The sequence below is a fragment of the Chironomus tepperi genome, unplaced genomic scaffold (assembly GCF_022539635.2).
Source record: "Chironomus tepperi strain 1889 unplaced genomic scaffold, CSIRO-AGI_Ctep_v1 contig_257, whole genome shotgun sequence".
Classification (NCBI taxonomy): domain Eukaryota; kingdom Metazoa; phylum Arthropoda; class Insecta; order Diptera; family Chironomidae; genus Chironomus; species Chironomus tepperi.
Window position 1 is genome coordinate 318,268 of NW_027226379.1, and position 246,481 is coordinate 564,748.

The window sequence follows — 246,481 nt, forward strand, 5'->3', positions numbered from 1 at the left end:
AAGATGAAAATTATTGATTGACTAGAATAATCTCTACATCAGGCGTGACAAGGCATGGATAATGAATGCCTTTATAATCAGACCTGAATAGCATTTTTAAAAAAAGGATTGAGCGATAAAAAAATCTTTTAGAGATTATGCTAATAACTTTTACCGAGAATACAGGTGATTTTAAAGCTAGTCGTTAAAGTAAATTGCAGGAAAGTTTCTCGTTTCCGAGCAACAAAAAAAAATTATAATCCAACTGTAAATGGAAGTTGGAAGTTTTCATTGCTCATTTAATAGGATTATAACGTAAATATGTTGGGAATAAAAGTGTAAGTAATGGTAAAAGGCTTATGAATAGTTTTTTTAAACGAGAAAAATCGTTCTTTTTAATGGAAATTAACATCCCTGTCTGTTTATATGCTTTCTAAGTATTACAAATGTTCATTAAAATGCAAAACTTACAAAAAGTCTGTTTAGAGGATTCTGGATTTTTTGAAGAGCTATCAATTGAATTTCCAAAGCTTATAAACTCTAAAATTGCGCTTTTATCCTCAATAACTGTAGACCAGTTTATGTTGAGCACTTTTTAAGCACACAGCGATAGATATGGACATAAGGGAAGAAGAAAGTTAAGGAAAATAAAAATCAAGAGATATAAAATAAAAGGAAAGCGTTTGATGTCCCTTTCATACAAAATTTACAGTTGTTGTCATCATCATGAGACGGCAGATGTTTATCGGAATACCATCAAATTGATTTCGACAATTTGTTTCTTCCTCACTGCTCATCATCATCTATCGAAATGAGAAAAAATTTATTATTAAATTTAATATGAGCGATTTAACATGGATATATACACACATGTATAGCTAGTATGGTAGCGAAATGAAAATTTATATCGATATATAAAATTTACGCTCGCATGACCTGCATGCATCACCCTTTTTTTTCACAAAATTGATCAAAGTAGAAATGGTAATGCTTGAACTTTTTTTTATATAAGCAAAAGATGGATAAATACTGAAACATTTTTTTTTTTGCGTTTTCAGCCTCAGTGAAGCGAAGGGTTGTAAAATAAATAATCACTTAAATCTATTCATTCCATTAATAGCTTAATACGCGATTTGATGTTGACGATATTGTGATAAGTACAGATACATAGAAAAAAAAGCTCAAAATATGTGAGAATTTCTTTTCTGATTTATGTTTAAATAAAATATTTGAGGAGCATGTTTATTATAGGCAGTGTCTAGGCGTGATACACTGACAACTCAAGGTTTCAGTGGATTCAATTCGAATCTTCCATCCAAAATCCAAATCGACTTTGAACTCTTGAAATATTGTAAAGCATTTAAATACCTACAAAATAAAACAAATTCCAATACTTTTATTCGATTCATAAAACTTTAACTACCTTATCTTAGCATTTTAAAAATTATTCTACTTCCAGTGTCCTATTAAAGTGCAAATCAACCCAAAAACAAATTCAACTCAGTAAAAATAGCCAAAATCTCATTGAATGTCAATCAAAATTTATAAAATTTGAATCCCTTTTTCGCATCATCATCAAAAGAAATTCAAACGAGACCTAAAACAGCAACGAGCACATTGCTATTGTTGTCATACAATACCCTCTAAAGTTCAACCCTTAAAATTACCTAATTTAAAATTCAACCGCTTTATAAATGAAGGAGCTTTATCGAGTAGAAACAATAACCACAGGTTGACAATGAAATGGGACCATTAGTTCCTTTATTATTGCCCCAAGAAAGTTGAAATGTGGACAGCAACTTGTTCCGTCCAAAAAAAAAAAAGCTCTATGTTTATTAAAAGAACTACCTTTTAGGGTTGAATACCTTTCCATCTCCTCATTTCATAATTAATTAAGCATATAATGAGTGTTACATCCATTACCACACATTCTATTTCATATATATATGATTATCCAGATGAAAAAGGTATTAAATGAGATGTTTTACTTAATTTACTAATACTTTTTTTTTTGTATTATTATCCAGTTGGCTTCTTCATTTCCCACTTTTATTTATTCATATATACGTTCTACTTTTTTTTTTGTTCCAATGAAGATTAGTATTATGAGAAACTTTAAGCCACACCTGTGCTTCTGCATTGTTTTGAAATTAAGAAAGTAAAAAACAACATTTTGCAGTGTCATCATGTAAAGTTAATCAAGAACAAGACAGGCTACTTGGATGATGTTATGATAAATGGATAGAGCACATGAGACTTCAACTTTTTTTACATCATTTTACACCAAAAAAAAACCATCCTCTTTAAGATACAGACATACAAGTCAGAACATAAGAGATCATCGTTAGGTAATCTACATTTAAGACGATTCCATCGGATTATCTTCTTATCACATTCATAATTCATGATGAATTATGTGATACAAAGAAGAATTTAATCGATAAACATGATGATTTAACGATGTGGTTGTTTTGTTCAGTTGGAAGAATAGGGTTACAGCAAAGGTATGAAAGACATTGGTGGAATTATAGATTTTAACGGTTTCTAACTTTTTAAAATTAGTAACTTCTTATTTTTTGTTTCCTTTCTGACCCTGCAAAGTTGCATGACCCAGGGTATACCAATGCAATGTACCTAGCCACAATTTGTGTGTCGCGAAAGCACTCACCGAGTTAGTTTGACTAGAAACAGCAAAACAGCATCCGAATCCGACTAAATCCTTTCCCTGGGATCGAACCTGGGTTGTTAGAGTCGGTTGTCCGATGCTTTAACCACTACGTCACTGCTGCTTATCAGATGTTGAGGTTAACTAAGCGAGTGTATTCCATGGAACCGATAAATATGAGATAACCCTTTTCTTGGTGCTAAGCGAACATACCCCGATTATAATTATCTTCTCTAATATTAAGTTACTTCCTAGAAGTAGATATGGTTAAAAGATTTTATAACAGCAGCAGATAAAACGTCTCATATACAGCAATACCAGGTACTGAGTTCTTATTTCTGGTTTGATGAAGATTTAGTTAAACAGCACAACTCATTAGAGATTCTAGGAAGATTCCTGTTTCCATAACACTTCAAATTAAAATAGAACATTTACCAGGAATCTCCGAGCATTGTCATTATATCTCGAAAGGTAATTTTACGCTTTTCATAATAACAACAATGGGAAAATGAAATTGTAAGCATAAATTCCTTATTCCACATCCATATCCATTTTAATTCCAATCGTTCATCCACAAAATTGAATTGACAGTTTTTGTAAAATTTTCATAGTAAGCACGATTCAGCATGAACATCCGTTTCATAGATGCTGTTCGTAATAATGTTGTGGTAATTAAAAAAAAAATTTTTCCTTCCTTCATTGGATTTATCCTTGCTATTATTATAATGTCACTCAATATAACACACGCAGCATATCTTAAGGCTTTCTCTACATTCATCCTTTATCAAAATTAATGTATCGTGATAACATAACTAAACTGTGGTTCCCATCCATCCATATTTCTCTCATTGTCTCTTTTCACATCTCTTCGACTGGCAACATGTGCTTTTAATTAATAAGCACAATAAGAAGAACTTCTTTTTTACATCATGCTGATATGCAAATTCTTTTTCCTTGCCATTTCCACCTACAGGGTTTCCTTCTTCTTCTTCTTATTGCCTCATATTACATTGTGTCTCTTCTTCTTTGAGCTCATTCATTCAATATTTCTTTGCCTTATTTTCCTCAAGAGACTTGTGTGCTTTTACATCCAACAAACATCCACATCCCTTAAAGCTGTACTAAACTTTTTTTTTTTTTGTTGTCAATGATGCTCTCCTCTCTTATCAGACAATAAAATGATCATGCGCTCAATTTACTGAGACTCTCTTGTCTTTTTTTTTTTTGCATCAATTGAGTATGTCTCATTGTTGTACCCCATTTTTTTTACATAGAGAATAAGCTTGTTAGTCGATGCTTTGATCTTTAAACAATCTGCTATGTATAATAGCAAAAAAATTGTTCTTTTTTTTCTTTTGGCTGTTGTGTTCTTGATGAATTATTATTATTTCTTTTTTTTTACCCTCTTAGGAAATGTAATATGCATGTGTCAGTGGTGTAGTCGGGAATCTTTGATGTGGATGGAAATGAAATTCGGTGATCTGGAAGAATTGGCTGATTTTTGGATTATTTTAACTAGACATATTGGCAGGGCTCAAAATCTACTCGAATTTTGAATGGAAAAGTCGTCTCGACTTCATATAAAATTCAAGTTGACTTCGAGAATTGGATATTACATAGACGGACACATCAGGGATTCAGATGACCTTAGAAATCGAATTTAATCTTTTACAGAAAATCCTTCTAAATTAAACAATAATACAACATTTATGTCATGAATTTTTAGGATTTGTCCAAAACTGCAAGTCTGCAGCCTTTGACAATTAATAAGATACAACTGAAAACTACAGGTCTGAGCATCAAAAATACTGAAAATACATGCCTGCAGTTCTTGACCAAATCCAATGATTTTATGACAAATTCGCATATTGATTGCTATGACAATCCACTGACCACGTCACTAACTCCGTTTTGATCGTGAGACTTGATCAAAGTCGAGACATCGGAAACCTTTACTTGACATACTTAGAGAAGGTTATGTGCTGAATTCCTGAGCTTATTTATAAAATATAATCTAAAATAAGTTTACCGTATTTCAAGTTATAAACTCAGCATTTGTGGAATTTGCTATGAAACGTCAAGTTTATAACATGACATCCAGTCGACTAATCGCTGGCTGTATAATATTTGTAGAAACATAGTTCCCGAGCGACAAAAATGATGAAGGTTAATGTAAGGAACTTTAAGGGCTCCTCTAAAAGTCTTGCATTAACACCAAATGGAGGCCGTCTAATTTTGACAGCCAAATCGACGCTGAATGGAAGCTGCTTCTATTTTGTGTTAATAAAAGAGATTTCGCGGAGCCTTTAAAGCTCTGGGGCACAGCGTTCTTCAGTTGTGTAGCTCGGGATTAGCACGATTAGAGAATATCCCAAAGAAGAAGTATAAATAACTCTGACTTTCTCCCTTGACCCCTACCACCACCCCTGACATATCAAGATACACACTGAGATCCTTATATCTTATAAAGGAAAAAAAAAAAATGAAAGAATTATTAATTTTACGATATGAAGATGTCAATTTTGAAGAATATCACAAGTGTATCATATGAAGCATAAATTTCATATATGTTATGATATGTAGATACGGCTGGAGTAAGTCAGAGATTGCTTTTTTCCTTTCGATTTTCATTTATTTATATTCAACCATGCCCCAGGGATGGGATATTCAAATCAACACATTGTCCAAAGGTTCATTTATTTTATTACGGTATGGAGAGAATCATTGATCGATTTTGTACGTTATACTTTAGGGAAATAAGTTAAAGTGTGTATGGTTAGATGAAAGGTTTCGATTAAAATTTGATTTTTTGGATTAGGAGGAGCTGGATTTAAACTTGTTGGTTGAATTGCTTTAAATGTTGGGAATCAGATGCTTTTTGGATTGATTTGCAGGTTCGAGGATAGTTACGAATATCTAACATAGTTAGCTCTAACAGCAGAGCTCGAAGTTGACTCGAATTCAATATGGAGTCGATTTAACCCAAGAAAACTTTCCTATACAAATTCCGAGTCGACTTCCAGTTCAAAAACTCCAAAAATCACTAAATTTTTACCAAAAAATCAAATTTCAGTAATTTCATTTCCACAAAGTCATAGAATCATTTCAATAAATGCATGCTTCAAGATTTTGCCTTGACAATACAAACTACGGCCATAAAAACTTTAAATTTATGTAATATATTATGTAAAATATTGCAACAACATGGTTGATAAAGTAGGAGATAAAAATCATTTGATACATAAAGTATGATGTTATATTCATGAAAAAAGTTTTTAAAATGTCAGCAACATAGCAATGAATATCGGGTTGGAAATATATATTTATGATGATGGCCTGATTCCAAAAAAATGAATTTCACTTCACATGACACAAATTTAAATCGTATTTTAAATGTGCAAAAATTTGTTGAAACTTCAAAGCTATTAAAAAATCTCGATAAAAATAGCAACAATTGTTTTTTATGTCTGAGCAGTAAGAGTTATATCGAGTTAAAGCAATGAATAACAATTTATTGAAGTTTATCAAGGGAAAAACAAGCAAATTAAAAGCCGGGAAGTGAAAATCAATGAAATGTGGTGCGATATATGTCACTGTATGTGTCGCAATGCAAAATCTATTGAGTATTTTACACTTTGAGCTCAATAATCTATGGATGGGCAATGATATGATGCTTTAGACAGCAAAATTGCGAATCGAGGGATTTTTAAAGGTTTAAATTAGAAATAATGTCTAAACTAAAGCATAGTCGCAGTTAAATCAGCAATTATCTTGTTCAGTGATTGATTATGCTCGTGTACAGCCGATAAAGTTCATTTATAGCTCATTGCTTTACAAAATATTGTACAAAAACAACGCACACTTGCTTAAAAGTCAATTTTAGACAAAATTCACGTCAAAAAAAGCTTGTAATGATTAAAATACTTACCTATTGTGTCCAGTATCCAATGAATAGGCTTCCTACGTTAGATTCATGCGTCCAGGAACTTAATTTGATCTCAATTTCTGCGTAAAATAATTATTTTGATTGATTCAATTTATTGCTCACTTTGTTTACTTTTTGTACTAAATTTTTAGAACTCTCAACATTCAAAAATTTAAAAACCGTTAAAATTCAAAAGTAAGAAAAGAGAACGATTTGATAAGCTAAAGCAATTTAGTTGTACTATAGGATGACTAAATAAGTCTCCTGCATTGTGAAACAAGGATTAAATTCCCAAATTCTCTTCAAATCCAATAAATTCAAACCATACAGACAAATCTATCTTCAGGCTATTTAGATTCATTTTGTGGAAATCCACATGTTTACAATACATTTTTACTATCTATCAAAGCACACTGAGAAGCATAAATGTCTCTAGGCACCACAGCAAATGTTAGTTTGTCAATAAAAACGCTCAATACATGAATAATATTCCTGCAAATAACTTTAAGGCATCATAAATTGAAAAGTTTTCCGATTCACACCTGTAGGAGTTTTTTTGAATCTTTGAGAATTTAGACAATTGACTCGATTAACATCGAAACTGAATATCTTGTAGAAGTTTAGTGAAAAAAGATGTTAAAAAACTTTCTCAAACGTTCCATGCGAATCTCAAAGACGTGAAAAAACTTTAATTGAATGTTTTAAATTGGCTTGAAAGACGTTTACAACAGACTAGCGCCATTTCAAATATTGACCGTTATTATTTGAATGAAAAAACGGGGATAAAAACTATGTTTTTAAAAAATAAATGACCGTTGAAATTTTTTAAAATCAAAAAATACGTTACAAACAAAAAATCAAAATTTATTTAAATTCTGATGAATGGAACTGTTTTCTTTTAAATGAGCAATGTTATCAATGATCATTTGAGTCTTAATATCATGGAAAATCATGAAAAGAATTGATAATTTTTAAAAATATTTTTCGTTGTTTGCATTTATATCAACGGTAAAATATTTTTTGAATTTTCGCATAAAATTTCGAATCCTTCGAAATCAATGTCGAATCCTTTCGAAATGAAATGGCGCTAGTCTGGTTTACAATTAAATTAAATTAAGTTTGTATTTTATTGAATTTCATTCTTAGTTTTTTTTTGATGCCAAATTCATTAGAAAATAAGTTTTTGCTCTTTAGTTGACTAATTGACTAGGTGTCGAATGAATGGCTTATTGGAAGTGATTAGAGCTGTGTGATTAACATTGTATTGAGAAAAAGGGTTTAGTGTTCATTCTGCTATGCTTCCTAGCAATTGCCAGGAGTATATTAGGTTAGAATACTTCGAAGACGTGCGTTCAAATCCTACTCGTATTGTAAATGTGTCAATTTCACTTTCCACTATTAGAACCTAAGGTCTTAGACTCTTACTTGAAAAGCACAATTTGGTTAAACGATCAAAAATCAGGTCCTCCGATCGGCATGACGCTGACTTGATGCCAGATTCGGTTCAAATCTGACACCATGCCTCAGTTACGTTGATCTGGTGCTGGATTTTGGATCGATTAACTCGAATTGTGTTTTCAGGCTAAGCTTCAAATAGATATGGCAAGAATTTAGGAGCCTGGACTACAAAAATCCTAAGAACGTTCCTGAGTCCTTTCAAATTTAGCTTCTAAAACACTCAATATGACCAAAATTCTACGCTAAATTGTCGATAAGAATCTCAAAATAAATAAGACAATTGACAAGACCAAAAGTGCGCTTTCATGCCAGTTCCCCAATAATTTATCAATAACTTTGATATTCTCCTAAATGAAAAGGAAAAGCGATAAGGATTTTAATTGAAAACAAAAAAAAAAAATATAGAATCCTTCGACTAGCTCTCGTAGCTTCGCTTATAATTTTCCGACTGTATAATTTTCCCTTTAACTATTTTATATTTTATTTTATTTTTGTTAGTCAATGAAACTGATGGAATCAATAAAAATTTCTTGTTGAATCTCCATTGATTCATTCACATGCATTTAATTTCAATTTTTTCCATCGTGACATACTATTTACTTTCTTGTCGTTCTCCATCAGTGCATGAAATGATAATCGAGCGATGTCTAAGTTTTTTTATTGTTGGATAAAAAATCTCTCGTGGGGGAGGTTCAGTTGTGAAGTAACGTCCCTCGCGATTACTCTCTATTGAATGTTTGAGACAACCCCTACCACATCCCACACCCTTGTCCCATTGTGCGCCGCCAACATTTTTTGCAAATTCCATGAATCACATGCCGTGTGCGTGACTCTATGCGCACCTTGGCAGATGTACCACGAAACACAGGTTGCCACAAGGTTGCCCATGATTCCCTTAATGCGTTACATAACAAGTGAACGACCCCATGCAGTGTGATAGCAATTTGTATCCTAGGCGAAAAAAAAAAACTTATGGAAATAACAAAAGAGCTATAGAGGAATGAGACAGTATCATATGCTCGTACCCATAAGCATACTAGGTAATTTGATAGAATAGCTTTATAGGATTTTTGCGTCTGACTGAATCTACAATGTAGCTTTAATCGATAGAGACAGTATGAGATTGGAACAAAAAAAAGTATGTTCTTTTATATTCAGAGACAGATTTCACCTTTTTCCGTTTCAATGGACCGTAAAACCCTTTCTTTTATTTCTCTTTTTTCTTCTAACTTCAAATTTAATTATTTCATTTTACTTTTTTTTTCTTTCAATCTCAAACAGATATCGTCTCTATTGAATTTCAAGCAATCAAATTCCACCAAGGAGGTGTTGAAATCTTTTGCAGAACTTCTTCTTCCTCAAACTTTCGACATTATTTAATTTTCTTGGAAATTTAATTCAATTTTTTTGTTTGCTTTTGAGTAAATTACTTATTCATTATGTACAATTCAATTGTTGATTAGTGTTGACGGTCTTAAAATCAATGTCCCTTATCTAATTGGATTTTTATTTTGCTTCACCCACGTAAGTATTGTGTATTATTTATATAGGTTTCGTGAGATCTTGAATGGAGAATTGTGATTTATTTGATGTTGTGAATTAGATTGAAATGTTTTAGTAATTGTTCAGGAAATGATCAAGATATGGGATAGATTTGCTGATGGAACATGACAAATCTCTTAAATAGAGATTTAAACTTGATTTTAAAGCAGCAATTCACAATTGAATAGGAATATTTGCTTGTGAATTTAGGAAATTAGCTATTTAACTGCTGGGAATCACAAATTGTAATCAATTTAATCCAATCTTGATCTTAATATTGAAATTTTCATTATTTGCGTACTCTCAAAATTGAGATTTAAGATTTTTACAATACAAATTTGTCTTGAAATTAATGTTGGTAATTCGTAATTTTAGGGAAGATGAATAGCATAGTTGGTAACCAAATTTTCATAAAATGAATATAGTTTGAATTTCGTTTGAACATCAGAATTTCTTAAATATAAAGCAATTGACTTGCTATTCACGGACTAATTGATCGCATTAATATTATTGTAATGAACTTTATCTGTTATTCCAGGATGCAGATATAGTGTCAGTACTACGTGCGAATCGCTTGACCATCTCAAGTGCCATGTATACAGATGGCCAAGTGGCGCCCCAGTCCTTTTGGGAACTACTTCAGACTTTGTGGATGACAAAAGATCGCGAGGAAAACCGAAGAATTCCTGGATTGAATGTGTTGAAAATGATGCTTAATATCCCGAACTGGCAGAAGGCTTTGAAGGATAGAGCTGCCTTCAGGCATTTCCTACGCGCGGCAATGGACCCTCGTGCACCCCAGGCAAGGAAGTGAAGTATTATTGTAACCGCAAATCCAGAAAGCTAGCTAAAATCCTATAAAAATGATAATACCATGAGCTTTCCTGCCAAAAACTTACTTCCTAAGTTCGTGAACAGCTTTTTGAGCAATATTTTTCTCATATCTTCAAGGTCATGGATGCATATTTTTAAAGCATCATTTAACAACATCTTTCCTACAATGCTGTTCATATATCTATTCCTAAAATGTGTTTTCGATTCCAAAAAAGAGATTTTAAATGATTATGTGGGATTTAAAGAAAATTTAATGCATTTGTTCATTGAGACTTTACATCAAGAAGGAAGTTCCTCCGAAGATTAAAGTTGATAAAATCTTATTATGAAATAATTTAACTAGATTATTGATAATGTTATCCTTAATGCCACGAAATTTAGTTATTGTAAAATTTTAGTGCTCATTTACGAGCTCGGGTAGCTGATAATTATGCTTTATTATCCCACAAAACGAGTTAACGTTGAGAAAAGCTTCCGTTTCCTGTTTTTGAGGATTTTTTGTTGTAAATTTATGCTTATTGAGTTTGTTATGGCTGTTATGAAGGTTGTTGTGATTGTTAATGGTTTGATGATGATGCGTGAGATTCAGAGTTGTTGGATGGGTGCATTGGGAATAGGGGTCCATTACCGTTACCGTTAATTTATATGGATTATCCAGCGGTAACAGATTTTTAATGAATTTTTAAAAAATTCAAATATTAAGACCGCAGTTTTTTTTGTTTAGGGTAAAATCGTTATTTTTAGACATTTTTCATTTTTGAAAACTTTTAATGTGGATATTTCCAAAAGAATTTTTAGACTTGTCAATTCCAAGATATATAAATTTCAAAGTCAAATGTAATTTTTGGTCAAAAAATGTTATTTTTGGTCACATTTTTTCACAGTGAGCATTGGATATTTGGATATATTTTACAACTTTTATACAAATGCTTACTGTTGAAAAAAATTACCAAAATTACATCTGAAAATCAGTCATTTTGTATGATGAATCCTGAAGAAGGGCTTTATTTATTTGAAATGCTAATAGCAGTAATGATAGAGAGACGAGAAAGGTAACTTTTCAGGTACTTATTGGGTTATGAAAAACTAGTTCTTTAGCACAAGCGGCTGAAACGAAAACTGACCAAATTTCTTTTATTTTTCAAATTTCAAACTGCAGGAAGTCCAATTGTCAAAAGTTTTAATGCAAAAGTTCTTACTTTTGGATGTTTTACAACTCTTCTCTACAAGCCATCCTCTAAAAACGTTTGCAAATGACTTTTTTTTAAAAATGACCGAAAAAAGTGACCAAAAATAAAAAAAAATTTACCTTAAATATTCGGATATATACAGTCGGAATGTACGGATATTACCGGTAATCACCGGTAATTACCGGTAAATATCCGTTACCGTCAAATCCCGATTACCGGTAATTTTCGGACCCCTAATTGGGATACGTGGTTGACTGGATTATGGTGGACATTAGATTGTCGAAAAATTCGAACATTTTGAGCTCAACTTATTTTTTAAAATCAAAATTTACGTTTTTGAGAAAGCCACACTCTGGTTAATCTATTGCCTATGATCAAGTCGATTCCCAAAACTGACTTTTATAGCCATCAGCAGTAACATATCAATAATCCTTTGAAACTTTGAATGAAAAAAGACAAATTTTAAATTGTTTCGAAAATTGAATAAAAATCCAATTTTCAATTGAAATTTCATGTAAAAAGTTAGTTGGAAAATTGACTCCAAAATTCATGTTAAGCCGCTTTTCAATTCATATCCTCAAGTCAGATACCAAAAAAAATTCTCTGAACAAAAGCTTTAGCTGAATTTATTAACAAATCCATAAATGTTCAGCTTGAAGCAAAATATTGAAGCTTTGTAATGTTAAGCATTGACATTAGTTCATATTTCATTTATATACTTTATATTCAACATAGTTCATCCTACATTCATTACAAATAACCTCTCATATCAATATCAGTTATCTCATGCAGCCCCCATTAATTTTAAAATGCATTTTTTTTCCTCCTTCTCATTCTTTCTCTGTCACTTTATTTATATAAACAGTATTATCATCATCATAAACAGACAACTCTAACATTCACATATTGTACGTTCCATGAGCTGCATTAACATTAAATGCCTTTTGCATGCATAAAATGTTGATGGTGGTAGAAAAAAAAGGAGTGAAGTAAATTTAGTGCAGATGATGACAAGGTTGTGTGACAAGAGCGCATTTTTTATGACTAGAGTTGATTTATTTACTTCTTAATGGTCTAAGTTGAGTTAAGGATCTGAAATTTATGATAAAACGGACAGCTTTATTGAAATGATTCATTAATAGTGATGACAAGTAATATATCATTGGTATGGATAGATAAATCTAGTCTTAGATCAGTAACACTGGATGAATATGGCAATTTGAACCTCACTTTTGCTTAGGTTTCTGGATTGAGAGTGAACTTACATGTTCGGATATCCTTAAAGCGACCTGGGATAGCAGACGTGTAGAAACGGATGGGAATTTGACTGAATTGCGACTTAGTTATAACCTGAAGCTGGATTTCATCGAATTTGTTCTGTTGCGAGTTTTAGACTTGTCTGAGAGAAGAGTTAGACTGACCTTGGGGGCTAGAGATAGACTGGCTTGTGGCTAGAGATAAGACTGGTTTGGAGCAAGATTTAAACTAGCCTGAGGCAGAGATAGAGACTTAAACAGGTCTGGATTTAGAGTTTTAGACTAGTTTGGGTCTAGAGAGATAGATTGACCTGGGTTCTAATTTTCAGGTAATTTCTATGTCTTCCGGGAGGTATAAGTAGTCATGTTTTAAGCACACTCCTTAGTTCTCAAACAGGCAGATTCTTATAAAATTCTCGAAAGCTTTTGCTTATATCATAGGCTCCTTCCTGGACACCTCAGTGCTTTTCACTATCAAATTTAAATTCCATTCCCAATTTTAAATGATCCATAATGGTTGTCAGATCTCGAGGTATACCAAAGAGCTCATGGAATTGCTTTGTGAGCCAAATATTCAAAAGTGCTGGGAATTAAAAATTGGCACAAGTTATCCAAAGACAGATCCAGCCTCCGACAAAGTCTAAATGAGGCAATGGGCGCCCGTGTGCCTTTGCCAAGAAAGTAAGTAAGAAATGCTTGCAATGTCGCAAACTTAACGGTGGTCCTTGTCATAACGAGATCCTTGTCTCTGGAGAGAATCGAACCCACGTACTCACAAAAGAGTGATTCAGATATCCGGTCTGTTGCTTAACCACTTGGTCACAGATGCCTTATTCTCTCACTGCGTGCAGTGACAGAATCGACTGTATATAGTTTGATAACCTAGATTCTATTCAGCTCAGACGCCACAAGCTGTAAAGTAAGTAGAATTGATGCTTTTTTGAAAAAAAAAGCTTAAAATTCTGGACAACTTAAACAATAAATAGCCAAGTTGGACAGAAAACAGATAGACAATAAGACAATAAACAGACAATAGTGACACTTCATCCAGATAAAATAAGCTTTTAAACTTGCATGTTCCAATAGCTATTATATGATGAAAGATTATGAAGCAAAAGGGAGTATCATGAATAATAAAACAGTAATTTTTCATTCATAAGTGCATAAAATAAATCTTTATTCTTCTTTTTCTTCTTCATTTCATTTTTATCATTACTTTTACAGACATTCAGTTATTTTTTTTTCTGCTTCTTTAATTAAATTTTTAGAAAAAAAAATTTGTTTTTCATTTTTTTCTTTCCTCTCTTGAAAAAATATTTACTCATCATTCCTGTTACAAAAAATATTTTCTCATCATTGCTTCTTCTTTTCATAAAAGAATAAAAACATTTTTTTTTATTATTAGTCTTCAGTTTCAATTTTACAATGTTTTTTCGGTTCCTTTGAGCAGCGCAATGGAAAATTGATGTTATTTTATAGCCTTTAAAAATGAAGAGTTCATTTTGAAGTAGTTGGGGGTAACCCAGGGGCATAGCCAGAACATTTTACTAGGAGGTTCTGAACATTTTTTTAGAGTGTGGTCAACTCAAAATCCAGTTTTTCGACATTAGATTGTAAAAAAATCAACTTATATTAAAAAATTTGAATTTTAACGGCAAAAAATATATTTTTTAAAAAAATTTACGGTCGTTTTTTAGAAAGCCACACTTTGATTTTTTTGAAGGCTTAAAAAAAATTTAATAATGTCAAAAAAACGTTACAAAATAAACGGTTTTCCGTTAAAATTCTCGATGGCGGCTTCGTGTTCCTATGGCCCCTCTGGCTACGGCTCTGGGTAACATTTTATATTTCATGGCAATCCTAAGTCGTAAGACTCGACTGAAACCGGACAAATGGTTCATGGCATTTCCTATGTGTCACGACACACAGGTTGCCCACCACTGTTTTAGATACAAAATAAGGTCATTTTACGATTGTGCTGCTCAAAATATTTGTTGGGATGGTTAAATTATTTGGCAATTATAAATTAAAAATTTTATCTTTTAAAGCTCGAAGTCAACTTTAATTTTATATCAAGTCGAATCGCCTTTAATCCTTCAACAAATAATAAAAATGCCCACAAATGACTCGTGAGCATACTCATTGTCTGTAAGGGATTGATACAAAACCATAGTCGATTTCGAGCTCTGCTTTATTTTTACAAATTTTTATAAATATTTCAATGAATATTTAAAAAATTCAAAAGTCAGCCAAAAACTAACAAACAAAATTTTCACATATTCTATATTATTTTAGTCCGAGGTACCGGCCTGGACACAAAATTCACATATCAACATTCAATCATACTAAAATCCTTTAAAAATTCTTAAACGAAAAAAAAAAACACAGAAAATAAATTAAGGATTAATAATTTCAACATTCTTTTAGATAATGGACTTTGTTGACAGGGATAGAACAATACAACATCCATCTTGGATCACTTGAAATCTAAATAAGTTAAAACTCAAATGAATTCAAAACAAAAAATTTTAATTTTGTAAAAATCTAACTCTATGGAAGCTACTTGTTTGGTCTAAATTACTTTTCTTATCAATCTAAATATTTGTTTCATATATTCTAGTCTACTTATAATCATATCTCTTTTTCGCAGTGACATTACACTTGTTGTGCTGAAGCTTAAGCTTTACTATGGCTGACAATGCTCTCGCTTCTGCGAGTGTCGCCACATTCCAAACTGTAAACTACTATCATGTCAATAAAGTATATTTATGTGATATTCTCAGAGCTGGAAGGATATTTGTATCTAGTAACTATGGTTACTGGAAGTATCGAATTCAACAAATTTTGGGCATCCGGATCACCCTTGCAAGCAACCCTTACACCATTCTGCCGAGACCGAGACTTAACGTTTACTAGACTTCCAGATAGTCTCGTTCTCGGCATCGGAAGCCCTTACTAGTAACCAAACCCTGATACTCGAAATGTACAAGTCGGTTAATTGATTCAAAATCCGGTACAAGGTGTACGTGACTTACAGACTGTCGGATATAAGCCGAATTTGAAATCAAATCAGAGTCAAGCTGGGGCCGGATTTCAATTTATTAGCCGATTTCATGATCTTTAATAGTAATGTACTCGATAATGATAATTGGCATGCGGTTGCCAATGATAGAGTGAGTTTCAGACTCAAAACAAGGGATCATGGATCAAAAATCGTCTGTAGGACTAACAAGTAAGTAAGAGCATGCTCCTAGTCTGTTCGGATTACTTCAATATATTCCAATCTATACATCAAGTCAAAATATGAACTCAAATCGACCATATCTTAACATAATCTTATCTCTCAACTTCCAGCTCTGGATATTCCTATCCTACATAAATTTTCGCTGTTCTCAACAGCTCTACACAAAAAATAAAAAGTCTTCCAGGAAGTCAAAAAAGTTCCGGATATAATTAACAATTTTACTTTTTTAATATTTTTCTTGAAATCTCTCGAAAGCTCATTCCGAATAAAAGGTAATTCAAATTCATGAATCACAGCATAAACCATTTCATTTTTATGTAAACTCCTTAAAAACTTTGTTAAAACATTCCGGAGATCTCGAACAAAATAATAAAAAAAAACTTTCTTCTCTCATTGAGTAAATTTGATATTTAAATCATCTTATCTTCCTTCACAAAGCAGTTCTTTTTCAATTTCTCTCGTGACTTAATAAAAAAAAATAAAGCTTTTTACGGGAAAAAAAGAAAAAAACTTAACAAGATTTATGAATAAAACATCTGTTACGTGATAAAGTTTATAATTACAAAATGATAAAATTGTCACATCCACACTTTATTAAAAATTATTACTGCCATTATTTACAAATTATTATTATTTTTTTTATTTTGCTTCTTGCCATTAGCATCCTGTCATACTCAAAATATGATGGGTAAAAAGGGACAGTAAACAAATGTGAAATGATATTATATTTAAATGAGAGTCATAGACATTATAGTGAAATATTTAAAATGCTATAGGATGTTATGTATAAGGATTTGTGTGAATATGACGTCAAACTATTGTTCCGGAAGCCCCACAGTCATTAAAGAAATGGTAAGCTTTACAAATTACCATCTACAGCATCAAAATGCACAAAATAAAACAACAGAATCCAAATAGGATTTTTGTATGTAGTCAGAACTCCAGTGAAGTCACCTCCTCATTGTGGTCCTGCCAACCAGAGCTCGATGTCGACTTACATTTTCTATGGTGTTGAGTCGACCCTTAATCCGAGTAGACTTTAAGCTCTGCTGCCAACTCTTCTATCAAAATCCAATAAAATCTCAATTTCGACATCACATCATCAAGAATCAACCCCAAAGAAAATCCGATATTGTTTTTCCATCCTCCAGCAAACTAAACCTTTTAAAATATTTCGCGTCTCAAACTTTCGAGACAAATTGTGACAAGAATAAATTGTAAAGAATTTACTTTTTAATGAAAATATTTTCAAAAAGCCAAAGTTTTACGGTTCGGTTTTGTCTTTACTATCGATAAATTAATCTTCTGACAAGATTGGCTTGAACTTTTATATCCCACTTCATAACTCATCGATAAAGATATTTTCACACATTCTACAAGACTTTCCACATATTTTCATTTCAAACTTATCATTTAAATACTTTTCGTACTCAAGTTACTTGCCTCATACAAGCTTGTTGATATTTCACATTTATAATAATATTTCTGAGAAGATGATTTGAAATTCTTTAAATAATTTAATGAAAAAAAAAAGCTCTTCAAAATACGATGTGATGGCCTCTCATCTCTGACTTGCATATCTCTTACTCTTGAGTGCTTGATTACCATGAAAATGGGAAAATGAAATGAAAATATTTTTTATTCAGAGACAAAATTCATTCAAAATGTTATGACATTTTATTTTGTACAGCATCAATCACGTGCTTGCTGATTTTTTGTTTGGTTGATGGTAACTATTGAAAAGCTCTTAGGAAATTGATGGACTTTAAGAAGAATTTTTTGAATTTTCCACGTGGAAATTGATTGGAAACTTCCATTCAAGAATTTTAGACTGGAAACATCCATGGAAATGACTTGATTGACTGGAATTTTCATTAGACAATTTAGTTTGACTGGAAGTTTCCTTTGAACAATTTTGTTTGACTGGAAACTTCCATTGGACAATTTAGTTTGACTAGAAGTTTCCATTGGACAATTTAGTTTGACTGGAAGTTTCCATTGAACAATTTAGATTGACTGAAAGTTTCCATTGAACAATTTAGTTTGACTGGAAGCTTCCAATGTAGTTATTGGAAATTTCCAATAAAAATTTGAAATTTCAGGCTTATTGGAAGCTTTTAATGAAAAATTCCATAAATATTCCCATTAATTATCCCAAAAAAAACTCAAATCCCATTCCAAAATCCCACAAATAAAGACACACATAATGTTAAATAAATTTCACCCAACTTGACAATTTCATGTCAATTCAATTTCAAATCATTTATTTTTTGTGAAAGCTTTTCGTGTAAAAACGACGACACACATATCCATAATTCATGTGGTAAATGGATTATTTGCACAAATATAAAAACATTTTCCGCATGTTGAATTTTAAGTGGAAAGAAAAATAAATAAAAAAATTTTAATTAAAATTCATTTAAATGTTATTTCATGAGTGTCAATGTATCATAAAAAAATATAAAAATCAATTAACAAGTGATAACAGTAACTCCGTTCAAAAAAAGAGCAGTAAAATCATAATATTGAGGTCAACAGCGGTCAACGGTGAGTATAAAATTGAAATAGATATTTTTATGTGAATTTAAGCATGAAAAGCTGATTTTTTCTTTCACGATAGTAAAATTAAATATATTTTCTCATTTACCGATGCTCGCCTCTGCCTGACTGAATGAAAAAATTTCCATAAAATGAAATTGAATTTAAAATGTAATGAATAAATAACGAAATCAAAACTAAAATTTACAAAATGTGTTTTGTGCACAAAAAAAAAATATTTGAGCAGGAACTTCTGGAATATATTTTATATATATAATTTTTTTCGGGGGCGTTTGTTGATTTTATGTTGATGGAAGGATAAACTTTGAGTTATCATGCATAATATTGCTGCAATAATACAGGAAATCCCAGCTAGGAAATCTGGGTCAGTTTTATGAAAATTAAAATATTTTTTATCTGAAGATGGACATAAGCTGGCATTTTGGAGAATCTGATGTAGATGTGGATTCAGTTGAGAATAAATTTGAATTTTTATAAGATTTTCAAATATTTTAGATATTCAAGAATCAGTTAACTTGAAATTGAGCTTTAAAATCTTGAGTTTGCATTATAAAACCTTGAAATTGAATTATAAAATCTTATTTTATGTTTTCTCAGCAATTTTGAATGAAAACAAAAAAACTTGTTTTGAAAAGTTCAATTAGCAAAAACCCAACAATCTGAAGAGCAAAAGATTGTTATTTAGTCCAAAATTTTGAATTTGAATTTATTTTTGTACGAAAAAATTAAACACACATATGCAATACAAAATTTGCATCTTCACTTTTTCCATCTTTTTCAAAGAAATCAGAAGAATCATAATTAGAATTTTAGTAAACTATTAAATTATTTCTCGCAAATTGAATGCATTCAAATGCAATATTAACACTATTTATAGCAAAAAAACTTGAGTTAATTCTGATTGGTCATTTTTGTAAACATTACTAATACAAGCAAACACATACACAACGATAACAAAGATAATTTGGTTTAAGCATTAATTTTACTATTTATGCCTTTAGTTTTGCTGTTATTATGCTCTTATCAATTGAAATACCATTCTTATTAATGTTTAATAACTCGAAAGTTGATTTATTTTAGAAAGCAAGTATTTTTAATATTTTGTTAAAAAAATTTAACGGACTAAATGTACTAAAATAAGGAATAAAAAATTCCTTATTTCAAATTTTAGAACAAAATAAGGAAAACCGTTACGCCTTCAGAGTTGTTGGGCAAAAACATTGATCATTCGTAATTTTTCAATTTTAGCAACATTTGTACTAAATTATTTGCTATTTAGTACAAATGCTAACTACTAAAACATTCAGAAATTCAGAATTCCGCGATTTTAAGTTCGAATTTTTCGAAATTGACTTCAAATTCTTCGCAAATATTAATAATTTCACAAAATTTGAACTTTCTTTTAACTTTTCATATTTTTCTGAAGAAAAGTCAAAATTTGTTTAAGAAAATTGACTACTAAATACTAGTTTTAGTCCTAAATAAGTAGTGGGTGTGCCGTGACACTACAAAGTTTGCCCAGCAATGTCCTTAATCATAGCTACAAGTCCATCAAAATCATATACGAAGTCATCCATATAAAATTTTAACCAATTTTAAAGCACAGATCAGCAAAAACTCCTAGATTCCTACTAGACTTCCCAAAACCGAATTCGGGCTGTTTACTCAGTAGCACTTCAAATCTGTTCATGATTTTCCACATCTCAAAACCCTCCTCAACAGCTTCATATAATAAATAAATTACTCAAAATTACTCAGCTTGCTGATAAGCATTAAATTCTCAGAATTACTTTCCCAAATTTCATAAGAAATAGCAATAAAGCCCATTGTACTTCAACAAAAGAGTTGATAGCTTTTTGTTAACTTATTTAATGCCCGAAAGGAATGAAAATTAAATAAAGTGAATTCCAGTTCTGCGGAATTTTTCTCTATTAAATATTAAAAAAAAAGTATGAACAAGCACAAGCGTGTATGTACTTTTAATTGAATGAAAAAAAAGGAATATAAAGCACACTTATGACTTCCAAGTGCATGGAGCATACCTGACTTGTGTAAATATTAAATTAAATTAAATCTCGTGAAGCATAAAACGTTATTTGTTGTGCGGAAGTAGGTAGACTGCTCAAACCCATTTTAATAATTTAAAATTCACAGAGCAGCAACTCATGAAGTTTCCAATTAAATATTTAGAAATGAGATAAAAACATTTTCATGTATTTTTTTTTGTGCTGTTTGTTCCTCTCAATCTTCGCCTTTACTCTCTAGTTGCTTTTGTTTTGTTTCACTCTTGACATTACATGTCGTTGTCATATGTAAAATTTATGTTAAACAGCTTCTAAGCTAGCATGCTAGATAGCTGTGTGACTAAAAAATTCAGTCATAAAAGGAACATGCCCTTATGTTAAGGAATGAGAGTGAGATGGGATATGTAATAATCATATATCATGCTTCATACATTTATCATTATCATATTATTTGAAATTAATGGATATAAGCAAGAAGTAAGAAGAGTTGAAATATTAAAATGGTAAGTTTGAAAGGCATGTGATGTGCTTGGGTGGAAGCGCATTTTTCTACTTCCTCTCATGCCTGTCGTGCTTTGTGAAGGTACTTAACTTAAGCTACTCAGTGTACTCTATCTGAGTGCTTTCTAAACTTGAATCCAGAGTTGGCAGGACTTCAAGGTGGAGTCGAATCCACTAGAGTTCCGACTTTTGGAGTCCGGACTCTCAAAGTCCTGTCAACTCCCTGAATCATTGATTCATATAAAATGTTTTATTTTATTTCTGTATTTCATGAATAACAATTCAATTTTAAGAGACCTAGCCAGAGGTTATTACAACTTAATTTTTGGATATTTGTTGCTTTTTTGAAGACGATGGCTTTTGTCGTGATGACGGTTTTGTCTAGGGTTGGGCAAATATACGTATACGAACAAAAAATACATATACGTATATATACGAATACAAATATACGTATATTTTATACGGATTTGCCCAACCCTAATTTTGTCCCAATGGATGCTTTGCATGCTCCCAAATTTGCATGCAACATGACCTAGGGTATATCAATGCAACGTACCTAACCACAATTTGTGTAGCCACACAATACCGAGATGGAATGACTAGAATAGTAAAAAAGCACCAGAATTCAACTAGTAAGACTTTTCCTGGAATCTAGTCACAATTTGTGATGCACAGACCGTGTTGGGGTGACGAGAATAGAGAAAAAGCACCCAAGGATCGAACCTGTGATCTTTGAGTCAACTGCTCGATTTTCTAACCAACTAGACCATTGTCGCTGTTTTGTGCTTTTGATTTATCCACACCAGAAATAGCAGTGTATCTGAGTTCTGCATTGCTTTTTATTCTAAGCAGTTTATGAGTAAGTAGTGCAGCCAAAAGCTTTTTGAGTGGGAATGAGAAGTGGCAAACTTTTTTAATATGGACAGACAGACAAAAAACACTCAACCGAATAGTCACAACTAGTGATACGTAAATAAAAAAAGTGTTAAAATAGAGAGATATGTCACATATGTTACACATAAAAGATAGCTATGACTTTTAATAATGTATGGGGATGTGACATACGCAACACAAATCATATCAAATTTCTAATTGAGAATATACAGGATTATTTTTGTACATGTCAATTTATAGTTAAAGGTATTCAGTTTTAAATAATTTTTGTGATGTATAGTACGACAGAAGTTCATTAAATATGTATCAGCCATAAAATGTTAAATCAGATTATATATTTTTTGACAAGTTTATGGTTCAGCTTTAATTGACAACTGCTTTTGCAGATGAAATCCTACAAAATCGGTCTGGAATGTTTCGACATTTTTATGTAGGATTCTTGTTCATAGAAAAAAGGTCCCTCAAAAGGTCAGATTTTTTTCGTTTTCAAGTGCATGACATTGGGCGGTATGAAGTATTTTATCGTAAATTTCCGGTCACATTTGCATTTAAGGTCGAAAATATTTAGTGATTGGGGTTATGCTATAAATTTTAAAAAAATGATAAAAAAACCATAAATTTCTCAAATAAAAATTTTATTTGTAAAAAAAAAATTGTGCAATTCAACAAAATCATATAAAAAAAGTCTCTACCTAATCTAATTTTGGTTCCTAATCTACGTTTTTTTTCATCAAGTTGTTATGTTACAGTTTGATCTACAAATCGTTCACATTTCTTGTTTTTTTATTTCTTCATTTCCATAAAAAAAACAAAGCTTAAATATAATGAGTCAATCAATCATATTTAATTATCTGTATAATGTATAAGCATAAACAAGTTTGATGCTCTCGACAATGAGAGCATTTTTTTATGACAAATATTTGCATTTTTTATACTTAGCATAGCATCATGCTATTATGGCTTTTAGGTTAAATCCTGATGATGATTTTGTGAGGAATTTTTAGAGTTGTTGATGTTGTGGATAAATTACTGGATATGCCTCGGTTCAATTTATTTTATTTCTGTATTTCATTAAATTACAATTCAATTTTAAGAGACCTAGCCACAGGCTATGGTTCGATTACTCTAAAGAGTGACTCTTTCGGATAAGAGAACTTTCAAAGAAGCTTTACCGAATGGGCACATGATAATATGTTGTCCGTAAGGCATTTAAACAGACAGTATAATTAGAATCAAACGCATTTAACTTAACATTAGCATTTATGAGGCTTTTAGGTAACTGCCAAATGACTACCATTGCCAAGTGAATGGTGATTGATACTAATTATACTGTCAACTTTGCTGCCGTAATAGCAGCATCATTTGAATGTGTGGTCAATCGGGTTTAATTCCGAAATTCTTGTTTTTTTATTATAAAATTGAAATTTGTTGAAACTTTTTATAATTTTAATCTATTTGTGCATTGTTTTTTGTTCAATAACTGATATTCAGCAAGGTAACAGTAAACTGAGATACAAACAGGCAAGAGTTGCAAAAAGTCATCATGTCTCAGGCAGAAAAACGCATAATTTCTTGATAATTTGTATGGTTTTGTAAGAAAAATCATACAAATTATAGCCAATTTGTACGGTTTTTCTATGTTTTGCAACTCTGGATCATTCACATTATTAAGAAATTGTACGGTTTAACATCTAGTTAGCCTATAAATCTATCAAATTCCACTCCAGCGTCCACTTAACCATCAAATCCACCAATTTTTCCCCCCCAACACTCACCAAAAATCCCTCCCAAAATCACCACCAGGGACGTAATTTCAACAGAATGAGTTTCCGTTACTAAGAAATATTTAACGTAAGAGATTTTTTTTATTTGTCCTTAATGCAATGATACTTATTACTAAACAAAAGGAATGAGGAAACCTTAAAATAAAGAAAAAAATTTCCTTTACATTTACTTCCATCAAAAAGGAAAAAAGGAAAAAAAAAGTCAAAGAAAATTTTCAATTAAATTCTAAATTAAAGCAAAAAGAACAGTGCTTAGTGTTGGGGATGAGAATAGCCCCAAAAAAAAAAGTTTAAAAGTTTTGATTCTTATTTTTGTGTTGTGTTGATTCACAAGATTCCATTAAAAATTACAAATTGTAAATTCTTCGAGATGATTCTCTTGACTGTGCTGACAAATCAGGATCCGTCAGATGCATTTGAGGCGTCATTTTCCAAATCAGGCGGTGATAGAAAACGCTTTGAGTATGGTGCAGCTGCTGTTTTGTTTTTAGACGTTGAAAAACATCCGGAGCTTAAGTGCATAGCTGACGATGACATTGATGATGAAGTTAATGGACCATTACAAGTGCCATTAGCACGTGATGCTTTTAACTTTAAAGATCTCATATTTCCGTTAGTTGATTGACCTTGCATCGATGTTGTAGGTTGGTCGTCAACAATTAATAATGACTTTAGTTCATATATATTACTAATTGTAATATCAGCCATTATATTGTTGTCCTTTTGATCAACTGGTGCTGGAAAATTCAATGGAATCCACACGCTCGCAAATAAACCAGCTTCAATTGCTCCCTTTTTTCAGATTTTTCAATTTTTTAAATTTTTTTAAATTTTTTTATTTTCACATTCGTCACATTAAACAATACAAAATTGTTTAAAGGAATTATTTTTTAAAAAAAATCAACGATTTTTTTTATTTTGAAGAAGGAAGAAAATTTTTTCGATTAATTTATGAATTTTATTATAAAATTTTTTTGTGCTTAATGAATAATTTGGTAAATTGTCTTGGTATTCTTACATACTATGAGCTTAATTCTAGTATTAATATTCATATAAATTATTTTAATCTAAATTCAATAATGTTATGGGGATAGAAAGGATTTTAATGATGTAGGATTGATAAATAAATAATAAAATAATGATTTTGATTAAATTTTAATTTATTCAATAATACCCACCATGATTTATGCTACCTTATTTTGGATTTTGCATATTTTTTATTGTCTGTAATATTACAGCCTTTGATTAAAGTATGGACATCGTTTTTGGGGAAATTTCTGATGAAATTTATAAGGATGAATTATTTGAGCTTTAAAATTTGGAGATTTGAAGCTTAGTTTTGAGAGTTTTGTGACTTTATATTTGAGGTTATGGTGTGAATTGAAGACATTAAAGTGGACAATATTGAATTGACTCTTAAAATTGGGTTCAAAAACTGAATGGATATCAGTAAATAAGAAATGCCAAAAAAATCTTTGCCTTATCATGTCTAATGAGATTCAAACCTACGACTTTACTAAAGAGCTAATCTTAAACTCAAAAACTGATGAAATATTGTTTAAAATTTGGCTAGACAATGTCGTAGTTTCTTCATTCTAGACAGGACCACTAATTCGTCCAAAATTCTACTTAAGTGCAATCTAATCCAAACCTCTAACCCATAAAAAGCTAGATTTGTTCTAGAAATTTGAACAATTGTCCATTTCAGACCCAGATGTTCAGGTCGATTAGAGAAATTTTAATGACTTAATTCGAAAAACTTAATATTACTATCACAGATATTCACTTTAAATTCCTCTAAAACCTAATCCCTGACTCTTAAAACCTATTCCCAGATAAAAAGCCCAACCCTTCTCAAAAACAAGCTTCAATCTCCAAAAGCACAAAGTGAAACCTTACAAGTTGTTAAATCAGGTACATTTCAATGAGAATACGCCGCGAAAAATATAATAAATTGCATCATCAACAATGCATAATAATGACATTTGTAAATATTTAACAACTCGCAAGCTCACACACGGTTAACAAATTCCTCACATTCTTCGAGTACATTTAATTCATTGACACTTGTCGCATGAAGAATACAAATAAATGAAATTGCAGAAACAATTTTTACTGTGCAATTTATATTAAAAGTTTATATTAAATTTTAAATTCATGCAAAGCTTCTTCATTCTCATTTTTTTTAATTGTTTCAAGTGTTTGACTAACAATCAAAACAATTAAATTTAATGACTGTTATTCATTAAAAACTACTCCTTCATGTTGTGTATTTAAGAGAATGAAAAATTGATGATGAAAGCTCTTGACAAACATTTCATTTTTCAATGGAATGAGGGAGAGCTTTCAGTTTATGTGACGCGTTTTAATCCTTTTGGGAAATGGAAACATTGATTTATGGATTTTTGAGTATAATGTTTGAAAAATTAGTTGTTTGTTGTGGAATAAGGAGCTAGTGACTGGACTGAATTCAGTTCGAAAAGACATGGAGCATACTCTCGATAGTGAGTTCATATAATAATTGAGTTTATTCATGAGCACGATAATTTAGGTGTATATACTCATTGTACATTGTACAGTAAGGAAAGTGTTGTTATCTAGCTGTTAATCTAACTGACAGTCTCTGATTCAAGTCATTACACAGATACATGCTTAAAACGGAAGATTTAGTTTAAATCTTAGTCAGTCTTTCTACTAGATTTCAACGAAATATATTAAATTATTAACAATGATGTTTATTCTTCGGAGTTTAAAAACAGATTGAACTTTAGTTCAAGGGGTATTCAACTATGTACAATAAATATTATTCAAATCTCAAATGAACGTTTTAAAATTGTTTTTTAAAAGTTTGACTTGTGATTAATCATTGATGTTTATTCTTCGGAGTTTACAAACAAAATATTGTTCGAAAAGGGATGTTAAACTATGTACAATAAATATTATTCAAATCTCAAATGGCCGTTTTAACATTGCTTTTTAGAAGTTTAATTATTCCCAATCATGTTTATTCTTAGGAGTTCAAAAAAAATATCGTTCGAAAAGGGGCATTTAACTATATACCATTCAAATCTCATATGAACGTTATGACATTAATTTCTAGATCTATAAATATTTAACGTCTAAATCTTGATTTTATTGCAAAATTTAGCCACAGAATAAAACTGCGCTCATTCCAAACTTTCAACAAACAACCACGACCACACAACTAACGTTTCATCCTTGTTTTATATAAAAAAAATTTTTCATTGAATACACCACACATGGAAAATTATGTGTATACATGAATTAAATGCACTCGAGTGCGAGCGAGACAAAAAAAAAGAATATGAAAAAAAGTAAATGGGAGAGAACAAAATCAAATAAAACTTTTTAAACATCTACAGGATTTTTTTTTGTAAATAATGAAAGTGAGATAACAATTGTTATATCAACAAAAGCACGAATTAAAAGTTTTAATTTGATTTGGGATATATAATAAAAAAATAAATTATAATGCAAGACATGAAAGCTCAAAAAAGAGATGAGGAAGTCCTTAAAATCAACAATAATATCACATCATATAATTTAAATATATTTTTACCTTTATATCTGTATCTAATTTATCTCCAATCATAATGCAATTTTGAGGTTGAACACCAAGATAATTGCATGCAGCATTAAATATTCTTGCATCTGGCTTTTCCCACTCACAATCGCCTGATATTAAAATGAAATCGAACAGTGAATTTTTTCCCATATTCAAACCCAACTTGTGTATTTTCTCCCATTGTGCATTACTCGGTCCATTTGATATGATCGCAAGCAGATAATTTTTACGTAATTGACGTAACATCTGTACGAGTTCAGTTGGTAGTTGAAGAAAATGATAGCGATATGATAACCATTGTTCATAGATTTCATAAGCCAAATGTTGATATTTTGTTGGTAATGCATTTTTCCATAGCTCAGAACGCCATTGATCGAGTGACATTGATGGATTATCTGGACATTTTCTGAATGCTTTTAAAAAATTTTCAGCACAACAATCAGCTTCGTCCTTTTGGATGCTATAGCCTTGTAAAAGCTCTGCAATCTGTATTCAACCCGTTATGCACATGCGGGAATATTCGTATGGTTAATTTTTGCAGAATCAAGCACAATAATGAAAATGAGAGAGAAAAATGAAATTTATTAGCAAGCAGCACTAATTATTATTCATGTCTGAAATATTTTTTTGTTTGCATGAATTTAAATTTTTTTTAATCATTAAAAAGGGTTTATTGTCAGGTGAATTTAATCTTATTGATGGTATTATGACTGAATCCCTTTTTTTTTGAATAATTTAAATCGAGTTAATGAAAAAAGAAGGTATTTATAATTCCTCACATGATGATTGAGTTACAGTTATGCGGAAATTATGTTATGTGAGATGTTGAGACGATGGAGGAATTTTGATTGAATCAAGAGAAGGCAACTGTTGATTTACGGACGATAGGAATTAATGGAATCAAATTTAAAGTCGAGCAGAATTGTTCAGTCACTGTAATTCTGGCTTCAGGCCACCGTGTGACTCTGACTTCAGGCCACCGTGTGACTCTGACTGCAGGCCACCATGTGACTCTGACTGCAGGCCACCATGTGACTCTGACTTCAGGCCACCTTGTGACTCTGACTTCAGGCCACCGTGTGACTCTCACAGCCATAAAGTAACACTGAATTGATGTTTGAGTTGAAGATCTTTAGCTTTAGCTGTGTAAATTGTCGTAATTGGCTAGCGGTAACCAGCTTCGTTGGTTCAGGCGCTGACTGAGGGAGGCTTGGATCGCACCTGATCTGTACAGCCAGCGAAGTAAGTAAGTAAATCATAGCTACATCACTAGAAATAACAATAGATTTCCAAAAGCACAGCCACGTAAATTCCCTTCAATCATCTCTTCCATCTCATTCATCACTTAGCAATTGCATTATTACCAAAAAAAACCCACATCTAAAACAAAATCAATATATCTGATGACTAGAAAATCCCAAATCCATTCAAAAATTTCCATTACAAAATGCAATCCCATTTCCACATACATTTTACTGTTGATGGAAAAAAGAGCGAATCGCTTCATTAAATTATACACTAATTTATTTCAAAATCGAAATATACGCGAACGTGATGATGTGGGGGAGGAATTGTGTAAAGCTTGATTCATACAAATTTTTTAAATGCAATTTCGACACAAACAGACTAGCAATTGTACAGTATTTTTGCGCGTGTTGACAGAATTTTTGTTTTTTTGTTGAATTATGGAAATTTTTAGTGAATTTAAAACGCTTTTATCATTTTTTACAGATCCTCTTATTTATTGAATGACTATAAATTAATTTTCGGGATAAAATGGGATTTATTTTGGTGTTTGTCAGCTTTTATTATCTTTTGTTTATTTTGAAAATTTTAATTTATACACAATTAATGAATTTTAATAAAGAAATTTAGTTAAATTAATTAAATTATTTTGAGCAAAATTAAGTATTATTACGTATTTAAATTAATTTATTCACTTAAAGTGTAATCAAACGATATTTAATATTAAATTATAATTTTGGTAGTCCAATTAAAGTTAAAATTTATATTTGAAAATGTAACGCATTTTAAAAATTTGAATTTCAGTTTAGAGATTTTAAACTCGCATCAATTAACATAAATTTTTATAAAAAGTAAAAAAAAAAGTTTTTGAATTTCGCATCATCTAACGGAAGTTTTTTCAAAAAGCTTTGAAATATTGTATATTCTTTTGCATCATTCTACGATTATTGTTTGAAATGATGCGAAATTTAACGGAAAATTGTCATTAATTTGAATCAATTAACGAAAATTTTCAATATTTTGCATCATTTTTCGAATTTTCGCATCTTTTTTGTTATATTTTTATTTTCTGTTTTTCATGAGTTACATTTCAATTTTAAGAGACCTAGCTACAGGATACTAAAATTTAATTTTTGATTTTATATTAAATGAATTTCGATTTAGATGCGATGAGCATGGAACATTTTCTTTTGACGAGGAAAATTTTCAAAAACTTTCGCATCATTAAGCGGAAAATATTTAACAAATCTCATTGAATTTTGCATCATTTACTGGCTTCAATTCAAGAATCTTCACACTCCCACGCCCTTTCAAGATGATATAATTTCAAAAAGTATCCAACCGTTAAAAATCACCAAAGCGAGAAAAATTAATTTCCACGCCAAAAACAACTTGAACTTTGCAATTCACATGAATCACTTGACCACTAGTCAAGGCAAACATTCATGTATGCATTTTTTTTGTGTTTCCACAAAGAAAAAAAATGCACTAAAAATAGCAAAATTACGTTTCTATCTATGAGAGAATAAATATTCAAAAACGCAAAAGAAGTGACTCTACACAATATGACGAATGCAGACACTCTTCCTGTTTATTTATAAATGAAAATCGCTCTCCGTTCTTTTTTCAATGTGACGTTCCTGAATCATGATGAAACATGTGCTTGTTTTAGAAGCAACAACAAAAAAAAAAGTGTATTAAAGTATATAACAACATCCATCTTTAATTTTTTTTTTCTCATAAATGTATATAAAGGTTTTAAACGATTTACATGTAGCATGTTTATGTGAGTGTAAAAAAGAATGAAAACAGGCGAGAAAAAAAAAAGAAAAACACTTTCAATTTTCACATTTAGTGATGCATAATCGTAAAAGAAGCATGTAAATTCATGTGAGAAGCCATCTTCTCAATTTTTATTTACTGCATGACGTAATCCGAATTGAATTTTTTTCTTTTTTTATACATAATTTCTCTGTTAGGATATAAAATCTCAATGTTATGTACCGATAATAAACAAAAAACTGATGTTGAGGAAGAAGACATATGAAAATGCAAATCTGTTAAAATATTTTTTAGTAAACATGAAAGTTTTAAATAAAAAAAAAATATTAAAAAAGACTTTTAATCTCCAAATAATTTCTTTCCCAAATCCATAAGTCGATGATTTCTGCAAACTCTCAGTGCATCAGCTTTTTTCAGTACGCCAGCAACGTCAGGATTTGCATCGATGAGTTGTGTCAGGAAATCTTCATAAGCTGACTTAACATTTGGCTGTAATGTTCCAATTCTGACTTTTTTGAGTGTATCCATGATTCCCTCGCACCATCCAGACTCGATAGCGAATTCCTGCATATTAAGGATGGTGATTACAATGTATGTAAACATTCAAGTGCCAATTTTTGAATTAACGGTCAATTTAGATTCAAAAATTAACGGTCAATTTAAATTCAAATTTGCTCATTTCCGAAAAATTCGAAAAATGAATTCAAATTCAAAATGACCGTTAAAAATGGCACTAATCCAAAAATGCTTTAAGTGCTGTAATAATACTTACAGATATCCAAGGTATTTGTTGAATAATTCCACTCAATGTTTGCATGCCAAGGAACCACAATTCAGCAATTTCATTCCAATATTCTTTATACGTAATCGATACAACAAGCGCCTCCGGATCATTTGATTCATCTAATGTGTAGGCGTCCCATAAGAATCTTATCGTAATCTGAATATAACGACATATTGAAAAATCATTTTTCTTTACTTTCTTTGATTGCTGTTTCAATAGCAATAATCCCAACACAGATAGATGTCCAAGTGTTACCAAATTTTCAGGCGTATCCTTAAATTCCGGTAGATTATTAAAGATAAATTTCAATAGATTATTGAATGTTTCACTATCTTCAACGAATTTTGCTTCCAATACGGTAACATTCATAAGAATATTACAAGCACTAACAATAGCTGTACGTGAATCTTTCATAGCTTCAAGCTGCTGTGGTGATAATTCCGGATCGGGTTCATTCATACGCTTTAAACGTTCAGCACGTGGAATTGGTGGACGTTTATAATGCGCAATTGTCCAATGAAATGATATAAAGTCAAAAAGGACATCTTCTTCCTTTGCCTTTAAAAATATCTTTCTGCCTTCATCCTCAACGACTAAATGACATAATGCTGGCAAAAAGACACGCAATACATCAATCGGTGCATCAAGCTCGTCTGGATTTACACTTTTATTATCCAAATGATATTGACGATTATCATAAAATGTTTTATTTGACAGCTTCAATACATGTGGTAAGATTTTATAGACTTGTGTACGCATTGCTGATGTTTCTTGTGCAAGCCATGCACTCAATACACGTATCATTGCACATCCAAATATTTTATTCTTACCATCAAGATTATCGCAGATTTTATCGTTGAATAATTTTGTTAATACACCAAGTATAGCATTAAATGCACCTTTAAGTGCTGTATACGTTTGTTGTTTCTCTTTTTGTTCAAAATCAAGTTGATCTGTTGCCATAAATGTCAATGATTGTTCTAATATTAAGAAACATGAGGTAATTAAGTCAGCATTATTAACACATTGCATAAAACTTTTACTATCCATTTGCATTCTCACTTCAATGGCTGCCAATTGAAGTAATAATAAAAAGAATTTTTTTGGATCTTCTGTATCCATTAATGTCCATTCAATACCCAACAATTCAATTATTTGTGCTGTAAGCTTTAATGCTGGATCACGTTGATTTTTTGTAATACGACTCTTAAGGATGTCACAAATGCCTTTATACAATGTCTCCGGCCACATTTCACCCTCAGAACTTCGACGAATTAGATCATGACGACAGCTAAATATTAATGACGTTAATATATCGCATAATTCAAATTTTCTCTCACTCGTGTCCGACTGAAAGTCCAATGAGAGACGTTGCATTAAGTCATGAAATGATTTTGGATCAGTATCCCATGCAGATGCTCCAAAATGATTTGCAAGTGTCACCAAGATATTTAAAGCTTCGTCTGTCTGGAAACTTTGTTGTAAATAGATTTCAGACCATTTTGTTAATCCAGCAACATTTAATAATCCTTTACGTCCAACTTCGTACATAGCGATACTTTGGAGACAGCTGTATGCTTCACTAACAACAATTAAGCTATCACTGTCGTCGGCTGTTTGAACAATTTCGAGAAATGTTGGTATATTTGATATCATGTCTGGATGTGTTGCTAATTCTTCGTCTTGACAGAAACATGTTAAAATTGATAAGGCGACACTTTTGTAGACTAATGCTGGACAATCGTCGGGTACTTCATTGCTGGTTAATAATTTCTTTAGGAAATCAAATCCAATTGCCTCAAATAGAACACGTTTTCCTGCTTTCGTACAGTCCTTGGATTTCACCAATTTTGTCACCATAAATAATGCAGCAAATTTTTCCGTGTCACTTTTTGCTGATTTAAGAATCGCTGCACATTGCTTTATTGGTTCAGATACCTTATCAGCCATTTTAAATTAATTCCTTTAATTATTTCCTTCTCGACTGTCTTGTGAATATCGTTCAAAATTTTCCGGCAGCTCACAAAAAACTAAGATCCGAGTGTTCAATTTCTCGCGTATTTGATGAATATGCTTCCCTTTGGTGCGGACACGAAAATAATTTTATTTTTAGATATTTTCTTACTTCTCGTTCTTTTTTTTTCTAGTAAAAATTTCTCTCGTATGGATGGATGGTTAAGAACTTACACACAAATGAAATTGAGTCTTTTTTTGAGAGAAAAAACCCACAGAAAAAGTGTTAAATTAGATTATTTTTGATATTAAATTATCAAATTAAAAGTGTCTTTACTGGATGTGATTTTTATCAAACTTCCCTGGCTATTAGTTAAATTTATGGATAGACAACCGGCTTTTTCGTAAGGTTAAAGCACTTTAAAGACTCATTTTTGCTGTTTTTCTGTAAGTTTACTCAAAAAAAGAATATCATTCGTGTGATGATCGGATACTCACGGGATAAATTATTTATTTAATGAGACGCAAATACAAGAGAAGATAATATTTGTGTAAAGTACTCAAAAAAACGACGATTCCCAATTCCGATTCTAATTCTGGAGAGATGATGTTGAAGATTATATTCGTTTACAATCGTCGACGTTGTCTTTTTTAAATCTTTTCTTGTCTAAAATATGTTTTTCATTTTGTATTCATTCTTTCTTCTATATTAATGCTTACTTTCTGTTTAATTATGATCGTTTTTAATCTAATTCAAGCGTCTATTTACATTCAAATTGCCAAAAAAATATTTTCTTTGATTTTTTTACATTTCCACACGTGTGATTTGCTGCATTCGTTCGATTTTCCGTAAATAGACTATGATATGATCGACCTTTGCTCTTTGTTTTGTGGCTTTTTCACTGATTTTTCTTTATTTTTATTTTACTAAATCGCGTGTTTATGTTTTCCCGATGATATTAGCACTGATTTAAATATAACCGTTGGAAATGGTTTTTGTGTCTGTCTGTCCAAACATTATTTTTGTGATTTTATTCCTTTTAAGATTAATAATGATGCATTTAATTTGATTTAGATCATTTATTATCTATATTTAACACATATTTTGGTTAGTTAAAGTATAAAATGCTTAAAACCTAATTATAAATGACACATGAGCGACATTGGATTTGACCAATTTTTTCATAGACGAAATTTGAATTCCATAAAACCGTTAAAAGCCAAAAATTCTTAAAACTTAAGTAATGCGCAAATAAATTATAATACGTAGTAGGACATGTGCTTCTTTCAATAATAAACACAAGACAATGATGTATTCCTTACTTCCTTTTCAATTCATCGAAATTTGATCGAAATTGCATTGCATAAATTGTACTTTTTACAAAATTTATAAAACTTTGATTAACTCCTTTTATCACGTTAATCATCACGTTACACTATCAACAATGTTTATTTTAATCGCAATTAACACAGCTGATAATGTTTTGTCAGTCATAAAATCATCCAAATGACATCAATAAGATTAAATTCAAAACTGTTCTTTATGTCCCAAAAACCAATGAAACAAGCTGTTATCAGCTATAAAATGAATCTAAATTGCTTTATTACCTTGTTGACAGCCTTTACATCAGCCTTTCTTGTCTGGATTAGAGTATTATCCATATCAAAGAAAATAGCATGAATTTTACTCGAAAATTTGACATGATTTCGTCCATAAAATGCAGCCATAGAATTGCTATAAAACTTCACAAGATTTCAATTCAACAGAAACTTAATTACAATAATAGACAGCACAATTTTTCTGGTAACTGATAAATTCTGAGAACTTTTTAAGACAATTTTTTAATAATTTTTAATTTTTTCAATTTCTTTTGCGATTTCCCTTCATTTCATCGAATGAATCTCATCGAAAAAATTTGTTTCGTTTGTGCGGGAAAATTTGAATATTTTATGTAACGAAGTGTGCTTTTGAAAGCTGAAGTGTGTTTATTTTGATTTTGTGTGAATTTGAAATGATTTTATAGTAAATACAACTTGATTCTTGTTAGTTTTAACTTAATTTAATTGAATAATGTGCATGTCAGTGATAAAAGTGAATAAAAACTCCAAATTCAATTGATTTTTTGCAAATTTCCTGGAAGCATGGGTGAGTTGATGCAATTTTGTTACTGGATCTAATAATTTGAGTAACACATGACTTGTTATCTTACAACCTTGCTTTTTGAAGCCAATACAGGCATTATTGATGTAATTTTAATTTGAATATTTACAAAAAGTCAAAACATCCTTCAAAAAATTGAAATTGTCATTTATCCAATCCCGAGTGGTAATAAACAGGAAATTTTGTTAATGGTGGTCATGATCAGCCGTCAAAACATTGTCAGTACACCCTCACGTCATTTTTATTTTTATCCATCAACACAACTACGTAGCACTTTCTAACTTCCCATACTGTGTAGCTCATGTTCATCACTAATTCAAACAAAAATACAAAAATGTCTAAAAATTCTCGAATTTACGTCACAATACCAAAACTAGAAATTTACCACCAATTATAAAATTTTTAATTAATAATTTATGATATTCATCACGTCATAGCAATTTCATTGATTGCACGACACAGCATATTTTGTACTCAATAAAATGTAAATGCATTTTTTGTTCTATTAACGCTAAGAGCTCTTTAGTTTCGCTTAAATAATAAAACATACTGCTGAAGTTGCACGATAGCGTAAAATTATTGTAATCAATTCGATATAAAAAAGCTTTTTATGCAGAAATAAAAAAGAATAAAAATTGATGTGAAATGGCACACCTAAAAAAAGTCGTTATGCACGATATTTAGTAAAACATAGAAAAGTGTTTTAAAATAATTAATTAAAAATGATGGATTGACGCAAGAGAGTGGGAATAAATATAGGAAAGCTATTTGCTGTGGAAAGTGAATTTTAACAGAATATTTTGAATATTCTAGATTAAGGAATTGTGTTTGACCACAAAACTATAACTGGGATTGTTTATAAAATGATAAGGATGCTTTAAATGATGAATTGGACCTTATTTTTCTAAAAAAATTATCTTAATTTCTAAAACTGGAAGAAAATTGTCATAACGCTCATTTGAGATTTGAACAATATTTATTGTACTAATTGGAACCCCCTTTTCATTCAAAAATTCAATCTAGTTTAGAACTCCGAAGAATAAACAACATTGTGAATAATTTAATATGCTTGAAAGCTGCTAAATCAAACTTAATAATAAATAAGCACATTTAAAGTAAAATTACAAAAATAATCATATAAGCTACCATAATTTAGACCTATTAATTCATTAGTACACAAAATTCTGTCTCTAAATCATAATAAATAGAATTAAAAGCACTAATAAAACAATTTACATACTAGTATGGAAACATAACCTTCAATTTTAAGCTCAAGCTAATGAAAATCAATTGGTATGATTTTAGATCCTAATAACTATTCGTATGTAGAATTTGTTGCTTCATTCATATCAACAATACATTCTATTGAAATGTAAATTAACATCATTATCATAATAAAGGAACTCAATTATTTCGATTCCGTTTAATGCTATTAAGCTTTAAATTACTCTAATTTCAAGCGATCCCTTTTCCTTTCATTACAAAGCATTCATAACCATTAGAAGGGTCGAATTTCCTTATTTTTTTTGGAGAAATCTAGAAAAAGTACTGAATCTTTTTTTTTGTGCTCATTATTATTGAATTTTATACAGTTTCTCATTTGATTTTCGTTTTTCAATCAAATAATCAATAGGAACGAACAAAAAAGCTGATGAATATTTCATAATCTCTTCCCTCCTTTTTTTCTTCTTCTTTTGTATGTTTCTAGACCTTTTTGACTTATTGTTTATAATGCTGGCAATCGATAATGTATTCTGTTCGACTTTTTTGGCTCTTAAATGCAAATTTATTCGAATTTTTAGTTTTTTATTCTGAATGGACGGGGAAAAAATACAAAATTTTCCCTATTTTTAAAAAAAAGTCCTTAATGGGACTCAAAAGTTATAAAAGTTTTCCTTAAGTATATTGACTTTTCAATTTTTCATCTTATTCAATAGAGAAGAAAATGCTAATTGAAAAACTTTTTTTTCAATTTTTCTCATCTCTCAAAGTTGTAAAAAAAAGTAAGTGTTGATGAGTTGAGGATGGTTAAATGTCTGTAGTCATGATCTATTCTATTCTATTTATAACCTAAAAAGCTTCTTTTATATTTCGTATCTTGTAAATTAATTATGAGCAAGTGGTAATTGAGGTTCTAGACGAAAATTTTCTGATTTTTGGATCTATTTTCGGAACAAAAAGTTTTTTGTTTGAGTTTTCTTGGGTTTGTTGTTCAACAAAAATATTTTTTGTTTTGAAGCTATAGAAGGTTATTTTGTTAGAAACAACACTTAATGTTTGAAAGTTAGATAGGATTCAAAGAATTTACCGCCAAAATTTTGTAAACAAAAAAAAGTTTGATCGATTTTTCTTTTTCGCAATTTCATCAACTGCCACTAATTTGAGTTTCTGAATGATTCTTGCTATGTTTTTGTGTTAGATTAGATGGTTAAACAATAGATTTGGTTTTAATTGAGCCTAAATATAAGAAAACAAATTTTCTAGTGATCAATCAAAAATGACGCGACAAAAATCATTTAAAAAGCTAATTTAACGTATTTCATCAACTTTGTCAGTGTTATTAAGTTTGTGTATCATGACACAATAACCTAGGTCATGTAATTGTACAGAGTTGAAAAACAATCAGCAAATTAAGTATTGTCAATGAATCTTCAGCTAATTTCTGTTGACATTTACAGCTTCATAAGCTTGTTCTCAATATTTCGTATTTTACCAACAAAATGATAAATCATGAGACATCATTCAACAGACATTGCCATCCATCCTACACAAAAGTTGAAGCTTAAAAGCTTCTCAATATTTAAATCCAAACAAAAATTTCCCTTTCATGTTTCAAAGATCAAAACATTAAATGGAAAGACAAGATGAAATAATGATGCAACATCAAAAGTTCAGCTTATTTATTTACATGATGAAGACAAACTTTCAATAACGATTTGAAGCATACTTAGATATTCTTCAATATCATCATCGCCTTCTTTCCATTTTCCCACCTCCAACATCTCAAAACATAAAATAACACTAATAATAATCAAAGGTTGTATTTATGTTGTGCAGAAAGAAGATTGACAACGCCCACAGCAATTTTAATAATTTTCAGACTTATAAACTTTAATCTTAATCATGGGGACAGAAAAAAAATCTGATGAAAATGACATTTTACTGAAATAAAATATTAAGTATTTATATCAGATGGTTATCTATAGCTTTAACCTTGCTATTTAGTTCCTAAAACATTGTTAATGGCAGTCGTTTCCTTTTCCTTAGAAAGAATTTGATTAAATTTTTTTTGTATATTACTTGGGGTGGCTATATGGGGTTGGTGTTGTGAATATATTAACTGTCGTTTAATATTCAAATTGTATGTCTACTTTGGTCAGTTGATTTATCCATTTTATGGTTGTTAGTCCCCAAAATAGAAAGGTTTGGTCTGTTTTTGATCTTCAATATCCTCGAATAGAACTAAACGGTTGATTGATCTTAAATCCGACATTCATCAGACGTGACTCGGACATGGTGCAGGGTTTGAACCAGAGCTCGAATTAGACTCAAATTTTATATGAAATCAAGTCGACTTGAGCTGATTTTTTCATACAAAATCCGATTCGATTTCGAATTCTGATTTAAATCATTAGAATCCCTTAAAACTCTTATTGATGCTGTTAATGATTGCAATCCCGAGCGGCATAGTCAATCCCCAAAATTTCTAACTTCCAGTCCCTAAAGACTCCTCTTTACGTAACTTTATGATTAAATACTTCTAGTTGTAATTTATAACATTACTAAATGGTACAATACGCATCCAAAACATAAGAAAATGATCCAAAATTCCCCATTTGCAGCAATGGAAAGAAATCAGGCTGTTCAACAATTCATTCTTGTTATTTAAACCAACATAATTTTTCATTTTTTCTTTCCTTTCTTAGAAATAAATTGCCGTACATACATCGTTGTTATGCTTATATGAAACAATGTATGTATACAGCATTAATAAATTGATTGTGGCACATAATTTTTTTTCTCCCTGTTCTCATTTCTGCGTCTTAATACTTTTAAACCATTATTGTTGTATTTATCTTATTTCTTTTATATCATAATAATAAAAAGAGGATTTGCTGTTAGATCTCTTCCGGAAAAAATTATTTCTAATATGTAGATGTTGTCATATAGATGTTTTATTGGAGTTTTTGTGCTGTTGGGACTTTTTTTTGTTGTTCTGATCCTTCTAGGAATTGCTGCTTTTGTATGTAGGAAAATTCAATGAGCTTTTATTATTAATGTGGTACTTAAATTTTGTAGTGAAACTTGGGTTTGATGCTAAGTTGATGTGGAGTCTGCTTAATGCATACAAATCCGAGGGCTTTGTTAGACCAAACTGTAGAAATGATGTTAAGTTGTTGAGGCAGCTAGTGTAGATTTTGGTACTGATGTCAGTTCTTTTGAAATTTGGTAATGTCCTTTAAATCTGCAATTGGTATGGGTATACATTACCTAATGATTGGAATGTGAATAGAACGAACCTGAAAAGTATCACGTATTATGCTAAATAGCCGCAGAAACGAGAGCCCAAATTTATTCGAAACCTTGACTTGAAAAATTGTTAACTTGATCCTACATATCAATATGTCTTGAAATACTGTGTGCCAAAAATTCAACTTTATCAATTTCATTTGTAAATCAAAAGACCTTTATGGTTAATAAAGATTGTTACTTACTTACTTACTATTACTCCTTATAAAAGCCCTTCCAAACGGTTATCCGCGGATTCAGTTCCCTAAATTGTATCTTCAGCTCAGTTTCCCAACCTCAAGACACAATCATCTGCAACCTCTGGCTAAAATCATTATAATTCTCTGCATATCCTTACTCGAGTATCCTCATCTACAATAGAATACCAACAATACATCCTCAATCAATATTAAAATGCCCTCATCCAGAAAATTCCATTCCTCATTCTCAATACCATATCAAAGGAAAATGCCACGCGCATTTTATAGATCAAATTATCGACATTCAGAATATTCAGATCATATTATGATACATATTTGATTGAAATTTAATACCGCACACCAGTAGTCGTGTAATATTAAAAATCAATTTTCCTGATGTGATTTAAATTTGATAGTAAAACTTTTTTTTCTTGCTTTTTTCGTTTCGTTTTTGTTTTGGAAGGCTCAAGTTTCTAAAAACGAAAGTTGAGATTAGGGATTTCAATACCGGACCAAAATCTCAATCCCGGGATTACGGTATTGGGAAATTCTCAATCCCGGGATCCCGGGATCCCGGGATCAATACTGATATTATAATTTACTCAAAATCCGGTATCAAATTATGCTCACAACGGTTCAAAACAACTTAGACTAACTAAATTTGAATTAAATTGAGATTGAATTGCCATTTAAAAATGAATCTAATTCAGAAATTGACTTCTTTAGCTCTACTTTAAATATGTTTCAAGTTCATATTGATTCATATGTAAAGACAGATTCCAGGCTTTCATATTCGGGTCAATTCCTACTAGGATTTTCAATACCGATATTGAAATCTTTCCAATATCGGTATTGAATATCAATATTTCATACAAATCAGTTCCGCTATTCAAAACCCTAATCCCGACAAATTTTAACGTCTCTAATGATATGAACTGAAAAATTGATGTTAATCAATTGAGAAATAACTAATCTAATGAAAACGACGATGATTTGTTTTTGGATCAGTATCCAAGAGAATAAAGATCTTTAATCGTTTTTTAGTCAAAATTTTCAATCTGTAATCAAAAGGTAGAGCTAATAAACAATTTAAGTTCAGGATAAACTTTTTCTTTGCAAAAAAATTCAATTTTAAATTTGAAAATTGAATAAAAAAAATTTAAAATCCTAAGAATTTCTCAATACCGTAATACCGGAATACCGAAATTTCAATCCCGGGATTTCGGTATTGGAAAATCGAGCCGAATCCCGGGATCCCGGTATTCGGGATCCCGGGATTGAAAACCCTAGTTGAGATGTATTTGACCGAAATGTATTAGAAATAAACTTGCAAAAAACCTTAAAAACCAAAAAGCTAGCAAAGATTTAGTTTGTATACATTTCATTTTGACAGATGTTTCAAAAAAATAAATAAAGGGTATTATATTATACTATTGAGAACATTAAAAAGATTTATTATGCCAAAATAGAAGCTGAAAAAAGGCAAAGAATTCTTTTTTCTATTTCTTTTCATTGATCCCCATGGTTGAATTTTTAATTTATAATCCTGTCACTTTGGCTACATAATTTAGTTCAGAGAATGGCCACCTCTATGAGATATGCCAATAAATAATGCTTTATGTGATCTGTGAAGTAAATGATATAAAAAAAAATATTATGCGAAAGTTTTTTCCGTCCTGAAACCCAAAATTTATGATAAAAAAAGGGGAAGAAGGTTCTGATGAAGGGGGGAAAAGCTACTGCATTTTAGGGGGATTTTGGATGTCTTGGCTTCGGCAATTTCTTGAGATCGAGATAATATTCAGTCTAAATTGTAGGTCAATTCCAATTGATGATTAGTTCTTATTGATCTATTGTGAACCGTAGGGCGTTAAAAAATCATTTGAACAGTTTTCTGTTACTGGCTCAAACGACAATTCTAGTTAAGCCGCTTTTTTGTCACTAACTTAAGAATGAGGACAAATAACATCTCTATACCCGAAAGCAGGAAGTGATGCGTCCTCCTAAGAGCGTTACGTAATAAGTAAGCGATCCCTAACCTAACATTACACAATAATAATTGAAATATTCAACACAAAAAAGCCAAAAGATCCAACCAAATTTGTCATAACCTCACATTTCCTGGCCATTCTAGAAAAACATCCTTTTTCAAACACAACACCGCATCTATCCCAATTTTTGTGAAATCCTAGATCGTTCTTCCTGAAAAAAAACCCAAATTGCAACTGAGCTGTAAATCCGTCGATTTTCTCACACTGCTAATTCCTTTCATATCGCTTTTCACTTCCATCCTTCCTGAATGCTCGTCATTCATTCATCAATAATAGAATGTGAAAACCCTTTTTTTTTTGTAGCTTGTTCTTAGTCCTCGAACTTTTTTTTTTCCTGCTATATATAGGAAGAAAATAAAATAAAAATCTAGGTCAAAAAATGAGAAAGGGAAAAATCATGAAATTTTTCCCTCCTATTTTTTTTCTAGCCGATAATAAAGTACGAAGTAAAAAAAGGTACTTTGCATAGAATTGATGGTGATGATGATGTTTGCCTCATTCCACCATATCGTCTATGTAAATAAATCTCTTTCTATACTCTCTCCATTCATTTCAAAAGACTCAGTAAAGAATAAGATAGTAAAGGTCATAAAAATTACCTTTAATAGAAAAACTCATGAAGATTTACTTTTTTTTCTCCTTGCCAAAAACTTTGAATAACTTTATTCGAGAAGGGTTGAAGATCGAGCTTTTTTGGGCTTGATAGTAATATTGTCCTTTTTTGTGTCCGTCATGTGGTTCTCGATTGATTGTGGATTAAATGGTTTGAATGGGAAACTATAAAGGGTTGTTCTTATCTATGACTAGATACTTGACTACAATGGTTGTTCGAATTTTGACTTATTTGATCCTTTTTTTGAAATATCAACTCTGAAACTGTTCAAAATATTTAATATTCAGTTTGAAATTATGAGCCATGCTTTTAATAACAACGTGTTTAGCTCAATTTCTTATGTTTTACCTCGCTTTAAACTTTTGCTTATAAAATTGGCTCCTTTTTTGACTCCTACATAACTCAACAGGTCTGATAAGAACGGCGTGACCTAAAGAATGCTTTATTAATGGACCTTGATTTATTTCGTATGCAAAAAGTGCATTTTGTTCGTTATTTTATCAATATTCAGGATCATTCACTTATTTCTTTACAGAATAACGATATTTTGTCAAAAATAAGTGAATGGCTTCATGTGAATCTAGCTTGATGGCTAATTAAGTAAGGAAATACACTGCAACTGACTTAAACTTCCTATTGAATAACTCCATGTGCTTTGTCAAATTAGTTTTTCATGAAAAACCGGCCTAGACTGACGAGACCTTGATTTGGTGCACCAAGTCACCATGGTGGCCGAATCAACTTAAATCTGGTACCATGTCAGAGTCATGCCATCTTGGTGCAGGATTTTCCAACCTTCCGAGTAATGTGTTTTTGGTACTTAATTACTTTACTTCCTTGGCTGTGGCGCAATAAGGCCCATTGCCGTGCGTTGCGAATGTCTGAAGAGAGTTCAATCCTTCGAAACCTCTTGCCAGATTTTAAGGACTCTAACGTCCTTTTCAACACATCCAATTCAAAAATTCTTCAGTCTTTCTCGCGTAGTTTTTGTTAATGAGGTAAAAACCGTTTAAATTCTAATTCAACGCTCTTAATCCTTCAATTTCAATATCTAATAAAATTACAAAAAAGCTCCATCAACAAGATATAAAAATCGATTAAAGCTCTAGTTCAAATTAATGCAGTACAATGAACCGAACCCATATCAAATTGATTTTTTCATAGACCTATCCTGAATTACTCCGTCACTCAAAAACCCACATATTATAGACAGTTAGCTAAAAACTTTTCTAATATATCAACCGTAACTTCACATGCTTAAATCAAATATTCAATGAGTAAAATCACACTTCCACACCTACACAGTAAGCAACCAATTATTTGCACTAAATCAAATTTTCACACACGTGAAATGAATCAGTCGAATTATTTTCTTTTGTATTTCCAATTTTTGATGTTTATTTTATTATTTGGCAAAATTTCACATGGAACTAAACCCATACTCAATGAAAAATTTCCATGGATAACTTTTTGAGTTGTTGTAGGGGCTCGTTCGGAAGTTGTGGGGATGGCAGAAAAGGACGCCTTGGCCAGCTTGAGAGCAGAGGTGCAATTAGTATGGATTTGAAAGAAGGGGAGGGTACTGGATCGAGGAAGCCTTATAGATTGTTGATTTAAGTTGAGCACAAAGGGTGGGGTTGCATAGTAGGATAAAACACAGTTCCAGAGCTTTTGTAAGGATCGTAACAAGGGGAGGTCCATTTTTACCCCGGGGCGCCATGATTTGATCGGCTCAGAATTTAATCTTAGTAAAACAAAGGGTGGGCGTAGGTTGTGATTTTTGGACATTTATCCTAAGCGCCAAGAGACATTGCTATAGCCCCTCCTTAACTGATTTCAGTCCCTCAAATGTGCATGACTAATCCGAACCTAACCTATGAACAATACCCCATGAAAAAATAATCATATCAACTACAACCGTATTTTTCGGCATCAATAATATTGTATATACCATATAATTACATGTCTGGAAAGTTTCCATAGAAAATTCTCATTAATAAACGCATCATGTCAAAAAATATTCCTTTTCTACGTCAACATTTGTTTATGATATTTATATTCTCAAGCAGTATGTTAGCAACAACAATATTTGAATATACATATATATTTTTAAGAGCAATAGATAGGAGCTTCAATGTCTCATTTTTATCATATTGAGTAGATTTTCGATGTCATCAAATATAGAAATATTTTGTATGACGCATACTACATCGCATGTCTCTTTCATTAGATTGTAACTATGTGGATATATACTCAATGTATATATCTTCTTTATATTTTATTTTCCTTACGTTGCGTGCTCTCAATTGTTGTACGCTTGACGATTTCTATTTAGAGCTTTCAATGGATGCTTTTAGTGTTCTTAAATTAAGTATAGATAATGGTTATTTGGCGGGGACATTGAACTCATAAATTGTTGAAGAATATTATTGTATTCTTCAATTTTACTGTTGAGTTACAGTCAATTTAATGTTGGGAATTATTGTCGTTTTTTTTTGCTGTTTCTAAGGAGATATAGAGGGTGGAAATGGAGTAGTAATTGTACTAAGTAGATCATTAGTAGTTTGATGTACATATCAGGTACCGAGTGATACAAATTTTAGTGGAATAGAGTACGATTAGTCGAGCATGTTTTGATCATAACCTTGGAATTTGTGGAATTTGCCATGATATGTTTAGTTTATGACTAGATTTGGAAAATTGTAGGAAACTGAAGTTTGACTCAGAAGTTGACCAAATTCCAAGTGTCCTACCTTTTCGTGATATCCTCTTATATCGCAAATATCCAAATTGGGACCGAGCTATATGCTGAGAAAAGGATGCTCAAGGATAGAGTTAAACCTGTAGGGTGGGAGCCCAACAGTCAGTATAGAATCGACTGTTTCCAAGAATTTAACACGACTAGACTTACAATTGACTACTCGCAGTCCTTTCCACTCGGAAAAGCAGGTAAAGCTAGTCACATACAATACAATCAGAATAATAAGCATCATAAAGCTTCTCTCTGAAAGCCACATACATAAAAACCATCACACGAGTAGTTCTCTCGCGGTTTATCTATTTAAAGATATTTAAATGCATTAATTCGATGAAAAAAATTCTTTTTTTAATTCCGTGGTCAGAATGCATTTGCACATTATGACTTTGGGTTATTTTTAAACAAAATTTTAAGTTATGGAAGCTTTGTAACAAAAAGTAAATACATATAAATTTTAAGCACAAGCAACAGCAGATATCACAGTCGAAGCATAAATGAGGATAATTCAATTTAATCCTTTTTTTATAAAACATAAAAAACCCTTAAAATCAAAACTTTTTTTTTCTCTGTTTGCACATTCAATGAAAAAAAAAGTTGTACGCTTCTCAGCAAATTAAAAGAACCAAAAAAAAAGAGAAAAATTTTTTACACACAGAAACCTTTCAACTTTTCAAAAGCAAAGAAATCTTCTTAAAACCACAACGAAAGTTCTTTTTTAAGCCGAAAGGATTTTTATATATTTATACGCTTTTTATGATCCTTTTGTACATACATACCAAAAAAAATAATAATAAAAAAAGTGAAGGAATGAAATAATTTAAACAATATCATCAGAGATAGAGGAAGATGTAGACATGAAAATTAAGAGAGGGGAGGAAAGAGATAAAAATTGAGGAAGATAAATTGAGTTTCTTATTTGAAGTGAAGAAAAAACATCAAAAGGACATTCACTTCCTTCTTACTTAATATAACAATAGCATGACTTTATTTAATTAATTTTGTTTTATGACTGTGTCTGCTTGCAAAGAACAAAAAAAAAATTATTTGCAATATTATTATTTTTTTCTTCCCTCCTTTTATTTTTTAACGCGTATTTATTTGGGATATTGCTGAGTTCGTCTGTTTGTCTGTGTATGCCATGCAGGGTATCGTGGGTGTTCTAAAAAGAGAGAGTTCTTTTAGAGTTTAAATAGGATTTTGGCTGTTTTATTATTCAATATCCGAGTGGACAAAACTACGTTAGAACTAGTCATCAGCTGGACTTTAACTTGCCATCAACTAATTTTTTTGAATTTTCTCAGCTCGTTACAATTTTATTAATGATTATTATAATAATTATTTAATTACAAAATATTTTGTCCTGTAAAACGCGCTTTCAACTCACCCTTTTTGCGATTATACCTCACAAGTCATGCTTAAGGAGATTATCATAATTCTTTTCTTACCTTTATGAACCTTATTCCTTGCCTAGCATTGTAAAGCAACCCCTTTTTGAACAGTTTAACAGTGTATATAATTAATTAGGTAATTGTAAATTAATAGGCAAATACAAATGTTTATTATGATTGTGGTCTGCGGGTTGACTTATTAAATGAGTTGTAATCTAAATCTTGAACCGTTATTAATAATTTACAACAATTGTTGCTGTTAATTAAATTCATCAATTTGCATATTTTTTGTACTCAGTACTTGACCATGTCACTCATTAAGCTTGATTTACAGCTGACAATTTTCTGTAATTTTCAAACTTTTTCTTGAGACATTTTCTTGTAAAAGTAATGCTGTAATTGAAGAGCGGTGTAGGTTTTATTTCATCTCAACTTACTTGATTAATTTGAACTATTTATTATCGTCTTTTTGCTAAAAACTTACTTACAACTTTCCAAGATTTGTGAGTACACCTACAAGCTCGATGTAAAAAGGTTACACATTTATCGACCGAGACTTAAATTAATTATAGCTGGTCACATTACATCTTGAGGATATTATTTTAAGTTGTGGAGATTATACAAATGGAAGTGGGAATGTTTTGTCAGGTTGGAAAGGTTTTGTTGCAAGTAAAATTGATGATAAATGAAAATTGCAAAAAGAGCCGTTATTTCGATAAATTTGAATTTTCTCGCAATTGTTGACAAATTTTTAAAATGAAAAATCCCAAAATTTAGATTATGTGTGTTAATTTCTTATGAGATTATGATTTTATGTGCTTTGCTCATACTTTTTTAATACTTTTTAATCATTATAAGAAGAAACAAACATATAATTTAGTCAAAAATTAAGCACAAAGTCTTCAAGTGAGAATGTAAACAAAAGATTTTAAAATTTCTTTTTTGCAATTTTTTCACTTATTTCTGCTAAATCTTTGCATTGTAACTGAGACAAAGGATTTAAGATAGTTTTTAACCATTTAAGATTACCAGTATCAACGAAACTTCTTAAAATGTTCCATTTTATAAAGATCTAGATAAATATTCTCAAACATTAGCACTTCTATCTTTTATTACTGTAAAAAACTAGTTTCTAAAATTAAGATAAATATAAACAGAACAAAATAATCTTAGCACTCACTTTAGTAAATCCACAATCTACTATACTTGAGTAAAACACAAAGTTTGGTTTAGAAAATTCATTCTCAAGTTTCAATATATTTGAGTGCAGTTCTAGAAAAGTTCATTAAACTATATTACAAAAAAAAAGTAATTTACTAAAATGTATTGTAGCATTTATATCTATAATTAGATAGTAAAATGTTCATTTTTTATATCTATTTTTGTATATTGTTGATATTAATATTCCCATTCAAAATAATGATGAGTAATCAATCGATTTCATTGTGTACATTTTCAAAAATAAATCGACTAGTCATGGATTTTTGGCTTTTGTATGGCCATGGAAAATCAGCAAAAGTATTTATATAACAATAATGGCATAATATACATGATAATAAATCTACATCTTATTACTGAAAAGGTCATAAATACAGCAAAATGATTATCTAACAGAAAAGATTCAGACTTCATAACTTTTTGTGCCTCACAACCAGCAAGAAACATCACACAAAAGAAAAAAAATCTTCTTACATGCTCCCACCCCACATAAGACGCGTATATCTAATAAAATATTCCTTCGGGAAAATGCGGCAAAAAAAAAAAAAATCAGAATAATGTTACGAGAGACCCACTTTTTGAGCTAAATTTCAATATTCATCATATAAAATCTTTATTATATGCATATTTTATTCATGATGTACATAAAGAAGAAGTAAAAAAAAAAGAAAATTCCACGAAACATGTTTTTGTACTTTGCATATCTCCCTTTGTTACCTTTTATTTCTTTGGGAATAATGAGAAGAAAATAAATTTATTGTCAAAATTACATTTTAGTTGACTGAAGCATCTTAGCTTAATTATTTACTTCAACTTGTAAGATGACGGGGATAAATGAGTGTTTGGATGAATGGGAATGCATGTAGTTTGGGATTATGTTGTGTTCTATTGATTCTATAGAAATTGAAACTTCTGTAGTGATTCATTAAGTGAACTGATTGAGTGTTTTCAATGTTCAATCAGTCAGTTTACTAATTAAATGAGCTTTCGTTTTAAGATTCATTATAGACAACTAAGAGACTTTGGAAACCCTTAGATTGTGATGGAAATTGTAAGATATTTCTAGAATTTACTAGATATAATCCTTGATTATTCCTAATTCTAAACTAGAATTTTGCTTACGTGACATAAAATATTTCAAAATATAGAGCACATCATTCAAGGCAGCGAAAAAGCAGCAGTGGTATAGTAGTTAGAAAAGTGATAGCCAACACCATGTACGGTTTCGGTTGAGGCTTATGACCAAGGTGAACCGGGAAAAATAAAAGGAATTTCACCGCTGAGTTAAATTGTCATCCTAACTGACCCTAACAACCCGGGTTCGATCCCATGAACCGTCTAGTCGCCGTTTTAACTCACAACAACTCGATTTGTGTATTCGCGACACGCAAATTGTGACTAGGTACATCACATTGGTATACCCTAGGTCATGCAACTGTGCAGAGTTAGAAAAAAACAAAAGGCTCAATTATGACAACAAAAAAGGCCATCCTGTCAAGTGTATCCATGACATCCGAAAGTTAACACATATCAATGACATCCGAACACAAAATTTCATAATTCACAGTACAAAATTTCCATTCAAATTGGAAAATTGAGAAATGAATTCAATTTCACTTCAAACTCAGACCAATAAAAGAAGATACCATCCACCTTTAAGTTATCGATATACATTTCCACTGCTAAAGTAATTTTAGTTCTAAAAAGCAGTCAAAGAGAAGTAAAAAAATGCGAGAGAAAATTCTCTCACGACTGAAAATAAAAAAAAATGGAATAAAAAGAAGTAAATCGTCCTGACAAGATACAGAGTGAAAGGATATCCGTCAGTCTTACTTGAAACGCTTGCGTGTGTAAACCTTTATAAACGTGTCGTGCTGTGGTTAGAACTATTTTAATATATATCTTTGTATAACTTCATTCAACTCCGATAAATTTTGTGGAATATACGCTCGGAAAAGCTTTTAAAATATTTATACGAATAAAAATACAATTTTTTTTTGTTCTCTCAATCTGACAAAAGGAATAAGTAAAGTGGATTGAATATTATACTTTTATGGTGTAAAACTTAATAACAAATTTTGTTCATTTTTCATGATAAAATGATAGTTTTTTTTTAACATTGTTTGTCAGACGAAAACTTTTTAAAAAAGTTTTTTTTGATATTTGTTTTTGTAAAGTATAAAGTAGTCATAATGTGTTTTTCTTGTTCGGAATATATTACCTCTCATAGACCGAACAATCGATACTTGATATGGAATATATATATAAAGTTCTCTCGATTCTCGAGTCTGAAACTTATGGGAAAATAAATGATTCATTAAAGTTTAAGTCAAAAACTTTTATGCTTCATTCACTCTTCATAAATGATTTACTCATTTTTTTTATATGGATTATTTATTGCTTTTTATGGTACATTTTGAAATGAATAAGTGTTTTCCTTAACTTAATGGTGTTTTTGGAGGATGTGTCTGGATAATGAGACTTTATTACTAAATGACATGTTGATGGTCTAGCGATTACTCGAGTGGATTTTTTCGGAGAATTTTTTCGCTTCCATTTTTAGATTGAATTACGTGGAATTGTTTTTGTCGTACAGTAGGTCAAGTTGGTGATGTTATTGTGACTTGATTCTTTAATTTTGGGGTTTATTGTGATATATACGTCAATTTTTATGGTTGTTTAGAAAGATTTAGTAGTTTTGATTGTTTTTTGTTTTATGACCATCTCTTTCTTATTGATCCGTGACTGGAGGGCTTGCTTGCTTCTTCTTGAGTGACATATCGTGTTCTTTGTTGACATATAATAGTTTAGTTTGAAGAAACTGTTGATAGAGGTAGAATTCTACTTATATTGTTAAATGACAAGTAGTCGTCAGTTATATAGTTAGTTACAGGAGTTATCTAAGGGAAGTTAGTGATTTTAATTGATCTGGACGTCTCAACAATCTCAAACGTTAACTTTGCGTGTCCTGGAAAGCACGTTTTGTGATTGGACTCCCTTCGTTTTTCGAGAATTACTCCTTGATAACTAGATTAATGCTTTCTGATGTTATGATTAAATAAATGTTTAAAATCAAGTTCGAAACATTCCAAAAACATCCTAAAACATCCCAAATTAAGTTCTATCCCGAAAATCCTTAATTATTGACGATCATTCGATTGATTTTCACAAAGATACCTTCTTTTAATGGAGACTTTTGGCAAACTAAGCCCAACCTTAAATTAGGTTGAGCCATAAAGTGCAAGCCTGCACTTTTCGTCTTTTGGTTACAAAATCCTTCAGACATTGCCCGAGCCAAACAAAATCACAAATTTTTTGATCAAATTCCTACAAAAATCTACCAAATTCCAATCCTTCCAAATCTACACAAACCCAAAAAAGCTTTCTCCAGAAGCCCTAATCAATCTATTTTTTTTTTAACCAAAAATTTATTTTCATCGTAAATAACTTTCGAAAATGTCAACTAGACCGACACAGTCGTTCCGTGATTAAAAATTTATTATTCAATTACAAATCCAGCTGTTCATTTGAGTTTATTATTAAGGGTAAAAAAAAAAAATCATTCCATTTTTGGAAGCAATTCACAGTCAAATTTTTCATTTCGATCACATCGTTTGGCTTTTTTGGAGCATGTCGAATAAAAAATAATATTTTTAGCTTTTGTCGTTTTCATTTAATCCATGGAATATGACTGAATTTTGTCAATAGACGATTCCATAAAATTAGTAATGTGTAAGAGAATTTTCATTCCCTTTGATCGCTTGCGTGTATAAATGTTTTGAGACATGTCGTGTATATGCGTTTGGTGTGTGGTAAAAGAAAAGAAAATTTTTATCTATTAATGGATAATTTCCTCAACTCCCATAAAAAGAACAGCCTTGAATGAATTTATTTTATTTTTTTTTGTTTTCTTTCCCTTCTTTCATTTATGATTGCTGTGTTATTCGTGAAGTATATGATTATTACTTTGAATGCTTGAAGTTGATGAACATTTTTGCTTTTCTTTTCAATTCTTATAAAAATAATATCCCTTAAGAGGGAATTCGAATTATGGAAATTGTGGTGGGACTTTTTTTGGATAAAGTTTCTTGTCTTTCTTTTGTAAAGGGAATATGAATAAATAGATAAAAGTTGTTTACTTCTTATTTGCTGTAAAAGCTTGAATTTGAATTTTTTTCGGGGATATGTGTCTTAAAGAATGCGGAGTTACAGAACTATGGCTAAATGATGAGGCTGAAAATCAATGAATTTCTGGTTTTCGAACTCTATTTTGCTTCAAAAATATAAAACTGAGATATTTTGTTTTGAAAGGGTGTGAAACTATGAATTTTTAATCTTAAAGGGTGAAAACTATGAATTTTAATCTTCGAACGGTGAATTTTGAACTTTTGACTTCAATGTTGAAAACTTTGAAAACTTCAAAGTGTGAAACTATGAAGACTTAACTTTAAAGGGTGTGAAACTATGAACTTTTGACTTCAAAAGGTGTAAATCCATGAATTTTTAACTTCAAAAGAATGAAAACTATGAACTTTAACTTCAAAGGATGGAAACTATGAATTATCTATTTCAAGGGGTGTAAAACTATGAACTCTTAACTTTAAATTGTACCAAATTATGAAATTTTACCTCAAAGGGTGGTAAACTACGAAAATTTAGCCTAAAACACTGTGAACTATAATAGTTCAGTTTCAGAGGGTGAGAAACTACAGAAAATTTATTTAAAAACATATCAAACTACAAATTTTATGTCGCAAAGGGATTGAAACTACTAAATCCTACTCTGAAAGAGTTTAAAACTATGAAATTTGATTCAAAGGGTGTGAAACTAAATTTTTTTTGAGAAAACTTCAAATAAAACGCTTGAAACTGCTTGAAACTTCCAACAAATGGTGTCCAACACATGTAAACATAAAAACTTTCTGTTAAAATAAATTCAGCACTTAACAAGATAAAATAATCTTCTATTCAAACAATCTAGCACAATTGTACCAACAAACTGCATAAATTACACAAGAATAATCCAACATTTTCATGATAAAAATTAAAAGTTTTTTTCACTACGAAATTACTCATCCCAGGCAAACCTCAACAAAAACAACTTTTAATATTTTTGCTGAAAATTTTCTACGAAAAATACCTCCTAATTTACCTGAGTAAAACAGATTAAATTTTACGTTTATGCATTGCTGGATATTCCATGAAAAGTCGTAAATTTTCTCACCAATTTTGCATTGCAAAAAAAAATAATAAAATTCCTTATGTAAACCCCGAAAAAAAAAGAAATAGAAAAGTTTTGTATAGAAAATAATATTTTTAAATTTATTCAACATTCTTTTTCAATTATTTCATGTCTATAACTCATTCTTATCACTCAAAACATTCATTTAAGTTGAAATATTTTGAGTGGGGTTTTTTTTTTGTTTTTAATGCTTGGATAGATTAATGAAAAAGAATTAAGGTAGCTAAGGAAATTAGGGGTCAGTAACTAACTGTGAATGGAGATAATAAATAAATAAATTTTCTTACTTTGACAGTTTCATTCGCTCCTGAAAATTGGAAAGTTTTGGAAAAAAAAAAGTTTTAAAATGGATCTTTTTTTAGCTTTGAACGAATACTTTTAGCAAGACGTGATGAAATATTTTTAAAAAGCTATTTTAGATGGGGAAAATTGGAATTGAGTGCTTTTTGTCCATTTTTCAGGATTTTATTTAAAATTTCAAATATTTTTTCCGTTAAATTTTTTAAATTTTGGAGATCTTTAAAATTTTAAAGGAAATTTTTTAAAATTTAAAAATTTCTTATAAAATTTCAAATATTTTTTGACCGTTAAATTTTCAAAATATTTTAAAACTATTGATTTTTCAATAACCTATTTTTAAGATTTTCCAAATATTCTTAAAATTATTTTTCAATATTTTGCAACCGTAAATTTTAAAAAAGTTTCAAATATTTTGTCCGTTAAATTTTCATATTTTTAAAATTATTGAAATTTCAAATATTTTGTGACCGTTAAATTTTTAGATTTTTTAAAAAAATTTATATTTCTCACTGTTAAATTTGATTTGTTTAAATTTCAAATATTTTGTGACCGTTGAATTTTTAAAATATTTTCTCACTTTCTTGAAAATTTTAACCATAAACTTTCAATTCTTTTCTGACTCTTCCAATAATTTTGAAGATTTAGAGCAACTTCACAAACATAATATATCCTCAAAATCTGCGCTATCTGCTTTTATCTTCCAGTTCTTGTAACCATAAATTCAATACAATTATTTGTTGTCGAAAAATTGAAGAAATATTGCAAAACTCCCACATGACGATGATCCTTATCACTTCAATACCGTCTCATTGTTAAATTATTAGTTGCTTATAGTTTTAAAATATTTTTTATCGTACGATGCTCCAGAAAACAAAAAAGCTCTGTACTAAAAAGTCAGTCTCATTCTCAATTTCCGGAGAGAAAAGAGCGCAAAAAAAAATTATTTTTCTCACGATAAGAAAATTTTTCCGATAAAAAGTCAGATTGAGATATATCAACGAGAGAAGTTCCATCAGTGTTATTTCGATCGTTAACGTGAATAAACTATTGAAGACGTTTCGTGCTGTGGTTAGACAAAAAAAATAATATTAATTTTCTTGTAGTGAATAAGTTGATTTGATTCCCAAAAGAGAGCCATTCCCTCGAATGGACTTAATTCAATTTTTTTTGTTGCTGCTCTTCCTACGCTTATCGCATCCTTGATCTATTAGTGCTATATATTATTATTATTACATTTTTTGTGGAATATACGCCCTCAGCTCAATACATATATCTTGATGGATAAAATAACTTCAGATAATTAACACATTTTGTTCTATGGATGAATAAAAAGGGGGAAATTTATACCCATTAAAAATAATAAAAAGTTCTATTTTTTATATAAATTGTTAAAGAGCTTTTGAATAAATTACATGCACATTTTTCTGTCGTACTGTTTCTGTTAGTAATTATTTTCATGAAATAGATTAAAAAAAAATTTTAAATTGAAGTTTTCTGTAAATGTCATTAAAAGTTTTCACTATCTGAAAATTTACATCGAGCTGTCGACATTGCTTGGCTGGTTGTTGTGAAGGATTATTGAAAGTATGAATTTAATTCAATTATAATGATCGAAATTGAATGGAATATTTTTTTTTTTGAAAAGATAATTAACAGGAGCTAATGCTTGTGATTTATGGCAAGGTCTGGAAACTGTGGAAATGTAAACAAAAGAATGACCTGAATATATTAAAATTATTGCCAAATTGTGCTAAATATTCATAATATTCGCAAGTTTTCGTATATTTGCATGGAATATTTCTTAAATTTTTGAGTTTCCAGATTTGGGTTTACAGTTTAAAGCAGATGCAATGTCGACTAGAATGATATATAGAATGTCGACTATACAACTCTATAGAAGAGTTGAGTTGACTTTTGCAATCAAAATAAGAGTAGACTCGAAGCTTGAACTTAAAAGTGAATAATTTAGACAAATTGTACTCGAATTTCTTTTAGAGTCAAGTTGACTCATTTTTTTATGAATTTGAGTCGACAATTTCAATCTGAATTTAAGTCAACTTTAAGCTCTGGATTTAAAAGTGAAAAAATTTTGAAGAAATGGATTCAAATTTTTCATAGAGTCGAGTCGAATCAATTTTTTTAAAGTCTAGTCGACTTTTTCTTACAAAATCTGAGTCGACCTCAACTCTGGAACTTAACTGTGAAGAATTAAGACTAAAATTGAAAATTTTCAAAAACTAATCAAAAAAAAAAAACATTTTTTTTTAAAATTTTTACACAAATTTTATTTGAAATTTAATTCCTTAAAGTCAAATAACTCAAGTCAAATGATGTAAAAGTTGGTAAAAATTTGCATATTTCAGCAAAAAGTTATTACTTTGCGTTATTATTTTTGCTGATCAGAATTTTATTTATGGAATTAAATTTATGTTTTATGAATGAATTTTTAATGCAAAAACTGTTAATTTTATATTATTGAAAAAATAATCATTTTATTTTGGTATAATTTTTGTATGAATGAGGACATTTCAACAACCTTGATTTAAATTTAAATTTAAAGAAAGAATCGATAAGCTATACGAATGTGTAAATGTCGTTCTAAAAACTCTTCAATTTTTTAAAAATACCCTAATGTAATATTACTATGGTACCATTAAAGCATGCTCGATGTCTGTTAGCTAAGTACAACTCGAAGTGATACCAAAATAACAAAAGTCGTTAAATCGAACAAAAATCAGACTGGAGCCATGACATGATATGACTCTGACTTTGTGCTAGATTTGGTTCAAATTCGGTACCATGCCAGAATCATACCATCCTGATGCCTGATTACAGATCGAATAACCTATTTATACTATTTGGGTGTTTTGTTAGTCCATAGCAGAGCTCGAAGTTGGCTTGGATTTTATACAGAAAATTGACTCGACTCGATACAAAATCCGAGTCGACTTTGAGCTTTGGTACATAGACATCTTCAGAAGCATAGCCAGAATTTTGAAATCGAGCTTAAATTTAATTCAATTTTTGAATACAAATCCTTCACCAACCACGAAATCAGCCTCACTTGATCATTCCAACTTCCTAAAATCCAATCAGAAATGCAATCCTAATTACAATTTGATAAGCAACGAACTTCTCATTAATTAAACATCCATAGTAAGCCTCATTATGGCTACTTTTTCACATACATCCATCCATTACACTAATAGAATATGAACAAAAGACACAATTAGTTTCCAAGAAGAATATCTCCACTCATAGCCACAATCCATGCCAATATCCAATGAGATTAAATCTTTTCCTTCTATGAAATTCAATTCACATATTCCTGTTAAACCAAATGAATTTTCAGCTAATTCTAAGTAGAAAAAAAGAAATTTCATATCAAACCCAAAAGCATACCTGACAATCCTTTCAGATTATTCACAAGAGTAAGGCAGGCAGTCATGCAAAAATAATTTAAATTTTCCTTTCCTTTTTCCATTTGTTTTGTTTACTTCAAAGAAATAAAAAAAAATTAAAATCATTTCCGACAAAAAATGTTTAAAATTAACCGCACAAATAAAGACTTGTTTTTGGCATTGTGGGGTAAGAGATCAAGTGAGTGATTATGGGTTGGTGGGGTAGGTGGTAAGGTTGTAGGGTTTGGGCTGGACGACAGCTTTTTGAAGATTGCTGTCCAAAGGATTATGCAGGAGAAAAGTTAAAGTTGTAAAGATCAGAACGAAGAAGGGCGTATTCAAGGAAGGGTTGGACCCTGGACCCACCCTGGTTGATCGTCAACAACAATTCATGCTTAACCACTGAGTTTGAAGAGTTTGTGACATTGTGCAGTTTCAATTAGGAAACGAGCTCTTATTATGATACAAAATAACAAGGATTTACCACTCCACCTCCTTTCATCCCTGACCCGCCTCTCCTTATGCCTCCTCAATTCCTAAAAGTAATAACTGAACGACTTCTTTAGTAATCCTGCCTTTTTCTTTTTGCTGGATAAATAACCATAAATAAATAATACACAATAATCGCAATTCTACTAAGCATTTCCTTTACAACAGCTCTGCAGACTAATGTTGTGGACATTAGGTCACATGACATCCAACTGATATTAATCTATGAATTTTTAATGATTACTTAAATTTTCATAACACATAAGAGTCACAATAGATTGTACTAAAAAAATGTTTGAGAGCATCTGAAGCTCTCAGAGCACAAAATAAGCTCTCTTTAAGTCGGAAAATTCACTCTCAATTTTCTCATCGTGAAAAACTTTTTATTCCGTTAACTCAAAAAGCATTTGAGAAATTTTCATCAGTTTTACTTTGAGCGCTTACGTGTTTAAATCTTTTCAGAAAGTGTAGTGTTGTGGTTAGGACAATTTTTTAATATTATTTTTGGATATATTCTTAATTCCTACATATGATCCATCCCTTCTATTAATGAGCTTTTTGGTTTTCACGATAAAAATCCTTTTTGTGGAAAATTCATGCTCGCCCTCATAAATGAAATTTAATTTAACAAAAAAAAAAGTGAAATTTTTGGATGTTGTGCATTTTTATGTCTGAAACTATATCAGATTTCCACTTATACAGGCAGGATGGAAGGAAAGTTTTTTTTTTGCCCCAAATAAAGTGAAGAAACAAAAAAAGAAAAGAAAACAATTTTTTTTTACAATCTTACGTGGCATTGAGGAACGAAAGGAAGGAATGATAATGAGTTTTTCGTATTTTCATTGCAATTTTTTTTTTTTTTTTTACGGAAATAAGATAGATAGATGATGAGGGAATGGAGGGAAGACATAATGGAAGAAAGAGGAATTTATTACGTGAATGAGCAATAAGAATAAAAAAAAACTAATTTTGAGAATTTTTCGTGTCTTATTTGAGTGAAAATGGTAATGCAGGCAGCTACTTCGTTCAAAACTACTTTTTTTTTTGACTAAATAGGAAGGAAGAATTTAATTTGAATAAATTTACATCTTTAGTTTTCTGAGATGATTGCCTTCTATGGTTGAAGATCTTTTACAAAAAAGGAAAAAACTTTTTAATGACATACTTTTTAGTGCATTTAAAATTGACACTTGAATAAGTTCAAGGGTAGTGGATGGCTGATTTTAAGAAGTTTGAATGGAGAATTGCTTTTACGTTGAAATTGTTAGTTTGCAAAGCTTAATATTGGAGCAATCTTTAAGATTGTTATTATGAACAAAGTTGGCGATGTGCCAGGCTTTTGAGAATTGTCGTTGTGAGATGAAGTTTTTAAAGACAATTTTTTATTGAAATATGTTGCAGCAGATTGTGTTGATATTTTTTTTTTTTGAGTGGAGTTAAGGAAAATTTGAAATTGATTTGGAAGTTTAAGAGATTAAATGTTTGAAATCTTAAAGTATTAAAAATTGACGCAAAATTGATTTAAAATTTTTAAATGCAAAAATTAAAATTTTAAAATTTTAAAAAAAATTAATACTTGCAATTATTTATTTTGAAATTTTTGAATTTGGAATATTTCAAATTTGTAAAATTTAAAAATCTTAAATTTAAGAACTAAAAATTGAATTTTTTAAAATTCAGGATCAATTTTTAAACTTTAAAAGTCTCTAAATTTTAAAATAAAATTTTTTCAATCATGAAAGTTTCAAAAATTTTTAATCATCAAAGCTTTCAAGCTTTAAAGTCTTTTAAAGTTTTAATCTTTTAAATTGAAATATTTAAAACTTAAATATTTTATCTTATTATAAAATATTTTTTATAAAATTGAAATTTTTTTTCGAAAAGTTTTAGTGAATTGAAAATAATTTTTTAAAATTCAAAATTTAATTTATTTAAATTTCAAAATGTTCTTTAACAAAAAAATTTATGTTTTTTTTAATTTTTTTACAAGTTTAAAATTTTTAAAAAAAATAAAACTTTTAGAAATTTGAAATTTGAAATTTAAATTTTTGAAAATTCAAATTTAAATTTTTAAGCTTTTGAAATTTCAAACTTAAATTTTTGAAATCTTAAATCAACAATTTTGAAATTTAGCCAAAGTCCAGCAAAAATACCAGTAAAACACTTAACTACATCATACTTATTACTTTACCATACCACAAAGTTTAGTGAACTGCTCTCTTAAATTGACCATTCAATATTAAATTAATCGATTCAATTTTCTTTTTTCAACTTTATCAAATAATTCTGACCAGCTTACACTTAATCTTCTTCAATTATTTTCCCATTCTCGAACACAATCTTTTCTCATTCAGAATCTTTTATCTGCCAACTCTTCAAAAAAAAGCTGAAAAATTGGCGATTCAGATTTATTTTTTTTGTGCAACGTAAAGCAAAAATATTTTTTTTTTCTTTATCAAGAATTTCTCGCCTGACAAAATGAAGATAATAAAAATTTATCTCGACATGAAAAATTTAACAATCTCCAAGGAAAAGCACAGATTAGATTGTCTGGGTATAAACCTCGAGGCAAGAATTTTTCTACTACAGATTTAACTTGATTAATTTAAATTAGAAAATTTTATGAAATTTTTCTTTCCGTCCCAAATTGCGTTTAAAAACAAAATTTGATTAAGTTTGTTCCTTAGAGTGGAAAAAAAAGGAAATTGTTGAATATTTAAAATCTCATATGTAGAATATGAGTCAATATTTGCAGGTTTCTGATGAATCTATTCAACTTTTTAAAGGATCAAGTTCTTAGTAAACATTTTTTATGAGCTGATACTGATGAAGGCTTGTGAATCAGAGGTGTAGGAAGGGATTTTTTGAGGCTTAGGATCAAAAGTTCCAATTTTAAGAGTTTGTAACTTGTTTAGTCTATTATGAATATACATCCTTAATCCTGAATGACAAATGGATTTAAAAATACTTAAAATCCAGCCTAGCAGCAACATTGTACTGAATTGAAGACTTGTCTACGTCAAATCCGAGTTAACTTCTGCCTGACGTCATCCAGAGTCTGGATTACTTCAAACTGTGCTTTTCGAGAAGTTTTAAAACTCACTTTAATTCCGATAATTTTTTCTATTTTCTATTTTGGAGATGAATTTTTGGTGAACATCAGAGTATGTCTTGGGTTGGACTGGAATGTATCCTAAGGACTAAAGGGGTAGCAAATAAATCATCAAAATAATCTTCCGTTGAGTTTTATTGCAATTTTTCTCAAAAAACCCTGGAAAATTGGAGAATTTTATTAATTTGGGCAGTTTAGTCCCAAATTATCCTGTTATTGTAGCACAGGATCACTCTAAGATTATTAACATTGTTATTAAACTCATTATTAGGTTATTATGTAGATCTCTTCATGACACAGTTATTAATTCATAACATCTTACTCTATCACTGCCTCAATTTCTGTTGCCAACTGTATAGTCAGACTACCAGGCTCCATCATGCGATGCCTAAGGCTCCTCTCCCCCTCCCCTATAGCCTCAATCCATGTTATCAATCGTATACATAATTCAAATGGTTCGAAGCTAAATCCAAAGCACAAATTTTCTTATTATTTCCCATAAATTACTTTAAGCCATAAAATAAATACGTTTTATGACGCGTATCTGTTTAAGGATCATTTTAATTTTAAATTACGTATCATCTATTCATCGTGTTTTTTTTCCTCTTTTATTTCCCACACACAACAAAAAAAATGGGAGAAAAGAGCAGAACTTTTTGTTTTATTAAGTTCAAAAAAAAGAGAGAGAATTATTCACCACCATGCTTAGTGCAAGGATAACACAGAAAAAAAAAATAAATCAATAAAAATAAAAGCACTTTGTGTCAGCCAGACAATGTTGTTACATGGCCAGAGATCGGGATGCATAAAATGATAAATATGATAAAGATATTTAAATAGCAATTCTTCCTTTCACATCCATAAGCTTTTTGTGAATATATTCAGTGAATTCAAAAATAATAATAATTTTTATTTTTCCTTCTTTCTCTCTCGTTTTTTGGATTTATTGAACGTATCAAACGAATGAATGAATAATTGAATAGCAAGGAAAAATAAAAACCGCATGTCAATTGGTTGAGTCAATTCCATGAGTGAATCTGTAACTGAGAGTTTGTTAATAGAGTTTTTTTTTCGGGGTCATTTGTGAATGATGGAAATTAGAAGGTTGTGGTTTTGGTTTTGGAGTGTCTGAAGCTTTTTATGAACTAGGAATTAATTTGAAAATTTCTTGGAAATTTTTTGAAAGTGTTTTTGAGGTTGGTGTTAAGAATGCGGAGCTATTCATTGACATTCTTATCAATTTTGATGATATTTTTGCAATTTCTGATCATTTTTTGACAATTTTTAATGATATCCGATCATATCTGACCATTTATGATCATACCTACACCCTTGGTCACTCTCCAGATTGATCCATTCATCTGCTCCACAAGAGCACTAAGACATCATATTCAATCGACCTATTTTCAATTGTGAATGCTAATTACACGAACAACAGAAGAGTTATAGTCCTTGAACTTTTCCACATCCTTGAGTCACAACACGTGAGTTTACTTTATTTGTTTGAAGCATTTTTGAGACTTTTTCGAGACTTTTTTTGAGTTTAAGACAAAAAGTTTTTAATGAACTTTTAGGAATGAGACTCGTCTATAATGACGTCTATAGATTATGGAGGATTTCTGGGGTGTGGGTAGAGATGGTAATGGGGGATGAATTTGGAAATAAAATGGACGGGATTTGACGCTTTTTGAGGGTGTGCGTTGTTCGTCGTGGGCAGCATGGGAACATGTTCAAGTGATGATGATGATGATTGGTTCCTTTGCTGTGATTCGAGGCGTTAATAAAGCGACAAGGTCTCCCGAGCTATAATTCTCTCTAGCTCTAACACTGAGAATTATCATCTATTTCAGACCATTGAATGAAATAGAGCATAAACAAATAATGGACAGAGATACAGGCAAATTCCTCTAGAATGTCAAGGATCCATTCAATCCATGGAGTCCAGAAGCTATACCAGCTTATTTATCAACTAAAATCGACCCTCAAAACACTCCAAAAAGCCTCTCTTTTTCCCTTCAGTAGCTCACTACACAGCAACAAATGTAGAACACAAAAACATAAAAACCTTGTGTAATAATAATACTCGCTATAAATACAATACATACCTCAACATTTGTGCTCATCACATCGATGGGGTTAAAAAATAATCGATGAAATTTTAAACATTGAACTCTCATGAACTGTTCCAATTTTTCTTCTTTTTTTCATGAACATCAACACACAAAAAAAAAATTTATTCGTTGTGTTTATTTTTTAATACTGAATTCCTCGTTCATTTTTCAATCTTAATTTGCTTTGCTCTATTTGTTTGAAAATGTGGAATATAAAAAAAAGTATAGTCTTCTAGTGGAATATTAATGTAAACATTAAAGTTTTTTTTCTCGGAAATTTTTTTAGTAAATTTTTCCTCGTCATAATTGGGTAAATAATGGAAGTGCTAGAAATATAATTGTATGTATAAAGAGTTTCTTCTTTTTTTTTTTGCTGATCGGGAGTTTGTAATCAATTGTAATGATTGAATATTGTCTGGATGAGTGATGTGATGGGGGTGGATAGGTGAGTTACTCATTTGTGGATTGTTGTTAACATGATGATGACTTTAATATTGGTTTTAATTGGCAATTTTGAAATGATTTTCATTATAGAATAGTGACTCTCAAAGCTTATACTTTTTGAGTAGCACAATGCAACATACTGATTATTTCGCAGTAATGATGAGTCAAAATCAGCCGTCACAGAGTCCTTAGTGCCTAGAGCAGTAAACTCTTGAGCCACTTAGAATCTTTGAGAGCAACTCTGTGTAACGCCGTGCTACTAGGACTGATGTGTGTTGTGGCACGAAAAATGTGCTAACAGCAAGAGCAATTTGAGAGGTAAACGTCCTCTTATGAGATCAGCCATCGGCTGCATTTTCGAGTTTAAAAGTTTAAAAATTGCTAAAATCTCCTGTTTGGTATTCATGTTTAATAAATTATTCCTTGCTCTTCAGTCATCATTCCAATAACCTTCAAATAATCCAGAAATTTTTACTCTAAATTCACGTAAAAGAACGTAAAAAAATATCCATCAAAATCTGCGTAGGATCACTTAAAAATTATTCCCGGATCAATAAATTTCCTCTAATTATTCTTATTCCATTCCGGAATCTCGATAACGGAACTATCCCATACAATATATACTTTTTTTTATTTTTATAAGAGAGAAAAAAGTTTTTCCATTTCCACGAAAAAATTTTCATCATAACAAAAACACACCTCGCACACTCTTGGTTAAATAAACAAAAAGCTTCAATTACTTCTGATGCAAGAATCAAATATCTTGTCAATAAGGAATTTAAATTTCAGTCCTCCCCCAATTTTCTCTTCTCTTTTTTTTGTGAAATATTATATCATTTTAACTAGTCTTCTCGTGCATTCATGTCTGTATAAATTTAATATATAAACAAAAGAAAAAATAAGTCTGCTATTCTTGTGGGTGTGAAGATAATAAATCAATTTAGTAAATTAATGAATTCATCATATGGTTCGCACACGGTAGATGCTAAATGGCATAGGAAACGCTTTTTGCTTAGGTAATATATTATTTTAATTCCTATATGTCAGTCGTTGGGTAAAATGGTAAGCAAGTTAATAAAAAAATATAGTTGAAGTGTATTATCGTATAAAGTATGGATAGTTGATATCTATTGAATTTCATCCGTATCATATCTATATTTATTTACATTAAAACAGCTGCTGTTGGTATGGTTATCAATATTTCGAATCGAAAGCTTACCTTTTTGCCTATAAATAAAATTGAGGCCTATTGCTAATAGATTTACTGAAAAAAATAATATACTTAAATTAATAAACAAATCATTTGATTTTTAAAAATAGAATCTTTTTTATGATTTATTTACATTTTATATTGATTAATGAAGCATGATTGACATTTGATTAAAATAGAAACATTTTTTTTGTTTAATTTTATGCATTTTAAAAATAATGATTTTGATTTTTAAAGGTCATGGTTTTGTTTGAATGAAGCTTCGGGTGATTTCAGACTGAAATATTAATCAATAAGTCTCAAAATTGTCATTTTGTTTTTAAATTTTTTACTGTCTCTTACATTAATTTATGTTCTGAAAGGCAGACTGGGTACATAAGGCAAGAAATGATGGTCCAGGCAAGCTTAATGTTTTTGTCACTGTAATTTTAACGATAAGTCTAAATTGCATATTTTACTTACTTCGCTGGCCGTACAGACTCTAGTATTTGGCGTCTGAAGCTGGTTCTATCGCTAACTGCTAACTTCCAATACCAAATGCTACACTGTCTCTATCTCGGAATTGCATTATAAACTTTAAATCCATTATTCATGACCAGAGCTCGAAGTCGAATCTTCCATACAGAATTAGAGTCGACTTCACGCTCTGCCCATGAATTCTCCTTAATTGCTGATTTTACTGAGGCTAGATCCAGCACAACATGACTCCCATCGCCTCCAACGCTAAATACAAGACCCCCAAAAACAAATTATTATTAATATAATTCCATGAGTATTGTGACAGATGCGATTAATGAACGCTCCCTAAAATGTGTCAAAAAAGATTAATTAATAATTCAGCGAGAATCGTAAAAAAGCTCACGAATAAAAATTTGCAGCATTAAAATTAATTGGTATGTTCTTACTCTAATTAAAAGCAAATAATCATCAAGAATACAAATTTAAACAAGCAATGAAAGTCAATTGGCCAAAAAAAGAGAGGCCAATTAAATTTTTTTATTTCATTAAAGAAATAAACAGCTTAATGAAAATCATGTCCCGAGCGGTACTTACTTACTTACTTCGCTGGACGTACAGATCAAGTGTGATTTATGGGCCTCCCTCAGTCGACATCTGAAGCTAGCTCTATCGGTGACTTCTGCTTGCCAATTTTCAATTCCAAATTTACCACTATCTCTCTCGACAGCTTCTTTTAGCTTCTTGTCTATAAAACGCAAAATAGAGGAAATTTTGGAATTTAACCTCAAAAATCTTGAATCTCGAATTCAGAATTTTTATAAAATTTTAGTTTTTATATTCGCACAAATTTCATTTTTTACCATAAAAATGGACTCTAATAATATCCGTCATAGCGTCGTCAGGGCCACTCCTCGTGTTGTCTTCAACATGTCGACGTGTCGGTGACCTAGCAACTTCTATGTGCTTACCGGACTTACTGAATAAAATAGAAAAATAGTCGATAAATTTTCCCCATTTTAACAATTTAAGGAGTGATAATTCATTCATTTATAACCACAGAAAATAAAACTTTTTTTCAAAAAAATGAATAAAAAAGTAGATCAAAGGCAATATTGGAAGCATATGTGGCAGAAAAAAAAGCAAATGAATTTTTTAGTCAGCATGAAAGGCGTGAAAATCTAATGAGTAATCGAGTTCATTATATTAACGATTTTGTCGATAAAAGACCATAGAATGGAAAACCACAAAAGGAAATTTTGCAACACGAGCAATTTTCATTAATTAAACTTTTTTTTTTATTTTATTTTACTTCTCTCGACCACTCCTTGTTGGCCCTTAATGGGATTTACGTACATATTTACATGCTATATAAACTTCTGTAGAACTTGAAACTTTATCGTTGGAAAGATGAAGAGAAATATCCTTTTTATTTAACAAAAATGACATAATGGCGGAGCTTCTTAAAATTTGCTCGATGTTAGCCTTAGACGGCTTTAAATCAAATACATAATGAATGATCAGTAATTTCATAAATTTGTTAGGTACACATGATATGACGGCAAAAAAATTTTAAAAAAATGTAAAAAAAAAAAAGTTAAATAAATAAATATTAAACTTCTAGTAGAAGTTGACGCTGTCTGTCTGCTGGGTGCACTGTGACTCTTGAAGTTGATGACCTTCCAGGCTTCATCCATGAAGTTTTTTCGAGTTCGTCTACTAGCTGAATATCGAGAATATAATCAATGTTCGGGATTTTGTTTAACCTCTCTTGAGCGTCAGAAAGCCTTTTTAGAAACTTTCGGTCTTTGGCCTCTCTGAGTTTTTCGGCATATGAGATTGCATTGACTTGGACGTCGATGAACTTCGTCCTTTTTTTGGCAAAGAAGGAAAATTGGTTTATAACGTCTGGAGGATTGGATGATGAAATCTAACGAGTGCCGGCTTCGGTTGTCTCTTCTTGATTTTCTCTGCATAAGAGATGTAATGACATTTACGATGACTTGCTAGATTTCCTCAATTCACGCACTTCGGATCACCAGTCGTGGTTTTCCGCTTGCATTCTCCTCGAGGATGACTTTGTGTGCATTTGACACAGCGGAAAAGCCACAGTTCTTTGAATGTCCCCAATTTGACAGTTTAGCATTGCGTGATACTGGCTCTTCTTGAGTTTTTCCCATCTAACTATAATGCTCAATCACGTTGTGATTGTGATTGAGAATGTTAATGTTCATTTCGGGAACCCCGAATTGAATGTATTCTTGATGCTTGACCAGGATACTGACCTTTGTAGCTTTTGAATTCCTGCAGCAACTTGAGCACTTCATACAAATCCTTTGAGCACAAAAGACGAAGACTTTTCGGCCTTCTCGGTAAATGTGTAGAAGCCAATTTTCTTGGCTTTCAACTCCTTGATTATTTTGTTTTTGTCTTCAATGGTATTGACACGAACTGCGTTGAATTCTTGAATTTTTGGTTTCTCCCTTTTAAGCGCAGACTTGATTTCTTTGTAGCTTAGATTGATGAAAATTGGCTTAAAAGCCGTTTTGACTTCAGGAGTCTCTGTGAGACTGCATGATTTGAACACTTTTTTGAAGAATTCTCACCTTGAGGATGCATTTCTGCTAATTGGCCTGGAACTCATTCTTGATGATTTGAGGAGCAGTCCTTTTCCTTCCAATCTACTGTTGTTTCACACTACTATGACACTTGAAATTAAATTATTTATTCGAATGAATATTTTTCCACGTTTTGTTTACGCGGGGCGTGAAACCTGGAAAGATGAAATAAAATTTGTTTTTAAAATAAAAAATTTCTGTTGATTTCATTCACGTGTATGGTGTTCCTGAGTAAATATGCACGTGATCTTTGGAAATGAACTTTTTTTGAACATAGCAAATAAGAGGTTATAGGGTGGTCTGAAATTTGAAGTTGATATTTTGTGCCTGGACGTCATGGTAAAGTTTGTATGTTGAGGGATATAGTGTGGGAGAGTCTGATGCTAAAGCTGATTATAGTTGTAGTTCTGAGTGTTGTTTAAATCCACTTATTCAATTTCTTGGCTGGGGCATACATGGGTTCATTGTCGCTTGTAAAAAGTGTATCCATTCTACTAAATCTTTGGCAATGCTAGCTAAAAAACTGTGGACTCTTTAGTCCTTTTCTTTACCGAAAAAGCGTCCAAAGAACTCATGAAAAGAAGCAGTCGACCAAGATTGCTTGGCAAGTACAAGCCATTTTTAGAGTCAGCTTCAGACGACATCAACTAGAAAGTCATGAATCACAATTGATCTGTATGACTAATAAAGTAGAGAAGGTAGAAACCTAATGGAACTTGAACCCATGACCACTTGACAACTTGTAACTTTAATGTTACATGCTCCTAACATTGAGCCATCAAAGGTTAATCATACATGTAACAGAATGTCATATACAACATATCCTAACAGGCAATTAGCATGCTCACTTAAATAAGCGTGCGTATGAGTTTACTCAATCAATATAATTGAACATGCTTCATTTTGTGAGCATCCTCATGAGCATGATCCTTGTCTGTTCAGAAAAACCCGAGTGACACAGAGTTTGATGAGCTCCGACCTCCATGTAGCTTCAAAATGTCTCTTTGCCCCTTCTGAAAAATCCAAAATTAGCAAAACTAATCATCACCCAACTAAGTTTTCCATACATTGACCTCCATGTACAACATGCCGTCCACCTTTGCACGTACCAAAAAAAAAGTTAAATGTGAATAATCAACAAAAAGTAGAAAAAAATAAATGTTTCACGTCGCAATTGCGAATGTCTACTAGATTCATTTACTTTTCCATTAAGCATCTTTTTTAAAGAGAATATTTTTTTGTTGGATTCATCTGGCTGTAAATTGACGATGACGTTTTCCAGAGCTTTTCATATTTTTTTTTATCTCAACTTTCTTTTTTGTGTGTTCATAAGTAATAAAATTCCTTTTTTTCCTCATTTTCTCTCATTTTTTTATAAAACGGCTTGACTGCCTCGCTTTATGTCTATAATTGAATCGCACAGACGAAAATCTCTTGAGCACGAGAAATTACATTTGTCCCCACCCGAAATTCCATCATGCCTTGTCGCGAGGCCTTTCCACAGCCACATCTTCGTCATTTACAAGTTCTCCTTTTTGTGTCGTCTCTTCATTACATTCATATCTGGCGGCGAATGTCGCGTCGTGTCTTCTCCCTCCCTTCTTTATGTACATTTGAGTAATTTAAATTAAGATTACAATTGAGTTTAGCTTAATCAACCATCCATTACAAATTTTGTTAAATTATTTGAAATAATTCTCTGTTTATAATTGGGAGGATTGTTGTTTGATGGAAGTGCAGTCGTAGAGGTTTTTGGGTATTATGGAGTTTTGGAGATTGATTTAGGGATTCAAGCTAACTTGAGTGACACAATGCAGTCTGTAGGCATTGACCTAGACATATTAAACCCACAAATTAAGGATTTTTTTGGAATTTTGTTCCAAAAACCTTAATAAATTGACGACTTTATCTAAATCGAGGGCAGTCTAACCTCAAAATTCAACGCTTGAAACGTCTCACTGTACCCCTACGTCACGATGTACCCCTACATCCCCTTGTAGATAGCACAACATAAAATGGATTAAGAAACGCCCTACCCAAGGCAATACATCATGATGATAACGTTCTAAAAGCATTTGATACTGCATCTTGATGATGGTCAAGTGCTAATGTTGCTCGGGCTAAAGGCAATAGACCGTCTGTTGTAGACGTAATTTAATGGTTAAAATTGAAATTTCCTGCAGCAGTTCGGTCGGGTAGCTTTCGTAATAAGCACAAGTTGAGCAATTTTCAGCAGCAGACCGGTTATGAATCTTGATTTGACGTAGAATTTGGACAAGGTCAGCTTCATGGCACAATTACAGCCTTTTTTGAATGATGAGATGCATTTTCCTTAGATTGGACCTTTAAAAGAAGTCCTTGAACTATCAATTAGTGTCCATTAGAGAATTGAAGCTTTTTGACAATCAAGAGATGCTAAGGAACTCAAAAGTCACACAATTAATAGACACAACATTCAAACAAGCCCCCAAAAATTACCAACCTAAAATTTTGTTAATATTTAGTTTGTCTATAATAAATCAATGTACAGCGAGGGGATGTAACGAGAGTGTTCATTAGAATTGAATTATGATAAGCAAGTATAGGTCACGAATCTGAGTCGTTTATAAATTGAATGATTAATGTAAATTGTTCGTACGGGATATTGAATTTATGTGAGTATATACTCAAGTGGAACATTCTCATTAGATTTATTTACCTTCCTTCTTCTTCATTCGCAAGACATTACGGATGGGTATTTTCACGGAACGAAAATGTTTTTCTTACCAAATGGATTTCACTTAAATTTTAAACGCAAAAAATTTTACCATCATGATAAGCTTTAATGAATTACGGACAGTTTATTTTTTGAAGACTAAAAAGTTCACTTATTTGCACATTCGGCTGTGCTGTATAAAGAAGAAAATGTATTGTTTGGGTTATAAAATGTACGTAAAAGGCTGTAACCTCAATTCACCTTTCTCTCTTCCGACTGGCTGTGTTTGTAGTTTTACTATTCATCTGTCCACCTACCTGTCTATCTTACAACTTCGTGTGTAGGAAGTGAAGCTATTATAAAAATAGACGTGGGATTTCCACTTTATGGAAATAGGAAAGGATTAAACGATTTATTTCTTGGAAGGAAGATTTTTGTGGTTTAGTAGGATTTAATTCTAATTTATCGTGGTGCCCCAAGCTGTGAACTTAATGGAAAATTGTCTTAGTGACACAGATTAGATATTAATTTGGTAATTTTAATGATAATTGGGATGGATTAGGCGTTTGGTTGATAAAATTTGGGGAAAATTGGATGATTTGTGGTAACGGAAGTCAAGTTTAGTTATTTGATAGTTTCAAAAGCTATATGCAGTTCATGATGAGTTTAAGAATTATTCTGTGATTTTGTGTGATAGCTAGAGTTGGAAATGAAGGTTTAATTGGACCCAATCTTGTATAATGAACTATCTAAATGCTTCTTTTAAAAGTCAAGAGTACTCATCGTTGATCTGTTGAAGCACGTCGTACGATACCTCATTAATGACATCAAAAAGGTATAGATTTGCGTAGTAATCGATGTGATACTTCATAGGTCCTGGTATCGCTTATATCACATATTTTAGGCATGCTTTATACACTCTGCTGCGTTTAAAATGGCACAGACTCTTTGAAATAACTAGATTAGATTTAAAAGCATTCCACTCAATTAAAAGCAGTCAAAATCTTTAGTGGAACATGTTGCAATATGTAGATAATATAGGTAGATCATGTAAAAATATTAGATGAGCATGCTTCTTAGCTTTTTGCCAGTTAGGGAACTTGACCCACAATCAACTAATCCTAGCCTATTTCACTCGGAAATGCGTCTCTAAAACTCTAAATCCATCCAAAACACTCCATATTCCCCAATTTCATGATCAACATAAAGAATAGAATTATTTAAGACCAGAAAATAACTGCAACAACCTCAATTTATCTTCTTATCAGAAAAAGCTATTTTTATACACATTTTTACATAATCTCAGCTGTATCTTTTGCTATCCCCCGAGTGTCCTGTTCTCTCTTCCGCCACGACTCTAGCAAAAAAAATCAATATAAACCTATCGTATGCAAGGCGTAAGGTTACGAAATGAATGAAGATAGACGAATAAATCCCAGACAACAGAAATATACGCAAAAAAAAAAAGTAAATCTTATGTAACATGCTTTATAGCTGTCTTAGAACGAATAACATATTGTTTAGCAATGAAAATTACATTTAGATGTGTTTTTACTTCTCATTTAAGGGGAGGGGGAAGAACAATATAAATTTATGCGTTCATATATATCATATTGTAATGATGAAAAGGATCAAAAACACATTTTGGCATGAACGATATGAAAATTTACATGAGAATATTTTAGAAAGTAGAACAATAAAAAAAAAACAAAATTTCGCCAACAATACAATCATATTTTTGTTAAACGATATAAGTACGGTATGAGTGAAACATGCAAAACTTTATTTACATATGTTAGGTCATGCATATTTCATGTTTATGATTCTTTTCTTGCATACACAAAATATTGTATCAAAAGGAGGGAAGTCTTCGGTTTGAATAAATTTGATGATTTATGATATTGAGCTTTTAGTTAAAAGAATTGTTATCTCGTGTGTATTACACGTGTTTTAGGTTGAGGTGGTCTGGAAGATTGAGGGATATGACATGGGATGACTGAGACAATTGTGAAGAAATGCTTAGTATTAGGGTAGTTTAAGCTTAGTATTAAGATTTCCCGAAGTTTCGGTCTTGACAAATCTCAAAACCTAGACTAAAGTCTTGTTGATGTTGGTCTCGAAATCTCTTACAGAATCAAGACTATAAGGGAAGTCTCGACCAAGTCTCGACATCGAGAATCCTTTCTAAGTATAGCTCCTCTCAACACTAAGTTAATTTATTGTGGCACATTCTAGCATTTTTGTGTCACATCTTCAAATGTACCATTTAGCCAGGACTTCAAAACTACTCAAAACATAGCTCTAGACAGGGAAAAAGCAGTAATAGCGTAGTGGGTAGAACATTTGTGAGCAAACTTTTACTTTTAGTAGCTCATCTTATTTTGTAGCGTCACACTTGTGTGTCATGGCACACAGGTTGCATACCACTGGGTTAAAGTATTAATAATTTATTATTATTATTATTATTATTATTATTTATTTATTTATTCATGTTCATAATTAACTTATTCAAAGGAAAAGCCCCTGTAAGTTAAAATACGCGGAACAAGTGATCCTTACGACCCGGGTTTGATCCTAGAGAGGGTTAATCCAGATCCGGTTGCTTCTTCATTGTTCCTTATCACAACAACTCGATTTGTGTATTCGCGACACACCTTGACCAAGTGCGCAATCCTGTCGTCAATCAACAATTTCATTCTACAAGTTACATTGCTGCCCACTCAATTTCTTGATATTTTTTAAATAAGCATTCAAATCCAATACACAAAAACATCATTTAAATCATAAAGACATATAATTTCACCAAAATAAATTCTTTATTCAAACTGTAGCCACCACAGTACGTATCGATGCTTTGTACGATCGTCGCTTTTATGTGAAAATAAACTTTTTTTTTTTCTTTTCAAAGATTATTTCTGGAAATTCGTAAAAAAATATCTCTAAAAAAAAGTTTTTTTTATTCTGTCAAGCATAGCTCTTATAGAACGTTAGAAAAAGGCAAACCAAAGCGAGAAAAGGCGTACGTTGTAGAATGACTTTTTCCATTAAGCTTATTTTTAAAAAAAAGCTTTTTCTCCAAGAAATCGAAATCAGCTCACGAAAAAGCGAAATCAATGGAAGTAAAAAAAAAAGTTTATTTTTATAAATGCCACTTCTCAAATATCGAAATTCATAATTGAAATCAGAGTTTATATTCGACTATTTATGGACTAAATGGGCGGCAATTCATCCTCCTTCTTGGAAATTGCTCTTTTTATACGAAATAATAATAATAATCATATCGATATAAAGAAAAATTTCTATCAGAAAAATAGAGATGACTAGGCTTAAAGTCTAAATGACTGTGATTTCTATTCCATAAGGATGTGACTTTTAAGGAAACAAAACAAAAATTGTTGAGGATTCGTGGTTTTCTTTTATTAGATTATAATCTACAAGTTTGAGGGGATTTTTGAAGATTGCTTTTAAAGATTGGGTTGAGAATGTCTTGAGTGAGAGCTTAAAATACGTGACAAAATGTTTTGGTTTGACTGAAATTTGATGGAGATGGGGATTTAAATTGGAGAATTTGAAAGAATCAAAAGATAAGAAAGCTCATGGCGATGTTATTGTCGAAAATCAGGGGGAAGCTGATTTGGTCATGGTCTGAGTCCGGATTTCACGGAAACTTGTCTAGGGCCAGGGTTATGCTGACTTCGAGCTAGATGTATGATCATTTCTTCGTCGTGTGCTTTTCCGGACGGTTGAATACAAGAAAAATAGAAGGAGTAGCCAGAGAAGAGTTCTTGGGGGTCAAACCCCACTCCATAGCTTCAAAGGCAAAAATTGCATAAAATATTCTCCCAACACCTAGATGCATTTCAAATGAAAATCCAAAATCTCTGTTTCATTGACTAAATTTTCATCATAGAAAGAAAAAAAGAATCCCAAAAACCTTCTGGTGACGAGATGAAAATTGAGAATGATATCGTAAATTGGAAGAAGCGATAGGAAAAAAAAAAATCAATCAATCGACAGTTAAACTTCTTTCATTTCAATTGAAAAAGGATAAGAAGAATGAAAAAAAAAAAAAATATTTGATTGCGATGAGAAAATAAAATTGCGGAAATTGTCACAACACATGTATAAAATGTTCATTGTTCCAGCATACAACAAAACCTTTTTTTCTATTTCTATGATTTCCTATTCACATGTCAGTCCTATAATTCAATTTTTACCAGTATACTTTTTTGTCATGGCATGTAAAGATAAGGTAATTTGAATTATTGTTCGTTTCTGTATCGTGCTCAAGCATGTGGAAGCTTTCAACAATGAATTTTCAAGGTAAAAATATCTTTTTGACGTGAAACGCGGCTATAATTTTCAATTTACTTCATGTGTGGATGTCTATTAAAAGTTTTTAGAAAATCAGAATCCTTTTTATAGTTCAGTGATTTTTCACAGTCGTTCCTAGATAATTTTAGAACATTTCGGATGTCTTTTTCATACATTGTGATGATTATTTTGGTAACGGAACGCGTATCCGAAAGAGATTTTGTAGATTGATGTTAATTTTGTGGTACTGAGGATGGAAAACGTGCTTATTTTAAGTTGGAAAGTTATTGGAATGGAAAATTATTCAAAAACTTTTGAAGCTTTTAAATGAGAGAATTTTGTAACTGAAATATTCAATTTGAAAATTCTTTTGAATTTGATTCATGATTAACGGAAGTTCAAAATTCAAAAGTTGAAGTTCAAAAGTTAGGTAATTTTTAAACATAAAAGCGTGTAAAAATTAGAAAATTTTAGAATAATTACAAACTTAAAGCAATTTAAAGGTTTAAACTCAAGTTAAAAGAGCTGTGCATGCTTGTTAGTGAAGAATCTTGACTAAATTCCAGTCCAATTGGGTTTGTACAGCAATTTTACAAATTTGGATTCTAAATTTCAAGTAAGAACAAAATCCACATAATTTTGTATCAGAAATTCACAAATTTACACTCTGTTGCTTAACGTCTCGACCACAGAGTTCATGATCTTGCAGATTCACACATTAAAAGCTAAATTTCTGTTCCGACACCACAAATTAGCTTTATTAATCCAAAAATTGTCAAAGTTTTTAAATTATGATCATTTTTTCCAGAAAGGATCCACAAACGTGTACCCTACACATAATAAATCACCCTATCTTGATTCTAGAAGCCAGAATAAATCAAAGTGACTTTTGTAATAAAAAATTCTCAACAGAGAATCCTCAAAAAACTTCATAATTGCATGAAAATAGAAGAAAATTGCTTGATTTTGTCTCAAACTTTTCTTTGATTTAAGACAGGAATTAAATTTCTAAATCTTGACATCATCTTGTACAGTTTGAATAGAAAAGTATAAAAATTGCAAAACTTTTCCAATGAAGATGTAATTTATCTCCCCCTAAGCAATAAGCTCATTGTATGATATAGAAAAAAAGTTTGTCAGGAAATCTAACAAAAAAAAAAAAAAAGGAATCAAATGGAATGATATGTACGAAACATATTAGAGTAAATACGTCCCGTGCTTAATGATCTATGCTATATTGAAAGTTCCTCCATTTATAAGCCAAACAATATCTTGAAAATCGATTGAATAAATAAGTAAATATCTATAATAATGATAGAGAACTGCACTCAAAAGATAATGATAGATAGAGACAAACAGGCACAACAAAAATTGTGTGTAGCCATTATCACAATCAATCTTTCGATGGATGAAAGCATAGAAATTGATTTTTTTTTTGGTAGTTGCTGATTACACAATGCTGAGTCAACTAAAATCTTCTGTTGCTCATTTTCTTCTTTGTTTGTCGTTGACAAAGAGGCAACATGAGATGGAAGCAGTGTTGGGTAACAGAGCTTCTGAAGCTTCTCAAAGAGTGACTTAAGGTTTCCCAAAGTTTTGATTTCGAAGTTTTGGTTTTGAAAGAACTCGACTTCTCATCCTAACAGACAAAGAGAGCGTTATTAAGTGCCATAGTGATATTTCTGTACCAAGCATACTTGTTGTCTGTTAGGGTCTGCCTTAGTCTTGAGGATCCTTAGTGTGACTCACTAAACTTTTTCATTAGTATGAATTCAGTAACTTGCCATACATTTTGTTATACATTAGAAGCATTTACCTGGGTAGGTAAGCTTCTAACGGAACCTCACTCGACATACGGCTCCCAGCATTTTCTACAGATTCTGACGGCACATAGGATGAACAACACTGTACTAATCTGTGACGTATCACAGTTTGAGAAGCAATGTCAAGAGAAGACAGTTTCATTTGGGTTCGGGGGTCTTTAGACATGAATTTGAAGGACATCAAGTTAGAAACAACAGAAATACAGAAACATGGAGTTGAGAAAACAGACACAGAATCTTGATAAATAGCTCCTTTTGAGTCAGTCCATCTTACTACTTTACTTCCTTTGCGAAGAAATCATTGTCGCATTTAGAGTTCGTCGGAAGTTGGATCTATCTGCAGATAAAGCCAGTTTCTAATTCCAGCACTTTTGCATCGTTGTTCACACAGAAATTCCATGAGCTCTTTCAAGGAAATTCATCGAAGTCTTAATCTTGACTATCTCGGTGATCTTGGCAGTAGTATCTTCCTGAAGTCTTGGTTTCGTCGAATTTTCTTGGACTACTAGAACTCGAAATGTTAGTCTTGATAAATCTCGGGACCGGAAGTCTTGGTCTTGATCTAGAGAACCCTTACTATCTGGACACCCAGCCGGTCAACCAACCCTGTCTGTTCATTCAGTCCGAAAAAGAAGTTCCAATTAAGCATTCTTTCCATGATGTGTCCATCATCGATTAAAACATTTCCGTATCATCTTGTATGTTTGTATCTTTTTCGAAATTTTTTTTTCCTTTTATATTTGCCATAAATTTTATGTGACACATTCATAAAACAGATAGGAAATACGATATGATATACAAAAAACAAATTTTTGAAGTTAGCCATATGTAAAACGTGAGTGAAAATGAAACTTTGTGTTGTTTTGTTATGCTTGACTTTCCTGCTTTTGTTGCCTGCCACCAATATAAACATCAGCAGTCTATATATCATGAATATTTTTTGACACCCATATTGAGGTATATTCTAAAAAAAAAAATATTGTTTACCATAAAGGTATTCTCTCGTTCCTTTTATTTTTCACAAATAACAACACAAAGTTGGCAACATGAAAAAAATATGATAAAAATAAATTCAATTCCATTCACAGTACGGCCATTATGGGAAAATTATTTGAGTTTATGGCTTCTATGTCGATATGCCTTGCGGCACCTTCTTTTTATTTTTCGTGCCTTAATACAGTTTTTGATCCCAATGAAGGAAAATTTCTTTAAAAAAATGCCTTAAAACCATTTTTCTTTTGTCTTTTTGATATGAGGCACGAGTTTGGTTAAAATTTGATATTTTCAAGACATAATGTATGCTTTAGTCAATAAGAAGAGCCACACGTGAAGCCTACGAGATGGGAAGAAAGGTTTTGCAGCCTTTTTCACAGAATATATTAATTAACATTACTGGCCTATTTGTTTCAATTGTTGGAATCGCTTTGGGAGAATTTTAATGAATGAAAACTCTATGGTCAGCATGAAGTTTCATTTGAATATTGTTTTCAATAGAACAATAGACTGTGTTGGGATTGGCATACTAGCCTAAAGGATCTTTGACGTTAACATGATCTCATTTGTGAAGTTAGTCATTCAATAAATCATAATGTTGATGGACATTAATGCTTTTTCCATCGATTTAATTTTGAAAGATAGACTGAATTTAATTTTGAATTTTTGAAAACCGTTAAATTTTGACCTTTGGAAAACCTTGAAGTTTGAATTTTTTGAACACCTTCGAATTTTGAATCTTTAATAATCGTTAAATTTTGAATTCCTAAAATCTTCAAAGTTTGAATTTTTGATAATCTGAAATTTGAATTTTCAAAAAAAAATTTAAATTTTTGTAAAGCCGTTATATTTTGAGTTTCTGGGAAGCTTCCAAGTTTAAATTTTTGAAAACCACTAAATTTGAATTTTTGAAAACATTCGAAGTTTGAATTTTTGAAAACCGTTAAATTTTGATTTTTTAAAAACATTCACAGTTTAAATTTTTGAAAACCGTTAAATTTTAAATTTCAAAAATATTAGACATTTAAATTTTTAGAAAAACGTTAAATTTTGAATTTTTGAAAATTTTGAAGTTTGAATTTTTAAAAGCTATTAATTTTTGAATTTCAATAGTCTTCAAATTAGAGTTTTTGAAATTGAAATCGTATCTGTATTAGAATTTTTGAAAGCTGCTCCTTCCATATCCAATCATCAAAGTTGACTTCCTGATCCCATAAACATCTAAAACAGTCATTGAGTTTTTCCAATTTATCACTGTTCACCATGCCTCTGATAGGAAATCCTTCAAATATTGATTTTACACCTGACTACAACTTGCAATAAGTGCGCAGTATTTTTAATATCATAAATTTCCCACTGACACTTCAATTTTTCACTATTTCAAGTGATAAAAAAAAAGGAAATTTCATTAAAAATTCATGGCACTTCAGTCTCGGATCTAAATGTCTTGTTAAAATATTTAAATTATTGTAGGGTGTATCACGTATTTAGAGCATGTTTCATTTTAATGGCATTCCAATTTGCGTTCGTACTGAAGGAAGAGAAAGTAAATATAATGTAAAAAAAGTATCATCAATAATGCCTTTTATTGCGAGAACGCATCAACGAATAGATGAAAGACATAAAACAAAAGTGATGAGAAGGCTTTCAAAAAAAAAAATTTTAATCTAAATGCTATCAATTGATCTCTATGGGTATTATTATCATGCTGATGAGTAGTCCATAATGTAAGAAAAAGTCTTAACTTTATGATTTTTAATAATATTTTTTAATTAAATATTTATGTTGTCATAATATGAGAATGATATAAGAGTTAATGAAGCATAAAAATACTCAGACATATACTCCCGAAAAAAATGAATAGGAAGAAGATAAGTTTGTTGAAAAGATGCTTGGCGGGGGTTGGGTTTAGGGATTTTGGAGTGGATTGAAGGGAATGTGGGAGGGATTTTGTTACGATTGGTCAATCAAAAGGAATATTCATTAGGAATTCTTAATTATACTAGGACTAATATCCTGATTTTGAAGACACAGACTCCAAAAATTCAAATTAAGGATGCATTCAAATTCAAGACACGATATGAATCCTAAATGACAGTTAGCATGTTCCCATGGTCTCGTGAAGGTATCATGGTACCTTATGAGTATACATACTGTCTATCAGACCAAAAGTAAGAGTCTCAAGCTCCATTTTTCCAAGATTTCTTTCAATTCGAGTCCAGATTATTATATTCAAAATCCTGATTATTGTACCCACAAAGAACAGCTAAGAGTGCTCCATTAGATACCGATACGTCATCTTATCAATGATAAGACTCGTAGTTGTGTACCCCTCTCATTCTCACAATCCATCCCTGACTAATACTCAACATTAACTAAGAACATGACTCAAAATGAACATAAATGAAAAACTTTATGCTTATTTCCTTCTTACAAAAAAAATCTGTATTGTCTTAATGAAAAAGGAATATAAGACAGCGAAAATATTTATCTTGTTATCATATTTAATGCAAAGTTAGTTTAATTCGCAGCGTAAGGAATATTTCGTGAGTAAATGAGAGGATTTAGATGCTTTTATCATGATTAAAGATACTTTTACATCAAATCTATCTCGCTTTTAAATAAATGATTTTAAAATAATTCAATGAATCTTATTTAAACTTTCTGTTAAGTTATTCTTATCGGATGATCTTAAACGGATGACGTAGGTTAAGGTGTGATGGTGTAATGGGTATTAGAAGTCGTGGGTTGATGCTGAATTTGAGTGGGAGAAATGCGCTATGTTTTCAGAAGAATTTTGGACAAAAATAAGAGATTTGTGGGTTGAAATTAATGATTTTGAATTGAATTAATGGTTTTTGCCATTCTTTTGTGTTGATATTAGTCATTTAATCAAAGATTTAATGAATATTCAGCTAGAAATCTACAAAAGAAAAGTTTTAGTGGGAAGTAAAAAATGGAGGAATTTTTCAAATTTTCAAAATTTTTAACGCTTTTTTCTATTTTTTCAAGCTTAAAAGGGAAGATGAACATTATTAAAGACCAAAGGTCATAAATTGTTGCTTTGAGATTAACCCAATTCCAATTCCCACAACAATCTTCAAAATCTGAGAATATCAAATCCCTTTTTTGACTAAATCCTTGAAAATGAAACCATATCTGCCCACATTTAACCCCAATTTTGTGTGATAATTTTCTCTTAAATAAGAAAATATTCTCATGAGATATAAACTACTTCCTTATATTCTCACAGTAATGATTTCTTTGACTATACACATACTCATGCTTTATGTGGCAGTTGAATTGAAATTAAACAATTATGAAACCATAAACTTTATTATGGGTTGCCTTTTTCTATATAAAGAAGTATAAAAGGAGCAGAAAGCACACAAAGTAAAAAGAAGACTGAGCTATAAATTAAGTTAAATAGCTGCGGGAAGTTGTTGATGTGCATAGAAAGAACGAAAAAATATATAAAAAAATTTCATAGTTTTATTCAAAAAGTAACTTTCAATCATAAAAAGTAATAAGCACGAACAGTTCTCGTGTGTTTTTCTTCATCTTATTTCTATTCATAAAATATAATTTTCATCTTTTTTTCGTCTCATTCTTCTCCATTTTCATTATGTTTGACTATGATGAATAAGAAAGAATAAGAAAAAACTGTAGAAATTATCAATATCTACAAACTCAACCATGTCTAATCTATAGCAAAGAAATGTATACTTTTTCTTGGGTAATCAAAGAGAATTTTTGGGACTGGAAGAAAAAGAACAGAAATGAAAAAAAAAAAAAAATATTAAGATAAGAAGTAATTTAATTTATTAATGGATTAGTTTCATGACGAGGAAGGTCACGGAGAATTAAGAAAAGAGAAAATCAAGACAGAAATATGCTTTAGGAAAGGCATGAACGCATTTATAAGTGAATTTTGGGAGGAGTTGATGTGATGAAGATGCTCAGCGTGGAATAATAACCATGAATTAATTGTTGCTGATGTAAGGCATTTTGGAGTTTTATGTAGGGGACTTGCTGATTATAGGGAGATGGCAGGGAACTGTACTGAACCCGAGTGATTCGATGCGGCGAACAGCGTTTTGCATGCGATTGATTTAAGTTAGCCTGGTTCGAATCCGTGTAACTATGTGGATTGGATTGTCGTTGTTTATCTTGAGATGCTGAGATGAGTACATGATGTGGTTAGGCTAAGGCAGGATATTCTGAGATTATGTAAATGGAAAGGTCGGCATGGGTGACCTAGGAGCTATTGTTATTAGCAATTAGCAATAGGAAGCAAGCTTTAGACTCGAATATAGGAAGGTCATGGATTACAATTGATCTGGTTTTGTCTTAAAGCAGTAAATAACTATTCAGCTTTGAGTGCTACTAGTGTACTCCATTACAGACAAAGAGCATGCTCAAAAAGTGAGCATCGGAGTATGTGTAGGGGTAACTATCCAGGCGTCACAATACTCCATTTGGCAGTCATTTGGAACATATGGATTCCAATTCCTTTTTTATTTCATTTTGCAGTCATTTGGTGCGTATGTATTCCTATTCCTTCTTTATGCCGTTCGGGTTAGAACACGATGATATACATTAATGATGAACGTCACGACTGAACTACTCCTCATCCATCCTCATAACTCCAACATCACATTTCATACAAAATAGACAAAATATAATCCCATTATAGTTTCCCATTCCAAAATAAAAGCTACAAAAATGAAGTAGCAACACATAAAAAAAAAAATATTTCGTTCACTTCTGTTCCATCCTAAAATGATCACGTACGGATTGAACATAAAGAAACATGAAAAAAAAGGAAGAGAGACGTTTATAGATAGAATTAGGTTAATTATCGTAGTGCAAGCACCGAATGGGAGTAAAAAACTTTACTATCAAGGATATTCTGTGAAAAAAATCTTCTTTCCAATTAAAACTTTACTTTTGCGTAATTATAATTTGTATATAAATCAATCGAAACAACAAGCGTAAATTTGAGTGTTTTTTCAAGACTCATGAAGAGCAAAAAAAGGCACTAAAAGTTGTATAAAGTTTTTACTGTTGTAAATTGGAAATGTAATTATCGGGTAATTTTCATGAAGTCTCTTAAACTCTGATTATGTCTATCCGAAATCTTAAAGTGTTTGCGACAACATCCCTTTTTTTGTTTAAGGGCTTCTTTGGGACTAAAAAACATAGATAAAATTGAATAAGAATTTATTTGTAATTTTAATTATTTTAATGTCTTTTGAATGAAAATTAACAAAAAATTTAATATGGATATAATGATATTCTTAGAAAAGTATTGGATTAATAGGAGGTGTGAGGGGTTGTATTGACTGTTTTTAATATGAGTAGCTAGATTTGAGTGTTTTTGTTGGTTTTATTAGAAGCTTCGAGCAGGTGTCTACTTGAATTTTACATTGAGTTCAGTTAAATTAGTTGACTTTTTCATGAATAATCCCATAAAAGCATCAAGCAGAGCTCGATGTCGACTTGAATTTTACATTGAGTTCAGTCAAATTAAGTTGACTTTTCCATACAAATCCGAGTCGATTCGAGTTTTGGCGTTGATAATAATCAAGAGCTTTGCGGTATATAAGTCTCAGGACTAATGACAGTTCAACACATGATGGTTGGTCAAGCCACCGCACCAAAGTCAAGAATTTCAGTTCCTAATGGAATCAAAATCACTCCTATGATGACATTATTGCTTTTAAGTCTACAAAATTAGACTATGAGCCGCGTTTAAAGTACAAATGATTCGAAAAAGGATCGCACAAATTTTCCCCATCTAAGTTTCGAACCCATGATCGCTTGGTAGGTATTTAATGATTAGGTCCCTTAGAACAAAACTATTGCGCCACCAAGCCACTTCGACTCACAAAATATGTATGAATATCTCCCAACTCTATTAAATTACATGACATACACAAGATAAAAATCAAATCCCCTTTTTTTAAACACAATCATATAATCTTTTATTCCACTCAACAACAAATAATCGATTTAACGTCTTAAAGTCTATATCGAATAAAAAAAAAGATAAAAAGAACCACTTTGAGGAATTTGACTTTGATAAGATTATCTTCATATTTTGTAAAGGAATACCAAAAAAATATGAATTATTTTTTGTAAAATTCTTCGATTACAGTCAATGATCTCTCTCTGGAAAATTCCCTTTTGATGTTCAATAAAGTCATAAAAAAATCCAATTTTTTTCTAAGGATAATGAGTTGAAATTGTGTACTTAATTATCTACTCCTTGTCCTTAAAGCCAAAAGTATTATATTTAACAAAGAAGTCATGATTGTCCTCACAAACTGGATACCAGTCCTTTCCTGAGTAATTAATCTCGGGCATAGTACCGCCATAATTTTTGGGTAAATTTTCTGGCGGAATAAACTCGTGAAGTGCCTTCATGTTGTTACCATGGAAGAACATCTAAGAGAAAAAAATATTGAAATTTTATAGCAATCAAGTCTTTTTAAGTAGCTCAAATATCAACGTACTCTTTTGTTTAATTTCTCTCCAACGAAGGGTTTCATAAGACTCCACACCAGTTTGAAGATGAATGGTTGCTTAACAAAATGAATTTCCTTCATTCTTAAAGGCATGGCGACTTGAATGAATGTCAATAAACGTTGTACATTGCCGGGTGACATTGCTTTAATTTGCTTCATTCCTAAACCTTCAAAGTCATAAATGCAAACACAACCGCAGATTTGTGTTGACTTTTCGAGTTGGGCCATTATGTGAACTGTAAAAAATTATTCATTAATGAAATATTAATTTTAATGCAATAAAAGGACAATGATTCATTCATACTTAGGTAAAAAATTCTAAAAAGTGAATCCGCAGAACAGACCGCAGGATCCCAGTCTTTTCCATTATGAACAATCAGAATGCGTCGGTTTTTATGGTCCTTTGTTGTCAGCACATTCACAACACCGCCTTCTTGGAATGGAATTTTCTCTTGTTCGGGCATCAAGTCTTTCAATATTTTCCAATTGTCTCTTCTGAATTCTGCAATTTGTCGGAGCTGTAAATTTAAAGTAAATAAATAAATATTTACAATGTGTTGGGAATTGGAAACAAAAAAAAATATTGTGTATTTATAAAATGTGATTACTGATAATGTTGCTATAAATTTATTACATTGTAGATTGTACTTTTAATTGCATTTTTAAAGCACTTTGGAGGAAAAGGAGGAACATGAGAACAATTGTTGATTGTGAATGGAAAGATTTTTTTATTTGTTTGGGTTTTAAAGCTTTTCTTTATTTAACCTGAATAGCGCAAGTAGGTTAATTGATGCGAAATCTGGTACCAAGCTGGCGTAATTCTGGGATGGTACCGAATTTGAACTGAATTTGATCGATTAACTGCTATTTGCTATTCGGATACTCTCTGCATACATAACATGAATATATCAAATTATTGCTCTGTATCCAGATACATCAGAGACACAAAAATTGTCATGCATAAAGAAAAGACGATGAATTTGGGGTAGCAATGGCTTGATGCCAGATTCTTTCCATTTCCTATTTAGCTCATTACGAATAAACTTGTGACTTCTAGGCTTGATAAGTTGAACTCATTAAACTATGAATTTCTGGGTTGTGACTAAAGTCAGTAGAGTGTTCAAGAGTCGATATCTCGGAAACCTTAGTTGAACTTAACATAATTTGAACCAGAGTTGTAAAACAGGTGCCTGTGACAACCAAAAACTGTACACATTTTTGATAATTTGTATGTCTTATTTACCCAAAAACCACACAGGGATTATTGACCTTCTTGATCCTTGCCTGCAAACATGGCAAATGTGTTACTTATTTTCAAAAACCTTCCCGAAATTTGAACTCTCTAGAGTCTTCTGAGCAACCTAATACATTGAAATTTGTATTATTAAATAAAATATTTATCAATTTGATACTCCAAAATCATGATTTACCGCGTGCTTTTATCTATGTGCTTTTTGATATTCTAGTTGATAGATCCAGATTCTAGTTGATAGATCCAGGTTTTAGTTGATGTGACTTAAAGTGTATTTAAACTGAATAGTAAGTAAATTTTGCTATAACGCTCATTCAAGATTTGAATAACATTTACTGTACAAAGTTGAATACCCTTTTTCATATAAAAGTTCAATCTGTTTTTGAACTTCGAAGAATGAACATTATTGTGAATAATTGAATCCTTTTGGAGTTCTTAATAACATTTAAATTCAACCACAGCTACTAAAGTGCACTGAAGATCTTTAAAAATCTGTTAGAAATATACATCATAACTTCAAATTATACCCTTGTGCATGTTCACAGAGTAGTTTTTCTCTAATAAACTTGAAAAATGCTCCCAATGCACTTTAGTTAGCAATATCATAACTCCTACTTATTTTATAGCTTACACTTAATCTTCTCCTAATCTCACATCATAACTAAATGAGGTTAAGAACCTCATTCTCATAAATATTTGCAAAAAATCAATTTTTTATTAAAGCAAGCAAAAAAATTTTCTAGACTAAATTCTCTTTAAAAATGAAAAACTGAGCATAGGTCATTCCCATCATCATTTCATAAAAAAAAAAAAAAATTGTAATCTTAATCTCTCAGATAACATTCATAAAAAAGAGCCTACCGATGGCATTAAGCTTACGCACAAAAAAAACTTTATCAACATTCTTTTCTTCTTCGTTTTTTTCATAAATAAGCCACCATAAATTAAATTGAAATTTCGTCAGTCATTCGCATCGATATGAACAAAAAAAATTTTGTGTTTAAACTTTGGAACGTAATCAAGACATTATTAATCCAGTCCTGATTGGAAGTGATAACAAAAAATTTTTTTTTATACTTTTTTGTAACAAATAAATAATTTATGTGATGTAAAATAATTGATTTTTGATAAAATACCACCAGCTGACTAAGTGATTAACTGATATGTTGCTTTTTATGGTCTGATAAAGACACTCATGGGTGTAATAGATGTGAAAAAAATGCTTATATTGTTTACCATTTTGATTGCACTTTCGGGATACCAATGACATGCCCTCAATATAATTATCAAAAATTCATCTTCATCACTAAAGTACAAGTCGGAATTTGCTTTGAGTAAATCGCGCAATTCTGACAATCCTTTTGCCTTTATTTCCGGTGTTTCACGCAATTCTTTCTCAGCAATTGCCAAAAGTTCAGGCGTTTCTGGACTTTTATCAATTGAAAATGGATTTGTTGTCATTTTTTTGACTTGTACACACTTTACCGATCAATAGCTAGCCGATCACTAAAATTCTTATCAATCTTAAAAGTGATTTTATACTAATCGTAAGAAAATTTACTTTATTTTTGTTTTTATATATATATTCTGTCGTTATTGACTGTGTGATAGTAAATTATCTCTCTCCCAATAATGATTTCTATTTTGTATCAGCGTGAGTGTAGAGAAGACCTTACATACATATTTTCTTTTATTTCATACATTAGTGCATCAGTCAACACTTATCGATAACAAATATTCTTTATAAATGTACGTTTATATTACGTGAAAATGTCGAATTTCTCGTCGTAAGAAATCAAAGGTTATTACCGTGCATTAAATGTGATTTTTTCCATTGTCTATGACTTAATATAATTGGATGTACATGTCTGGGAGAAATTATAATAATTTTTTTAATGAATCGTATTTTTATACTTGATGGATTGTTCAGATGTGACGTCTAGCTTCAAGTAATAGTTTATCAAAGTAGGTGGAGGTCTGGGGGCATGTGCAGCATTTGTATCAATGCACAAAATTGATAAAGTGAGCATTAGAGCACCGCTATGTCAACTTATTAACGTCAAGACGTGAAGTGAGCTTCATGGTACTTTGACAGCTGATTTCGATCGATTCTTACAGCGAATAATGCATTCGTCGCATTGTGCCGGTCGGAGTTCCAGTTGTCTAGACCAACATTGTAAAAATGGATCGAAATCAGTCATCACAGTGCCGTCAGTGCAACTTTGCATCTTCCCATTATACGACTGTAGCGATGCTCTATCCAATATGCTGAGCAGTTCTGGTCTGAATCATATTCAGAAATAAACACTAAAACTTCATATCCAACTTCTTTACATACATCTTATTAGACATCGCTCACAAACAATCCCCGACATGCAATCGAATTATCAATCATTAGGTCAATGTCATTGCCATTGCAGTTGACAGATAAACGAAAAATGAAAAAAGTATAAAGACAATTTTATCAGTTCAGAGTTTTGTCGTGATAAGTCACATGCACTTTACTCACTTGCTTCATGCATTTCTCTCGAAAATATTTTAATGTAAAGTTTAGAAGTTCATGATTATTATCTTGGAGATGGGAATGTAAATTAGAGATGGATTCTCATGGCTAGAATTAGAGGGGCGATTTGACTTGGATTTGGCATCCGATGCTCATCCATGGAGTAGTATCTCGAATAGAAGAGGCTGTATTGTCCATTGCTATCCTTTGCCATACCCAAATCGATTAATCTATCAAAAATCCAGTCTTAAGCCGGCGTGACTCTGCCTTCGGATTTAAATCAATTTCGGCAGCAAGCCAGAGTCACGTCAGCCTGGAGCCGGATTTTAGATCGATAAGTCGACTTGTACTATTCAAGAGGACATAACATCTAGCAGCCCACTCGGATAAACAAGCAGTCTAGCTTCATACTGTACCACAAAACGATGTAATAACCTCAAGCCACTACGATCATCATCAAACCTGCACCAAATGAAATGAAAACTTGACATTTTATTGAATCTGATTTTTTGGTATTGAACGCATGGATAAGGTTCATAAATATTCAATGTTCTACTTCCGAAATCAGACGAAAAAAGGTAAACAACTTTTGACAAGTGCTCAAAATTCAGCTCTTATTATATTTGTAATTCTGATTTCATTCGAAATTCAATCTGAACTTCAATATTTTTGGATCATCGATTCTTTTGAAATTTGGTGCTTTTATTTTAGACAATATCGAATGGCATTAGCTGTTCTTAAAATAAACACATGTAATAGGAGCTACTGCGAGTGGTTTGAAGCAATAAAAAAGTTATGCAGCTCGTCCTACACACTTTTACAAACTTTTGATGATCTGTCCAAAAAAGAATAAAAATTTTCGCAATTTTAAATATTCATTTTAAAACATTTTAAGGGCATGTTTTATAATCTACCTTAAAGGCACTGCTACAGAATTAAAAACTCTTACTGTCTTCATCAGAAATGAATATTACTCGTATAATTTCGACCTTGACCTTAAAACGATGTAGGCATACAGATCTAATTATTTTCTGCTTACAATCTGCTTTAGGCATCCTTAAATATTGATTATTTTTTTCCTTAAATTAAATGTGAAATTCAAATGCAGAAAAACATGAATTATTACGTAAAAAAGTATCAAATTAAGAAGTTTCCGTTCGTTATTATCAGATAACATAAGAACATTAAAGCAGCATCGACTTCAATCCATTGAATATGAGTAACAATATCTTTTAATCTTCCTGACTTTGCTAGCAAATTTAATAAAACTTGATCTGACTTTATTGTCGGAAATTTGATTTTTTTTCTTGATGAATTAAGGAAGAACTCCTCACGAAGATACATAAAAAGAGTGAAATTAAGAGGTTTTATTGTAAACATTTTCACCGATTCTTCATTGTTAAAGAAGCTATTAAAACGCTGAGAAGTGAATTAAATTTTTATCTTTTGCTCTTTTTCTGCTAGATTGTGTTTAATGATGATTTAAACATCCTTTGTTAAGGGCAGGGTTGATAGGATGAGTGTTTAGTAGGTGGCTGTTTTAGTTGGGAGAGTGTGATGGATTTAGAAAGAAATTACTAGAGTTTGAAGGAAGCTTTAGTTTGTGTCATTATTTACGTCCTGAGATGAAGTTATTGGATATTTGTTAGATATTGAATGTCAAAAGGAATTGTGTGAATGTTAGCAAGTCGAGAATACTTCATATTGTAATTTAGATATTGAACCTCTGATGGGAATCGAACTCAAGGTCTCACAAAATAGAGATTTTGAGATTACCTGACTCTTGAACTACGACGCGGCCATAATGGTATAAGCTTCTCATTGGCAGATTCTTCTACATGCATGTAGCTTGATAATCTCCAAATATCTCAGATTCTGTTCTTAGTCATCTCTAATTTTCTATGAAAATGTCGACTTCAAGCTCAATTTTATTCCTGATTCCAAAAATTGTCTGGAACTGACGAAAAGCATAAATGTAACTTCTTCGGATTACTTTCCATATTCGGCCGTAAAACTGAAATTTCGAAATATTATTTGCAATCCTAGAATTGAACCCGATATAATGAGCATTGCCTATAGAGTTGCAAAATAGGTGCCTGTGATAATTATTAATAATTGTTAAGAATTTGTACGATTTTCGCCTGTCACAGGGACCTGCTTTGCAACTCTGATTGCCTGATCCATGGTAAACAAATATATAACAAATCACAACAAAATTATGCCATTTGTTCTCATCACATCCAAAAAAATCCACAAAAAAGCGTGCAAAAACACTTCAAAAATTCCTCTTCGTGACCCATTCATACACCTGTAATAACAACACTGATTATTAATCATTAAAGACCCTCTCTCCAACTCCCTAAAAAATTTTGTTTGAAATACCAACAATTGCGTGCTCACTTTACTCTATAATGTGATATTGTATAGGCAAAATGAAAAATATTCCATACCAGGGGCCATTAAATTGATCGTTAACACGAAATGAATGTAATTCCAAAATAAATATATCGCACAAGTCTAAAAAGGAACAGCTTTTTTTTTTCATCCATTGTTGCTGTACAATTTTTACGCTTCATGGAGAGAAAAAAAAATTATTTTCCGACACTCCAAATGAATATTTTATAAGGAACAAAAAAAATGTCATTCCTTTTTTTCCTTTTTTTCTCGTGCCAGACCTCTTTGACAACTTTTATTATTTGTCGTAAGATAGAGTGAAAAATAATAATATGAAAATAGAGTGAGTTTTTTTTTTTTTATAAATATACGCTTAAGAAAGCGGAACGATACCCATACAATTCAGATAAACTTAAAGGAAGTCCTCTCATATTTTATTTTATTATATCATTCTTCCTTTTTTTTAGGGTTTGCTTTATCAATATTGTTAAGATTTTGTTGGAATTTCAAGAATTTGGGGCTTTTGGTTGAGCTACTTTGTTCCAATTCTATGTATGTCTTCTTTTGATTGTTCTAGTGATTGTCTTCTTGGGATCAAAGTGATCTCATCTTCTGGAAATAACTAGGATGGCTTGATTTTCGCAAAATATCGGGACTGTTTTTCTTGTGACAAAATCCTGATTTGCAACTCTACTTGGGATGATACAGCGATTTCTACCTTATGGTTATAACTCTTAATTTTGATCCATTGCCTCCACACTATGACTCCAAGTAGGCTCTATTTGTTCGGAACCTTAATTTCAACTGAGATTCTAGAGACAAATTACGCTTTCCTACAATATAGCCCGAGTAGGAATCGAACCAACGCCTTGTTAAACACGCGTCAAGTGGCCCTTGTCTACTGAGCTTTTGGGGATTGTTAGAGAGTGTGGTAAAATGCTCACTTAAACCTTATTTATCTTACAACGCTCATTGTTCAGCTCTTATAGTTGTAATGGACCAAATCCCAAAATCCAACACCATTGCCTGCTCTTCCTTGCTAAATCATCAACTCTGTGTCTGTGACACTATTCGTGTTAAATCGTTACTGATTTCATGTCAAACTCAACACTTCATGCGCTCCATTCCACACCAAATGTCATCCAAACTTCCTCATCTGTTTTATCATCTGATACTTAAGATAAATGATTTCTCATTTATATGAAAAATACTCGAATGAAATGGTCAAAAGTTAAATCCATACAAATAAACATCCGTCACGAAATATTATAAAAAATGCATACAAACTTGTGACAGATGTGACACATTACCAAACGTATTCATGTATCCAAAAAGAAAACATAACAATAAAAAAAAACTTGGTTGGGACGAAAAAAGCATAAAAAATCATGTAATATATGCAAAAGGTAGACATACACACTTTCTTTGAAGACTTGAAGGATGTTCAAAAAAAATGTCTGTCATGTGCTAAGTGGGATGGCAAGTAGGATGATTGCGTGCAAATAATAATTTCATTAATAGTCTACCCATGTCTGTGATATCCATAATTAACCAAAAGAAGGTAGACAAAATTAATAAGCAAGAAAAATAATAGTTGACATATTTTTAGTGACAGCACAAGTGTATCGATGGGATTCCGAGCGACACAAATGGGGAAGGGTCTGCCAAGGAGTCATATGGACGTCAGATGGAGGTAGCTTTCATTTGGTGATAGTAAAAGAGGTTTGGTGGAGCCTTAAAAGCTCTAGAGCGTTGCCTTCTTCATTTGTGTCACTCGGGCATGAAACCTTTAGTTCATTCTGACTATTTGCTCAGCAAAGAGCACTAAATCAACTCGGAGACGTCTCCGAGCTCTTGGGTTTCATTCCCGAACTAAAGATTACTTCGAGTAGTCCTTCAGCTCAGGTTCATCCATTAGGCACCACAATAAACCATCAACACAATTCCATTCTTCCTATAAATACTCCTAAAAGATAATATAAAGGAAGCAAAAAGGAATTCGACATGAAAAACGATAAAATTGAATTTTTTATAACCAATATATTTCCACTTTTAACGCGGAAGAAAGGTTCACAAAAGCAGCAAAAAAATTTAAGATGCTCATTTACATTTGCTTCTTACAAACAAATTTAAGTTAGTTCCCATTTGTTTTTACTACGTGCTATGAAAACATATCAGCCTTTATCTTAACGGGAAGAAGATGAAAAAAAAGAAAGTATGGAAATGAGGCATATTCATGCGTACGCATACAATTATCAGTTGGATGGTGAATTTGAATTTTACAAGTTTTAAGGAAAACCAAAAGGTCGAATACCTTTTTATGCTGTTTTTTTTTGGCAAGATTGTTGTTTGTTGCTTTAACTCTTCTAGACTTGATTTGTTAACTGTGGGTGGTTTTAGGGGAGTTTACTATAGTTAATGTAGCATGAGTCATTCATGAAAATACAGAAATCTAGTCAGATACTGTGTAGTCTGAGGCAGCTTGGAAGCTGAGGTATCGAGCGACACAAATGAAGAAGGCGTAGTGCTACGGAGCGGAGAGAGAAGCGGATCTCCGTAACTCTTTGAGCTCATGTGTCCGCTACATAGCTCTACGTGATCATGTGTCTGCTACGTAGCTCTACGTGCTCATGTGTCCGCTACGTAGCTCCACGTGCTCATGTGTCCGCTACGTAGTTCTACGTGTTCATGTGCCCGATCCGTATCGCCGTACCTTCTTCATTTGTGTCGCTCGGCGTTGGAATCGAGTCATTTTCAGGCGAATCAAAATCTCAACAATCTAAGTATCTAAAGGTTCATTTTCCATACCATTTATTGTATATAAAGCTTAAAATTTCACTGTAAAAACCCTTCACATCAATCCACACCCAACAAATCAAGTTCACAGCTTTCAATGCCACTTAAATTCAGATTAAACACATAAAAGCGTTTACAAAGCATTGTTTCAAGACACTTGTAAGAATTCATTCGCAACACTCATCAGCATACGTGCGATTTGTTTATTTTGACTACAAATCGTGAATTACGAACAGGAAGTTTTTTAATTTCTTTTTTTTTCTAATTTTCATTACATTCATTACAATAACAATTGAATCTTGTTGAGATGAAAGTATTCACGTAATTATGTAATGTGCTATAAATGTGCTATAATTAAGAAATTTATAAACTTTAAGCATAATCAGACTATTTTTATCTGATAATAAGAGCAGCGTTAATCTCTTTGGTATTTTAAATAAACATATTCATTGAATATTTTTGGGGATTGTTGGATTGTGATGTCTAAAGTTAGGGAAATTGGAAAAAAATGAACTTCCAGGTGTAAAGGGGTCTTAATCTTTAGAAAAAGTATTTCCAGGTGTAAAGGGGTATGAACTTTCTGGAATTTCCCAACATTTTGGTACTAAAATCTCAGAAAATTGGACTTCCTGGTGTAAACGGGTCTTAACCTTGAGGAATTTTTGATAATCCAGGCAATGATTTGGTCTTCCAGGTGGCAAAATGTCTAAACCTTCTAGAATTTTTCAAAAGTCAGACATTGATTTGCTTCTAAATACTATAAAAAAAATTGGACTTCCAGGTGTAAAGGGGTCTGAACTTTAAATTTTTTTTCAGTGACAAGGCAATATTTTGATCCCAAAAACCCTTGCCAAGCATCGTTCCTCCTTAAGTACATAATAATTATCCTTCAAATCGTCAAAACCAACAAACAAACCCCTCGAAACTGTTTAAATATAGAAATTATTAAATTTCGCGTGTATTGGGTCATCAATTCCATTCCTTAATGAACAGCGTATCCATAAATATTTTATCAAGTTTCAGTGTTTATTAAGCAATTTCTCCTATCATTCACACTCATCTATTTCATACAATTTTATGATTTTTTTAGCTGTCTCATTTGTTCGGCAGTAATTTAGTAAATTTTAGCACACTCCAAAAAAATAATTTTTTCTTTTCGTGCGGATTTTCATTCACGTCTTTTTTTTTTGTATGTTTTATAAAAATGCGATCATCTGCTTTGGAATTCCGATGACTTGCCGACCTGTTTCAGAGCACACATCCAGTAATTGTATACACACCTAATGTTTACATTCTTTTATATTTTTTTATATCTTCAACTGAATTTCTCACATCATGAATTATGTAGGAACAAGAAGCAATGAAAAAATATAAAGGAAAGCAGTGATTCTTGAAATATATAAAAAAATCGCATATAAAAATGCGGAAATGAATGATTATAAAAACTGGTTAAACAATCATCAAAAGAAAAATTTTATAATTCTCAATGGAAATGCGATACGTCTGTGAATCTCATTCATTCACAGTCATACGAGATGCAACAAATGATTTGATTGTAAATTTGTGAATTGATCTTGAATTTAAAATTAGAAATTTAAACTTCATTGTGGATGGAGTTTGGATGTGAATCAAATGCTGGTTTGTTTGGGTTAGGAAAGTTTAGTTTAATTTTCGGAAGGAATGGAAATTAATTTGGTGGAAAAATAGTAATTTAGCCTTAATACAAGCTATAATGTCGTGAGTGTTGTACGAATACTTGTCATAGTGACAAAACTCTTTAGTAGAGATGGGTAACTCGCGTGCCGCGGAAGTGTCATGAACAATACATATATCGTGGGCGGTTTCAGTCGAGGCGTCCTACCAAGATCTGACGCGGAAAATAATAGGTTTCTCAACACTAATCTATAAAGTGATTGAGTTATTGATGAGAGTCAAATCCAAGAGTGATACATCTTGGACTGTTGCTTAACCACTCGATCAAAAAGACCTTACTATCTAACTGGCAGAGCTGTGATAGGGCGATGCATGTCTGGATCGCCAGACCTTTGAACTCAGTAAACCATTTTATTCATTGCTGACATTACTGCCTGTTATTTCCAAAACTGAAATCGAAATAGTCAACTTGACCCGATTTTTTCATACGATATCCGAGTCGATTTCAAGCTCTGCTTCAAAAGAAGACTGTCAGCTACTTTTTCTCAACATATGAATCGAAAAAGGGCAAATGAAAAATTGCTCCTGTCGGGTCTCGAACCCATGATTGCAGGGTCGGTGTCACAATAATTAAGTACCAAAGTGATAAACCATTCCGCCACCGAGCCACTCTGATTCACTAAACAAAACTCAAACTACCTCTAAAATATGCTTCAAGTCGTCCTCAAAAATCACTTAACAACCTTGACTAGATGTAATAATTGTGTTATACACAGAAAACGTTCAAAATTACATTTCAGTAAACAAAACACGTACACCAAAAAAAACAAATAAGTATCCAAACAGCTAAAAAAGCCTCGTTATCAAATCAAAAAACGCCTAATCCTAGTCTTAAATATTTGACCCATCAAGTGATAAAAAGCGATAATTTGCTACGAGACATTTCATGCCTCTATTTCGCTAGTCTCACAGCTTAACATGCGATTGTCTCGAGACCATTCTCAGGAATATTAAAAATACGTGTTGTATTCTTAATATATCATAAAAAATTAAATTGCGATCACGATAAAGCTCCTGTTTCACGCAAAATATAATTACATGATACTAAAAGAGAAAGGCTTAACGAGGCTCGACATGCATTTGTTTATTTTATTTCTAAAAAACAAACATTTTGTTACTTAATTAATCATTTAGTGACTGACTGTGTGTTATACTTTAATTATATGATCCGTATATCAAGTTTAATCATGAAAAGCAATAACTCAGTCGAGTTGAAAAGTTTGAGGTTGGTTTAAAGATAACACAACTGTCAGAACTGTGAACCAGAGTTGTAAAACAGGCAAAAACCGTACAAATTCTTGATAATTTGTATTGTTTTGTGACAGGCAAAAACCTTACAAATTCTTGATAATTTGTATTGTTTTGTGACAGGTAAAAACCGTACAAATTCTTGATAATTTGTATTGTTTTGATAGAAAACTATACAAATTTTCAAGAATTTGTACGGTTTTTGTCTGTCACTTGGTGCCTGTTTTGCAACTCTGCTCTGAACTTGTCTTCATTGTTTTACATTTTTCTTGATAGATTTCAAGTTTGTTGCTAGGAAAATAAATTTTTTTTTCTTCCAGTTCCGAACCATTAAGTAAAGTACATAAACGTTAATTTGTCATGCTGGAGAGAGAGAAAAAATTTTTTTTTCTTTATTTTCATTTTGTGTCGCATTTTCATTACACAATTTTCATTTCGTACAATCAACTTCTAATGAAATCATTCATCATATTCATGAGAGGAGCTTGACAGAAGTTGAGGAAGAGAAATTTAAAATGCGCATATGAATGACATATTTATTGATGATGGAAGTGGAGAATTTCTACGGGAACTGAAATTTCTAGATCTGTTTCCTGATGTGAAGGGGAAAAGTGCTTCAGTTTGGTGCTAATGGTGCTGATTCTTCGGAGGTTTCTTCTTTGTCTGATTATACAAAAATTATGAAATTCAAACTTTTAGAAACCGTTAAAATTTCAAATTTTCAAAATGTTCAATTTCGAATTTTCGAAAAGTTCAAAATAAATTTGAGATTTTTGAATTTTTGAAAACCGTTAAATTTTCAACTGTTCAAAACTATTCAATTTCGATGAATTCAATAAAATTCAAATTTTTGAAAGCCGTTAAATTTAAAATTAAAAATAAACCGTTAAAATTCAAATTTTGAAAACCGTTAAATTTTAAATTTAAAAAATCCGTTAAAATTCAAATTTTCGAAATATTTTAAAATCTAACCTTCAAAAATTCTATTTTAATCCAAATTTCAATATCATATAAATAAATGCGCCTAATTCAACCTCAAACAAACCTTCAAAATCCAATTCAATACCACTTTTTCTATCAATGTTACGCCCGCATATGTTGAATAATAATATTTTCGCAACTATAAATTCGGTTAAAAGATGATTGAAGTTTTGAATTTCTAGGTCATTAAATTCAAATTGCTTTATAAATAGATGCACGGAATTATTTAGTATATCGTTGTGTACGGAAATGAAATGCATATTTGTTATTGATTTTTTCCAACGATACCCACATGCCATCTAAAATTGTCCGAAATCTTGTGTTAAATAAATATTTAAATGTGTTGTTATTATTGTCTGCATTTACGTCATTGGAATCAAATTTTTTTACTTCTATTTACGGAATCAACAAAGTTTTAACTTTAATGGTACTGAAAATTCGAAAACAACTTTTCGTGCCGTATTAGTTCCTTAAATTATTTACATATTGTCACCTTCTTCTATTTCCCGTAGCTTTGGGGGAAAATAAGTTTTTTTTTCCTTTTTTTGTTAAACTTATTGAACAAGAAATTTAATTTTGTATTCCAAAAATAGAGTATTAAGAAGCTTGAGGATGTTAAGGAGGCAAAATTTCAATTTCTTTTATTATTTCTGTATTGATTTTGTTGAGATTTAGAAATTTGTACAAAAAGCTTAATTCCATAAATAATTTCACAAGTGGTATGACTGCGTGAGATGGGAAATAGAATGTAGAAAGTCAAAATAATTGTTAAAAATTTGAAAAATCTTGATTAATTTTAAAAATTCAAAATTTCAAATTTAAATTTAAATTTTAAAAAAATAAAAGTCAAATTTTGAAAAGGTCGTTAAAATTCAAAATGTTAAACAAAAGGTCGTTATGAACCTAATAATTCCTTTAAAAGCAAAACAAAGTTTTAAAACAAAAAAATTTAATAAATTCAAATTTTTCAAAAATTGTTAACCCGTTAATTACGGAGTTTTTTTAGGACATCAGAGTACTTTTATTTCATTAAATACAATATAAAAATAGGTTTCACGAAGAGATCAGCTCGAAATATCGCTTAGTTTTAGTATAATTAACAAAAATTATGCGTAACATATATGTTACGCTAGTATTTTACAAACAATTTTTTTTTCCCCTTTGAAAATTTCAATTGAAATATTTAATTCATTCCTTTGTAGAAAATGACTAATGGAGATCTTAAATATTAACTATTTGTCGTTTAGAATTAGTAAAATATAATGTAAATGCTCAAAAAATCATAGAAACATGAAAAACATATTTTTTTACACGGTCACATTGCAAGCTATAACTCAAAAACTGAGCACTTCACAGCTTCTTAAATATATTTAAAGCTTTTTTTTCTAAACTTAGCCATTAAAAATTCTAATTTTAAAAATCACTTTTGCAACAAAATGTTAAAATACCACTAAAACAAATTCTTTATATTAGCTATCAAATTGGTTTTGTTATAGTTTTGTTCAATCACTCTTCAAATCCTAAAAACCGTTATAAATTAAAATTTTTCAAATCCGTTAAAAATTCATTTGAAGTTAAACTTTTAAAATTTTTTTAAAAACCGTTACAAACAAAATAAACTTCTTTATTAGTTAAGACATTGACAAAAAATTCAAAACCAATGTATAAAAAAACTAAGAAAATATTTGAAAAAAATTTAAATTTTTCAAAATTTAAAATTTTCAAAACCTTTAAAAATTCAAACTTCTCATCCTGTTAAAAATTAAAATTTTTTAAAACCGTTAAAAACTGCCCAAACATTCAAAAATTACTTCTCAAGACAATATTAATCCAAGTTGATCATTCTTTTTATCACCAAAAAAAAGTTCTGCTACAAAAAAATATTGGGGTGCTTTCTGTTATTGCATTTAAATGAGGATGGCGATGATGAGAACGTAATAATATTCATCACATAAACATTGTCGCTGTGGATATTAAATATTATGATTGGTTTAACGCGACTTTCTTGATTCGTTGGACGACCAGCAGTTTGTAAAATCTTTTGATTCCTTCCCAGAAAATTTGTCAAAATTTCTCACGATGTAAATCCAATTTAGTCATAAGCAACCTTCAAAATTGAAGGTTTCTGTTTGTTTGTGAAAATAAACATTGAGTAGCGCTGAATATTTTCTATTCACCAAGGATATTATTATAGATTCGGTACCTAGTCAAGAATATTTATCATGATGACTAGCGAAATCTACTTCATATTCGTGCGATGAATTATTCATTTTTATTCCTAACAATTCATATAGAAATAAACTTTATTTTTCAAATGTCATATGAGCCCAAGAGGCACAAAAAAGGTAATGACTGTCTCGTGGATGGCTGCATTATTGGATTCATGTAACATCCATTTATTTGGACATCGTTGATTTCTTTAAGGACTTATGTATTTAATCGTGACTTGGGATGGTACATTAATTTTGTTCTAATATCTAAGCCTGTTCTAATATTCAATATTGCAAGTATGATGCTTGTGCTCACAACAATAATTATGATACACACATGCAGTTGTCATGTATGGGTATATTGATGCGTTGAGAAGAAGGTTGGTCGAATGGATGATTAGCTGATTTGTGTAACTAATACCATATTTCAATCCATATAAATCCATATTTTGGATAAAGAATTCTAATTTGAGCTCTGGTTAATGCCTAGTAACAAGGACGACTAATGACATTCGAAACCTGATTAAAAGCTCTTGTAACTAGACTCGGATTTTGTATAAAAGTCATACTTCGAGCTCTCGTTAATGTCTAGTTATGAAAATTCGACTTATTGGCCTAACAGCATCTGAATGTCATTAGTCGTCCTTGTTGCTATGACATTAGTCCATAGAGTCCTAACCGTGAAAAGTCGACTTTTTCATACAAAATTCAAGTCGTATTTGAGTAACACATTAGCCTTATAGTGTATTAATAACAAAAGTCCAGAACCATTCTCTGTACCATTCGGGCAACAATAATTGTTACAAGAACCAACTATATAATTAATTGTTGTCAATAATGAATTATTTGGTGAATCATTGAACGCCGTATCATATTATAAAGAGAAAATCGATTCCTCCTCTATCCCTAGAAAGCCTTGAAAAAAAAAATTACAAAAGTCCTCGTGTTATTTATCGAGGGACTTAAGCGCATTTTTATCCCAGCGATCAGTAATTGATTAAAAAGTCACTTCCGGACCCAAAAAAATTAGATCCAGTAAGATCCAGGTCACTTCCAGACCTATAAAACCAAGATCCAGTAAGATCCAGGTCACTTCAAGACCTAAAAAACAAGATCCAGTAAGTTCCAAGTCACCATACTAGAAATTTAACAGCTTCATTATTTAACGGATTTTTATAATTCAAACCTCATAACGGCATTGTAGTTACTCGGGCAACAAAAATTCCTAATATACCCAAAAGAAGGAAGGAACCAACAATATATAATAAATGTGTTGATGAAAAAATTATTATTGTAATCAAGGCCACACGCAAGTATCATATTATAAAGAGAAAATCGATTCCTCCTCTATCCCTAGAAAGCCTTGAAAAAAATTTCAAAAATGCGCTAAAAATAATATCACAACGGAAGCCATTCGATCATATCTCATATCTTATATTGAAACATGTCTAAAGGATTTGCGAAAATATTATGAAAATTTCATTTATCGCAAATAATAATTTTTTTTTTTCTCATTTCACCATTCATCGAAATTTATCGTCTGATGAAATCACAATGAAACGAATGTAATAGAAATTGCAAACATCTAAATTCGTGCGTAAATAAAATTCTACATCAATTTCAAAAAAAAAAGCGACTTTGATTGAATGGATGTATGGGGAATACTTGAGGGAATTATATGGATTTATATTTCTCTTCTTATTTCATGAGTGCTTAGTGTGGGGCGTATGAAGAAGATTTTTTTTTGTGTATATCAACAGCTTCATTGAAGAATACATAAGATGATATGACAGATTTATTCACACTCATGGTTTAAAAATTGTACTTTGAGATTTGTAGGAAGTTTTTTCTTCAAGTGTGGCTGACTTTATGAGTGTCATTTATTTTGATTAGGATTAAATTGAAAATTTTTATGTGGAAAATTATTTTTGGTACATGATTTGGGCTTGGAATTGTGGAAAAGCACTTGAATTGCTTGTTAGGAGATTATTGGAGATGAAAAGACTTTTAACGGCTTTTTAACGATTTTTTAGATTTGAATTCAAATTACGGCGAATTCGTAGTTTCTTGCCCTTGTTTTACAATTTCATAGTTTAGTACCCTTTGCTTAAAAACGTGGAAATTTTGTGAATTAAATCTTTTAACTCAGTATTAGGCCTTATTAAACACTTCTGGACTCAATAAACAGTTCTGAAAAGCATCAAGGAACTAAAATCATCAAATACACATTCAAATCATCAAATTACTCAATAAATCATCAAAAATATTAAAATTCAACTCTAAAATCCTCAACAAAGAAGAAAAATTCCATCAAATCTACAGAATCCATCAGACAATCTCAGAAAAACTCAATTCCAAACAATTCAGTGCGAATATAATGAAGATTCAAATGCGTAAGAAAATGCTGAAGTAATCTCAAATAAAATTCAATTGAAGGAAAAACGTTTTAGCGACATAGAAGCAACAAAAAATGTTTTTATTCCTAGAAAAAAAATTCGTCTATACGTGCGTGTGTTTTTTACGATACACAACAAGCATTTTGAGACTAACCATCTACATCTATTGTATGGAATTTGGATGAAAAGAAGAAATTCTTATATTGAATGAAATCTGTTTGCTTTTACTTTCTTTTTTTTCTGTGTTAAAATGTACCGTAAGGAAAGATATTGTTATACGTCCTGGATGATAAGGCAGGGAGATCCAATAGACCAAATATCAAATACGACATTACAATAAATAAAAGGAAAAAAAAAAAGCAAATTTTACTTGGGGTCTTATGTTAAAATTTAGAACGTTCTGGTGAATTTAATTTCGAAATCGATTGTAGATACAGCACAGTACATAAACGACATATTGTTCAAAATATTTGACACATACTGTACACACGGCATTAGTGTATATACATTGTAGTATTTTATATTTTTTGTGTGGAATTTATCATTCAGTAAAATATGAGCTTTTCATCTCGGTTGTGATTTTTCACTGTAATTTTTGCAATGAGGCTTTTTTTTCTGTTGCCCCAAATTATGCCAAGCTACGTTTATGTTTGGATTGTATTGAAATTTATAGTCTGAAAAAATATATATTTTTGTTTGTTGAATGACTGTTGGTTTATGATGTCAAAAGCTTTGGTTGTTCAAATCATCGAGGATTTATGCTTGCGCACTTTATGAATGGTGAAATTTTTGGTTCATAATACCTAAGTAAACAATATTTGCAGTTTATAATCTAATTTCTGTTGAAACTCTTAAAAAGTCATTTAAAGAAACACTCAGTTACCCAAAGGTATGTCCAAGTCAAAATGGACACAATTACCAAGACAAACTCAAGAAAGCCTCTTGACTACCACTTAAAATCAATTAAACTGAAGTTATTTTTAAGAATTCAATCAAAACCTTTATTTGCCTCTAAGGCACAATTGAATTTTATTCGAGAATAAAGAAGAAATCTGAAAGCATCTTCATCAAATTTCTCCATCAAGTAATTCTACGAAATTCGTTTCAATACACAAATGCGAGATTTTTTTTTTGTTATACGGTCAAGGCTAAAAGTTCATCCTAAGGCGCAAGTTGTGCAGAAGAGAGTTTGTTCTCTTCCATATCATGAAATTTTCCACTGGGTTTATTTTTGTAGTTCAGGGGTGTTCAAACTGTGTGATACGACACACTAGAGTGTCGCCAAAATGCCATGAACCACATGTCATATGTGACATTGGTCGTGACTTGACAACAAGTGGTGTCGTAGCAACACTGTTGTACAACCCTGCGGAAACCCAAAATGGATCACTTAACAACACCAAAAATTACATGCATCCATGTTTAAAAATCAAGAGCGTAATATTCCACAAAAGCGAGAAGTTGAAGACAATCAAAACAACTTGTGAATCTAACTAACATGAAATTATCCTCACAATCAAGGACTAATATTAATTTTCTTTCTTTTTCTTATTCTCTTCCTTTTCTTGTCATTTTCAATGTAAATTGAAATCGATAATAGGCTTTTTTTAAGAAGTAGAATCAGCAGCAATACACACAATATTTTTCTTACATAGACATTATCAGTACAAAAGAGACGAAAAAAAAGAAGAGAAATTTAAAAAAGATTTTTAGCTGAAGGAAACAAGAAGAACTTTACTACTTTATCGAGGAACGAAAAGCGGAAGATCTTTATTGATAAGAGATTTTCATTTTACTGTTTCTCTCTGCATATCTGTTAAGAATAAATAAAAAAAGCATTAATTTCGTCGAATAAATATAAAAGGAAGAAGTGGCAAAAAAAGGAAGACCAAACAACAAGAAGATATAAAAAAGAAACAAAACAATAATCAAGCAATTTTTCATCCAATCTCTGTTTAAATTTTCATCACTTCTATCTTACGGGTAATCCATGTCGCTTATTTATTTACTTTGTTTACAGAGTTGTTGTTGGGTTAAAAAATGTATTAGTTGCCTTAAGCAATTAACGGAGATTCCAAGAAGGGAATTGGAAGGAAAATTGTTGTTTTAAAAGTTTTATTTTAATTTTCTTAGAATTCATCTTAAATTGGAGCTTACCTCGTTTAAAATTAGCCATTTAAAGTGAAAAATTAATTAACGACAACAAATTTTAAAAAATTTGTAAAATTTTCCCGCGTATTTTCTCAGATTTGTTTACAAAAATATAATTGAAGATTTCTAATGATTCAGATTGATTTGTTAGATCAATTTGATGATAAAAGCTTTGCTCACATTTGTTTTATAGTATAAAATAGTTAAATATGATAGAGTATATTAAATTTACTCAAATTTCAATGACAAAGTCCTGAAGTGAAGATGTAAACAAAGAATTTTCAATTTTTAAGCTTTTTTCACTGAAAAATATGATTCTATAGCATAACTGTATGCTATTTATGCGTTTTAGAAAACAAAATTACCTTTATTTCAGTAATAAGCAACAAAAACAGCGAAAATCCGCTCAAAACCCACAAAAAACTCACCAACAACTCTGCATTTACAGCAAAAAAGATAATTAAAGATTTCATTCTGTTTCATTCTATTACAGCGTAAACATAGAAAAAGTAAAGCTTACCGCAGTGAAAAGTACGTGAAAAATAATCAACAGTGATAGAAAGAACGAAAAAAAAAGGGACGTTGAGAAAATTAAATCTGTGAAAAAGAAAGAAGCAGTGGAAAAAAAATTTAATCACTTAACGAGGAAGCAAAATCCTTTTTTCCATTGAAAAATAGAATAGAAATAAAAGAGGAAGCTAGCAGAAATTGAATTACAGCTTGTTTTGTGTCCAAAATCAGAGCTACTGAACAACAATTTCCTTTTTTAAAAATTTCCTAATTCAATTTTCACGTCATTAAGTAGAATAAATAAATAAAAAGCAAGATAGGAAGCTGGACAAGAAGCGATCCTGATAACTGGATAATGATGTTCCAAAAAAATAATGCGTGAAGCCTTCCCTCCTTGTCTTCCAATAACTAATAATAGTTCTGGAATTGAAAATAATAACAATAATCACAAAGAATATAACAATAACCAGCATTCATCCCAAACAACAACACTCGCTAGCAATAATTGTCTTAAAGGAAAAGATTTAAATATTGATCGAAACAATGAAATTACCAGAGATGTATCCATACATGACACAGAGAAAATATGCTTTGATTCTGATGAAGGTAAGGTTTTTATTGGTATTGACTGTAGATTTTTGGCCTTAATTTCGTGTAATGTCATTAAATGTTTGTGTTACAAAGTGCTGAAGAAATGTGATAAATTTTGCAATCGGAGCAGTTATTTTTAGCTTTTGAAAGTCTTATTCATTCAGAACGTAAGGATTTAATGTCTTGATTACCTTTTGGTATGTCGAAGAGTGGATTTTCCATTCTTTATTGAATTGCTTTGGAAATTCCATGTCATATAATACAGAATCTGGGATCACGAAGCGGTGTACCACTTAATAGAAGTTGGTGAACCTCGATACTGTTCTAATAGTGTGATTATATACTGGGTTTTACTTAAATGTACCGGAAATATCGGTTTTTGGTGTTCTGTATCCCAGAACATTATTCTATATCCCTCTATACCCTCATAAGCACTATATTGTACTGTAATGTCGTGAGCATGAAGAGAGCCCTTGCATATTGACAGCACTCTGTAAAATGATTGAGAGATTGGACTCTGGTGAGAATCGAACCCACGGACTCACAAAAGACATATTCAGATTTCCAGTTTTTTGCCTAACCACTCGACTACAGATGCTTCATACTCTCACTGCGCGCAAAGGCAAATTCACCTACATATCACTCGATACCCCAAATTCCACCCAGCTCAGACACCACACTCCGTCACTACTACATCAATCAACCTTACCCTTGATTTATAGTTCATTAAAGTTTTCCATCAAGCTAAGCAGTGAATGTTAATGTCAGTCTATGTCAGCTATGAATCTTTTCATGACAATTGATACAAACTTTTCAAATTCAGCAACAAATTCAACATTTTTTTTTATGAAATCTAAGTATCATTCATCTCAAATATTGATTTTTTGTCGTAATTTAACATTCAAAAGTTGTCATCTTGGGGTAGAAATTGTTGATTCTATTCCCAACTTGACATCGTTTTTTTTTCATGCAATCTAAATTAAATAATGTTTATTTTTACATTCATTACTTGATTTGCTAAATTGGTAGCTTAATCTTCTGACTGATTCAAATTTGAGTACCAACTTAACGATTTATGAGATGGAAAATTATTCTCAGAAAAATGATAAATTTAGAAGCATTACTCGTGCGTTATTTTATTCAAACATTTTTCTTACATCTGACATTCGAGATATATTTTTTTTTAAATTGACATGCTGAATCATAACGAAATTTTTAAAAAATATTAATCTTTGTGAAAAAAAAATTTAATTTTCCATCTTTTCAAAATATCAAAAGAAAATTAAATTTTCCATGAGAGCAGATTTCCGAAATTGAATTTTGTGATACGATAGTACATCTGAAGAAGTTTCTCAATACATCATCGTTAAAAATTTTTTTGTTGTATTACTTTATCACATTAAACATCATCAATCAAAAATTTGTTTTAATCTATTAAAATTATCGGCTTTTTGATCTCATCGATCTCATTAGAATTTTTTGAACTTGAAAGCGGAGTGGCGACAGAGTTGGAATATTGAGGGTTGAGTTAGGTAAAATGGACAACAGACAACAGTTGTTCTGCCTATACAACAGTTGTTCTGCCCATACAACAGATGTTCTGCCCATACAACAGTTGTCCTATGTAGACAACAGTTGTCCTATTCAGACTACAGTTGCTCTATTTAGATCACATTTGACCTATCCAGACAACACTTGTCCTATCCATAAAGCAGGTGTCCTATTCAGGTAACAAATGTCCTATTCAGACAACAGTTGTCCTATTCAGACAACAGTGATTCTATCCAGACAACAGTTGTCATATCCAGACAACAGTAGCTCTATTCAGACAACAGTTGCTCTATCCTGACAACAATTGTTCTATCCAAACAACAGTTGACTACATTCAGACAACAGTTGACCTATCTACACAACTGTTGTCCTGTTCACACAACAGTTGTTCTGTCCAGTCAAAAGTTGTCTTATTCAGACAACAGTTGCTCCATTCAGAAAACAGTTGCTGTATTCAGACAGCAGTTGCCCTATTCAAACAACAGTTGTCCTAGCCATACAGTTACCCGAACATAATAATTACACAAAGCTTTCAACTCTGCATTTCACATCACCAAATAAAAAAATCCATAATTAATTTGTTTTTGGCAGTCGTTTGACGAGATCAATAGAATTTTGTGCTGGCAAATATTAATGACATGTAATTTAATAACTCTGCTATAAAAAACATTAATTAAATCGTTAATAATTCAGTTTTGGCTATTAAATATGCTAATTAAAAATTAATTTATCTCTTTTTCTTCTCCGTCAAAAAAACTTCACAATGAATTCAGCGCAAAGCCTCATAGCATCGTTAGCATCCACAGCCCCCTTCTCCAGCGATTTGGAAGAGTTACAGAACATCCTACACTTCCCCGAGGAGGTGGCGCTACGCTTAACTGATGCCGAATATCAGTTATATTATCAGGTATGTTATTGAATTTTTTATGAAGCCAAAAAATGTCAACGTAAATAAGGTCAATGTGGTTCTTATTCCCCCATTCCCACCAAGCACCGAAAATTACCTTACATTTGACACTCGGAATATTTTTACCATAAAAAGCAAATTTTTGTTAATGTAATAAAATAAAAAAAGTTGTAGACATAAAATGTTACTTTCAGCTACTGCTTAAGAAAAAAGTGTGTGAGTGAGAAAGGAATAGAACCATTACAGGCTAATGTACTAAATGGTTTGAGATAAAATAAGGTGTTGAACAAGGTAGTTATGCGGAAGTGAATAAGAATAAGGCAGGCTGAAAGTCAATCAAGTGATTGAAGGGCGTCTAAAAATATGCATTGTGTTGCCGAGGGCAGAATTAAGCTTAGGATTTCTAAAGAGCTTGTCAAAAATTGACTGGATATTGATTTATTTAGGAAAGCAGTACGAAGAAATGGAGCAAAAAAAAGATATCAAGTCTTTAAAATTCAAAGCTGTCTTGAAACTGACATGACTCATCAGCTTTAATAAAATAAATATCAAGAAGTATTTTTTATGTACAGCTTTAACTGACTTGAGAGATTCTTTTTGTTACATATACATAAATATACCATGCATGTCAACTTTATGAATCTCCAAATCGTCTACACTTCATGCCAGGCTATGATGATAATTGAAATTTTTTGATGATAACGCTGTGACGCTTATTTTTAGGAAGAGTAAGAAGTTATTATCGTTATTATCATTACATGGAGAAATGGCTGTGGCAATATTGAATGAAATTCCTTTTTTGGAAACGCTTTGCGATTAAGGTTGAGAAATGTTTATTAGATTTTGCGAGTCTAAGAATAGGCTGATCTTTTTTTTTTTGGATGGAAGAAAATGGTTTTATTAAAAATTTAGCATAGTTATTGGATTGAGATGGGGGAAAGGAAGGTAAAAATGATACTACTGGGATAGAGATCAGTATTTTGGTGTAACAGCTTTTAATAATTTAAAAATTTAATTTAATTTTGTAAATTTCGAATTTTTTTACCACTAAAAGTTTTGTTTTCAAATTGTAAGCTTAATTTAGCTGCAATCATTGACTAAATTGTGCAAATTGATAGAAAAAGTTGGCAATCGTATGATGAGCAATTCCTTTTGTGCATTTAAAAGTCAATTATGCTTAAATTTGAAAAATTTAGCTCACATGTTCTTTGTTTACATTTTTATTCGAACAATTTCGAAAATTCGAACATTTTGGCTTACCTCTTTCCAAAATAACATCAAATTCTCTCGATTCCAATCATCTCAAACCGCAAGCAGCCACAATAATAATCCCAATATTAAGCATCAATGATTCTACTTTTATGTCTCATTGCTTCTTGATTCTCATCAATATTTAGCTTATAAAAACAACTTTTACGACAAACTGAATCTCATTTTCATCAATTTTGCCCAAATGTTGAGAATTTCTTTCATTATCGTCACGAAAATGAAAAGAAAATAAGTTTTATTGATAAGCTGTAAATTAATGACCACATATTTCCGTTCAAATTTTCTTAACTTTATGTCATCAATTCGCTCTCCTTCTTTAATATCTGAAGACAAATGGCATTTTATGTCGTTAACATTTACTAACCAACAATTTATTTTTTCTCTCTCTTTTTTATTATTTATATGCTCCTTGTTGCCGTCATCAAACAACACTTTTTGAACTACATAAAAGACTTCAGTTGCTGATTTTATTATCGAGTCAATTTATGATTTACAAGGGAAGGTTAATGATGAGCGCGTTAATTCACCAATAAAGAATCTTAGAAAACGCTTTGATGATGTCTGTTCGTGGACATCATATATTGTTATATCACAACTATTGCCTGATGAGAGACGAGCGGCATTTGGGTGCTTACTTCGTGTAGCTATATCATGTTGGAATATTGGAAATTTTATTGGCGCAAAAGAAATTATCACGGGTCTTAGGTAAGTTGAATGAACATAATATAACAAATATCAAATAATAGAACCGAATTGCGTTGTCAGTAAGGAACATTTTATTGCCGTACCTTTATCACAACATATTATTTTCTTACGGGAGATGAAAAAAAGAACTGCGTCGTTGATAACAAAAAGCGAAAAATAATGGAATTGAGGGTAGGGGTTTCAATCAGCCTTCGGTAGATTCAATATGGTTCTTCCGTTATTTTTGGAAGATGCCGAGTACTAAACTCTGTAGGCCGATTGGAAACTACTTGCTCTCGGTTTCAAATTATCATCATCAATCATGTCGCTATTGATCACGTCTTCCTGCAGCCATTTCGAGTGTGTATACTTCGATCTAGTTCAATTTTTATTATTATTATGATGCTTTATATATGAAGCTATCCAACATGCACATCGAGACCGATATATAGATAAAAATACATATATGGATATAATTCAATTTATCTAACGACACCTGAGATGCTCCAGAGAGTAATTCAATTTTCTACAATTTTTTCTTCTCTTTTTTTCTCATTTTTTATATGTTGCCATTCAATCCACTCGTCCCATTATAACTTGCTTCCTTCGTTGTACATCAACAAATAAAATAGATTTCTACAGAACAAATCACTTTGGTCGTCAATTACGGAGAACAAGAGAATATCCTGTTACGACTTTTTATGTTCCGCATTTGATTCGGATGTATATGAGAAAAATTTATCCCGTGCACTCGAAATTCCAACATGCCGTGTCATACCATATTTTAAATTTTATCTCGATAAACTGAGAACCGCCTTATCATCATCAAAAACATTCTCGTTTACATCGGGCTCGATAGAGGAGATTTGTGCAAAGGTATGTAGTGCAAATTTTTGATTATTTAGATTTTGCTCCCGAGCGATTAAGTGTATATGACATGGAATGGTTGATCCTATACAGTTTATAGTAGAGTTTAGGTATATTGTATAGTTTGGACTAGGTATATTCTAGGGTTAAATCAAGAAAATGACTCTAAAGGACACTTCTATCTCCAGCTGAGTCAACGAGACTCTTAAGGCGTGTTTATGACTATTATAGAGCCATTTTCTTTGATAAGTCCTAGCCATAGTCTCTAGAATTCAAGTCAACGTCCTTTTTACCCTAGCAGATAATGAGCAAGTATGAGCATGCTCATTTGATGCCATGATACCAAGTTCACGCCCAAAGACATCATAATACCATGTGACCATCCTCATTGTCTGCTGAGGTCCCTAATATCACTGATCAAGTAACGTAGCTCGATTCATATGCCAAGTGAACTATACTTACTTACTACTTCCTTGGCGAAAGCGCACGGGGGCACATTGCCGCATTCAGAATTCGTCGAAAGCTGGATCTGCCTTTAGATAACTTCTGCCAGTTTCTAATTCCCAGCACTTTTACATCGTTGCTCGCACAAGTGAACTATACTGTGTGCTGAGTGTTGTATAATGACTGGGTTCAGTAGATTACATCAGACTTTTTCGATTTTGTTCGTGTCTTAGCAACATACAGAGCTTATTGAGTGATTCGGATTCAATTAAGAACTGAATGGTTTTAGGGGTTTAGTACAGTTGATTCTAAATAAGCTGAATTTTAGGAGTTTTATACACATTAATAGTCAATAGTTATGTATAGAGCAGAGTTGCAAAACAGACAATTGTGATAGGCAAGAACAGTACAATATCTTGCTAATTTGTATGGGTTTTCTTAGGTTCTTGCCTGTTTTGCAACTCTGGTATAGAGTCCAAACAAACCAGCCCCATGACATTAACATTTACACCTACCTCAATTTCCCTACAAGCTATAGCTTGTCATGTCAACTTTAGTAATGCTCGAACTCACAATTATCATTATCATTTCGTGGATGTCATAAAAATAAAGAGTTGCTCATGAAAAATTCCCTTTGACTTCAAAAAAATTGTGCATTTGACAGTCGTACACATGAGATATATCATTGATATTCCTTTTTATCTACCCACAATTTAGCTTAAAAAGCGCGAAAAAATCCCCGACATGGAATGCTTGGAACAGATGGAACACATAAAGAGTGAAATTGACTTATTTTTAGAACATCATAATGCATTGTGTCAACAAACATCGCCTAGTTTATACGATTATTTGAGGTGAATATTTATGACCATTTTTTTTGTGTGTGCCTTTATTGAATTATATTAATTATTCGATGACTATCTACCATAATTTACTAAACTATTTATAATTAATTAACATATCACACATTTATTATTATTATTGATTATTATATTTAGACAAGCATCGAATACACCACGACAATTAAACAATGAATTGAATCAAATATTACATGAGGTTGAGGAAGATTACGAATTAGAAATTGGAAATTATAACCCAGTACAAACGTTATTTAATGATCATGGCATTAGTTTAATTTCATTAGCATCTACCGATTACAATAAAATAGATCATCATTTATTACAAGTAAGTCGATTTTTCGATAAGATGAATGTTTATAGCAGTTGATGATACAGTATTAGGATTTTATGGACTACTTAAGGATTAATGGTAGTGTTGTCTAAACTTTATTATGTTACGGCATGTCTTTATGGTAAGATACGGCCGAAATTTCAAACAACACACGCTAGTGGTTAGGCACGACTGAAACCGCACACTGAATGCGGTTCATGGCATTTTCAAAAACATTTCGGCTTCATATTAGTGTGTCGCGTCACACAGTTTAGACAACACTGATTAATAGTGACATTAATGAGTTTTGGGTTGATGTAAATATATCATTAGAGCAATTTAGTTTTATACATGTTTAGGATGCACACAATACCACTTTTCAGGCATTTAGACTATCCTATTTAGCTTCATAAGAAGAACTAAGTTACTAATAGCTAGAAACCATCCTCTAATGTTGAAGAGACCACCCAAAGACTAGTCTTGACTCAAGAATCTCATAATGATTACCACCAATCCATAATTGGGAGTCCGGACTCCAAAAGTCTAAAAAGGTGTCTCTCCACATTGAAGTCCTGCCAACTTTGGACCAAACCTAAGAAAATCTATCTAAGTTGGGTTCTCTAATTTCAGAAATTACCCGAATAGAACAAATCGGTTAATCGATCAAAAATCCAACCCCAGATAGGTGTGACTTTGACAAGATGTTGGATACAGTCTAAAACAGGTGCCAAGTCAATGTCTCTTAAAAGACAAAGAGCATACTCTGAGTATATTATAAAACCCATGCTTTGAGTATGCTTATTAATGTGAGCATGCTCTTTGTATGTTAGGGAGCATACCGGACTCTTACTTGATTTTGGATCAATTGGATCCGGCTATTTTTAATCAAGTTAACAGCAAGATGATAAGTTCATATAGACTAGCTACAAACATTTACCGGTTCTGGTTACTTGGGTAGTCCTACTAGATCTCCCCATAACCAATGACCTACCCATGACATTTCCGTCTCAAACTCTTCTTTATTATTGCCTTTATTGTTCTTTTCAAATAAAATAAATGCCTTTTTGAGCAAGTAATGTATGTAAATTATAATCAAATGAAGAAAACATTTATTATAGCATAACATACAGCAATAAATGCTCGAGTAATAAATTACAATTTGATGAGCAATAAGATGAACATTAAAAGAGTATTTTTTATTGGAAAAAATTTTGAAAATTGAAAAATATGTGAAAATAAGCTTACGAAGATGTTTATGTGGCGCATTTTTTGGTCTGAGACAATTTTTGATGTTGGGTAAATGCATAAAAATTCGCAATAAATCCCTAAAAATTATGAAAATAAGTTGCAAAAAAAAATCTGAAATTTAATTTAAAACAATAAAAATGTTCAAAATTACTCTATAATAACTACTGAAAAGGTCGACGTGCAGACATGACATAAACATTAAATTTTACGTCCCAGAAGTGAAATTTTTTCAAATAAAAAACCATAAAGCGATGTGAAATAGAATAGAAAATTATAAAAAATTGCTCAAATGCTTCATGCAACAACTGAATACATATGTCTGTACTTAGCATCCAATAAATAACATGAAAAAAAATGTAACACATAATATTCTTATTTAACTCAGATATTACATCATGGAACGACTGCTGTTTTATGGGAGCCCGACACACAAACAGGTTCATCGTATGTCTACTTTCGTCTTGAACGATGTTGTTCTATTGTCTCATGGCAACGACCGGCATGGCGTCGAATAAAATCACAAATGGACTTTAATGTTACAATCAATCCTGAAGAAAATGTTGTACCGCGTACTGTCACGAAGCCAGTTTATAATATCAATGATATTGATGGAATATTTCATACATTAGACGAAGGCATATTGGATTTGGCTACGGTAAAAGATATTTCAATGGGATCACGAAATCAAGGTAAATTTTGATGTCTTGACATTATCTGTGTGTGTACTTCTTTTTTGTCATTCCATTAATGTAATCCCCACCATTCAATCTCCTACCATCGATTTTATCCAAAAATAGATTATAATCAAGATATATTGGCAGCTGGAAGACGTTATGGATTAACGCATGTCGAGAGTTGTGTGTCAATTTTATATGGGACATCGCTTAATGAAAATCGAATACTATGCATCCTGTGCCCTCCAATGTTAGCTAGGTAATAAATTATCATATTAATAATGAATGTTTATAAAAACTTTTTTTGTTCCATTCATTCCTGCTTTATGCTTTGGCAAAAAAGAATCTGTGTTGTTGCTTGAGAATTCATTTGGGTGTAAGAATGATACATAGGAATTAGAAGTTTTTGAGGTTATGTGATGTGAAAGATGAGGGAAAAACTAGAAGTTTATAAGCTGTAGTTGACTGCAGGGATAAGTTTTTGTCCTTAATTTCGGTCGATTACTCAGTTTTTATGATATTCTGTAAGTTTCTCAAAGAGCAAAGCAGTTTTGCTACTTAAAAATTAATTTTCCACAATTTGTTTACATTCTCAATTCGAGATTTTCTAGAAGGGTTAGTTTTACATAGTAAAATCATTGCGACTTTAAACAGTGAGCAAAGCATTTATTTATTTGAAAAATAAATAAACCAAAATCTGAAATTTAAAATTTGATTTTTTTCGAAAAATGAAAAAGGCGGGTTCAAATTAATTTCGAATGTTCGTTAGATTATGTTTCCTTAGATGACATCAGTAAGTTTGGGAATAATTAGAACATTTCATAACTTAGAATTCATCTTACATCCAGCCATCATAAATAACAACACTGTCAAGTGCCATAAAGAACAAATTTTTTTTTTTCATTTCTTTTATGTCATCGCATTACAAATTAGCTAATATTTTGTCGGCATATCTCAAGAGCTTTTACTTAGATTAAATAATGTATTTTTTTATCCCCAGCCAAAAAAAAAATTTATCAATAAAATAATTTTTATATTTCTTATTTTTTTTACAGATTATGGTATGTTGGCTTAACGTGTATGCTACGTGGCATCAGAAAACAAATAAGTCTTGTTGATCGTTCAATGCTGTGGCTTAAAGAGCTTTATATTCAACTGTTTTATGAGAACGGTGGATGTGAACCTTTAGCATCTGATGCGATAAGGGTATGTAAACATTATTTTTGACTATTTTTCGTAAATGACGTTCCTCTATGGAGTGTCTCAGTCTAGAATCACTAAAGCTTTACACTTTACTTCCATCTTCTTGTCTTTACATTATTTCCTTCTACGAAGGCATTCGGCGGAACAGACTACACATTTTTGTCAACAACAACCTCAACACCCGATTCAATTCACGGTGTAAAAAAAGATATAACGCAACAATCATGTCAACAGACATCACAATCATCAAATCAACAAGGAACACCCACATCATCTACAACAATAAAGAAGAAAAAATCAATGGTGAATTTATTTACATGCGGACAACCACAAAGTTCAACATCACCCATAACGACAAATAATATTGCACAAAATCAGCATCAACAAATGACTCAACAACAATCTCAACAGATGACTCCAACACAACAACAATCAACAATATCATCATCTTTTTGTGATACAACAACATCCATCTCATCTAAACGTTATAACGCATTTAATAACATATCATTTGATACTAATTTAGATTTTCTCGCATTTGTTTCACTCTATCGATCATTTAGGTAATTATTGATTTGTTTCATCATGTCCATTACCATCCCACACATATATATTCATGTCTTTATATTAATCTTGTTAATTTCAGTTTAATTGCACGAAAAGATTTACGTGATATATTTGACCAATTATCAGTAACTAGGAAGAGTAAAATAACGTTAAATAGTGATAAAAGCCGAAGTGCGCCTGAACTTTTTCATGAAAAACCTGAGAAGAGAAAAATTGGTAAGGAAAATTGAAAAATTAACGATTTTTGGGGGTCTTTGGTTTGAATAATGGTTTGAAAATCAAAATTAATCCATTTGACTAAGTTTGAATACAAAATTTCCGTTGAAAAAATATTTTAAATTCAAAATTTCCTTTACAAAAAATTCCTTCAAACTCAAAATTTCCGTTATTCAAACCATGGACCCCCAAACATAATACATTAATTAATTGCTGATTTCCATGCTACCTAAAAGATTAATAGAACTTTCCAAGTCGAAAATTGTCGGTCATTTGTCTTTTTTTGCCTTAACAGTTCCAAGAAATTCGATACATCATCGTCTTATATTTAATTTAGCAAACATTTAAGCAACGCCTATCCCATAGGAGACATCGAAAATTAAATAATTAATTCAAAGATAGCTACAAGTAATTTACTTTTTCGGTACGTTACATGTCAGCTGGATGTCAATCATTTATGATGCTCCTTATTTTGTCGTCCCTCGATTGGGGCCCAATGGCTATAAAATATTGTAGATAAAAACTTTTTTTTTGTGATCTTTTGCTTGAAGATGAGGAGCTGACTGACAGTCTTAAGAGGATTGTGATGACAAATTTTTTGAGGGTCCATAAATTGTTTTTCAATGACAATTTTAGGTTATGATGTTGGATGTCATAAAATGTTTGAAATAGAAGTGTAGGGAGTCATTTTGTGGATAGATTTACTGTGCTACAGTATGTGTAGTGGCATGTGTAGTTAGGAATGTCTAGAGAAATGATTTTCAGGCTATAAGATGTGTCATACACGTGTCTGTGACATAGTAAACACACTCGTATGTGAGGTTTCCTAGTAACTCGAACAAGGATGTCATGATAGCCACACTGGTGTGTCCAGAGAGTTTCAAAATGGCAAAGAATCCCTTGATCAGAAGTGAGAAACCTTATTTGTGTCACGACACACCTTGGTGGTAAGCAACAACCGAAACACCACACGACATGCGATTCATGGCATTTCCCAAAGAAATACTAGTGTGTCGCAGCACACATGTTGCCCACCACTGCCACAGACTGTGAGAACAACCCCCAACTCCCCATTTTGGGATGAACAATCCAAATTGCAAGTCTATCTCAAAAATCACAGAAAAATTAGACTATAAGCAAATACAGCAACTCAATCATTCCAGTTCTCAGCAACACATGCTATCCAAAATAATTAAATAAGCATGTACATAGCTCCCCCATTAACTAACTGATATAATTCATTAAAATTGATGAATTCCTGACCGGATAGCTCTATAGATTCATCACACAGCATACAGCAATAACATTCATGTCTGACTATACAGAAATTAATTTAATTAATTATTTTTTTTCTTCCCTTTTTAATTATATTCTTATTAAGGACTACTCACCCGTAATAATTCACTTGACTTTGAATTATCGCAATCGAAATATTCACAAAAGAAACTATTTCATACACTTATTAGGAATTTTGGTTATTGTGGTAATTACAACAGTCCATTAACAGCAATGCAAATCTCATCAGGCAATCCATCAATGTCAAATAACACTCAAGTGATTACACTAGACACATTTAAGAAATTTTTAGAGACACGTCAAATGGAATCGATGAGTGATAGTGAAATTAAAATGATTATTGAGGTAATTCGTCATGAATAGCTGACTTTTTATGCTTATAAAAACAAAAAGAGATGAAAAAGGTTGTTTTTTTGGGGGAAAAAAGCTTTATGGATTGTCATTGGTTTTTGATGCAGAGTTGGTTTAGCGGGAATTGCAAGTTGAATATCATCTGCAATTGACGGCTACTGGCAGTTGGTTCGATTCCTGAGCATCACCATGGGAAAAAGTTTACTTATCGTCGCACAAATTATACGAAATCAGCTGTCACGTAGTCGTCATGGCACTCTTACGTCTTGCAGTCAACGTGGATACGACATTGTCCCTTCGACGTCGTGGTGCTGCTTGGATCTGAGATCAGTAATTTGGATATAATTTGGGTAAAATCCTCGGAACTGAGATCAGTATTTTGGCTATAATCTAGTCATACTTAAGAAAATGGCTATAATTTATCCGAGAGTTATCTAGTCTCAGATCCCAGGATGGTACCGTTGCCATACTTTAATAATAGGAATAGTCTTCTGCTGTTAACTTAATTCAGCATTCGTATTATTAAGTTCCGATCAGCACAGCGTGTCTATTAGGGCACCAGTTATTGTCGTATTAACAATACGACGCAAAGTTGCTTTGTCACTTTCAATTTCGACCCATTTTTACTAAACTGCAGTTTTCCTCATTGTGCTTTTGAGGAGTTTGATTAGACTATATCTCATATGATGGTCCAAAATGAACCGTTTGCCAGTAACTTCCGATTGCGGATGTCATTAGCATCAGGAAGTCACCAACAACTACAAATTCAAAACTCCATCCTCTATGCCAACTCTGCACTTTTCATACATAAAAAAGATTTTTATGTCGACGTGATCCTAATCATTCATCTTGTTTCAGTTCATAAAACCAAAATGCTTGGGTCAATAGTTTAATTTCATGTTAAAAACTGACGAAAATCCCCTAAAGCTTTTTTCATCTAAAACACACACACACACACAAATGTAATTCCGAATCAATCATCTCATAAATCTTTTATATTTTTTTTATATCCAATCCACAGCGTCATGAGCCGGATCAAAATCTTCGTACGGAAAATCTATTAAGCTTTGAAGGTTTTTCACGCTACTTAATGGATAAAGATAATTATGCAATGACAAAAACAGTTTGTCCAACAAGAATGGCTGAACAAATGAATATGAATTTACCATTATCGCATTATTTTATAGCCACATCACATAATACGTATTTAACGGGTCATCAATTAAAAGGCGAAAGTTCAGTTGAGTTATACAGTCAAGTATTATTGACGGGATGTCGTTGTGTTGAGTTGGATTGTTGGGATGGCGATGATGGATATCCAATAATTTATCATGGTCATACATTTACTTCGAAAATTCCATTTCGTGCTGTTGTCGATGCAATTAATAAATCGGCATTTGTTGCTAGTCCATATCCTGTTATTTTAAGTATTGAGAATCATTGTTCGATGCAACAGCAAATTCGTATGGCTCAAATATTTCAGGTATGTATTATACTTTGGAGATGTGGGTGGCAGATTTGCAAAATAGGCAACTGTGACAGGGAAAAACCGTACAAATTCTACAAATCAAGAATTTGTACGGTTTTTGTCTGGTTTTTTTCTTACAGAACCAAACAAAATTTTGAAGAATTTGTACGGTTTTGCCTGGTTTTTTTTACAAATCCATATAAATTATTAAGAATTTGAAAAGTTTTTGCATGGTTTTTCTTACAAAAGCATACAAATTATCAAGAATTTATACGGTTTTTGCCTGTCACATGTGCCTGTTTTGCAACTCTGTGTGGGTGGTTTGGAGGTTATGTAATGACTAAGATGAGTTGATTTGTCATTTGACGGATTAGAATGTGTCTATGAAATATTATGGTGATTTCATGTCTATATTGTGTCCTCAAATTCTCGAAGGACATGTGAGTAGTCAAGAAGGGGGTTTTTGAGTCAAAACGAAACATCGAATTACGTTCCGCTTATGAGAATGACGTTACATCATGTCATAAATGGCTCATTCACAGTGTGTACCCTGGTGGCTTACATGGGAGTATTCAGAAGACGGTCATGATGCCTCGATGCCTCATACCTGCCACTCCCTCCTCTCATCACTTCCCTCTAAATTCCTCAACATCCATACAATACCCCATCACATAATTTTTCTCCCCCTCCGGTGACATTTTTGATTACAATAGCTATATTTGTATAGCAGATTAATGAGCATATGACATACTTCTTGTTCATAATACCTATTACTGAGAATATGCTTAATTAAGAGATGAATTATTTAAATTTCAATAAAAATTAATGATATATTTAAATGAAAAAACGAGATGTTTAAAGCTTCTTCTAAGAATAAAAGATTGTACATGATGATAACAATTTTTTATGACGAATCAGCGACTCGACGTTGGAAGTAGAAATTTCGAGAATAAGCTTTTTTGAGAATTTTCTTATATTAAGGCATGAAATTGAGGATTTTCTCCTCTTTTTTTCAACCTTGATCATATTTTTGGAAGCATATATGCTAATCCATGCTATGATACGGAAGAGTCTTAAGAGCTTTTATGCAGCAACACTCTATAATTCTTAGATGAGTACGTGAGAATCATGGATCTGAAATCAATTAGATATCAATATTAAATATTTATGCTAATCCAGTGGAATTGAGATATTATTCGATAATTTTAGTCTACTCATAGGCTTATCATGTCAGTTAATATTGCTCGAGTAATTCATAACCTAAAAATATTGCTGTTTACTCAGATGTTTGTTAAAGTCTGTGCCCTTGGCTAGATCATTGAGACTCATGTTCTGAGTAATTCAAGATGTATGGATAATGTCTTATTCATACGGCAATGACCTGAATTATTCAGGCTGAATATTGAGAATGATTGAGATGAGTGAATGTAGCGTTACCAGAGGTGTATAAAGGACAGCAGGTAAATATTCGGTACAGGAGTTTATGGATGGCTTCAAGGATGCACTGTTGGATCTGAGCAATGTAATTGGAGCTGTCAGAGGTGACCTGACAAGGATGTTGAGAGGGTTGATGCAATAATCTAGGGGAAGGCTTGAAGAAGGGTTTTGGGCTTTTTACACGAAAATCCAGACCAAATTAAAGAATTTTTCAAAAATGAGAGGAGGTTTGATCCTCAAAATTCCAACCCTCTCTTCCTTAATGCGGCCCTAAGAGCCGTTATCTCGTGATCTATGTCATCTTATAGACAGTATAAAACACGTACCGATATAACAGTTCAACCAATATCTTCTTGATTACTCTCAAAATTCCACTTGTTAATGATTCATTCCAGAGTAGTCAGATAGGTGCCTTTCTAAAGGTACAAAGCGGTATTATGGTAGCTTTTGCCTTTGTCTAGGCTTACTTACTTACTTAGATGACCGTACAGATCCATGTCCTTCCTCAGATATCGCCTAAAGCTGATTCAATCGCCGGCTTCCGCTTGGCAATTGGCAATACCAAATGCAATACTGTCTCTATCGACAGCATTCTTCCAGGAGTTTTTAAGTCTGCTACGAGCTCTTTTTCTAGACATTATCTATGAAAAGGCAAACAAATTAGCCTTCTTATAGCCACCTACCCAAAAGCGATACCTTGATAGCAAATCGACAGCTTACAACTCTGATTCACTCCATAAACATCACCAACTTCTCAATACCTAAGCTCCTGTTCTAAAAATAAGTCCCAAATGCTTTCAAATCATACATCAAAAAAACATCGAATATCCATTTGATGTAAATGGATATCACATCACATCCATTTACATCTGTTTCTTATTCAATTTTACCACAATATTTCATAGATCCTTGAATGAATTGAGAGTAAAGCAGCCCTCAATTGATCAAAATGATTCCACAATCATTCAAAATTTATAGCATAGTCATTTTTTAGCCTACGAACCTTCTTATTAATCAACATATTTCTGTCATTTATCAATATAGACCGTTTTTGGTGATAAGCTCGTGACGAAATTCACGTTCGATATTGATTTTACGGAAGAGCCATATCTCCCAACACCTGAACAATTGCGACATAGAATAATTGTTAAGAATAAGAAGATATTAGTTGATGTTCCGGTCAGCATAAGTTCGCCAAGGTAAGATATGTCATTTCTCACAATTAAATCAAATTTATATCCATTAATATTTTGTAGAAGTCCATACATGCGTCATCAGAGTAATCTAAGTGGACGTGCAAGCTCAATCATATCAAATAGTTCAGCTGGATCATTAAACGAGGACTTTGAAGACAGCGATTATGAGGATGATGATGATATTGATAATTTTGATGATAAAACATACAATATATGGGGTTCATCAATCGATGATAAATATACACGACATAGTATAACATCATTTACAACAAATGTGAGAAAATTGGAGATGGAAGAGCGATCAAAGAAGCGAAGTAATCAGATAGCACGTGAATTATCTGATTTAGTGACATATGTTCAGGCGATAAAATTTCGTGGCTTAAATCCATGGATACATTATAATTTAAATCAAAGAAATGGCACCAGTACACCACTATCAACATCATCAACAACGATTGCGCTGACAACAAATTTAACAACAACAACAAATACATCATCAGTAAGTGTGACAGGTTCAAATATTAAAATAACAACAACAACAGCTGACACGAGTGCTGAAACAGAATCAAATACATCAGGTGAACAAGAGACATTATCATCAGCATCAACATCATATCAAATTGGTAGTACGAATAATGTTACAGTCCATAAAAAATATCCACATGCAAATGTCAACCATCCGTGCTATCAATGCGCATCGATAAATGAGGCAAATGCAAAGAAGATATGTCGTAAACATCCGTTAGCCGTTATAGCACATACTGAGACACAATTGATAAGAACTTATCCGGCTGGTTTACGTATTGATTCATCAAATTTTAATCCAGTCTTTTTTTGGAGTTTTGGTATGCAAATGGTCGCATTAAATTATCAAACGGAAGATTTACCAATGCATATAAATCGTGCAATGTTTGAGCAATCAAATAATTATGGTTATGTATGTAAACCAGCTATAATGTGGAATCGATCACATTTAATGTATCGTCGATTTAATCCACTTGAAAAAGAATTTGATGGATTACATACGACACAAATTGTTATAAATGTTGTCAGTGGACAATATTTGAACCAAAATAATTTGTTATCTAGTCCCTATATTGAAATAGAAATTATTGGTATACCAGGTGATTGTTGTAAACGTAAAACAAAAGCAATAATGCGTAATGCATTCAATCCTATATGGAATGAGACATTTTATTTTCGTGTTAATTTCATCGATTTAGCATTTATACGTTTTGCTGTTTATGATTCTGATGGTGGATTCATGTTAGCACAACGAGTTATGTCTATTAAATCGTTACGTTCGGGTTATCGTCATGTTTGTTTACGTTCATCGACAAATTTATTATTAAATATGGCATCACTTTTTATTTATTCGAGAATTGAGGAAGAGACAATTGATAGTTGTTATGATGAGACGGTACTTGATCGTGTAAAGACAAATTTATCAGCAATGGAATCGAAACTATTAAATAATCAATTGAATAATGATAATGATAAAGGTAAAAGGAAAACATTCTTTTTAACTGTTTATGGTGTGACGCCTGATGAGCCATATACAATATTAAAAGTTATACAAGAAAGTACGACAAAGGATGTCCTGCAACAAGCTTTAATAAAAGGTGGAATACCATTAGAAAATCTAAATGATTTTGTGCTTCTTGAAGAAGTCTTTCCATCATGGGAGAAGAAAGATCGTTTACAGCCACCAAAGCAACGGATGCTTGATGCATCCGAGAAGCCATTACAGGCACAAGGTAAATGGAAAGGTGAAGGACGTTTTATATTAAAAAAAATTGGTGATGATCCAAGTAGTCGTGCATGGTTAAGTACAGTACGTAGAGTTGGCGCAGCCTTAGATCGACAATCAGAATACATGTCAACAGCATATGCCAAAGATAATCTCCATACAACGTTAAATACAGGAACATCACAGTCATCCACAAATGACTTAGCATTGATTGAAAATGTTGAACATTTTGTCGTATGTGTATATAATGTATCACCGGATATACCTTATGCAATGTTAAGAGTACCATTAAAGGCAACAGCACAAGACGTATTAGCGCAAGCTTTATTAAAAGCTCGACGTTTTGATAATCCAAATAATTTTGTCTTATTGGAAGAGATTCAACCAAATAATACAAATACGCCTGTACATCAACGACTCATGCAGCAGGACGAAAATGTTTACAAGACACAAGCAAGTTGGAAGACACTCGGACGTTTTATTATTCAAGAGAGACAATCGACACCATCAATATTAAGAAAAGTTAAATCAGTCGATAAAGGTAAAGGTATCAGCATATCAACTCGTCCATCAAAATTTCCAATACAATCGATGCTCAGTGATCCAACAACATCACGTATCAAGGCAAAATCAGCCGACTCACATACAGAACGTAAAACAAAGCACAAATATAGCCCCGATCAATTTATGGATTATACATATTCATCAACACATCATCATCATCATCGATCGCATTATTCAGAGGGTGAAACATTATCAGAAGAGGAATCAAAAGATGACTTTTTATCAACAATTACGAGATTAAAGCGTATGTCTATGAAGAAAATAAAATCATGGAAAAATTGAATTCCTTTCTTTTTTTTGATTTATTATCTCATGAGATAAAGGATACAAATCTCATACAATGAATATAACATTTCATTATATATATACACACAACATCCATACACATCTCTTTTTGTATGAAGATAATCTATAAAGAAAAAATGTGAAAAATCACAAAAAAACACATCATTTTCCTCTCTAGACTACTATCTACCTATCCAGGGGTATAGCTAGGAGTGGGGGCAGAGTTGCGGAACAGATGTCTGTGACAGGCAAAAACTGTACAAAATCTTGATAATTTATATGGTTTTTTCTTACAAAAACAGGCAAAAACCGTACAAATTATTGATAATTTATATGGTTTTTTATGCAAATGAATGTGACAGGAAAAAACCGTACAAATTCTTACGTAAGTTGTATGGTCACAGAAAAACTGTTCGTTTTAACCTTTTAAAACCATACAAATTACAAAATTTGTACGGTTTTTGCCTGTATGGCGTTTTGCAACTCTGGTGGAGGGCATTTGGACCTCACAGGAAGACCCAGGGTTGCAAAAGGTGCTTTTGTAGGAAAAACCAATAAAGTATCAAGAATTTGTACGGTTTTTGCCTATCACAAGGCATTCTTTTTGCAACTCTGGAAAAACCGTTTATTTTGTAACGGTTTTTTATTTTTTAAAAAATTCAAAAAATAACGGTCGGACCTCCTTAGTACAATTTTTCTGGCTACACCCCTGTGCCTACCCAAATCTCTCTATCCAGAACGGGTCCCCCTCTCTTGTTTACCCACATCTACACACACACACAAAGATAAAGAGAACTTTTTTTAATTAAATGAAAATTTTTCGCATTTTACATTGTTGTTGTTGTACTGATTAATTAGAAAGTGAAAAAGATGGAAGTGGATATAAAATCATGATTAAATGAAGATATAAAAAAAAATTAAGTAATAGGTTTATTCTCTAAACATATTTTTTTAATGAATAGTAAAAAAATGAACATTAAAGTTTAAGATGAAAAAATAAAGTGAAAAGTTCTTTTAATTTTAATAAGAATAATAAAGAAAAAAAATAATAAGAAAATGATACAAGAAAAAAAAAACAAAAATGATTATTAACAGTTTTGTGATTATGAGAAACATTAAAATGATAAATGAATAAAAAAAAAGTTAAAAAAAATTCCTTTTTCGAACTTTAAAGAAAAATTCTAAAAATAAAAAAAGAATTGGGGGTTTTTAATTTGCTAAATTTCAGGTTATGCTTTTAAGAAATTCAAGGTTTTTCAGGAAAATTTTCACGAAAAATTTATTCGAAAATTCTGACAGTTTTGTAACGGTTTTGAAATATTTGCATTCAAACTGAAGCGAATTCATTGCAATTCCGCTGGATGGAGCGATTTCGTAGTTTTTGCCCTTTAAATGCAAGTCAAATCCATAGTCGAGCCGTCTCGAATTCGCAGTGTTTGACATTAGAATATGAGAAGGCCCACGCTGGTCAAATCAATAAGAAAACTTAAATACGATTAGAGTCAGTATTTAAGAAAGCATGAAACGGAGACTACAAGACACATTTTGAAGCATAAAGCACTTAAATCAACACTACACCAAGCAGCTTAACATCGGCTAACTAACTATTCGTAAGTGCTTTACGCTTCAAAACAGCCCTAGGGAATTAAAATGCTGCAACAAACGCAACTTTCCTAAAAATTCGGCTTAAAGCCGGCGTGTCTCAAATTTGGTGCCGGATTTGGTTTAAATTCAACACCATGTCAGAACCACGTCGATCCCTATGTCAGATTTTTGTTCAATTAACCGATTAGTACTATTAAGGTTTCTCTGTATAGAGCAGATGCTCATTCAAATTATTAATAAACGTCCTACGATTACAGTGGACCAGAAGAGACTAATCATAATCATTACAAGACATTTCGGTAAGTATTCTTTAAATGTCATCTAGAACTCGAGGTCGAGTCGACTTGTGCCGCCTTTTCCATAAAAAATCCGAGTCAGCATCAAGCTCTGATATCATCTAATAAATTATCTTTTACAGAAAATAGTTCAAATCATCCAACTCAGTTGTGTAATCTTTATAAACTTCAAAAATATTCGATAATGCCAATTTTACAGTTCTCTATTGATGTTTTTATGTCTATATCTTAATGCCCGTAGTTAAAATCAGATCAGACTAGTCTAAGTGCAAAGCAATGAACAACAAATACCCATAAAATCTAAAAATAATCGAAATTTTGTACAATTTTGTAAAACAGACAATAAAAGGTTTAAGAAGAAGCCTTTCTAGAGTTTATAAATTTTTAAGATTATTTTCTTCGGTATTTCGAGTATGTCAGAGCACTAACAATGCTATAGCATTCTGATGGTTTTGAGTTGTTTATTATCATGCATTGAAATGTACAAGTTTTATATTCGAAAAAAACACCTGTAAATGCCGATGAAATTGAACATTTTTGTGTTCCTCAATACTACTGTAGAGGCATTCATTCAAGATGATATAAAAGTGCGTAGCAGTCAGATGTTCATTTTTATTACCATCAAGAAGCAAAAAAAAGACATCAAAAATATTCGTTGAACTTGAACACATCATATATTGACGGTAAAATGTCAAAAGGGATTTCACATTTTTAACATAAATGAGTCTCAATAGACATGAAAAATCATGACATTTGAACGCATTTCCTACTTCTTTTTTGTCACACACGTGATGAAAATTCTGTTCCTTTAAAATGATTCAATTTCAATGATTTTCATTATTTTCATGTCTAAAGAGATTCTTAAGAAATTAAATGTCAAGGAAATTTATTTACATTTGAAGTAGATTTTGATTGAAATTGAAATTCTCTTATTCGCATGAATCTTCATTTTCGTTAACTTTAAGATTTATTGGGAAGATGCAAGATAATCAAAGGATATTTTTTCAATTTTAAGATATATTAACATCAGTTGTGGGCAATCTTTTACTTTTCATGGCGCACTTTGATGATATCCCTCGACCAGAACAGTGGTGGGCAACCTGTATGCCGCGACACACATAGATGAAGCCTCCAGTTATAAATACTTTGGTTCAAATGCCATGAAAATAACCATGTACCGTTTGCGGTTTCGATTTTACTAAAGGTTTTCTGTCAATTGAGATTACGCGAAAAACAATATGAGAATTATTAGTAAGGTCTTTGAACTAGACTAAATGACCAATTCTTAGCAAAAAAAATTTAATGAAAATAAGACGTAGATCAACATGAACAAATACAAATTTAAAGAATTGCATGTAAAACCAATTGCAATCAAGCAAGTTTATGCAAGTCATATTGGTTCAATCACTTGTAATTTGTTGGATAACGTCTCAATCAAGTCACAATCAGGTGTGAAGTTTTAGGTAAGTAATGGAAAATGCAAGGTGGCATGACGAATGATTTGCAAAGAAATTGATTCTGAATTTTAGATTTGATTTGATTTTGTCTATTTAAGTTTTTGTACTAGATGCAAAATTTTCAAGCTGTGATTCCTGTCATCATTTTTGAAGTATTGATGAATCGCCGAATAGCACTGTTCGGTTGACCGATCAAAAATTCTATCCACAACCCCCTATCAGACATTCTAGAGTCTTGCAGGCATGGAGCCGAATTTTGAATTGATTGATGACCGACTTGTGCTATTTGGGCTCTGTTCTTTTACGTAGCCTAGTTAATTATCTACAATTTTTGCAATAAATCTTTCACTTTTACTCTAAAGGCTCGTGGTTTTAGAATATGAATTCGGAAAAATCCGGTTCACGCCAGTCAGGTTGAACAGGAATCACCTTTTACACGCCAAGGACAAGAATTCTCATTCAAAACTTAAACTAAAGATCTAAAATTGAGAATAATTCACTTCATCCAAAATGATTGAAAAAATTCAACCAAACATTGATCTGGTTATCCTAACAGAACCTTAAAGAAACACAATATTTCTTGCATCGTCCGCATAATTTAACGAAAACTTCCAGATACTTATCGAAAATGCTTGCTATAGCAATTCAAGTTTTATTTCTTTCTGTCTTCTTCGCATTATCATTGATGACTACATCGACATATCCACAAACACAGCAGCAATTTAATGCAGAAAAACAATTGAATTTATGTACAGTAAATTATGCAACATTTTGAGAATGTGTTGATAAATGTGTAACAGATAGTAAGTGCATAATGGAAGTAAGGTGAACTTTTTTGGAGCATTCCAAATAAGCAGACACTTTAAATACTTCAGCAGGCAGTTGCTGTTTATTGACTTAACAGTGTGAATGTGGCTTCTTGATAATATTTTGCCTCATTAACTTAATGAGTAATTGACAATTTGAATATATTCGAAATTGAGAGATTTTACTGTTTTATTTCCACAGATGATCAGACTAACTGCTATCATCAAGTTGTGAAATAAAGAGTAATTGAATGAAGTGAATATTGATGAAGTCTTGCTGTGCATTTAAGAAGAAATAGAAGTTTAAAATAATATAAATATTTCTAAACAGATAATTTAAAGGAAATATATTTAAACATAAGAATAAATTGGATGTTTAGTTCCAGGATCGATTTTTAGAAAAACTTACAATAAACAAATCATGACTATTTTCAAAAGAAAATATTCAGCAAAAGGTAAAGAAATACGAAATTTATGGCCAAGCCATATTTAGTTGGCTATAGGATCTAAACATGCGAAAAATGAGATTTAGGGTGAAGAATCTCTTTAGTCTCTAATTTTCATTCAGTGAAAGCAGATCACTTTTTTAAAATATCGTGTAATTTTCAAGTAGTTTCGTATAGTAAAATGCCGATAGTTAGACGAAGTCTGGAACCTCTTCATGAGGAAGGTATTGAGTTGTTTATTGTAACATTCCCGAGCGGCACAAGGCAGCAATCCGTTTTTTGCCATAATGGGTCGAATTGAGTCATGGAAGTGGCGTTCAATTTTGCGTCTTACAGTTAATATGGCAACCTAGCGTTGTCTTAAGGAACACATTCCCTAAAAGCCAAAGAGCGTTCAGGGTGCATATCCGACCGTTTTTCTTGAAATTTTTTTAAAAATCAAACAAAAACTTTAAAAATAAAAAAAACGTTCCAAATTTAACGGGTTTCCAACTCTCAAAGGGGAGAGTGCCTACAAATCTCCCCCAGGCTACGCCTCTGTGTCTTCGGTACCTAAAATCAGTTTCTTTGCCTGTTAGAGGTTGTGCTGTTCGGAATAATAGGTATTGCATGGTTAATAATTATTTATGGATAATCAATCCCAGTCTGCTAATCAGGATCAGCTTCAGAAGAATCAGGATTGTTGACTATTAAATAACAAAGCTTTTCTGATTCTATCGATTCCATTAACTATCAATTTTAATAATAAGTGTATATAATTGTGAAATATATTCGGATGCGTGTAAGCTATTTTAATGTGGCTTCATTCAATCATGTTTGTCACAGACTTTCAGTCCTTATTATAGAGATAGATAGGGATATAAACATATCAGAATATGGAAGTTGAAGATTGAGGGTCAAAGCCCCTCTCGGCAGACATAACTCCTCTCCTGCAATTAGCTTAATGTTTGACATGTTAGAAGCATAGATCTTGCATTAATTCCTTACATTCCACCAATAATTGCATGCTCATCTAGCCATTGATTGAAATTTCTATAAAAGCATCAGTCCGACGATATTCAATGTTTCAGTAGCTTTTGAGCAGTGAGCATTTTTATTCAAAATTCAGCTTCAATAATGGTAATAAAAATTCAACATCAACTACCGTTAGCTGATCCAGGTATTCTAATCGTTCCGAATGGCACAAGTCTGTTATTTGATCCAAAATCTGGCACACCAGGCCGGCAAGTGGTTCTTATTTTGAGCTTGATTTGGCTTAAATCATAGGCCGTGACTATACCAGAGCATATATGTATTAAATAGTCTTAACTAATGATTAAGCTAATAAAAAAAATGCCCAAAAACATGAATTATGTTTGCTGACTAACATCCTAAATGATATGAAATTTTAATTCTGACTTTTATAAAATTAGACTTGATTAAATATTTCAAGCGTTAAGTCTACTTACTTGTCTAAAATTTTGAATTAATTAACAATGAAATTTCAAATTTCATTTTGTAAAGCTGTTCCAGTCCCATGGGAGCTGATCGATAATTACTCCAAAGAATCAACAATACATGGAATCAAATATTTGGGAGGGAAGAAGCAGCACTGGATTGAAAGGTAAGAAAATTAATAATTTCTACAATTTAGATGTTCTGTTGTTTTTACAGCTACAAAGCTAGCTTAATTAGGAGTTCCAGTTATGTAACTTACTTACTTACTGGATACATGCTCCGAGCTTTATTGCTAGCCGAATCTCAAAGTTTGCACAAATTCTCAGTTTTGACATCTAACTGGCACTCCTTCATTACCGCCCGACGCCATGTTGCTCTTGGAGCACCAGGAAGACTTTTCCTTGTGGTTTCCAACCAAGGGCGGTATAGCAAGTTTGTGTCCCTCCCCCAGCTTCAACAATTTTCCGTTTTCGAGGTGTTCGACATAGGTCGTGTGACAAAGCGACAAAGGTCACACATGTGACACAGGTCACAGCCATATTTACGCAATTGTACTTCTCGATCGATGTCCTCCTGGCCAGCTCTTTTCAATAAAACTTGATTCGATGGACATTCCTCTAGATTCTGATAATCCGTCTGTAGCAGCCATTTACATAAACTCGAAGCTTTTGCTGTATCTCTGTAGATGCGAACCAGGTTTTGCAACCAAAAAGCAGTACTGACTTGACACAAGCATTGAAGATTTTCATCTAATATTACATTTCAGTTATCTAATATCCATCCATCTTATCATTCATAGGGTCTTCTGGATCTCAGTATTCGTAATATCTGTAACATTCTGCATTAAAAATATGAAGGAAATTTATGAAAAACGTGAAGAAAAGCCAGTAATGGTGTCACAATCAAAGCTCCTATCACCAACCTTTAACATCCCATTTCCGGCTGTAACAATTTGTCCAGAAATGAAAGCAAACTGTAATAAATTAAATATGACGGATGTAATCAATCGTAAAGATCAAATATTCACAACGGAAGAGTCTAAAAGAATCACAGCAATGTCTCATGTCTGTGATAATCTCGCATATGAGGAAAAAGCTGAAAATCGTACAGACAATATCAATGTAATCAAATTATTGGATGAGATGAGTTTTACACAAGCTGATATATTTGAAAAGTGTCGATATGCATCATGGAAATTTGAAGATTGTGACAAAATGTTTGATAAAATCTTGACAGATGTTGGCATTTGTTATACATTCAATATGCTAAGCTTTAAAGATTACATCGACAGTGAAGTTATGCATACTGATTTACATCTACCAAAGCATAATAATAAATCAAAATGGTTACTTGATAAAGACTATGACTCCTCAGAGATTAACATTTATCCACGTAGAGTTATGGGAGCGGGACTTCAATCAGGCTTATCAATTCAGTTTAAATTTAAATCCACAATGCTGTGCTCGTCATGTGTATCCGGCATCAATGGCTTCCGGGTATCATTACACATGCCCGTTGAGTCGCCACAAATCTCAAAACAATTTTACAATGTACCATTTCAGCGTGAAACAAACTTGATTGTTAAACCAGACATGATATACTCATCGAAAGACACAAAGAATTACTTACCTGATAAACGTGGATGTTACTTTATCAAGGAACGTAAATTGAAATTTTATAAAATTTATTCAAAAGCTAACTGCGATTTAGAATGTAAAGCTGATTATGTCATGAAGAAATGTGGCTGTGTTAAGTTCTCGATGCCGCACTCAAATGACACAGATGTTTGTGACAATTCAATGCTTGAGTGTGTCCATGAGGCGGAACTAAACTATACGACAGAAGAGTCACAAAAAAAGCTAATGGAACTAAAACTAAAGAGAGATATAAAGCATGGTAAAGCAACGAAAAATGATCCGAGAAAGAAGGCTATAGAGGATATGGTCTCGTGTAATTGCTTGCCGTCATGCACATCAATCAGTTACAATGTTGAAATCTCACAGACTGACTATGATGCTGTTAAGGATGAGTGAGTGATTTTGAAATTTTCTGATTTTTTTAGCGCATTTTTGAAAAATGGGGGCTTAATAATACACTTTGTTCGGCTGGCTGGATGAGGCTCGAGATCTGGCCAACCAGACATCCGGTACCAATTGAATTGGAACCCTAAATCCATATCTTTGGATGTTAATTAATGATTTTTCATTTTATAAACCGAAACAATTTTTTTTAAAGCGTTGCTTTAAGAAATTTAAATTTTTAGAAACCGTTAGAAAATTAAAATTCTCAAAAACCGTTAAATGATAAATTCCATTATTGGATCCAAATTACTGATCGCTGAGACAAAAATGCGCTGAAGTCTATCGAGTACATTTGTAACTTTTTTGTTCCTTTATTTTTTCTGTAATTTCCATCCATTAGATTCTCCTACGCAAATCTCAACATTTACTTTAAAGATGCATACTTCAGTCGACTTAAGAGATATGAAATTTATGGCTGGACTGACTTCTTATCAAATTCTGGCGGTATATTAGGTCTTTTTATGGGATGCTCGGTTCTTTCGTTCATTGAAATTTTATACCATATTGTGGTGTACTTTATAAGGAAGATAAAGAAGCGAATGAAGAAGAAACAGACGGAATCGGAGAGAGTGTCTGAAGGAACTCTTACAATAGAGAGATTTTAGAAATGTATGGTGATGCTGATGAATTATTCTTATATTTTAAAGTGTACTGTAAATTGACTAGACTTGTAACTTTGTGATATAAATCAGGAGAAAGGTAGAGTTAGACTATGTTCTATCAGAATGATATATACGGATAAAATCTACATTAGGGAGCACTTAGCATGTGCATTGAGAATCAACAGAGTATTCCAGACACACTACCTGGAGCCGATTTCTCTGGTGCTGGTACGGTAAAGTATGGTATACGCACATTATTGGCACGTTACAGCGTCACACAATTGGTACGGTACAGCGTCACGCAATTGGCACGGTACAGCGTCACGACGTTGGTACGGTACAACATAAAACCATTGGTACGGTACAGCGACACACCGGGTATGACGAAGTGATATACCTGTACCATACAAGTGATGTATCTAAACCGTGTCGTACCGTAGTACCACATTTGTCACACGTGTTGTGCCACTGCATCGAACTAGTGGTGCATCTATATGATGATATACTGTACCATAACTGGAGAAATCAGCTTCAGTGTTGTTTCTAGGATCGACAAATCATTACTTTATAGCAATATTGTCCAAACTGTGTGCTGTGACACACTAGAAATGCCATGAACCACATGCCGTGTGTGGTATGGATCGTGTCTTACAACAAACGTGTGACATGACACACAACTTGGACAACACTACTTAATACCAATATCCTGCTCAAAAATTGACAATATCCCAAAATAAATCCATATCCATTAAAAATATTTAACTACTCAACATTTTATTTACTCAAATTTAATCCGACCTTCAAGTTTATCAATTTCAGCCTCGAGATTTGCACTTCCACATTTAATCTTATGCACAATGTTTGTATGCCTAACCAGATGACTTCGCTGTTTAAAGTCTTTGTGACATATAGGACAGATGTGGCTATAACTATGAGATTTTTCGTGTGCACGCTTGGCTGCTCTGGTTTGGAATAAAAGCTCACAATATAGGCACTTGAAGTTTTTGGTTTCATTGTGCGCATCCATATGTGAGCTACGATGTGAATTTGTACGGAATGCCTTATTACAGCCTTCAAATGTGCAAATGTACGGCCGTTCCTTTGAATGAATCCTTATGTGGACTGTTAATGATGACTTGTTGTAGAACTTCTTCTCACAAAATGCACAGCAGTATTTCATGGTTCCGTTGACAGCTTCAAGATGTTCCTTAAGTTGTCGCTCAAGTCCAAATTTCTTATTGCAGTGATGACAATCAAACTTCTTGCTGTCACAATATTTCTCATGTTCCTTCATTTCATTTTTCGTACCAAATTCCTCAAAGCAATGTGAACAGCTGAATGTTATTTCTTCATTTCCAAACTGTTCTGGATGTTTCATTTTCAAGTGATCTATGAGATATGACACAGACTTTCCGTACGATTGTCGGTCAAATGGACAGTAAAGGTTGGCATGGAAAAGTGTTAAATGGAAATTTAATTCATTTCTGAGTCCAAATTTCATGCCACAATGTCCACATGTCCAGCTGTCCTCATCCATAAAATCGTCTTTTTGCTTAAACAATTCACATCCTTCAAGTTGCGGTTTGCCTTCAAATCTGTACACATAATTTTGATTCACAGCATGACATTCTATATGCTTATCATAATCCTTGTCATTACCAAACGATACACTACAGTGAAGACAATCATAATAGTTGAATATTGATATTTTGGACAGTATGTGAAAGCTTTTATGTCTTTGGAATAACTTTTGTGATGCGAAAATGACTGAACATTCATCACATCTACAAAGTGTACAGAACTGATATTTTCCGTATTTCATGACATGATCATTTGCAGCTTTCTCATTTGTAAATATGCTGGAACAGTTTGAACACATGTAGGAATTAGTTTCGTCATCTTCCTGGACAACAACGCTGGAATCGACTAGAGATACTTTATACTTTTTAGCTATTAATCCATTTTCTAAATTATCAATAATCTCTTTGTGCTTGCGTTTGCTTTTTATCTTAACTTTTGAGTCTGGTGACAAGTCATTCTCATATATTGTTGCTAATGCACTGGACTTGTCATAATCTTCTTCATTCTCTAATGTTTCTGGATCACTGATTTGAATTTCATATTCAGTATCTTGACTTTCTGTTGCTGTACTATGTGATATATTAAATTTTTCATGATACTTAATGTCATTCTCATACAAAATTTCTTCATGCTGTTCATGCTCATATTTCATGGATTGTGTTGTTAATGGCTGCTCTCCAGTTTCACACTTTATTGGACTATCATCATCTATATACTCTTCGTCATCGTATTGGATGTAGTTTGTTGTCTCTTCCTCTTCTTCTGGATTAGTCTGGATTATGACTTGCTTGGGAATGTTCTCTTTTTTGGTATGATCCAGTAAGTCATCTTCTAGGAGTCTAAAAATGGAGAATTATGGATTAGAACTTGAATTTTATTATGCGATGAAGTTCATTGAGGGATTTTGGATAGTTCAGAGTTTCAGGAAGTACATTTTGAAGATATGGAAAGTTAATAAAGCGGCATTTGCAAAAATGCCTGCAAATTAAAAAAGGCAACACTGGATCTTGCATATTGGTTATTTTGCAATATATAACAAAGCTTTGACAGCATTTCAATCCACAAACTTCGCTAATTATCACAAAACCATCCAAAATTGAACAAACTTGAATTTCTGGATCTTTTACATACCTTTCTTCACCACATTTCTCTATCACAAGTTTATCACTATAATTCAGTACATTTACTGAATCCTCATCGCTTAAATGACTGCAAAACTCCTCAACTATTGAAATTAAATTGTGCAACTTCTGATGTTGGTCGACAGTCTGTGATTTTGCTGCCAATGTCTTTTCGTTCTCTAGAAACGTCTTCTTCAGTGAATAATACTTAATAATTATATTTTTGCACTCATTACATATTAAATTCGGCAGGTTTTCACAAAATGAATAGTTTAAAAGCAGGAATTTGAGAATTTCTTTTAAATCAATTAATTTTTTATCAGCACAAACTAATATTTCGTGATTTTTCAGCGAGACAGCTGATTTATCTGAATCGGATAGACAGAATCTGCATAAATCACCGTTGAGAAGCAGATCGCGATACATTTTAATTAATAAAAGTAACGAAATTCCTTAAAAATTATTATTTGCTGATTTGTTTACGTTTTAGCGCATTTTTTGAAACTGATGGAAATTGAGCAATAAGTTTTGGTTTGTCTGACTGTCCATTTGTAAGAAAATCGAGGAATTTAGACTGAAATCAATATTTCAATGCTTTCTGATGAAGAAATTTACACAATTTATCTTAAAATCAAAGTAGGCTTAGTCTTAATATGCGCTATTAGCTTTGTTTTTGTGAAAATTTCGTACTTTACCGAATAACTCTCCAATTTTTACGAGATTTCTCTTCGTTAAAAGCTTCTTATTTGCTCTAGCATGAACAGTTTTACATTGCACAACATACAAAAGCGCATTTACGACTTAAAAGAACAATCTTTTGCTGTAACGTTCAAAATAATTTCAAATTTTATGCTCAATTTTAAGTCATTTTAAAATAAATTCGACTGTTATTTTAGTAAACAAACATTTTCATATTTTAAGATCCAGCAGACAAACAAGTAGACAAAGTGTGGACAGTAGCATATTTACAGTGATCTAGAGTTCCGTAGAAAATAAACAATTCGTTAAGTCAGTCATTAATCAGTAATTTCACACAGAAATTTTTTTTCCTCCTTTAAAATGAGTTATGTTAAGTATCTGTTCGTGTTAATTATATTTGCATTCATTATTTCATCGGGTATTCACATATTCTCTAAGGGATTTCTATTGACACGAGACTCAAGAATCGAGAAAAGACAGTGTGATAAGTTTTACGTTAAATTAGATGAAAATTACTGCATAAGCGATAACGATAATAAGGTATGTAAACTTATGACATAAATCTTCACGTTCTTGACACATTTTATCTATTTAAATCAACAGAAAGCATGTAGCAATCAAAATGTCGTTGAAATTGTGAGCAATATCAGTTCTAGTGCTGAAAATTTATGTTTTGAGAGAAAAAGTAAGGTCATCATTGTACTGATTGATGCTCTAAAGTTTGAGTTTGGTGTCTTCAATGAAACTCTTAATGAACCACTTCCGTATCAAAATAAACTGCCAATTATACATGAGCTGCTCAAAAAACATCCAGACAAAAGTAGATTTATGAAATTTATAGCCGATCCACCGACAACGACCTTACAAAGACTGAAAGGAATCACAACTGGAAGTTTGCCGACATTTATTGACATGGGATCAAATTTTGCAACTCCAGAAATCAATGAGGACAACATAATTGACCAAATGGTAGCTAATAATCTTACAGTTGTCTTTGCTGGTGATAATACATGGACAGAGCTATTTCCAAAGAGATTTAAAAGATCTTACGCTTATCCTAGCTTTAACATACATGATTTAGATAGTGTAGATAATGGTGAGTATGCTCTACTGGATCCAATCCTACGAAATTCCTAATATTATCAAAAAATCCTAACTGGATCTTTTTGTACTTCCAGCAATTATGAAAATTTTACCAACGGAACTAAAGAAACCGGACTGGGATGTAATAATTACTCATTTCCTTGGCGTTGATCATTGTGGACATAAACATGGAGCTCTACATCAAGAAATGAGCAGGAAGTTGACAGAAATGAATGATATGATTAAAATGCTCGCTGAAAGCATCGACGATGACACGACATTGCTAGTTTTTGGAGATCACGGCATGACACTTCCATCTGGAGATCATGGAGGAGCTTCTCCCGATGAAACAGACGCACTTTTATTTGCTTATTCTAAGAAGAAGTTTATTGACGGACAATATGGACAGGATGATAATTTTATGCAGCAAATAGACTTGACACCGACTTTATCGACGATCTTAGGAATTCCGATACCATTTTCAAATCTTGGAACTATTAATTTTAGGCTACTTCCTGATGTTAGTTACAAAGGCATCAAAAAGCATGACTTACTGTCTATGCATCTATGGCACAATGCTAAGCAAATAATGAATTATTTTAAGTCATATTCGGACGAGCACACAGAACTATTTGCTAATGAGGATATGGAAAGAATCAGCGAAAAATTCGAAATTTTTGAATTGAGGATCAAAAATATCTTTAATGAGGAAGCGATCAAGAGCCTTTCAAGTGACATGAGGATGACACTGGATTCAATGTTGGAACTTTGTAGAAATATTTGGATTAATTTTAATCCACAGCTGATGATTCAAGGCATGCTGGTTGCTTTTCTTGGAATTTTCGTCCTGTTCATCATCATCTTCAACATTCCACTTCCGGAATTCTCAAACATATTCACAAAGAAGCTCCTCGTCTATCAAGTATGGTCAAGTGTCATCGCTGGATCTGTTGGAATTGTCATGCACGAAAAGCTCGGATGGGACGATAAACTAATTGCTGCTTTATTCCTTGCAAGTGTCTGTCATGTCCTATTCTTTGGCTACATTATAATCAAAAATTGGACAACAATAGTCGATTCAATGATGTCAGCAGATAAATTCATCAATTTGATGTCCAGGATGAGTTTTGCATTTTCTATATCTGTATTCTTCTCGAATAGTTTCATTGTTCAGGAACAATACATCTTGTGCTTTTTACTCATCGTTCAGATAATCCATGCCTTACATGAGTATCGAAAAGCAGCAAGCTTTGTGGATATGAAGAAACTTAAATTAACTGGACTTTTTCAAGCGACGTCATCAAAAGTTGTTATTGTTGCTATTATTACCATTGGATTATTGAGGATATCACAAATCTTCTTTAAATGCCGTGAGGAGCAAGGAAATTGTTGGGACTTTATGACAACTACAGAAAATGTCACTAAAGTAAAGGATGGCAACATGAAAGTCTTTCCTGTCATTATTTTGGCCATTTTTGTGACTGTTGTCCGTGCATTCCTTAAAGCAAATGGAAATTTAACTGGATATTCACCACATGTTATTTTAATGAAATTTGGTCCAACTGTTTCTCTTGTTGCTGCTTGTGGCTATCTAGTTTTATCACAAAAGCAGATGACACGTCCAATTGCATCCTTTGTGCATTTAGATTCATTGGCATGGATTGTCTTTGGCATATTTATAATAGAATTGATTTTATTCATTATAAGTCCATTGCTGGTATATATCCTTCCACGTAGTAACGGTACCTTTAGCTTAACAGATGCCAGTAATGCTATACCGGAACTTTATCGTCATATGAAGCAGGCAATCAATGATCAAACCGCAAATAAGTCACAAACGCCAATTGTTTATGGACTTGCCACAGTCTATTCATCGGTATTTATAGCATTCGGGACTGTTTTGAGTATTGTACTTGCCCTTCTGTTGGGAATTGACGTCTGCAATGGATTTGTAATCATTTTATTTGTTGGTGCTGGAATTCTATTCATATTCTCAGTACTTCGGTATGAAACAGCATCAAGCATAGAAGATTGCCTTCAACCATGCTTTTCACTTATTATAACTTGGTATTTGCTATACTCATATGGATTTTATAGTACATCCCATCAACCAACGATTTCACAAATTGACTGGAATGCTGCATTTGTTGGACGTACAGCTAATTTTGATCACTCAAATATTTTATCAGCAATTTTAGTTCTACTCAGTACATTCAACTCAAATGTTATGCTACTAATTCTATATCCACTGCTTGTTATTGCACCATTCATGATTTATGCACTGTGGCCGAACATGCCAATGAAGAGTGATAAGAAGGCAAAGGAAGACTCAACATTAAACTATAGAAAAATTTCATTACACGATGATTCCGAAAATAAAGACATAAAAAGTGTGTCGCGCGGTGAAATTAATTTACATGAAAATGAAAATATTTTCTTGACATCAGTTTTCAAGGTTGGCTGTCAATTTATGCTACTTCAAGGCACAAAAATATTTGCATCAATGATTGCATGCACAATATTGTGTCGACATTTAATGGTATGGAAAATTTTTGCTCCTCGTTTTATTTATGAAGGTATTGCAACATATATCTCATTTGTAGCAATTATTGTAGGCTTTATGCTTGTTATGAGAATCAATCGTTCTGTAAAATCATTAATTGATAAATTGATTTTGTAATGCAATGTTTTTAGACATGAAGTTTGAAGTTTTTTATAGAAAATCTAGTCAAATTATAAAAATTGAAGTGAAATAAACAGTTGGTTGAATTAGTAATGAATTGATGGAGTTTTAAATGGTTTAATAATTTAATTTAAAAGGTTTATAATTTTTCAATTTTCTAGAAACATAACCTTCAAAATATCAAAATTTAGGAATTATAACGGAAAAATCAGATTTGGATTCAAATTGAAGCGAATTCATAGTTGTTTCCCTGTGAAAGGCAAATTCGTTGCGTTTGGCGCTTTGAGGTTATTATAAATAAATATCATCAACAACAGTGCCGCACTTAGTTTTGACAATTGGGAAAGTACAACCAGCGATATAGCCAGGTTTAGACGTCAAATGAAAGAATTCGTGGATCACAGCTGATCAATACGGCAAGTGAAGTAAGAAGCAAGTTTCTACAACAACTGAGTTCTTTAACAAATAAAATCCATTAATGACAACTTCAAGAATTAAAATCGAGTAAAACATCCAATGGAACATTAAAATTCAAGATTTCAGAGTTTATCGATCTGCTTAAAGAAGATAAAAGGTGATTTCATCTTCATAGTAAGGATTTTCGATGTCTCGACTTCAAGAAGCTCCCAAAATTGAGATGTAACGGACTATTCTTCAGTTGCACTACTTTTAATCTGCTATTCAACTTACATGAACCAACAATGTCTTCACAAACAGGATAGAACAATAACTTCAACTATTTCCGATTTCAACAAAAACTTTCTGTTATTAAATCAGACGTAAAAGCATATCCTGAGCAAGACAGAAAAAAACTTTATTCTAAAAATAGAAACACAGAATCTAGTCTTCCTTAATTAAGAAGACTAAGAGAACCACATCGAAATTCAATCTATATCTATCAAATCCTACTCCGAAGATATCCAATTAGTCCCGAATCGAATGGCCGAATTTCTATGGGATGTATCACTAGAAGTCATTTCACGTACTTCTCTCCCTATGTATTTCATTCATCTTGTCAAAAAAAGCTTATTGAATTACATCCTCAATACATATCCTGGAAGAATTTCTCTTTATCGGGTTATGTGACAAGAAATCTGTCATTCACATTATTCGCGCTAAAATTATTTTCAATTCTGTAACATCATTTAGTCCGTGACAATAATCCCATAGATTAATCGTGGATGTATTTTTAGTATCATGTATTTTCGTGGGCGTGAATTTCAAACGATTTATTTTGACAAAATATTGCTATTATTCTTGCATGAGATGTACGACATTGTGTAAATCATGTAGCATAAATCAGAATATATTCACATGATTTAACAGTTACATATCAGCTGTAGCAAGTACGTGGAAAATTGTGTCAAATACTGCAATAGAATATGAGTTAGAGTTTAAAGTTCTAGAGTTTCAAAGAACAGATTAAAGGACATCCATTGAGAAACCAATTTTTCAATTAGTGGCAGACATAAGTCATCGACGACTTCTTGACGTCATTAAAACTTCATTAAATGTTTCTGGATTGATTCACATGACGATAATGAAAGCTTATGCTTTGATGAGTTGCTTCTTTTCATATTCATCCCCACATTCACATACTGTTATTTGTTAACAAATTCAATATAAGCACCTGAATAGAACAACTAAAGTCATTTATTACCAGTGTGTTGATAGTAACTAAAGTGCAATAACGTAATTGGAAGTAAAGAGACATGAGAATTATAGCTCAATATATCGTTATCCTGACGTTATTACGTGTCGTTATGACTTTTGAGTGCATACGAGATGCAAGTTATCTAAATTACGAAGAAATATCTGTGATGAAAGGTATAAAGCTTCTAAAGCAGCACGAATTATCATATAACAATAGTGACACAAGATTGGAATTGAATGCAAAAACGTAAGCTAATGGGTTGGTGGAATTGATGGAATCATTATTATAATCACAAAATCATTTACAGCATCAAAAGTAAATCATTTCCAAATGAAGTTACGCTGCATTCGCTGATGTACGACTTTTTGAACAAACACGTGCTGGAGTTTAATCTCTCAAAGCTATTCCAAGGTAAGCAGTTGACGTCAAATTTATGTTTGAGAAGGGTTCATCTAATCGCCAATATATGTCAATAAATGTGTGTATTTAGTCTTGTTTCCGACATGTCGAATCGTACACAAACAGCGTTTAGACTCAATGTTTCTGTTGTGGAATAATTCCTCATATAGTAATTGTAAAATTATGTCATATTCTCGAATATTAAAAAACTTCCAACTGTGCTGTAATTTTTTATTCAAAAAGAAAACAAAACTTGATTGCGTGCAGCAAAAAGGATAAAAAAAAAAGTTTGAGGAACTACCTTGAAAAGCTTTCGTTTTCATATTTGAGTTGGCTGAATTTTGGAGTATGTTTTTAAAGTACTTGTAGCTGTTTGTTGAACTTTAAAGTTGGAGTATTGTTTTGCTCCTTACTGAAGAGTATTTTGCTTGTTAAATGTTTGGGCATCAAGCTATATTCATAAATTATTTGATGATTGAAAAGTCGATGTGAGGAATCCATAGGAAAAATATTCAAAGGTTATTTAGTTTTTTTAAAGGATTGTTGAGAGGTAGTATTGAAATTTTAAGCAAATTGACGGATTTACTATGCTTATAAACATCCAGCAAACGTGTAATGACAATAATGCAGCAAAACCCACTCACTAAGGTCAACAATCCATAGCAATTCAAACAATAAATCCATAAATATACAACATAACCCAATTAAACTTCCAGTAATAAGAAACCAACAACTTAAAGACTACAATCACCATAAAAACCGTTCAATTGAAAGACAGAAGAGAAATTTTTTTATAACTCATAAAATTCATCTAGTTCCCATTTTTAATGATCTAAACAAAGCAAATCAATTTGCGTGAAATTTTTTTATTGACATAAAAATAGAATTTAATTTTATATCAACATAAATTCAATCAATAAGCACCGCACGAATTTCCAATATTATTATTTTCATTCATTCATGTTTCATTGTCAATAATGTACTTTATGAACAGAGGAAGCGGAAGTTCCAAGACGCCGAAGGCATCATGCTTTTCAGAACGTCCTTATGGGCATTGTCATTTTTTTAATGTTTTTCGTCACATTGGGATTTCAATTTCTCGCGACATTTGGCGGTAAGGCGTTCTTGATGGCAAAATTAGCATTACTATTGGCAAGCATCAATGGATTAAAGAGGGTGAGTTGAATTTTGGATTCTGGAGAGATTTCATGGCGTATTTTTGAAGAAAAGGTTGCTTAATAATACATTTTGTTCGACTGGCTGGTTAAGGGACGAGATCTCAACAACCAGACCACGTAGAAAGTTCTAGTTTGAAGCATTAGCTTTGCGCCATCGAGTTATTTCGGTATCAATTGTTCTGGAAGCACAAAACCATCTCTTTGTACTTTAATTATTGATTTTTCATTTCATAAACGAAAAAGAAACTTTTAAAGCGTTGCTTTATTTTTTTTTGAATTTTTAAAAACCGTTAGAATTTAAATTATAAAAAACCGTTAAATGATAAAATCCTTTATTATTATTTATTGACCAATTCCTGATGGCTGTGGCAAAAATGCGCTAAAATCGCTCGACAACGTCGAGTAATTCTATAATTTTTTCAATTCCATATCATTAAAAAATCACAAATAAGGTCGCATCTAGTGGAGTACATTATGGGTAAGAATGACAAGTTATGATGCTTATTTCATAAATAATGCGCAAAATTTCTTCATACATTAGATTATATCATCAGCCAGATCCCACACTCTATGCTTATGATCGTTTTGATAGACCGAGAAAGCTATAGTAAGTCAATTTGAATTGCAAAAAAATTCCAAAAGCACTTCTTTTTAACAGAAATATGCGGAAATATTTAATTTATTTATGTAGTCTTTTGATTAAATTCTGTTTGAGGATGCAAGATTCCTCCGTGAAATTAGATTTATAAATTTTTGTATGAAAAAGAAAAGTTCTTTTGTAAAAAATGCTTTATGGTTCATTTATTATAAGGAAAATTAGGATGAAATATTAATAAAATTGTAAAATAAGTCGGAAGAAATTCTTTTTGCTGGTTCTTGTCTGAATGGTAAATGGAATGTAAGTTCTGCAAACAGACAGTTGACATTGGTTGATGCATGCTTTTGAGATGCTCTTGACATTGTAGTTGAGTTTGATTGTCATGAAAATTGAAGATTTCATTTAAATTCAGGGTGAAGTTATTCAATTTAATAATGTAGATCAGTGCTGTCCAATCTGTATTTCCAAGAGAAAATGTTGGGCTACTGGGATAGAAACACAAGTTTACTATAGAGCCCCGGGATGGAATCCACAACTGAAACGTCGATCAGGAGCTACAAAAGGTACTTGACGCAGAACAATGATGAAAGGATATCAGCTCAACGTGCGGACAGAGAACTTGATAGATCCAGCAACAATTTCTGATGGAAACCCAATTGCTGCAAGCTCCATATTTGAACATGGTTGCAGTAAGTAATCTGTATGCCGTGGCACACTATTTTGCCACCAAAAAGTCATGAACCCCATGCCATGTCATGTCTTACCACCAAGATTCACCGGAGCACAATAAAATTTCCACAGCACTGATCTAAATGCTCATATTCAGCTTTAATCTTTACTTAATGATCCACAAAACATGACAAAGCTACAACAACAACAACAATCTACTGCACAAACTCATATCCATACAAAACCACTTCAAACAGATTCCCCAAGCCACAAACCCAAACATCTGACTCACAAAAACCTTTAATAATCCACAATCTTGTTTATATTATTGATGATTCATTCTTATCAAAAATATAAATTAAATACCAAAGATTCACAGTTTATTAATATGAAGTTAATATTTTGCGGTTTTACGGCAAACATTGCGTGATGTGTAAATCTTCTTTTTGTTCGTAGTGCATGCCTCGTTGCAGGTGAGATTGATGATTGTCAACAAACATCTGTTTGAGGATTTAGTTGAGTAATTATGTCAGTAGTGGAAGTAACTGTCTGGAAGTGCTGTTAGTTGGGTTTAATGAATTAATGTTTGTTAATTATTAATGCTTCAATCAATTCGGTTGAGGAAGTGATGGGCAACCTGTGTGCAACCAACATTTTTATGGAAAGACGAAATTATGTTTTTAGTCAGTCTCGACCAAAACCGTGCATAGAATACGGTTCATGACATTTCCAAACACTTGGCGTTGCTCAATAATCACATTAGCCGCCCATCACTGAATAATTGAGATATAATAAGTTGCTAATACGATTGGCTGTTTGGTATGTCCAGTAAAAATTCCTAAAATTGAGGATGTGAAAATGAGAATCAATATTAGAAGAAGAGATGAACACGTTGGAATTACGACATGATCAATTAGATGCTGTCACAGATAAATTCATGAGCAGCATCAATGACAACAATCAATTTCTAGGAAGATTATGCAAGAATATCCTTCAGTCAAATATAAAATCAACTTAATATTCCGTATTCAACATCTAGTCCGCAAAAGCTTTTCATCGTGACCACCAGATCATTTTTGGAAAATCGTGACGCGGAAGTCATGGTTTTTGCGTCCAAAATTAGAATAGGCTTCATATTTAGAATTCAATTGGAATCTGTGCAGTCTGGTCAACGACTCTTTGCCCGAGCGACACAAATGTCGTTCATATGGCTGCCAAACAGGGGTTTAAATCTCTTGTACAAGTACCAAATGGAAGCTGCCTCTGTTTGACCGCCATTTGGCCGGTTTTAGGCGACTTACATCTGATATTAGTAAAGGACGTTAAGTGGAGCCTTAAGAGTTTTGCGCAGCCTTCTTCATTTGTGTCGCTCGGATTATATACCAACATCACTAGATACATCAATACTTCCACCATATCCAGAAGAATTCACGAATACTGTCATTGAAGACGACAAGAATGAGAGGATTAATATCACAATGAAGTTATGTCGACATGCTAAAAATTTATTATCATTTGCTATTTGGGTAAGGGACAATAAATTAGAAGATAGAAGGATATGATTTGATTTTTATTGGATTTTGTTAAGGCACGCTGTTATAAAAATAGCAAATTTATGCAATTATTGTAGAATTTTTTTTTTGGGTCTTGTGGGTTTGAGGATGCTGTGGCTGTATATATATTTAATTAAAATCTAAAATTCCTAATTGTAAAGGACATGGATATCATATATCGCATTTATGGCACAAGTTCAGTCTTAATTTTTTCATTTTATCACGACCAGTAAACATCATCATCACCATGCATTGGCCTTCCGGAATTTTTCCAATCATTAAGTGCCGTCTCGTTCATAAAGTCACTAAATATCCATTGTTGCAGCTTAATGGAGTCATTACAATTTGCAAACTTTATGCTTTCTTCATTAATTTCTCCCTGCAGACATTTGTTATTGACCATGTTTTTTATTTGCTTTGTGTCGATGTCGTATTTGAAGTGCTGCATGCCACCTTGTCCATGACCTGTGAATTAAGGTAAATTCTAATTTATTGTGATAAATTCCGGTGATTCATTGGCATGGATGTGTAATGTGAGCATCAAGACTCTGTTTAATGACCGGGTGATCGGTCTCTGATGGGAATCGAACCCATGCCTTTACAAAACAGAGTTACTGGTTTCCGGTCTGCTAGGTAACCACTGGACCATAGAAGCCTTACTCTCAGACAGACAGTTACATCAACAAATAGCTTGATACCCCAGATATCTCTATATGGGAGGATCTTCAAGAGAGTAAGGTTTAGCTATTGATACTGAGCACCACAAGCTCAGCTTGTACTTGAATAAGCCATTCCGAACAGCATCACTTGAACAAGTGCCGGTACGATGCCGTAATAACGGTGAACGCAAAGTTACCCTGACTACACCGTGACAGCTGTTATCGACCCAATTTAACAGCATAAGATGTAAAACACCGTATTGTGCTGCTCGGTCAATGCATTCACACTTTCAACATCACACACAAAACATTAAAATTCAAAAACCCCAAAGAAATACTCACAATAATTAGTGCGAAGTGCATCCCCATCAATGCATGTGTTAGTTCCTTTTAATCGAATACTTTTCCACCAACTGAGTTCAAAATTTTGAGTAGACTTTACAAAACATGAGCATTTTTTAAGAACAACAGCTTCATTTTCTTGATTTTTGGTTTCTAAGCAATATTCATCATCAAACAATTGGATTCGACCTGTTGCGAATGGATCAGGTGACATTGGGAAGTTTTCAGTCAAATCAGGGGCAATGACTTTGAGGAAGTAATCGAATGGTTTGCATTTTAGCTTCTCTTTGAATTTTAATGCTGCTGTGAGATTTCCAGTATTAATTTGGCTGTATCGTTTCCGGTTCCTTTTGTAGACGTGCTCCTTGTAGTCCTCGAACCAAACCTCAACAACACGTTTCCTATTAAACCCCTCAAAGTCCATCCCATCCTCATGTTTTCTAGATTTTGTGAATGCACGAAAAATATGTCCAATGTGACTGCATGGCACTTCCAGCAGTTGACCACCACAAAGGTGGATCTTTAAACTCATTTCGACATTTTCGCCACCCCAAATGACAAGTCCTGGATCATATGGACCAATTTCAAAGAAGTAGGACTTCCTGATCATGAAGATTCCACCTGTCATGACTGGTGTCAAAAATGGATCAAGTTCCTTATCCTCATCCATCATTGGAAATCGCTTAAGCTTCATATATTCCAAGTTCCAGTCAAATACACCTCTTGATCCTTTATTGCCTCTGTCATTTTGATAATATTGGAGCTCATTGTACTCAATATTATCGACTATCGGAACTGTCACAACCTTCTTATCATTAACTAGTGGTTGAAGCAACGGAGGAAGCCAATTGTACGTCATTTCACAATGTGGCTCTGAAATGAACAGAAATTCACTTCTTGCTGCTTTGGCGCCAATAACACGTGCCTGCATCAAGCCATGACGCTTGTTAAGATTAATGATATTGAACTGGATTTCTGGGAAATTTTCCTCGACATAATTCTTCAATGGATCATATAGATAGTCTTTGGTGCTGTTGTCATTCACGAGTATCACTTCCTCTATCAACTCATGTGGAGTTCTGTTGTACAGACTGTGTAATGTCCTTTTAAATACATGAAAGTTTTCATCCACAAATATAATTATAATGCTGACTTTTGGTAAATCCTTTAAATATTTCATTTTGAGGCACTTTGGATGACGAAAATCAGGAATTGATCGATTCACAGATATTCTATCACTAACAACAACACTAAATCCCCATTCTGACCAAAGTCTGTTGTTTTCATCAATGTCATTTGCATCTGTCAACTTTTCACCTTTGCCATGCTCACCGAAACCGGTCCGATATGAATCTTTTATAATTATCTCATAGTCATTCCAGTCTTTATATTCTTCCGTTTCGGATATAAAATTTACAGTTAAGTACTCGTTGTTAATTAATAATATAGATGCTATTACGGTACAGGTAAGCAGCCAAAATATTAAAAATGTATTATGTTTATAACCCATTACTGAGATTATTTTGTTTGCAGCACAACGTTCATCGTCAACGACAGTTTAAAGGTGACTGAATGAATAGAATATTCTCTCGCGAATTTAGTAGAGATTAGGGAATGGAGGGGAATCATGTTTTAAATGTTATGGTGAAATACAATATTGTGGAATAGGAATTTGTTTTTGTATAAAAAAAGGTGTTGGCAGGTTGAACATTTTGAGTATAAGTTGGTTCTAAGTGGATTTTAGTGCACACTGTAGTGTCTTCAAACACGACCACTGTTCGGCTGACTAACTGAGTGACTGACTGACTGGCTAACTGACTAACTGACTGACTGACTGACAGACTGATTGACTGGCTGACTGACTGACTGACTGATAAACTGCCTGACTGGCTGGTTAAGGGACGAGATCTCGGCAACTTGACTGACTGACTGATTGGCTGACTGACTGGCTGGCTGATTAACTGATTGACCGGTTGACTGACTGACTGGCTGGTTGGCTGGCTAACTGACTGACTGACTGATAAACTGACTGACTGGCTGGTTAAGGGGCCAGAACTTGACAACCTGACTGACTGACTGATTGGCTGACTGATTGGCTGACTGACTGACTGGCCGGCTGGGTAAGGGACGAGATCTCAGCAACCTGAACTCGTAGAAAGCTCAGTTCCTCTATTCCAAGTCAAGTAGATTTTATCAAAACAATAATCAAGGGGTTGGAACTCTTCAAGCCATCTCCTTGTCGCTTGACTAACAACTGTAGAGAAAGAGGCAGAGCAACAACATAAGAAACTAGTAGAAGGAGCCGTTTTATACAAGACATAAATCTGTTCAATCGCCTAATTAATACCTTACGATTCATAGTTTATCAAAAGGATCTAATCATCACCAGGGGCGAATCCAAGGAGTGAAATGGAAGGAAGAGGATTCAAAAGATTTTAAAATTGTTTAAACAAAAATAAAATTTATTATTCTAAATTAAGCAACAGCTATTTCGTATAAAATCAAGCCATATAAATGTATTAATCCCAATAAACTCCATCCTCTTGTAATGGTCTCCCAAAATGACTCCAATTGCTTAATGCTGTTTGATTTACAAACTCGTTGAATATCCATTTTTGTTGCTTCAAACTTTCATCGCATTTTGCAAACTTTAAAGTTAAATCTTCAAAATTTACCTCAATGCATTGCTTATTTGCCATATTCATGATTTGCTTAGACTGCATGATGTACTTGAAATGCTGATTGCCGCCGGATTGATGACCTGTGCATAATGAAAAGTTAGGAATAAAGTAATATAACAAATGGAAATAGAAACTTACATGCTGATGCTGATATTTTGTATGCATCAAGACAGGCGTCCATTTCTCTCAATCTTATGTCTCGGTACCAACTTAGCTCGAAGTATTGAGTTTCAATTGAAGGCTTTGTACATTCAGTGAGAATGACATCATAGTTCTTGCTTGGATCTCCTTCAAACATTGTTTCCAGACAGATATCTTCATCCTGCAACTGAATTTGTCCATAAGCAAATGGATATTGATCCAATGGGAAGTTAACAAGTATGTCTGGTGCTACATTTTTGAGGAAGTAATCAAATGATTTGCATTTAAGTTTCTGTCTAAACTTCTTAGCTTCCGTAAGGTCACCAACATCAATGCTGTCATATCGCCGCTTATGACGTTCATAAACATGCTGCTTATAGTCATCAAACCACACCTCAACAACACGTTTCCTATTAAAACCCTCAAAATCCATTCCACTTTCATGTCTTCTTGCTTTTGTGAATGCACGATAAATATGACCGATGTGACTGCATGGCACTTCCAACAGTTGACCACCACACAAGTTTATTTTGAGACTCATTTCAATATTTTCAGCACCCCAGATGATAAGCTCAGGATCATATGGACCGATTTCAAAGAAGTAAGCCTTCCGGATCATAAAAATCCCACCAGTCATGACTGGCGTTAAAAATGGCTCAAGTTCACTTTCCTCAGGCACTGGATATCGATTTAACTTCTTATATTCTAAATCCCAATCAAAAGCACCACGACATCCTTTATTACCCTTATCATTCTCAAAATATAGAAATTCCTTCCATTCAATATTGTCTATTATTGGAACTGTCACAACTTTTTTTTCATTTATCAATGGTACAATAAGTGGAGGAAGCCAATTGTATGTCATTTCACAATGTGGCTCTGTAATGAAGAGAAATTCACTTTTTGCTGCTTTAGCACCAACAACACGTGCCTGCATTAATCCATGACGCTTTTTAAGATTGATGATATTGAATTTAATGCCGGGAAAATTTTCCTCAACGTATATCCTTAATGGCTCATAAAGAAAATCTTTGGTACTATGATCATTCACAAGTATCACTTCCTCAATTAATTCATGAGGTGTTCTATTGTATAGACTGTGTAATGTCCTCTTAAATATGCTAAAATATTCATCCACAAATATAATAATGATGCTGACTTTTGGCAAGTCTTTTGGATATCTCATTTGATAGCATTTTTGATGTCTATATTCAGGTATAGAACGATTAACTGATATTTTATCACTAATGAGAGCACTTATGCCATATTCAGCAAATAATTTTTTATTCTCTTCAATCTCATTTGCATCTGTTAGCTGCTCACCTTTACCATGCTCTCCAAAGCCTGTACGCAATGAATCTTCTCGAATTAATTCATAATTTTCCCAATCTTTTAGTTCCAATGGTGTAATTGGAAGTTGCAATGTTGATGTTGAGTCATATAAGAGGTTGACTATGAGAAGTATGACGATTAAGGCACAAATAAATTGCGAAAATATCCAAAATTTGCGCTTTAATAAAACCATTATTTTGACTGCACAAGCATCACTGGAAACGACAAAAAGATGACTAAAAGTAAAGCTACAAGTTTGTGTTGAGAGTGATGAGTAAGTTGGAGATTAAAGCGTGAGTTTGAAACTGGTTTTTGGCTCTTTTTCATGCATTCTCGCATAAACAGCTGATGGATATTTTGAGATGAAAATAAAAGTTAATCGTATGTTGACGGTTTTGGACGACCTTGACAAGAAGTGATGGTGAAATGTTTAGCTTGGATTGTTTTAGACATTTTTTTGTTAAATACTTTTGAGGTTGTTTAGGTAGAAGATGTAAATTTTGGAGATGAACTTAATTAAAGTTCATGGACACGAGCCGGTTATATGGTTTTACTATAGGATAAGATAATACAATAACATTGATAGCTAAGAATTTTCGATAGCTGAGTTGGAATTTTTCTGGATTATAGAATCTTCTAGGATCGAGACTTTGGGAAGCATTTTCGGAATGCAGACGGTATTCAAAATTGTGAAAAATCTTGGAAAAATCCGATAAAAGGCTGGCGTGACTCCAGTTTAGGTGAAATACAGCCTCAGACTCGACTTTACTCTTCTACTTTGTGCTTTTATAGGACATTCTTAAATAGCATAAATAGGCTAATCAAGACACCAGACCGAGGAGATCGAGGCATCGTTCCTCACACAAAATGACTTCCAAACTATAAATAGATTTAATAATTTTAAATACTGGATACAACGTCTTTCCTTTAATTGTTTACTTTGTTCTTTATCTATCCTTTCTACTCCAAAAATCATCAACGAAGACCTTTTCATTCATTTTTTTATTCGCTTGAGGTGACTTTTTAATTTTTCAATTTCTTTTGAAGATATGCTACGCATTAATTCATTAATTATACCTGAATATTTGAAATGAGTTTTTCTAAAAATAAACCTTCAATTTTATTAATTTTGACTATTAAAATTAAGTTATACCTAAAATATTGAAAGTTAATTTACGTTTACAACCCTTGGACTTTGTAAATATTTTTATATCAGGCACGAGAAAATAATTGCTTGCTATTTTTATCACCAAATAAACGAAAATAACTATATGATTGTTTCTATAAGAAGATTATGATAAAAAAAAAACGACGATAAACAATAAAGCAGAGCTCGAAATTTATTTTAATAGATTTCTTGCTACAATATGCGAGTTGATTTTAAGCTCTCACTGAAGTAGCGCTCCCGAAAAGCACATCGCTGGGGCATCAATTTGTCCGTGTAATAACGGCAAGACGTAGATCTTCCCTGACAACACATTTATGTCTGGTTTTGACTTATTATTACAATGTATAGGGCCCGAGTGGACAAAATTACGATATAAATGTTTGATGGCAAGTAATTCTAATATACTTTTGTCCACTTATGATGCTGCTCAGAGTTGAAAATTGAATTGTTTTTACCTAATTTTTGAATAATATTGGCTACAACCAATTGTGGAAAGAGTTTGAAACATTCGATCTGTAAAATCGAGCAATAAACATAACCATAATAGTTTAATTGATAACATTTATGCTGTATTCCCGGAAAAATATACAAAAATATTGAATAAATGATGAAAACATTTAAATTTTATGAATTATTAATTACAATATTGTTTTACTATGTTAAGGCTTTAAAAATGGCTTTGATTCTGGAAATAATTACATTTTATCGCGTATATTATGCGTTGGATATAATTCAATTGCTAAATTGGCAAATTGATCCGCATTTAATTGTTAATCAAATACTAAATTTGGCAAATTATTAGTGTTTCATGTTATCAAAGCTGCATTATTCAGTATGTATTTACAGTTAAACCATCGCAAATCATTATCCAAATGTAAAACAAGATAGTAACCAAAACTGTTATGTAAAAGTATGATAATGAAATGTAAAAGTTAAGTTCAGTATGTTCACAAAATTGAGTATGCAAATCAAGTATACATACTTATAGACACGCTTATAAACGAGAGTATACTAATTGTCTCTTAGGGTCTGTGACAATCTGAGTACTGAATTCCAGAGCTGACAGGACTCCAATGTAGAGGCACATCCACTGAGTCCGGAAACCAAAAAATGTGGAGTAGATTTTCAAACTCCTGCCAAATTTGTAAAATTCCTTCTAGGAAATTCTAGAATCTAATCCTTTTGATATTCCATATTGACTCCTTTTCCTAATTTGTGTCGCTCGGGATCGAAATCTGATTCAAAATCAAGAAATCTGATTCAAGATCAGGTTCAAGATACATATTATTCTATACATATTGCTTTGATTTACGAGATAAATATTGTAAACAATTAGTTTCTAAAGAATTATTGTTATTATGCTTGAAAACAAACGTCATAAATATAGATATCAATGCTTCCAATTCAATTACATCAGTTTAACTTTCAAGGATAATTACTTGAATTTTACATGACATTCTAGGTCAAACAGTAATCAACTTTGTAATTGTTTCATAATTTATGACATAACATCCAACACCTTACATCCGATTTCAAATTGTAATAATATCCACCTACTTTTATATTATTGTCATAACAAAAAAAGGACATGAGCACATGAATGAATCCTACGGACAAATTTTCATGTGTTCCTTTCACTATTATTCATCAATTTCATTATCACGTAAAGCTTTTTTATTTTTCATTCAACATTCTTTTTTGTCCTCTCCGTTCATTCACAAAAAAAGTATAAAAAAAAAGAATTGGATTCGGAAATACTTTTTCGTGTAAAGAAGCTTTTAGCATCGCGCAACATCGGCAAATTTTCTATTCGGCAGAGCATCGTTTCAATTTGCAATATAAAATCGTTTCGAATAGTAAAGAGCTTGTCATTCAACAGTGAAAAGCTGATCGGTAAGGAGCATAAAATAAGGAAGTGAAATTAAAAAGGCGGAAGTTTTAAAGTTTTTTGTGGAAGTGAAAAAAAAAGTTTTTTTTTTTTAAGTTTTTTGAGAGAAATTTTTGGAGATTTTTTTTGAATTATTTTGGATGAAAAATTGAGTGATAAGAATTGAAACGGAAGTTGAGGTTTAATAAGAGAATTTAAAGGTGTTGAAAATATCAAAAAAAGACATAAAAAATGAAAACGTTTCTTGTCGCATTACTTATAACCATCATTTATCATGCAGAGGTAAGTTTGATGACTATTAAGTGAATCTCATTGCTAAGTCCACATGTAGGAACATTGGCAATTCATCTTCGGACGACTTAATTGAGTGAAAATCTAAAAAAGGTCTTAAAATTCTACTTGAAAATTATGATGAATTTTCATTCAAAAAATATGATTTATTAAGGGTTAAAATATGCATTGTGAGTGCTCAGATGGATGCTCTGACTGCATAGAATCGACCAAAAAGAATAACTCTAAAATTAGAATAATTTATAATATTTGAATATTCCCTCGATACTACAACGTAATTCACATTTTTCATTTGCTAAGTCAGAAATTTGTGTGTTCAAATAGCAAGTTTAAATATTATGCATAGACCGGGTGTTTAAACTCGGCAACAGATTTCATTTCTGTAAATATGTTTATGTGCTTTTTTTAAACTTCTGATCAGGGGATGGTGAAAGTTTGATTTTAGATAATCAATTAATTCAATTCATTAACTTTAGGTTTATTTAGTACTTTTAGACCAAATCTCTTTTAAATAATTTTATGGAAAATGCAATTAAATGTTGAATAGTTTTATGAAAACTATTTAATCCTTAAATGGTAATCTACATAAACTTTCAGTTCGACAATTTCAATCATAAGAAAGAGTTGAAATTTGATTCAAATTGAAATCGAGTTTTTAATATTTTCAGTGATTTTTAATTGATTAAAATTCTGCAATAAATAAATTTTAAGTTTAAATTCAAACCAAAATGTTATTATATTAAGACGTGAGACAACATGACTCCTTAAAAAATTCGAGTAGATTTTTTTTCAAAATGAGATATTTTTTAACACAAATTTTGTTAAGAGTTACAAATTAATTGAAATTTATAAACGTCAATGTATAATATTTCATTGAAAATATGAAATATTAGATTTCACAAATTAAGAAATTTGAAGATTTAAAATAAAATTGAAGGAGATTAATTCCTAAATTAATTTTATTTACTAAATTTGAATTTTCAACAAGTTTAATGGATTTGAATATCTCAAAACATTTTTAAAAAATAAAATTTTTTAAAATTTAACATTTCAAAAATTAGAAAAAAAAAAATTTAAAAAACTAAATTTTAAAAAATTTCAAAAAAAATGTAAAAAGGAAACTTTTTTTAAAAAAGGAAAATTAATAAAATAATCAGAAAAAATTTGAAACATTTGAGAAATTTAGAAAAATTTGAAAAATTTGAAATTTCAATTAAATTTCTAAAAAAAAAAAATTGAAATTTTTGATTTAAAAAAAGATTTTGAAGATTTTAAAAAAAATTACAAAAAGAAACAACTTCTTAATTCATAAAATAAATCACCGCTGACATTTTTACTTCACCACAAACATTCCCGACCAAATTAATTAAACACTCTATTTATAGAATGTAAAACCAAAACAATTCAAATCCAAAAGCTCCCAAATATTTTTCAATGGAAAATTTTGGAACCTTCAAAAAACTTTTATTTAATAAGCAAATTTGTTAATTTATTTAACTTTTCCTGGGTTCATTAAACACGATCTAGCTTGAACTAGAAATTGTTTAAATATTTTTCCCACCTTAGTTACGTACAACGCATTTTATCATCAAGGTCTTGAACTATTTTCTCCCGAAGTAATTTCAATTCATTCATAAAAATAATATTTTGTAAGCTGCAGCTCATGATAGATGTAATAACTCTTTTTTCTCAAAATTCAAAGCCATTAAATCAACAATCAAAGTCATAAATTCTCGTCATAGTCTCTGAATCGCAAATTATTCATGAAAATCATTTTTCATATGCATTAGAATTTCTTGTGACTGAAAATTATCTCAATGAATCTTTTAAGAATGTGTTCCATGTAAATTAGAATTTTTAGGAATTTTATTCATCATTTTCTTGATTTTTTTGGATAATTTATTTACATATGCATTAAAATGACAAGAAAGTTGATGAATATTCATGTTCTTAAACCTCCTAAATCCCAAAGATGTAGACCTGACATTGAAAATTTCTCTAATTTATTCGTTACTCAGTCTAGTCAATTGTTGTCAATTAATGGTGGATTTATTTAGAAAATGACATTAAAGACGTGATTAGTGACTTTGTTAGTCAAAATGTGATCCAAAGCTGGATTAAAGCATTTAACTGATGATGATTTATGAAGTATCAGAAAGGCTTGTTGCTACATAAATGCCACTTATTAACCTACTGTGTTGGCCGTAAGGTCGATTGTGATCCATGACCTCCCATATATGTCGCCTTAAGCTTCTATCCCCCTAACAGACAAATATCATACTTCATGGTTCAGAAAGATCACTATGGTACCTATAAGCGGTCACTTTGTCTTGTAGAGTCACTGGCTACCGCTTGACAATCCTCAATTCCAATTGCAACACTCTCTAGATCGACAGCATCTTATCATGAGTTCAATATTCACTCACGTGCTAAATGCAACCAAGTAGATTGCTGATTAAATCACAATTTCTATTCAAATTGACTCAGAAAGGGTAACTCGGTAACTCTATTGGCACGTGCCATGTATCTAAATCTCTGACGTCATTTGATTGTTCTCAGCAAATAAGATTTCGTCACATGTGACCTGTCTTCATTCACATAATCTCATATTTAAGGAAAAAAAAATGTGAAAAAATCTTATCAAAATGCTTATTTATATGTGATGTCAAATATTTGAATAAGCTACTGAAATGAGTGTGAAATAGTAGTAAGGGGGCTGTTCAGTTGTTAGGTGACGCTCTTAGGGAGGAGGGGTTCATTTGTTACAGAAGGGGGAGTTAGGGGTTCATAAAGCCGATTTTTTGCATTTATTAACAAACACGTAGATTGGCTTTAGGTACCGTAATGGTCTTGTTGTATCTTAAAAGCATGCTCTTTGCCTTCTAAGGCTCACTTAACATGTGAACGACCCCTAAGCATTATATTAAGCAAGACTAAAAGACTCTAAAGTCAAATAAAAATCTCTTATCGTAACTCGATACAGATAAAGTCATGTAAACTTCTCCCGAGTGTCCAATACATTCTCAGATCCAGTTTTTTTTTGATATTTATAGTAAAGCGAATGAAAAATGAAAAGTTTTGAATGGAGGAAGTAATCAGTGAAGCAATAAAGATTGAAAAAATTTCACATCAAAGGAAGTCTTTTTGGTGTCATTTTTACTTCAACGAGAGTTTGTCATCAGGTTATTTAGATTCACCTTGCAGTTTTTCTTTGATTGGAAAGTTTAGATTGAAATTTTCTTTCATGATTGATTTTGGGTTGGAGTTTTGGTATGTAGACAGTGTAGTTGGGTGGTGATTATTGGTTTCTTTAGGAATTTTAAGGTTTTTAACCTGCATTCAAATGCAAGAAAGCACTTGGAAGCGTTAGAAATTACCGAAATATCGATTAAAGCTGACTTGACTCTAGTCTGAAGCCGAATTAACTCAAATCTGTCTCAGAGAAAGGCACAATTGCGATATGCCTATGGATTAATGCAAAGCCAATTTTAATCGGGATTTTGCATACATAACTCGAAGTCGACTCGAATTTAAGTAGGACTAAAGTCAAATTTTACATACAAAATTCGAGTCGACTTCGAGCTCTGGTATCTGGTATCAAGAATGCTCTTAAAATAAGTCAATTGTTGATGTCACGAAGCTACATTCGAGATCTTTTCTAAATTCATATTTTTAGAACGATTTATAACCAATTAAATTGAATAAAAACAAAATTAAAACTTCATAAATAACATCACAAAATGCTAAAATTTTGTCAGTCAATAACAAATCATTATCATTGTCTGGTTCAGTGGTTGCCAATCTTTATTCCATGGTACATAATTGTCTTAATTCTCAACTTCAGAATTTCAAGTTACTTCTTACTTACTTCCTTGTCTGGGGACCATTGTCGCTCGGAGAGAGCGCCTAAAGCCGGATCTATCATTCCAGTACTTTTGTCGGTTCGAAATATTAAGGACTTGAGCGGCCTTTTCTAAAATTTCAATTCAGGAATTCTTTGATGGAATTTCAAGTGTTATATGAAAATCGTGCAACAACTCAGGTGCGCCGTGATTCCAAAAAATGTTGTCCATCCCTGCCCTGATCATTAAAATCTGACAATTTAAATAATTCAAATATTCTTTTCAATAATAACAATTGCAATTTCAATAATAACCTGCCTTTAAGTCACTCTTCTTAATTACTCAGCTAAACAATTTGTTTTGACAACTGATGCTCAAAAAGCTTTAAAAAAATCATCAACTTTGATGCCAAACTCACACATAGCTTTAACATAATTAATTTTTACAGTAAATTAAGAAAAATCGATATGATAAAAAGCAACATGTGTGCCTGTTTTCTAATTCTTTCAAGTCTTTTAATGCCACACCGGCATTTCATAATCTTAGCTAAGGCACAACACTCGTAGATGTGAAATTCCTCCTTAATTAATTCACAATCCGAAACATTTTTTTTAATCCTTTTTTCTCGTCTGTTTTTTAATCAAATTTTTAATGCATTAACTGCTTGATTAACATCACAAAGATGGAAGTTCAAACACGCCTTTACTAAATTGAGGGATTCAGACGTCATCATTGATATTCTTTATCCTGTATCTATCTGTTGTTCATTAACCCGCCTTTTCTATGTCAATCGCTTCCTTTAATGACAAATATTATGTTATGATGATCCTTTTTTGGGACAAAACAATGAAATAATAATGAAATGTTGCTTACGTTTGATATCCACGTTGATGAATGAAAATGGATGGAGGTTGAAGTTTTTAGGGTTTTGTGGGGGGGCATCGGAGATTATATAGAGGATTCAAGGATTATCAGGGATTAACGTTGTAGCTTTACTCAGTGGCAGCTCCACCAAATAATTGAGCTACTTACTTATTAATTTTGTTGACTGTAAAGTTTAATTTTGATCCATCATCTTGCAAGGATCTCCTTAATATAGTGTCTTAGTGTCCTCTCACCAGTATATTACTAGATTTTGTTCCCGACTAAATCTCAAGAATTTGTCAAAGTTGGGAATCTAAAGTTGCAGTTTCTGGCTGAAAAGGATTATTTCGGATGCCAGTCAGAGATAGCAGAGTAGACAGGACTCCAATGTCTTGCCTAGAGTCCCAAAAAAGTCCACATGGAGTCCGCAAGTTAGTCCACAAGTCCGATCTCCCAAAGTTCTGCAAACTCTGATAGAGACAGAATTGTATATGGTGATTAGCAAGCGAAAGTCAGCCAAAGTGACATATTAAGGCATCATAGAGCGGATGCTGTAGACGCCGTGGCAATCAGGTTGCTTACCACTATTCTAGAGCAAAGCTGTGAATTTTCAAGAGTCAATTCGAAAGATCAATAGTGATCCATAGTCTCTTTTAGTTTGCATCTGAAACAGGCTCTATCAATGGTATTCGGTTCTCAATTACCGATGTCAAGTATATAACCATCCCTATCGACATCGTATGAACCCTGAATTTACAAAAATACGTTTAAGCTAGTCATACACTTGACCACTCAAGAATAATTCATCAACTACTGGTTCGAAAGTATTTTTGTCCATTCAGGAACGTATCCAAGCAGACACATGTTCAAAGTAGCTCACAACCCTAAACACAACCCTGCATTCTCGCCTGTTCAACTCGTGTCAAACAAAAAAGGATCAGCTCCTCAATACCAAAATTCAATCTAATAATTATGAAAGTTTATTTTAACATTTTTATCATTAATTACTTGATGTTGTCTGTGGTGTCACATCAGGAAGTTTTTTGTAAGCTTAACTTTTAATGGAAGGGTTTGTCATCCCTTTTTTGGACTGTCAGATATCATCTTACAATGTATTTTAAATTAAGATCGAAGATTGAACATAAAAATTTCAACTTTATTGACATTAATTTGGGGTTATTTGGGATATCGACAATTGTGGATCTTATGGAAGTTGTTTCTGTTGCTAAGAATAACAGACACAATCTTAATCACAATAAAAGTCAAATAATAATTAATACAAGTTATTTCCAATTCAATAAGCATCAATAATGAATGAGTCTGAACAATATGTAAACAAAACTAATCTGTGAATGAGAATAAACAGCCTTGACCATAGCCTTACAGCACAACAATACATAAGATCTATATGATAATTATCTTAATGTCATTTTGTTGCTGAGTAAACAAATTAGAATTGTGTGGGAATAATGCGATTATTATTATTTTGGAAATTCAATTGACCGCATTATCCTTGCCTCATTAACTTTCGGATGCTGTCAAACCCACTGGATATCTGTTAATCTGAGACCAGAATTAAACAGTCAGTCCTTTTCAGAACGAATTTAGCTCTAAATTAAGTAATTTATAAACGGTGAATATTTTTAAGGATTAAATAAATTGACAGCATGATTGAAATTACTCCTAGGAAGGATGAATTAGAATGTTCAATTATTTTCGGTCTGTGAGTTTTGAATTGGATACTACTGTTTGAAAATGAAGGGATTATAATAATATTTGAGGTTATTTGATGCTATTGAATGAATTTTGGAATGGATAATTCTTGATCATTGCTCTTGACTGTATTAGAGCAGTGTTGTTCAAATTTTGTGCTGTGGCACATTGGTATGCTGTCAAAATTATCTGAAAATGGCATGAACCACACACGGCGGTTTTGCTTGGGGCTTATCATCAAGGTTTGTCGTGACGTTGAAAAGTTTGGACAGAAATGTATTAGAGGATATTGCACATTCACTTTTGCAGTACTAAGTGATATGAAAGTGGATCTAAGAGCATTAGAATTGTTAATTTTAGGAAGTAAGTATGCCCAACTTGGCTTTGACTTGGGGCCGGGCTTCATCAAATCTATCTAATTGACATGGTTGCACTTGTCCGTCCGGAAAATTGCAATATTTGCCACATATTTTATTGATTTCTAGCATTTCATCAGTGATTTTAAAGACAATGTTCTTTGTCGCTAGCATTTGGATCTTTTAATGCAGCAACAATGACACTCTGACCATTTTCGGGTTATAACACAGTTTAGACATCAAAAACACCAAATGCATCTTTTAAGCATTAATCAAATTACCATTCATATTCAACTAAGTCTTTTAGGTTCAAATTTTTCCAGAATGTCATGCAGAATTTTTAAAAACTTTATCGCATCAATCTCCTACGTAAATCTACAAACAGCATTATAGGATAGAATTTTGGGAGTATTATGACATTTTTGTAAATTTTAGGGTGAAAAATAAGATTGTGATCTAAAAATAAAAGGAGCTGTGACGTAAAATTGGAGCTTTTAAGGAAATTATTTAAATAAAATTGCTAGTATACTTTAGGGATTGTTCGTAAATTACGTAACGGTTAAGAAGGATTACATTCAAATTTAGGTTATCATCTTGTTACAAAAGGTTACGAACGGCGGAAGAGGATCTTAAAATGATACTTAAAGCTTTACGATATTTATGAATATTCCCTTCAATATTTGCGATGCATTTTATTGTGAAAATATTTTTTTTGTTAAGAAGTGAGAAATTTATATTTTCTCAAGAATATTTGAAATGAAAATAAATAATGCATAAAATACTTTGTAATTTTACCTAACATTTTTGAAATGTTTTTGACATTTTTATAAATTATTTTATGAATTTTACGGATATTAACATTTAGGAAAATTGAAAGAAAACAGAATTAAGAATTTATTTTCTTAAAAGTAAGATCAAAAGAGCTTGTAAAGCATTAGTAATTTCTTGGGTATAATCCAAATTAAGTTAGAATATCACTTTTGACAGTGAAAATTCTCACTGGAATGTTCACTAAGTCATTAAATTTAAAGCCGCATATCTGGTGAGCACATGATATAGAAATTGTCGGAAATCCGGCCATAGACTGATTTGACTCTACTTTAAGTCCGAGTTTCATCAAATCGAGTTTGTGGATAGAGCCAAGTTGACGTGGTGCTTAATTTAGTCAGTTTGAAACTTTACGCAGGTCAAATTTGACAAAACCTGCCCATATACTGGCGAAATTCCATCTCAGGACAAAGTGGAACCAGAGTCATGTCAGCCTGTTGTCGGATTTTTGGTCATTTGTACGTCATCTGCTATCCGGGATTGATTATGCAGTCAATCTTTAAAATTAAAATTTTTAAAAGCTATATTACATGCAAAAATGTCAAATATTCGTCTCACCTTTCCAGCATAAATCATATTACTCCAAATCCGACGAAAAAGCATAAATTTCAATTGAATTTTTTGCCGTAAATACATCAAATTTTACTTTATCAACTAAGGGATTACAACCCTCCTTCGTTTCTTCACACCCAAATCTCTACCTACAGTCATACAACATCACAAACATACAGCCATTCATAAAACACCATCAATATTGAATATTCTACTTGAGCTATCAAGTATCAATAAGATTAAATGGTTATTCGATCGAAATCCTTTAATCTTTTCTTAATAATATTATCTTGAATTTCACTAAAGTGAATTTATTCGCATCAAGTCACTTTTATGAATCAAAACTTTGTCTTCCTTCCATGAAATAAGAAAGAATTTTGAAGAAAATCGACTTAAAAAGTTCATTCAAGATTTTATCCTTGGCTTGTTTTCATTTATTATTTTAGGCCCATTGACAATATCATAAATTTTTATTAAATTTTCAATTCTTCTTGTTCTGTTTTTGTTAACTGAATTGAAAATTATTGTAGGGTTGATGATGAGATATAAGGGTGGTATTGATGATTATAGGCTATTATAGGGAATTATAAATTGATTATTAGTTATTACGAGAATTAGCATTAATACTGTTTATTGGTGTATTTATGATTGTTCGTTTATTTCCGGCTATTGACATTATTGGTCGTTTTCTTATTACAAACAGTAGCACTGGAGAAGATGAGTCTCAATCCTGTTTAAACAGATTTTGTAAGGATTTTAATGTTCTGTATCTGAAAACAGTTCAATTCGGAATGTCCATAGATTACGTAATCCTAAAAATGACTCTTTTGCAACCCTTCATCTTACCGTATTCCCTATTTCTCCTGCTACACACAGTTCAAATTCCAGATCCGTTCCTTAATCCAACATTGCTCAGGTGCTCAATCATGGCTTCATCTCGTACATTGAGCAGTCATAGTATCCAAACTCCTGAAAAAGGACAAAGTTAAATATGGCTGGATTCGAACTAACGATTTTTGAGTTTATCATGTCAAATTTGAGCCAAGAACCTTAGCTATTGGACCAGTAAGGTACTTAGCTGATGGACTACTTTTGATATAATCAATCTACTGATTTATTTGCCAATACCAAGCCTCTATCAATAGCCAAAGATTGTACAATTTCTCCAAATATGTGTATAACTCAGTTTTTAATCCAAATACATCAGTAAGCCTTAATACAAATTATCCATAAGCCATTTATTTCATAATAGCTCCAAGATAACATCAAGAATTATAATTAGAAAATGAAAAGTTATCCATTAGAAATTACCCTTGAGCTTTTTATGATCTATTATAAGATAAGAAGTAGTAATGATATTATTATAATTTAGTATTATTGTTATGTGCTAATATCCACAGGGAATTGTTTAAAACTTGTATTGTGGAATGACTTCTAAAGGATCATTTTATGATTGTATTTATAGTTTTCATTTCAATGAGTTACAAACAAATGTATGAACATCTAAAGATAGCAATAAAGTGCTTTAAGAATCGCTATATTGCCATATAAGGCAAAGAGACAGCTTTAGGTACCGTAGTGGTATTTTTGGTGCTTGAAAAATGCCTGATGACCAATGATCGATGTCGAAATCAAAATCGACTTGAGTCGACCGATTCCATACAAAATTCGAGTCGACTTCGAGCTCTCACATTGACCTTTCCAAGCAAATTAGAGATTGAAGGAAATGTTGAGATTTGTAAAATGCTATAATAATTAGAATCTATTGTCTACTCCCACTCTAGTACCGGATGTATGCTCAGATTCTGGCTCAGATATTATTAAGTCTGTTCTTGTCTTCTACATCAATCTGAAATGAATTTCTCAGGAATTTGTAAGCCTAATGAACCAAAAATAGAACTAAACTGTACCAAATTGGTGGGATTTTGAAAAATCTTTGAAATTGTTCTATTTCTGTAAAGTATAGAGCTTTATCCTGGCTTAATGCCGGATTTCATTGAATATGGCTTATTATCAGCTTTATTCTAGCCTAAAGTTGGATTTTCGCCAATTCCTACGCCATATCCTTTCCAAGAAATATGAAATACCTAAAAAAAACTTTTCTAATTTCTACTTCAAATTTCATTCCACTGCTCACAAAACCAATAAAAATGCTTTTACAAAAATATATCCTACGAAGAAGAAATCCCCATCAAATAGATCGAATAGATGAATGAATCCTTTTTTCCACATGTTGAACGTTTCATCGTATCTGAAGTCAGTAGAAAAATGGGGTTTTCTGATTCACATCACATCCTACAAATGCTTCTCAATGGAAACATTTTGGCATTATATCAAATTCATTCATAAGATTTTTACTTGAATTGATTTCAACACGACGTAAAAAAGTTGAAGTTGCTGTTGATTTACATAAGAAATGAAATTTGATATTTTGGTGTATGTGAAGGCAGATATGAATGGATTATTATAGCTAGTCGAATTATTGAAAGAAGATTTGCAGGAGACAGTGACGGAGCTAGGATTTGTCGCTATTTGTCGCCTACCGTTTGGCGTCCATTTGGTCTTCCAAAAGAGGCGGCTACTTAAAAGCTACGTGGCATTCTTCATTTTTATCACTTGATTTGGTAAGAGGTAAGAGTTTCCTGAAATTGATGAACGCGCAATATATTTAGTTCTATGCTGCACCTAGCTTAACATAGCCATGTACCAACCTCACCTTCTAATAGTGTAGGCCGTCAATCCAAACCATATAGTGGGACGGAATCTAAGGAGACTCTGGTTATTCCAGGGTGCATTGGCCTAACAAGCCGCCATCGTTAACTACAAGCTAAAAAACCCAAAGGAAGAACCAAACTAGAACTCAACAATAACCAAGGCTAAGAAAAGATTAATAAGATGTTACACTCTGACCTAGTTACATTCCTGTTATCTTACTTCTGTAAAATATGCTCAATTTTATTAAATTTAAATATTAAATTAACACAAAAGAAGTGAAATTTTCTATAAAAAAGAGTAAAATGAGATGGATAAAAGCATGTAATAATTACAAATTCAATTAAACTTCCCCTTAAAGTTGAAATAATGGAACAATATTGAACCAGCGTCAATGCTCGAATCTGCTCCAAAAACATAGAAAGCTTTCATAATTTATAAAGTGAAAAAACATCAAAATTTTATGAAATTTTTTTGCTGATGAATGTCGAGAATATTAATGCCGATTGAGGCATGCTTTTCAGTCTTCTTTTATAATTTACTACAAGCAGCTACAAGCGCTTTGAATTGCAGATGAGGTACTTTTGTATAGCTTAATATTTGATTAATGCTAATAAAATTCATTCATTCATTCATTCTTAAGTCAATTCTACGAATGAATTGGAAGTATTCAACATAAAAAATTATTATGAATTTATAGAATTTTCATTCTTTGATGCTAAAAAAAAGTTCATGAAAGAATTTTGAATGGTATTTAGCTATTGAAGTGGTGTATTAAGCTAGGGAAGTAGGAGAAGTAGTCAATGAAGTCCTACGGATTCAATTGGAAGTTACACGTGTCAATTTGAAGTCACTCCGAGTCAATAGGAAGTCACATGGAGACGGAATTCATGTGGCTTCTGTAAATGTGTCATTTATGGGAAGTGTCCATCCAGAAAGTCCAAAAATGTGTTACGAATTCAGAATTGAATAATTTGTTTCTTGTCAAAGACTTTCGGAAGTCACTAGACTCTAAAATGATCGAAAATCCAGCGCCAGACCAGAGTTACTCTTGCTCTTGATCAAATTCAATGAAATCCGGCCTCATACCAGAGTTAAGCGTTCGAAAATACATCACACAATACTTAAAACATCCACATTTAACGACCATTTGTTGACCTGATGAATTATGCAGCATAAAACCATGTTTACAGGTCATTTCGCTCCCAAAGGTGCAATAAAATATTTTATTGTTCTAATTACAATTGACACATAAATAAAGTATATCATTTGTGCTACATATTTATAAGCCATAAAAATACAATATTGAATTCACAAAAGTGGTTTGTAACCCGATCGGCACAAGATTTTCATGGGAATCAGATGGCGACTGCATGATGTCCAAGTGGCAATTTTTATGGCCGATAAAATGATGGCCACTTTGATGCCATGTGACAACTACATGAATGCCATGTGACAGTCTCATAGATGCCATGTGACAACTATTTGGATGTCATAAGACAGTCTTTTTGATGCCATGTGACAGCCACTTAAAAGTCATGTGACAGCCACTTGGACGCCACGTAAAAGCTACTTGTGGAAGCTATCACTTCTACGTGTGGAAGCTATCATGAATGATTTGTGCCGGTCGGAGCTAAAATCATAAATTACACAGCACAACAACATTCTGTCACTAAATAACATTCCTGAAATAATCATTAAATCCATCAACTAAACGACAATTAAGTCAATTATGTTGTTTGCTTTCCTCTTACGTAGGAGACATTGTGCTATACTGTGGCAGTATTAAGACAAATCTTATAATGTATGAAGCATAACCGTACATTCAACAAAGTCCACAAATCGCATCACACATTATTTCATGCAACAGATGTCGACAGAAGAAAACCGTGCCTGTTTATAAGTTAAATAAAAATTTTTCTCGTTTATAGCATCAAGTCATGAATGGATCAACCTACGTAGCATCCGGAAAGCTTGATTTTAAAACAAAACAAAGTTTGATGTGTACTTTGTGAATAATTAAACAATCCGGTCATGCTTACAGGAGAATTATTGAACTTTTCTTGTTGATTTTTATTAGGGATGTAAGGATTGTTAAGTTTATTTTGATTTGAAGTTTGAAATTCTAGACTTTACATTAAAGATGTATCATGTTGACTTTGTCAGTTCAAGTAATTTGAATTGCTGATTAGTCGGTAAATTTTTGCGCGGCATGTTGAAGCGAATGCAATTGTTTAAGGTCAAATAGCATGGAAATAAATGTAACGATGAATTAATTTGGCAGAGTGGTGTCTTGGGACACATCATTCGAGTGTACTCAAAGGATATGTTTGGAAATTTCGTAACGCTAAAAATTCCATTTTAAAGCTGGTTCTTTCGCCTGTCAATTGCCAATACAAAATGCAATGCTGTCTCTATCGACAGATTCTTTCCAGGAGTTCTTCGGTCTACCATCGAGTTACTGATTACCAACGTTCACTAAAGTATATTTAAAGCATCCTATATTAGTGGAGCTGGTACAGTTCTGCATTGCTTCTACATTTGTATTGGTCACATTCTTTCTTGGGTCCAAAGATGACTCTGAAATTTTTCATCAGTAACAAAATTACGAATCTTCCTTCCTTAATCGTTACGTGATTTCCGAACAATCCCTAAAGAATGGATAGGCATCCCATAATTTGTGACACACTGTCATACTTTTGAGAATTTTCAGATGTATAGTTACATTATTCTACATTATTGTTGGAATGGGATTCCTATAATGATCTATAAATAGTATATCATTGATTGGGATTGTAGTAGTAAGAAGAAAACAGGAGATTTATAATTTATGCTAAGTTTTTTGCAATATAGTCGAATAACCTTCGATAATTCTGTATTAGGATCTATTAGGAATATCAAGTTATTGGTAACCTTACAAGGTTCATAATCAACTGGAATCTTACAAAAAATCGTGTTGACTTTGAGACTCCAAGTTAACTCCGAGATTTAAATTTATAGCCATGTCAGAATTTGATAACTTCCAAAATCGACTATATGCGGTTGCCCCAAAAAATCCCAAATAATCTACAATCTCCAAAAATTCACATCCTAACTAAAAATAAACTCTACTCTATGCATGCATATCACTCACAATAACTTTGATAATTTATATTCATTATAAATCCCACAACGAGAATCCTATTGTATTTACGGCATCAAATTTCATAACATTTGTTGTTGTTGCTGTTCCTACATAATTTCAATTTAATCATATAAGACCTTTATAATTAAAATTTTCTATGAAAAAGTAGTCGAGATTCTATTATGAGATAACGACACTATCCAACATCATCAATTAATGTTGTTCCTACATGTCAGTAATGAGATTCAAAATTTTAATTAATTTTTTATAAAGGATATATCCAACCATAAAAGTTCATTTTTGCGAAAAAATAAATATTCTCATTTTGTTTAATTTCATGGTAACAAAAGGCAAAATCATGGCCGGGTATGGTTGTGAGGAGGAGTTCATTAGAGACACTTTTACCAAAAAATGTTCACACACTCACAGGTAAGTTTTGGATGTTCTAGTAAAAATATTTACATTCAATTTCAGTTCCTATATATTTGCACAAGACTTGATGTCCTTTTGTTTGCCATTTTTACTTAATGATATTCAAATCATTATAATGACATGACGTTTGTTGCTATGGGAAAAATATGGGAAATAAGAGCTATTTTTAAAATATAAAGGACATAAAGCTCTTTTTCTATGGACATATTTTGAATAATGAAATGTAAATTGATGTTGCTTTATATTTTGGGACTCTAAGGCATTATTTTATACATTTTATGGAGGAACTCAAGCGTCAAGCTATTGAACTATTTGAGATGAAAAGCTTTTTTGTTTGAGAAATATAAAAGACAATTTTGTTGCTATTTACATAATAGTAAATTCAGCAATTTTATGCAATTTTCATCTTTGTTTAGTGCTTGCAATTTTTGTGTTGAGTTTAAATGGAAATTTTATTCATAAAAGTTTCAAAGATTACAAATTAATTGCATAAGTTTTGCGTCATTTGTATATTGTGGATCGTAAGGCATCTCTAAAATTAGAAGACAGATTCGAAATCATCCTCGGAGTTATCTTAAAGTAAGGAAGGTTGTAATTCCTTAATAGGGCTCATTGTTGGCCCATATTAGAGTTCAAAGTAAACTCAAAGGAGCAGGGTTCACATCTAGAAGCTAGTCTAGGATTGAAGCCAACATGGTCTGCTTGAGGCAATTTTGATGAATTTTTCAGATACCACTTTTAAGTCTGGGTTTATAATTAAGTGAATGTTCAGGTTAATCCTAATAATCCAATGCTGTTGAGGGCAACCTGAGTAGCGGGGCAACCGTCCTTTGTCGAAGTCTCACCTGAAACCACTCTAATACACACAGTCCTTCAATACTTGCTCAATACACATCATTTCCATACTTGTCCTTTAATTGAAATTAAAACATTTCGTTCCAAAAACTGTTGCAAACGAGGAAGCTTTGTAGTACTTGTACAAATGATTTTTTCCCAGTTTTCACTTCTTATTATTCTCAAAAAATCATTTGTAAAGGTTTTTGGATAAATAAAAAGCACCAGCATTAATTTCATTTTCCTCAATGTAAGCTTTCAGTAATTAAAAGTGTTATTTAATTAAAACAGCAATATGAATTTAGTTGAAACAAAAGAAAAGGGAAAATTTCAAATTAAAGTAGAAATTTAAGAGATAATAAGTTTTTAGTATTGTAGAGTAGGATGCTTATTAGAATTGAGATTCAGTTTTTTTACTGTTTAAAATCTGAAATTAATTAAGACTCAGTAACTTGAACATTATTGTTTCGAGTAGTAGATATTTTGCGTGAGATGTTAAGACTTCTAAGACCGATACTACAAGAGAATTCTATGAAGTCTCGATATTGGGAAGAATTGGTCTCAGTCTCGGAAACTCTTAGACTCCATTAATTGACAGGCTTAGAAACTAGGCGGTATTACTGTGGTATCCATACAAATGCAGTATTTCATATAGATACCACCGATAAAACCACCCTAGTTTCTCAGCCTGGATCAAAAGTCTGTCACGAATACGCCATGAATGCATTTATGACCATCAAATAGTAGCGTCGAGCGGGGTTTTGTGTAAATTTCAATCTAGAGACAACTAAGGAATACGCCGAAGAATTTAAAATAGACATTCACTACTTTTTGAGACGCAAAACTCAAAACATCCTTCTTAAGAAACCTAGCAACCCTCATTTTCTGATCTGACCAGTAACAACTAATTAAAATATCAACAATATACAACTTTTTTATACCCAAAACACAAGCAGTCACTTGTAGCTTAGCCCTGTACCTTATCAAAATACAATAATTAAGTTATTTCCCGAAATATAATTATAAAAAAATTGAGATAAAATTTCTAATTAATTGTTATAAATTCTAATTATGTGTCCCTAGTGAATATACTTAATTAACAACACCAGCTTCAAATTAATGATAATTAAGAGATCTCATCGACAATCAAAATTTTTTCTACGAAACAATCAAAAATGGATTAAGCTTGATGGATATAAAAATATGTAAATTCCATTAATTCAATAATTTTCTATTCGATTATAATGCGAAGCACAATGCATCATCGATATAAATTAGATTATAATGCAGAATGATCAATATTTATAGCTCTATTTACGTGACTAATGTAAACGCTTTATTATTCTTATCATAGATCAATTTCAAAAAGCTTTTATAAGAAATGAAACGTGCATGATTTTTATTATGACGGAGATGCATTAGGTGGTTGATCGCTTGTTGCGTAGCTTTATTTGGAAGGGGCTATGAAGGAGGGAGTAGTGTATTTTGTGACATCTGAGACCATGTCCAGGAAGATGGGGTTTAAAAGGTCGATATTCGTGTTACGATCCGCATTTTCGGCCGTAAAATTAAATCGTTTTCAACTGTCACGGGCAGCTTCGCGTCTTGCCATTAATACTTACGGCGACAAAGCGATGTCCTAGCCAAGGTTCCTAGCCAAGGATCCTAACCAAGCGATGTCTAAGCCTATTAACTTCCAAAAAGGGATGCACAGTTGATCCCAACCCTTCCTGAACGCTGAACGCCCCTGTTCCTATAAAATACATTGTCCTGCCCATTAGCATTATCATTTGATTGATGAAAATGCTTTAATATTCACCAATGAAGCTACAAAAATTTCATTTTACAAATATTTTATTAATCTTCTGCTTCCATTGAATAGTATTCAACATACATTATGCATGTAAAATATGTAAATGTTATGTAAATTTTATGTAAATGGCAATTTATATCAATAAAGTGTCAAATTCAACACATCACGTTTTAAATCATACCCATGAGATATGAGGCACCTTTTTGAATTGACAATTTATGCATGTATATTCAAAATTTTATTCGAATTACAAAATTTTGCATTATTGAGAAGTGATCCGTTTTTTACATGGACGGTTAGCGCTTGTCATGTTGTTTACTTATTGAAGTTGGAAATTTGGACTTGATTGAATTAAATGGAATAGAACGCATTGAAAGACAATTAAAAATTACGGTGATTGGTGCCAAATGTGTGTGTCGCAGCACATTAGTATGTCAAAGAGCAGTGTTTGGCAACCTTTTATTTTTTGCGGCACATCTTGGTTGTAAGCTTTGATTAAAACCGCACACAGAATACGTTTTATAGGATTTTCTGAAATTGTTGATGTGCCGCGACACATAGGTTGACACTACTGACTTTAGACGATAAGCACCTGTCATATTGTTGACTTATTGAAGTTGATAGTGCTGACTTGGATGAATTAAATGAAATAGAACGCATTGTACAGTAGCATGTCAAAGAGGACATTAAAGTGTGCCTCAAATATTTAATTCAGACCATCACTTGTCTAGTCAACTGTAATTTTGCATACATCACATTAATACCCAAAACTTCTTACCCCATCCACTTGTCAACATGTGCTCATACACGCCAAATCACTCGAGTCTATCCGGTTGTCATAATCTGCGTACCGTAATTTGTAAGCAACAGAGATTGTAACTTAATATAGCCATTCAGAACTGTGACATTTTTGCGTACACAAAATTAAGTGTCAGTCAGTATAAAAAAATCGGTTTTGACAGTTTTGTGAATCATCTCCCTAAAGTTTTATGAAAGGTTTTATTGCTGAGTCAAACAATTTTTATTGAGTTCATGAGAAGCATCATCATCATCATGAGAAGCAAATGATTGAATTATCGTCAAAATCTTTTGGGGGTTTTATTATTAAGAATGATTTTTTATGAGCACAGCTGTTGAAAGTTTGTTTGTTTGTGAGGAAAAGACATTGAAAAGTTTATAGATTGATGAGTTTATAGAAGAATTTGAGTTAAGATTCAGCTCTTCTTTGGTTCCGTTTTTGCTTATTTACTTACTTTTTGGTCGTAAAAATCAATTGTGGTCGATGGCCTCACTTAGTTTGCGTCTGAAGCTGGCTTTATCGCTAGCAACCGCTTGTCAATTGGTAATGTCAAGTGCATTATCATATTTATTAATAGCATCTGTCGATTAGTTCCTGGGGCGCTCTCGTGATCATTTGCCTTCCATATCCGTATTTAAAACATTTAAAGCTCTTATGAATTGAGAATTCTTAGCAACACAGTGTAGTAGCCAAGTTCTTGCTACATCGTTGCTTTGACAGCAAGACATGATGGTACATTGTCACTCCGTGCTGTTCAGGATTATATCAATATTATGAGTGAAGATCGCACAAGCTAGGAGCATGTTCAAGGGTGAATGGGGATCTGGGAAGTGAGAGTTATAAGTTAGGCTGTGATCCTGATTAGCAGGCTAGCTAGACTGTTTTGGACGAGATATCTTGCTTAGACTTCGGTGAATTCTCAAGTTTGAGACAGAATTAAGAATAAACATTCGGCTTTCAAGGACACCTTAATTATGCTATCTTACAGACTTCCCCTAACAATGTTCTCTGGTTTGTCTGATTCCCTATCAAGCAAAGAGTATGCTCTCATATTTCAGTTGTTTAACAATTTATACAAATCTATATAAATTCAAAAAACCAAACCTAAATCCAACTATTCCACAAAATCTAATCATTTCCAATTAACTTCCCATTAAATCCACAGATTGTATGCACGTGACATCAGAAGAAGGAATATTCATCTACCGTAAAGTGAGAAAAAATTCATTTCTTCGAGCGCCATCAGAAGGATTACACTTAGTTGAGATGGAACAACCAAATGAACAGCAAGTATGCGGCGTGTATTTAATGACGGATCCCGATAAAGTTATTGAAGTGGAAGTTGAATTTTCCGATGTCAGCTGTGAGTTTGGCGGCTTACTTGGGGTAAAAATAGTAAAATTTTTAATGCTCTGTAAAATAATTTAAAAGTTCCAATTTTCTTCTTCCTGCTCATGCCTTAAAGTTTGTCGATGGATGGGAATTGAACGGTGAATACTTTCCAAATATAAATGATCATGAATTACCATTGGAACAGCGTGTTTATGAGTTTTGCGACAAGACAACTGCAAATCCATTCACAAGGAAAGCACTTCGAAAGAGGAAATTCATTTCTAATCAGAATGGCGCTGTCTTTCAATATAAAATTCCATATCAAGGATCATTTGCTATTTCTGTTAGATATGTTCATAATCCAAAACGTAAGTCTGAATTTTTAATTCCATTTTCGAAAAAATTTTCAATTTCCATTTCTTAATTTATAGCATGCAACATTATGGTAGAAGGAGTCGCACCATACTACACTTTACAAAATTATGGAAATAATCGAAATTGTTCATTAACAGTTACTTATCCGGCTGTTATATCAGTTCTTGCTGCTGATGTTGGCGGTAGTAAAGGAAATGTCAATTATGATGTAAGTTTGCTATTTTATGAGATTGTTTGGAATCGATTATTAGTTTTTTTGACATTTTAATGGATTATGAGGATTATCTTTGTCAGGGGTGGGCAACCTTTGTGCTGCGACACACTACTGACCCGCCATAAATACCTGGAATAGCCATAAACCGTATGCTAAATAAGGTTTTGGTCGAGGCTTTCCACCAAGGTTTGGCGTGACACAAAAAAGGTTGCCCACCACTGATCTACACTCATGAAAAAAATTTAAAAATAATTTAAAAATTGTTTTAAATTTTTAAGAAAACGTAGCAACGTTTAAAAATTTTAAAAAATTCCAAAAAATTTAAAAAAATTCTAAAAAAATTTAAAAAGTTCTAAAAAATGCGCACAAATGATTTTTTAACATTTAAAAATTTTTTTGGAAGTTTTTGAATTTTTTAAAACTGGTAAAAATTGGAATTTTTTGAATAAATTGATCAAATCGAGAATCAAACTCTTGATTGTTAAACATTTGTTAAAATTTTTATTAAAAATAATTTTTTACCTATTTGAATTTTTTTGGAATTTTTCAAAACCGTTAAAAATTTGAAAAAATTTTGAATAAAATTGCTCAGACCGAGAATCGAACTTTTTAGTCCACTTTTTTCAAAATATTCAAAAAAATTGTTTTAAAGTTTTTATCTAAGAATAGAACCCATGACTAAATTTGTCTTATATATTTCTTATTCATTCCCAAAATATCCAGTGCGATCACCCATCCTACACAGACAAAGTAATTATCGGCGGTTCAAACGGTCTCGACTCAAGTCAAATGACAAAATCAACAGGCATATGCGGTAAGACAGACGTCAAAGGACCAGAACAAGCGATCTTTTGTGGTGTCACATCAGTACGATTGGAATCAAGTGGAAAGTACAATAATAAAGTATTTATAAGTGTAAGGATGGCAGATGAGAATGACTTGAATATAGCAACAGCTGTGTGTGATTTGTAAATTAAGGAAGTAGTATTTTTGGAGGGAAACATAAAAGTTCTGTTGGAGCAGCATGAATATATATAAAAAAAACATATATTTTTCTCAAGCATTACACAACAATGGATAAAAAGTAGAAAATAAGAATGGACAGCATGATGATGATGATGATGAAAATAAAATATTCATTCTGTTGTGGCAAAAATTATGGACATGAAATAATAAAAATATAAAAAAAACCACATAAAAAGCTGTTTTCTGTTAATTTATTTCTCCTTTATCCACTCTAAATGTTTATAAATATACTGAAAAAAATACTTTATCGAATGTTGGAATCAGAGAGCAGCTATGGATGAATTTATAAATGATGTAAATAAAAATTATATTGAGACATAAAAATTATGTATATCAATGAAAAGGAAGGAAGAAGAAAATTGTGAAGAAGGTGACAAGAAATTTTTGTTTTAAAATTTTTTTTAATTTTTTTTTTTGAATTTAATTAAACAAAAATGACAAATGAATGTATATTAATGATGATGAGAGAAGTTAAAGAAAAAAAAAACTCAAAATTTAAAAGATGATGATAAAAAAGTTAATAAACTTCGCAATCTGAGTATATGATAAATATATGCAAACATGTGTGTTGTCTATTGAATTAGAAAAAAAAAAGTTTTGCCGTTTCCATTTACAGCTTTCACGTGCTTGGTGAATTGTCTAAAAGATGAACGAACGAGAAATTACATTTGATTAAACAGAATTAATGCAACAAGCTCTAAACGATGCAGAGACTTAGTCAGCAATTGCGGTTTGAGGGGCTTTTTACGAGGTTTCGACTTCCATGAAAAACGTTGGCAAATTGATGAATTTTCTGTTAAAAATTTTGACCCTCAAACCCCATCGTCCTGCTCCTAAAAACGCCCCTGCTACAATGTCTGATCTAAAAAATTTTGCTTGCAACCCGACGATAAACTTCCTTGTCGATAATATTTATTACATTTTGCGTTATAATTGGAAAATAATGTTGAATTTCACTCTCACTTTTTTTCTACTTTTTCAACAAAAGTAAATAAAACTGTAAAATTAATTCCTGTAGACATCTTTAAAATGTTTCACAGTGCATGAGAATCATGACTGTACATTAAGTAGTTGAATTACAAGATGATGAAAGTAAAGATTAGAAGTGCGTTGGTGGTAAAAAAACTTAAACAAAGTCAATAAAAATACAGATTTGCAGCTAACAATTCCAGATAAGTTGACTAAATATACAAAATTGAAGAATATGAAATTATTTATTATTTATCACAGATGAACATTAAGTATTGAACAAAAGTACGGCAATGTATATTAAATTCTCAACAACTACCCAACCAACAACCACGAGGAAATTTTTTCCAGCGAGTCAAATTTCGATTTCCGTTCATTTATTTATTCATGAAGCCGCACATTTATGTTGAAAGAGAAAAACTCGTTTAAACGTTATTTTTTGCACTTGAAATTTACCTGCTGGCCACTAAATAACTTTATATTCCACAATTCAGATTGAATGTTATGCTAGCTCGAGTGGACACGTAACTAGTTAAATACTTGACATTTACTAGCCTTTGAATTACCAGTTACTTACCAATGAACTAGACTTTGGAACTTGACATAGGGACGACTAATGACATATTTGGAACGTTCCATTTAACTAGACATATGTACAGTACTTATTCTAGTTAATTTAGTCAACCATAACCGTTTAACGTACACGGAATTTGACAAAGAAGTTTAATGTATGAATATGAATTTATTTGTTAATTTAATTATTTTGGAAAAAGCAGAATTACACTTTCGTAGCTGCCATAAAAACATTAGCATTTTAGTAAGTCACAAAGTAACTAACTATTGCACTTTGGTAAAAGTCGTTGGATGCACACCATTCATTTAATTCTATAAACATGTATTGAAAATGTGTGCAGAAAAAAAATTGCACTTATAAAAGTGATTTCTGATTGCACTTGTGAAGTATAAGGTTTCATACAAGTTTCTTTTTGTGATTTCTGCTTGCGCTTGTGAAGTATATGGTTTCAGAAAAATTTCTTTAGAAATCAACTTTCCATATGTCTAGTTAAAGTCTAGTTAATGTCTTGTTACATTGTCAAGACATTTTTGGCAAGATAAATGGCTAGTCGAATCATGTCTAATACTAGATATTGACTAGCTGTGTCCACTCGGGTAGTTTATGGTTTCTGCGTTTAAACCTAAAAACTCTGATTCTGAATACACTTTTGTTCATTTATTGCTCAATCTAGTACTGAAGTACTAGATACTATTACTACTAAGTACTATATATACTAATTTATATCAGAATCTGACTTCCTAGACATTATGCAGCAATGGTAGGCAACCTGAACGGCCAGTGCGATCTATTCGGGCAGCCTGATCTGTACGGCCAGCGAAGTAAGTAAGTAAGGTGGGCAATCAGTGTGCCGCGCAACGCAAGTTTGCTTTCAAAATGGAAATAAAATCTAGTTCTTGTAAATGCTCAAAACATTACCTTAGCCTCATATCATCAGATCAAGTTCTTAAGATGACTATTATCGTATAAATGCTCAACTAGACTCAAATTTTCAAAAATTTAAATTCAAAAATTAACACAAAACTTTATTGAAAACTATTAATTTACTTTTCCTATAATTATTTCCTTTTTCTTTATGTAGTTCGTACTAATTCTAATTTTGGACAATCCTTTCTCCTCTCACTTGCATTCAATACATAACGATTGTAGATGACAGCAATAACAAGTGCCCCAATCATTTCCCAATATGCAATTCCAACGGGAACGCTACAATTTGGTTGAAATAATATTAGAGCTGCATGGACGAAGACAATAAGGAACTGGAAAATCTGTAGATTCAAATAGAACGTCTGAGTAATTTTAAACCAATTTTTAATGCACAACTTACATGTAGCTTGACGTCAATTGACTTCCTATATTTATTAAGGCTTGATTTTGGGAAGATCGTCGTTACAACTCTCATACCAGACGTATGAAAATGTGTAAAAGCATTAATAAATCCAGCAAATGTTCCATGTCCACCAGGATAGAAATTGGCACCAACCCACAGCATAATCGGGAATATAGTATGATGAATCAGGAGATAAGTGGCAACAGGATTTGACTTTTTGCACATAACAAGCACGACACTTTGTAGCGTATAAATGAACACAGACACAACAAATTCATGACAAATTCTCACTTCATAATTTGATAGCCATGAGCCTGATAAATCTTCTGGCTGACAAATCCAATTGTATATAAAGAACCACAAGTATGCACCATTTATGAGGAAGTAGAACGACCTTAAAGTCAATATTGCATCCGTATAGAACATTAATTTACCATAATCAAATGGATCACGTTTTTCCATAAATTTTGGTAAAATTTTCTGTATTAAAATCACATAACACATGTAACAGAATACAATTGCATATGGATTTCCCATAAACAACTTATCACGAATTCTTTTATCACCATTGTCGTAGAAAATGTTTAGAGCGTCACTAATCGTTGTTGCATTCATGTCGAATTTAATAAAAATACTAAAAATTTGGATAGATTGTGCAGATGGTTTTATATATTTTTGTCTAGCTTCTCTTATATCCAGTAGTGGAAAAATGTTTGGGAATTTTAAATGATAATTTTGTAATGATCATGATTAAGATGTAACGACACAAATCATACTCTCAATATTCACACATCTGTTAATTATGTGATATGAGAACATACATGTATGTAGCACTTGACTGTTGAATTTTGTAGTTGTAAAATTGACTCATAAAAGAACAATGGCCTAAATATGAATCTAGTGATAATTAACAAATGATTCACATGATGCAACTGTCTAAATAGTCTGATAAATGCAGCCATTGGATACGTCCATGACCACGTTAATATAAATTTTATTAAATCCATAAAAGTTTTTTGTTATTCATCCATATCTCGCATAAAAAACATAATGAAAACCTGCAAAAATTTTGCATTTATAATAATAAAAGTTTTATTTCCTGATAACTACTCTATGTATGTTAGTGAGGGTCTGTTCATTTGTTACGTAACGTGGAAAATTGAGTACTAAATTACCCCTCTTGTAACGAATTTTCCATTTTTTAAGGCAAAGGCAACCTTCTGTTTTTTGTGGCAGACCTTAATGGTAAGCCACGATCGAAATTTCACTAGTGTGCCGCGGCTCATGGGATTACTCTGTTAGGAACGATGCAAAAGTTCTGGGAATTAGAAATTGGCAGAAGTTATCTGAATACAGATCCATGATCTGTTAATTGGCAATAAGACCTCTAGCGCATTTGTCAAGGAAGTAAGTAATCCACAAGTAAGGTTGCTCCACTACTAATTTAATGTGCTGCAATATCTCGACCCTCTCTAGTCCTTCCTCTGCGTTTCGTAATAAAATTTTTCATTTTTAAGGCCGTGGTGAGCAACTTTTTATTTTTCTGGACACCAAACACGGCATAAGGTTCATGGAATTTCCAAAAATTGTTCACGGTACAATAGTGTGTCGCGTCATGCAGGCTGCTCACCATAGGTTCAAAGCGTAGCAATATCTAGTCCCCCTCCCATTCCCCATTCTAAAAGCGTTACGTAATAAGCGAACCTCCCCTAAATTAAGCATTCAATATTAGTATACGAAGACTTTAAAACTAAATTAATACAGAGCTTTAAACAGCTCAATCCTTTAATTTTTTCCACAATTCCTCACACAAAGAACTGTCTGTGTTATCGGATATTATAGTCTCGCAGATGATGTCCTTGTAGCATTCATCATCACATCCTTTTTTGAGTAAATAGTCGCTGTTCTTGATTTGTAACTTCCAGTACTTTAAAATGAATAAAAATGAAGCTGTTACTTCCAATTTCTTTAACTTTTGAATTCTAATTTACCTCTTGAAAAATTGTTGAATTCCTCATCATATCCAACGTAAAGTCACTCAATGTCGATGGCGATAAATCAGGTAAATTAAAGCTTTCACGTAGCGTTGGCTGCTTAAACCAATGCGGCTTTAATGCTTCATCTTGTTGATTCGCTTCCGTCATGTTGTACGTCCATACGGCTGCTTCTTTGACTTCCTATAATGATTAGGAAATGAGGATATCTGCTTTGACGTCTTTTTAAAATTAAATACTCACAAAAGTATCGACGCTGACATTATAGACGACATAGTTGCGATTAACTTTTGAGAATGAGGCAATGGAACCGCCTCTGAATGCGACAGACACAGGATTTGTGATATTTGAAGCTTCATAAAAGAGATGGTAGCCATAGATCTCATAATGTCCATTAAATTGTGCCACAATTGTCTTCTTAAATCTCTCAATTATTCGATGATATTCACGCGAGCATGACTCAACATATTCATCCAATCCATTCGGTATATGTGCTAAAATATGAACCTTTTCATCCATTTCTTCTGCTTTTATGAGCGTGTCATGAAGCCATTGAAATTGTGCGTGCATTGGCTCCGAATCGTAAAGAGCCCAAAAGTTGTAAATGTAGCATGGATTATTATTTAATGCTATTAAACGTAAGCCTGGCTTTATCAGTACTGTATAATATCCACCATTTTTAAAGGTTTCAATTGATTCGTTTGACATTCTATCGCCCCAGATTTCAATTATATAATTGTAAAGCCATTCTGTTGAGAGATTTGGATCTTTAACGGTGGGTGGCGCGAATCTGTAAGGAAAATTGTTGGAATTGACTGTAAATAAGGTCTTGAATCATATTTTAGGTTAGGACAGGGAGTGGATCAGCTGGCAGAAACTGTGGATTCCATTGAATCAATGGAACTTGTGGAATTTATAGAAATCATGGAATTTATGGATTTTTTGGTGGAATCAATGAAATCCATGGAAATTATGGTTTATTTCGTAACTAACGGAATCCATCGTTTCTGCCAGATGATCCAGACCGGTTAGGAATGGTTTAAAGGATGGGTTAGGGATAGGATAGGGACAGGTTTAGCATAAATTAGGGATATATTAGGAATAGTTTACGGATAGGTAAGGATAGGTTAGGGAGGGTTAGGGACAGATTAGGAACAGATTAGAATTGACTGGGGATAGGTTAAGAATAGGATAGGAATAGGTTAGGGTTAAGATAGGGATAAGTTAGGGATAGGCTAGAGATAGGTTAGGGATAGATTAGGAATGGGTCAGGGATAGGTTAGGGATAGTCTAGAGATGGGTTAAGGATAGGTTAGGGATAGGTTAGAAATAGGTTAGGGAAAGGCTAGGGATAGATCAGGGATAGGACAGGGACAGATTAGCGATGTGTTAAGATAGAATAGGGATAGGTTAGGATCTAAGGAAAACCTCGTGTTAGGTCAGGTCTCACGCAAATAGTTCACAACTTACAAGTTCTGCGCTTCATGATTTCCAATAATTGGATAGATAGGAATATCCTTAAATACATTCCTCATTAAACCATAAACTGTTTTCAAAGAATTCTTCATTCCATCGATTGTCGTATCCCACAGAAAATGATCAACTATATCGCCCGTAAAATAAATGACATCAATTTTCTGTAATGCGAATGATTAAGAAATATGAAGGCAAAGATAGCATGAAAGTAAATGGAATAAAAATGATGTCAATTACAGTAAAAAAAGTGAACTCACAGGATGCTGCTCTACAATGTGATTGAAAGCATCTTCAATAGCATTTAACGGCGTATCACAAGACCGATAATCACCCCAATATCCAGCAAGATGTGATGAATTTTCTGTCGCATTATTTTTATTTATGTCGCGACAGCACGCATATTTCTTACACTTTGCCTGTGCACCCTTTTTATATTTCAAATCAACATGAATGTCGGTTAAATGAACGATAATCATGTCATCTGTAGATGATGAATCTGTTGACAATACTTCTGGCGTCTCAACTTCACTTTGTATCTCTTCACGCTGATTATTATCCTTGATTGCAACTGTAAAGTCTAAAATATCATCTTCATGTGAATTTACACAGTCACCGTCATTCAATAAGAACTTGCAGACAGTTTCCGCTGATAAATCTTCTCTATTGTCAATAATGTAGAGAATAGTCGGTGTATAAAGTTCAATGATGCCACGACATACCATTTCCTTTTGAATTTCTAATGCTGTACATAGTTCCACAGCTATATCAACTAAATTTGTATCATTGACTAGTTCAACACGTCGAATGAACATTAACTCATCAATTGAGGTGAAACAGACATCACAAGCGTAAAATTGTAAATAACTAGCTCCTCTGACGACTGATGATGCTGGCAATTTTTCGATAATTTTTGTGACTCTTGGGGAGATGCTTTTGGTTTCTAATTCATCATGGGTTTTGGATATTTTCTGACGAAGATTTTCTATGTCTTCCTTTTTGATCCTTCGATTGCAGAGGACAACACTTGATATTGTCAACAGCAACAACACTCTAAAGCACAACATCTTATTCCGCTGTTAAATTCACACTAAATGAAATTTTTAGCTAGAAAAAAAGAAGTTGTTTTTGGATGTTTGTTCTGAAAACCGTTAGATTTATTAACAGAATAATTTATTATGACTAGTGTGAAGTTAGAACTTAATGTGAGTTCATATATGATAGCTTCGAGTCTCAACCATAGAATATCCTAGTGACGCAGTGTTGGGTAGCACAGTGTACCACGGCACGCTGTAAAAATGTCATAAACCTTTGTGTAGTTTTGGTCGAGGCTTACCACCAAGGTGTGCCCTGTCGCAATGAAGTTTGAGCAACACTCTAGCAATTTGGGGATGGTCAAGTCCTCGAACATGACTTGAATAGCGCATATCCAAAATTCGGCACCAGACCGGCGTGACTCTAACATACTATATTCTAACCTACTCTAACCGAATCTGGCACCAAGTCAGAGTCACGTCGGCTTAGAAACAGATTCATGATCAATCAGTCCAGTGGTGGACAACCTTTTATTTTTTGCGGCACACATGAGTAGTATGCGTCGACCAAAGCCGCACTCGACACATGCTTCATGGCATTTTTAACAATTTTTGGCGGCATGCTAGTGTGCCGAGGCACACGGTTTGCCCATCACTGGATTTGCCAATTTGTGCTATTCAGGTTATCCGGCTAGACCCTATCTACGTCACTGCAGCAATCAACCAATATTCTAGACATAAAACATTTACACTTGTTAAACTTTGCATGAAAATTTCGACTAACATCATACAAACGTTATATTTATTAGCTTATAAGCAGATTTTACAACCAGTTTCTATCCCAAAAAAAAAAATCCATAAATCACACTATTAATACTATTTACTTTTACACATTTCTCTTCTTTTATCTCCTCCATTCATTCTCATTATTAATTCGTTGTGAAAGAATTTTTTAACAATTCTTTACATTTTCTATCGTCACCAACTTCATTAACAGATATTTCGCAGACATGTTCACGTAAGCAGTCATCTTGACAGTCAGCCTTAAGATATGGATCACCGTCTTTAATTTTATAACGAAAATATTGTCTTGCCATGCTTCTATTTGTTGACATGCTTTGAATAAGATTGTCGAGTGATGATGGCATTAAGTTGGGGATTTTAAAGCTGTCTTTGAATGAATATTGTCTGTACCATTGTGGACTTTTTGTTGAATCTTGATTTGCTGTTGTTAAATTGAAAATCCACGATTCGTAGTCAGTCACATGCTGGAAAGAGAATATTGAAATTAATCTGGTGGATCAGTGTGGATTTATATTGATATTTTGGGGAGAAATCCTGTTTAAATTTGAATTTAGGAATACTCAAGCAGGGTGAATCGGGGAAGCTGAAATCTGAATCTGATTCTGACCAAATATCATGTCTTCTCGTGGTTTTCACATAGACAGGGATGAGTACATTAGAGGGTAGAGTAAAAGTCTATCAATAGGTTGACTATAAGTCTATAAAAGGGCTTTAGTCATGTCTAAAGGGTTGTAGCAGGCTAGGGATGGTAAGGCTTACAATCGGCAATTTCCAAAATCAACTTGTACAAAGAAAGCATCAGAACTGGATGACAGGACCACCAACAGAGTAGAGAGGCCCTTTGTTATAGCATAAGCTCAACATAGGAACATTCAGGGTTGAGGAGATCAAACTCCTATGCCTAATGTTCCTCGGTCAATTCCCGAGTCCGAGACTTTGAGAAACCTTAAGACAAACTTAGGAAGAACGGCTTAATCCCTTTTACCCTGAATACACCTCTGCCTGAGTATTTCTGTAATTAGAACCAAGATCGAGACCCGGGCCCCTGCCAACAGCTTCTCGGTCTCGGCATCAGGAACTCTACCCACATCCCTATACTCACAAAATCATCACCATCAACATAATATATAATATAGTTGGGATTGACGTCATAATACGTTGTAATACTGCCTCCATTCCAAGCAACACTGACTGGATTATTGATGTTATTTCTCTCATAGAATACATTAAATTCATTGTAATGCGAATGTCCGTTAAATTGCGCACTTATAATTCCGCTAAATCGCTCAATAACTCGTCGATATTCCCGCGAATAATATTTGAAGCAACTTCCATCACCGCTCGGAATATGAGCAAGAATATGAACCCTTTCGTTGTTTTTCTCGGCATTTAATAAAGTATCGTGAAGCCATTGAAGTTGCGCTTGAACATCTTCGATGCTGTACATTATCCACCAGTTTAAAATATAACAATCATTATTATTAAGTGCGATCAGCCTTAATCCGGGTTTAATGAGCACTGTATAGTAGCCTCCTTTTTGGATTGTCTGTTGAGTGCTTGCTGGAAGCCATAAATTCCAAATTGATGCTTAAATGTTATAAAAATAAAGGATTAATAAATTAATTTGAGAGGATTAAATGATGACCGATATTAATAAATTATCAAAAATAATACCTGCGTAATTGTAAAGCCATTGACTTGAAAACTGTTCCTGTTTGATTGATGAAGGTGCAAAGCTACAAAACAAAAAAATTAGAACATGCCATAAATCACAGTCAACGCTAAAATGTCACTAGGTGAAGAAAAAAAAAATGAATATTTTTCAAGTGCTTTGAAAAGTTCATTGTACGCTGAATACGGAAAATGTAAGTCAACACATTCATTATTATTTTTTTTGTAGCTATTGTCTTTGCTGTTTGTGAATGAAATGAAAGCTTTGGTTGTAATGATTGTTATGAAGTGTGGTAGTATGAATAAGTTTGTTGGATATTTCATGATGTTGGACTAGATAAATCTAGTGACTCGCCACTTCTCGGAACCTATGTCGTTAAATTTGTCGTATTGTCAACCGATTTATGCGATTTTTGGCCGAAAACTGACAATGAAATGCGAAAACTCGCTTAAATTCATCAGAACTCGAATCGGTCGAATTTTTCTGGAAACGCTAGTAATCGGTCAAAAATCGGCAGCATATGTCGAAAAAATCGGCAGAATTCTGACATTTTTCAGTAACTTTGTCACCCTTTTGCCGAAAATTGTCGAAAACTGAACAAAAATTCTAAAAGATTCGATAAAACTCTTCCGTTGTTGCAAAAAATGGCAGAACTCGGCCCAAAATCGATCGATGCCATCAGCCCCAACCAAAAATGTCTAGCTCAGTGGTGGAAACGAGACCGCATGCTGCATACGACTCATGGTATTTTCAAGAATTTTGGCTGCACATAAGTTGTTTAGCATTAGTCTTGCTGATAATCCCTGAACTGATACTAAAAACCCATTAATTCGTTATACTTTAAAAACCCCAACATGATAATCTACAACCTCCAGCAGAGCCACTTCCTACATTCCAAATTATGAATGGAATTTCAATTTCCCATATCTTTAGCACCAAGCGGTCAGAACCGACAGTCTATTAACTTTCCAAGAAATATAAGCAATTAATTCTACTCACACATTCACCGGATGTGCTGAAAATATATAAATAGAATTCGTGATTTAAATGCACTATTTACAAAATTGCAAATTGCAGCCCATACCTTCATGATTTCCCAATATTGGGTAAATAACTTTACTTCCAAATGCCTCAATCATCAGTTTATACATTTTATCCATTAATGCCATATTCTTATCGACTGTCGTATCCCAGACATTATGAGCAACAAAATCACCAGTAAAATAAATAAAGTCAGCATCTGAATGCTGTTCAGCCATATGCCTTATAGCAGTTTTAACTAGATGAAATGGCATATCACATTTCCTATAATCACCCCAATATCCAGCTTTGACTGTATCATCTGATATGCTTCCTTTTCGGCAACACAATGGATCATTACAGTTTGCGTTCCCGCCTACAACATACTCAGGATCAAAGTGGATGTCAGTAAATTGAATAATTTTAATAGTCTGTGATGTTGAACGTTTAATTGAATTCGGTTTTGTTGATTTTGACGGCAGTGGAGCTATATTGAGATGAAAGTTTAGAGACTCATCAAGTTCTCCACATTCCTGCTGTAGAAACAAAGCACAGATTGATTTTTGTGTTAATTTCGGACGAGAATCAATGACAAAGAGAATTGTGTCTATATTAACGTTGACAAGTCCTTCACAAACTTCTATTGAGAATGATGTTGCTAGTCTGCAAATATTAGTCGCGGACCATGCCAGATTATCTCTAGAGTCGCCCATCCGACGACGACCTAAAATATATGCAAGTGTTCCACGGCATGCAATGCATCTAAGTGATGGAAATACAATTCGTGCATCATCCGATATTGATGGCTTATCAAATCCATCTTCCTTTATAGAATCCACAACTTTATTAAATTCATCTGATCGCTTTCCATTTTCAATGTAATTTTTTAAATCAGTTTCGAAAGATTCCTCTATGGATGTAATATAGTGTTATGTAGTTGATGTATCCAATTATAATGATATGCATACCATCTGTTTCCATCGTCTGTTCCTCATCATTTACATTCAACATCTTTGTTCCTGAACATAAAGCTTGAACAATAAATGGAATTAAAAATAGAAAAATTTTCATATTTTTCCTTGACAAACAAGTCTTGTATGAATTTTTGAACTATTATAAATTGCTGTGTTGAATGAATTGGTTCTTTTATAGTGACTATACATTATTTTTTATTAGACTGACTGGATGATAAGAAAAAATTAATGCTAAAGTTTGTGTAAATAGAAAATTGATAATGACTAGCGTAAGTGGAAATGTTGTGTTAATTGTTTTATTAGTTTGCAATTAAAGTAGTTACAATGTTGAGGCTCGTGGATTGATAGTTAATGTTTTGGAAAATTAATTTATTGCTTTGTTTGCTGATAAATTTTTGGTTTTTTGTTGGTAATTGAATTTTGAGTGATTTAAAAGTTCTTAGAAACTTCCTTCGCTGGCTGTACAGCACGAGCATTGACGTAGGTCCATGAACGGGGAACTTACTTAAATTCCGCGGAATATTCCATCGGGTCCATGCACCTACGCCGGAGCATCAATATTTCCTTACATTGCTGGCCATGCTGATCAACTGTGATTAATACCTCCCTCTTAGTGGGCATCTGAAGCCTTCTACCAATTATAAATTCCAAATATAACTCAGTATTCATCAACACACTCTTTCTAAGAATTCTTTGGACACCCTCATGTTGTTCAAAATCAAACAGACAACAATGACGTATCCAGAAATTTTTTGATCCCAAAACACCCACTACCTTTGGATACAACAGAACTATACAAATCGATTATGATCCATGACAATTTTTTATGATGCTCGAAGTTTGCATAATCTTGATGCTTGAATGCTCGCTGGCTACTGCTTACCAATTTTAATATACGTGAATCATTGGGTCTTTAAACAGTTCAATCAACCCTGAGTGAATAGACCCCAACAGACAAAAAGCATTATTTTATAGTACAAAAATAACAATAAGGTTCCTGAAAGCAGAGTTGGCAAAACCTTGGAGTCTGGACTCCTTTTTTTTGGACTCCGGGACTCCATGGACTCCGCTGGAGTCCGGACTCCAGTGAAGGCGCCTCCACATTGGAGTCCTGCCAACTCTGCCTGAAAGCGGTCTATATGCCTGTTAAGGAGAATAATATTTAAAAGGACATAAATACTTTATATATAGCTGGCAAGTTAATGTCATATTAGTGACTAGATCTAACGTATTTTTGTCCACTTGGGAAGTTATATAAACTTATTTGGAATGAACAGCACAAAACTTTCAACTTTTAGCTATACAAGAAATTCACACGGTTCTACTGCTTGCAAGTTTCAATTATAGTATTACACAAATAAACGGAAGTTCTTTTTTGTACTTGTATACTTCACACTCAATTAATTAAGACAGGCGAAAGTTATTTTGTTTTTTATACATGCTGGTACACAAGTAGTTGATAAGAACTACTTAGTTTGTATAACTTTATTAAGTTTTGTGGAATAAATGGTGATTAATAGAGTGGGAAATTGTTGATGAAAGCTGATTTGGGAGTTTTTGTCTAATTTAGGATGAATCTGAATAAATCATGTCTGGAAAAGACACAGCGAGGATTAGACAGTCTAAAAGTCGAGTATTACATTTACTGGACTCCTTGAATTTATATGAAAATATGAATTCAGCACTAATGAACTTTATCTGCTATTCCAGGATGAAGATATAGTGACAGTACTACGTGCGAATCACATGAGTTGGGCAGGTTATGTATACCGACGTACCAGTCCTTAAGACTTGGCAAAAGATCGCGAGGAAAACCGAAGAATTTCTGGATTGGATCCAACCCGATTGGATGTGTTGAAAAGGACGATAGAGTCTTTAATATCCCGAACCGGCAGAAGATTTCGAAGGATAGATCTATCTTTAGACATTCCCTGAGCGCGGCAATGGGGCCTCGTGCGCCACAGCCAAGGAATTACTTGCTTGTCGGATTTTAGCTAATCCAATTTCAAACTTATAATTATGATCCGACCTAAAACACTTTTTTCTGACTTCTTCATGCCGTGTGCCTTTCTTACATTATAGAAACAGTACAAACCTTGACTCAAAACCTCTGAATTCAAAAAGAATCCCCAAAATCTTTACAGAAAAAGAAAATTCACAAAAGTAATCTCCCAAAAAATTGATTAAATTCATATCATACCCCCAGCAGTCAACAACTTTGTGATTCATTTCCCCTTACTTGCAATATTGATTCCATTTAAATCCTTCCTTTCATGATAAGATCTTTGCGGAAGAGATAAAATTTCAAAAGAATAACTTAGATAGCAATATGTCGTGAAATCTGATATAATTTTAATTTAATTCTCGCTGATTTAAAGGAAAGCTTCTGCTTGATAAAATTTTTGGAAGACTTTCTGTTAAAAATCAAGAGATTTGGAGTTAAAGGTAAACACCTGCGAACAAAAGAATGTGCGTCAGACATAAAACTCATAATCTTTTATAATAAATGCAATTTATTCCAATAAAATCGTACCTAATATCAAGGCACAGCAGACAATAATATCAACAAACTCTTTAAGCAAGTGGAAGTTGTCTCAATTGATCACATTTACGAAGTTCATTGTACTCATTAATAACAATAGCACAAAGATGATTTCTCAAGCATTCATCATCACATGGAGCAGTCATAAGTGGATCTCCCATTGATATTTTGTATTCAAAGTAGCGTCTCAAAGTTGCACGATTTCTTGCCAATGTATTGGTGACCCAGTTGTTCAATGAAGCTGGTGACAGATCAGGAAGTCCAAAATCAGCTCTCATTGAGAAGAGTTTTCTCCATACTGGTGGTGTGTTTGGATTAAGGTTAGCTTCTGTGATACTGTAGTACCAGGAATCGGCTTCATTTACTTGCTGTAATGAGGTTTAATGTTAAAATGTTGAAATTTCAGACCTAAATAGCACAATGTGTTCGGTGGGGCTCCACTATGTCACCCCTGCACCCCACTTGCCCCAACGGCACCATGACAGCGACCCACATTGCTCCCCACAATCAATACTTACGAAAATCTGATTATCAACATGATAAACAACATAATTTGGATTAACATTACTGTATGTTGTTGTAGCACCACCATTCCATGCATAATTGACAGCAAAGTCAGTATTTCTGGCATAAAAGACATTGAATTCATCACGATGTGAATGTCCCATAAATTGACCGCTGATAATTCTGTGGAATCGGTCAATAATTCTACGATATTCTCTTGACCACCAACGTAAGCAACTTCCACCACCGCTTGGAATGTGATGTACAATGTGGACATATTCATTTGCAGCTTCAGCAGCGAGGAGTGTGTTGTGGAGCCATTGGAGTTGAGCGGCAACTTCGTTTCTTGAGTATAAAATCCACCTGGAGATGATGAAGGGAATTTAAGTATGGAACAAAACTTTAAGTTGGCAATGGAATGAAGTCGACTCGACTAAGAGCTCAGATATGGATGCAGAGTATCCAAATCAACAAATAATGAAGTCTTACCAGTTGTAGACATAACAATCATTGTTATTCATTGCAATAATTCTGAAACCTGGACGATTCAATACAGTATAATAACCTCCGGCTCTAACTGTCGTCAATGCTGATGCTGGAAGCCATGATGCCCATGCAGATGCTGAAAAATGGCAAAATTTATCAAAATCTCCTCCTTAAAGTGTTCAGAATTCCAAAAATTATTACCTGCGTGTTCATAGAGCCAATGAACTGACAATGCTGGATCAGTGATGTGTGTTGGTGCGAAACTGCAAGTTACAGCATAATTAGCAGTTGAATGACAATTCCATTATCACATAATACTTACACATTTGTTGGTTGAGCTGTTTTAATGATTAAAGATAAAAGACATGGAAATTAAGTTGCAGCTTATGATTTTTTTGATAAAAGTATTACCTTCGTGATTTCCAAGAACTGGATAGACAGCGACACCAGCAAAGACTTGTCTTACAAGGTTATAGAATCTGTCCATAATGGCGATGTTGCCTGCATGTGTAGTTTCCCAAACACCTGGAAATTAAGGTATATATTGATAGTTACGTCCTGAACAAGATCCTTAAGAATCCAAAACTCACCATGATCAACAAAATCTCCAGTAATATACACAATAGATGCGTCTGGATGATCTCTACGTGCACTACGGATTGCATCTTCAACAACTTCCCATGGAGAATCACAATCACGATAATCACCCCAACGTCCAGCTCTATCTGCTGGATCAACAGCAATACCTCTGTCGCGACGGCTGTTAAGGTTGCAATTTTCAAGCTTAAGCATATTTTTAGACTTAAAATGACATTGTACTTACCAACAGGTTGGCTCTGGACAGTTTGCATATCCACCGACGAGGTAAGCCTATATTTTGTGAAATTTAGAGCAATTTAGTCAGATCTAAGCTGTAAACTACAAAACAACGACTTACTGGATCATAATGAGGATCACTGAAGTGCAAGATCTTAATTTCATTTGAACTTCTTGGAATTGAGCCTGATTTATGTGCTGTAATTGGAGGTCCAGTTGATACACTGACAGAAAAGTCAAAAACTGGATCTGGATCACCACATTCGCCTTGAAGAACGACTGAACAGATTTGATTGGCTGTCAATGATGGACGTTCACCAATAATGAAGAACAGTGAGTCCTATTTCAAGGATTTAAGTCAGAATTAAGATTGAAGTTCAGAGATTTAGACAAGATTCCCGATTGGACATAAATACGTTAGAACTTGCCATCAATTAGTTATAACGTCAGTTTGTCCACACGGAATACTTACAGCATTTAAATTAACAAGACCACGACAAACAACAGCACCATAAGTAGTAACTTGCATGCAAGCATCAAATGCAAAGTCCATTAAATTTTCCTTTGATGCACCAGCACGGAATCTTTGTAAAATTGCAGCAACTGTTGTACGACAGAAAAGACATGAAACGATTGCAGCTTCTGGTGGAAATTCCTCAATTTCAGCTCGTCCAACAATTGGTGGAAGTTGCATCATTTTGAACATGCTTTCAAGTTCTTTTGATCTGACTCCATATCGTGTATAGTTGTCATATTGAATGCTGAATTGTTCAGCAAAATGTTCAACATTTGCCAACAATGCCTCACGTCTCTGGATGTGCTCCTCCGAACGCAATTGCAATGCTGAGCTGGCAGCAATTAAGCCTAACAGCAACAGAATTATTTTAACCATAATTTTTCACGTTTTACTGCTTATAGCTCCCGTTACTATGAAAAAGCTTCGCGAAATTTTTGTTCCTTTTATAGTCATTAATTGAGCTTAATCTATTAATTATTGTAAATCCATCTTTAAGATTGTAGATATGATAAGAAACTATTTCGGATACTTTAAAGGTAAGACTAATTGATAAGAAGATAAAAGGATGAAAACAAGGTCTGATTAGATACGATTCTGTTTTGTTTATTTATTTATGGATGGTCATATCATTGGTGACTGTTGTATTTTTAGTGTGGAGAAGTGAACTTTGAGTTATTGGAATTTCTTGTCATTGTGGAAGTCTTGTAGATTAAATATTCAGAATTTTTGTGGCACACGTGAATGATATTTGAGTAAATAAAGCGGGTTGTCATGGATAGAACAGTGAAAAGCACAGAAATTAGACTAGGTTTATAACTAGAATCCAAATCGACTGTTTCGCTGATCATTATGACATAGTTGACAATACCCTTGGTTGAAATCCATAAGAGAAACGGTGACCAAGAGCTCCAAAAGCTACTTGGCACCGAACAGTCATGAAAGAATGTCAATTCAACGTGCGGACAGATAATTTGTACAAACTACATGACAGAGCCAGCAACAAGTCGGATGGAAATTCTTTTTGTGTAACCTAAGCTTCACATTGGAACATGGTTATAGTAAGTAACTTAGTAAGGATGCCATAGTCAGAGTTGGCAGGACTATGGGAGTCCAGACACCCAAAACAAAAGTGCAGTCGACTCCAATGGATTTCCAATCTATCTCCACATTGGATACCTGCCAATTTCGGTCATAGTTAAATGCTTGTCACAAACGGCCAAGCAGTTAAATAATGAGTGAGTCTGGATCATCTGTAAGAATCGTGGATTTCGTAAATTATTGTACAAATCATATCTTCAAATTTCCATGAAATTCGTGTTTTTTGCCAAATGATCCACACCCTTATGAATCCCTACCACGGGCGTATTCTATGAACAGGAGGTTTATGGAGTCAATTCTCGCAAAAATTATGGCATCCTCAATGATAATTTAATGCAACTGATTCATAAAGTTCATTTATTCCTTGGTTCGTATGAACTTAATACATGACAATCAAATACCATCCATGAGCAAAGATTTAAATCACTTCAAAATCATTAATCAACCTCTAAGCAAATCCAATAACCTTACCTTCCAAAAATCCAACAAACCCATCAAATATTCCATCACAAACATAATAAAATGATACGCAACCTTTAATTGTAAATGTACAAAGATTATCAATTTAAATATCACAGATATGCCAATGTCTTATCAGTCACATCTGTTTCCATATCAACATAGAATATCAACTACATTTGATCCACACGCCCACATCACTTTTAACTCACACTTTTACTCATAATCAATATTATTTTGCTTCTTTTACGACGTAAATTTTATCTTCAAATCAAATTAACTCTTATCAGTCGATTGCGATTGATAATAAATATTTTGTTGAAGTAAAATAAAGCTCATTTATCTTCGGGGCTTGTTTTGAATCAAGGAAGCATAACTTTATGTATGCTAATAAGTTTTTTTTGCTGATTTATGAATATTCTTAGAAAAATTAATAAGGAGTTTTATTGGAGTTTATTATTTGTGTTTTGGAATCGCTGGCATTGGAAAAATAGAATTGAGAGGAACATACATTGTTGATCTTACATTCTTGCAGATAGACAACTGTCCTGGCTACACTCTTTGAAGGCAAATGGCAAAGAACTGGCATAAAATATGACTCTAAGCCAGCGCAAGCCAAACCTGTAGCTAGAATCGGTGAAATTCGACCTCAAATCTTATTCATTCCAAATTTTTTACCTTTTCTACCGCCTTTGCTTTCAGAGGCTATAACATGTCTTTATAATGGTTAAATAATGCAATAGTGGCACATTACAATCCTGTAATCGATGGTGCTGTCGATAAAAATAGTAATGTACTTGACATCGGTAACTAGCAAGCGGTTTCCAGTGATAGAGCCAGCTTGAGATGTAAACTAAAGGAGGTCATTAATCAGGATTGATCTGAACAGCCAGCGAAGTAAACTAAATAATTAATCAAAGGAAAGCAAAAGTCACAAGGCATATAACGCTGCCTGATCTAGATGCATGGATCGTAATTGATTAAATGTCGTGTGCATTTCAGGTATATAAGTATAGCCAGAACAACTCAATCAAAAATCCGACTCCAGGACAATGTAACTCTGAATTGTTACTGTATTCGATTGAAATTCGACTAGAGTCACGTCAGTCTGATGCTGGAATTTGAATCGATTAACCGACGTGTACTATTTGGATAAAGCATAACTACCAGAATAGTTAATGAGCTTTTTACTCACTTTACGGTCTATACAGATCATCTGTGATCCATGGCCCAACTCAATTAACGTTTAAAACGGGTTCTGTCGCTGACTGCCTTTGCTAATAGCCAATTCCAAGTGCTGCACTGTTATTATAAACAGTCTATTTCCAAGAATTAGCTACTGAACAGAAACCAAAATTTCCCCAATTTTATAAATTAACCAACATCTTAATTAATGAATCCACAAGGCTTTAATGTTACTACATCAATTTATTAAACTCATTTTCTTAATCTACAAATATCACAGAAGAAAGAGCATCTCCAACTAAAATATCATATTATTACACTCATCAATATCCTTCAGCTTTCAAACTTTATTGAAAATAATCCACATTGCAGCTGCAATCATTACCAACAGATACTTAGTGGGTGGATGAAATTTCCCAACGGAACTGGAAGTAAAATTTTTGTTTTGTAATAAATTTTTTGCTAAATAATATTTTTATCTTACTTTGGTCTTATTGGTGGTCTTGGTATATCCTCATGAGGCAAATTAGAATCAATGCATTCATTAATCCAGCCATTGTAGCGTGAAACGTCTGCATAGATACCTGGAAAGTTTCTTCTACCGCATCCGAATCCAAATGATACAACTGAAAAAGGAAAATGAGTTTTAGAAGATTTTTTTTTTGATTAATTTTTGGAATTTTACCTCCAGCAATTTGGTTGCTGCATATCAATCCACCTCCGGAGTCTAAAAATAGAATGTAAATATAAATAAATTTTATGGATTTATGAATAAAAGATGAGAAGATGTGTACAGTAAACAGAATTTTTGTAGGTGTTTTACTTGTATAAATTGGGAAGCACAAGTTGAAAAATCCCTGTCAAAGGAGGGCATAAGGCGCATTTTTACTAATTTTCCGAAGTTTCTAAAAATTTCCTGATTTTTTTAAAAAAATTTTACGAATTTTTTTTTTGGATTTTTCCCAAAATGTTTATGATTTTTCCGAATTTTTCCAGACTTTTCCTAATTTTTCCTAACTTTTCCTAATTTTTTCTGATTTTTCAGACTTTCCTGAATTTATTTAGGCTTTTCCTAATTTTTCCAGACCTTATCTTAATTTTTCCACGCTTTTCCTAATTTTTCCACGCTTTTCCTAATTTTTTCAGACTTTTCCTAATTTTTCTAGAGTTTTCCTTAATTTTCCAAACTTTTCCTAATTTTTCCAGGCTTTTCCTAATTTTTCCAAACTTTTCCTAATTTTCTCTATTTTTTCCTAGATTTTCCAGATTTTTCCTGAATTTTCAACGTTTTTCCTTATCAAAACCTCACCTCCAAAGCATGCATCCCGAGAGCCATCCATACTACCAGCACAAATAGTATTATCCGGAATCAATCCATTATATGAGCTAGTTCCGTTACAAAAGTCCATACTGATGACATCAAGTTCAACTCGCAGCAGTACTGGATGTGGTCTAGTTCTGTCTTCATGAATGACACCCCTAAATAAATTCAAATTAATTAATATTTTTGGTACAACTGTTGTTCCTTACCATCCAGCCAACTGACAAACTTCACTTGGATTTGGAGTTAATCTAGAACGTGGCATCGGCCGAAATGTAGGCGTTTGATAAAATCCAACAGAAACTCTCAAAACAGCAATATCATTCTCAAGTGTTATAGCATGATAATTTGGATATGCAAAAATATGTGTAGCAAATCTGATTTGTCGAGTACGTGCACCACGGGAATCTATGGATATATCATCGCCCATCAATCGCATCTGTAAAAAGTAGTTGCAAATTTTAATGTTAAATTAATTTAAATTTTTTTAATAATTTGCAAAACTTTTTACATCATTTGGATGAATAACTCGTCCATCAAGTTCCGTAATACAATGTGCAGCTGTCAAAACATGACGAAGATCTACAAAAATAATTATTACGCGATAAAAGTGATAACGAAAATGTTCAGGCATCTAACTAGGGCGTTGACACTCGGGATTAATGTTGGAAGTTAGGAATATTATTTTGGGGTCGTTTGTAAATGACGTCTAATTTTAGGGGGAAGGGAGGAGAGTAATTTAACTGGATTGGCACAATAGGTAACGCGATGTCCCGGCATACTAGGTGTTTCGGCGCACTAGGCACACTAGGTGTCTCGGCACACAACTCATACTACGTGTCTCGACACACTAGGTGTTTTGGCACACTAGGTACCTCGGTACACTGGGTGTCTCGGCACACAAGGCATTCTTGGTGTTTCGGTATACTAGGCATACTAGGTGTCTCGGCACACTAGGTGTCACGGCATACTAGGTGCCCCGGTACTTTAGGTGTCTCGGCGCACTGGGCACACTAAGTGTACCGGAACAAAGAGCACTAGGTGCCTCGGCGTTTGGCACACTATGTGTCTCGGCACACAAGTTGCCCACCACTAGTCCACACAATCAAACATTGACAACACCCCTGATTCCTGATTCATCCAAAGTGCCAACCCCCTTTCCACCTTACCTATCAGTGATCCACCACAAAAATGATGTCCGCGACGTGTCTGAAGGGAAATTTTAGCTAAAAACTCTCCATGAAATGCAGGCGTTCCACCAATAATTCTTGGAAAGAACTCAACTTCATCATCATCATTGTATTTTGGATGTTGATAATGTGGCACACCCGCTTCCCAATTCCATTCAAATTCTACTTCCTCTGTGCCTTCTTCGGCATTTATTCCTTGATGAGTGATTGTGGCTGTTTCAATGGAATCAAAATGTTTATGTAGGAATTCAGGAATTTTATAAATAAAATCAAACCTAAAATTAAAACAATGCATGCTAAATTCCTCATGTCACTTCCAATTACTGCCTAAAAAAATTCAGTCAGTCCGTTCACATTTAAAATCAAATCACAACTATGACATTTATTATCACTTTTTGTGCATGTTGAAGTCAAGTTGATTTGATTTGATTTTTTTTATCGCTTGCTATCATTTCCAAGGGATTAATTTGACTTTGATTTGAATTGATAAAGAAATAAAATTTCTAGTTAAGGAGTCGAAAAAAAATGTCACTTTTGCGTCATCATAAATTGATATTGAAGCTTGAAGCTTCATTAGATTTTGGAAATTGAAATTGGATGGAAAAAATGTTAGTTTTGGAAATGAATTAAGTATCAAAATAAATAGAGCAAGTGCATTGGTCAGGGGTGTAAGCAGACATATATAGACGTCGAATGCAGAGTTGCAAAACAGACACCTGTGAAAGGCAACCGAAACCCTACAAATTATCTAGAATTTGAACGGTTTTGCCTGTCACAAGTGTCTGTTTTGCAACTCTGGTCAAATGCCAAATTTTAGAGGTTTTAAGGACACAGACATCTTTAACAGGCAAAGATACTGGTTTTAGGTACCGTAGTGGTCATTCTGTAAAATCAAAATATCCTCGTTGCCTATTAGGGCAAACAAATCGATGAATTTTGTCAAAATAGAACAAAAACCAAGGTGAATTTCCCTTGTCACTTACTATTGAGCACATCTGGATGTACTGCATTTTTCGGTAAAATCAGAAGTCATGATGCCTATAGAGCAATTTTGCGTCTTACCGTTAATTCAATGACTTTCCAGTTTCCCACCAAACACGTCCTGTCCGGGTCAATTACTAAAAAGTCTCTCAGTCCTCTAAATACACCCCTCAACATTAGCTACCCTGTAAACTTCCAATAAAAAAGCATTGATAAGATAGGAAAGACCGGAATCAAGTACAGTAAATAAATGAGTCATTATCGAGTTAATATTAAGTATGAAAAAATTACGTAGAACACAACTGATTGATAATGAAATGTAAAGTAAACAAAAATGGGAAGTTGCACGTGCTGTATGATTTGTGTTACTGGGTCAATTTAAATTTGTTGGCTTTTTTAGATGGGCATTTTGATGGTTTTAGTGGACTATAAGGTTAATAATTACTTACTTACTTCGCTGGCCGTACAGATCAACTGTGATCCGTGGCATCCCTTAGATATAGCCTATAATTTGTTCTGTCGCCGGCTTCCGCCTGCCAATTGACTATAAGGTTAATGCTGATTGAAAAAAACCTTGAGATATTCAGATCCTGAGCTGTAATAGGGAGTTTCGCGGCTAATGATTGTTGAGATGTGAGGTGAGGATACAGCAGTCAGTATACCTACAGTTTTTAGAAGAATCAAAAATAGCTTATTGTCTTTACCCACAAATAGAGACTGAGAGCTGCGTTTCCAGTGCATAAAATTCAAAATGGATATGTGACAAAACATCTCCTGTCGAGTTTCGAACTCATGATCGCTTATTCAAGCATGTTAACGACTCATTCAAGCATTAAGCTCTAAATCAATTGTATAGCAAACTCTAGATGAATTTAAAGTCAGAGAACTCATAGAAAATGCTTTTAGAATCTCAACATTGCAATAAAAAAATTTCCAAAAATAGCCATCAATAGAACCAATCTTACACTCCTTATGAAGAAGACCTTTGACTATAGTTGATCTGTCAGCCCACCACATTAAGTTCACAATAATTAAATTCATATAACTAAATTTCAATAGCGTGCTCCACGCGTGTACATAACACGCTGAGTTTCAACTTTATTTGTGATTATAATGTATATGCTAACAACACACACCAAGAGATATATATGAAGACACATTATTAAGAATGCAAGCAATAATATATAGACTTTAACTCCTGTTATCATAAACTCAATGTATGGTAAGAAAGTTCCAATTGCCATCACTAAAATCATCATAAATATTTTGTCGGGTTCTTCCTGAAAAAAGTTATAAGAAATGCACGTGAATATTGATGGTTGGTTGTGGTAGAGCTTGAGTTTTGGATGGGAGAGTGAGGTAAAATTCAGAACTTGAAGTCGATTCGGATTTTGAATTGGAAAGTCGACTTGATGCTTCGGAATTTGGTTGAAAAAGTCTATTTGAGTCTACTCGGTTCCATAAACAATTCGAGTCAACTTCGAACTCTGATAATCGCGAATGGATCAGGCTCAGATCAGTCGACATTCATATTAGTGGAACTTGCAATGAAATGTTCATCTATCGACTAATCGCAGCCTGTGCTACTCGAAAAGAACGAAAAGATCATGGATAAAATCAATCTCGACCTCAAGCTCAGTATTAAAATTCCTAAAAAACTACCTGTTTCACTCCAATCACCAACGTGACAGCTCCGATAGCTCCAAAAATTGAAAAAATTATAAAGCATAGTCGAACGGTAATAAGAACTGGAAATTTATAAAATTAATTTAATTAGTCATTTGATCAGAGCTCGAGTCGACTCGACTCCATATAAAATTCGAGTTGACTTCGAGCTCTGCTTTTACTGAACCCGAATAGCACAATAAGGTTAATTGATCCAAAATATGGCATCAGATAGACGTGATTTGACTTGTTTAAGGATTTAAATTGAAGTTAGAGATATTCCAACTTATGATCAGAATATTGATCGATCAACCGATTTGTGCTATTCAGGAAAATCTTGGAAAAATCCTTAGCAGACAATGAGTAGAGTCACATGAGCTCCGCAAGCACATCACCATACCATTCACTGTCTGCTTCGGATCTACAATCTAATCTACCAACCTCGCTTATCATCCCATTCTAAACACTCATCAGCCAAATAATGAAATATTCCCAATAAACTTATCACGCCAAAAAGTGACGATGCTGCTGCGTAAATCCATCCTAATATTTCACCAAATTTTTGTGCTGAACAACAGCAAAAAAGTTTATTTAAAAATGAATATGTTGGTGCACTTGACTGAGTTTCTATGGTTACACGATCCACTTTTGACGAGAATGTGTAGACGGTTTGAGATTTATATCTCAAATGAAGTCAAACGCAGTGAAATTGTTTCCAGCATATTGTACAATCTGCGTGCAGTAAGCGATAAGATATGCAGTATCTATTTTGATATTATTAGAGTTAAAGCTGCATATTTGTATTTGAATTAAGCTTGATGGTGAGAATTGAGACTTGGTTACTAACTGGGGTGCATGTGGGCTCAATTTTGAGCTTTGTGGATGTCTGATGCTGATTATATCCAACGATACTTTCTGGTTGTATGTAAAATTAAGGATTTTAGCGTGATTTACAGGATAATTTCAAGATTTAGACAATAAGCTGACCAAGAAGATCATTTGTGATACATAGCGACACTCAGATGTCGCATGAAGCTGGTTCTATTGCTAGTTATCGCTTGTCAATTTCCAATGCTGTTTAAATATCAAAATTTAAATTTAATTTTGCAATTTAAATTGTGAAAGTTTCAAAAATTTTCTTAAAATTTACCAAAAAAATCTCAATTAAAGTTTATTAACTAAGATTTTTTAAATATATATAAATTTCGTGTACATCACTGCTCATCAAAGAGTTTTCAAATCTATCTCAATCAGAAGTAACTCAAAAATGACAGCAAAAATTACGGATTTTTTTAAAATTGAAGCAAAACCAGCAAAAAGTGAAGAGGAAGTTTCAGGATCACCGAAAATTCGAGAGTGTCAAGTAATTTTGAAGGATATTAAGCATCAACTTGGTAACAATGAACTGGAGTTATTTGAAGAAATTTCATTAAACGAAGGAAAAAGCAGTAAAAATGGAAAGAAAATTTGCAAGTTTTGTGGGAAGGAATTGTCTTCGAAAACATATTTGAATCAGCACATGAAGTATATTCATCCAACAGAATTTAATCTATTAAATTGTGGAATATGCAATCGAAGATTTTTCAAAAAACAATATTTGGAAGTTCACATGATTAAGAAACATCCAGATGGACAAATTGATCAATTTGAATGTGATTTTGATGGAAAGATTTTTAAAACAAAAAAGTTACTTTACGGTCACATGGCCTGTCATCTTCCATTGGTTGAATGTCAAATTTGTCATAAAATGCTAAAATATGTTTCCATTAAATCTCATATGAAAAACTTCCATGCAACAGGCAAAAATTTCAATTGCAAAATTTGTGAAAAACAATTTAAATCTAAAGTTAATTTAAATAAGCACGAAAACATTCATAACAAGAAATTTAAATGTGAAATATGCAACAAAATGTTTCCATCAAAAGCAAGACTTAACGAACATAAGAAGAATGTTCACGAAAATCCAAGAAGTTTTAGATGCGAAATTTGTGGAAAGAAATTCAATCAGATATATTATTTAAAAACTCATCAAAAATACCACACTAAAAATCGTCTGAAATCACTTCAATGTCAAAGATGTGATTATGCAACTGATATTAAATATGATTTCAAGAAACATCAAAACGTTCACGAACGTCAAGACAAAAAGTTTGCAGCAATGAAAAATCCACTAAAATGTGAAAATTGTTTAATATTCTGTAAAGATAATTATGCTTTAAACGCGCATATGAGAAATGCCCATCCAAAAGAATTATTTCAATGCGATTTATGTGCAAAATTCATTAAAAGAAAAGCATACTTAATTAGCCATATTGATTACCACATCCGTAGGATTAACAACAGTTCAAAAATTAATCAGTAAAACTAAAAATTAAAGAATAGGGCTTAGACGAAAAAAAAGTTCCATTTAATAAAATCACTCAAAACTTTAAAAAACGACTTCTGTTAAATAATCTGAGTACCACAACACAAAAAGGCAACATAAATACAGTCTCTAGTTCTATTCCAGTTCAATTATTAACAAATTAAGCTATTAATTTTAATTTTTTTTGAATTTTTGTGAAGATTTTTGTTGTTGTAAACACCGAAAAATTTGTATGAAAATTCAAAATTTTCTTAAAGTTTTTACAAAAAATCATTAATTTAACTACTTTAAACCAGTTTTTGACTAACTTTTGATATTTTGCATTGTAGAGCATTGAAAAATGAACAAGTATGAGTAATTTTTGTACCTTAGAACTCATTATTCATAAAATTTAAAGCATTTTTGTCCAAAAACTCAGATTAAGTAACAAATTTTCAGTGTCAGAATTCGAGTTTGTTTTTCAAATTTCGGCTTAATTATAGTGTTTTATTTAACATATTATACATCAAAATGTTTGTTTTTTAGAACTATACAAGATAGACTATTTATATATTACCCTAAATATCCAGGAAAAGAGAAAAAAGCCAATTACATCACATTTCTGACACTGAATTTTCGAACGACTAAGCCCAAATAATAAAAGTATTTTGATTTTTTTTTAAAACCTTAATATGAAACATTTTTTTGTGGTTTGTGCTGTAGAAGAACTGAAAACTTTTAAAATTTAAGGATTATTACATTCAAATTTTGAAATCTTTGGTTCATTAGATTTCAATTTTTTTTAACAAAATGAAAGATTAATCTAAATAAATTCTAATATTGTTTAACATTAAAATGACTAGAATATTTCTAAATTCATTCTAAAACTCGAATCGCCAACATTAACTGAGGTAATATCTAAACAAAAAACCTGAAAAATTGTTAAAAAAGTTTATAAAATATGAAGGAAATCTCATCTAAAGTTTATTAAATTACAAGTATAAAATACCTATACATTTCTTTTTGACGTCACTTATCATCAGTAATTCATCAAATATAGTTTGTCAAAAAAAATGTCAGCAAAAATTACAAATTTTTTCAAAGTCAAACCAAAATCATCAAGCAAAATTGGAGAAGACGAAACAATACCAACGAAAATTCGAGAATGTCAAGTGATGGTAACGGATATTAAGCATCAATTTGGTAATAATGAGCTGAAATTATTTGAAGAAATTTCATCAAACCAGAAGAACAAAAATGAAAATAATATTTGCAAGCATTGTGGAAAGAAATTATCTTCGAAATATTGCTTAAAGGTTCACATGAAGAATATTCATCCGAATGAACTTAGTCTATTTGAATGTGAAATATGCAATCGACGATTTTTAGGAAAACACTGCATGGAAGCTCACATTAAGAAGAAACATCCTAATGGACAAATTGATCAATTTGAGTGTGATTTTGATGGAAAGATTTTTAAAACCAAGAGACTTCTTAATATTCACATGGGCTGTCATTTTCCATTGGTTGAATGTCAAATTTGTCATAAAATGCTAAAATATCTTTGCATGAGAGCGCATTTAAAAAACTTCCATGCAACAGGCAAAAATTTCAATTGCAATATTTGTGACCAACAATTTAAATCTAAAAATTATTTAAATATTCACGAAAAAATTCATGACAAGAAATTTGAGTGTGAAATATGCAACAAGATGTATACATCCAAAGGAACACTTAACAAACATAAGAAGAATGTTCACAAAAATCCAGGAAGCTTCGAATGTGAAATTTGTGGAAAGAAATTCAATCGGGCAGGAAATTTAAAAAATCATCAAAAAACACACAATAAAAATCGCCCGAAATCACTTCAATGTCAAAGATGTGATTATGCAACTGATATTAAATATGATTTCAAAAACCATCAAAATTTTCACGAACGTCAAGATGCAAAATTTGCATTGATGAAAAATCCTTTAAAATGTGAAAAATGTCCAACATTCTGTAAAGATAATTATGCTTTAAACGCGCATATGAGAAATGCCCATCCAAAAGAATTATTTCAATGCGATTTGTGTGCAAAATTTCTTAAGAAAAAGTCTACTCTTATATATCATATCAATACTCACATTTCTGGTAGATATGAAGGTGGGAAGAATTAATAATTTAATTTAAGTCATTTGTCCTTCTGTCTATCATTCCGCTCTAAGCTCCATCTTTTTTTCATAAACATCAAATTTCCTTGCAAAACTTTTTATTTTTTATCAAAATTTGTGAAATTTTTGAGATTTATTTGTTATTATATAAATCTCAATAGAAGCCCGACTAATCGTTAAATTAAGATCTTTTCACCTTGCTTGGTGGTGGATTATTCTAGTAAGTAAGTAGTTTGATTTCTTTGAAATAAAAAGCATAAATTAAAATAAAAATTTTAAAACTCATTCAGATTTACTCAATCTTTCATTGTTCTGGATTTCTTACACTTGTATTATTCGAGTTTAATTAAATAGAAGTAGAGATCTCACACCTTAACCAGCCAACCGATCCATGTGAAGCATTAAAAATCAGAATTTGGTCCATTTTTATTTCAGCCATTTTCGCTAAGCTTGCAAATGATACAAAACTGGAATTTATGATTTGATGGTGAAATTATCCACGAACTGTAACATTTTTGCATATTTTGTTGCACATTTAAATTTAGCGGTGTGAAATTAAAGCAAATCAAAGTCAGTTTAACATTTTTTAAAGATTTCTCTTGCAGGAAATAGCATTTAATCTCAGAAATTTAATTCGTTCGAGTCTAAATGAATTACTAATTTAAATCTTTGATTTAAATTTCTAAACTTTTTGATTAAAAAAAAATTAACACCAAATATATTTTTGCTACCTAAAAACTTGTACTTGTAAAATCTCATCTAAAGTTTATTAAATTAGAAATATAAAAAGCCAATAAATTACTTTTTGAAGTCACTTATCATCAGTAATTCACTAACAAAAGTTTCATTAAAAATGTCATCAAAAATTACAAATTTCTTCAAAGTCAAACCAAAAGCAGACAAAATTGACGAAGAAGTTTCAGGATCACTAAAAATTCGAAATTGTAAAGTTGTTTTAAAGGATATTAAGCATCAATTTGTTAACAACGAGCTAAAATTATTTAAAGAAATTTCATTAAAAGAAAGAAAAAGCAGTAAAATTGGAAAGAATATTTGCAAATTTTGTGGAAAATCATTATCTTCGGTAAAATATTTGAAAGGACACATGAAGAATATTCATCCAAATGAATTTAATCTCTTTAACTGTGGAATATGCAATCGAAGATTTTTTGAAAAACACTACATGGAAATTCACATGAAAAAGAAACATCCTGATGGACAAATTGAGAAGTTTGAGTGCGATTTTGATGGAAAAATTTTTAAAACAAAAGGAGAAATTATACTCACATGGGATGTCATCTTCCATTGGTTGAATGTCAAATTTGTCATAGAATGCTAAAATATTTTTGCATGAATTTTCATTTAAAAAACTTCCATGCTACAGACAAAAACTTCAATTGCAAAATTTGTGACCAACAATTTAAATCTAAAAGAAATTTAAATAAGCACGAAAAATTTCATGACAAGAAATTTAAATGTGAAATATGCAACCAGATGTTTTCAGTTAAGACTCAGCTTAACAAACATAAGAAGAATTATCATGAAAATCCAAGAAGCTTCGAATGTGAAATTTGTGGGAAGAAATTCAATCGACAAGATATTCTTAAATATCATCAAAAAACTCACAACAAATATCACCAAAAATCATTTCAATGTCATCGATGTGATTATGCAGCTGATTTTAAAACTCATTTCAAAAACATCAAAATTTTCACGAACGTCAAGTTGCAAAAGTTGCATTGATGAAAAATCCACTAAAATGTGAAAAATGTCCAATATTCTGTAAAGATAAAAAAACTTTAAACATGCATATGACGGTTGTTCATCCAAAAGAATTATTTCAATGCGATTTGTGTGCAAAATTTCTTAAAAAAAAGTGTGGTCTAGTCTATCATATTAATAGTCACATTCGTAATAATAATAAGCAATAATATTGCCATAAAGTAAGTAAGTAATATTAGCATAAAGCATAGAACTTCAATTGCAGCAGTCAACCTTTTGTAAATCCATTCTAATAATTTACCAAATTTTTTGCCATAAACATCAACAAAAATAATTTAATATAATTTGTGAAATAAAAGATTATGCTTCAAATCAGGGCTTCTATTTATTAACAATTTGTATTTTTTGAGATTTTCAGGTTATTTTGGATAATTATTCAGGTTTTTAAAAAAATTAGGTTTGATTTTAAGAGAACTAAAATGATTCTTTTGCTACTCCCTGTTCCTTACAAACTCTCACCATACTGCTCGGTGTTAAACTTCGGCTGCATAGTCATTAGGCGAAATAATCAAGCTTGAAAAATATCATGAGTAGAGTTTGTCAATACTTTAGATTAGAGTTGCATATTCTACAAGTTTAAAATAGTTTGAGTAGTACTTACTTATTTATTTCCCGAACAGACAAGGAGCATGCTTCTGAGTATATTAGTACGCTAGTTCGGAATATTGAGAAGCTCTAACGACCTTATCAACACACCCGATCTAGGAACTTTTCAGCATTCTCCACGATCTTTTGCTGTCCAAAAATGTTCCTCTATATACTGGAACATCCTGTGATCGTCTATGGAGTGGATGGCCTAAATACCATAGTCAGGACCAGACCGGCATTATTCTGGAATGATCGTAGAATTTAATTGAATCCGGCACCAAGTCAGAGTCACACTGATCTGTGTCCGGATTTTTAATTGATTAACCGAGTTATGTTATTCAGGGACGATAAAGGCGAATTGAAGGATTTTAATACTTTTGAATGAGTAAGAACAACGTTTGTGTAACGATTAAAGAAGGTTGGCTACCATTGAGTGACATATCAAAGGTGCATAAGCCTGATTTGTGAATATGAACTCTTATTCTAGCTTATATATCTAGTATTTAGAATGACTGATGTCTTCTAAATGCGATGTTTGAGATTAACATACCCAAACAGACAAAGAGCATGTTTTCATCTACTACGGTACCTAAAAGCGGTCTCATTGCCTGTTAGGGATCTTTATATTTAACTATGAGAGCTTTAGATTATAGTCAAAAAGAAGTCATATTGAATAACTTATTGCCTACCAGGCCTAGCATGACTGGGGCGCACCAAGGCCCATTTCCGCATGTAGGGAATGTCTAAAGACAGCTCTCGATATTAAGGACTCAAGCGTCCTTCTCAACACATCCAATCCACGAAAACTTCGGGTTTCCTCGCGATCTCCTGCCATCTAGCATGCATATCATCAAAAGCGCGTTCTGAAACAATCACCACCAATTCCACTTCTTCAACATCGTTTTCCTGAGATTAAACTCAAGTGCCTGTTGAGTAAGCAGTATTTTCTCTTTTATCATTAAATCTTCACACGACTAAAAACAACCAATTGAAAATTTCCTAATTACTTTAATCTATCAGAGGAAGGAATGATAAACGAAATCAGTCATCAGAAGTATTTTTTCAATAAAAGCCTTTTGCTGTTATTTGCCAATTAGTACAGTCGTGAACCAGTTGTGTATTGAATAACATCATGAAATTTTTAATTGTCATAATTGCTGGTAAAATTAAATTAAAAATCATTTTTTTCGTACCTTTTTAACATTTTGAATTTAAAAAAGTTTTTAGTGCAGCAGCTGCACTCGAGGATGATTATGAGGGAATTTTTCCAAATATTCTCGGCGGTGTCGAAAGCCAATGGGGTCAATTTCCAAGCGCTGTAATTGTCGATGGTCCAAATGAATTTTGTGGCGGTAGTATTGTCAATGAAACGCATGTAAGTCACACAGAAAATTGAATTTTTATGTCCATAATAATTTATTGACCTGCTTTAAATTAGATTTTGACATCCGCAAATTGTGTATTGAATGCTAGATTTGAAATTATTAATCCAATCTATTGGAGAATCATTGCCGGTGATATTTTCTTCACACCACCAAGCACCCGACGAGTCACAAGAGAAGTAACGAGAATTTTCGTCCATAATCAATACAATCCATTCACTGGTGCTAATAATGTTGCTATAATGCGGGTAAGAATTGAATTTTTATTGTATTGTCCCTAAAATTCAATTAAAACTCTATATCCACAGTTGGATCGACCACTTCCACTTCCCCATAACACAATCGAGATAGCACGAAGACGTACAAGAGTCACACGTAACGGTCTTCAATGTCAACTTGTTGCTTTCGGTAGAAACTCAAACAATACCAATACAGCATTCCGTCCAAGACAAATAAATCTAGGACAATCAATTATGGACAGAGATTTATGCATTAATGCTTTTCCACATTCAAATCGTCTTGCGGAAACAATGATTTGCACACAAACAAGTGCAACAGCCGCACCATGTACAGGAAGTCTTGGAAGTGGACTTTATTGTGATGGATTCTTGACAGGTGTCTTAAGTGGTGGAAGTTACTGCAATGTTACTCCAGCTGTTTATCAACAAGTTCGTGCATATAATCAATGGATTGATGAAATGATTAGTCAACCATTGACAGTTGAACAAACTTTAAGTCCTTTCAATTTGAGAGGATTTCCACAGCCATTACCTGGAAATTAAAAATTTTTGTAGATTTTAAATGATGGAAATAAATTGAATATTGATTTTATACTGAATATTATTGTGTTGATGTAGTTTTTCAAGTCCTTATTTGCAGTCATTAATTAGTTTTTGAATTACAGTTGGAATAGTAATTTGTTGATTTAATTCTCATACTTTTTAAAATGATTTGTTTTGATGGTTATTGTTAGAGCTGCAAGTTTTGCAACAGAGATGCAATTGTGACTGAAAAATCAAGTAGCAAACTGTAAAATTTAGAATAATTTGCGGTTCGAATCTCACACAAGTCATCAAGATGATCTTAATGTTTTATGTACCTCAAGCTCGCCCCAAAGTGGGTGATGGAATCTTTTTAAGATCTCATTGAAATTCAATGGACTTCAAACTCCGGTTAGGTACCAGAAGGAGTATTGTGTCGGTCAGTTTTGTAGCTCATTTGCTGCTTAACTAACCTCAAAATCTACATTTCCGAGTGAAAATACTTTACAACTAGTGAATGACTAGTTAATGTCCAGTTGATGATTAGTTTTATGGTATTTTTGTCCACTCTAGGTTAATATGGCTATTTAGATAGTTCTTAAGGGTTGTTCCACATTCTGTTTCTTCTACCAATGCTTAAGTTTATGCTCAATCCTCAATCCTGTCCATATGACAGTCAAGCGGACAGTTTGATTGGAATTAAGCAGTGTTTAATTCGCAAAGGCAGTCATTTAGCATTTACTTGGGATGCTTGGAAACTACTGCCAAGTGGACACCGCTTAAATGTGATTATACTGCTCTTTTATCACATTCAAGTATGCGCCCATCGGATATCCATCAATTCACTCTTTTCTACCCAGCAAACCAATCAAAAATATTTCAAATCCTTTTCAAAATAAAATTTTATTGATTTTCAAATTATAAAATACAAAATATAGTTTAAGGAAGTCTCTCCAATGGGAAACTGTTTCCAGCTGGAATATCTTGACGTCTCAACTGATCCTGAATCCATGCATTGTGATGTCTTGCTGATACATAAATACCTGGATTATTTGCAGCACCGCATCCATAACCAGAGTTCAAGATTCCTTCAATCATTCCATTGCAATACAAAATGGCACCAATATTATGGTTACATACACCAGATCCTGATGTGACGGTTCCAGCACAGAATGATGATTCTCTGATGTTACCGAAATTAACAGGAAGTTCATTGCACTGATCACGATTGAGGATTGGAAGGATTAAAGTTTGTTGTTGATTATTGTTTCGGTTCCAGGCAGCAATATTGCAATTTAATGTATCATGTGCAATTCTATTGCTGATTATTCCTGGTGCTAATGATGGATTAGCAATTTCTGGGAAGATGAATGACGTGATAAGCCTTACAACACCGACATCATTCTCTAATGTGAATGGATTAAACTGTGGATTAACATATAAAGCTTGTGCTGTAATTCTTGGACGATTAAAGTCAATTTGATTATGTCCACTCATGACAGTGACTTGATTAGCAAACAATAGCTGATTGTTTGAACTCAACAAGCAGCTTGAAAGTGTCAAGACATGATTTGAGTTTATCACAACACCACCACAAATGGTTGTTCCTGTTGGCACAAAAACAGCTACAAAACTTGGAAAAGCACCAATGGCTGCAAGAGTGCCACCTTGAAGGGCTGATGCTTGCCATAAAGCAAATGAAAGAATAAAGAATTTTAAAAACATTTTTAAGCTACAAAAATTCACTGTCCTGTAATGTGTTGGCGCTAGGACTGTACTTAAACGACTAAGTTGGCAGTGAGAATATGAAGATATTTTTATTTCCACTTCAATTAACCGACGATAAAGCTATCATAAAATGTGTTCTTAATTGGAACTTGGATTGAGATAAGGATGTGATATAATACACACTGCTGCATGACGAATATTATATTTAAAGGATTCAAGTACTTGATGCTAAATTTGTGGATATTATGAATTACCAGGAAACGATAATTATCGACCACAATAGAGGAAGCTGTTGAGTGGAAAGTTCCGACAGAAAAATAAAATTTACGAGTTGTTTTGTTGACGTTTAATCCGATTGCAGGAGCTCACGTAATCTACTTATTAAGAAATGTAGCAATTTAATTACTTTAGAGTATCTTTCAACTGTTCTTAGAAGATGTCATTAGAATGTGAACATAAATAATTATACTTTAATGATGCGATGGATGATTCTTAATGAACTTTGTGTATTTTGTAGAACTTTGAACTGCAGACAGATTCTATTTTATATTAATTAAAAGTTTAATTTAAATTGGTTGTGAAAGATATGAATGACATGTTATGGTTGTACACAGATGATAGGTGTGATGGATATAATTAGTAATTGACTGAGTGTCTGGATGATTGGATATATTTGTCAAAGAACGTAATACTTGTCTTTAAATGAGACACTATTCATATTGCAGACTTTATGGCTAGATGTACTATACGATAGGCTTTAAAGTTATGGAATACTGCAGGGATCCCGAACAATACACCCTGTAAAATTCGTAACTGCCCAAATATCATTGTGCCTCTTAGAGTTACTACTAGGGCATGTACAGTTCCATGGGCCAGGACAGTCGAATTAATGTCTGGTGAGAGCTTCATAATTTAATGGTTGTCATAAGCCTTAGGAAAAGATATTTTTTAATCCCAAAATTGAATTGTATGGAATTCCAAGTTTAAATTAGATCAAATCCTCGTATCAATTCCGGCATTCAGTACATTTTAATTCATACCGTTCAATACCGGCTCTAATCCATCGTTACTCTGACTTAATTCGATCTAATTTGATTTAAATCCGTAGCTAGCTAGTGTAACATTAGTCTAGGACGACATTTTGGATTTATTAACCGTCTTGTGCTACTTGGACACTAAACAACCAAGCTTTGAGAAATTCCAGAAGCCAAAATCTTGCTTTAGTCCTAGCAGGCAAAGAGCATGGTCTTCAGAGCAGTATAATCTGGGAACAACACTCACGAGCATACTCATCTAATACTTTTAAGGTAAGCATGCTCTTGAGAGAAAGCCTGTTAGGGTAGAATTCATCGAGTAATTGACCAGAAGCATAATAACTAAGCTAACTAGGTCAAACAAACATCAAGCTTCAAATACTTCCCTAAAACTCACATATATGGAATTGACATTCCGACTCAATCAACCAGCAATAAAGTTTTCAGCACAACACCTCCAATTCAAGAGATTATTTCTTTATCATCAATCAGATAACAAATAAACGTTTCTAATTAAGAAGCTTAATTGGTTCCGTTTATTAGTCATCTTATCATCAACGTGAATTCTCAAGTGGACAAAACTGAATTTACTTGTTTTTAATTGAAGATATAATTGGAAACAGAAATTAGTTGCCGTAAGAGTTTCGAGCAGTTTACAACGAGTGGAATTAAAGTTGCTCAGAAAAAAATGAAATTTTTAATTTTTGCTATTTTTATTGCTACAGCAAGTGCGGCTGTAGATATTGATCCATACTTAACAAGTCCAACACAAACAGTTTTGGGTGAATTTCCGTCGGCAGTTCTAATTCAAGCACCCGGTACACCAAATCAGCCATTATGTGGTGGAACAATTATTGACAGAAATCATGTCCTTACCAGTGCACAATGTGTTATGAATGCACAAAATCAACTGATTAATCCATTTTGGTATAGAATTACGGCCGGTGACATTAATATTATTCGAACGACTGTCAGACGTGAAGTAAGAAGAGTATCGAGAATATTTGTTCATCAAAATTATCAGCCAGCCACAAGAAATAAGTATGAGTTGAATTTATTCATAGATTTTTGGATGTTATATGTATTAATTTGGTTTTTTGCAGTGATTTAGCTGTTTTGAGATTATCAGAGCCTTTCCCAGAATTCCATAATTCAATTGAACCAGCAATTTTGAATCCAGATATTCCTATTCCAGCTTCTGTTTGTCGATTGGTTGGATGGGGTGAGTTGTCATTTTAAATGTAGTAGATATGAGAATTGTTATTAAAGGAAGATGGAATTGAGTTGATTAGTAGATTGAAGGTCGGTTTGAGGGTACGTTTCATTAGTCTGAAATGATGAGAAACTACCCTAACAGACAAGGAGCATGCTTTCATTGCACAGAAATACCACTAGGATACCTAAAAGCAGTCTCTTTGCAGAATAGGCTAGAAATAATCATAGATCTGGGCTCATGTTCAAGTGCATAGCTAAACATATTTTGAGGGGAATTTAGGATTTTTTGTACGGATCGCATACATTTAGGAGAATTTTTTTTGGATTATTTCACGAAAAAATTCTACAAAAAAAGTAAGGTCTGATAGGTAAGGTAGGTCTGAGGGTCAAAATTTATCCCTTTGAATACTCTCCTGCTTTACGTTTACAGAGGTTACTAGAGTAATTAAGACTCGAAATACTATCAACATAACAGCCTTTTTATGGCTTATTAATGTGCCGTGTCACATATGATAGCTACCACAGTTTCTAGAATGAACCCAAGAAATGTGTCCCTAGAAGTAAAGTAAAGTCTGAGTAAGTCATTGAACCTAGAGCTCGAAGTCTACTGAATTTAAGATGACTTGAGTTGACTCTACTCGACTTAAGTCGACATGAGCAAGTGCGTAGCCACCCATAACTAACAAAAAAACCGCTTTTAGGTAGCGCAATATTCTTTCTGTACCATGAAAGTATATTCTTTGCCTGTTGGGGCCTTGGCAAATTCCCCGAATACACCCCTGACCAGAATAATTTAAGAACATCCCAAAGTCAGCCATTTCTGTTGTAAATAATATCTAATCAGCATTTGCGATAAGATTAAAAAACATTTTTTAAAAACATTTTTCTTATTTCCTTTTTCAATTTCCTTTTCGTCCTAAGTACTTTCATAATTGATAACCGTTAAATACCCATTAAAATATTTTAGGTACCGCAACAAATCTCACAACTGCTGCTATCCAGCCAGAACAACGTACAATGAATGCACCAATTATTCCAAATGCAAATTGTAATGTCGCAAACGTTCATGCCAATAGAGTATTAAATACACACCTTTGTGCTGGTAGCATTGCTGTAACAAATCCAGCTACAGGTGCATGTAGAGGTGAGAAATTATTTTTTAATTTTTTGTGGATGTCAATCATGTAAATTTATATCCCGAAACACAGGAAATGTCGGCAGTGGTTTGTATTGTAACGAGAGACTTGCGGGTGTTTTGTCATTTGGATTGTCATGTGGTGCTGTAAATATGCCCGGTGTCTATATTGATGTTCGTCAATATCGTGATTGGATTAATAGTCAATTAACAAGAACTGATAATCCACAACCTGGTTGGATGCCATCGTAAATTAATGAACAATTTTGTTATGAATGATTTCGCACATAAATGAATAAAAAAGCTTAATTCCGAATGTCAATTAGCTCATGTAATTAATTAACAGCACGTAATGACCGCGAAAACTGTGAAATTCTGAATTTTACGCTAGACTTGATTGTTCATAATTGGAAATGATGAGTTCGGGTTCTCGTCCATTAATGGATGTGATTTAATTGTGAATTCTGTCGGAAGCTTGTCTTGTGACTCAAAATTATGACTTGAATATTCATTTAAATAACAGCTATTTTCTATTTTTAGAGGTGTTAAATAACAATTTTAATCGATCAATGACCTTTTGCGGCAAACCTCAAACAAACAAAGAGGAACAGATTATCTAAACAAAAAAAGAGTGTAAACAAGTCTGTTTGAGCTAATTTGCATAAAAGTGTGATATTTTGTGTTTTTTTCTTTTTTGTTTAAAGCTTGGAAGCAGTGTTGGGATTTTGATTTAAAAAATCGGTTAGTCGATTAAAAATCCGGCCTAAGCCATGTGTTTCATGAATTTTGAATCGATTAATCGACTTGTGTTATTTGGGTATCTCATAATGGTAATTTGAAAGATAGTTTCCATAATTTGCAGGACTTTGATAATTGGAAAGATAGTAGCCAAACTTGGCCGACTCCAATTTTGGCATCCAAAATTGAGTTGACTATTTCATACAAAATAGCTCCAAAAATTACAAAAAAACTTTTTCTTTGGAGTTGGACTCAAACAACTCTACACTCTGGAGTCCTTCCAAACTCTTGTAGTAACATACATCCTGTTGGCAAATCGAAGGAGAGCTCTTTGTTTAAGAATTTTGAGGATGTCTTTGATTTAATTTCCAAGTAAGAGCGCTTCAACGGTAAAGATCTACAGAGTTGTAGCGTGAACCGTGGGCTGAGGTGTGCCCTGGCATAAAAGAGGTTGCCCTTCACTGATAAAACACTATCTACAAACCTTCAGAGTAGAATAATAGCTTAAATCGATACTCTGCTAAGTATAGTTTGAAGTCACTATAGCTTAGTATTAAGAACATACCTGAAAGTGTTCTCATTCTCTCTAAACAGTCAAGATTTCAAATTATTAAGTACCAAAATTAAATTTTCAACACGTTAAGAGTAACACATATTTACAAAATCTTCAAAAACTCAAAAATACACATCAAATCAGACATCTAAAGACGTTTATATTAATTTTTTAACTCAAAAGCTTCAAGTTTAATTTCCTGATTATCTTAATGAATTTTTTATAGCACAAAAAAAGAGCAAAAAAATATTCTGACTCGCATAATCCCCACGCATTTCATCACAGTAAGTATTTTCGGAAGCGGGGCGATTATTTATGAAATCTGTAGCGGCAATTAAGCTTTATTTTCAGAAATAAAATATAAAAGCACAAAAAAAATCGATTATTGTAAAAATATGTTGTGGTCGATTTTAATTAAATTTAAATACATGTTGCTGCATGCCCACTTGTTAAAAATTTACGATTATTGCTCAATTTTCAATTAAATTGAGATTTGAGTTGGCGGCTTTCGGCGTTTCTGAGTCATTGATTGTGAAGACGTCAAAATACTAATCCAGAGCTTGAAGTCTTGTCGAATTTTGGATGGAAAAGTCGTCACAAGTCGAGTCGACTCCATATGAAGTCTGAGTCGACTTCCAGCTCTGATTTTTGAGACATTGAGAAAAGAATTCACAACTTTTTTGACACGATGACTTAAAAATGCTGGTTCTGAAAAGCCTGTGACATAAAAGAGTCCAAAATTGCTGTCTAAACAGTTTCTACTCAGTCATTATCAGAGTAGAATTTTAAACAAAATTCAAGGAATGAAAAGACTTATTTATAAACAAGGAATTGAATAGTCCTTTGAAGTAAATCTTTTGAAAAAAAAAAAAAAAATAACAAAACCTTATTGAAAAGTTAGACTTTTTGTGTTGTGTTCTTAGTGCTGTCAGGAGTGATTAATTATCTGTTTGAAGTTTGTTCTTTCATTCAATGAATTTTTGTTTTGATTTGGTTTAATGAAGCTAATTGAATTGAATACTTTGGAAAATGTGACAGGCTTCCTAAAATGTATCTTTAGACTTTTAAATTTCTTATTGATGTCGATCGATTAGTCATACAAAAAATTCTCTTAAATTTCAGTCATAGTCAATGAAAACTACGACATTTGCAAATAAATTGACCTATTTTCTCATATTTTTAGTGAAATACAAATCTTTATTTATAGCAATACAAAGTGACAGTCGATTCATCATAATATTGCAGTGGCGGAAAATCTTTTATTTTTCGCAGCACATATTGGTGATTAGTCTCAACTTAAACTGTAAACGGCAAACGGTGACATTTTCGAAAAATTTTACGAGACACTAGTGTTTGACGGCAAGACAATTTTTAATTTGATTTCAAATTAGGTTCACAAAAACTTTGTCTGTTACTCTTTCCATATGCATCTAATGTGCATCGTTGTATGCACACCCAAGCTGAGAGTTTTTAGTTGATTGTGTCTAATTTCAAGGACGACTAATGTCACTCGAATGGGACAATACGACGAACTAACAACCTCAGCACCTTACCAAGCAGGTCTTGGTCGCGAGAACCCTTACTCAGATCCTTTGGTGTCAGTAGAAAATGTCACCGATTTCTTTTCAAGAATTGATTTTTAACTGAATAATTTAAAGTAACTAAATTTCAATGAACGAAACTAGTCATCAACTGGATACTAATTTGCCTTTAATTAGTTATGTCATGTTGTTGTTTACATGAAAAAGACATCTCAGTTCTAACAGAAATTATCTGTAATGACTTACATATTGTTACATATTTTAAAAAGTTACTATATTGCAGTAATATCTACAAAAGCATATGACTTGCAATATCATATCAATCCAAAAAGTCGATAAAGCAGTTTTCAACTTCCATATCTGAAAAATCACCAACCAAGCAAATTAAAAGTCCACAAAACTGTTATTTCTTCATTCGTAAGCTTATTTTTATTTTCATTAACGACATTAATTTCGGTAAATTTATATTATAAATTAAGCAATGTCTGAATAAAAATTATAATCGGAAGAAATTATCGTATTTTTTTTGTATCACACTTAAGGATAAATGGCTATGACTTATTTACTTTTCATTTTCGTCTTTTTGTTGTCTAACAGTCTAAAAAATTATTTCTTATTAAATTCATCATTTTTATAGTCTCTTATGGTCTAGGTAAAATATCATTATGTACAAACAGGATTTTACCACAATAATAATGTAATAAGTTAGAGATGAACATTTCACCAATCTAGTCTTAAATACTAATTTAGTCTTCATCACCTCACATATGCTCAACTATATCTCTAAACTTATTAAATAATAATTATTGTGATGTGCAAGAATTAACAGAATCAAAACAAATTTTTAAGCAGACTCAGCAGTCGCAATTCTGTGAATCTGTGGATTGAGACTATTTTGACTATTTGGACTTCCAATAATGTTTAGATCCTCAATGGCTACTTCCAAAGCTTCATAGTCATAATACAGCTTAAAATCAAGAGAGACACCTTCAAAGACACCACAAACTGATGGCTTCAAATTGAAGAACAGGATTGGCTGACGTCTCATGTTAAAGTCCTTAACGAGTGTCTCAACAACCTTTGCAGCTGTAAAATCAGCTCCATAAATGTGCTGAAAGATTTAAAATGTGAAATTATCATCGAAAATTCACTGAAATTCAATCATGAAGACTTACCGTGCAATCAATAACAACTGGCACTTGAGTCCTCAAACCCTGTTTGTTGATTAAATTCCTGACATAATCAACTGATGGGAAAATGAGACAGCGGTCAGGTGTGAGTAGAAGATATTTGATACCTTTGTTTGGTGTCTGTAAATTAATAAATAAAAGCCAAATGTAATTAATCATGTCAACAAAGTAATGCATTCACTTCCTATACTTACAATAGCCTTTTCCATATGAATTTTGGGTCTTGATGCGTGATACAAAATGAATAAAATATTGATTCCAATTCCGACAAGAATTCCAATTTCTAATGGCAATACAAGACATGCAATGAAGGCTGCAAGTCCAGGAATCAGGTCGGTTTTCTTGCTGCGCCACATTGGCTTAACGACGCGAACTTCAACCATGAAGATGACAGCGGCAATAATGATTCCAGCCAGACCGGCTTTAGGGATATAGAAGAAGTATGGTGTGAAGAATAGGAGGGACAGGATGACTAAAATACCTGTGGATTAAAAGTAATTTTTTTAGAGTCAATTCCAATGAAAATGACAAGAAATTCTTACCTGTATACAAGCTTCCCATTGGAGTTCTAACACCGGATGCATTATTAACGGCGCCACGAGAAAGAGCTCCCGTACCTGGATATCCTTGAACAAATGAATTAGCAATATTTGCTGTACCGATAGCAATCAATTCCTGTGTTGCATCAACTGTCTTTCCATTAGCAAATGCCTTACAAATTGCAATATTCTCAAGAAGTGCAATCAATGGAATTACAACAAGACCAGATCCAAGTTCAGAAATCAAGTCCATGAAGCTTAATCCTTCCTCAATAATTTCACCGGATGTTTCATTAACAACAGCTGGAATTGAGAATGGTGGGATTTGGAAAGCAGGCAAACCAGCTGGAATATCTCCAATCATAATAAGCAAGTTTGTGTTTCCATTATTGTAGAAATATGCAGCAATAGCACCACCAATAACAACAATGATTGCATTACGTGCAGTTCCAACAAGCCATAATGTTTTATTGGCAATTTTATGGAAAGTGTTCTTTTCGGCGTCATTCTTTGGTCCAATTTTGATGTTTGGAAGGAGCTGAAAAATGTCAGGTAAATTAGTAAAGTTTAAGTGACGTGATTTCTATTTTTATTGGAATTCCCTGTCATCTAGGAAAATTCCAAGCAGGTCAGAAACCCAAATGAGTCATAAAAACAACTTACTCTCATCAACAGCAGCACAACAATGCAACTTAATCCCATAACGGTATCTCCAATTCTAATTGCATGCAAGTTTTTGGCAATTGATCTCCACATCTGCACAAAAGTCCCGCCAGAACTTTCAATTCCGAAAATATCTTTGACTTGTGATGTGAAAATGATTAAGGCAACAGCACTTGTGAATCCACTTGATACAGGACCAGACACAAAGTCAATCAGAAATCCAAGTCCGAATATTCCCATGAGTAGCTCAATACATCCAGTAAGGAAGCACAAAATCACAGCCTTTTGCCAACTACCTTTAGCTACTTGGAAGGTTAACAGGGAAGCAATAGCAGTTGGTCCCATAGGAACATCTTTGCAGGAACCAAGGAAAATATAAATAAAGCAACCGAGGAAGGAACCATAAAGACCATAAGCTGCTGGTAAATGTGCAATACCGGCATAAGCAAGAGCTTGTGGAATCACAGTAAGACCGACAGTAATTCCAGCAATAGCATCACCAATGGCATCTTCTTTTGTGTATTTTGGTAGCCAATTAAAGATTGGAATACGTTTGTAGATATTTTTCTTCCTGAATGCATTTTGTGCCTTTTTCTTTATTTTTGATGGAATTTCCTTGATTTGCTCTGTGGTTGATTTTGGTTCTTCTTCATCCACTGTTGGATATAAATGAGAGATATTGATTAGAAAATTGATTTGTGGATAATAAATTTAACCAGGATTCAGGTTTTATTGTGGATATTTATGGATGTGATTATAATGTGCTGTAGCTGGGGTTTCCCGGAGTTTCGGTTTCGACGAATTTGAGAGAATGAGACTAAGATCTTCTTGGAAGGAAGCTATCGATAGAGATAGTATTGCACTTGGTATCGGAAATTGGCAAGCGGAAGCCAGCGATAGAGCCAGCTTCAGGCGACTATCGTGGGAGGTCACGGATCACAACTGATCGGTCCAACCAGCGAAGAAAGTAAGAGACTAAGATCGTGAATGTAGCCGAGACTACAAAAGAATTCTCCGAAGTCTCTGTGTCGACAAATCTCGTTAAATCTCGGGAATTCCCGAAAAATCTCGGGACTGATACCGAGAATTAGAAATTATGTCATTCAGTCTTTGGTTACAGCAGAGCTGGAAGTCGGTTAAAATAAGATGAAGCCAATTGAATTTGGGTCGACTCGCTCAAATTAAATTTGGGAAAGTTCATTCAAATCGACTAATATAAAAAAAATATTCGATATCAGTCAGCTTTAGTCAATCCTCGAAATCTTTGAAATAAACCGAATCAACATCAAGCCCTGAATTCAAACAAAATATTTGTCGACCCTGATTCTCGATTACCGAAATACTTGAATTCTGTTCGGCTATCTGTCATTTACAAAAATTTTGACAAAAATGGAATTAAGCAGTGAAGTTCATGATCAAACCTTTCTAATTTGAATATATTTTATAATACTGCCGAAAATTGGCTTAAGTCTTTAATTTAGCAAAGATTTGTCATTTGCCTTTGATTTCACATTAGCTATAGTTATGTAAAGGTATGGAAGTGATAGCATGATTAGAGGTGGCTTTACAGTGGAGTCTTGATAACTTTGGATTGATTGACAGACTTTTTAATATTAAAATGAACTTCGGACCAAAATTGGCTGGATTTTGAGATTCCGGACTCAAAAATTCTATAAAGATGCATCTATTGCAATCGCAGGGATGCCTCTAAAAGAGAGTCCTGCTTGCTCTGATTTAAATCACTGTTAAACACAGTTCTGTCTCACTTCACACTTAAAATCCCCAATAAATCTTAACTTCCATGTCATCCTCACTTAAAATGTCTTAAAATTCACAAAACTTACACATAAATTCACTAGAGCCTCTATATCCAGGATTGATGATACCATCTTGTGGAATATTAATTGAATAGTTTGATCCTCTAAGGCTGTATCCCGATGCATTTAAATATTTCTTCTTATCATCCATGACTAATTTACTTTACGATGTGAACTATCTGAAATGCAAAAGTAAACTAAAACTTAATAAAGAAAAAAAAGTTGCTGCTTTAAAATAAAATTGTGCGTTAATCAGCATGATTGTGAATATGAGAGAGACGATATATATGCATACATAAGGAAACGTCAACAAAACAACAACAAAATTGACAACAACAAAAAATATCCAATGTTTATTTGTTTTACTTTAAATGTGCTTGTTGCTCTTTATTTTGTTGTTGTTGTTGCTTGTTGCTGCTTGTCGAAACTTCAGGTAAGCACGTGATTGCTCACTGACAAATGAGAAAGAGAAAGAAGTGGAATGAATAATTTATGAGACCGACAAGAAATTCCCAAAAAAATTATGAAAAAGTCCATTAAGTTGTCATTTATTGTGCCTGTAACTCGATACAAATCATCAATAATCAAAATAAATCGGATGGCAAAGACGATGCAAAATTTTTGGCATATTTTCAACAGCTGATTTTTTGCGATGATCAGCAACAAGTTTTGAATTTAAAAAGAAGCATTGTGGACGAATTTTTCCAGTTCTGTCGAGATTATAAAGTCGCTGTTTTTGACATTCATCGTAAAATTTCTCAATCTCAATGATTCGACGCTTGATTGCCGGGTCGGTAATATCATCAATGTTCACTAAATTATTCATTGACCTGTTTTGATGCTTGAATGTAAGAAAGAGTAAAAAGCAATCCCGACAACTCTTTGATTCCGACAAAAAAAATTTGTTGCTCTCCGAAATGAACTTCGCAAATAGAAATTTCAAAGCTGACTATGAGCAAAAAATCGCTGAAACCGCATATCAATTTGTAATAATTGTGTAACGACACGTGGTTGTTGAATGGTTGTAAATTGCATGTGCTTAACATTATGGATATTCTGATGTTCTTTAAAGTTGCGAATATTTATTAATACGAAAAAGGTAATTAGATATTTTAAAGTCGGAAATAAATCTGGGATTTATTTAGAAAAGTATGGGAACTTTTGTGGAGCTGTGGATGGTTTTTAGCGACTGCTAACGGAATCAGGGATTTAATAAGAAATATTTAATTTGAGGTAATTAATTCCCTGAGTTAGAAATTACTAGGAATGCAGCTAGGATTAGATATAGCTCCAAAAGTGTGGAAAATGAGTGTATATTACTAAAAGCTTTATTTTCAGAGCCTTACTACATTTAAGGTTTAAAAAAAAGGATCACTTCCCCACAACAAAGCAAGATTGGGACTCGAACCCACGTCCTACAATATCCGAAAGCGATTTTGGATCGATTAGCCGACTTGTGCTGTTCAGAATAGTTCAGAGTATTGCATTAAGTTGATTAATCTGCCACAGATTAATCATCACCTTGCCTAAATACATTAAAATCTGTTAACGCTTATAAAACAGACAATTCTGATTACTTTTGACTCTAAAATGCACTAAATACTCAATATTCATGACTTAATTGAAAAATCGCTGAATTTGAATCATTAGATATCTCAGAAATATTCACTTCATATTGCATATTACAACCACAACAAGCCCGAATGCCCCGCTTATCAATCTGAATCATTCACCTCAACAATGTAAGTACCTGAACAACCTATACACACTTATTCATTGTCTAACAATTTTAAATCTTAATAATTACCCAAGTGTGTAATCACACAGCTAATAAAGTTTTGATATTATGATAAAAACAATGTATGTTGGAAGATCAATCAGACTCAGTCAGTCAGACAGACTCAAAATATGACTTAGTTGCTAATAATAAAATAGACTTAAAACCTGTAAATATTATGGAAATTTGTTCTAATTGCTATCGTCTCAATAGCTGTAAATCACTTAAAGTGTCTCAAAACCGCATTAAATTAAGAATTTTTCCGCAAAAGCTTACATTACAAGCTTATGAGAAGCTTATCTTAAATAAATTAACAAAAAAATCTAAGCGACAGCTCGTGCGATTCATTTTATTTACGGACGGAGAAACGTGAAGGCATTTTCATTGTTCTTATCACTTTAATACAGTCAAATATGTATTTAAAATATTTTTTCCTTGTTTAATGATGCGTCCGACTTTATTATCTAGTCAAACTTTATCTACTGTCATTTAATCACGTTTAAAGCAACAAAATATTTAATTTTTCATATTTTTGAGGTGACTTCATTTGTTTTTCAGAGAAATTACGCGACATAAAGTAAACAGTTAAACACCAAAATATAGATAGACATGCGGTAGACTACCTCAACTGGTTAGTTGATGTGTTTTTTTCGATGCAGTTTTTCAATATAGAGAGAGTTGTCATTGTCAATGTTTTGTCTTGTAGTCTGTGTTTATGTCTGAATGTTATCCGCGCCACATAAATGAAGAAGCTCTTAAATTAAGACCAAATGGCATCCTTCCCATCGGATCTTTGACTTTTATTCTATATTCTGTTGAACGTCTGTTCTTCCATGTCTGTCTACCTTTCCTCTTCTGCTTTCTGTTCCTCTATCATTTTATCCATATCTGTATCTTTTTATGTCCACCTGTCTCTCTGTCTTTTTATTTGACTATATGGCTTTTTGTGTCTCTGTCTCTATATTTCTATGTCTTCTCCTTTGATTGTCTGTCTAATTTTATGGAAGGTCACGAAAAACCCAAGCAAGTTGAAAATTTTTGTCCAAAATTAGGACCAATCCCACTCTGGATACACTTCTGTGCTATCCTGTGCCTCTTTCTATTTCTCAAAGATCTAGATTTGAAGAAGACAATTGCTCTGTTTTTGCACAGATCTATACTTCTGTTTGTTTAGAATCTGTCTCTATGTGTCATTGTCCTCTCATTTCTATGAGCATCTCCTTATCTGTTTTGATGACCTACTGATCCTCTGTCCTTTTGTTCCTCTTTCTCTGTACATCATGGCTAATCTGTTCTTTCCTGGGCGGCGCAATACGGTAAGTCATAGAGGTGCCTTAGCGAACATGATGTGTTGTTCGAGTTATGTATCCCAAGTACTTTAAGCACATATAATTACGGGTGTGACTAAAGTACCCTGGTATGAAGTGTCTGATTGTTATGAAACTTTGCCAGAATGGACACAATATGGACTTAATTCTGCCAAAGTTTCAGAATAACTAGAAACTTCATGCAGTGGTACTTCAGTCACATAATTAAAGTAATATTGGCTGTCAATCTGTCAAAGCATCTTCCCTACCATGTTGCCCCTCTTATCCCTCATAATAAAAATGCGCCTTAGACAACCTAACCCACTAACTTCACAACCAGTGTTATCATCACGACAACAATGACATAAATTTACTTTTTATTGTTCTGCTGAATTACTCACTTACTTATTTGATTATCGCTTGTGAAAACTCAACTTTAAAGATACATACTTTACGTAATGACGTTATGAGAATATTTCTATGCACGAAAGGTGGAAGTTGTAAGTGAAAAATTGATTCTTTTCATATATTTTTATGAGTTATGAGAACTAAAGCTTCACATGAATGTGAAATGCAAAAAAGCAGATATTTTAATTGTTTCAAAAATTTCTTTTTATCAATTTTGGTTGCGGAAATTACCTTCGGGAAAGGCACACACAACATGTTCAATTATGGAAGTGATTCATCGATTATCAGTTCATATGAATTATTGTTAATATGGTCATTAAAATATTTTTACTGTCGCATCAATTAATTATTCTGGATGGAAGCGGATTTATTGGAATATTTCTGGTTAATTCTTTTGAAATTTGAGACTTTATTGCTATTGTGACGCCAAAGTATTGGACATCCGCATTTGAATGCACGAATATTCGATAAGATCGTCGATTCTTCCCATATTGATCTTCAAGCTTCCTTAAAGTCTACCAGCGACAATAAAGCTAAGAATCTTACTCAGATGCGCGCAATTAAATGTAAAAGATATGGAAGAATGACAGTAATGTGTGCAATATTGACTTAAATTTATGGACTTAATTAAGAGCTTAATTATGAAGTTACATTTAATGCAATTTTACACTTTAAAGGCAGACGTCAGTGTGCTTTTATTTTATAATAAATGTATAATTATTGTCATTTTTATATGATGAGATGACGTTGAGTTGGAATGTGTAAGGTGTTGGATGTGTGGTACGCATTTATAATTTCTGAATTTTAACGAATTTTTGAAATTTAATTTCTGAATTTTAAAAACGAATTTTTGAAATTTCGAATTTTAAATTTTAATGGATTTCAAAAATTTAAACTATTTTTTACAATTAAAAATTTTTCAAAATCTTTCAAAAGTTGAACGGTTCTTAAAAGAAGTTTTTCAAATTTTACCGGTTTTCAAAATTTCAAATTTTTGTTTCAAAAAAGTTTAACGGTTTTCAAGTATCATTTAATCGCAGTAGTTTTTGAAAATTCCATAATTTTTCATAATTTCATGTAAATTCCTGTTCCCATATTGACTCATCACCAACCAGCCCAAGCTCAAAGTGACTCAACATCAACATTTTCCCACCAAACAATTCTCAAACAAAACAACACACTGAATAGAATGTTCGAAATTCAACAACAAAGAGGTAAAAAAAAAATACTGGATATAAAAAAAGTGCAAGTCTCATTTACGGTAAATGTCGACATCATAACAATAACGGAAGGAAGAAAGCGACAAAAAAAGTATAAAATGATAAATGATATTAACTCGACATTGAATTGACTCGTAAAAAAATAAATGTTTAGAGAACAATCGGTTGTGTACTTAAACATAGCTTCTGAATGTAACAAGGTTAAGTTTTCTCTTATCAGCAACTGCATAACCACATCGGACACAAATATTTATTTAGTGCTTTAAATGCCTTTTTGTATTTGTTTTCTGCTTAATCCTAATTGAAGGAATGACTGAAAAAAAATTTCCATATCTTGCTGATAAATGGAATTCCGATATTAAATAAATAGGGAATAATGAGTTACATCAGCCTGTATTGTTTGTAGTCTAGAAAGGTGCTCGTGTATTTAACGATCAAGCTGCTTTGTTTCGCTAATGTCGTTAAGATTTTTATTGAACTTAATCATATTAAAGCCTTGTTTGTGTGCTTTTCACTTGTTAGTCTCGTCGGCTTTTGTGAATTTAACTTGAGGGGTTGTTCATAAGTTAGGTCTTTGGGATTTAAGCTGTTTAAGTGATTTAATAATAGAATTTGAGATTTTAAGAGTTTTGTTTCAAAAGACCCTTTTGCCTATAAAATTGTGAAAATTGGGGATTGGGGTCCCCAAATAGACGGGTTTGGGGTCACTTCTTCTCTACCCCTACTAGATGCACTCTTAACTAGAACTTTATATGGATTAGTCGACTAAAATCAATTCAATTTGTCTTCAATCATCCTTTAAGTTTCTCAATGTCAAGACTACCCCATGCCCACTCCTGATCCAAAGCCCTTAACAGACACATTGCATACTTTCATGGTGTAGAAAGACCAATACGGTACCTAAGAAATGCCTCCGCTCTTAGGTACCGCAGTGGTCTTTCTATACCCTTACAGCATGTTCTCTGTCTGTTAAGGTACCATAACTTCCAAACGATCCCCACACCAGCAAATCCAATAATCTTTCCTACTACAGAAATCATTGAGTTAACAAGAAGCACAGTTAATTTATCATAATCAATTTTGAAATCCGGAATACAATAAGGCGCAAAAAGTTGATTATCAAAGGTAAAGGTTCAGCTGCACGATTTAAGTTCTATAACCACGAAGTTAATAATTCATTTATTAACATTAAGGCATATTAAAATGCAATAAAATTAATTTTTATGGATGTTACAAAAAAAGAAAACTTTAAATATTGTCATTTAATGTTAAAGTAGACACGATTTCTCTATTTTGTTATAATTAGATATAAATTTAAGTGGCTTTTGGGCTTATTTTCAGGGGTGGTTAGCGATGTTTACTAAGTTTTAAAAAAGTGAAAAATTGTAAAAAAAGAAATTTAATTTAAAAAATTAATAAAAATTTAAATGAAAATATAAAAATCAAATTTTAACAAATTGAAAATTTAATTTTATGAAATTGATAATTTCTGTTTTCAACTTTTAAAATAAAATTTTAAAGATTTTAAATTTAATTTAAAATAAATTTAAAAATTTTAAAAATTTAAAAATTAATAGTTTTTAAAAATAAATTAATTTTTAAAAATTTGAAAATTTAAAATTTTAAAAATTTAAAAATCAAAAATTTGAAAAAATTTTAGAAGATTGAAAAATTGAGTATTAAAAATTGAAAATCAAAATTTGAAAATTAAAAAAGTTAAAAAATTAAATTTACTTAAAAATTTTTCTCAAAAATTGCTCACCATAGCAAAATTTAAAAATATAAAAATTTTTTTTGAGCGTGCTCAGGTGAGCACGTTCACTTGAGCATGCTCATGAGCAAAAAATTAAAAAATTGAGCACATCTTAAGCATGCTCATGCAAAATGGCATTTTAAAAAAGTGAACTTTAAAACAAAAAAAAGTCGATAAAATAATCTCAACCTCAAATGGGAAACCTCCAATAAATCTACAACAACCTTCTTATTTGCGATACATGCCTATCAAGAACAACAACAAAAAAATTGCCATGTGTCGCCTTAAATATTTCTGTTAATTCAATTGATGATTTATTTCCTCTTGTTATTGATTTAGCCAGCCACAATCCATCAATCAATCAGTCAAGGTACAAAAGGAATGTTTTTTTAAGTCCAAGGAAAACACTTCAAAGGAGTCAGACCTTCACAGTGCAATAAATGTCTTATCAGTAAATTGTCGTATTTTGCACATTAATTAAATGCCATTGATTTGAGTTTAATTTGATATTAATCCAATCGACATCTTATCAATATCATAAAATGCCTGCTAGAATTACAACTTAAGGTTTAAGATTGTTTACTGGAAGCAATTTACGATAAGATTGATTGAAAAATTCTCGATTGAGTCAATAAAACAATAGAATTTTATTACAACGATACTATCATTAAATGAGATTAGGAAACACTTTTGTTATGCCGTGTTATTAGTGGAAGGTAATTAAGAATGTTTTGTAAAATTCATTTTAATACTCAAATTGCTTAATTATTGCGGTTTTTGCTGTTATCTAGAGCTTGTTATTACTTATTTAAATTAGTTTTTGTTTATTTTTATAAGTTTTTGGATTTTATTACTAGTTTTTAAATTTACTAAGGTAATAACTAGTCTTAACTAGTATCATATCACTGGTTAGTACTAGTTAGAACCTTACTAAATTGGAAAACTAGAAATAAAGTCCCAAAACTGCCAAAAACTTAGAAAAATCAACAAATATGATATGAGACTAGTCAGTACTAGTTCTCCTAGGTAGAATATGGTACCAGATAGTAACCAGGTCCGTATATGCTTAAAAACTGTAAAATCCTTAACTTCTGCCCAATCAACCTCCAAATCATCTACCCTAACTGCCAATATTAACATTCTGAAGTGAAATTTCCAGTTCGCCAAATTTGATTTCAATATCTTGACAACTGGTTAAGCTTAATTCAATTAATTTAAACAATTCTTATTTCTTTCATATTTTCTGGTAATAACTGGAAATCAATTGAATGAGTTTAAATCTTTAATGAACTGCTTTCAAGTGAAATTAATCAACTTTTGTTAAGTACTGACGAATTGTTTTGTTCTTAAAATAATTTTTCTTTACTACGCGATGATGCATAAGTAAGTTTAATCCAAAATTGCAGGATTGAAGCAGTGGGCGAACTGTAAGGTACAGCAAAAAACTGAAATTCAGACCTGCGGTCTCTTGTTCGAACACTATGTGGGAGTGGACTACCCACTATCCAGGGGAGTAATCTGACATTTTTTCCAGAGTGCCTTTTATATGATCTTTGGCTTATATAGTTAGTTGCAGTGAGTCAAAGTGGCTCGGTAGCGGAATGGTTTAGTACTTTGGTACTTAATTTTTACAATACCGCCCAAGCTATCATAGGCTCGAGACTCGGCAGGAAAATTTTCTCACTCTTCCTTTTCGAATCATATGCAGAGGAAGCCCAGCATACAGCATTCCTTTGTAGACTATAGAAAATAATGTCGTAAAAGAAGTAATTTTGATTTCACTTCAAACTTTAGGTCTATTGAGTGTCTGAGAGTCTGGCACACCTTCGCTCATTACAAAATTATTAGTCGCGATTTGTCTTATCGCAGATTTGAATTTCAATGAGTTATTCAGCTCAAGGTTTCATTTTAAGTTCAAGTTATTGTTTGTTGGAGCAGTAGCTACTTAGGAAGACCATAATAACCTAACATTTGAACAGCAAGTAACTCGATACCACAGTTAAAAAGTTAAAAACACTCTAATTTACATTCACAAAAAAGGTAGTGAGAACTAACATGGGAATTACTTTAATTATATTATCGATGGAAATTCGTCAGTTCCACATGACGAACTCGAATCATGAATAATAAATTAAATTACCTAAAAAACAAGCCGCGTATAATGTTTTTCACATAATTACATACCAACACGTTCCCTTATCACTGCTGAATCACTAATTAATTGATAATAATTGTGTCCAACTATTTTTGGATTAAAAGCTCTCGATCAATGTTCAAATATAGCTCACTTTTGGGATTATTTTTAGCGATATCGCGGTGAATGTTAAAAATATTTCTGCGTCAATAAAAATAATGCAATACATCAATGTCAGTGATTTTTGATCTGTTACTTCTGATAAATGCAATAAGTAAGAGCAAAAACTTGATAAGCTGAAGCACTTTTCCTGAAACTAGAGCTCGTGCAGCAGCACTAGAAGCTAATCAAGTAATTAAATTACGATTTTATTGAGATTTTGATAATGATTTTGTGGTTTTAGGAACTTGAAGCTTAAGATTTAATCTAAATTGCTCATCTGGAGTGTATATTGTGTAGAAATTGTGAAATGTTTGATGCCAAGTTGGCGTGAGTCTGGTTTGAATTTCATTTTTCGTTGTAAAATTGACACAACATCAGGTGTCAAGGCACCAACAAGTGTTGCCGTCAATAAAGCAAAGTAGCTGCATGCTTGCGACTGCACCTTGAGCTACTCAAGCAGGATTCCCTCTTTATCTACACCACATGCCTTCCGGGTGATGTAATCAGCTTCTTTCATGTTAATAACTTGAAATTCATACTTTACAGCTCATTTAATCAATTAAAATTATCTCTGGGCATTCAACTGGCTTAAACTCTAGAATCGTTTCGCATGATACACGAAAATTCTGACTAATTTACTCAATATTTTAGTCTATTGTTCAAAAACCTTTACGTGATGTTATACTTATTTCTTTTATATTGTGCAATTTTTTACGCAAAACATGCGAAAAACCCGAAAAAAAAAACCTAAAGAAAAATTAAGCATGACTTATCAAGGTTATTGGAATGTTAATAATTCACATTTTGTATAGTTTATTACAATTTTCTCGGAACCAGAAAGAAGAATGGATTTTCCGTAAAACGTCTGAAATTCCCATCCCATGTAGATGATCGGTATGTCTAATTATTATTTTTAAATTGTACCCTGAATCATATTCAAGTGTTTAAGCATCTGGTGAGACATATGTATGAATATCATGTGACTTTAAAATAATTATTAAAAATAGGTAGCTTGTTAGGGGGAATGGATGTGGATGGAAAGGTGTTTGGTAAGAATTTAGTGGAAGGATGATGAACAAGCTACTAGAAAAATGTAAGCTTTTTTCCCAAACAGCACAATATTCTCGGTAAATAACCGTTACGTCTCCGTATTAAGATACAAACCCAAACAGGCAAAGAACATGCGCTCAAGAGCGTACTCACCTTAAATATACTAGATGAGCATGTTCATGAGCGTTACTCTGAGCTTACTCTACTCTTGAGAGCAATCAACCTTTTGTCTTCTATGGTTGATGAACAACCTGTGAGAATTAACTAAGGGTTTGTGAGAACCAGAACAGTACAATGTGTTTGATAAGGTGCTGTTAAGTTGTCCTATTAACGGTAAGATGCAAAGTTACCCTAAATCCATCTTCACGACTAGTTTATACCCATTTTTTCAGCGAAGAATGCGGCTTGCCACATTGCGCTGCTCGGGTTTGAAGCTACACCTAGCAGAAAGTTCATGTAGATTCAGTTTGGAGTCCAAACATGAACTGATCTTGTCTACTTTGTGTCGCTCGAGTTGGAATAGTCAGAGTATTCAAAATTGCATTTATGCAGCAAATATGAAAGCTGACCCGAAAAACACATGGCGATGAACCTTAAAAATGGATCAAAATCTGCTTTCATTTTGCAATTCTTGAGCAACTTTACTACATGCCGTTAGTACGGTAACGTAATGATGTCCAAGCTAACAGGTTGTGCTGTACGTTAAGACTAATACCCTGACCAATACTCAAACAACAACAACAAAACAATTCCTTCACAAAACTACATTTCCCCCTTTAAATAGCTCAACAAACTGTCTAGCCTTGAAACGAAGCCGGTATTATCTAACATTTTAATAGTCAATGAACATTACCGGCAATACTTGTTAAAAAAAAAACTTTTTTTTCATCAAAAATAATTAACTTTTTCCACCTGAATCACACGTGTTTGATACAAAACTTCCAAGTTCCGATTATTTTTGATCTCGTTTTGATTCAGAACTTTCACTGAGTTTTCAACATTTTTTTTCCCACGTCAGAAGTAGTTCAATATAAAGCTTCAATTTCTCACTCAATTATGGATTATTATGATAATTTCATTAATTTATGGATTGTTTCGAAAGCTGAACCAGATGTTGCAGGCATTCGAAAGTTCTAAGTCAATTCAATTACGTAATTCTATTTTTAAAATTTCTCATCGGAATTGGAACTAACAAGATATTAAATACTCGTGTCCGTTCATGAAATTTTGATAGGAATCAAACTAGATCATTTAAATTTTGCGGACCTAAATTTGTAAATTTTAAATTTTAAATTACCACATCAAATTTGAAAAAATATTCATTAACATTAACAAATTATATGCTTCACAATATTTTTAAAATGATTGAGCAATTAATCAGAATTAATAATTTGATTATATTCTCAGTTCTGCATCATCATTAATTAATTACAGTTTAATGTAATGTTGGCATTGAACTTGAAAAATTGAAAATTATGGAAATGATTGGGTAAAAAAAAATTGTTATTTTTGAGGTTTGTCCGAGTAAATCAGGAATTTTAAGGCTTTAATTAGGCTGTAGGGTCTAGAAGTGGGTAACCTGTATGCCGAGGCACTTTAGTTTGCCGTAAAAATTTCAATGAACCATATGCCGTGTGCGGTTTCATTCAAGGCTAACCACCAATCATCACCATCACTCTAGGAATAAAATTCACGAATTTAGCGATTTTTTTTTGACATTTAAGAGGCACATACTGACTAAAGTTGTCGTATGATTAGTCCGAGCTATGCATCAACATACCGGGCTTATGACTTCCTTATCACATCAACGAAGGTATCTAAAGACTGATCGAGCTATTCACGAACTCTAAGTGCGCCAATGAACCATGATGCGCATTTTCCAAGGAAGTAAGTAAGCACAAATCATAGCAACTGCTCTAATTCGGCTGTAGCCCGTCTTTAGTCCACCATAACTCTTGTAATCAATGCCGAATTCTAGTCAAATCCGACATCAAAGTTAAAGTTACGGCGGCTTTGGATCGGATTTTGAATCAATTAAACAGTATTGCACTTGGAATTGGAAATTGACAGACGGAAGCTATAGCAATATAGCCAGTTTTAGGCACCATCTGAGAAGGACATGGATCACAATCGATCTATACGGTCAGCGAACCTATAAAGTAAGCAAACGATTCGTGCTACTCGGAACTGTGCCACTCGGTACGCAACATTTGGTTAGAAAAATTCTAGAAAATCCGCAATATTTAATCAAAGAAACAATCGAGTTCCTTGATACGAGAGCAAATAATCAACAATAATAAATCTTCAAGCTTATCATTTCACCTTAACGTCCATATTTTACTTTTCATAATTCTCTTTGTTTAAATGACTGAATCTATAGACATTTTTTTTCTCGCATTATGAGTAATGCAAATCACATTGAGTCATGCATTGTAAGGGCTTTATATTGCATTAATAAATTTTTTGACAATGCACATTTTTTTAATTCAGCAGGTGGCAATGATGATGACGATGATTGAGGAAGTTAAAGTGCAGTTTGTTTTCGGTTTCACATTTTCTGTGAATATTTTTTTGTAAATTGAGGAACAGAGAAAACTATTTTTGTGAATATTCTCACTTATTTTTGTAATGGCTTGATTGTAGTCTTTTTGTGATGTGTTGGAGGGGGACAGAAATTGATGAGAATTTTTAGAAATTTTTGGAAAAAATTTTGTAAAAATTGTTTTAAATTCAAATTTTAAAATTTTTTTTTTCAATATTTTCAAATTTTTAAAGATTCTAAAATTTGAAAATTTCAACTTTTTAGAAGTTCAAATCTTTATATTTTTCAAAATTCAAATTTTTAGATTTTTAAATTTTTAAAATTTGAAATTTTGAAGTTTTTAAGAATCGAATTTTAAAAGATTAAATTTTTGAAATTTCTAAAGATTCAATTTAAAGATTAGATTTAAAATTTTCAAAAATTTTAGAAATTATTATTTTGAAAATTATAAATTTTTGAAAGTTTTAAAATTTAAAATTTAAAAATTGAATCTTTAAAAATTTAAAAAATTGAATCTTTATAACTTCAAATCTTAAAAACTTCACAATTTTAAATTTTATTAAACATTTTAAAAACTTAAATTTTTTAAAATCATCATCAACATATCACCCCCTAGAGTCATGTAAACTGCATTAATGTCATTATATTTCTGCAATATTTTTTTTTATATTAAACCTTGGACTTCAAATTGTCTACTTTACAGTTCATTTTAAAAATGTTTTTTGTATCATTTGATGTAATTTATTGTATTTTTGAGTGACGGAAACTAGCTTTTAAATTCATAATTTAATTGCCGTCTCTTGTTGGTGATGAGATAGATTGTGGCTTTTGAGTTCCAGAATATTAGGATTTATTGATTTATAATTTGGAATATTATGATATATTGAGATACTTACTATTTGACAGATCTCAACTTAACCCAACTAATCCGTTCAAAACTCAAATTTAAATTGAAATTTTCCAATAAATTTCACTAATTACCATTAAACTTTGATTAAATTGCGATAAAATTGCTAAATTACAGTATAAAATTCCCCCAAACATTCCAATTTGACAAAAAGCGTTCACCAGAGCCTCCCAAAAAAATTCAATAAAATTTTCCACAACGTATGTAACTCATACCCAATAATTTTATAAACACCTTCAATTAAGTTTTGTTTATCACAATCAGCTGACTACCGTCGGAACGAAAATTCAAATAAACAGTTAAAATTCTTACTAACAATATCTAAATACCTAACAATGCAAGTCTAAATTTTTATTTTCGCACGTGAATCGACTGAGTGGAAGATTTTAAATCGAGCAAATGAGAGAAATGTTTTCTTACAGAGATGGAGATTGAGTGACTGAGAGTTAATTTGGGTTGAAATTTGATTATTTTGATTTGAATAGATTGTGATTTTGCTTGTTATTTTTTTGAGAATCTGATGAAATTTTTTTCAAATTTAATTTAAATTTGTGATTTTTAAATTCATTTCTGATTTTTGAATTTTATTAAATTGATCATTAAATTTCTTGTTTTTAGAAATTTTCCAACTTATCTTCAAAAAAATTAAAAATTTTCATTTTTCCCTGGATATTTTTTTTGAAAAATTTAATTTTTTTCATTACTTAAGTCACGCAATAATTAAATTGATCATTAAATTCCATATTTTGAAAAATTTTCAAATTTTTAAACTAAAAAATTGAAAAATTTAATTTTATTCTTTTTTAAAAATTTATTATTTTCATTTCTTAAGTCACGCAATGTTTGTGGAGTTCAATACTTGGCAAAAACAATTTTTCAAGGTCCAACGCAAGTCCAAAGGTGTTTTTATCTACGTCATTGAAGGAAAACCATTCACAAGTGGTCAAAAATAAGTTAAAAATAGACACCAACTGGACATTTACTGGCCACTAATTAGTCCAGTGAATCTGCCCATTTTAATAATTTCTAAATATTCGCAAAATAATCCAAAACTTCCTAATCTTAAATTTTCTTTCTATTCTTAAAACTGAATTGTTTCAGTCACACAATATTTCCTTTTCTTTTGTACGAAAAAATATCTAACTACGTCATTTTGTAACAAATTTTCCTGTGTCAGTCAATAAAAAAAGAATGTGTGTGCCAAAAAAATGACAGAGTTAATTTCAAATATTAAGCCGAATTCAGATAATTATCTTGAACTTATGCTTTAAATTGACCAAATTGGCATTTAGATTTGAAAATTTTAATAGTTTTTATGAATTGAAGTTTGAAGAATTGTTAGGACTTTGAGATTCCGGATTGTAAATGTTCGAAAATTCGCATTCACTTGGATTCCTACCAACTCTGAATAAAATTTTATATTGAAAAGTCAAAATTCCATACAAAATTTTAATCAACCACAAACTCCAGTTTTATAAATATTGAAACATTCATTATCAAAATTGAGAAAAACGTGGCCATAATTTTGAATATACTAACGTGTTTATTGAGAAAAGACATCAAAGAAGATTATAAGATTTCGCATTTATTTTACTATCAACGAATAATTTGAGAAATTTTATTTTTATTCTTTTTTCTTTTTTTTTAAACAATTCGGATCTAACGTATTTATTATTAGTGTAGGTTATTTTCATTTGACTGGGCACATGGTTTAGACAATAGCATAAAAATTTAAAATATTGTAATTTTAAAAAAATTTAGCTGATTTAAAATTTGAAAAAAAAAACATTATTTTTTTAAGTTTCTTGCAATTATGAATTTTTTTTTTTTCAAAAAAATTCCAGAATTCAGAATTTTAAAAGATTTAATAATTTTTAACAAATTAAAAAATTAAAAAAAATTGATAAATTTTTAAATTTTAAAACTTTTAATTTTTTTTTAATTTATTAAAATTATACACACGAAAATTTTAAAATTTTGAATTCTGAATTACTTGAAAAAAAAATTAAATATTGAAAAAATTTATATAAATTTAAAACAATTTTAAAAATTAATGTTTTTATCAAATTTTAAATGATCTAAAAAAATCTGAATTGAATTAAAAAATGAAATTTTTCATTAAAAGTCAAATTTATGTCGATTATTTTGAATCATTATGATGATTTTGTTAGTTAAAAAGTCAAATTCTTCAATATTATTTTGAAAATTAGCAAATTAAATTTTTCGCACTAGTGTCGAGTCCTTTAATTCCCATAAAAATTTCAAACAATTTTCAAAAATCCGAAAAATTTTCAAAAAAAATTAAAACAATTTCAAAATCCCCCATTAAAAAAAATGTCCAAATCTCTCGAGTTTGTAAAAATTTTCATTCAAAATTTCGCAAATCCTCATTCATCAGGTTAGCATCACAAGAAGCACAAAGAGTTCTAAAAAATTTTTCTAATTTTACAATATATCTTATTTTTTTGGCGATACAAACAATTTTTGATAGCCTGCCAACTCGTGTTTTTTTTGTGTTCGATCGAGACTTTCAGCAAGATGAAATCAATTTTGCCTTGAATTTTTATTTCAAAATTCTTTTTCCGTAATGTATGCATAAAAAATGTTAATTTTTGATGTTCTTACCTTAAAGCTTAATTGATGATCTGTTTAGATCGATAATACAAATTTTACAGCACTAAATTTGAATTTTTTTTACTTCCGATTTCTTCACTTCCTGATCTTTAAACTTTAAAATTTAGTAATGCCGCTCCTTTATATGCGGTTGAATGACAAGAATCACTTGCGTCCGTCTCAGACACTTAACTACAAATGTGCAAGGAGTTTTATAGAAGAAGAAGAACAAACTTTATAGTCTCAAGTCTCACTCTCACTGACTTAATAATTGCTTATTAATTTTTTTATTTCTTTCCTTTTTTTTTCTCTTCTCAACCCCGAAACGATGTGTCTGCGACGAATTTTCAACTTAAAATGTTTCAATTTTAGAATGTTACTTATATAGAAAAAGGTACGCTTTTTTTTGTGTTTCTGTCTATCAGCTCAGCCGTGCGAGATACATTTGTGTGTTTACATCGTCATAATAATATAATTACGGGGCTTTTATTTATCGCGTCACAGTCAGCAGTGAAAGAAATAAAATAATAAAATAATGAAAGCACACACCTTGGAAGCCTTTACATATTTACCTTCCTTTTTTTTTTTCGTGAGATTTACTGATCTATTTTGTTTGTGTGACGCAGAAGCAACTTTAAACTGTAACTTTCAAAATTAGATCACTTAAAACTCTATGTCTGTCTCGATTGTTTCACGATTTACTGACTCTGAACTTTTTTTTTTTGTGTGGCTTAACAGACACGATTCTCGCTTTAAACTAAAAATTGTGTCTAATTATCATGTTTACGGCTTTTCAATACAGACAGCGAGAAAAATGAAAAATTGAGCAGAACGTGGCGGGAAAAAAATGAGCAAGCTTCTCAATTTTTGCGCTATGCAGCGCTTAAGGGAAGCGCTATTGTTGAATAGTTATCGACACTAGATGGGAAATTTAGCGCATTTCATAAATAACAATAAATTACAAAGTATGAGTAAGTGATGATAAGTATTGAGAGAATTTTGTAGATAATAAGAGTTCAGAGAGAAAATATTGAGCTGTGATTTCTCTTGATGGGAATGAACTTAAGCCATAATGTAATTCTTAAACCTTATTGCAAAAAATGTTATCAAGAATTGAATTATTTTTTGTAGGTTTTTATTGAGCTATTTTTAGTAAGTTAATTTGATTGCTTATTTTGATTGCTTTTTAATGATGTGTTATGATGTTAGTGTGTAGTGATTGAAATGAGGTTTTGAATATTTTGGTTGGAATATTCCAACTAGACTTATTATCAGGAGTTTCAATCTTGAGAATAAATTGTATATAATTCTGGATAATGGACCGCATAACTCAGGTGACAGATCAATTTACCACTTTAGTCACTAATCACCTGAGTGGTTCGCCCTTGTTTTGCGATCATTCTCGTGATTTAAATGAACTGAATTCTACGACTCTAATTAGAAATTGGCAAGCGGTAGCCGGCGATAAAGCTAGTTTTATGAGGCATCTAAGGGAGGTCATCATCAATTGTGATTGTGATTCATCAATTGATCTGTTCAGCCACCGAAGTAAGTAAGTAAGAATTTTATGACTGATCCCTGAATTCCATGCAATTCCGCTCCGGGACTGAAAGCTCAACTAAGCATAATTTTCTTTAGTGGGCAACTTTATGCCAACTAATTTACCTTCTTTGGCGGCCATGAAGATGTTACGATGTTACCTGATCCTTGCTCTTGTTCGATCGCTCCCGCTTACCAGTGCTTTAAAGGAAGCAGTAGCTTGAAATCCCAAGAATAATAGGTTTGCTTTCATTTGACACAAATTTACACATTACACAACATTTGATATTGATAATTGGCAGATAACTGCCAGTAATAGAGCCAACCAAGAGATGCCGTGGATCATAGTTGTTCTGTGTGATCATCAAAGAAAGAAATTTGGTTCAAATTTCAAAAAGCTTACAATTCTCAACTAAATAATCAATTTCAAGCTCCTATAAACACAAAATTCAATTATATCCGTAAATTATTCAGTTAAAAGATGTAAAATGACTCTAACGCTGATCGCCTCAATCAAATCAGCTGATTCGATTCGTCACAATGAACCAAATAGCCAGAGCCACACATCATGATCATGAACGTTCATTCAACTAAATGGTTCGGTCAAAAAAAAAAAAAAAAACAACAACAACAATGACTACCTAGCAACAGTAATTAATTTTTGGCTAACTACCAAGAATGTAAATAGAAACTGTCGCGATTATGATGTAGCAGCTGTGTAGCGAAATTTTCGGGTCGTCCAGGTTTAAACATCTACAAAAATTAGACTAATGACATATTGTACTTTAAATGATGACGCTTGATGGTGAAATCATAGCGATCAGCTGTTGACTGTGGAGTAGATTTAAAGATATAGGTTAAGGGATATAGAGGGGACTTGGCATACGGTTCATGGCATTTGACAAAAATATTTGGCGGCACACTAGTTTGCGTGACGCTAGTGCATGACTGTAGTGTGTGTCACTAGAGTGCCGCGGCACACAGGTTGCCCATCACTGCTATAGAGTAAGTTCTGATGCAGTGGTGGACTATTTCTGCTCTAATTAGAGTATTGGGACTTTCTATTGAAAGATTAGACATGAAAGGACTGCCTGTATTCTAGTAAGGTTGACAAGATGCTGTAAATCCCATATTGGCCGTCAAATGGTTTAAAAGCAGCCAATAAGATGCATTCACACCTTTTTAATGTATTTCCATTGAGATAGCTGTTCTCTAACGATATTGAGTCGCTATATTGAATCATTTGGGGATAGGACCATTCCTGGCACCATTCCTAGCACCATCCCTGTATCGTTCTCCCAGCTTCAATTCGTTCCTAGACATCACACTGAATAAAACAATCACGTATACCAAATCAAAATCACTGTTACAAACCAAATAAAACATTTCATGTCCATATTAAGCATGCTCATTAAACTGATAATTTAAAAAACTGCAAAAAAATAAATAGAACAAATCAGCATCTCTAGCCATAGTAAAAAACCCCAATAGTAATTAAGCCTGGAAATCATGTGAATTTTATTCAACAAAATATTACAAAATAAATAAATGATCCATAACAAGTCAGTGCAGTAGATATTAAATTTACTATTCTCTATTGACACTGGGTATCCCCAACAAATTGGTAATACCGGAAATTTTACCAACAACTATGTCACTTTAAATATTTATTAGCTATAAGCTGCAAAAAAAAATTGTGAATAATGTCAATGATTTCTACAATTTTTAGTAGTTCTTGACTATTTCATTTAGCACATCGATATTTGTCTTTGGTATTATGGGAATCTTGAATGTTCAATGTGCCTTAAGTCATCATTTGATTATTGAGTGCAAATTGATTTCTGCTTAAAAGTTACTTAACACATATTTAGCATGAGAAATTTCGTAAGTGAAATTAACTTTTTTTTCGTGGATTTTTTGGATGAGAGGGAAAGTCGGTATTGGTTTAGGTTTGACAGTCTGACTGGTGGGAATTAGATTCAATCTCGAATAGTACAGCGTGTTCACTGAGGGAATACTATGCTTGAGTGGACAAAAATACGTCATAACTAGTTGATGGCAAGTTAATGTCCAGTTGATTAGTTCCAACGTATTTTTGGTAACTTAAGATGCCACCGCATTAACAACAAGATACAAAGTTGCCCTGAAAACACCTTGACAGATGATTTCGATCAAAATTAGCCGTATTATCTGCTCAGAAATAGAATTCAAATTGCCTACTCAGCCTATTAAAAAAGATCAAGTGATATGAATAATTCATTGAGTTCAGAGTAGATGATTCAGTATATATCAATAAATTTTCAGTTCCGAGATCAAAATGCATTGAATTCTAGAATTTTACACATTATAAACCCTGAATTGAAAGAAAATCCTAATTCAGTAGAGTTCATGCCATTTTTGAATCCAAAAGCACACAATTTAGTAGAATCAATGTCATTTCCTAAATCAAAAACCATTGATAAGGTCTCAGTCTTCGATCTCATGAGCCTCAGTCTCCGTCTCGTGAGTTATAGTCTCGGTCATAAGAGCCGCCGTCTCGGGCTCAAGAACCTCAGTCTTCGGTCCCAAGAACCTCAGTCTCGGTTCTAGGAGTCTCAGTCTTGATCTCAATAGCCGAAGTTTTGGTTTCAATAGCCTCATTCTCAATATCAAAAACCCCAGTTTCAGTCTGGAGAGTCCTTACTGGATAGAGTTGTTAGCTTAGTAAATGACATAGATTCTACTAAATCATGTGTTATTGGTTCGAAAGTGACTTGAATTCTACTGAATTAGGGTTTTCAATTGAAGTAAATGGTCCCTTGTAGTCTCAGTCTCGGTCCTATTTCCGACCTCCATCTCAAAAATTCGTCAAAACCGAGACGATCAAAATATCCAGAAGCCAACACTCAAAACTGAGAAGATTTCATTGATTCAGCCTTAAATAATGCGCTTTTAAAACCCTCAAAACTCTCAATTTTCCCTACTAATTTACTCATCATCATAGAGTCATACCTCATCAATTGTTGTCCAAAAACTCTCACATAGTACAATCATATGTACGCTAGGAAATAGAAAACATTTTTATTATTTTTGTTACGAAATTTTTTATTAATTTATTTATATGCAAATAAGAGTATAAAATGTCACATGAGTGAAATGTTTTTCACAACTTTTTTGTTGCTGTCTGTGCAAATTTTACTGACTGTGGCATTGCTCATTTGAGTTTATGAACTTTTCATTTTTCATGATGTCATTTTACAGGTTGATCATTATTCTGTGTTTGATAAGCCACAATTTATTTTGGAACTGCCGATAATTTACGATTTGATACATTCGGTGCGTGTGTGCTTAATATTTTTGATAGGTTTATTGGTGAATTATTAATAGGCAGTTTTTGTAATTAATACTTAGCACTTTATTTAGTAGATTTATGTTGGAACTTAAAATGTCATTATGGAGGAATTTGAAAAGGATTACTTTTTGGAATAGTTTTATGCTGATATGAAGTTTTTTGGAGATTTTATGATTTTGGATGCAAAGTTCAAAATTAAGAATTTAAAAGAATCTGGCTACAAATTGGCATAAGGATTCAAAAATTCCCGTTTCTGTGGAATTTCGGGAATCGGGAACGGGTACGTTAATTCCCGGGAAAATCCCAGTTTTTGAAAACCCTAAATTGACCTGACTCTGATTTGAAATTGATAGTAGCCTAAAGCCAGAATACGCTGTATTTCTATCGGGACTATTGAATCTCAGAGTGAATTTTGAGTAGCTACTCTTGCAGATTAAATCGTTATCAACTGCAAGCTATTTTTTAAAGAACTTTTGGTTTCCGGACTTCAAAAGTCCAAAAAGATGCCTCCATATTTAAGTCCTACCAACTCTGGCTTAGATGTCAAAACTGAGAATTTGAACAAGCTTTGTGATAAAGTCAGTAACAGAGTCAGATGGAAAGCATTTTGTAACAACCTAAGCTCCAAGTCGTAGCATGGTTCCAGTAAGTAAGTAAAACTCTGGCTTAGAAGTAGTAGAAGTCCTGAAAGATATGAAGATCGTTTTTCTTTCAGGCTACGACTCTAAGACACATTTGCTGTCTTTTCTTTTAAAATATTTCCAAGGATCATTCATTATTGATGTCATAGCCTTTTAACGCTGTTTAGCTCGACGTTAGTCGAGACCACAGAAATTGTGCAACCCAAATATCACAAGTCAATTAATCGATCCTTAATTACTTTCGATAGCCGTACAGATCAACTGTGATCCATGGCCTTATTCAGATGCCACCTAAAGCTGATTAATTAATCGATAAAACGTGTGACTCTAGCTTGGTGTCGGTTTAACATCGAATCCATATCCGATAATGAGTCAGAGTCATATCGAACTTGTGACGATTTTTTGATCGATCAGCCGACATGCGCTATTTTAGAAAGATCCAATCTCCTAAAAAATTCCAAATATTTAGATCTAAATCTCCAAAACTACAAAACTTTTAATTACTCTACCTCACACAGCGTTTAAATTTATTACTCCTTAAGCATGATTAGATGCTACACTTTAAAATCCAAATCAAAGTCATCCTTAGTGAGTAGTCTATAAACCTTCAAGTACTAGTATCGAATAAGCAATAAAAGCTTTTAAAAATCACAGAATCATCGACCAAACCTATAAAAAAATGTGATGATTTGTGTGAAGTGGCAATAAAAATGTTAAATTAATGGATCACTATGAGACTCTTAAAGGAAACAATTCAAGTGCTGCTAAAAATATTTCATGATTAGATAAATTAATTGCCATCACTTGATATGGAGCTTTATTATTAGAATTGGTAATCTACAGAAAAAAATGTGAATTTCGCATGGTGATTAAACGTTGGAAAATTGATATTTTTTTGGAGTCGATTGTGTGCACTCATGAGACACTCAAATTAATGTAATTGTGTCAAATTATTGACAAATCATAGCATTTTGTAAGCAATGAAATTGGTATATAAATAAGGGTTCCATGCAATTTTGTATTATTTTCATATTAAGGTAATTTAGATGGTGTATTCAGGAGGCACACAGGTGATTTAAGGGATTTAAGGCTTTAATCCGAACAGCATAAATCAGTTGATCACTCAAAAATTCTGCCCCAGACCAGCGTGACTTTGAGTTGATACTGGATCTCTAGCAGACAAAGTGCATGCTTTCAAGAGCAGAGTAAGCTGTGAACACGCGCTCGGGCATTCTTAACTAATGTATGTATTTAGCTAGAGCAAGCTCTTGAAAAAATGCCCATTGACTGTTTGGGGGATTCGGTTTAATTCCAGATCCGATACCAGGACAGAGTCATGCCGATCTGATGCCTGATTTTAAGAATAGAGTTAGACTAGATGTCATTTACCTAAGCAATAACTGAGCCTTGATAAACCTAGAAGAACAAATTCTAGCTTTTAATTAATTGAGTTTCAGAGATTTGCTAAGATTAATAATAATATCCAGCTGGGATGCGCCAGACGGATGTAATTCTGTAGTTCTTCAGTTTTTAATGGAATTTCCTGTAATGACATCCCTGTTTGTAGTCTAGAAACCCGAGTGACGAATGAAGAATGCTCTGAAATTGACATTTTAAGGCTTCATCAATGCTCTTTTATTAGCATCTATAATGCCAAATTTAGGAGGCTTCCATTTGCTGTTTGGAAAAGAGATTTTGCATAGCCTCAAAAACTCCGTAGCTTTAGTAGAGCTTAAAAGTTCCATGGCGGAGTTTCTTCATTTATGTCGCTCGGAAATGATAGACCTTAAGTCGCGATTCGGTTGCATTAGAAAAAAGACAAGTAAAAGGTTTCTTACGAGTTTCGAACCCTTGAACGCTAAGTCGGTTTTGCAATAGTTAGGTACCAAAGTACTAGCCACTTCGATTCGACTTCCCTAAAAATGAGTAAAATTCGATCACTTCCAAATGCATTGCCTAAAACAGAGCTTTAATCCTTTATAGCAAATTCCTAAGTCAATTGTCATATCATTTAAATGTGCATTTCCTGTAAACATCCAATTCTATCATTGAATTTTATTTTTCTCGTCTTTGTTTTCCTGTCGCAAAATTTAAATCCATTGAATTCCTATTGACAATCTGATAGTAAAATCAACAAGATTTCCTCTCAATGCCTCAGAATTTCTGTCGCCAACTAAGTCAGTCTCCCATCCTTGATATTCAAATATTCATAAAGAAAATAGGCAACAAGAACAGGTGAGAAAATAACAAAGATAAGCGTCACTTTTATGATGATTTATACAAACATCAGCAAGCCGAAAAGCTTGCTAAACAAGAATTGTTAAAAATTAAAGTCAATATGTATATCTAGACCTTAAATTCTAATTGACACAACCCAAAATCACCAGATATTTGTACTTTTGTGTGACCTGTCATAAAACTAGCTAATGAGGTGTTCCTAATGTGTGAATTCTTCTGTCTTGACTATTTACATAGACATAAAGCAATTAAAAGCAAGTAATTCTTTTTACAGCATTTCACGTGAGTTGTGATAAGCTATCGCACCTTTTTTGTTGTGCTTACAATAACGTGAAGTAAACAATTCATTGAAACCGAGAATAAAAAAGGAAATGAAAAATGGAGATAAAAGGATGGAAGCAAACAGCAACAATGATTTAATTGTTTTATTTGTAAGATCTACGTAATGTGAGCACAAACAATTGACAGTAAATCTTAAGATTATGATGTTTTTAATGATGTCTTTTGACATCATTGGCATTTATGGTCTGTTCATGATAAACAGCATGAAAAATAAGTTGGATGTGAAGCGAAAAACAAAAGTGAGTAAATAAGTTTGGAGCAAATAATAGACAAGATTGTAGTAAGTAGTAACGGCCGGGAGAGGCTCAGTTAAATCTAGTCTTTGAGTTTAGTTTTGTCGATGACCTGGAAATACGAAGGCTGCTGTAGCGATTTGGGTGTCTTTTGGGACTTGAATTGAACAAGCTACTCGCGTTATTGAGTGGAATCTCTCTGATTGGAAAGTACTTATTTCCTTACTTTCCTGGGGCGCAGGGAATGTCTAAAGAAAGTTCTATTCTTTGAAACCTTCTGCTAGTTCGGGATATTAAGTAATCAGTAATTGACGAATGGTAAACATCGATCCATTCAATCTTATCCGTTGTCTATGGAATACCCTAGATCACAATTTATCTGATTGGATCGTCTACAATTAGCTCTACACCATTGAAACTCGAAAAAAGTACTTTCATGATTATACATCCCGATAATGAAAGGAAGTTGTCTTTCGAGACACTGATCGAGACAGTATTGCACTTAAAATCGAGAATTGTCAAGCGGTGACCAGCGATGTAGCCATAACTATTCATATGTATTACTTTAGCTTACTATTCATATGTATTACACATATTGGAAGACACTTGGTTCTCAGTAAATTGCCACCTCGTCGCCTTGGTGGCAACATTTCAATATGTGCCAATCGGGATGTCAATGGAATACATGGAACATGTTGATTACATTTGCTGGTATTAGTCAACATCTATGGGAGACCATGATTCATAATTCATCTATACTGCTACCAAAGTAAGTAATTAAGCATCCTGATCAACACACTTTCACATGTTTCCACCGAGTCCCTATTAAAATAACGAATTTTAAAAATTCGAAACTTCATTTTTACGAAGTTTCATTTTTTCAACCATATCATTTTTTCGAAAAATTCTTCATGCAAATCTCTTATAATTTTCAAATTTTAAAAAACCGTTAATTTCTTCAAGCATTTTATTTATCTTAAAAATATATTTTACAGCTAAGTTTTCTTCTTATATTGATGAACTAAGCTAATTTATTTGTTTTTAATGTAAATAAACAGTTTTATTGTAGAAAACATTGAAAACGTGTATGTATAAATGCATAGTAAATTCAACGTTTTTTTAAAGTTTGAAAATTATAAGAGATTTGCATGAAGAATTTTTCGAAAAAATGATACGGTTGAAAAAATGAAGTGTTCGTAAAAATGAAGTTTCGAATTTTAAAAATTCGAAACTTCATTTTTACGAAGTTTCATTTTTTCAACCATATCATTTTTTCGAAAAATTCTTCATGCAAATCTCTTATAATTTTCAAATTTTAAAAAACCGTTAATTTCTTCAAGCATTTTATTTATCTTAAAAATATATTTTACAGCTAAGTTTTCCTTATATTGATGAACTAAGCTAATTTATTTGTTTTTAATGTAAATAAACTGTAGAAAACATTGAAAACGTGTATGTATAAAGCATAGTATATTCAACGTTTTTTTAAAGTTTGAAAATTATAATTCATGGAT

General features: G+C 32.3%; 20 protein-coding genes and 1 long non-coding RNA gene across 26 annotated transcripts; 7 read left to right on the forward strand and 14 right to left on the reverse strand.

Annotated features, from left to right (window-relative positions):
- Positions 1 to 23,761: 23,761 nt before the first annotated feature.
- LOC139091631 (N-acylneuraminate-9-phosphatase) lies at positions 23,762 to 35,085 on the reverse strand. Its single transcript, XM_070641780.1, has 3 exons — positions 34,814 to 35,085; positions 27,436 to 27,927; positions 23,762 to 24,647 (listed from the first exon to the last, which is right to left on the reverse strand). Exons 1-3 carry the CDS (start codon positions 34,931 to 34,933, stop codon positions 24,252 to 24,254), a joined length of 1,008 nt encoding a protein of 335 aa, XP_070497881.1. The 5' UTR covers positions 34,934 to 35,085; the 3' UTR covers positions 23,762 to 24,251.
- On the reverse strand, positions 30,529 to 33,851 carry Neurochondrin (neurochondrin). Of its 2 annotated transcripts, XM_070641723.1 has the most exons (3): positions 33,704 to 33,851; positions 31,241 to 33,330; positions 30,529 to 31,032 (listed from the first exon to the last, which is right to left on the reverse strand). In XM_070641723.1, the coding sequence occupies exons 2-3, from the start codon at positions 33,200 to 33,202 to the stop codon at positions 30,808 to 30,810; spliced, it is 2,187 nt and encodes a 728-aa protein (XP_070497824.1). In that variant the 5' UTR covers positions 33,203 to 33,330; positions 33,704 to 33,851; the 3' UTR covers positions 30,529 to 30,807. The 2 variants fall into 2 exon arrangements, with proteins under 2 accessions (XP_070497824.1, XP_070497823.1); XM_070641722.1 differs by lacking the exon at positions 33,704 to 33,851 and having other exon boundaries at positions 31,241 to 33,634.
- A 156-nt stretch (positions 35,086 to 35,241) lies between the features above and the next one.
- Positions 35,242 to 124,112, forward strand: LOC139091623 (1-phosphatidylinositol 4,5-bisphosphate phosphodiesterase epsilon-1-like). 5 transcript variants are annotated; one of them, XM_070641768.1, is made up of 17 exons: positions 35,242 to 35,351; positions 102,935 to 103,317; positions 103,979 to 104,601; positions 106,911 to 107,044; positions 108,765 to 109,018; positions 109,630 to 109,873; positions 111,026 to 111,162; positions 111,307 to 111,493; positions 113,112 to 113,415; positions 113,524 to 113,659; positions 114,456 to 114,606; positions 114,736 to 115,166; positions 115,250 to 115,386; positions 116,768 to 117,027; positions 118,055 to 118,516; positions 120,983 to 121,137; positions 121,195 to 124,112. In XM_070641768.1, the coding sequence occupies exons 3-17, from the start codon at positions 104,370 to 104,372 to the stop codon at positions 123,728 to 123,730; spliced, it is 5,760 nt and encodes a 1,919-aa protein (XP_070497869.1). In that variant the 5' UTR covers positions 35,242 to 35,351; positions 102,935 to 103,317; positions 103,979 to 104,369; the 3' UTR covers positions 123,731 to 124,112. The 5 variants fall into 5 exon arrangements, with proteins under 5 accessions (XP_070497869.1, XP_070497867.1, XP_070497866.1 ...); XM_070641766.1 differs by lacking the exon at positions 35,242 to 35,351 and adding an exon at positions 49,940 to 49,982; XM_070641765.1 differs by lacking the exon at positions 35,242 to 35,351 and adding an exon at positions 54,675 to 54,713.
- Positions 83,272 to 86,587, reverse strand: LOC139091622 (clavesin-1-like). The gene is made up of 4 exons (XM_070641764.1): positions 86,330 to 86,587; positions 84,146 to 84,359; positions 83,830 to 84,077; positions 83,272 to 83,761 (listed from the first exon to the last, which is right to left on the reverse strand). The coding sequence occupies exons 1-4, from the start codon at positions 86,552 to 86,554 to the stop codon at positions 83,576 to 83,578; spliced, it is 873 nt and encodes a 290-aa protein (XP_070497865.1). The 5' UTR covers positions 86,555 to 86,587; the 3' UTR covers positions 83,272 to 83,575.
- Positions 124,113 to 128,135: 4,023 nt separating the features above from the next.
- LOC139091586 (pickpocket protein 28-like) lies at positions 128,136 to 133,225 on the forward strand. Its single transcript, XM_070641729.1, has 4 exons — positions 128,136 to 128,352; positions 129,847 to 129,946; positions 130,580 to 131,809; positions 132,202 to 133,225. The coding sequence occupies exons 1-4, from the start codon at positions 128,319 to 128,321 to the stop codon at positions 132,464 to 132,466; spliced, it is 1,629 nt and encodes a 542-aa protein (XP_070497830.1). The 5' UTR covers positions 128,136 to 128,318; the 3' UTR covers positions 132,467 to 133,225.
- An 11-nt stretch (positions 133,226 to 133,236) lies between these two features.
- Positions 133,237 to 135,649, reverse strand: LOC139091590 (zinc finger protein 718-like). Its single transcript, XM_070641735.1, has 2 exons — positions 135,176 to 135,649; positions 133,237 to 134,883 (listed from the first exon to the last, which is right to left on the reverse strand). Exons 1-2 carry the CDS (start codon positions 135,589 to 135,591, stop codon positions 133,242 to 133,244), a joined length of 2,058 nt encoding a protein of 685 aa, XP_070497836.1. The 5' UTR covers positions 135,592 to 135,649; the 3' UTR covers positions 133,237 to 133,241.
- Positions 135,650 to 136,183: 534 nt separating this feature from the next.
- PIG-O (phosphatidylinositol glycan anchor biosynthesis class O) lies at positions 136,184 to 139,727 on the forward strand. The gene is made up of 3 exons (XM_070641730.1): positions 136,184 to 136,404; positions 136,468 to 136,960; positions 137,043 to 139,727. The coding sequence occupies exons 1-3, from the start codon at positions 136,225 to 136,227 to the stop codon at positions 139,625 to 139,627; spliced, it is 3,258 nt and encodes a 1,085-aa protein (XP_070497831.1). The 5' UTR covers positions 136,184 to 136,224; the 3' UTR covers positions 139,628 to 139,727.
- A 5,991-nt stretch (positions 139,728 to 145,718) lies between these two features.
- Positions 145,719 to 148,233, reverse strand: LOC139091594 (N-acetylgalactosaminyltransferase 4-like). The gene is made up of 2 exons (XM_070641739.1): positions 146,683 to 148,233; positions 145,719 to 146,146 (listed from the first exon to the last, which is right to left on the reverse strand). The coding sequence occupies exons 1-2, from the start codon at positions 148,190 to 148,192 to the stop codon at positions 145,902 to 145,904; spliced, it is 1,755 nt and encodes a 584-aa protein (XP_070497840.1). The 5' UTR covers positions 148,193 to 148,233; the 3' UTR covers positions 145,719 to 145,901.
- An 882-nt stretch (positions 148,234 to 149,115) lies between these two features.
- Positions 149,116 to 151,047, reverse strand: LOC139091593 (N-acetylgalactosaminyltransferase 6-like). Its single transcript, XM_070641738.1, has 2 exons — positions 149,502 to 151,047; positions 149,116 to 149,443 (listed from the first exon to the last, which is right to left on the reverse strand). The coding sequence occupies exons 1-2, from the start codon at positions 151,027 to 151,029 to the stop codon at positions 149,202 to 149,204; spliced, it is 1,770 nt and encodes a 589-aa protein (XP_070497839.1). The 5' UTR covers positions 151,030 to 151,047; the 3' UTR covers positions 149,116 to 149,201.
- A 2,840-nt stretch (positions 151,048 to 153,887) lies between these two features.
- Positions 153,888 to 175,553, forward strand: LOC139091601 (corticotropin-releasing factor-binding protein). Its single transcript, XM_070641747.1, has 6 exons — positions 153,888 to 154,174; positions 168,525 to 168,603; positions 173,218 to 173,438; positions 173,518 to 173,752; positions 173,816 to 173,967; positions 174,697 to 175,553. Exons 1-6 carry the CDS (start codon positions 154,124 to 154,126, stop codon positions 174,943 to 174,945), a joined length of 987 nt encoding a protein of 328 aa, XP_070497848.1. The 5' UTR covers positions 153,888 to 154,123; the 3' UTR covers positions 174,946 to 175,553.
- Positions 175,554 to 177,615: 2,062 nt separating this feature from the next.
- LOC139091635 (very long chain fatty acid elongase 7-like) lies at positions 177,616 to 178,487 on the reverse strand. Its single transcript, XM_070641784.1, has 2 exons — positions 177,870 to 178,487; positions 177,616 to 177,810 (listed from the first exon to the last, which is right to left on the reverse strand). The coding sequence occupies exons 1-2, from the start codon at positions 178,485 to 178,487 to the stop codon at positions 177,616 to 177,618; spliced, it is 813 nt and encodes a 270-aa protein (XP_070497885.1).
- Positions 178,488 to 179,586: 1,099 nt separating this feature from the next.
- LOC139091596 (sphingomyelin phosphodiesterase-like) lies at positions 179,587 to 182,333 on the reverse strand. Its single transcript, XM_070641740.1, has 5 exons — positions 181,600 to 182,333; positions 181,337 to 181,503; positions 180,110 to 180,656; positions 179,864 to 180,049; positions 179,587 to 179,799 (listed from the first exon to the last, which is right to left on the reverse strand). The coding sequence occupies exons 1-5, from the start codon at positions 182,152 to 182,154 to the stop codon at positions 179,650 to 179,652; spliced, it is 1,605 nt and encodes a 534-aa protein (XP_070497841.1). The 5' UTR covers positions 182,155 to 182,333; the 3' UTR covers positions 179,587 to 179,649.
- An 882-nt stretch (positions 182,334 to 183,215) lies between these two features.
- Positions 183,216 to 186,940, reverse strand: LOC139091636 (sphingomyelin phosphodiesterase 1-like). Its single transcript, XM_070641785.1, has 6 exons — positions 186,838 to 186,940; positions 185,934 to 186,779; positions 185,849 to 185,864; positions 184,852 to 184,913; positions 184,280 to 184,764; positions 183,216 to 183,641 (listed from the first exon to the last, which is right to left on the reverse strand). Exons 1-6 carry the CDS (start codon positions 186,938 to 186,940, stop codon positions 183,303 to 183,305), a joined length of 1,851 nt encoding a protein of 616 aa, XP_070497886.1. The 3' UTR covers positions 183,216 to 183,302.
- A 2,398-nt stretch (positions 186,941 to 189,338) lies between these two features.
- Positions 189,339 to 192,126, reverse strand: LOC139091592 (sphingomyelin phosphodiesterase-like). The gene is made up of 10 exons (XM_070641737.1): positions 191,664 to 192,126; positions 191,313 to 191,531; positions 191,199 to 191,245; positions 190,966 to 191,135; positions 190,787 to 190,900; positions 190,698 to 190,713; positions 190,577 to 190,638; positions 190,379 to 190,511; positions 189,904 to 190,252; positions 189,339 to 189,753 (listed from the first exon to the last, which is right to left on the reverse strand). The coding sequence occupies exons 1-10, from the start codon at positions 192,081 to 192,083 to the stop codon at positions 189,418 to 189,420; spliced, it is 1,866 nt and encodes a 621-aa protein (XP_070497838.1). The 5' UTR covers positions 192,084 to 192,126; the 3' UTR covers positions 189,339 to 189,417.
- Positions 192,127 to 194,673: 2,547 nt separating this feature from the next.
- Positions 194,674 to 197,326, reverse strand: LOC139091600 (trypsin-3-like). Its single transcript, XM_070641746.1, has 8 exons — positions 197,237 to 197,326; positions 196,941 to 197,174; positions 196,283 to 196,353; positions 195,981 to 196,210; positions 195,760 to 195,929; positions 195,136 to 195,177; positions 194,935 to 195,076; positions 194,674 to 194,875 (listed from the first exon to the last, which is right to left on the reverse strand). Exons 1-8 carry the CDS (start codon positions 197,268 to 197,270, stop codon positions 194,791 to 194,793), a joined length of 1,008 nt encoding a protein of 335 aa, XP_070497847.1. The 5' UTR covers positions 197,271 to 197,326; the 3' UTR covers positions 194,674 to 194,790.
- A 1,680-nt stretch (positions 197,327 to 199,006) lies between these two features.
- Positions 199,007 to 200,277, reverse strand: LOC139091610 (uncharacterized). The gene is made up of 3 exons (XR_011544525.1): positions 200,049 to 200,277; positions 199,605 to 199,690; positions 199,007 to 199,222 (listed from the first exon to the last, which is right to left on the reverse strand). It is a non-coding gene; the product is annotated as an uncharacterized lncRNA (long non-coding RNA).
- A 2,747-nt stretch (positions 200,278 to 203,024) lies between these two features.
- LOC139091638 (zinc finger protein 60-like) lies at positions 203,025 to 204,110 on the forward strand. The gene has a single exon (XM_070641786.1). The coding sequence runs from the start codon at positions 203,025 to 203,027 to the stop codon at positions 204,108 to 204,110; it is 1,086 nt and encodes a 361-aa protein (XP_070497887.1).
- A 3,385-nt stretch (positions 204,111 to 207,495) lies between these two features.
- LOC139091606 (trypsin alpha-4-like) lies at positions 207,496 to 208,694 on the forward strand. The gene is made up of 4 exons (XM_070641753.1): positions 207,496 to 207,634; positions 207,695 to 207,849; positions 207,913 to 208,104; positions 208,165 to 208,694. The coding sequence occupies exons 1-4, from the start codon at positions 207,607 to 207,609 to the stop codon at positions 208,636 to 208,638; spliced, it is 849 nt and encodes a 282-aa protein (XP_070497854.1). The 5' UTR covers positions 207,496 to 207,606; the 3' UTR covers positions 208,639 to 208,694.
- Positions 208,695 to 209,501: 807 nt separating this feature from the next.
- Positions 209,502 to 210,418, reverse strand: LOC139091608 (trypsin-like). Its single transcript, XM_070641755.1, has one exon. The coding sequence runs from the start codon at positions 210,340 to 210,342 to the stop codon at positions 209,557 to 209,559; it is 786 nt and encodes a 261-aa protein (XP_070497856.1). The 5' UTR covers positions 210,343 to 210,418; the 3' UTR covers positions 209,502 to 209,556.
- A 1,576-nt stretch (positions 210,419 to 211,994) lies between these two features.
- On the forward strand, positions 211,995 to 214,051 carry LOC139091607 (trypsin-2-like). Its single transcript, XM_070641754.1, has 4 exons — positions 211,995 to 212,420; positions 212,483 to 212,601; positions 213,562 to 213,738; positions 213,803 to 214,051. Exons 1-4 carry the CDS (start codon positions 212,068 to 212,070, stop codon positions 213,979 to 213,981), a joined length of 828 nt encoding a protein of 275 aa, XP_070497855.1. The 5' UTR covers positions 211,995 to 212,067; the 3' UTR covers positions 213,982 to 214,051.
- Positions 214,052 to 216,964: 2,913 nt separating this feature from the next.
- LOC139091591 (sodium-independent sulfate anion transporter-like) lies at positions 216,965 to 237,000 on the reverse strand. Its single transcript, XM_070641736.1, has 7 exons — positions 236,656 to 237,000; positions 220,798 to 220,949; positions 218,954 to 219,609; positions 218,294 to 218,828; positions 217,946 to 218,232; positions 217,737 to 217,871; positions 216,965 to 217,672 (listed from the first exon to the last, which is right to left on the reverse strand). Exons 2-7 carry the CDS (start codon positions 220,919 to 220,921, stop codon positions 217,406 to 217,408), a joined length of 2,004 nt encoding a protein of 667 aa, XP_070497837.1. The 5' UTR covers positions 220,922 to 220,949; positions 236,656 to 237,000; the 3' UTR covers positions 216,965 to 217,405.
- Positions 237,001 to 246,481: the final 9,481 nt, after the last annotated feature.

Bases quoted from the DNA above. Each gene is read 5' to 3' on its own strand.
- LOC139091586 (XM_070641729.1), top strand. From the start codon at position 128,319: ATGACTATTTTCAAAAGAAAATATTCAGCAAAAG. The intron at 128,353-129,846 runs GTAAAGAAATAC...CATTTTGTAAAG, and splicing joins AAGAAAATATTCAGCAAAAG to CTGTTCCAGTCCCATGGGAG. The intron at 129,947-130,579 runs GTAAGAAAATTA...TATCATTCATAG, and splicing joins AAGCAGCACTGGATTGAAAG to GGTCTTCTGGATCTCAGTAT.
- LOC139091635 (XM_070641784.1), bottom strand. From the start codon at position 178,487: ATGAATGCAACAACGATTAGTGACGCTCTAAACATTTTCTACGACAAT. The intron at 177,811-177,869 runs GTAAGTTGTGCA...TTGAATCTACAG, and splicing joins CAATTGACGTCAAGCTACAT to ATTTTCCAGTTCCTTATTGT.
- LOC139091593 (XM_070641738.1), bottom strand. From the start codon at position 151,029: ATGGTTTTATTAAAGCGCAAATTTTGGATATTTTCGCAATTTATTTGT. The intron at 149,444-149,501 runs GTAAGTTTCTAT...CATTATGCACAG, and splicing joins CAAAATATCAGCATCAGCAT to GTCATCAATCCGGCGGCAAT.
- Neurochondrin (XM_070641723.1), bottom strand. From the start codon at position 33,202: ATGGCTGATAAGGTATCTGAACCAATAAAGCAATGTGCAGCGATTCTT. The intron at 31,033-31,240 runs GTAAGTATTATT...CTTAATATGCAG, and splicing joins AACAAATACCTTGGATATCT to GAATTCGCTATCGAGTCTGG.
- LOC139091592 (XM_070641737.1), bottom strand. From the start codon at position 192,083: ATGGTTAAAATAATTCTGTTGCTGTTAGGCTTAATTGCTGCCAGCTCA. The intron at 191,532-191,663 runs GTAAGTATTCCG...TCCTTGAAATAG, and splicing joins GTCTTGTTAATTTAAATGCT to GACTCACTGTTCTTCATTAT. The intron at 190,253-190,378 runs GTAAGACTTCAT...CATCATCTCCAG, and splicing joins GATTGTTATGTCTACAACTG to GTGGATTTTATACTCAAGAA.
- LOC139091631 (XM_070641780.1), bottom strand. From the start codon at position 34,933: ATGGCTGCATTTTATGGACGAAATCATGTCAAATTTTCGAGTAAAATT. The intron at 27,928-34,813 runs GTAATAAAGCAA...GGTTGAATACAG, and splicing joins ATGTAAAGGCTGTCAACAAG to ATTGCAGAGCTTTTACAAGG. The intron at 24,648-27,435 runs GTAAAAATATAT...ATCTGAAAAAAG, and splicing joins AATTAGATACAGATATAAAG to GGAGCAATTGAAGCTGGTTT.
- LOC139091608 (XM_070641755.1), bottom strand. From the start codon at position 210,342: ATGTTTTTAAAATTCTTTATTCTTTCATTTGCTTTATGGCAAGCATCA.
- LOC139091606 (XM_070641753.1), top strand. From the start codon at position 207,607: ATGAAATTTTTAATTGTCATAATTGCTG. The intron at 207,635-207,694 runs GTAAAATTAAAT...AATTTAAAAAAG, and splicing joins TTTAATTGTCATAATTGCTG to TTTTTAGTGCAGCAGCTGCA. The intron at 208,105-208,164 runs GTAAGAATTGAA...CTATATCCACAG, and splicing joins ATAATGTTGCTATAATGCGG to TTGGATCGACCACTTCCACT.
- LOC139091638 (XM_070641786.1), top strand. From the start codon at position 203,025: ATGTCAGCAAAAATTACAAATTTTTTCAAAGTCAAACCAAAATCATCA.
- LOC139091636 (XM_070641785.1), bottom strand. From the start codon at position 186,940: ATGAAAATTTTTCTATTTTTAATTCCATTTATTGTTCAAGCTTTATGT. The intron at 186,780-186,837 runs GTATGCATATCA...TTACATCCATAG, and splicing joins ACAGACGATGGAAACAGATG to AGGAATCTTTCGAAACTGAT. The intron at 183,642-184,279 runs GTGAGTATAGGG...TTCTCTTTCCAG, and splicing joins ATGTTGATGGTGATGATTTT to CATGTGACTGACTACGAATC.
- LOC139091594 (XM_070641739.1), bottom strand. From the start codon at position 148,192: ATGGGTTATAAACATAATACATTTTTAATATTTTGGCTGCTTACCTGT. The intron at 146,147-146,682 runs GTGAGTATTTCT...CTTAATTCACAG, and splicing joins TGCACTTCGCACTAATTATT to GTCATGGACAAGGTGGCATG.
- LOC139091622 (XM_070641764.1), bottom strand. From the start codon at position 86,554: ATGACAACAAATCCATTTTCAATTGATAAAAGTCCAGAAACGCCTGAA. The intron at 84,078-84,145 runs GTATGAATGAAT...AATTTTTTACAG, and splicing joins TTTTAGAATTTTTTACCTAA to TTCACATAATGGCCCAACTC. The intron at 83,762-83,829 runs GTACGTTGATAT...TTTTTCTCTTAG, and splicing joins GAGAGAAATTAAACAAAAGA to ATGTTCTTCCATGGTAACAA.
- PIG-O (XM_070641730.1), top strand. From the start codon at position 136,225: ATGAGTTATGTTAAGTATCTGTTCGTGTTAATTATATTTGCATTCATT. The intron at 136,405-136,467 runs GTATGTAAACTT...TTAAATCAACAG, and splicing joins TAAGCGATAACGATAATAAG to AAAGCATGTAGCAATCAAAA. The intron at 136,961-137,042 runs GTGAGTATGCTC...TTGTACTTCCAG, and splicing joins TTTAGATAGTGTAGATAATG to CAATTATGAAAATTTTACCA.
- LOC139091623 (XM_070641768.1), top strand. From the start codon at position 104,370: ATGCGTGAAGCCTTCCCTCCTTGTCTTCCAATAACTAATAATAGTTCT. The intron at 115,167-115,249 runs GTAATTATTGAT...TGTTAATTTCAG, and splicing joins TCACTCTATCGATCATTTAG to TTTAATTGCACGAAAAGATT. The intron at 117,028-118,054 runs GTAATTCGTCAT...TCCAATCCACAG, and splicing joins AAATTAAAATGATTATTGAG to CGTCATGAGCCGGATCAAAA.
- LOC139091601 (XM_070641747.1), top strand. From the start codon at position 154,124: ATGAAAACGTTTCTTGTCGCATTACTTATAACCATCATTTATCATGCA. The intron at 168,604-173,217 runs GTAAGTTTTGGA...TTAAATCCACAG, and splicing joins AAATGTTCACACACTCACAG to ATTGTATGCACGTGACATCA. The intron at 173,753-173,815 runs GTAAGTCTGAAT...CTTAATTTATAG, and splicing joins ATATGTTCATAATCCAAAAC to CATGCAACATTATGGTAGAA.
- LOC139091607 (XM_070641754.1), top strand. From the start codon at position 212,068: ATGAAATTTTTAATTTTTGCTATTTTTATTGCTACAGCAAGTGCGGCT. The intron at 212,421-212,482 runs GTATGAGTTGAA...GGTTTTTTGCAG, and splicing joins CAGCCAGCCACAAGAAATAA to TGATTTAGCTGTTTTGAGAT. The intron at 213,739-213,802 runs GTGAGAAATTAT...CCCGAAACACAG, and splicing joins AGCTACAGGTGCATGTAGAG to GAAATGTCGGCAGTGGTTTG.
- LOC139091600 (XM_070641746.1), bottom strand. From the start codon at position 197,270: ATGAGGAATTTAGCATGCATTGTTTTAATTTTAG. The intron at 195,077-195,135 runs GTAAAATTCCAA...TTCCTTTTTCAG, and splicing joins CAGCAACCAAATTGCTGGAG to TTGTATCATTTGGATTCGGA. The intron at 194,876-194,934 runs GTAAGATAAAAA...TTTTACTTCCAG, and splicing joins AGACCACCAATAAGACCAAA to TTCCGTTGGGAAATTTCATC.
- LOC139091591 (XM_070641736.1), bottom strand. From the start codon at position 220,921: ATGGATGATAAGAAGAAATATTTAAATGCATCGGGATACAGCCTTAGA. The intron at 218,233-218,293 runs GTAAGAATTTCT...TTTAATCCACAG, and splicing joins AATGGGAAGCTTGTATACAG to GTATTTTAGTCATCCTGTCC. The intron at 217,673-217,736 runs GTAAGTCTTCAT...TAAATCTTTCAG, and splicing joins CAGTTGTTATTGATTGCACG to CACATTTATGGAGCTGATTT.
- LOC139091596 (XM_070641740.1), bottom strand. From the start codon at position 182,154: ATGTTCATTCGACGTGTTGAACTAGTCAATGATACAAATTTAGTTGAT. The intron at 181,504-181,599 runs GTGAGTTCACTT...TTCGCATTACAG, and splicing joins ACATTGTAGAGCAGCATCCT to AAAATTGATGTCATTTATTT. The intron at 180,657-181,336 runs GTAAGTTGTGAA...TTTTCCTTACAG, and splicing joins AATCATGAAGCGCAGAACTT to ATTCGCGCCACCCACCGTTA.
- LOC139091590 (XM_070641735.1), bottom strand. From the start codon at position 135,591: ATGTATCGCGATCTGCTTCTCAACGGTGATTTATGCAGATTCTGTCTA. The intron at 134,884-135,175 runs GTATGTAAAAGA...CTCCATTTTTAG, and splicing joins GAGAAATGTGGTGAAGAAAG to ACTCCTAGAAGATGACTTAC.